The 241,539-nt window shown below is 42.9% G+C and overlaps 4 protein-coding genes across 8 annotated transcripts; 2 read left to right on the top strand and 2 right to left on the bottom strand.

Moving 5' to 3' along the window:
• The first annotated feature begins 437 nt into the window (after positions 1-437).
• On the top strand, positions 438-112,030 carry MARCHF4 (membrane associated ring-CH-type finger 4). Of its 2 annotated transcripts, none has more exons than XM_030487915.1 (4): positions 438-2,729; positions 73,985-74,140; positions 82,898-83,090; positions 103,349-112,030. In XM_030487915.1, exons 1-4 carry the CDS (start codon positions 2,247-2,249, stop codon positions 103,708-103,710), a joined length of 1,194 nt encoding a protein of 397 aa, XP_030343775.1. In that variant the 5' UTR covers positions 438-2,246; the 3' UTR covers positions 103,711-112,030. The 2 variants fall into 2 exon arrangements, with proteins under 2 accessions (XP_030343775.1, XP_030343774.1); XM_030487914.1 differs by having other exon boundaries at positions 73,985-74,146.
• Positions 112,031-136,244: 24,214 nt separating this feature from the next.
• Positions 136,245-201,847, bottom strand: XRCC5 (X-ray repair cross complementing 5). 4 transcript variants are annotated; one of them, XM_030486412.1, is made up of 21 exons: positions 201,764-201,847; positions 186,164-186,277; positions 185,386-185,569; positions 184,170-184,218; positions 182,557-182,679; positions 179,698-179,886; positions 176,636-176,750; positions 174,809-174,947; positions 172,609-172,721; positions 169,475-169,537; positions 168,657-168,794; positions 167,223-167,313; positions 165,861-165,994; positions 160,829-161,025; positions 156,422-156,515; positions 154,911-154,980; positions 147,097-147,206; positions 146,491-146,587; positions 144,454-144,521; positions 139,576-139,647; positions 136,245-138,778 (listed from the first exon to the last, which is right to left on the bottom strand). In XM_030486412.1, the coding sequence occupies exons 2-21, from the start codon at positions 186,239-186,241 to the stop codon at positions 138,764-138,766; spliced, it is 2,139 nt and encodes a 712-aa protein (XP_030342272.1). In that variant the 5' UTR covers positions 186,242-186,277; positions 201,764-201,847; the 3' UTR covers positions 136,245-138,763. The 4 variants fall into 4 exon arrangements, with proteins under 4 accessions (XP_030342272.1, XP_030342270.1, XP_030342271.1 ...); XM_030486410.1 differs by lacking the exon at positions 201,764-201,847 and adding an exon at positions 189,400-189,499; XM_030486411.1 differs by lacking the exon at positions 201,764-201,847 and adding an exon at positions 189,400-189,499 and having other exon boundaries at positions 156,422-156,512.
• On the bottom strand, positions 200,177-218,575 carry TMEM169 (transmembrane protein 169). The gene is made up of 3 exons (XM_030486414.1): positions 218,333-218,575; positions 205,688-206,122; positions 200,177-204,197 (listed from the first exon to the last, which is right to left on the bottom strand). Exons 2-3 carry the CDS (start codon positions 205,989-205,991, stop codon positions 203,575-203,577), a joined length of 927 nt encoding a protein of 308 aa, XP_030342274.1. The 5' UTR covers positions 205,992-206,122; positions 218,333-218,575; the 3' UTR covers positions 200,177-203,574.
• Positions 218,560-236,530, top strand: PECR (peroxisomal trans-2-enoyl-CoA reductase). Its single transcript, XM_030486415.1, has 8 exons — positions 218,560-218,684; positions 221,810-221,943; positions 228,703-228,868; positions 229,536-229,617; positions 231,796-231,892; positions 234,160-234,270; positions 234,849-234,960; positions 235,083-236,530. Exons 1-8 carry the CDS (start codon positions 218,570-218,572, stop codon positions 235,169-235,171), a joined length of 906 nt encoding a protein of 301 aa, XP_030342275.1. The 5' UTR covers positions 218,560-218,569; the 3' UTR covers positions 235,172-236,530.
• The last annotated feature ends 5,009 nt before the right edge of the window (positions 236,531-241,539 follow it).

The raw sequence follows: 241,539 nt of genomic DNA, 5'->3' as shown, positions 1-241,539 counted from the left end.
GCAAGTAACTAACCTGCTAGGAAAAAGTTTGTTAGTGGGATTTCGGCTTCCTGCTGGGAATCTAAAGCAGACACCACTGCCCGAGAAATCGCCGAACACTCGGTCTCTGCCACCTGCCCCTGAAAGTTTCCTTGTCTCGTAGGTCCCTGCAACGGCCGGTGGGAGGTGAAAACCAGTCTGAAAACGCGCCGGAGCGCACAGGTTTCGCTGCCTTCCGGCTGCTCTGAGGCGGCGGGGCCGCTCCTGCAGCAGCCGCGCTCGGCAGGGCCGGCTGCGGGGCTCCCCGGCGGCGGGGGGCGGCGGGGCCGGGGCCGCGCAGCGCGGGGCAGCGCGAAGGCGCCGCGCCCCGCCCGGTGGAGCTGTCCGCGGCTCGTGGTGCTGAAGCCGCAGCGGCCGCCCAGCCCCTTCCTCGCCCCTCCTCCTCCCTTCCTCCCCGGCGTGGGCTCTTGCCGGCAGCCCGGGGCATCAAAGGTTAGGAAGGGACCCATTTCTCCCTTCGATTCTCCCCCTTTCACCCCGCCTTTTTGCCTTTTTGCTGCTTCCCCCACTCCCCCTTTTTGTTTTTTTTTTCTCAAGGCCGGGGGAGGGAGGAGTGCGCCGCCACGTTACACCCCTCCCTTCCTGCAAATCCCCGCTTGCACTGCAAACAATCTGCCTTCCCCATTGCATCCGAGTGAGATAGCAACAGCAACATCATCACGGCAAGCCGGATGGGAGAGCGCAGAGGAGGCTGCTGCTGAGGGAGAAAGGCACACACGCACACACCAGCTCGGTGTTGCCAAAGCGGTGAGAGCCGCACGAAAAATAAGCCATGCTGCCCCGTGTGTCTGGCGCATTGTGCTCCATCCGAGCCTTTTAGGAGGAAGAAGAGAATTATCTGCTCCGATTTTTTTCCCCCGCCAACGAGAGTGCGACAGACTTGCGATGGTTGAATGTCAATGCTTGTGAGAGAGAACAACAGTCAGAGGAGGAGGAGGACAGAAGGGGAGGAAAATGAAGGTGGGGACGGTGGTGGAGAGAAAGAAGGAGCCTCGTCCAATGCATCAAAAGGAGGTCCCTGCAGTTGCTGATAGAGCCCTGGCTGCCTCGCCATCCACAATGGTCTGTACAAGCTGCCAATGCGTTTGATGACGTTCCTGTTTTGTGAAAGGAGGAAAGGAAACGTGACCATGTAAGATCCACGTTTCCCCGGTCAATTACATGCGAAGAATAGATCTGATTTCGACGGGATTTTTTTTTGGTCCAGGATGGTAACAGCTTAGGGAATAATACAGCTGCCTTCCCTCACCAATTTTGCTCTGATTTTTTTGGTGTGGTCCAGACAGCTGCTGGAATAGAGAAGGTCAGAATATATAAATATATATAAAATATATATGATATATTATATATATTATATATAAAAATATATTTATCTCAGTACATCTGGGATTAAGCTCATTGAATGCTAATTATTTCTTTCAGGACTTTTAATATTTGCAATGAAATCTTTTAAAGGCAACGGTAAAATCTGAAGCCACCTGGGAGTACAGTGTTGGAAACGTAGGGTGTTTTCCCATAAACAATGTGAAGGTCTTTTTTTTTTTTTCCCCTCAAAGAGGCAATTTTGATAATAACAACAGCTACCAATTTTGCATTTTGATAGCCAGACCGGCTGCTATTTTGTCTGGGTGCACACCGGGTCTCGTGTGATCGGGTTTTATTTTTTAATTGAAAAAAAAAATATATATATTAAAAAAAAAAAGAAGAAAAAGGAAAAATTACTTGAGATGCCAAATACTGTCGAGAGAACCATATTCTCCCTCCTCCCCACACCCACCGGAGAAGACGTGGACCCTTCTTTTTTACAGGCTTAGGAGTTGGGAGAGCTGATCGGGGGCTTTCTCCCGAGCCCGCCGCCCGCGCCCCGGACCCTCGGGCGTGGGAGATTTATTTCCTCCTCCCGCTGATTTCTAAACAAACTTGTGGAGGGGGGGAAGGATCCCCCCGGAACGCAGAGCCGGGGGGGGGGGGGGTTGGTGGTTTGGGGTATTTTGTTTTTGGGGATTTTCTAATTGTCATCCTCGCCGGACTCCCGCGGGCTGTCGGGGAATTCACCCCTCGCCCTCGGCCCCTGCTTGTGTCGTTTCCCCGCCGGCCAGCGCTTCCCCCGCCGGCACTGAGGCCGCAGCGGAGCCCCCCCGGCCGCGGGGCGCCAGGCTCCTGCCCTGTTCTTTCCCGCCCCGTCCCCGCCTGCCAAGGAAAGGCACATGTTAATACCACCCGGCGCGGTCATTTTCTGCTACTGCTGCTGCGGGCTCCTCCGTGCGAGACAGATGTTGCGAAACCAAGGCCTCCTCAAGTGCCGCTGCCGCATGCTCTTCAATGACCTGAAGGTCTTCCTGCTGCGGAGACCCCCCGCGCCGCCGCCGCCCTCCCCGCCGCCGCCGCTCCCCATGCTCGGCGGCGCAGAGGCGGCGGCGGGCGGCCCGGCGGGGGCCGCACCGCCCGGGGGGCGCGGGCTCGGCTGGCGGGCGGCGGGCGGCGGCGGCGGCGGCGGCGGCGGAGCGGGCAGTCCGGCCGCCGAGGAGTGGGGCAGCCCTGCCGGGGAGCCGCCCGCCTCCCTGCCCAGCAGCACCTCCTCGGATGACTTCGGCAAGAGCAAGGCCGAAGACCGCTACTCGCTGGGCAGCAGCGTCGACAGCGGCATCCGCACCCCGCTCTGCAGGATCTGCTTCCAGGGGCCCGAGCAGGTGAGCCCGTGGGGGCGGGGGATAACGGCGGGGCATAACGGCGGGGCAGAGATGCTCCGGCCTGCGGGAACCGGGGCCTGCTGCTCGCAGGGAACAGGACCTCAAAACCCAGAGGGAATCTTGCCCTCTGCCCAGGGCCTGGGCTCCGGGATTTTGCGCCTCGTGGTGTTTCCCAGGGAAATGTGGGGTGGAGGCTGTCTCCATCCCTCTCTGCTGCCGGACAGCCTTGCCCCAGGCACCCATGCCTGGCCTCAGAGTCGTGCAGCCCTGGCATGGGAGGGACTCGTGGACTCCTTTATGGGGCACAGAGCATGTTGTCTCAGGGGACTTTTTGTCACCTCGTGGGTACCCACTTGCAATGAAGGCAGAAGTTATGCAAAAGATGTATTTAATGTGCTGTTTGCTTTTAAAAATACAACTTCACTCTGTATAAACACGTGGCAGGAGGCAGCCCCACTTCATCAGTGGTTCCCAGGGGATGGCTAGTAGGAGCTCTGCAGGTTTACCACTGCTCCTATGCTCCCAGTTGCACTAGCTGAAGGAGGAAAACCGCTCGTTGCATTTGGACCTGCGGAAGCTGCAGTCTTGAGATGCTCCTTGGTACAGGCTGAGATTAGGCCAGTGAAGTTTCCCTCCACCACAGAGGAGAATGAACCAAATGCAACCTCACTAGAACTAAGGTGCCACCCAGGGGTGTTATTCTCCCTATTTATGACAATTCAAAGTAGTTCATGCATTTTCAGGCTGGCAACTTCGTTATAGTGATATACACAGCAATGTTTGTACCCAACGTGACATAGCTGCAGGTGGCAAGGAAGGCTGCAGACCTCTGCTCCTGAGATCAAGCCTGGATGTGCAGATAACCTTTATTTCTCAGGATAGTCTTGTTACCTGTGATAAGGGATCCTTGCACGAGAAAGGGTTGCGAGGTTTGACTGGGCTGATACCCATTTCCATTTAAGGCACAGATCCTGGCATGTAAGGCGAGACATTGAAATCTTGAGCAAAACAGGTTTTGCCCCATGTCTTCTTTCCCCTTCATGGACCTGTGTGCTCTATGAAAGAAAGCCAGTGCTCATGTGAGAGTGGCCATGCTCTAGCACACATCCTGCCTGTCCCAAGGCTGCTTACGTCTGTAATGCAGTGATCGTGCCTTCCCTCATGTTGGTCTGAGGATGGGGAGAGGGGGGCTGGGGGGGAAGGAATGGGCTTCCATTCTTCTCTGGGAGAAGCAGGGCCTGCCACCAGCTCATCAGAATATCCACAGCCCTGGCTGGATGTGTCATACCAAGGGTTCCATAGATCATAGCTCAGTGCTCAATGAACTGTAGCTTTCTCTAATGGTTTATGCAGCTGACTGATAGCTGTGAGACATGGTTTTCACCATAGGCTTTCAGATGGGGGTTGGGGAAATCATTCTTTTTTGAAGATGCTGTATGCCTTCCTCACTTGACTGTCTCCTCCCCGTCTCTTCCAAAAGTTGGAAGCCATGCGACTCACTCCCTAGGAATTTGCATTATTCCACATTTCTAGTACTCTTCCCTGGCTTGCCATTCTGCCTGTGTACACGAGACATAGTGCCTGCGAGATTGGCTTACGTGTCTGAGCAAATAGAGCCTAAGCAGAATTAAAATAGAGGTAACTTGCTTCCTTGGAGAACATTAGTGCTTGAAAATAATTGGATGCTAATTCTTACACTGAAAACCTGTGTCGGTTGCATTGTAAAAGTGAGACTATTTGCTGACCATCTGCCAGCTTACCTGAGTGAGAAGCTGAGCAGATGTGACTGGCATCTAATGGAGTTTCACCAGGGTTTCTCTTTTTTGCTTCTCACAGTTTCTGACCAATATAATAAGACACTTATAGCTGGATGCCACTTGTTCTTGAGCAGCACCTTATTCCATAAATAATTTTTTCTTCACCAGCATGGCTTGAGGAGAATCTGAAACCCTTTGCCCTGCAGCAGGTGGGAAGTGCAAGTCGTTATGGAGGCACAAGTCCTTATGGAGGCCCAAATTGTGGGATTTTAAAGCACATCCAAGTCCTGACACAGCTTCCTAGAAGTATGGTTCAGAATGAGAGCTGAATCAATGCAGCTGTCAAAACCTGCAGTTTGGTTTATTTGGCCCTTACATCAATAAAACTCCCAACAGGCTAAATCCCAAATTCCTTGTTCCTTTTTACTATGGTGGTTATTACCGGTTTAGCCTTTATTTCCCATTCATTTTCCAACTCAACAGCTGAGCAAAGACTCTTCATGGTTTGGACTCTCACAACTATAAAAGTCACAGATGCACGTTATTCTATTCCACCCCTGCCAAGATTATCATAAAAATTTATCCAGTTGGAGAGAAAATATAATTGCTAGTTCTTTACTCTGCAGATTAATAACAATGACAGACATAAACAGTGTTTTATTTACCTGTCAAAAACATCTGAAACTACTGCAGCTGTGGGCAAATTTGCGAGGCTGCATCACAGTACGAAGAACAAAAGCCTTCATGATGAATTGACTGTTAGGCACTCTAAGCTTATTTAGCCAGATAAAATGAGAGCGATCCTCCAAAAGATGTTTTAATCCTGTCTTGATTAAAAAAAAAAAAACACCAAAAAAACCCCCCAAAACAACAGCCAAAGAGGTTTCTTACTAATCTGGCTTTGCAAGCAGGTTTTATTTAATATCTAATGCAAAACAAAATCAGTAGGGATTTTCACTTTAAATTTATGATTGCCCAACATGCATGATACTTCAGGCTACTGAATTGCTTATATCTTAAGCTCCTCATGTTTGTTTGTGGCTCTTCTGGGTAAGCTGATTCATTTAAAAATGTGCTGAGGACTGTAGGAAGGAATAAAGCTCATTATTGTGAAACTGTTCTGATACTTGCATGTTACTCAAGAGAAACCAGGGATGCAGACAAGAAAGAGTGGGTCTGATGGCCAGGTGATCACAGCATTTGGGTTCCTGTTTTGAGGGCATGAAAAGCAAGCTCTGCTCAGGTCTGGCAGTTGAAAAAGGCAACTGCTTTTATTGAAAACGAGAGCTTAACATCAAGAAACCTGATGGGCTGAACTATGCCCTTGGTAATGGCATTGCCTTTCAGGGGCTTATTTGGCATTTTCAAAGGTTTCACTGATTGAACATCCTGCACCATTGTGTCAGCTAGTTCTGAGACCCTGGATTGAATGGCAAAGCTCTCAAGAGAAAATGAGAAAGATAGATGCTGGAGTATTTGCTTCTGTTTTAGTTAATGCTAAGTGTTTGCAGAATTTTGTCTGCCTTCCTGGATCTCTGACAGTGTTCTGCAAGAGAAAGAAATTCAGGCGAGCTCTGCTCTCACAAATGTTTCACGGTATTTGATATGGTTCCAGGTTGAAAGCAAGTCATGGAGAGTAGCAGGAAAAGACATGGGTGAAAAGTCTCTGTACATCAGTGGATAAACTGTTTGCCCATGTCACAAGGAGTTAGCAGAACTATGGAGTTTAGGATCTCAAAGATGGTACTAGCTGTGCTGAAGTAAAATAGAAAAGCATTCTTAAATGAAACTGAGATCATTTGGAAATCAGTGTGTCTCAAGGATTGCTTGTTAGGTTGTCAGAGTGTGCGCACATCTTTTCTTACCTGTCAGTTTCTGTCTGCGTTTCTCTGTTTCTCTGTTCTGGGAAAAAATGCTGTAAAGACGGAGATTTGAAAAGTCAGTGCAGATAGGACTGGTTGGCTGAGGAGGTTCAGAGAGAACAGACTGTGGAGTCTTTTGCCTGCAGGCTGCTAGCTTGGACTTGGCTCGGTATTCAATGAAATGTTTGAAAATAGACTATTCTTCCCATCAAAGTCCCCTCCAGACTTTAGGAACACCAGCTCATTAATACAAGAACATGAAAACCTTCAAGAAAATTGGAAGGGAAGACAACTTATAATGGATATTGACACAAGTGTTTCCATGTGATAGGTAATGAGGCTGTGGACGTTAGCGAGACAAAGAACTAAACTTAAGTCCAATGAAGGATTTCAAAGCCATGTGGTTATTAAGAATATCTAGGGTAATTGCAGTTAATGATAACACTTCTGAAAGTAAAATTCATTCTTTAGGTCTGAAGCCAATCTAGAGATTAGGGTAAGACTGAAGAGGAGAGCCCTGGGACTATTGTCTAGTCCCCCATCTCACCAGCTGCTTGTGCATGGCCAGTAAGACCCACCTCTCAAAATGCCTGTTTGGATTTCATGCCTGTGTAATGTAATGTCTTCAGCATGTAGACATGTCCTATGCTCAGGACCTCTCTAGAGCTAAAGTGACCCTGAATTACTCAGTCTGGATTAACACAGAGTTCTTGGGGTCCCTATGTAGTATCAGTGAATGGTTAGTATCATCAAATGGTTGGTCATTAGCATGTGTTGCTTGAAATAGCTAGTGAGAATCTCAACCCCATTCCTGTTACAAATACAGGCACAGGCAAAAGCCATCATTAGCTTTCTGCCTGGTGGTGTCTGCAGAGAAGGCATGAACTAAGCCGGGAAGTATTGCCACTCTACAGACTGGACTCTCAGCAGCACAGAGGAGTGGAGGAAGCCTCTGGAATGTTTGATTTCTGATTTACAATGTTGTAAGATTGAGGAGAATCGGGTACCTCTTTTCTGGAGTGAGACGAAGAGGAAAAGAGGTAGCCTGTGACAGAATTCAGGGCATGAGCATGATAATTGACTGAGTGGGAGAAGAAATAACTGTGCAACCAGCATCACAAGCATGTCCAAAGCCAGGGAAACTCAAGAAGGGGGATGCTGGTGTTTGCTGTGGTCTGTCCAAACTGCCTAGACCATCAGGACACTGTTTTCAAACATGTTGAATCACATAAGGATGCTGCAGGCTTCTTATCCATGTCCTTTTCGTAGGTATGTTTCCACAGGATTCATTTACTTAGTGTTAGAAGGAGAATCATTCATTGGAAAACAGCCAGTCCTGCTAAAACTGAAGACAAGAGATGCCAGGATGCAGCCCTTTAGATTTCAATCAGTATGTCGTAATTTATGTGAAAAAGAAATGGAAGATGCTTCATGTGACATTCAGTCCACTCCTCTGCCTTCCCATCTTTGAATTTTAACACCTCTATAGCTAACTGTCCTGTTTCATCTGTCCCAGGATCAAATCTGTACTGTGCAGGCAGAACATTTTTGGCTTTGGCAAAAGCTTTGCTTGAGCCATCAACTGAATGGAGCCCAGGATGTAATCTATTTTAGATTTAGACTCTGTTGCCACAGAGTTGATTGGCAAAGCTCCCATTAACTTCAATGGCAAAAGGGTAGGCATCCAGTAGCAGGGACTTGACCCCTGTATTTCAGTAATGTTGTGCACACAGTGGGATTTCTATAAATAATAGTGAGAGCCACTAATCCCGTTGACTTTTAATTGCTCCAGGAGACAGGGTTTTCACCTTTTGTGCCTGCTGAAACTCTGATGCCTGACCCATTTATTTCAGTGCCACTAGGTAGCCTGAGGAGCAGTTTTTCTTTTCTTTCACTTTTCCCCATATAAAAGGCTTCATGAAGGAACTTGTCTGTGTTTGTGTCACTGTTTCCTAAATATACATTTCAGGCTATGGTTAACAGTGGCTGATGTCAGTTAGTGACAGAACAAGCAATGCAAAAGCATGTAGCTCCATTGTTTGCATCCGTAGAGTCACTGTTTTTTCCACAAAGGCAACACTTGCTCCTGGAAGGGCTCTGTTCATACAAAACTGAATTGCATTCAGGTTGCCTTTCAAATAAAATTCATTCTCAGTGAGGGCCTCCTCTGTGACAGCCTTTTGCTCACATTGGTATCTTCCCATTCAAGGTTAGCTTAGTCCAGAAGTTAGGAATATGGTGGTGCCAAAAATCTGTGATGCTGTGTGTCTGCACATTGCTCCTATGCCTGGAGTAAGATAGTAAGATAGACTATAGCTGTTACTGGTCCATATCTGTGGCCACCACATCCCTTTTACTAGCTGATTGCTAAAGGAATAAAGCCATGTGATGGTGTTAGAGGTTAGAGTTTATGTTCGTTAGCCCTTCTCTAAACCTACTGGCCCATTTCAGCTAGATTTGGCAGAGAATGCAGATCTGAAAGGAATTAAATTCCTGAAGTTCCATGAAAACTAGCTGGATGAAAAAGAGGAAACCTAGAAACATCATATTGTGGGAGAGATTGTAGCATTGGCCACACTATACACTGTAAAGTCTATGCAGGACAGAGCTTCAGCTGGAGCAACAGCTTTAACAGGAATGTGTATCCCATTAGACAAAAAAAACCCCAACATGATATGGTTTCCATGGGAAACCAGACTCAAATAATACTCACAGAATAGCTTGTTACCTTTTTATCTTTCTCCTTTTCCTTTGTTAATCAGGGTTACTTGCCTAAAATGAATTGCTTGATGCTGAAGACATTCTTAGCTTCCCCATCTTTCCACAACTGACCTATTATCCTTTTCTGATTTATCACTGGTTACAGTAGAACAGATTTCATTGTTAGATGTGGAGAGTGATGAGCGATGGCTTTCTTCTGGTGAGGAAAATAACAGCAAGACCTGGAAACCTATATAGATAATAAATGGGCTGTCCCCATGCCCCTCTGTGAAAAGTGATAAGACAAAATGTTGGTGGGCAGATTGGTTCTAATGGCAGGGCCCAGATCTTGAAATCCTCACACATCTTTTCTTCTGTCATATAATTTCTCTTTCTTTGCAACCTTTAGTGGTTTTCTTTTACCTCTTCTTTCTTCTTCTTGGCCAAAGTCAATTGACACATCAGCTGTGGTTCTGCTCATCCTATCTGACTCTATTCTGCACAGGTTCTCCTATGGTCTATGTACCATCTTGTCCAAGCACCCTCCGTTTGCAGCATGAGCACTGGTGGCATCACTCACAACAGTCACACAGGTTTAACCTGCTTCCCTGGGTGAGAGTGAGGGAAAGGATAGTGCAGATGGGGGAATGATAAGCAAAAATATGGTTTACATGTTGTTTTATTCTTTCTACATGTAATGCCCTATGTTTGATGGAGAAGCCAGGCTGTGCTTGGGGAAAACTGTGTAAACTCCATGAATGAAAAGGTTAGTTCAATCTCGAATGATTCCTGAGAAAGTTTTGTCTCCTCTGTAGAAGAACCTTGTAGGGAACTTCCATTATCGTTGGAGAATAGGACTGTCAGCCATATGTCTTACCATGGAGTCATAGATGTTTTAGATAGCCAGCTCCGTGTACAAGACAACTTTGCAGAACATGAGAGAGAAAATTAACTTGATATTCCACCAGTTTGGGATGCCAAAAACTGGTCCTGTCTTTGTGGTGTCCCATTGTGCCATGTTGTTCTTAGCAACAGTTTACCAAGGGTGGCTTCATTGACAGTGTGTTTATGTTTTAGGTAAGGCCATGAGGTCACCTTTTCCATGCAAAAAGGTTGTGTCATTAGCTAAGAGATCCAAGTAAGAAGCACCGAAGTTTGTAGTGCATTGAGTATTTGGAGGTGTTTGTCCTCACTGGATGCAGACAGTCCTGTAGCTGCAGCCTCTGTGAAGTCGTTCCCTGATGCTACCATCATAACCTCTGGTACTGTGTGGGTTTAGCTTCTGTTCCGTAATCCATGCACTGATCATGCCCAAGCACTAGGCAACGCCCAGGTCAATTAGTCCACCCATCCAAAATCCTGACAGAAGCTGACCTAACCAGTTCTTAAGGGTGATCATGGCTGGAGACTCTGTCTTTCCTGCTGCAACCCATTTCTTCTTGCCCTGCCCATTAGGAAGACAGCAGATTATTTTTACTGTTTTCTTTTTTCCCGAGCAGTAATTTAAGGTATTATCCAGTAGTTACATGTAAATACAGTGAAAATTCATCCTTTGAGGACTTCACAAGTTCAAGTGACAACTGAAGCCATAACACTGCTTGTTATTCTCTAGGCCAAACAATCAAAATTCTACCTTTGCTCTTAGGACATGCTTTCTAGACCTTTAATAATCCTTGGTATTATCCTCTGGACTCTCACCAAATGGTCCATATTTTGCTTTAAATGCATTGTCTAAAGTTGGAAACAATTCTCCAGCTGAGTCCTTCTCAGTGCTGAGCAATGCAGAAAGGTTTTGAATCCTGTTTAACAGATAACAGATGTCATCCATTGCAAGGCTATGTTTGCCTTATTTATTTATTTATTTATTTATGAATTTATGGTTCAGCAGATTATTGATTGCTACTCAACTCATGATCCTGTATAATCTCGATGTCCTTCAGTACTGCTTCTGGGCCAATTCTCCTCCACCCTGGCTCTGTGCAGTTGACATTACTGCCTTGGTGGTTGAACTGTACTTGGCCCTGTTGAACTGCACCCTTTTTTATCCAGTCCTCTCCTCCACAGTAGCTGCCCCTTTCAGGCAGGCCTGCAGATGCTCTAAGCATTAACTCTATTGAATCTTCCATGTCATTAATGACTTGAGCTCATCTGCCTTGTATCCTGAAGAGAGCTGGGAGGAAAAGGCTGGAAGAGCAGCTGTGCCTTTCTTGAAGGATCCCTTGGCTGCCAGAGATGAGACTTAGGACTGGAGCTGGTCCTGTCACTGCTTCCTTATAGCCATGTGGAGGAGGAGAGAATGGATTCTCGTTACTTCAGTTCAGGTGTCTGTTCTCTGCCTCCAATTAAGGCCACTCTCAACAAGATGGAATATGACCTTTCCTGTCAGATGCAGACCTCTCTCCAGTCATGCCTGGAAAGTTGCTCCTACCACTCTTGCTTTTCTAATCATTTTATCATTGATGGGGTGGCTCACATTTCCTCCACAATCCCCTAATGGTGTCCCACAAAGCTCCTTTCTCCTTGTCCTTCCCATCTTTCTTCAGCTCATCCACATCCTCCATAGTGTCAGCCCTTAAGGCTGGCTCTGCAGTCTTCATTTGCTTCAGTCCCACTGCAGATCTCCTTCTGTCTCCTGGACATCTGTTATTGAATGCTCTGGCATTAGCTCAGATTTCTTGTATCAGGCATTTTCCTCCATGTTCATCTCTTTTCTGCCTTTTTCTAGTGTCACGCGGGGCATTAACCCTACCCTCAGCTTGAGCTTCTTTCCTCTCACTTTCCAGCTGTGTATTCGTGTTGTACCCAGATCTTTGTTTTCTTTCTTTTGGGTTGCACAGACACTTGCTCAGATCCTTGTTTCTTGCGTTCATGTCTGTGATCCCTTCTTCTACACCTTGCCAGCACAGGCATTGCCCTGCTTCAGATGAGTCAAAACTGAGGTGCAAAGATCGCATCTTTTACTGGTATTTTGATGGAAGAAGTGGTTTTCCTGAGAACTTCCATGTGCACGTCGGCTCCCACCAGTGTTCCCTGTCCTTACCCAGGTAGGTCCTGTGGTGTTTTTTACTCCAATTCTCAGTCTTTGGGAGAGAAAAAGAAGGAAGCTCTGTGGAAGGATGTGATGAAGACAGAACATACAGCATTGGCACACAGGAATCCTGTGGGCTCTTCACTCACATCACATCAGCACCTACCTTGGCAATTTAATGCAGGTGGTGAACTAAAGCTTGAAGGATGGCTTGTACTTTCTGCAAGTATAGGGCCATGAGCTAAACCTACCCCTCCAAGCACCCCAGCACTTTTAGTTGTGTCAGGTCATCTTCTCAGCCTGTCTGATATGTTGCATGACCTTGCCCTGCCTGGTGAATGAAGCACTTTTCCTTTCCTTTTCTCCTTGTTAAGCACACTAGGACCTGTCAGGATTAAAGGTGCTGGAGAAATACAAGCTGATTATTATCCTGTTCCAAGTGATATTAAAAGAACATTAAGACGGATCAGATGAGCATTCAAGAAAAATAGGTAATAATAAAATACTATATCAGAGAGAAATAGCAGTTAAGTAATTAAAGAGAGGGTTTGCACGAGAGGCAGAAGTAAAGTTATGGGTGCTTCTGGTCTCAAGACCGTTCTTTATTTTAATACTGTGGTAACCTTTAGAGGATGTCGCTATGTCAAGCATTGCACCACGAAGTGAAACAAAGGCTTTTCTTGCCCTAAAGAGTTCACATTTTAGGACATAAAACTCCAACATTTCCTTAACATTGAAGAGAGGTGAATTTTTACAACATTTAGGGCCAGAGGGGGTTATTGGGCTAGTCTAGTCTGAACCTTGCTGTAATAGCAGTGAAATAAATTCCCTCAATGAAATTCCTGCTTGAAGGTTAATAGCTGTGCAAGGACTGGAGAAGAAATACCCCATCTTGATTGTAAAACAATGGGAAATTGTTGTAATGCCCAAGGAGAAAAATATGGGGAAACATAGAACTGAAACTGTCTTTGAATATGAACTTTAGTGTTTTCTGTCACAGAAAGGACTGTGTACTCTATGCATCCTTAGTAACCAGCTTCAGAAACTCTTGGGCTGGCTGGCAGAGAAGATTTCCTTCATAGAAAAAAATCTGTGTTTGAAGACAGTTTTATTCCACATCAGATTAAACGTGAGAAACTTTCAGCCTGGGAAAACACACATGGGATTCAGCTAGTTAGGAAAAACCAGTTCATGGCCTCCTCTGACATATAAGAGCAGAAGTGCTGTCACCTACATTTAACCCACACTTGGAAAATTTTCTTCATAGACAGGATGGCTACATCATTTCTAAGAAAAACATTTCTAGAGCCCCATAGCCTGCAGTGAGGACTCCTACTTAAATCCAGCTTTGCTAAGATGCCAACTGCCGTTGTTATTATTTTTCCCAGTCCTTATGGATTTATTTCTTGCCGTTCTTGCAGACCTGAAAATCTTCAGGGGATCCCCTGGCCTTCCCATCCTGCAGCTATTCAAGAAATTTCATCTTTCTTTTTTTCTTGGTGTTTCCAGACAAGACCTTCATCTCTTTGAAGGTGTGCTCAGGCATGTGATGCGAATGTCTGCTGAAGGTGGCAATTCTGAGTATTATAGCTCAGGTCAAACAAAATCACACAACCCCAGAATAATTTAGGATACGGGGACCTCTAGAGTTCATCTTGTACAGCCCCCTACTCAAGCAGATCTAACCAGATCAGATTGCTCTGGGCCTTGTCCATTTGGAGTACCGTGTCCAGTTCTGGGCTTCTTAGTACAAGAATAACAAGGAGCTACTGTGAGAGGGTTCAGTGGAGGGCCACAAAGATGATCAGGGTCTGGAACATTTCTCTTATGAGGAGAGATTGCGGGAGCTGGGTCTGTTTAAGAAAGAAAAGACTGAGGGGAATCTCGTTAATGCATATAAATATATCAAAGGCAGGTGCCAAGAGGATGGTGCCAGACTCTTTTCAGTGGTGCCCAGTGACAGGATGAGGAGCAATGGTCATAAACTAAAACACAAGAAGTTTCACCTCAACATGAGAAAGAACTTCCTTACATTGAGGGTGGCAGAGCACTGGGACAGGTTGCCCGGGGGGTCATGGAGTCTCCTTCTCTGGAGACATTTAAAACCCGCCTGGATGTGTTCCTGTGTAACCTGCTCTAGGTCACCCTGCCTTGGCAGGGGGGTTAGATTAGATGATCTCCAAAGGTCCCTTCCAACTCTGGTCCAATATTTGATCTCCTTCATGGTGATTTTTTTTTTTTTTCTGATTTCTAGTCAGAATTTCTTGTATTCCAAATTGTGTCTGTTGCTTCTTGTCTTATACCCATGCAACTTTGAGAAGAGTCTGGTGTTCTTTGCTGTACTTTTCCAGGAAGTGGCTGAAGACAACAGTAAGATCTCCACTTAGCCTTTACAGTGATTTTAGGAGGAGCTGTGCAAAAGATGGGATTAAATGCCTGCTCTAGCTCCCCAGGGTGGATTTAGACAGGGGCTGAGATTTTTGTAATGGTAGTCAGATAAATACCAAGGGAAAATAGCTGCCAAGCCATAGATTGAAGAATGAGAACAAGCATCGCTAATAATAGCACCAGCTCAGATATTTCTGTTTGTCATAGCTAAGACACTTCTTGTTCCAATAATCACTAAACCTCCAAGAGGTGATACTGTTTCAAATCAGAGTCTTACAGAAATACTGGTTGTAGAAGAGCTTGATTGAGCAAGAACTGTTTCTGTTTAAACTGAACAGAAGGAGAAGCAGAAAGAGATCTGTAACTCAAAGGTTATCAACTTTGCAAAAGCAGATTTTGAAAAATTAGGAATCTTTAAAAATATGGAATATAGCAGAAATTTATTTTACGTTGTCTTATGACTACCAAATCAGCAATTAGTCTCTTTATTACAAACAAAAGCATTCTGTTACAACTGCTGCTTTCTGGAAGCTCACAGTCGTTCTCCCTTCTACAGGCTATTTTTGCTTTCTGACTTCAATTAATTTGTTTGGAAAGCTGTTCAAAACCTGTCCCAGGTTTTTTAATAAAAATGAAAAATGTTCTTTTCTCTCCTTCTAGCTTGCTTCCCCAAGCATCAGTACTTATCCATGTAAGTCCTATTTGTAAGTCCACAAGATACACTCAGTGACATTTAAACTTCTTGCCCAAATTCAGCCAACTTCTTTGATAAACAAAGGCTGCCCAATTCTTAAGCTCTTACGAGTTGTATGAAAATATGTGGCCAAGTGGAGCATACCCTCACTTTGGGTTTGTGATGTCATGGAGGAGAACTGTCATAAGAGGTCCACCCCTACTAGACATCAAAGAAGCCACCTTACTCCCAGGTACAATTCAGGGGGCACCTGGACTTTGTTTGGCTCCATTGCTCTGAGAATGGTTTTGCTGTTGTGTTTGTTCTCCACTCTTGAGCCTAGCAAGTTTGAATGCAGTACTAGGGTATTTCAGAAAACTATACATTTAGAAAAACCAAGGAACCACATAGTAGAAGTTTTAGAGTCTTCTCCACTGATCACAGTCCAGGATCTGTTATTTCAGTTGGTCTCTCTCAAGAGTGCTTCACAACAGGGCAGTCACGCCGCGCCACATGATGGTGTCTGCCCTTAAGGCAGCACGGGCCATGAAGGAGATTGATGTAGACCTACTTAGGATGGCCTGAAAGCCTGAAGCAGCATCTTTGGTAGTTGGTTGATGGCAGAACCGCTTCCCCAACCCTGCAGAACCTCATGCATCACTCAATTGCTATAGGAAACCCAGCTGGAGTGGAGAGATGATCAGGGGAATGATTGTAGACCAGTGAAGTGGGCATGAATGGTGGGGAGAATATCAGAAGTAATTCTGTGCAACTTAACAAGAGGAGGAACTTCTATCAATCAGAGGCAACCAAAGTGTTTCTGTCAGTGGGAAAGCAAACTGGGACTCTTCAGAAATTGTTATTGTCATGGTAAGCCAAGGGGGGTGCAGAAATAGCTACAGGCTTGTGGATTTCCACAGAGCAATTCGAGAGGCTCCTTACGAGAGATTGTTTGCAAACAGAAAGCGTAAAAATGTGTGTGTAACTGAGCTGCTCTGTGTGTGTTTAGGAGGATCAGAAACATATGGGGCAAACGTTGCAGTCTCCTCTGCAGGAGGTTTGCTACCATAGCATGGCTCTGTTTTCTGTTTGGGTTCGATCCAGTTATTTTTCCCTGTAATGGATGTGAGAAGGCCACTGAGATTGGGTTTCTCCGATGAAACAGAAGGTGCAGGGAGATGATCTTGGGAGAGAAGAAGCTAGAAAACATGTGCTCTGCTTCTTTGATCAGCACATAGTTGTGTTGGACCTGATGGAGCCTCACTCATTCATTCCTGCAGGCGATCCCTGCCTGCCACCAAAAAAGCCCAGTGGCATTCATCTGCTCCTTGCTTCTTTGCATCACTCACAGTTCTGCTTTTCCTCACTTGTGTGTCTCCTTCCACAGGATTTATAACTTCATCCCTCTCCAGGTGATGTCTCTCCAACGAGGAAATGTAACTTTGTCTTTTCCCATCAGATAATCTTCTGCCCCTGAGTGCTGTGATCGGAGCAGCAATACCAGCCCTCCCTAGGCTACAGGGGTGATTTCCACTTTCTCTAACTGCACCCTGAATGTTCCCAGTTTTTTAGCATGCTCTGCATTTTGGCCTGATTAGGCTATTTGTTCGGTTGTATTGCAGAGACAAGGAGTGGTGCTTAGGCGCAAGAGAGTATGTTCTCTCTGTATCCTGTAAAATAAGGAGAAAATTTGCTCAGCTGGAAATGAAACAACCTAGAGTTCAAAACCTACTTCCACTGACAGCTGTTTCGCATTTTCATATACTTACCAGCCATCAGTACTGGCCAAGGTCTTTACCCCTAGGTAAATGCCCCTAAAGCACTTAGCTATTTGTATGCTGGAGACACTGATGAGTCAAAAAGAGGCTGTACAAACACATGGAGATTGGGGAAACCATCCAGTTCCCTGCCATTCAGCCTGCCTTAGTCATGTCTGGGACAAATACGCACCTCCTAAGTCGCCTTTCTCAGACTGCCCTGTGGTATTTGGTCCCCAGGGGTGAGATAAAACCCATGAGTCCTCCTGGAGGACACTGTTTGGTAACCCTCTGACACAGCTTTAGCTATAATGGGTAGGCTGCAGCATGAATAATAGCTCTTCCCTGGATTTATACCCTGTCAAGGGGTAGGGAGGAATTTTTGACAGATATCTATAAGTGCATATGGTATAACTTTTTGATCACGGCTGCACTCATGTGACTGTCTTTAATCTGTTTCCTTTTAAATCACTTAAGACACTTTTAAAGTGTCTATATTGCCTTGAGCTGGTTTTCTTCCCTCCTGAAAATGTGCACAGCAGCCTTGGAAGTATCTTCAGTGCTCCGCTCCTGGACTGCACACCTTCCAGTGCTTTCATGAGATGGTTGGAGGACCATGGAGGTCAGCGACCTCGGCTTCCACTAACACATTTCATGACCGCTCTGTCTTTGAAAGTTCAGCATGATTTCCAGGCAACAGCTGGCCATCATCCACTGCCTCAGTGTGTGCTGATCCCAGACCTCACTGTTAGCAGAGATTGGCTGTGCACGTGTTTGTGGCAGCACGGTGGAAGGCAGATGCCACGTGGCTGAGCCAAATTGGATAAAGAAGCAGATTAAGTGGTCACTTGTGGGTCAGCTGTTCCTACAGAGGGCAGCTCAGTGTCATGGTGCACATCTGGGCTGTTGGGCAGATGCAGCAGAGTTTCAGGCTGCTGCAAGGCATTTTCCTGGAAGTTGTTGCTGAGCTCATTGTGGGGTTGGAGACACAACACACCAATCAAGAGCTTCCCCAGTCACAGACATTCCTGTATAGAAAGTGATCCTTTGGAAAGTGACTACTCTTTGCAGTTCCTGGTGCATTTGTACTCACAGATTAACACTGGCTGTTTCTCCCAGTAGCATGTGCATGGCATGTCCAGTACATGGTGGTGATTTGCAGGGTATCACGACTGGGCTGAGTCAGGCAGGTTTGTCTTTTGTTTTTTCAGTATCCATACCAGTGCTCTGTGTCCACCCACTGAAAAAGCTGACCTGGCTGGTCAGCTATGAGGTTCACCAGGTCATAAAAGCAGGATGACCTGGAAAAATCCAAGATATGAGCATGTTTCAGAACATAGTCTTGGTTTAGGCTTGAGCACTTTCTGACACTGGGATGTCAGGACTGTGAATGGAAAACAGTAGTGAGCCCTTGCTGGACAATACAAGTGGTAAAGAAAACTTCCTGGTCAGGGCACTATTTAACCCACGTTAGAAGACCTCTAAGCAAACAGCACATTGATTTGGAGGAAAAACACATTGCCTGCCTCCAGAGTGCCTGGAAAGGGGCACCTCTGCTTCTTGCAGAGCCAGGATTAGCCTTTCTGCTAGAGAAAAATAAGTAGACTGAATGGTATGGGGAACTGAGCAGCAAAGACAGTCCTCTCAGATGAGAGTTCATCTAGTGTCCTGGTTTCAGCTGGGGTCATCTTCTTCCTAGTAGCTGGTATAGTGCTGTGTTTTGGATTTAGGATGAGTGTAGTGTTGATGGCACACTGGTGTTGCTAAGCAGTGTTTGCACAGAGTCAAGGCCTTTTCTGCTTCTCACACCACTCCACCAGTGAGCAGGCTGGGGGTGCACAAGAAGCTGGGAGAGGACACAGCTGGCACAGCTGATGACTCAAGGGATATTCCATGCCATAGGATGTCATGCTCAGTATATAAACTAGGGGGAAAGCTGGTTGCGGGCCGCTGCTTGGGAACTGACTGGGCATCAGTCAACAAGTGGTGAGCAGTTTCACTGTGCATCACTTATTTGTATATTCTAATTCATTACTACTATTACTATTATTATTATTATTTTTCCTTCTTTCTCTGACCGATTAAACTGTCTTTATCTCAATCCTTGCATTTTACTTTTTTTTTTTTTTTTTTCCCAATTCTCACCTGCATCCCATGGAGGACGGGGGTGAGTGAGCAGCAGTGTGGTGTTTAGCTGCCTGCCAGGTTAAACCACAACACCTAGAGGTCAGTATTAGCAAACCCCAGGGTTTAGAGTCAAGGTGACAGCTTGGTCACTGGATAAAAATAGGTCCCAACCACCTGGGTTGGTTGCTCACTGGCTCTAAAAGGACACATCTAGAATAGTTCCCCCATGGTGACAGCTTGAGTAGAGGAGATTCCTTTTCCAGTTCAAGCAGATAAGCAGCAACCCAATGATCTCTGCTTCTCCTCTGAGCTTTGTAAACAAGCTGTGATCCTGGGTACGTCACTGAGGAGGGACGTGGATCCAGATTTCAGGCACCTCAATGCGAGTGTTGCAACATAGGTGTCTGAATGTGGACTGGGTGTCTAGGCAGTGAAAATTCAAGATCAGGAGCTTGACTCATGCCCACACAATGATTTCTTAGCGCAAAACATCTCGAGGTAGGTAATTGTGCCCCTAGTCAATACAGTCAGTGGAGCTGGAGAGCTAGACACCTACATCTGCTCAGCTGACTCATTCCCGTGGCTCCACTGTCAACATTGACTAGACCTCCATCGATTATACGGGAACACAGATACTCAGTGCGCATAGAGCTGCTGCATCTAGATATAGTCTGTCTGGACCTGGATTCACATGCACTGATACGTGGGGCCCTTTCATGCCACCATAAGTCAGGACTAGAAAGCTTCACTTCCTCCTAGGAAAACTAAGGGATCCTTGCTCGACTATAAAACACCTAAACTACTTCAAAGCTACATGCTCTGCAAATGCTGAGTGTTCGCATTATTGTAAGTAAACAGCAATTCGGAAATGCACGCACAACACTGAAGAGTAGTAAACAGATGGGAGAAGTTGCCAAGTAAGGCCATGCTGAAGCGGGGAGCAAAAATAAGTGTTAGAGACAGCATGACATTTTTATAGCAAGACAGACGCAGCCAGGATTTGAAGCATATAGCAATGAAATGGGGTCAAGGAGGTGAGCTGCCTTTTCTTGGCCAAGTTCTTCTCCTGTCAGGCAGTCCCTTCTGTGCTCAGATAGCAAGCATTCCTCGTTGCTGGCCTAGCTGGGAGTTTTCAAGATAATCACAGCTCCAGTGGACAAGGCAGGAAAAGTGATATTGTTTATGATGAGCTGCTGTGTGGGAGAAAAGAGATTTTAAACACAGCCTTGAAGTCACTGGGTTACACCAGCATTGAGCTGAGTTGAACTGACAACTACTAATTACTGAGAGAAAAATGACTCACTAAAACCCAATAAAAATTGTCTTACATGTAATTAAAATAGATGATTTACAGTCAAATAGAAAACTACAGTCTTGGCACAGGGGACACGCAGAATGTGATGGACAGCCTGCAGCCTCGCATATCTCTTACAGAAATAGAGTTCAAAAGTTGCGCAAGATGTACTGTATTTTAATTAACCAAAGCCCAGAGAGGCTGTTCTGCAGACCTGGGCAGAAACTGCACAAGGACACTGTTCTCCTGGCAAAACACTGGAAATCCAGGCTGATGCTGCTAACAGCAAAAGTTCTCTGGCTTTTGAGGGGTCACTGTTTTTCCTTTTCCACTATCTGACTGGAATTGCTGCTGGAAACTCTCCTGTGGGGAGGGGAGAGCATCAGCGGGGGGGGGGGGGGTCCACAGAGAAATAATGAGAGGGAGCAGTTCTTGGGGACTGACGTAGTAAACATGTGACAGGCACTTCTGAAAATTCATGTGTCTGTCAGAGACTTTAAAACTATTTCCTGTTGGTGTGATAAGAACATATGAAATATTTTCCAGGGTTTACATAAGCATGGATTATGAGGAAAGCTCTTGTATTTTAAGGGATTACATAGTTTATTACAGTATATGCTACCTAAGTAGTACTGAGAACAGTTCTCGTGTGTGTGTCTGTGTGCTGTGAACTGTAAGCAAAAGGCAAATGGTTGTTGGTGGTCTTAGGTGTAATTTGGATAAACAGGCATGGCTTTCCTCTTTCTGGCACCCAGAATGATCTTTTTACCTCCATAAAGCAACCCGAAGTCTGTCTGCAATCTGAGCTGGTGTTGAGGCTCTCCTTTGTTTCGGGGGTAAATGGCTCTACTACGCTTCTTGGGCATCAGAGCTCAGGAGATCTGTCTCTGGTTCCCAGATATTTTGACCTTGAGCAGGGTGTTCAGCAACCTTGGGTCTGAATTTCAAGCTTCTGGGTCCAGTCAGCAGGCGGAGGTGTCTGCTGCGGAACAAGGCACATAGCATTTCTGGAAATGGCACCCTCAGTTTGAGGTAATTTTTATTTTTTAAGAAGAAGTTAGCTTAGTTGGTCTTTGCATTACTGTTACCTTCCCACGCATATGTTGATAATTCCTTATTATTGGGTCATTTCTGGTTGTAAAGCACTTTAAATACAGTTAAACACCAGTGTGGGGCACGGTCTTCCCTGGCGGTGGTAGCCTCCTATTTGCCTCCCCTTCTCCTTTTCTCTCTCTCTTGCAATTGCTTGAATGTTCCCTTGAGCCCTTGCTTAGCTGGTTCACCCTGGACTCATGATAGTAACAGCCTTAATTTGGAGGACTTCTCTAGTCCTGGGGTCGGAGTGGGAGGCATGAGTGAGTGCTTTGAGCAGCAAGCCCATTTATGCAGTGTTTCTGAGCAGCATCATTGAGGAAGGATGAGATTAGAAGGGTATCACTGGCAAAGTGACTAAGAGATTTATCTTATTCATAGGCTTGGCTTGTACTTAAGGAATTTACATTATTGGGATTTTTCAAAACCTGAGCTGGCTGAATCTATCCTTCTTCCAGCAGTATCACAGATACAGAAGGCTGCTTGTTTCCTTTCTAGCTCATACCTTCCAGCACCAACACACCTCTCCTATTGCTTTCTCTGTTGCTTTTCCACACTTGTTTTCAAATGCCAGGAGTACCACAGCCTTCCCCAAGTCCCTAAGAGATTATCATAAGGCAATTCAGTGTCAAGACATTTTCTCAGGTATTCAGCCTGTTTTTTTCTTTTGCCTAATTAATTTCTTCCTGAATTGTTTAGTTAATACTGTCGGGAAGGATTAAGACACTGTCCCTCTGACACTAACATGTCTGGATATTTATAATAAAGAAGAGTTAGATCTTGAAACTTCTAGGTCAGAGATCCCCTCTAGAGAGGGAGCTGAGCCAGATCATAGGATGGAGATGGAGATGATAGATATTTCTGTGCATCTGTCCTGAGAGAAAACACTCATAAGGACAGATCTCGGCGAGCCCTTACCCCAGCTGATATTGGGGATGCCAGCACGAGGCCCCCAGATCGCAACACTGAGGGAAGTCCTGGAATGCCTGTGCTCCATAGGACTGTGTATTCACACAGACTACTTGGGAAATCAGCAAAACCCCCACATTCCTCTGCTAATGAAGACTGACACCTTGCTGGGGGCTTTGGAGTGTTGACAGTGCTGGTTTGGGTGGGGAGCAGGAATGGCTGGGCTGGGCTAGCACAAGTGAGTTGCTCTGAGGAAAGGCTACATGGAACAAGACATGCAATGCTGGAAGGCAAAACATGCATGGTGAGCAGTCAGGCTAAAGTCAGTTCAGAAAGTCTGTCTTTCTGTGTGGTGTCTTCCTGCTCAGCAGCTGAGCCAGGAGCAGCGGGAACATTCCCAAGGGGAAAAAAAAAAGGTGTTACTGAAGTTGAAGGCAAGGAGATGATGGGTGTCACTGAAGGAAGGCAAAGTCTATTCTGCAGACCTTCCATCAGTGTGAGACTGACTTTGCAGTCTCTTGGTGGTGCGTGTTCATGAGGAAGCTGAGCCAGTCTAAGCCCATGCAGCTGCAGTGAGCTGCAACCTCAGCTCTGCATTTCCACCCTTTCCAAGCTCTAGCTCCAGTGACCATGCAGCCAGGGACTGGATCCAACAACAATCAACTTTTAGATCTTTATTAGCTTTCAGTTGGATCAGTTCCTCAGTCTGACCACCCAGTCACCAGCCCAGCACTTATGAAGGGGCAGGGAAGTACACCCATGAGGGCAAGAGGAAGGGGGAGATGGCCGCTCAGACTTAGGCATAAGGTGTGCATGGAATTGCATCCTGGTACTACAAATTTATCAACTCCCTTCTAGCAACAATTAAGTATAAGACATTTGAAGATATACCGCAGCAATTTCAAGGGGATTATTCTAAATTCAGCCCAGTGAGATAAAGCAAACTTTGGATTCAGCTCTTCAAGAAAAGAATCTCCCCGCCTGGCCTGACATCTGAATATCTGTCCCAGGAGGGAGTCCCTTTCACTTCTGTAAAAGGAAAAAGAAAACCAGTGGCACTTTTAGGCACGGGGAGCCATACCATTTTTGTTCTCATATACTTTGCAGTTTTCCCAAGTGACACTGCTCATTCCCATGTCAGGGATGCAATGTCTTTTGGCAACCTGGGAGGAAGGGCTGTGCTACGGCTATATGAGGCAGTTCCAGTCTGCAGTTTCGGAGATTTGCTTCTTAGTGCCCAAAGATCCCCCACTACAAAAGAGAAGTTGATCATCCAGGCTAGTCCAGTGGGGGCTGCTAAAATGGTGAAGAGGCAGAAGCACATTATGTGTGAGGAGAGGTGGGGGGAGTTGGACTTGTTCAGTCTTGCAACAAGAAGATGGAAGGGGAAATCTGCTGCCTTCCGCTACTTAAAGTCAGATTAGATTATAGAGACCACAGAGCCAGAGGCACAGCAAAGGACAAGAGGCAATGGCACAAGTTGCAGCAAGGGAAATACTCATTGAATATACAGAAATGAAACTTTCTCACTGAGAGCAGTGCAGCTCTGAGACCAGGGCTCAGAGATATGGTAGAACCTGAGTCCTCGGAGATCTTCAAGGTTCAGCTAAACAAAGCCCTGAGCAACCTTGAGGCTAGGCCTGGTTTGAGCAGGAGGTTGGATAAGAAAATCCAGAGATTTTTCCCAACCTGAATTCTGCTACCTTATGAAAGCCACAGAGAGCGAGGACTGACAAGTAGTTGCAATGTCACTGTTCATAGGATTTGAACACTTCTTGTTCTGGAGAAGGCATTTGGCAAAGGAGAAGATTTTTATGCATGCAGAGATGGGCACCCATTCAGTTCCCCATTCAGGGGAAAGCAGCCAGAAAGGAAAAAGCGCTTCTTTGACCAACCTGGTTTACTGCAGGTTACCTCAGGTCCCTCCAGTGTAACATTTCAACATTTTCCAAACTTAAAGAGCGGAGATTCATGTTAGATATAAGGAAGAACTTCTTTACTGTGAGGGTGGCGAGACACTGGCACAGGTTGCCCAAGGAAGCTGTGGCTGCTCCGTCCCTGGCAGTGTCCAAGGCCAGGTTGGATGGGGGTTTGATCAACCTGGTCTAGTGCAAGGTGTCCCTGCCCATGGCAGGGGGGTTAGAACTAGATGATCTTAAGGTCCTTTTCAACCCTAACCATTCTGTGAGTCTAACACCAGATCCCTGCTCCCTTGGTCATCAAGCCCTTTATTTTCAGTATTTTTCCCAGCCCATCTTGCTCATGCATCCCAGAACCTCATCCCCAGTGACTGTCACCTCAGAGACATTTAGCAGCACCTCTCTTACACCCCCATTTCCAAGCTCCATACTGCCAACTCATTGCACTTGTGACTGTTCTCACGCAGGGCTCTTTCCCCTCTGGCACATCCCCATCACCTGCACATCCCCCATGCCACGCTTACCGGTGGCTTTCCCAGCCCAGCCTCCAGAAGTGGTCCTTCCAGGTGCCCTCCTTTCCTCTTCACCTTCCTCCCTGGCAGGGGTGTAGGAGGAGAAGGCAGGAAAACCGCTCCCGTAGAGTGGGTGTGCTTAATTTGGTGTTTGTTTTCAGTGCTGCCTGCTCAGTCACTCCTTAATGGAGTTCATTTCTGATGTTCAAAGTAAAAGAAAGCAAAAAAAAACCCATATCCTTGTCTCACTGCAGCACCTTCTGTCAAGGGAAAATACCTTCCCTGTTTGTCTGTGGATGCTGGTTTTCATCTGTGATGTTCAGCTACCAAAAGGCTTTAGTGTGGTCACTTGAAGCGTACTTCGAAATGCTGCTTATTTTCTCCCTCAAGGGAGCAGGTGAAAAGGTTTTAAGTCTGGTCCTGTTCTGCCAAGGGAGAAAGTGGTGCCAAAATGCAGCCTGCCTGCCCCAGCAGAGGAGCCAGGAGGAGAGGACAGCTCTGGAAAGGCAGCACGGGCTCACCCGGCCAGGTCTGGCCATCACAGGCAAACCCTGTATCTCCTGAGCATACCCAGCATCAGCAGGCAGGGGGTTTCTTCCTCACCTGCTTTTGCTGGGGACAGACTGTTTGCATCTCTGTGCTGGGGATGGCTAGGAAATCTCAACTGGTTGCTAATCTGTCCCCAAGTCCAGGCTACTTGAGACACATTTCGTTTTGTGTCCACAAAGTCCTTTATTTAACCAAAGTCAGGCCTTAAGCCTCAAGAAGTGTGAAATAGATGATTCATATTCCTTTAAATTGCTACTAATTTCCTCTTTTAAAGTCTCCCTCCCATTCTCCTGTACTATCTGAGTTTGGATTAGGTGCTACAACCAGCCTCTCTGTTCCTGGGCAGCGGCAGCTTTCCCAGCCTCTACATGGGGTTTCGTATCAGACCATTGATCTGCAGAGGAGCCATTTTCCTGACTGTGGTATGGGCTTTGACTCTTACTGAAGCTGCTGTGAAAGCAGAGGCATTAGGGAATGGCTACGAGGTCTCCAGAGAGCCAGACCCAACCAGAAGTGTGAAATGTCACTGTGCCGGTGGGTGAGAAGGAAGAAAGTGTGTTAATGCTTTTTAGAAGCACCGTCAGGCCACAGACTTCATTTCTCAGCCATCCACCTCACCACCCTATTCGGCAAGCCACAAATAGTAACACCTCCCTTCATCCCTCCATGTCTCCCCCTCTCCAAAGAGGCAAAATTAACTATTGCAAAGCCCACTGGGCACATGAAACAGAGTCCAAAGGGTCTATGAAAAAGCCTTTCATGGTGTAAATTCTCGCTCAATGTATTTTAGGCTTTTCATAGAATTAAAGATAAACTGAGACAAGCCTCCTGCCAGTGCTCAGAGGCATGAGCAAGGCAGATTTGTGCGCAAGGCAGATTTCGGCTCAAAGCAGGCGCTGCTCTCCACAGCACGAGCAACTTGAAGCAGCCAGCCTCGCCTCGCATTGTGCTTTTTGCACAAAAGGATGGATTTTGAGGCTCACTGCAAAGGAGTAGCTCTGCCTTCCCCTGCCACTGTGCTCCCACCTTCATTACAGCAGAGTGCGCTGCCAGGAGCAATTAGGCAGAACGAGTTTTGTTCTCTCCGAGAGCAAGAGCTCTCTTGTGGCGAGGTTGCTTCTCACTGCTAGAACGTGGCTTAGCTCAGGAATTCGCTGTGGTTTTTGAAGCGGTGTTGCCAGGCAGGGTAGGACCAACAGGTTGCATGAGAAAGAGGATGAATGCGAAGCCAGGGAGGGGCATACAGGCTGGTTAAAGGAAGGAAGGATGGTGCCAAGATGAAACCTCTTGCCTGGCACTTGGAAGCCTGTGATGTAAATCCCTGCTCTGCCATAGACCTCCTGTGTGTCTTCCAGTGAGTCTCTGACCACAGATCAGCTCCCGCCTGGGTGCTGGGGACACTGTGCTGCGCCTCTTTCCTGGGGAGACTATCAAGGTAAAGGCATTGACAATTACACAGCCCTCAGACAGTATGAACAAAGGAGACATGCGCACATGCCCAAGATAGCCACTATTAACCTTGCCTCATTTTATATATTTTTACAGCTGCAGCAGATGCCTCTGTGTCTCCCTGGAGGCACGTTAGGTACTTAGAGCCCTTTCAGGTCAGACAGAGCTGCCTAGAGGAGCTGACAGCTTTGGCCCCAGCTTCATGAGGCTCCCTCCTCATGGGCAGGCTGATTGAAGTTGGTCGAATTGTCCCTGCCCTGAAAGGGACTTGTCTGTGAGAGTGCGGCTGGATCGGTGCTGGCAGCTGCTCACCCAGATTTAATTGCAAACTCGGGACGTAAATAAGACAGGGAATAAATAAGGAAAGATGTGCTGGGAAGCCCCACAAGAGGAAATAAGGATATTATTATTGATTAATAAAGATAATAACAATAGTAGTTATTGACTGGATCTTGCAGCATCGTGTGCACCAGCCATGTTGTGCTAATGCAGGAGAGGTGAGAGGTGCAGCAAGCCCTGCACGCCAGTCACACAGCGTGTTTGCTCTCACTGAGCTGAAACGGAGAGAGCACGTTTGTAAAATGAATAAGCTAAAGTGACCTGTAGGGTTTTCCCACTACACCTCCTACCTGGGAGCTGTTTGCAGCAGTACCAGAAATACTTTTCTGTGCCATCAGCCCAGAGGGTGGTGGCATCGCTGGGAAATGTGCTGAATTCGTGGAGCTTTGGAGGTGGCTGGAAGAGTCTTGCAGAAGGTGGGGAGGAATTGAGTTTTGGTGTCAGGGCACTGCTGTCTCCCAGTCCCAGGCTCTGTAGCAAACTGTTCTCCTGCTTTAAGCCCCCAGTGAGATGGGTGCAGAGAAACCCATCACCCACCCTCCTGATGAGATCTGCACAGATTCAAGGGGTGCAGGAAAACACGTGTGATTTTCATTGTGCTGTAGCCATCTCTGCTGTGGCCCAAAGCGATTATTTTTTTCCTCTCAAAGATCATTTTCCCCGATCCTCCCTAGCTGCTTGCTGCTTGCCCGGCTCTGGCCAGGGCTCTCCCTCTGCAGTGCATGGGTAATGTCTGAACATCACATCTCCAGGCACTCTGGGTGGTGGGTTAGCCTGGCTTTTAGTGGGGACTTGAAGCAGCCAGGAGCAGGACACCCTCATGGGCAGCTCCATCACCCCCTTTCCCTGCTCTCCATCCTATGCATGTACCCAGCAGGGGCTGCCCATACCCAGTTCTGCCTCTTTGCTCAGCCTCCCATGTGTCCTCACTGGCTTGGCGTGTAAAATGCTGATAGCAAAATGGAGATCCCCGTGTGAAGAGCATTTCCCAGTTTCTGGAGTTGCTTCATAGGGCAGGTTTGGTTTCTAGAAAGCCAGTGTCCCTGGCACATCCCAACTTCCTGCAGTTTCTAACTACTCCCTTTGCCCCAGTTGTGCCTTGTTTTCCCCATGTATGAAGTCCAAATGGGAGTAGTCAGCTCTGTTTGGTACTAGGATGCTTAATGTATTAAAGATCACACAGCACCTGGATAGCCTCAGATGAAAGCACATGGAAAATGGCTCCACATTTTTATTAAATATATTTTCTACCATTTATTCTGTGCTGCCTCCTCAAAGCCACCGAGTGCCCTGCAGATGAGGCAGAAATCTTGTACTGAGCAGCCAAGCCAGCCGCAGGGACTTGGAGGCAGCAGAGCCATCCCTGGGCTCACCGTAGCTCCCCGGGCTCAGGGCTGGCACAGCCATCCCTGGACATGCTGTGTGGTGGGATGTATCCCTCCCGCCCCAGCTTAGTGTGCACACCCAGACCCCCAGCTTTAGTGCATAGGCAGAGGACTAAAACACTAAATGTATTTGCTATCCTCTGCTTTGTGGCCCTCCAGCCACCTCTCTACCTCGCAAGGCAGGTAGCTTTTAACTGGGGAAAGGACTGCCAGGATGCTGCAGCAGCTGCTGGCTTGGAAAACAAGTTACAAATGGCACAAGTGAGAAAATGCAGAGCTCAGGTAGCCCTCACCCACAGGGGCTGTGGGATGGACTCAGCCCTGACCTGGGTAAGAGGCTTATGTGTGTTATAGCAAGCGTATGTCGTGCCGCACAGGAGCAGCTCGTGTTTGCTTTGTCCTCTCACCCTCTAAATCTGATTTAGGGTGGCCTCGTCTATGAGGAAACCTGCTTAGTTCTCATTCCTTCGGTCTGTTTCAAATCACCCTGCTGGCCACCCTGCTAGTGTGTGGATGTATGTGTGTGTGGAAGGATGTTAAGCCCTTTAGAGCATGAAATGTGATAGCTCTCCCTGCATGCGGTGAACTGGGGCTGCAAAGGGAGGTTGGAATTCATTGCACCCAGCAGTAGAAGTTGATTGACAGCATCATGGCAGTGGGGACGTGAGTCTGCAAAGGAGTGAGCTTTATCAAAATGCTGGGAGTTGGCTTAATCAGGACAGTAGCTGGTAGCTGGGCAGAAAACATCATGAAAAATTTGGTTTGATGTGACTGTAATAAACTGGCCACAGACAAGTCCCTGGGATGGGGGCTGTAAGTGAGGGCTTGGGACTGATCTGAAATACCAGATTTAAAAGTGAATATTGGAGGTAGCAATTTTCAGAAGTTGCTGCCCCTGGCAACTGAGTTGGAGGATAAAGGACATTTAGCTGCTCATCCTGAGTGAGATTCATTCAGCCTGGCATTTCTGGTCCCAGAGCATGGAGCTGCCATGGACCTGCTGTGCCAGGGCAGGGTAAAGCACAGTTCCAGTCAAAGTTGTTTTTACTGTGCGGTAGGCAACAATGATGGCTAATCTCTAACCCCCTAGCTCACTGTGGAAGACTTTATTAAACATCTCCATAACCCCAAAACCACTTTTTACAATATGTTGATTCAGGGTCCCCACAAGGGCCAGATCATTAGTGATTCCAGCTTCGTGTCTTTCTGTCCTCGGTGCCATGGAGAGGTTTTACTGCATGCATTGGAGATGTGACCACCCAGGCTGATCAGTCCAAGGCTGATAGCCACTATAATGACAAATTACCTCACGGCTCTGCCTTTTGTTACAGGGCTATTGCCACCATGCCTGTGACATACAGATGAATCATTTTGCCCAGTGGTAGTGCACAGCCTCCTCCAGAATGGCTGCTGGTTACTCATGCACAGCAGCAATACGTGCTGGCTTACTGCTCCAGGACTGTCAGCTCCAGCTGCTGCTTCATAATGCAAGAAGAGTGTGATTTAGACCTGCCTCATGCCATAGCCGAGTGGGGCCAAGCCCCTAGGTGGGCAAAAAGAGGGGCAGCAAATGGTCCCTGTCCCTCTATGGAGAGCAGAGTTGTGCAGATTCTACTGAGCATAACGAAGAACCAAGATTTCCATTCTTGCATGAAGTCATTTGGGCTGATCTCAGTGGGAGGCAGGACTGGACAGGAGGACCCCTAAGCCCACGATTCAGCTCATAGCCGAATCACTGCCTGACAAGGGAAAATGAACTAGGGCTTGTCTGCACCAGAGAATTTCCCCCTGCACTAATCTGGTCTGGCAGGGGAGGCAGAGTGAGGTGCCAAAATGCCTTTTTTCTTTTTTTTCTTTTCCTTTTCATCCTCTTTTCAAATAGTAGTTCAGCTGATGGGCAAAACATGGTCTAGAGTAGCATTTCAGGCAGCAGAAAATTAGTTCAGCTTTTACCCTCATTAGCTGATTGCCAGTAATTAACACTTTGTCATTAACTACAGCTGCTTATGGCCTGGAAGAGAAGTTTGGTGTCTCCATATTAGCGCTCAGAAATGCACTGATTATGTCCATTTAATTGGCTGCGTGTGCCTCAGTTTCCTTATCTGCTAAGGGGAAAAGAAGTTATAATGACTCACCCCCACCCTCTACTTCACATCTCAGTTTATAAGGGAGGATGTCAAAGGAGGATGCGCTGCCTTTAGATACGATTCTTTTTAGGAAGGGCAGCTTCAAGAGATGCAGTACTTTCTCTAGCTTGCCAGCCCTTCACTTTAATGAGCCTCATTGTCCAATAGATCATAATCTCCTTGGCATTAAGTGACTTTTCATTGTGTCCTGGAGCTTTATTCAAACTATTATCTTCAAATAAGCGTGGATGCCCACAAGTGCATTCATGCCTGGTTTTGATAGCATCTGGATCTTTTGCAGCTGGTTACACTAAGCTGGGGCTCAGGTGGACCATCCCATCCTGAAGACCCTGCTCCGGGTCTGAAAAACCAGTCATAGCTTAGCACCTGCGTCCCAAACTCAGTGGCAAACATTCATGTCATCCTCGTGCCTTCTCCCTCTTAGATAAGCTTCTGTATCTCCCTGGGTTTCAGAACAAATCCTTCCATACTGCTTGTATTCTCATTAAAATAAATGCATTTTTGTAGCAACGTCTTCTGCAGGAGTAACCCCACAGCAGCAAATCCATGTGGGCAGCCTGGCATTTCAGAGCAACAATGTAATGGGAAATAAAGCCGCCTGGAGTTTCATCAGGAGAGTTAAAAGTGAGCTCCCTCTCCCCTATGCATGCTACTCCTTCCTGGGGCACTAAGCACAGCCCCAGCAACGTGACATGGTTGTGCTTTTCCTTACCTCCTATTCCCGCTGCACCTGCAGTGGCCCCAGAAAACATGAAAGGCAGCAGCACTCAGTGCAAAAATGTGTTTCCAGAAGGCTGCTGTAAGTGTCACTGAGTGAACGGGGAGCCTGGGTTGGTAGGAAGAACTGGAAAATCATCCACAATATCCTGCCAGTTTCCCTTTGAAAGTCATTCCTGTTTATGTCGCCAGCACACCCCTCTCCCGTTCCTCCTGCTGCTGCTGGGAGCCTCAGCACTCTGCTTTCAGCCATTCCTCCTTCTTTGCCTACGTAGCAATTGCCACCTTTTGATGCTCTTTCTCAGCAGGGGGGTGCAAAACGGAGATTGACGATGGAATTCAAAGGCCCTGGGGATCAAGCAGTGCCACTTTCTCACTCTGCAGTGACTCTGAGTCCCTTTCTGGTGGCTCCGCATACAGGGTGGTACACCAGTGCCTCTCCCAGGTATAGCTACGGTCTCTGCAGGCTGAGACAAAGGCTGTGACACTATCTGCAGATAGTGGCACTTTTCAGTAGGAGGGAATGTAGGTTTTCAGCAGAGCTAAAGGCAGCTGGGTGGTTTCTGGTTCACACAGCAGGCCTGGAGCTCATCTGCTCTCTGCATGGGCAGGATGAGCTTGCATGTGCCAGCAAAATGCACAACGATGCAGCCTCCTGCACAGCAGCTTTGGCTGCCAGTGCGGTACCCACTGTATTTATATCCCAGCAGTGCCCAAGTCATGCTGTTAATAGGTGTCAACATCAGCACAAGCAGCTTTGACCATCCCCGGGGAGAGCTTGTCTGAAGGATAGGAACATGAGGGCATTGCAGTACCAGGCTGGGGCTGCTCAAGCACACGATGGGAGTGTTGCTGTTGGAGTCTGGGGACACGCTGTCGTGCCAGGGGCACATGGTACAGTCACACCTGATATAGTGTCAGAGCAGTGACCTATTGGGATGACTTGTAAGTCCCAGTGGCTATATTAGCTCTGCCCTGCAAGTTCTGTCCCATTGGGGCAGCTTTGCACAAGGCAGGAATCCATAGTCTCCAATTTCCCTCTGCTCTTGGCAGACGGGCTTTCCTCATGTAGTAAAACCTCCAAACATCTACAGGATCCAGGTGGATGGAAGGCTCCCAATCTCTTTTTTGATGAAGTCACTGCCTTCCCTGCTCTTCAGCACACCACCCAGTTGCCTGGGGTGACATAGCTGCTTTGCAGGCAGAGAGGCAGCTCCAGAGGGGCCTGGAAAATGTGTTCTTCCTGCTCATTAGATGCCTGCAAGATGGGAGGATCCTCCATCAACAGCCTCAGCAAACGTTGGCTCCAGTGCTGGCACCCTTGTCCTAGCTCCATGGTTTCAGGAGGAAAAGACCATTCTGTGGAGGTCTTGACAAAAAGGGTGGATCAAGGCTGATCAAGTCTGCTTTCCTCTGTGCCTTGCAGTCAAATTCTCTTGTGCTTAACCATGTGAACTAAAGCAATTTCCAGGATACTGGAGCATTTCTGACACTTGTCTTTGTGTCCTCTCCATCTTTGTGAGTACTCCAGATTCTAAGAAGGAATTCAGCTCAGTCCATTGATTTTCATACTTTGGTAGGGTTTAATAAGGTTTCTCTCTTTTGTGCATTCCCCTATTTTCAAGAAACATAAGAAAATTTGTTATTTTGGAGCCCTCCAATCCTTGTGAAATTTGGCTGAAAGTGACCAACGACTTAAAAATGAGGTTTTGGGTGGTATACGCAGACCTAGTGTTACCAACAATGTAGTCCTGTAAGCCTCATTTCCATTAAAAACCATGCCAAAAAGGGGAAGAGCACATATCATCTGTAATATCTGATGGGATGACGAAAATCATGGTAGGGGGAGATGCAACCCTATAGAGATGGCAGTGATGGCAGAGCAGAGGTGGGGTGGCCCTGACTGCAGTAGAGAACAAAGAATTAAATACAGCAGTGTTGCTGAAATGATGAGATGTATCTGACATATGCTGGCTAAAATGTGTGCTGGGATAATCCAAAAGACTGCAGTTCCTGCTGAAGGTTGACAGTTCAGGTGTGACAGAGCATTGGTTTGAATGCCTCCATTCTAAGATCTCGTGGAGTTCCTGGAGTTTGAGCTAGAGAAGTAGACAGGTCATTGGTGGTCACTGGGAAAATCTGGGCAGGGCAGGAAGTAGTGCATTTCTGTCCATGTTAGTGCACAAGCACGTTGTGCCCTGGGGAAGAGCTTCAGGGCTGGACTGCCAAAGTGTCTAAAATGGCTTGGACAAGAAGGTCTCAGCAAGTGCTCAGTGTGAGAATGGCCTAAGGACATGTCATTGCCATTACTGCGGCAACTAGGAGAGAAAGTCCTTGATTCTGTCCTGTATGGTCACCAGATGGATGCCAGCAAGACCATTTTGCTGTTGGAACTTTTTCAGTTATGGAGAACAACTGCTTCCGGGTGGGGGCTGGAGAGACATCTGGAACTCAGCATGAGCCTAAGCAGCGCAGAGATCCTCCTCACACCCCAGCAAGTGCAAAACCGGGAAGACACACGTTCCAGACTGGGAGCCAGATGTTCTGGCTAGGTTGAGATGCCTTTGCAACCTCTGAGTGGATCCGAGGGAGAGGCAGGGAATGTCTATGCCCAAAAGATGTGGGGAGAATACAGTGTGAGAAGAGAGCATAGGGGTGGGCTGTAAAAGGAGGCAGGTTATTCTGGTCGCATATGGGCAAGGAGCAGAGGTCATGGTTGCTGTAGGACCCTTGAAAACTGGAGCAGGAGAGCAGGAGTATGTGCAAGTGATTAAGAGCTTGATTAACGTTCTCCCTTGGAGAATGTGTGTAACTGCATGATACACAACTCATGGCTGGAAGGCAACAGCTATGAAACAGACATTCAGAAGCCTTTAGGAAGCAAAGATAAATTCACGGATTTTTTGAAGTGGGTCTCCTATAAACCAGCTATCCTGTTTTGTCTGTGGTGTGAAATTCTAGCAGGTTCCCTGTATTTCATACCCAGCGACACCTATCATTTCAAACATAACCAGGTTTTGTTTAAGACTTCAGGAGCTGCAGGACCTAGTGCATCTCTCCGTAGGTTCTTTAATGGCTAATTACTTTCACTGTTTCAAAAAAAAAAAAGGCACTCTATTTCTAGACCGTATCTGCTCGCCTTCATCTTCCGTCCACTGGATCTCATTCTGCCTGTCCACCAGATTAAAAAGCCCTCCACTGTTAAAAGCCTTCTCCCAGTGGTAGTACTTAAGAGATTGCAGTCATATCACGTCTTCACTTTCTCTTCATTAAGCTAAGCAGATTAAGCTTCTCTCTCCACTCACCAGAGATAGGCAGGTTTTCCCAAACATGAACTCACAGTTCTGCTTTTGAAAATTGTGGGGGGGTTGTGGGGAACCAGGGTATACTCCAGATCGTCCAGATGACCAGACTAACCTCAAGACACAAAGATAAAGTGCAGTCTGTGTTTGAGAGGCTAAACACACTTTGAGATGCTGATTTGCTAGACCCTGGTCCATGGAGATGAAGTACAGTGCAATATGGTCTTGGACACCTCTCCTCTCCACCATATTCCCTTCCAGGATGTATTTACAGGAATGGAAGGTACAAGAACATTTAACTTTTGCAACTTACGGTGGCTACTCTCTGTATCTGGCAGTCCTTGGGTTAATCTTGCATTTGGAAGGTTACTGATTTGCAGAAATCTCCTGCTTATTTCTTGCGTATGCTTTGTTAAGGATAGGCCCATATGTCCTGTCTGCTCACCTAGCATGAAGAGGATTGACACAAATGAATGGTGCCATCCACAGCCTGATCATACTTGGCATCCTTGCATTTGGCAGAGGCTGTGGAGCTAGCTTAAAAAAAGTATAAAGAAAAAAATGCTGTAAGATGCTATCAATTCTGCTTTCCTAAAGGGCTTATTAGAAGGTGTAAGAATCTGCTCAGCATTTTTGTGATTTGATCAAGAGTACCCAGGAGGGATGAGTGAAGCAATCTGGAAGGAATAAGAATTGATCCAAAGCTCAGCCTGAAACTTATTGACAGTTTGTAAGTTTGAGCAACTTCATGTTCCCATTGCTACTTTCATGAGCTCCCACCTTACTAACACTGGGACCAGGACCCTGAATGACAGAACTGCTCTAAAGCCAGGATGTGTCCTGCCTGACCAGACATGCCAAGTCTTGAAGAGGATCTCTGCCTCTGGATTTCTGGCCAAGCCACACTCCTTGATGGCATGTTCCTCCCTCAGTGTAAATGCACGGTTTCTCATCCTGGCAGTCTGAGAAGATGCTGCCACCCGGCAGCAGTGGGTGGGATAGGTCTCTGAGCTGGGGACTGAAAGATGTCCAATCCCATATCTTTGCATGCTGTTTGTGATGTTGTCTGTGAAACATGGATACCTTAGTACTTGATTTGGTTTATTGCACTCAGATTGTTTTGTGTCAGGTCCTTAAAGCCTTTCCTGTTCTCTCTGGTTTGTGAAGAGTCAGGAAATGCATGTCTGGCTGACCAAACTGTGCCAAAAACTGAAGAGTCTTCAAAACTCAGAAGTCCTCAAGATTGTGTCCTCAACACAGAAAGATTTAGTGAGGGACAAGACTAAGCAGAAAATAGCTCCAAGCTTCAGGAGGGGTAGGAAGAAGAGTAATTGTTGGAAGTGATCCCACTGTCACCACAATGGGCCTGCCTGCTGCTTGAGGACCTTTCCAGTCCATGCCCAACGGACTGCCTGAAGCAGTGCTACTGAGTTAAGGAGATATCTCCCTCCTGCTTCCAGTCTCCAGTGTGATGGTAGGGCTTGTGTTTATCTCAAGAAGCTTGCTTTCAATCAGAATAGCAGTGTCTCTTCCCACTGGAGAGTGTGAAAGTTCTCATGATGCTTTTGGAAAGGGCATCCAAACAGCAGTGTCCTGGCAAAAGGGCATCCAAACAAGTGTCTGGGCCATTTGCCAGGCTGGGGAAATCACTGCTCCTGCAGTTGCCTAGATCTCTCCTTAGAGTTATTAAATTGTGGTAGACCTGCCAACACTAGTGGCATTGAGAGTAAATTACTATTTTTAGTGGCAGTCTACTGCCTCCTTGCTTTGGGCCCTAATCTGCCACATTTCCAGTTACCTATTGACATACGTACACCTCCTCTCCGTGTATCAGGTAGGTAAGGTGTACATTAAGCAATAAATTTGATGGCTTCATATGGCACTCGACTTTCCAGAGCAACTTGACTTTTCCAGAGGAAGGATCTGCTTTCTCAGGACATGAAATGGTGATGGTTGGGTGGCAGCCCAGGAAATGCCTCTGGTGTGTCACACCATGTGATGGAGAAATGGTTGTGGGATTTCATGGCTAGTGCATGAAGCTTAACTGATACAAGTGTACACGTTAATTGTGGAGTTGTGCAAATACTATGTGCATAATGGGGACCCAGTTCCCTTTCTGTCCTGTTAGTGCAGCAGAAGTGGAAGGTCTTAGATAGCAGACACACTCAGTTTCAATGTTCAGACTAAAATACTTAATCCTTATGAATGCTAAGAAAAAGTTTAAGGAGCCGCCTGCCTGTTTGGTTATAAATCCCAACTAGATTCGTTTACCACAGTCAGTCGAACATGTAACTTAACACTGACTAGATTTCTTAGTAAGCAAGGAGATTATTAGCTGTCTGGGCAGGAAGAATGGATCAGAGTGCTGATCCTTAGAAGTCAGTGCTCCCGTGATGGTTAAAATGTTGCCTCTGTGTCCCTGTGGGCTCCCACAAAACACACAGGGGAGGATGTTAAACCATGCGAACTTAAGGTCAAGCCTCAGGGGACCTGTGAACACTAAACCCACTAACACTACAGAAGGGACTGTTCAGTACTGAGGAAATCTCCTGTGCAAAGGTCCTTTTCCGTGTAGCAGTCATGGGTGTTCACAGCGTATACATGTATGGATTCATGTTCCTTTTTGCACCTTAAAAACAAAGAACATGAGAAAGTTGGAAAAACACAGCTATAAAAAATAAATATAAGAAAAAAGGAAAAGAAACCAAAATTATGTGTAAAAGAGAGAGTGTTGCAATTTCTTCAGCTTTCTCCATCTCTGGACACTGCCAGAATAAGCACCAGAACTGCAGTCCCTGCACTGCTAGCACAGCCCTAGCCATTGCTGCTGGCATGGTGGGTTTTGCCTATCAGGTTTCCCAAGGGGAAGGCAAAGCCTGACTGAAGGACAGTGGCTTGGTGGGCTATTACAGGAATGCGCTAATGAAATCTGCTGATGACATTAGGTTCAGAGGCATTGGCTGTGGAGAGGAGAATGAGAGTCTCAGCTTTGGATTACTCTGGGTAATAGAAATGACATGGAGTAGGGCTACAGGGAATAACAGCCCGGACTTGCAGTGTTGCAGCTGGAAAGTGCACTGATGGACATAGCAGGCCAGGTGTTTCCTGCAGAGGCAGGAAAATCATGACTATGGCATTGGCAAGCTCTCCTCGGGAGGCCTGGGCAGTGGAGGGTTTCTAGGATAGCCACAGGCATGGAAGCCCCATCAGATGACAGGAAGACACCAGCCACGTGTTTAGCCTAAGAAAGCAAAAGTCTGAAGGAGAAATGCTGGGCTATTCTAGCTCTGCTGGATGTAGAAGACCACACCGTGAAACAGAAATGTACAGTAGTGGTCAGCACTGGTTCTCGAAGGAGAAAAATTCAGAGACAGCCTCTCAATAGGAATAAGAAGAAGAGGAAAACTGCTTGTAAGAGGAGCCCAAGTCCTTTGGGATTGAGGCTTGTCTTGGAGTCATGTGGCTTGATCTAGCCAAGTTCAAAGTCTCCCGTATAACAACAGTCAATTCAGAAAAGTCTTGCATAAGTCACCCACCATTTTATGTCCCAGAGCCTGTATCCCTACTGTTCTTCACACACCCAGCTCCTATTTGCCAACAATAATAAATAAGGTGGCATGAACAGGTAAGAAGAAGGTGACATGAAGTTTTGGCTGGAGAGGAGGTTTTGAGATTCCAACATTAGGTGTACAATTCTTTATGTACACCTTGTAAATACCGGCTGGATTTGTTTGTTTTAGTCGTTTGAGACTCACCCGGTAGTAAAAACAAAAATAACTTCAAACTTATGAGTATTTCATCATCTGTGGTTTCTTTTCCCTGACCAAAAACTAGAGCTACAGTTCATCTTTGTAATCTACATCTAGTTAAAGAAATGCTATCCTGGGTCTTAATCAGGGTAAAACCTCCTTTGAGCATAGAATAATAAATTTGGGAAAGGTCTAGATCTACACACACATTCTTCATCCCACGTAAGTAGCCAGGTCTGCTGTCAGGAGGCATAGAGAGGAGATTTTCCCTGGTCCAGCTTCTGCTATCATAAACAAGGGCACAGCAAGCACAGACACCAGGACCTTGTCTTGGCTTTGTCTCAGCTCTCATGGCTTTGTAAAGAAGACAGATAAGATGCAAATCATTCAGGTCAGTGTTTAAACTTCCACTCAGTGTCCAACTGGTGATCTGTCAAGTCATGGCTATCTGAGGACAACCCAGCTGATCAGCGGGCAACTGGGTTTGGCATTACCTGCAACTCATGCAGGCTCTTCGGAGGTAGTGAAAGTCCCATTGTACCTCAGCCATCTGTGAAAGGCAGTGCAACCTCTCCAGCACCTGAAGTTATGAACATACCTAATGATCTCTGCTGGGCAAAAACTTAAAACACTCCCAGTGTTCAGTGCAGCTGGGACTCGAGCTCCCTTCCTGGGCTTGACCAAGGGGCAGCAGACTTTCCATCTATTGTCAAAGGACAGAGACTGTATTTTTCCAGTGAGAAATTGCAAGGTCTCCTTTAAAAGGGTAGCTTCAGCTTTTCTGAGATCTCATGTAAAGGTGGAAAGTACAAGCAGATAGTCATTGGGTTGGCCGGTCTCCGTGGGAAGCAGTCTCCTGTTGCCCCACACCATGTGGCAGACCTCTTCATCTAGAAGTATCTCTAGGCACTTCACAGCCCCACAAATCAGGGTCCAAAAAAGGTAGCAGGAGGGTAGCTGAGCAAGGGGGAGTCTGGCCATGATTGCCAGTCCATCCCAGAGTGATGCCTTGCATTTCTCCTTCACCCAGAGGAGGTTTCTGGCCTCCATAAGCCCCAAAGCAAACTCTGTATGCAGTTATTCCTTCAGCCTTCACAGGTGGTAGGAGGTCATATGGACTCTTCAAATGCCCCTCACTCAGTGTTCTCTTGTAACATGCCTTCTCCTGGTCCTGTTTACACCCTGCACATAAGAGTCCCAGCTCTTGCTGGGCATCTCCAGCCCTGCTGGAACTGCTTTCCAGGGCACGGCAGACCTGATGCACAGGCTAGTTTGTTCACTATCAAAAAACCTGTTCCCAACCTGCTTCATCATGGCCCCTGTGCAAACAGAAAACCACCCCTCCAGCCTCAGTGGGCCTGGGAAAGGGTTTGAACATACCCTCTGAGTGACCTGCCCTAAGACCGTGCTGTAGAGAGGCATAAATTACCCAGCTCCTGCTGGCTGCAGAGAGAGCATTAAATGACTCACTAGGCTTTTCTGCCAATTTGTTGGGCTTTTTTTCTCTTTATTATTATTATTATTTAGCTTCCAAGCATTTTTTGTATCCTCTCATCTGCTTTTAATGGAATGCATTCAGTTTACCTTTTTTTTCTTTTTTTTTTTTACCCAGGATTAAGGCATGATTTTCTGTTTTTAAACCTGGGCTGGTCATTGTCTCTGTCAAAGTTTTTGGTATGTCTGGGGTTTCTTTACCATGTGCGCTAGGGAGAGCAGGACTTGAAGCAGGAATAGATGTCTAACATTTATTCACTGTGCCTACCATGAAAGCTGTTCCTGTTTGAAATGAAGTCTTCTTATCTCAAAGATGCCTCTTACTTCTGCAGTGGCAGCTGCCAGAGAAAATGCATTACACTTCCAGCTTGTACAGGGGGGTTGTATCTGCATGTGTGGGAAGAGGCGTGTTTTTACTGGAAGGACCCTTTACCCAAGTGCAGATGCCTTTCCAGCACAAAATACTTGCTCCTGGGATGAGGGACACCAGGAGAAGCAAAGATGGAGTCTGCTCCTCAGGAAAACATGGGAAGAGCAATTGAGCTGAATGGTGTGAGCGTGTTGCATTTTTAGGCAGTCTCTACTGTTACTTGGCTCTGGCGAAGGCTAACATGATTTTCTGGCGGAGCAGAGAGCCTCCAAGAGGAGCAGCACAGCCCTCAGTGCCCACCTACACAACAGCACATCAAGGTCTCAATCTCAGCCTTTCCTGAAGCCTTAGCCAGCCCTGAATATGGAGGCGTGTGTGGATGAGACGGGTGCTTCTCTGAGCAACTCTCCGAATTACGTCACTGGAAATAAACAAGGAATACAGGCACAGTGCAGGGAAGGGGGAGGGAGGCAAACTGGGAGGGTGAGCCCAGAAGCAGGCGAGGGAGAGAGAACAGCAGGATCCCAGAATCAGAGGCAAAAAGAGAGCTCAATGCTGTCATCAACCCAGGAGGATCAGGCGAAGAGCATGGGCGTTCTGAGGACTGTGTGTGGCTGTGCTGGGACTTGTGGGTGTATTTGCTGTCTGACGGAGATTGCACAGCTTCTTCATCATCCCTATCTAATATATTGATTGTGATTAATGCTATTACATGGCATATCTGATTAATTAACAATGGCTTTCCACTTGTGACTGCTCCTAGACCAGCAACTGCATCAGCTCTCGCCTGGCAGATGCTGGCACTGGTATTGCTAGTGCCGACAGTGTGGCTGCCTGCATGGGAGCATGGTGGCCAGGGCACTAACAAAAGGACTGGAGGAGAAGTGCAAAAAGCACCATGTTGGTGGCAAACTGAGCTTTGTCACAGGAGATGTGGGGTGGCCCATTGTGCCAGCAGGAAGGATAGCAAATGGGAGGATGTTCATCTGGTCAGATGGAGCAGGAAGCTTGGAGAAGTCAGTTGCCCCTATGCAGGGCCTTCATCTTCCTCACAGTCCCAGCCCCTAACCACCAGACTGTAAGCTTTGGAGGGGACATTTGATCCCCCTCCAAATGGAGGGCTCAGCACTATTTGAAAAGGTGGGTTTGAGGCTCTTCATTGCCTCACATGTGTTCCTTCTTTGGTATTAATTATTTTTTCTCCCCAAAGAAGTTCTCCAGGCTTGCAAGGGAAAAGGCACTATGAAAGCTTCCTCTCCCCAACCTCCATTGCAGGGGAAGTCAGGAGCCTGCATGGCTGCATCTCCTCTCTTGTGCTCAGAAGCCATCTTGATCTGCTGCCACAGTAACCAAAGGAGAGTGGTGAAATTTTGCAGCCTCTTCTATGTGGAGGATGGCTCTCTCCTATCTTCCCCCTCATGCAGGGGCGAAGCCACCCTTTGGCATCTCCTTTGCTGCTGTGTGTCCACCCTCCCCCTGCCCCAGTTGCCATCTCTCCTTGTGGTATTTTTTTTGTGGACGGTTTTTGATAGCTGATAACCTGTTACCATGACAACTGGCCTCTGCTGTGACATCGGCCTTGAAACAAGCCCAGACTGATGGTTTTCAAAGTTCCCCCATGCCTGAAGCGGTCAGAGGGCTGCCTTTGTGCCCTCCGTTCATGCGTGGTGTGTCTCTGAGGCCAAGAGGAGGGCAGTAAAGTTTCCCCCTAATGAGGGCAGTGGGTGCCTGGCTACATTTCTATGTGTTAGTGAACCAGAGAGAGATTAAAGGAAAGAGGCTCCACTAAAGGTTTAGCAGATTTGGGTATTCAACTATCTCTTTAAATTATTATCCCCAATTACGAGTATGATGAAAGTCCACTTGGTGAGGGATTAGAAAAGAGTTAGATGCAGCTCTTGGGGCTCTTGTGCTAGTGCTGGGCTCCAGGCAAGATCTCCATGTCGTGCTTTTGTGTGCTCCGCTCTGCTCTTTCCCATTCAGGTTAGAACAACCAACTTAAAGGCAGGCCGAGGTCCTGGTGTTCCCTTTCCTCCCCTCTGAACCCAGTGAGATGTCCCGTGTACAGGAGAAGACAAAGGCGAGCAGGACACCTGTCCCCTTCCTTGCTCCTCACCATCTCCCTTTGCTTCCATTTCTGATTGGACATGGTTTCTTTGTCTTCCCACATCATGACATGATCACAGCCTCATCATCGTTTGCAAACCCCCTTGGGGTCCTCACATATGCTCGAGACAGAAAAATTATTAGCGTTTAAAACACGCTCAGTCTTTGCTACATATAGATCTTTTGCATCTGCTACGTTATTTTCCACTTAAAGGGCTCCAAAGTGGTTTGCCGGGGCAAGACTCAGGTTCCTGCTGCTGATGGAACTTGTGGTGGCAGGGAAGAAGAAGGTCACTGTCGCCAAAGACACAACAATTCAAATAGTTCCAGACACTGGAATCGCTTGGGAAATGGGTGAGCTGAAGGACAGGGATTTCTTCCTAGGAAGAAAGCTGAAATTTGGGCAGGAGATAGGTACCAACCCACCTATGCCTGCAAAGTGCACACAGAGAGGTCTTAGGTGATTTGGGGCATTTTGGGGGATGCTGAACCCCCATGTTCTTGGCAAGTTTACACACTCCTTCCTGGCAGCCTGTGGGGTCTGGAGTAATAATCCCGTGGGAAGAGCAGACCTTGCCAGCAGCTGGGAGAAGGAGGACCCTACAACCCCGTGTGTGAACCATGCCTCAGGACAGCTCTTCAGGACCCCCAAACCTGGCTGCAGCAGCCTGGGTTCTCTTGTGGCTGTGGTGCCGTGCTGCAGATTTGACTGAATAATTCTTTTTTTTGGGTGTTGGGTGTTTGGGGGTGGGGGAGGGTAAATCGTTGGCAAGAATTTGAAACACAGCAATTAATAGGATTAAAGTGTCATGTTTTACAGAACTGTGTACACAACTTACAATAATGGGAACTGTAATTATAAGTTCTCCCAACTGACGGGGAAGGCGCAGCTTTGCTAGTCAGAGTGCCTTATCCAGCACACCACAGCATCACTTTGGGATGGGGAAGAAATGAGCAGCAGTGCTTGGAGTGGCATCATTTGGGGAAAGGAGTTGGTATATAGGCTTGTAGAGGAAACCTGAGTAGGCCCAGGTGGGGAATGGAAACCACATCCAAACCAGACATCATCATCACTGCAGAGCTCCAAGTTATGTCCTGGTAACCAGATCAGTATGGTTCTCAAATGGTGATAACCGTGGCTTTGCTGAGCTTCTAGTTGAGGAGAGGGAAAGAGGAGATCAGAGAAATGAGAAGCCACATTTTGATTACTATGACTCAGCGGAGATACGTGATCTGCCGGTTTCTCTACAGTGACGACCTTAAGTTTGTGCATCTGGTGCAATAAGATTGAGTGATGTGCAAGGAGCTCTACATAGGGGTGGGTGTCAGTGTGGTGAATTGAAAGTGTTCCTAGGGCCAATGCCCAGACATCTGCCGCCTCTGTCACTGTCCTGTCTGCAAGACATGATGGCTTCATGGTCCATGTCTCAAAGGGAAGGTCTTTAGGGCATGCTCAGGGTGGTTAATTAGTAACATCACAATCCTTAGCCAACAGGTGTCAGTAATTGGACTTCACCGCTTCATTTCATGTGCAGCATGTAAATTTGGGGATCTCCCAGGGAGATCAGTGCCAAACAGAGCTGGGTTTTTGGAGAGTTTCTGTGTTGGGGATGTCTTTGAGGTTGGCTGCAGCATGAACTCCTCTTGGGCCCTTGCATGTGGCTGACACCAAACCTGGTTCTCCTGCACTCCCAATGGCCATGGGCTCAGCTGCTTCCCAGCAGGCAGGAGGAGACCGAGGGTCTGTGCATTACTTGGGTAAATGGCACATCCTGAGCAATGGTGTGTTGTCCCCAGCCCGACTGGTGTGGGAAACACCGCCTGGTAAATAAACTAATAGGCTTGAGAGAGGTGATCTGGCTACTGTTTCTACAAGCTTCATCTCACACCATTAACAACACAAGGTGAATTTTACCTGTTAGTTTGCAGTCCTGGAGCTGTTTTTGTGGTGCTGTCATGTAGTGGCAGGTTCAGATTCAACTGGGCTGTCTGACCCAACCCCTGTGCTCCGCAACATCACAATGATTTAGACTGGCTACAATGTCAGTGTTGTGGGAGCAAGCACGTTCCAGCAGGATCTGCCACTTTTCTTTGTCTGCCAGAAAGCCATGGAGCTTCCCATAAATTGTTCCCTCACTACCACATAGGAATAATCCAAAAAGGTCTCACTTCTCCAGGAAAGAAGCCAGGATTAGGTTCCCCATAAAGATCAGCCTTGTCATCACCAGGTCTCCACTTGAAAATAGGGTCAAGCCAGTCTCTACGTTGTCTAGTGCACCAGAGCTGTGATCTCTGGATCAAATAGTTCCCAAGTTAGGAGTCCTCTTAGCCAGTGGGGTCACAAACCCCTTGGAAATATATCCCTAGAAATAGGGCTATGAAATGAACCCAGCAGTGCTTTAGGAAGTGGATCATTCATGAGAAGGTCTGGATGCAACAGGGCTAGAAACTGCCACCACAAAGAAATCTGAGATTGTCACTGAGGGGGGAACGGGTCCCACTGGCAGGGGAGGTGGCACAAAATCTGTTTCCTTTAATTTCCATGGGAGACACCCACTGTAGACAGGAGCAAAATACATGTCCTTCACCTGACACTAATCAGCAGTTACCAGGTTCTTTGTGTAAAGATCTGCACAACGACACTGCAATATTTGAGGGATGCCAAGGGCAGAGGGTGGACTAGATTTACTCAAATCCAATTTAGGAGAGATTTCTTTATGTGTTGACTCTGAAATTCACAGCAAGGACAGAACAAAGCTCATGCAGCACGAAAACCTCACAGGAAAAAACCCAAACAAGTGAGCAGCTCAGCATAGGGGGAGTTAATCCCCTATTGTCAAGGAAAGCCGGAAAGCAAACCTCCTCAGGCTTGTGATGTGCCCACCTTCCCGCCAGGCTGGTCTGTAAAATCTCTGCCCCCAGCCGAGACTCCTCGTAGCTCTGTGCAGTTGTTGCTTCTGCACCATTTCAACCTGGACGTCTTATGTCATGTTTACAAGGTGCTGATGGAAACCTGATTGGTAACTCTCAGCTGAGGAGCTGAGTCTGCACTGAGTGAAAAGCAAGAGTTAGAAGCAAATGTTGCCTTGGATGAGATCAGTTGGTACAGGGTTACATTTCTTTGAGATTTATGCCCCTGTCCAGCCCTCCTCTGTGCCTAGGGGTCACTGCTGCAAATAATTAATAAATAAGTGAAATGCTGGGCTGAGATTCCTGCATTTAAGCAGAAACCCACTCGCTCTTGGGCTAGTTTTCTGATGGCTAGCAAGGAACAGAAAAACTCCGAACTCCGTCCCTTTAACTGAAGGCTTTTCCATCATGTTTCAGTAACAGCCTTCAAAGTCACCCTCTTGCTGATTTAAATGTTTCACAGCTTGCAGGGCCTTAAATGACTTGTGTATTATGAACAATAAATTACATCACAGCAAGTGCAATTGGGTTCAGCCTAAACATGAACGCTCGTTTTCTTGAGTTGGAGTTTTCCTAGCTAACTTTTAAGGCCATTTGTGCTTAAATGTCATCTACACAGAGGATCTGGGACCTGTCTCTTTGAATGCTGAGGTCAATAACTGCCGACCGAATGCCAGCAAGAGCAATAAGGATTTTAGTTGTCCACACTTCTTTTGCCAGGGAGATGATTGCTGTGTTCCTGGAAGTCATGTGTGGTAGGGGACTGCAATCTATACCAGGAGGCTGCTGTGTTTGGTGGCTGGATCTCTGTACTGGCTCTTGAGTCCTGAGTTTGACTTTCAAGTCCACATTTAGTCCCGTGGGGCATTTGCCCTTCCTATGTCTCAGTTTCCCCAGCAGTAAATTTGAGACAGTGATTCCCCCTCCTTATAAAGTGCTATGAAGTAATCCTGAAAAACAACTCATATTTTCAATACGGTGTTAATAAATACTGCAATACACATTATTTGGTAGCCTTACATATAATTATATACCCTCCTTAATTATTGAATGGATGCTTTAATAAAACATGCAACAAATAATTCAAAATCTATTCAAGGAAAAAGATGTGCAAAAATTCTTCCTGTAAATATGTACAAAAAATAATTTGTGTATTATTTCAAAAACAGAGCAAACCTTTGCTCTATCTATAGAGGATAATTGAATAGAAAAATATTGAAGTTAGCAAACAGCAAATTAATAATTCACATAGTATTTACAGTCACAGTACGCCATATTTTCTACCAAGTGCATGTTCTCTTTTTGCCAGTCAACCAAGAAGATGCTGCAGTCTATGGCACTTGTATCAGGGCACTTTTGTGAGCCATTCTGGGGGATGCTGCTCTCAGTGACTTAAGTTGTCCAGCTGACATTGGGGCTGATGAAATCCTGCCAAGATGGCTGATGAAATCCTGCCAAAGTCAACCCCCGACTAGAGGTCTCAACATTTCAGTTCCAGCATCCAGAGCATCGTACAACCCATGCTTCATGTGAGGACTACTGGTCTCCTTTGTATGATCTGCATCCTGGTCTCATTGTCACAGACTGAATCCAGTTTATGGCACACAAAGAAATTGATTTTAAATTATTTTACTTGCTCCTAGCTCTGCAATGCTCAGTTTCAGAGGTGATTGTCCTATGTTCACGTTTACTCTTCTTAGGAATTGTCTGAAAAATCTATTGTTTGGCCTGTGCCAAAATCTGTGTGTTGCTCAGGAGAAATAAGACGTCATTTAGTGTTCTCATTTAGAGAGGAAATGGAGGTAGAAACCAAACTTTGCCACAGATCTCCTGTGGGATCTCGGTCAATCACTCAGAGCCAACCTGAATCGACCAGTACAGCGTGCAAATTTCAGGGAAAATAGAACAATTTGGGTCATCTGCTCTGCTGAACCCCCCTTCTTGTCCCCCTGGGGGGCAATGCTGAGAGGTGCACACCCTCAGCACCCAGATGTTGGGTGCTCAGGGCTTCTCAGCCCAGAGTGGTGGTTTGAAAGCAACTGCTTGTTGTGGTATCTCTGGAGCAGCTTGTAGACAGCCACGTTGTAGCCCAAAGGCAGCCCCATCCGGCAGCGGGGGCATCACTGCTCCATCCCTGTCCCCAGCCATGACATGGGCAAGGTGTCCTCACACCTTACACAGCAATACAGGAGGAGACATCCCAAGGGCAGTGCTTGGCCAACCTCCGTAAGGTCAGACACCAGGCTGGGGATGTCTGCACTTGCCTGCAACCCCCTGTTAAATCAAACCCCCTCAGCCACCACTGGGGTGGCATTTGCTGTGGGTGAGACCTTTGTTTTCAGCTCCCATGCCTACAAGAAGCTGAAGCCCAAGAGTCAGGTGGATTTAATGTGGGCAGCCCTCCAGGGAGGATTTCAGACCTGAACTCTGCAGCTTTTGGGCCACTTTAGTTCAGATTGGCTCCAACCTTCCACTTTCTCCAATGACATTGCCCAGGGCTCGTCTCTATAGAGTTCAATGCCTTTAAAATTTGTGGGGATTTTTGTGCTAAATCTTGGGGGACAAGTCCTTTTCACAAGCTCTTTGAACAGGTTTTTCTAAGATCTAGATTTCTATTGTGTCCCTTCCCTTTCTTCACATCTGAAAATTAAGTGCTGCCTGACTTCTTCAGGAATTTATCCCCAGAATGGTGAGATGTTGCTTCCTTTTGAAAACCCAGAGCATTCACAGCATCCATGAGCTCGGCGGGCTGGAATCAGGAGAAAAAAGTGGTTTTTTCCGTTCTAGCTCACTGGTGAGCAAATGCCCATGTGGGGTGATGCTGTCAGGAGAAGAGTTGAACCTTGTTCCTTGTCCTGAGCCCTGGATGGGGCAGTTTTGAAGGAGCGAGATGCCGAGACATGCTCATAGCTGGGCAATATCAGGGCTGGGATGGAGTCAGGGAGCTTTTGGGGGAGTCAGGAATTTTGGTGAAAGGGGAGCAAGTGGTAGGTGGGTCTCCAGCATGGGCCGTGATCAAGGAGAAGCCACGGAAACACTCTTCAGCCAGGAGTTGGGTGCTAAACCCAAAAGAGTGGAAGTGCTTGTGCAGAGCAGGAGAAGAAGGAGGCAGTGGCTGCATTTGCTTGACGCGGAGACCAGCCCTCCGGGGGGCATCTGGATCTGCTGATGAGGGTGGGGAAGGAGTCACCGGAGATGTGCATAGGGGTTATTTCTTCAATCAGGTTCCTCTTGCGTTTCCCCCTGGGAGCCCCTGACTGACAGCTCTCCAGCAGGGATTCATGCCATGCTGTCAGTCATTCATTACTGCCGGAGATGCTACATGCTGATGGCAGCTGCTGGTGGGACCGCAAAGGTGCGGGAGGTGTCTGAGGGACAGGAGATACATTTTACTCCATCTATTGTTTCCTTTCCTTGCTGGGGCTCTCATGACTTCATATCTGGCAAAGACAGGGGTATTACCTTCAGCTCTGTGACCAGATTTTAATGAGGCATTTCTTTTATTTCTGCTTTACATTCATTGAATGCCTGCATGCAGAGAGGAGGCATTGCACAAGGATTAAATCATTATTAAAACTGCCAACAGTGGCAAGCGAGAGCTGCCATCCACACTGCCTGTCCCAAATCTCCCACAGAGGCTGTGATGGCCACCTTGCCCTACTCAGGAATTTCAGTAGGGTATGGTCAGTTAGTTTGGGGTGAAAGTTATTTATGAAAACCAATTTCTTACCTTACAGGGTTAAGACTGTAAGACTACAGAGCATAAAAGGCTCACAAAGCTTTCACGCATGTTGCCTTGCCATCCTAACAGGTGAAGGATGCGAGTACAGGTTATGACTGGAGACTCCACTGGAAGGTCTTACATGGTGAAGGCTAGTGGGGCTGAGTGTAGTGATGTGGTCAAGTACCCACTGATACCAGCAGAGACTGGCCCTCGACTGCCTCAGATGAGAGCAGGGAACATGTGTTATCTTGAGGGCGCAGTGCGGATGTATGTCAGGTCCATCCTGGTCAAAATGACCCTTTTGGTTCATTTCTTTTAATGGATTTTCTTGGACACTCATAACCACATTAGAGAAAACAGAAAAAAGTGAGAGGACAAAATCCACATGGCAACACCTGCTATTTTTACTTCTCCATCCTTTCCCACATTTTTAGCTCACATCGTCTATAGCTGCTTGCTTAGGTGAAGTCCTCAGTCATGGCCTTGCCTTGGTCACAGGGCAGCACCTGGAGAGAGGTGCCGCAGGTTTTGTGTGGTTTGCCTCTCCTGGCACCCCTGCAGTTGTCCACTCACAGGTACGTTGTCCCACTCTTTGGGTCGCACATTGGTAGGTGTCTAAAATTAGAGCCTGACTGTTGCTAGTAGCAGTATCTGTTCTACCATCCAGGTGGAACCTTCTCTTTTTTTAAGGGGATGCTCTACTTCTCTATAGTTTTATCACTAGAGGTAGACTCCATTGCTCCCATGAGTAAAGAACTTTTTCTGGATCTTTGGCATGTATTTAATATATTTAGCATCTGTTTCATGCTAATGCTGATGTTTTCTTTTGCTCCTGAGAATACCAAAAGAAGAACTGAAGTGAGATATACAGATTTTCTTCTCCAAAATATATAAAGGGCATTATTCACAGTACAGATATATTTAAATCAACTGAAACAGAAAGTCTGCCTCCCCCTCTATATACATATAATGCAATTTCAGCTACAATTTAAAAACGAGGAAAGTTATCCCTATAAAAGCTAATTATATTCAAAGACAATTAGCGTAAACGAGACATCAACTGATCAAAAATATTTTTGCATTTCTAAAAAATTTAAATTCTAGTCAGCCTGATTGTGCAGGAAAAAGCCTAAAAATATCACATCTCAGATTTCTTGGTACATAATATCTGCCATTGAGATCACAGAAGGGAAATTTCCAGGTGTGCAGGGGAAGGTAAGCACGCTGCACCCCTACATCTCCAGAAATGTCTAGAAACCAAGCTCTGTCCCCATGGGTTAATAATGGGTATGGCACAGCAAGGAAGCATCAAGACCAGCTCATTGGCTATGTCTGATTAATGGTTACTGCTACAGCTCCCAGACTGAGACTCTTACCTAACATTGCTGTCATCACATCAAAAGGTAGGTGTCCACATCTGTCTCAGCTTCCATTAGAGACAGCAGGCTGTAGGACAGGCATCATCTCACCCAAAATAAGCCAAAAAACCTCTGCCCTCTCTCACCTGCCTTGACTCACCCCTAAACCAGGAGCCTGGAGAGGCAACCTCAGTTGGAAATGTCTGCACAGGAGCACTGCACGTTAGATGTGATAAAACCCACCCGCATGTCTCTCAAAGTGTTTCTCTTGCTGTCAGTGCTTTTCTCAATGTTTCTCTTCATATGAGATTTTAAAAAAGCTGGTGTTGCCACTATCTATAGGTTATGCAAATATCTTTTTTTTCTTTTTCCCATCCAAAATACACCATCATCTGTGGAATACACCTTTGCTGTGTTTCTAGAAAGCAAGAAGCTGAATAACTAGCTCACCTTTGCTCGGTGAAGGAATAACAGTGGGAATTACAGGGTAGAAAGCTATGACATCCAGAATGGAATGGAGTGCAAGAACAAGGAACAGCGGGGTTGGAACTAGATGATCTTAAGGTCCTTTCCAACCCTGACAATGCTATGATTCACTGTTTCTTCCAAGCGTGCCCAATTACTAGATAACTGGCCAAAAGGCAGGAAAAGGAGGCACAATGCATGAACTGGAAGCTTATTTCCTTGGGATGTTGTGGGAGGAAAGAGACTAAAACAAACGGAAGAAGGATTAGCAGTTATTAAACTCAGTGGTCCAGAAGTGACCTCTTTCAATGAACTTTTGGTCTGACCCCATTCTTACAAAGACGGTCACTGTGAAATATTAACCCCAATCACTCTTGCAACTCCAAGAGGAATACTAATTAAAACACAGTTGTCTGGTCCAGGGCAAACAGTCCCCAGCAGCAGTGGGAGGAGATTCAACAGATATTGGTGGCTTTAGAGGCAGTATCATCTCCTGTCAACAAAGCAGAGGAGCCCAGCTGGACTCTAGAAATAGGAAGCTGATCTGTATAGCCTCAGGCAAACCATTTCCTTGGTATTCCTTCTGACCCTGGTTTGTCTTTCTAACATGATGGTCACCCCTGTAGGGCAGGAGCAATCTTTTACTATTTGTCTGTTCAGTTCTTAGGAGAAATGAGTTGATCTCTCAGGCAGTGCCTCTCACTGTGCTTGCAGTAGAGACCCAAATTGGCAATAATTATGTCTATTACGGAAAAAAAAAAAAAATCCATTCCACTGTGTATTTTATTCTGCATATTTGAAGCTTTTCCATTTACAGACACCCTCTATGTGTCACTCCACTTACAGACTCTGATGCAGATGGTCCAATTATTTATTAATCTGGTTTCAAAATATCCTCAGAGTGTTTCAGCAGGAGACACTTTCTTCAAGGTCCCAATTTCAGCAGAGTCAATAAGAGTTTTGCTGTTGAATTTGCTGGAGAGCAAGATTGAGGTTTCTTTTGTCCTTTTTAACCTTCCCTTTCACATACTACCAACATCTCTTAGACCTGGGAGAGGCATTTACTCTCATGGTGCATTTATATTTTTTAAATGTCTGAAATTGAAAGGATTACATCTTAAATCTTTGCTTGCATCCCTTGAGTGCCCTCATACTCTCACAAGCCAAGGGAGCATGGATAAGAAAAAGCATAAAAATTTCTGTGAATTAAGTGTTAAAGAGCTAGGTGTTTTCTCTTTCTACCACATGTCCCAGAAGACTTAGGAAGGTGGAATATTTGCTGCAGGCCTGAATGAACTGGTTTTAGTGGCAGCTCCTTGGATTTTGCCCCACTCCTTGAGTATATGAAGCTGACCAGGTGATTCATCCAATCCAGGCACCACAGCTGAATCAGACATCACTGTGACTCAGGGTTTTCCCTTGCTGTGACATGAAAAATGTCTTACTGCAGAATAAGCACAATCTGCTTTAGCCAGCCATTGAGCTGTCCACCAGCCACATTCACGGGCTAGGACATGTGTGCTGCAATGAAACCCAAAGGCCAAATTCACCAAAACTGTAGAGGACTTCAAATATCACCCTGGGGATCATGACCTTCCTGCAAAAGCAGAGAAAGAAAAGTGCTAGGAAACACATTCACCACCTTGGTGCTTTTCCAGCACCATTAGTTGAGCACTGTTGCTGCTGTGCTCAGGGGGTGTCCAGCATCAAAAGGGTCCAGAGACCACTCTCAGATCTGTGCCTGCAACCTGGCTTCACAGAATGAGGTCTGAAAATAGCCATAGCCTTCAGAAAATCACAGCAGAAAATAACACACACAAGACTTTCCTCTTGTGCATCCTGTGAACTTGAGGTCCTGGTACAACACTGCTGTTGCCACAGCCAGCCTAAGCACACCTGGGAGAAGGACTGGTTGTACTGAATGGCACAGATTATATTTTAGAGGTCTGAACCTCTGCCTCCAGTTCAGTGCCCTACCCTTTGTGCAGAAACATCTGGAGAGGCATATAGGAACAGGGCAGCAAGTTTCCCCAGGGCAGGTCTTTATTTGACCTCATATCCTGACCTGCCTCTCGGAGGTACCTGTCATTCAAATCCCGTCATTGCAAGGTTAAGCTCCCTTTTGTTGCACCAAGTGAGTAAATTTGCAGTTAATCGGTATTCTTGTTTTGCGCTCATTAAATTACAGTGCAGCAAAAACGGTTTCTCAGGAATAAAACTATTATTGTGGAAAATGAAAGGAACTGTTTAATTCCCTTTTGTAATGAATTGTTTGGACAATGCAACATTTGAACTAATGGGTAGAAACAAAGGAATTCTGCCATTAAAGAGAAGTGGAAGTCCTCCCAGTGCTGCTGCCAATGGGGCAATCCTCCCACTCCCAGCTCCGTGGCTGAAAGCATCGCTGTACCTTGGGTCTTGGAGGGAAACACAGAAAAGAGGAACGTTCAGGACTCCTGCTTTGCTGAAAGAAATCTTCAGCTCATCTGGGCTTTTGCTGCCATGCCTCTCCGTGCTTTTGCTCCATATTTTCTGGCTTTTTGTAGCCAGGGGTTTCTGTTGTTTAAAGACCCTTTGGCTTCAGGAGCAGATTACATCTTTACCCTGCTGCTAAAGCAGACAAGGTGTGAAGGAGCAGTGTGGGGTTTAGTACCAGATGAGACTTGGGCAGGTCTGGAGCTGATCTAGTATGGAGCAACGCCAAAGGTATGGCAACCTGTTATAAAAATATCTCAGTCCCTAATGCACAAATATTAGACATTTTATAAACTTGTGAGGCTTCCACCTCAAACAGGCTGGTCTCACAAGGCTTTGAAATATGCCTTCTGGTACAAATAATATTCCTACATTTGCTGCTGTAAAGCCCTGCACACATTGGAAGCATAAAGATGTGTGTTTTCTTCTCCCCTTAGAACAGAGAGTAGGTAATTGAGCTTCTCGAGGAAGTCTGGTGTCTGTGTGTCTAACACAAAGACTTGGTGTTGTCACTGAACATATGGTGATTTTGAATGAGGGAAGGCCTTCAACCAAGCAGCAGTGCAGAAACAGGCTATGCATATAACCACAGCAAGGTGGTCTCATGAGCAGGAGCTTGGGAGTCCAGCAGAAACAGCTGCCAGGGGACCCGATTTCTCCCTGCAAATACGCAAGAGGGGAGAACTCTTGTTGTTGTTCAAGAGGGGGTGAAGGGGTGGGAAGAGAACTGTTAAGCCCCCCAAATTATTTAATACAGGAATATTTAATACAGATAGAATTGGAATAATTTTAGGGTAAAAATCATAATCAAGTTTCTAAATGACCAAGTATTGAGGTTTTGGATATTTCCAGAAGGAGCTGGGGCATTAAATTGAACTGATTTTATAATGGAGCAGAGCACATTTGCAGGCAAATTTGTATGACATGCAATAACAGGAGGCTGGAGCTGGCTACTGAAGTGATCTCTTCAATCTTATATCTGTCTGTTCAAAGCAGGCTCCAATTTCTTAATGTAGAGGCATTTACCTTAGTTAGCAAGTGAAGATGTGTGACTGGCCACCAGCACAAGAACCTCTTCCCATAGCCCAGATCTGCTTCTTTCCATGGTCTGCTCTCTCTGTGGTTGGGCTGGAGGCTCCCAATATTTGGTCTAGAGATACTGTCAAGCTACTGTTCAAGACAACAAAAATCACTGCACCAAAGCAGCTCCTTCCTTTAAAGCCAAACCCAACTGTACTCTCTTTCTGGAAGAGCCTCCCTTAAATGCTTTTAGGATTTTTTTTTTACCTCTGGCCACAAGGATGAAGGTGTTTTATTCCTAATACAGAAGCAATCTAGAAAAGGCATCCACAGAAACAGTAGAAGCATCATGGTTCATGACACATGAAGGCTGGACCAGAGTCAGTGTGAGGGGAAGATCCTTCCCAGCCCCAGAGAGCATCATCCAGGCTAAGGTGGACCCTTGTCACATGGGGATTTTTGTTCACTTTCTCCCATTGCTTCTCCTTGAACTTTGCTAAATAGTCTTTCTCCTCCCCTGATCTCACAGCTTTCAGCAGGCCATGTGCACACTGGGGCTACCTGTCCCTCTCCAGCCTTTTTGCTGGCTTCTACCACAGGTATTCCCATATGGTAAACCCGCTCTGGGTTTTGTGAATCTGAAACAGGATAAGCAATCCTCAAATCAGCCACAATCACTGAAAGCAGCCAGCTCCAAACCCACATACACGTGATGGAACAAGTAAACCTCAAACTGGTAAGCAGCTTATTGCTCATTTAATATTATCACTCAAAGCTCGCAGATTGCTAATACACCTGGGTGATATTGTTGCAATCACTGTTGAATTGCAGAGGAGCATCCTCCATAATAGTTCCAGGTAGATAGCACTTTGCTGGCAGACAGCTCTGAGAAGCTCCCAGGTGAAATATGTACTGTTTCCACCTAAATAGGACCTAACAAGCCATTCAGGAGAATAGAGGAGAAAAAAAAGAAAAAGTCTTTGCCCTGAGGAAAAGCATCCCAAAGAACTCAACAGCATCTCCAGCCTGCTCCTGGCAGGCCTTGTCTCACGATAATAAAGGCAACATTAGTTTGCTTAAAGTGTAAAGGAAAATATAGAATTAGGTGGAGAAAATCTTTGGGGTACAGACTTCATAATTGTTCCCCAGAGTCTCAGTCTTCAGTTTCACAATATCTTATCCTGTCACACTTGTGAAAAAAAGATAGTTAAAGATGGATTGTGGTGGTTGCAGAGAGTCAGAGAAGACAGGTCAGCTGAGTGGTGGCTCATTGCATGTTCATGAAGTGCAGGTAGCAGTGTTAGCACTGCCAACAGCCACTTCACAACTCAAAAGCACAGAATTACAGCAAAATTACAGAAGAAAAGCGACTGACTACCTGAAAGGCTGCGGGGTTGTGACAACATGTTTCTATGGCTGTGGGGGTAGGGCAGGGAGATGCAGTTCTCCATACACTTTCATAGCCCACAGCAAGGTTTGCAGAAAGTAGTAATGGCTTTCATCAGCTGAGCAGATAGTGGTGGAAAAAACAGCCTGACCCATGGGAAAACCTGTGTCAAGTAAAGGCCAAATACAAAGCCCTTGGATTAATCTGGATGTACAGGAAGAGGTCATGGTGGGCAGCCCCAGGAGGTAGCTGGGTGTTAGAATGAGGAAGGAAAGTCTGCAAGTCCCAAATGGAGAAAGAATGCTGAGCACCAGCCAAAATAGGGTAAACAGCCCCATTGCTATGGGTCTTAAACCTGAGAGAAACAGTAGCTCGTGGAGAGAAAATAGGTTTTTAGCCCTAAGATTGTCTCAAACTTTTGAGGATCAGGGAAGAACAACAACAACAAAAAAAGCCCATCAGAGCTGGATGGGCTCTCTGGTGAAAAATATTCCCTGCCCATTGACTGGGTGTCTCTATTCAGGTTCACAGGAGATGAGACAACTCTGGAACCTAAAACACAGTAAGGGTGAAGTAGGTTAGACATAACCTACCATTCTTTGCATCTATAGCAGTTTTATTTTCTAGTCCTGCACTGCACAGAACAGAGAGTCTCCTCTAGGGACTGGAGAACTGCGAGGGGCTTCTGCATCACAGAAGCTTAAAGATAAAATGTGGCTAGGATCAGGTTAAAAAGCTCATGCCTGCTCCCTGCTCACATTCAGCCACTAATCTGCTCTTGAGACATTTTGTACCTGAGAAATATGCAGAGTAAATGTGCATGCAGGAGGAATCACAGTCAGATCATTCCAGAGCTTATGTTTCCATTTGCACCATGTTTCCATTGACTGTATCATGGACCAGGACAAACAGATCTGTCCCCAAGGGCTCCAAATTGACCCCAGGGGCTGCCCAGCCAGTGGGGGGGGGAGAAAACAAACTCCTTAATGAGAGGGTGGTCTTAGGTGTTTTCTAGTCATTACAGGCACCAGGTGACTTTTTCTTCCCTATACAATGGCTATGATTTAGGAATAAGGCTAGTTTGTATTTTGTTACTATACACTTAAAATATGTGCCTGGGAATGAGCTCACAGAGCACATGCAGGCGCTACATGCCCATTCAGAGCCAAGCAGAGGAGACAAGGGAAGGGGAAGCTGAAAAAAAAAATCAATGGTACCTGCTCTCCATAGGACAAGACCAGTGAAGTAACCCTCCTAGGCAGGAGGTGCAGGTTAACAGTGTCACTCTACCAGAAAGACTAATTCTGCGTGACTCAGAATAACATATTATGACCTACTGAAACCAAATCAAGACCATAACCTTGCTGCCTGAAAGGGATCACAGACCCCTTCCACCTAGCTTCCAAGAACAGGTTCCCTTCTGTGCATCTAGCCCTTCTCTGGCCCAGCAAAGCCTTCAGTTTTTCCCAGGTTGGCTTTCAACAAGATCAGCAGAGCTGGACAAGCATACAGCCACCCAAGTGCCAGCAACAGCACCAAAGAGCCAGCAAAAGTTTCCCATATGCCTATGTGACCCATAGTAAATCCACATCCAGCAATCTCTTTGCCATAACAGCAGCTTTAAAAGTACCTCCTCACAGCTGCTCTAAGAAGTAGCTCAGCTATGGAGGCTCCATTCCTAAGGACCCTTGGACTGTTCCTAGGCACATAGCCTGAGAATCCCCCAAGAAAAGACCCTGCTACTGCATCCAAACCCTAAACCAGCCTTACTTTCCACTCTTAAAGGGTGCACATGGGATGCTCAGGTGTATCTCATAACAAGGGACAGGACTATGGAAATGAGCCCAATGGCTTTCCACAGATGCCTTTAATAACCAAGTTAAAGAGAAGTCCTGGGCAGGAGAAGTCTTGAGATGCCTCTTAGAAATGTGCAGTGTTGCAGTCGCAGATAGGCTGTGATCCTATGTGGACTCTGCTGAGGAGGTCTGAGCTGGAGAAATCCCACATTCTCCTCAGGTGGTATTTTAGGAATTTTTATTGGTTTCTGGAAATGTTTTCTACTTTAGCCAGGATGCTTTTAGTTTTAATTCAATGTTAATACTTAAAAAGAAAGAGTGCAATAGGATTCTTTCATGTTGTAGGGCACTTTAGGATCCTCCCCGCACTGCCCAGTGGGAACAGGGAAACTTTTCTATGTGTGACAACCTCCATAACTGAGTATTAATGTGCAAAAAGCCAGGTACACCCACACTGATGATGGATAACAGCATTTCCCTGGTAGCCCTTTGCTCCCTCCAGATACTGCCCCCATCACCTTTCATGGCTGTACCATATGATGCTTCTCCCAAGAGAACAGTGCAGGTGAGCGTGACATGGTGTAAGCAGCCGTCTATTGCCATGTCCTCCCAACAGTCTGGGATGAAAAAGGAGAAATCAGTGTATGTAGAGAGGTCATGTAAAGAGCAGACAGGGAGGAAAGGAAAGGTTATGGCAGAGTCATTCAGGCAGGTTTGAGTGACTGGCTTTGCGTATCTTGAGCTTGTTTCATAGATTGTGCAGGGAAGATACTGGGTTTGCCTCTTGAAAACAGTGTGCAAAGGGTGTGCTCTGAAGGGCTTGTGTCCCAGGATGATGAGCAGTTAACCAACCAGCCCTTAGATCCCCCTGCCCAAAATCCCAAAGCCTGAAGCAGACAGGCAAAGCATCACGCTGGTGAAGGCAAGACTGGACCTGTTGGCAGTCTCGAGGCAGTGTGACTAGCATGTTCAGTCCTAGCAGCAGTTTATCCCTGCCTCATAGGGAAGACCAAATCACAGATCTCCCCGGGTTGCCACCTCGCTGTTTCTGCACAACCAGCGCTGCTATTGACTGTGGCCAGCGTGCAGGCAGCACCGGGCAGGGCTTGGCGCCTGCTGCCAGCTCGGGTTTACTCCTCACACTGCAGCTCTCTGGGTCTCTGTTTCCTTTTCAGTTTCACACCTCGCTCCCTTTCATCACATTACACTGAGGTGACCACTTCCCCTCTGCCTTCCCTTTTGTGTGCTGCAGCCCAAGCACTGAGCGTGGCCTTCACATGCCCTAGTTACCTGCAGGCTGTGCAAATAAAATCATTCCTGCAGTGACAAACGTGCCTGTATTTCTGGCTCACCTTGGGGAAACTCTCATTTAGCTTATGTCCCTGAGTCCTTGCAATCTAATCAGGTAAGGGGGACATGAGCTCCCCTCTGTAACAATGGGCAGATCTAATAGTCACAGGCTTGGACTTTTATTTTTTTTTTTTATATTAAGCAATGAATTTAACCAGAAAACAAGCTGATCAGGAGCGACCTGGGCAGCCTGCTCTCTGTTTGTAATATAGCCAGCCTGAAGCACGTGGCAGTGTAGCAGAGCACGTTTCAAGACCTGCCCTCTGTGTTCATCAGCGCTGTTACCAGGCAGACTTTCATCTCCAACATCTCCAAAGAAATTAAAGAAAATAAATTAAATTAAAAATTCAAAACCTGTTGCTCTCCTCCCAGCAACAGGACTGCAAAATTGCTGTAGATCCTGGACAGTGAAGGCCAGGATGCAGATCCCACCTGGAGAGTCCTCTCAGCTTCCCTGGCTGCTGGCAGAGCCCAGGGATGGTGGCCAAGCACAAGGAGAAGATCTGGAGGACGCAGAAGGAGCATTTCCACCCGCCAGGCCCTGGGGCTGTCAGAAGTCCTCCAACTTCTCAGGATGGTTGCAAGTACCCTTGCCAGCAGGCACCACTGGTTTCATTTCCTACTCGCTGCCCTTCAGAAACAATCTCTGACTGAATTTACTGCCTGTGGAAATGCGTGGATGTGAGAGATGAAGGCAGACATGGCTTGACAGGAGCCACAGATGTAGGTGTCATCTCTGCCAAGGCACCTCGACCCCTCTCTGCCATTTCCAGAGCCAGAGACCTCACTGAAAACTGACATTTCACAGAGGCTTGCATGGTAGCTGGAGGTACTCATTTTAGAAATTAAGTGTAAAAAGTTCATCTCCCACTGCCTTTTCCCTTGAGCAAGGACACAGAAGTCAAACTGAGGATTTGTGTGTAAACATACTGAGTAAGAGAAGCCCCCTCACTGGGCAGATGTGCAGTAGCAGGATAATTTCTTTTCCCCCAAAGGCTCAAACTGCTTTCACATAATGCTTCCAGATGACTCTGAAGGACATGTTCCACGTAAACACTCCTGTAGGTGGACAAGGCCACTGCAAGGGATGGGACCTTCCTCCAGAGCTGACATGGGCTGCTCCAGTGCTCAAGGCTGGGACACGCTCTGATTGCCAGAGCAGCAAAAGCATGCGAGTGAAGATCAACGTCCATGCAGACTGGTGGCCAGCCACATTTAATCATTTGCTCTTCAATAGCCTTCTTTATTCAAGATCTTAAAGCCCTTGAATAATGCAGATAAATGAAGTGTCTGGTTGGCCATGTGCAGTGGGTAAGAGTCATTACCCTGATACACAGAGCAATGATCCCAACATGGAGATTGCCCCAAACGCAACAGCATGTCATCAGCAGAGCTGCAGGAGAGAGAGACAGAGCCAGGACCTGCTTTTCCTGTGCTGACCTCAGACGGCTGTGCTTCCCAGTGTACTGCAGCCCACGAGGAGAATGCCCGGCTGCTGAAGATATTTCCCATTCCTGGAGCATCACAGTGAAGGGTGATGGCTGAGTAATGAGTTTCTTTAGTCTTGCCTGAATGCTTTTGGCTCTGCAGACAAATTCTCAGCGTTCAGCACCAAAGAGCAGATGAGTAGCTGATTACACACGACCCTGCCCTTAACACCAATGTGAACAATTAGTGGGACTTCTTCCAGGTAGTACGTATCTGTGAATAGTGATCATTCTGTGCTTATCTGTCTACCAGCCCCAGTTCTGCAAAGGCAAGAAAAAAACCCAGGAACTTTCAAAAACCTCTTAAAATCTTCCTGGCATATTGAAGCCTAGGAGCACCTTGCTAAAAGGTCTCAGCTCTTGGAAGTTGCAGCTCTGGGCACTTTGCACCCATGACACCCAGAGCAAAGCAATGAGACCAGCATCCCTCTTTCCTCTTCTTTCTCTGATGGCCCATCTGGTGACCCGCTTGCTTCCCAGCTGCTTGCAGCATGAATGATAGTGAAGGAGTAAGTAGTCCTGCCAGAAGTCAGCAGGTCATCGTCAGGGAAGCGGGCTGGCCAAGCATCACATCTCCATGTTGCTCTTAGCTTGGTGCACCAGGAAGTGGAGTAGAGCAGCTGGGTGGAGGTAAATGACAATCCCATCCTAAAAGCTGACTGCAGATTAGAAGGACAAAAAAATCTCCACCCTGTAGAGTGTGATGGAGTGATGTCTCTGTGCAGATTGAGTGGCTGTAGCCTATGGTCAGAGCACACCAACTTTTTTCTCAAACACTGCCCAAGAGCAAGCTGAGCAGCAGTTTCATTGCTTGTGCCTTTGTCTTCATTACCAAGGCAAAAGAAAAGCCTGGCCAGGAACAGGCACTTGACCTTTCCTGTGCAGAGAGACAACTTGCTAAGGGAACAGTAAGTTACAGAGAAGATGTGTTGTTTCAGAGGAAGTTAGCTACCCTCTAGGTAAAGGAGGATATTGGAAGACCTATTACAGCCCAGTCTGACTGGACATAGCTCTATGAGTTAAATAACCTAATCCAGGTGTGGTAGGAGGAACCTCACGTGGCAGAAACAGGTTCTGTAAATCCCATGGGGAGGGAGCAGGAGAAGCAATTTGACAAAGCACAATAAAGACCGCCAACAGAGAGGGTAATAGTTCATATTTCAATAGGGCATCTTTCATACTGAGGGATAAAATGATTTGGCCACTGTTTGAAATTCAGCCACCTCTGGAGTGGAACATAGCCATGCATAACACCTGACATTGCCTCAGTGTTGATGTGTTTGTTAATATGCAAATTACCAATCAGTGTATCTTCAAAAGGTTATTGCAGAGTCAGATAATATATCAGCCCTATGTAATGCTTAATATCTTTACACCGACAGTGCTGAAACCTCAGAGCCCTGTCACTGTTTATGTATTCATGTCTCTGTGTGTGTATTTTACTCTTACACACAATCATGGAATCATAGAATTGTTTAGGTTAGAAAAGACCTTTAAGACCATCGAGGCCAACTGTCTTCCAAGCTGTACGAGAAATGCTGGCGCATAAACCTAATATGGTTCTTGTGCAAAAGGAAGACTGAAAGAAGAAATAGAAAATGGCCTCTGTAGCCCACTTTACTGGTGTTACGGCTATTCTTACATTGATTTCTACCTTTTACTTCTATCTGTTTTATACTCTACCTGCAAAAGTGAAAGCTGTATTCCCCTGCTGGAGTAGGAAAACACGACAAGGCTTTTCAACAGGAGGTATATGCAGGCAAAGACTTAAACACATGGATTCATGCAGCTTCTTATACAGGAGTCCTTTCGCCAGGGCAGCATTGAAAACTCAGAATTAATGTTGTGCAGCTTCCCCCAGAGACAGTGCAGCCAGCACCACTGCTACCTTCAGCTCTATCCTCTTGAGCTTCTCTCAGCTGGAAAGTTGTCATGCAAGGCAAAGGGATTTGGGGATTAAGCTGCCTCTTCCTCTTTCCCATGGTTTATTTTTGCTACACTTCAACTAAGTGGGCCTCTGGGTTTATGAGCTCTGGACCACGCTCCTGCGGTGGAGTGGAGAGGAGGGTGCTGAGAGTCAGCAAGAGCGTGCTCACCCGCCTCCTAATCCCAGCATTTCCCCAGGGGATTTCACCTACTTTTCTGGTACCTAGGATGCCTTGAAAGTAGAAAGAAATTGAAGGGGCAACATGACCACTCTTGCTATGGCCAAGTGGTTTGAGACTCCCTGCTTTTATCCCCTCCCTCATCCCATCACTTCTTCCGGCTGCTCCAAGCTGCCGCTGGTTATCCCATCAAATTTGCAGCCTCCTGACTCCCCCAGGCATGACCCTGAGCTGCCAGCCCTGCAGACACATCCCACCCCAGCCCCATGGGTCCTTCCCCAGATCCCGTTGAAGATGCATTACCAGTGGTGGTTGGTTTGGCCTGTTGGGGTTCGTGAGCAGCACGCGTCACCACTGTACAAGTGCGTCCTGCAGTGCCGCTTCACCAGCTGGATCGGCATATACCTACTGAAGAAATGCTTTATATTTATGGCTGTTTTTTAGCTCACTGCCAGTAAAGGCATTTTAGCTTCACTCTGTAACTGCATCATTTCCAAAGGAGGTGCCTCTACCTCCCGTGCACGTTTGTGCCAGCAAGCATTTTGACTTTCTGCCAAGCATTTAGGTGACCTTATGGCAGGATTGGAAGGCAAGGCTCTGGAGCTCCACCATCCGTGGTCCTTGTGGGCCTCTATTCTCCCCTCTGCTGCCTCCTTCATATATTTTTGTTTCAGCATCTCTGCTTTTAGGGTTGCCTGAGACGTTGAAAATAAATGTCTTCTCCACTAAGACAGTCTGTAGTAATGAGGAACTTGATCTCGCATAAATTGGGATGTTCTGAGACCATTTTAATTTCTGCTAATCGGCAGATGAAAAATGAATTACTTCAGATGTCATGTCCTACTGCACGAGGAAACATTTGGAAAAGCCATAACAGAGTTACCCAGTAATTGAAGGGCTCTACATGAATGAACTTTGTAATTGCGTATTCTTCTCCTCGAGACCGGGAGGCAGAAAGGAGAAGCGGATCAGGCCATGTCTTAATGAAACAGCTTAGTCCTGCAGCACTACCGAAGCTAAAAGTAAACAAACCACACTCATTATTTTATATCACAGCTCCCTGGCTGCTGCGGCAGCCCTGTGTGTGATGTGCTGTCTCCCACTTCACTGCCCCTTCACCACTTCTGCTTTCAACCCCACACCAGGCTGCCCTCAGCCCTGGTGGCAGCCTTCACCCTGAGTGCACCCGAGGCCAGCTGCTGCCCCCGTCCCAGGACTACCCAACACAGCAGGAGGCACAAAATGGCTTTGGAGGGTTTCCATCTCTGAGCTGCTGGTCCTGGCCAGCTGGGGCAGAGCAGGAAGAGCTCCTGCATAACCATCCCCATCCCAAACTGTTGAGGTGGCCTCCCCTGCCAAATCCCCATCTCCGCTCCCAGCTGGGAAACGCTGTCTTCAAGTACTTGAGACATGCTCTGCTCTTCTGTCTGAACCTTATTACTGGCTTCCACTTACTGAATGTGCACACAGCTCCCCCAGTTTCCACCCCACTGCCCTCAGTCCTGGCTGGGGGTCACTTGAGGGTACTATGGCAAACAGGAATCCCCAGATCCTGTGGTACCCTCATTTTCCACTCCCATCCCTTGAGCTGATGGTAACGGCATGAAGCAGCTCTTCAGCAGTTGCTGCACTTTCAGAAGGAGGATGTCACTGCTGTAAGGCTGCCAACAGCACCTGACCATTTTCTCATTTGTGAAGAAAGTAGGAAGATGAGGCAAATACAGAATAAAGTTTTTCTTAGCTCTTATGTTGAGGAGTTTTCAACTTTCTCAGGAAAAAAAAGAGAAAAAGTTTATTGCTCTCTTTGTTTCGCTATCTTTAAAAGTGGGATCTATCATCTAGAGAGTCAAACCAACATCCATTTCTGTGGATTTTCCACGGCTGCTATTCAGCGCCTTATGGCATAATGTTTTCCGAAACGGCCATTAGCTGAGTATCTTTATGAACAGCTTCCCAGGGAAGTAGCTGCAAAGTTCAATTTGCTGAATTATAAGCACATCTCTGATAAGAATTGCGTTATATGGTACTTGCATGCTGAAAGCATTAACTTTATACTTTGAACTTTTAAAATACACATTGATGGATCTGATGAGGACTGAAGAAGTAGAAAGGTGAAGGTTCCCAAGGATTAGAGATAATAAGGAATAATTACTACCTTTTTTTTTTCCCCCCATGAAAAGAAGCGGTATATTTAGAAGAATTCTATTTAGCTGAGGCTTTTTCACTAGAAAAAGCCATTTGTACATGAAAAAAAAAATAATGGAAGACCTCTTTAATTGGTTGAAAATTTATGACAAGCCATAACTTAAGGGCACTTGATTTGTGCTGAAGAGCTGTTTGGCTTCATGGAGTCACATCAGATTTACCCCAGCATCCTAGGGAGTAAAATTGTGCTCGCTCTTTTATCTCATACAGAATAAATCTAAGTGTTGTCTGAAATACTTTTTTTTTTTTTTTAATTAAGAAGAACCAGAGTGAAACAACAGCATATTTCCCTTTCAGAAGAGACTAGATTGTTCTAGCTCACAAAATGGATGTGGCCTATAGTAAATCTCCAGAAGTTTAAAGCTTCAGTACTTTGGGTGAAAGCCCAAGAGTTACAGGCTAGAACACTTCTTCCCTGGGATGCTGAGCCAGCTCTTCTATGTATTCAGGATAAGTCTGGAGCCGAACTTGCTCTAACACCCAAGTGCTCTGGGTATTTAGGTATCTTGATTTCACGTGCACAGTGCTGTGATTTCTGTGCACTGAAGGCTCTTCACTTAATCGATGCTATTATCACACCTGATGAGGCACAGCAGGTGATATTTGAGATGCTTGCCTTTTGATTCCTTGCAACAGAGCAACATTTAGTAAGAATTACTTAAATCAGCTAATCAAAAACATGTTCAATGACATTAGGATGAAGTGGGCTCTAGAACACCTAAGTAAAGGTATTTTTCTTGTGAAAATCTATTTGTAGAGAGAAAAGCAAATAAATCTCAATGTGATCTATAGTTTAAGCTCTCTGCCCCTTGGGCTATCGATAAGTAATCCCTGAAAATCCTTTGTTATTCCATATTTTAGGCAAGGTTTGACTTTATTCTAGTGGAACAGATTTTCGCAAACCTTTTCTAGTCAAAATTTGGTGTCACAGCTGAGACTGGCCAAGAGCTTATGTGATAGCTGCCAGATCAAGGGCACGCAGTGGTACGGCTGGGCTTTGCAAACATGCCTGTGCGTAACTGGGGCAACCTGGTGTCTGCCTCCCTGTGCCAGGGAGACAGGATGGTGGGGCTCTTTGCAGGTGTGATATTGATGGTGGTGCATGTAGGCTCTGGTATGGTCCTTCGCAGCATTGGTTCGCCAGTTGCCTTTTCTATTGAATAGGTTTTCATCCCCTAGGAAGGGCGTTCTCCAACTTTAGGAAATTAATTTGCCTGGAGTTTGGCTGCCCAAAAGGGCTGATGCTGAAAGGATAAGACAGTGGAGCTGTAAAGGTGCAAAGTGTGAAGCTTGGTTCTGTGAGCAGAGCAGGGAGCAATTCACCTCCAGCCTCCGGTCATTTGTTCCATCCATGTGGAGGGGACCACAACGCTTCATGCCATAGAGGCATGAGGGCCTGGCCGGGTATACTGGGGACACACCGCCAGACTGCCCAGACTCTGCAAACTGAGGGCTTCCATTTTGCTAACAGACAAAGCCAGGGACGCCATTGGCACAGACTGCTGGAGAAAAGCACTTGCAGAAAGTCATGGCCCATGTTCTCTCCTCTCTGAGGTTGGTAGAACCCTTCTGCTGTATTGCACAATGCAGAACAGCCCAGTCTGCTGGGCACAGGGCAGGATCAGTCCCAGCTGCTCCTTCTTCTTGGGTTCAGTGGTGGCAGCAACAGTGTGGCAGGAGTGCTTGCAGGTCCCTGTGCTTGCCGTGTTACTTGCTCTGAGGACTGATGGGTCAGGATTCCTGTTGGAGGAAACTCTTCCTGGAAGCCCAATGTTTTGGCAGGACGTGCACACAGAGGTGGAGCTCAGCGTCTTCCCTGTCAGTTAAAGATACCCTCAGGGACTGTCCTCCCCTCTCAGTGGCTATCCTAGGTGACAACCAGCCCCCAGCATCCCTTTCCATGCTGTCCCCCTTTCATAGCCGAGTGAGACATACATCGTAGGGCTTTCTGCCTGGCCTGAAGCCAGGTGTTAAAATCCTCTGTAGCTCATTGCACAAAAAATGTTCTGTGATTCTCTTGTTTCTCACAAAAAAATGTGTGCTTTCTGCTCCTTTGAAGTACTTTCCCTTAAAGGAAATTGATGTTAAACCATGAGGCACCTGGTCCTACCTGTACCAGCTCCCTTCAGATGGGATGTGCCTAGAGCTGGTGGTTTGTGCCTGCCTATGGGCAAACACATGAGCAAGTTACTGTCAGGTAAATATTGAAAGAGCCCTAGCCTAGATTAAGCCCCTTTCCCCCCCCCCTTTTTTTTAAATGGGAAAGGGTAGGGCCATGTCCAAATATTTCGCATTAAACTCTGCAACATTCCTGCTTTGCTTTTCTGTTTCCGAGGCATTGCGCAAACGTGCCTCAGCTCCCTGACAGCTCACATTAAGCTCAGTGGAGCTGCGTTCAATCACTTTCCCCTGAAAATCAGTGAAGGAGTGAGGGCAGAGCCATGCGGCAGAGCCACCGCTCCCAACTGCTCCAAGAATGAGTCACAGCAGCAAAGGCTCGTCACTCCCTAATGCGCTGGGCTTCCTGCACTGAGGACTTCTCAAGCCTCTTCCTCCTTCTTTCTTTTCTTCCTGAGTTTTTATTCCTTGTCTTCATTTCTCTTGAAATTGCGTTAAATTCCTTGTCTTCATTTTTCTCCTGCCCTCTAGAGCTCTTTAAGGTTTTAGCAATTAAAGGGGGAAAAAAGCTATCCTTTTTCTGCTCCCTGGCGGCTGGAGGGCTGATCTGTACAGAGGAGACTGTCCCTGCTCCTGCCTGCACAAGCCCGTTGCACTGTTGCTTACCGTGTGGGAAAGGTGGAGTACAGAGTTTGCCCTCGGGCTTTTTGAACGTGGCACACATTCCTGTTAATAAGTGGTGGGAATGCCATGGGGGAACACAGGCCTGTGGGGGGTCTTGCTTTTGAACATCGCGCTCAGAGGTGGCAGAGGAAGAGCCAGACAATTTGGTAAAGAGGGCAACCAGTGCCATGGTGCAGCTCAGGGCCCTTGTGGGGCTTCTCTGTGCTCTGCTGACCCAGGCACAGCCCTGGGATGGGGTCCGGCCAGATGCCTCTCCCCTGAATCCCTGGACTGTTGTTGGGCATGGGGGCACAGGGGTTTTACCTGCTGTCTGCCTCCAACATAGCTGAGCCTCCCAAGTTATCCACTTGAACAAAAAAACCCATCTTTTGGCTTAAAACTTGCTGATGCCCTGGTGAGCAGCCAAATGGGGTGATGGTCCCCTAGCTCTGCAGCGACAGAAAGTCCCCATGGGGATTAGTAAGGCCAAGAAAAAAAAAGTCTCCCTTCCTTCCCCCTTCTCCATCCCACTCCTAAATTCTGAGCTGCCATCTCTGGCGCTGTCTGTCCACCCATCCGTCTGTCCCAGCAGCAATGACAGGCACAAGACACTGCAGATGGGAAGTAGCAAAGATCACTTAAAATTCCCCTTGGCCATGGTAAAGCTGAAGGCTGTGGCGAGCAGCTGCTCAGCCAGAAAGTCAGGGCGCTTGTGGTAGCAGTGGGATGAATTTTCCTGTAGAAGGAGGCTGTGGAGCAGGTCCCACCCTGCCCGCTCGCAGCTGTGGCTGCAGCCTTTCATATTTTCATCAGAAAGGTGCAGAAAAAGCCTGAGCAACGTGGCAGCCTCAGTGCTCCTCACAGCCTCTGTGGGTGGAAAGGCAATTTGTGCTGTTTTCAGAGGATCAGGAGCGCTGCAGACACGATGGCTTTTCATACAGGATTTACTCTGGAACAAACGTTTGTCTCAGCTCAGGACCAATGTGAGACATATCACTCTCCTGACCAGCACCCATGTTTCCAGACATTACCAGAATACACCTGGTGGTCCCAGAGGGGTGCGTGGTGGTTTTGCTGGGTGCATTACAGCTGAGCAGCCTTTCTGCTCATGCCCAGCCTGTAGGCAGAGACATGCCTGTGTTTAGTTGCTAGATTAGTTATCACCCTATTAGAGAGAAGTGCCCTATCTACAGGGCTGCTAGAACAGCTAATACCCATTGAAAATTGCAGAAAACCACAAAAAAGCAGAACTGTGCCAAATACATCCATCTCAGAGCCTCCAGGCTGCCATGCCCAGAGGTGGCTGCTCACTCGTTCTGCCAGGGGATGAGGAGCAGAGATGCACAGCCTTGCAGGGGAGCTGTGGGATGAGTCAGTCCTGGTCATGGAGGTGGCATGGCAGCAGTGGTGGCATCTGGGGGTGGGAAGGAAGCTACAACAATTCTGGGTGGTGTCTTTTTGTAACCACTCGCATAGATTTTTCTATAGGTTCCCAGGTTTTAGGGAGCTGCCCAGTTGGTGGATCCCTCGCCAAGAAAAGTCTCTCAGCAAATTGCTGCCAAGACAGAGATTGGGGTCAGCACCAATCCAGCTCTGGCAGGGTTCCTGGGGAGATGCCATCTTACTACAGAGCCCCGTACATAACTGCGTCCTTTGCTGTTCTAACACCACAGGAGACATTAGCCCACTCCTCTCTCAGTCCACACTCTGCATCAATTTCCCACAATGCTGGAGAATTTAATGCAATATATATATATTTATAGATACTTATTTCATGCCCCTTATTGTCTGTAGCTGGTTGACTTGCACACAGGAGGGTACTCATGGGAAGCATTTGAGATGCTGATAGTAATGTCTATGTTTAGTTTAAAATGATGGAGGGACAGTTCTTGAAAGTGTGTGTGAAGACAGAGTGATCATTAGTACGTTTATTGAAGTTTACCAGCTGTGTAACAATGGGGTTTTCTTTGCCATTGGACTTCATTCCTCTGTAATTATGTTCCTAATATAGAAATAATTTGGCATTTATTTGCCATAATAAAACTTCCCATTACATTTAAATTCAATGTGAAGATTTAAGTGTATTTAGGAGACTCAGTTGAAGACCTGAAATTAAATATTCCCGGTTTCCTCTTCCAAACAAGACAAACTCAGATAAATGCTGGCAGATCCATGCATGCAGCTACTCCCGCGAGCAGTGGCAGCTGCATGAGCATATCCAGAGAGAGATGGTAGCCCTTGTGATGCAGACAGCTCTTTCAGCATCTTCTCACTGCCTTGCTCTGGTCCAGGGCACTGGTCCTATGGGTGATGCTGACGACTGATGCGCCTTTGTACACCTGAGCAGGGAAAACACACAGTTGAGTTAAAACTGCAGGTGTTAAACTCACCATCAGCCAGCCCGGTTTGCTGTACAGCTTACACTGGTTTTCAGATTTTTTGCTTTAATAGTTTTAGTAGCAGGATGTTGCTCTTTCCAGCTGAGGCGGTGCTCAGGAGCAGCCCAGGCAGCAGATGTAGGTCAGCACAGCTGGAGCTGGGACACACCAGAAGATGACATCCTGTCCCAATGACACGATTGTCCCCATGTTCAAAGGAGGCCGAGTGGGCAAATTTCCTATACTTCGTTTATAGTTAAAAGAATAGGCCTGAGAAACACATCTCATGAGTTCCTGCTGGTTTGGTGAGCTGCTGCAGCTTCGGTAGCAATGTGTGGATGGGCTCCCAGCACTGGCAGACAAAATGACCGGGCGGAACACTGACATCAGCACTCAACAGGGGTGACACTGCTCCTGACATCATTTTCTCCCTGGATGTACCAAGCATCAGAAGTGCACACTGACGATAATGTTTTTTTCCATCCTTTCTCAGAACTCCTCCCAGTAGGCTTAAAATAGCAGGGCCCAGATAATCATTAACCACTTTGGCACATTGCAATGGGCACAAATTGGGAATTCATAAGGAGAGGACAGAGCTGGAACAGACTCACACTCCCCATTCATCTCCATCTCAGGGTGAAGCCAGTTCAACCTGGCCTTGCCCTTGCTGCTCCTAGAGACCAGCTCCCATTACAGCCAGAAAGAGGGAATAATAGTCTATATAATTGCTTAATATATTACGTTTCCCAGAAGTAGAGTAATATATAGGGAAGAGTATTTCATCCATATGTTGAGAGGGTTATGGCTGAAGCCAGAGCAGCCTTTCCTTTTGTTGACTCTGTTTTTTCACCTTTGAAATGAACCCGAAGTTAGACTTGGATAAGAACAAAAAAAAAAAAAAAAAAAAAGGCAGGTGCCCTGAGTCCAGAGCCCACTTGGTTGTTTCGGGGAACAAGATGGTACTGAGCAAGCTGAGAATGAAGCATGCAGCTAGGGAACGTTTCTCCACTAGTTGCTGACGAAGCAGAAATGTTGATCCGAGTGATGGGATGTAACTCTAAAGGGAAAACTGCCAAAACAAGTGTTGGGAAGTAGAGCCTTCAAAGGGTCTTTGGAGAGCAGTCCCCAAAGGGAATTGGTGGGAACATTGTTGTTTGAAGCACTGGAGAATATGTTGGGCAGAGCTGTCTTCTGCAAACCTACAGAAATCGCCATGGGGATTTAATTTCCATCTCTAATTGCTGTGATCTGCACCTCATTTGGGGCTTACTTTTGTGTGCTTGTAGCTTTTAGCAGACAAATCCTTCATGTGCATCACAGCCGATGGACTGTTCCTGAGCTCACTGTACAGCCAGCAAGGAGGCTCCTTCTCCTTTACCGTACAAGGGATTTATTCCCTTAATATGCCCCTGGTGTTTATTTTTCTGCTGGTATAGGAGTAAGTGCTCATGTGTGTGCATGTGGCAGCGTTTTACAAATGCCTGCTGTGGACAGAATTGGGCTTCACAGTATGCAAAAATAGCTATGTGCCACACTCAAGGATAAAATATTTCACATGGCTGGAGAAAATGTGATAAATCAGGGTTTTGCTGGAGTTGCAAAAAATCAAGAAACTGTGGGATTCATCTCCACAGTTGAGTCCTGAGCTCTTGCAGGAGCTGGCAGGACTGCCTAGATTAAAGGGGACCGGGTCCCCTCAGCGGTGTAGGGCATCTACGGGCATCTCTTGGCTCTGAAGAGACAAGCTTAGATTTCACAGACTCATTCATTACAGAGCCCAAGAAGCCAATGTGAGTCCAGGCTGCAGCTACAGCTTTCCTCCTCTGCCTTTGCCTCAAGGTTGTTGCTCCTAGTTCCTACTCCGTTCTGTCCTATTCCTGATCCCTCATCACCGGCGCCTCCAGCTGCTCGTTAGACAAAATTCAGTTGTCTCACTCACCATTTTGAGCCCTGCAGGAGACCCGAGTGCACAGTGAGGGGAGAGGCAGGGACGCTGTAGAGCTGGGATGTCTCTGTGTTACCTGTTTGGTGCTGGCATCACACTTGTGTGCTGGGGAGTAGAACTGTCAAGAAAATAAAGTACCAGGGACTGAGATGAGGAGGGTAGACCAGAGGAAGAGAGAAGTGGTCCTTGTACCACACTAGCTCTTGGTGTGGAAGAGCTCTGGCGAGTGGGGGAGCAGTAGAGCTGTGCTGAGCCCTGGTCCCCCCAGTTCTGCATCCTGGCTGGCAGTACATGCTCTTGTGGGTTCCTTATTACACTTGTGCTTTCCCACCCTAATCCCAGCAAGGGGCAGAGTCATGCACAGCTGAACCTGAGCCCTTCACATTTCACCTCGCACTGGGAGTTTGAACTGCAAGTGTCAATACTCCTTCCCACATGCGCCCTTCTCTCCTTTCGTCCTTCCCTGCTTCCCTTCTTTTGGCTTGTCCTGTCACACCTTTTCAAGTGAAAAAGGTGCACGGATTCTACAACCCTCCTTGCTCCCCCTCTCCCTTTTCATCCCCTCCAGTGTGTAATGAAAACTACTGACAGGTAGAGCTGAGCCTGGTTCTGTAATGTAAACAGTTATTTACAGTTTTGCTAAAATTTCATGGAAAGTGATGTTTTTAGGTCACCTAGCTGAAGCAAATGAACTGATTAAACTGTTTGCATTAGGTCTCATAAAAAAAGTAGCACTCTTGCCCAGTGTGGTTCTCAGTTCCTCAGGTTCTCAGATCTGATGTGGTACTCTGAAAGTTAAGAGTTTCCCACCAGGGTTAGCAAGAGCAGGATTTGTTTTCCTAAGCCAAGGCAGTTGGATGGACAACTTACTGTGTCCAGCAGCCTCAGACACCGGGGTCTATTGTCCTGGGGCTCCATCAGTGGTAATGATGGGGCTGATCTAGGGGTGTTAGAGAAAATATCCTCTCCCCAACACTGAAACTATGATGCCAGCCTTCCCATCCCATAGATATTCCCATTCTACCTTTTAAAGCTTTTAAATCATGGAGCACACTACTGGGGTCTATACCGTGACTTTTAAAAACTAAGAGGTGGGGAGAAAAATGTAGTGGCTCTGTTCTTCCCTAAGTAAGTGATGGCAAATGGCTGTAAAATGAGCTCCTGAGCTTGTGTGTACAGAGAGGAATTCAGTCCCATGGTGAACAGGATGATAGCAGATGGATCAGAATAATATTGGTTTTCCTGGATACCCTGTTTAAAGCTACACAAGAAACAAGGGAGCAAGTCAGGAGGTTCAGTGTTTTGGCCACCATTCATAAATATCTGTGTCTCACAAGCCAGGACTCAATTTGTTCTTCATCTCGCTTGCTTCTAGGGTGGAAATAGCCAGCCCTATTGGCTATGCATCACTATGACTCACTTTCAGGACAGACTGTCTGGGGGAAGTAGGGGATGTGTGAAATTTGAGGACCTTTTCCCTGCTGGGCTATGGGTACACAAAGACCTGGACCCAAAGCACACACCTGCCACTCACAGTCAGGTTCATCCCTCCCAGTCTGGGAACATTAGAAAGGAGAGTCGTGTCTCGCACTGCAAATGCCCACTGCCTGGCAAGTCCTGGGAGGTACTGCATAGCGCTGGGCTTAGTCCAGCTCCTGGGGTAGAATGGCACCTCCATGGCTGGCATGAGCTAACCTGCACAGAGAGTCCAAGAACTGCCGTGTCTGTGCCTGGCTGGGCTCGAGGAAGCCGCCCTGGGCTGAGCAGGACAGCAGTCTGCAGCAGAGGCTGTCCCACAGCTATCCCCACACCAACCGCGCTTTCTGCAATAGGGAGCAGAGAGACAGAAACCTGAGCAGTGAAACAGTGGCATCTGGTTGCCAACAGAGCTATGTCCACTGGTTGTGGTCTAGTGTGGGTCCTCTGCTGTCTAGTAAGAGTTGTGCTCACCGATTTTTTCCTTCATCAGTGATATTAGGCATCTCTTATCTACACAGCTGTCTCCTTCCACAAAAGAAATTGTAGGACCCAAGTATTTGATACTGTTACATCCCTGTCAAACTCTGCTCACATCAGACAAGAATTATTAGAGGGAAAGCAGGTGGAGGCAGCACGATTACCAAAGCCAAACCGGGTAAAAAGGAACAAAGAGCAAACGAGCGGATGACAGAGCTTCTGCTATGCCAAGCCGTGCCATGCCTGTGGGAGGAGGGGAGCCTTGCTGATGCTATCTGTCTTTTCCAGGGGGAGTTGCTGAGCCCATGTCGATGTGATGGATCAGTGAAGTGCACGCACCAGCCATGTCTGATCAAATGGATTAGCGAGAGAGGCTGCTGGAGCTGTGAGCTGTGTTACTACAAGTATCACGTCATTGCCATAAGCACAAAGAACCCTCTGCAGGTAAAGGTACTAGAGACATTTCAAAGTCTATTTATTCTTGTTTCTATTTTTGTTTCTGGGAACAACTAGATTTTACCTTTGTGGGTCTACCTTCCCTGCACACACTGATCCCTGTGTCTGAGACACTTAGAAAAGGTTGCCAGGGGCTGGTCCAAAGCAGCTCCATGTTCTGCTCAGTGGTACCGGGGGCATCCCTTGGGAGTCTGCTCCTGCTCTTCTTGTCCTTTGACAATTCCTGCATTCACTTACCTCCTGTTGAAACTGCCAGTGTGATCACAATAGTGCTGTAACACCTCACAGCCCTTCAAATGTGCTCATCCCCTGGAGACCACAGGTATGCCATTGTCTCCAGGGGCAGGTGGGGACTGAGCAGTTACAGGATTTGCTACAACAGAGCACACAGTCTGTGACAGAGCAGTATCTTGAGGCTCCACTTGTCTATAGTTGTGCCATTAACACTGATCTCCTCCTGCTGAGCCTCCTCTGTGTTGGCATGAGGGATGGAGGAAGCAAATGGAGGGCTCTTACAGCTCTCCTCTCTAATCCTGCCACCCTTTTCACTTTACTGCTCCCCTGTGATCAAATACATCCTGGCATGGCACAAGGGGTGTTCACTCTGATGCTCTGGCCTCTCCGAGCCTGATTCTCAGTGGACATTTGCAGACGTGCACACAACACCTTGATGTGAGTAGCTGTGAAAGGTTTCAGAGGACCCACCTTCTTTCTCTTCCGAGTTCAAAAGCACTTGTGTTTTAACAAGCCCCACTGCAGGCTGGTAATTTAAAATCAAGATTCAGAATGGGGAAACCTGTGTGACTGTTAGAAATGGGATCAATTATCCTTAATAGCTATTGATTTATTGTGGGGGCAACACCTGAAGATGAATTAATTGCTGCATGGCTTTGCTGAGCACCATTAGTGCCTCGGACATAAGGAAGCACATTACATCTAGGCAGTACTGCTTAATTAGCATCATCTGGACTGGAGAGATAATTACAGCAGCATGCTGTGCTTAGAGATGGCGGTAATGTCTGTAAGGATGTTGGTCTGTCCAACATCTTTGTGGATCTCTTTGGCTCTCTGCTGATCGCTCTGCACTCTAACAGGAGGCAGGGACTTTGCCTCAGTTGTAGAGGAGTGGGGTGGAATGCAAGCTCTGCTCTCTTCTTCAGACTGCAGTCTCTGGCTTTTTCCAGGCCTGAGGTCACTAACCGCGGTGAGGAAACAGGAGCCCTTTAGGACTCCAGACTGAAATGAAGTAGTGAAATTAGTGTGATATCATGGGGAACTTTTGCTGGGGAGAAGGAAAAAGACTGCCTGCTCTCTGCGAGTCCCTGCAGCTTCTGATTCAATTTTCCATGTGCCCTGGGCTGGAGAGATCAGTAGTTTCATCCCAAGCCCCAGACTCAAGGTGTTTTAATTTCTTGGCTCTAGTAACTCACAGCAGATCGAAACACAGGAGGGGAAATGTGGACAAAGCAGCATTTGTTTATTTCTGGAAAGCTGGTCCATGAGTGCCCTAATGCTTCCTGAGTCTTAGATTGAGGGTGTGATGCTGAGCAGCGCTGAAGGTTTGTGGGTGCAGATTTGTAAGCATGTGTGTAGCCAGTCACTGAATGACCTCCAAATACTCTACACCTTCAGGTGGCTCAGGGCAATGGGTCAGTGACTTTCCTCCTGCTCCTCACTCAGTTAACATTTGTTAGAGCTATTCACAGACAAGCCCTCCTCCTACACACGTTTCAAAAGTCTGAGCAAAGCATTGGTCTTTCTGGGCTCCCCTGTTAGAAAAAGGCCTGATCTGATGGCCTTTGCCACGAACACAAGAACTGAGTGGCAGGAGCAACTCAGTTAGAGAGCTCAGCTCCAGCAGCAGGGGTCCCAGAGGACCATGCAGACCCAGGGCTCATAGGCTTCACAATGCTGACTTAGACTTCACAGCACTTTGTGCAGAAGCACTGAGAGGTTTGGGGGGTGGGAAGAAGCAACTGGAGTGAAAAGCCAGGAACAGATGCAGCATGTGTGGAGTTTCAGCTGTGTGCCCAGGCGCCCTGTCTGGTGCCAGCACAAAGGCACTTCTGGGAAGCAGATGCTACACTAGCAATAGTATGTGAAATCCTGCAGGAAGTGGCTGATGTACCAGGCCTCAACTTCCCACGAGGACTAAGGGCTTGGGCCGCCATAACCCATCACCACATACACCTTGTTCCTCCATGGCTCTCACCATCATCTGATACTGGGAAACGGACGCAGAGAGGACCCAGGGGGCTGCAATGCCCTGACACTATGTGCCATAACAATGTGTCACAGCATGTGCAGGTGGGAAGAGCATCTTTTCTGCTCAATCTTCACCCCACATGTGGATAACAGGGGCCACCTGGACATACAAGCATGTCTTTCAGTAAAGCAATAGTCCCTGGCTTTCTTTCTCAGGGTCTGCTGGAACTTCTGCCCAGCTTTATTCTTACTAGAAAGCTCTGAATTTCTCAATCACAGGTTTTAGAGGGCAAATGCTGTAGAAATTCATGGTTGTTTGTTAATTCCAGACCAACCGTCATATAGGCAAAGACCACACAAACCTCACCTCCTTGTCAAACTAAATGTGTTTGAGTGATGCTCTGAGCCTGGCAAGATTTTAACCAGCAACGTGGTGTACCTATCCCCTGTGTCCTCTTCCTGTGACAGACTGCTAGAAAGCCAAACCCAGGCAGCTGGCAGGCACCAGGCTCCCTGAGGCATGTCCAGTTGGTCCAAGCAGAGAAGCACACCCAACACCCACATGTTCCCCGGGATCTGCGTGTTCCTCTGCCCATGTTCATATCTGCTGCCCCATTTTTGGAGTGCCTAGAAGCACGGCATGGGCCAGATGTGTGCGGAGACTCGTGGCGTGGGCAGAGAAGTTACAGCGGGGGGAACATGGTTCATGCATAATTAACACAGATTCTTTCCAGCCTCCAGGCTGTTATGATGCTTCATACCAGAGAGAGGCCTTTAGTATGGTATTTTGGCAGAATGAATCTCTATAAATTAAAGCTCCCTGCTCCATCTCTGTATAGCAGGCATTTAAGAGCAAAGGTCTTAAAGCAGCAATGGGTGCAGTCGCAGTAAGAGACTTCTTGGCCTGCGCCTTACAGCAGGGGCTTTCTAGGATATCAGTACTGTAGCCTGAGTCTTACCGGATGCTCTGGCACATGAAGGAGAGGGTGTTTCATTACTGCACATTTCCATTACATGGCCCTCTTTCCTCCCTGCTGCCTTTCCAGTATCTGAATAAGCCACAGCATCTGTAAATGTACAGCAGGGAGGCTATCACAGTGGTAGCATAACTTTGCTTGATGAATTCATAAAAAGAAAAGCCATCCTCCAAAAGATAATTGAGGAAGATGGCCAGGGCCTCAGGACAGCAGCGAGTGGAGAGCCAGACCTAAGCAGTGCTGGGAATGGTCCACTCCAACCTTCTAGGAAAAACCTCTGCTTGCTTGTGATCCTGGGTCTGAAAATTAAATTGCTGACTAGCACAGCTCAGGATGTTAGTGATACGTTCTAAGAGGACGTGTCAGATACAGCAATAAAAATAAACTGAACTGCCTGAGGCAGGCATGGGGGAGCTCTCAGAGGAGTGCAGAGAGGCTTTTCCAGCAAGCAAGTTTTCTTTGCAAGCTGCTGCAGTAAGACATAGATATCTTTTGCAGGCAAATATCTGCCTTGAATCTGCTCATGCTGGTGCTTGGGAACCTTTGGAGACTGCTGATGCCAAAGAAAGGGAAATATGTATCAGGACTTAAATACTATAGTAATGACATTATTAATCTGTGTTACATTAGCAGTGGGAGTTTTCCCTTACAAGCCTCTTGAGGAGAAGCTCTGAAGCAAACAGGGAAACAGGTTTGTTCCTGTCCTGGTTTCAGCTGGGATAGAGTTATTTTTTTCTTCCTAGTATCTGGTGCAGTGCTGTGTTTTGGCTTTAGTCTGAGAACAACACTGATAACACACCAGTGTTTTAGTTGTTGCTCAGTAGCATTTACCCAGCTCAGGGACTTTTCAGTCTCTCATGCTCTGCCAGTGAGGAGGGGCAAAGGAAGCTGGGAGGAAGCAGAGACAGGACACCTGACCCAAACTAGCCAAAGGGATATGGGTATTCCATACCACAGAGCATCATGCTCAGGATATAAACTGGGGGGAGTTGGCCAGAAGGGAGCGATCACTGCTTAGGTCAGGCTGGGTATCGGTCAGCAGGTGGTGAGCAATTGTATTGTGCATCACTTGTGTTTTCTGAATTATCATTTCTCTTTTTTTTTTTTTTGGTTGTTGTTTCCTATTATTACCATCAGTATTGTTGTTATTTTTTCTATTATAATTATATTTTACTTAATTTCAATTATTAAACTGTTATCTCAACCTTCCTCTAATTCTCCTCCCCATCCCACCTGGGGTGGAGAGGAGGCAGGGAAATGAGCAAGTGCCTGCCTGGTACTTAGTTGTCAGCTGGGTTTAAACCATGACAGTCCCAGATACAATATGAAGGTTATGAAACAGTGCAAGAGAACAGGAGTGACATGATTGGCAGGCGCCAGTCCCAGCTTAGCCCCTGGCTAAGGTTATTCCAAATCTCAGACCTGGGCTTCAAAGAAACCCTTTCTGAGGCAATGGAGAAACTTGGGGAAAATCAGTCCAAGAGAGCGTTGTGGTTTTGCACATGCATGTCTGGGTGGTGTACCAAAGCACTCGGCCAAGGCGGGTAGTAGCAGAGGACAGACAGACAGCTCCTGAGTGAATGAGGACATTTCTTCATAATGGTCTGGAGGGATGGAGCCTTTCTCCAGTACAAGTGGCAAGCCACTGCAGAGAGCTGCTTGGGCATGCTCTGAAGCCATTGTTAGCCTAGCACTCACAAAGCTGCCCCTGTTATCCTGCAGGAGCCTTTAAAGCTTTCTGGTACCACCAAGTTCTTAGTTCTGCCTTGTTCAGCACTGGCAGGGCATCTATAGAGCTTTCTACCTGCCTAACAATCACATTCCTGATTGACAACCTGGGTGAGCTGCTGGCTGTTAAAGGTGCCCTTCAGTACAGCTCAGCAGCTACTTGGGACTCAACAGTCATTATCAGCTGAGGAAAGAAGGGCTCTGGTTTAGGTTTGCTCTCTCCCTGCAAGGTGGGATTGCTTGATACTGTGACCTTGCTAGAGTTCGAACGTTTGAGCTGGAGATCTGTAGGGAGGGGGATGTATCTGCAGCCAGGCATTCACACAAGGAGGTTTGGGGGTTTCAGACGTGCTGGTGAATGGACTCTGCAGCATAGCTGAGACCTTTCTTTGCAGCTCTAGTGGTGACCCAAGGAAAGTAGGGTTACCCACCAAATCCCTGGTCTGCTGGCCATAGTGATGGTGGAAGGAGGTTAGGAAAGCATGTGATTTTATAAGGACTGTTATGAAATCTGAAAGGCACAGCATTGTGATTAAGATGAGCTCCTGAGGCCACCAATGCAGGGATGCACCAGGGCCAGCTTCTGCAGCTGAAATTTACCCGTATGTTCCACCTCTGAACAGCTCTTGGACCCTTCTGTGTGTGCTCTCACTGGATAACATGCTTTATCCTCTGTCTCTCTCCTTTTCTTCTCTCTGTGCAAACTTCATACCCTAAGATGTGTATCAAAATGGAATTAAAAGATGAAAAATAATTACTCTGGTTATTGGTGGCTCGGGCTAGATGTGGGATGCTAAATTGCAGTTCTTAGGGTTGCCAGAGAGGAAATGCAACGTTTATTACTTACATTTTTTCTTTTTTTTTTCTGGAAAATATTAAATTCTTCTGCGAGCTGGTTATTTTCCTCAGTGTTCAGCTCTGACCCATTTACCTCCTTGCCAGAGGGTAATCACACCCCAGTGCCACCTCCTGAACAGAGTCGGGACTGCTGCTGCGTGTGTCACTGTCAGTTAGTGCCAGAAGCAGGGGGAGAGTCTCGTACCCCCTGGCACGGCTGACGGACTCCAGCCTCTTCATTATCACCACAGTGAACTTCCCGGAGCTGCTGCCAGCTGAGCAGAGTCAGGCAGCATCCCTGCCTGTGTTTCAGTCTCTCTGTTCCCAACCAAAGGGAGCAGGACTTCTTTGCACTCAAGTGTAACTTCTTTGTGCTCTGAGCCCCACCCCCTTTGACAGTATATTTAGTACTACACCTAAGCCTCTCTATCTCTGCAAAGCAGTGGTGCTGCTTGTTCATGGCTGCTAGTTGTAGAAAACAGCTCCTCCTTTTTCTGTCTTTAATTGCTACCTTGGAAAGACCCCTCGCCAACACAGGCCTTGCAGTGCGCCAGACAGATGGTGAGGAGCCAGTCCATTACCTCCTCTTGAGAGAGAAATGATGCAGAATGATTTGGCTGGCACAGGTACACATGGGTCAGCATGAGGGACCTGCAGTAAAACCTTCCACACAGCACCAGGCACCAGGCTCCCTTCACTCCCATCCCCTTGGTGTTTGACAGTTAGTGGAAGGGAAGATGAGGTCTGGGAAAAGCTGCAGAGGCGAAAGTGCAACCCCATGCACATAGCCAAGTCCCCTCCCTGCCACACGCCTCTAGTGCTGAGCTCTGAGCTGATGGCACCAGTTGTGGATTTGTCCTGCACTGGCTTATGGTGCTGTTGAGAACGAAGCTGAAGAGCTGACAGGAGGACAGCATAGCTTCTGATCCCACCATCAGAATTCAAATTTGGAGACAATGGGTGCTGGGTGGCCTTTACTCTGTCTTATGTCAGGAGAAGATTTCAGAGCTGTGCACCTCCTGTGGACTTCAGCACCCCTGCATCTACCCTTGGCCTATTTCAACTGACACCACCAAGCTTCCAACCCTAAGAGGAGGGCTGTTCACCATCTCAACTTCTTCATGGTACAAAGGGGTCAATTATGTGGCTGGATTTGGTGGAGGTGTGGAATAGGTCGGGCTATGGCAGAGTGGGAACAAGCTGTTGAAGGGATCACTCACTGGGCATCCCCAGTGCTTGGTTTTTGCCTTTGGCAGGGCCAGTGCCTGGAGCATATGGCAGGAAGAGGACTGGGGTTAACTGAGCCTGAGAAGGGGACTGGGCTTAGCTGATCCCAGTCCTGCTTCAGCAAGGAACAAACTCTCTCTGTGCTCAGCAGCTTTATGGTAATTTACTCTGTGGCCAACTACGAAATAAGCTGTTACCACCCACCTCACTGATGATGCACATCCCTGACATATGATTGGAGAGCTGACTGCCGCTGCAGGATGTAAGCCAAAGAGCAAGGCTAGCAGAGGCAGACACTTCAGCTCACCTCTGAGCCTAGCCGGGCAATCTCTTCCCAGTTGCAAGCCACAGACCTCAGCCCCAGGCTGAAGCTCTTGCCTGGGCCTCTCCAAAGGCAGCCCTTTGCAGGGGAGTGCATTCAGTTCAGGGGTTGGTCACTGTGCTGGTAGCAATGCATGCCTGTACCACCACAAGTCGTCTGTTGTACTTTACCCAGGTTTTAAAGTCCTCCCTACCTCCCAAAAACACTGGTAACTCCTGGTTGGCCTGTGTATTAAAGAGGGACCCAGCAAATGAACTCCCTTCTTGCCCTGCAAAAGGATGGGGCAAGGCTTGACAGGTGACCCTGCTGTCTCAAGGTATGTTTGACAAACATGCAGGGTGCTGAGGGCTTGACAGAGATGCAGGATGCAGCTTCACAGGGGCACTGAATTTGGGCTGAATCCAGGCTGAACATTTTCAATTCCTCTGAATCCTTTATACCTGCAGGAGGTTGAAGTCCGCCTTTATCCTTCTGCCAGTCCCACTGAGATTTCAAGGGCATGTATCTCGCAGCTAAAGGTGGCCTACATGCTTCGACGCCAGGAGAGACTGTCTCTCCCCAGCCTGTTCGCGCATTTGATTTCTGATCTGCAGGAGGGGCTACAGACCATGTCCCCAGGTCTTGTTAAAGAAAGTAATTTCTGCTCTTGGTTTTTACAGGGCAGTTCTCTCAGCTGTTTAAATCTGAGTGGGGAGGTTTTATGCTGGATGACAGAAAGGCTTAGGATATTTATACCATAGTTTATACAAAGCTGTTTGACATAGTGAATGGATTTGGGGAAGTTATTTCTATTTTTTTGTCTTCTGGGAAAGAGGCATTGACGTTTACCTTGGAACACAGCCTGAATGTGTCATCACCTAAAGACAGGGTGTCCTGACCACAGCAACTTGTGTTGTTTGTAGCAAGTTTTGTGGTATGTGCCTACCTAGTGCTGTGATCCTGTCAGATCTCACAAAGTGGCACAGAGCCAGCTCATGGGAGACTTCCAAAGGAAAGCTTGGCTCTCTGAGACAATTCTGTTGCTAGTAGGATGCCCTGGTTGAGGATGCTGCCTGTCCTTCTATTTGAGGTAGCAACTGAATGTCCTGGCTTGTGATGGCCACCACACACCTACTGTCATGGGGATATTATTTTTGGTGTCTTGCTCCCAGTCGATCCTGCCTCCCTCAGTTCTCTGTGCTTTCCTGGTGAAATGCGGGATTCCTCTCCATTACCTCCTTCAGCAGTGCTGTCAGGAAACATGGGGCCATGCACTGTTGAACAACTGCCGTGCTCCACCCCAGATGTGGACCAGGTAAAAGCACTTGTGCTCACAGGTGCTTTTTGAAATCTCCAAAACCACCACCTATGATGTAAAACAGAAATGCGTCCCAAGTAACTAATCTCTTCTCTTTTTCGTTCCTCTTTCCCCCTTGTCCCCTCTCCTCTCCCTGTTGCCTCCCCTTGCAGTGGCAGGCCATCTCTCTGACAGTCATTGAGAAGGTTCAGATAGCAGCAGCCATCCTGGGTTCCCTCTTCCTCATCGCCAGTATCTCGTGGCTCATCTGGTCGACCTTCAGTCCTTCGGCCAAATGGCAGCGCCAGGACCTGCTCTTCCAGATCTGCTATGGAATGTACGGCTTCATGGACATTGTCTGTATAGGTGGGTGATCGTATCTCACGGCATGGCCGAGGTCGCCCACCCGCTCACCCATGGAGAGGAGCGGGAAATGGTGTAGAGTCAGCCGGTGCAGCTCAGCTCATGTTGAGCCTCCCCAGCTTTCCTCCTTTGTGCTTTTGTGGCACCTCTTTTACAGTCCACTCTGCTCATCTGGGGACCCCCAGAGTGTCTCCTTGGCTGGGCAGGCAGAAGGACCTGCAGCAGCCCCGGAGAGAAACAAATCTCTCTTCAGGGCAAGAAGAAGGTGGGGAGGTCTGGGGGAGGCTGGGGATTGTCAGGCTTTTGAGAAACTCCTTCCTTCCTGGAATAGCCAGTTTAGAGACTACCCCATGGTTGGGTATGGCAGGGTCTCTCCACGTACAACTACTTGGTTCTCCAGCCCAGCCTCTCTGCTGGGCAGGGGTGGCTGCCCCTTCTTTGGCCCATCCTGGAGCTGCAAGACCCAACCAGCCCAGGTCATGGCCCAGGCTGGGGTCCTTGTCAGGTTGCTGGTACAGAGCAGCTCTGAGGACAAAGCTGCCCCACACTGAGCAAGCCCAGACAGCAAAGAAGATGCTGGCACAGGTCCCCAGCAGGGTCTCCCTGTGAGCTCGAGCTGTATTCCCATTGCAGGTCTGCAGGATGAGGGGACATAGCTGATGATACCTATGGGCACAGGCACTTGCCAGCCAGGCTGTTGAAAGAGTGATGGTTACCGTAATAGTCCAGTGAACACCAGCCACCTCCAAACATGCTCCTGAGCAGTGCCCACCCAAGCACAGGCCACCAGACAATGTCAGTTCAAGTGACCCTGCCAGGAAGCAAAGAGTGTCCCAGAGACCTCTTCGTGTCTGGGTCCTTCCATCATTCATATAAAGGCAGAAGGAGCTTCCCAGAAACTCAGTGGGACAAAGCAGTCCTCTTGATTTGGTGTATATATGTTTATGTGCCACTCCAGAGAGAAGGAGCACAGCCCCCAGTTCAGCCCTCAGGAGGAGCAGGGCTATATCACAGAGCAGCAATTGGTGAAATTTGGATAGAGTGAAAAGAAATTTCACAAATGGTGAAATTGGGATAGAGAAGTAAAACAAACCTAGAAGCAGGGACAGGGGTCTGGATTGCACACCCTAGTATCTGCATTCAAATGGCTCATCTGGGTTCAGATGGCATCAGCATCTTTCCAGCACAGGACTTGGGCCTGCCGAAACCCAGGCCATTTTCTCCCACTGTTACCACCACTGTGCTGACAATGAGATTTGAGCTTGGCTTGTAGAGATTATCCTGTTCCTTCATGAGGTGCTGGTGGAGCTACCACATATCTCCAGGAACAAAGGGTGGCAAAGGGAATGAAAGAAAGGTGGGAATCACCTACATGTTGGCACAATAGCTACTGGTGACATCCTCTTGCTGGTGGAATTGAGAGAGGAAAAAAATTTACCGTATATGTATGTGGTGTGCATTTGTGTTGCCTTGTTGGCAGAGGACAGAAGTGGAGAGCCCTGGGCTGAGTGGACGTCAGTAACGTGATTAACTGGCTTTGATACAGCTTCAAGAGCTGAGGGGAACATCTGTCAACAGGAGCTAAATCCTCCCACATGGCAGAGAACAAACCACACCAACCATGAACTGAAGGGGATCTGGGCAGACAGATTCAGATTGGAGGTTCTTTATTTCTTTCTTGATAATTTTTTTAAAGGTCTGGCCTTTATTTCTCTTTTCCACCTTCTCTGAGGGGAAGAAAAGTCCCTTTGCATCTCCACTGATGTCACCATTAAGCTTAATGCCCTAAGCTGGGAGCTATGATTTTTTTCCAGCCAAAGAGCAAGCAGCCATCCTGTTCCCAGGAACACTACAGAATCATGGCTAGGGCTGCCCCTTGGCTCATGGTCCTCCCTACACAGCTGGCAGTCCTGCTGGGCCAGGCTTGCCATCTTGCTGGCTTTCCCACAAACTCAAAAGCAAGTGGGAAGCATTACAGATGCAGTGAGTTACCATGTCTGTATGTGGCTTCTCTTGCCCAGCACCTCAGAGGTGACTCCACTAGTGCTGTGTGCAGCATGTCTGCTTGTGCTGCCAGGCAGCCCTCCCATGCTTGATCAGGAGAGATGATGTTCTGGACCATGTGAGCCTTCATATACATTTTCCTAGAAAAGCTCCCATTGTGCATGCAGCCAGCCCTCTGCCCCTGCTGTGCTCTAGTGTAAAACTTGCTTGTATTGTACATCAATACTCTTTGCAGTCCCAGCTGCTGCTGCTCTGGGGTCTGCAATGGAGGGGAAAGGAGCTCTGAGCCACGCTAGCTGAGAACTGGTGTTCTCCTCCTCCTCTTCTTTTTTCTCTGCCCAGGTTGAACCAAATGACAAATGAGGTCTCCCTGGAGAGCTGTGACTCCCTCATTAATGTGGTCAGGTCTTTCCGCTGAGTGACTTCTCTCCTGCCCTGCTGATTTCAGGGGGCTACACTAGTGTTAGCCAAAAGGCGGGTCTGTCCTGTGGAGAGGCCAGGCCAGATTAGACCGGCAGAAGGGGCTGATCAAAGGGAACTCTGCAACTGGGTTTAATTCCTTATTCATTTTAGCTATGCTCAACTGTGATGGATGCAGCAATGCCAGCTTCCTAGAAGACTTGCAGCATGTTCCTCACTGTGGAACAGCTATTTTCCCCCTCTTTATCCTTCTCCCAAACCTTGCAGCCTTGCATAGGGTTTTTGATCACAGTCAGGCAAAACCAGCAGCGAAGATTCAGAGCTCTGCTCCTGACTGCCAGCATGGCCTGAAGCCTCTTGTTACTCTTCCCTGGGCTTTAGTCCCACTTCTGCAAGTTCAGGATACAACCTCTCACAGATAATTGCAGTGACAACAGTTCTTGAACTACCAGGGTGCTGTCTGTGCATTTTGGTGTCTCCTCCTCTGCAGTCCAGCCCTTTTCCCCTTTTGCTTTCCAGCCTGTGGGTGAGTAGGAAAGATTTAGGAACTAAGAAATGCTGAGTGATGGGGAAAGAGCAGGTCATTAAGTGCGCTCAGTTTCTACCACACTTATTTTTTTCGGCTAGCGTAACACACACATTGTGCATTGCTTGGTAACAGGCTGTGAAGCCTTAGCTAGCAGAATGTTTTACTGTAGTCTACACTAATTGTATGAATTCCAATCATTCTTTTCCTCAGTTTGACCCCAGTTTTTGCTTTCACTGGCAGAGGAGCAGAGGTTTGAAAGACAAGCTATTTAATAAAGAGCAGCTGTACTGAAGCAGAGCTCCTCTGTAGTTCCTGCCAGTTCCCACTTTGGTTGTCCTTGGACGTCTCATGTCCAATGAGTCTCCAGCAACATTTGTCCAGGAGGCCAGTTTACACACCCTGGCACTGGAGGTGTTCAGTAGGACACTTCCTCTGGCACTGTAGATGACACCAAATATGCGAAGATACTGACTGTCATCAGGCAGGGAGTACACACCTAGTCAGAAACTGCCCAGCTGTTTTGTGTGATCTCCTCTCTACTGAGTCATTAAGGGAATTAAGTAGTAATTTGCCAAGACAGAGATATCTGTGGCAATTTGCATAGGCAATCACACTGCAGTGCTATTCTTTCCATTGTGGATTCAAAGGTGAGGACATGGATGCTCAATTGCATGTATAGCTCCCTAAGCACAGATCAGTTGGTGGTTCTTATCTTCACTTGAGCTATACTTGATCTGAAATGGTCACATCATCTCCAAGCTGAGTTCTCAAAATACGGCTGTTAACTCAGACTATTGATCCATGCATCAAAATCCAGGGGTCTTGGGTTTGACCCTCAGCCACCCACATTCAGTAATACACTAGTTTTCTCTGGACTTTGCTGGATCCTAGCAAGCTCCATGAAAACAGTTATAAGGGACAGACACCATTTGCTACCCCTTCTGCCACCATGGAAACAAAACCACAATCAAAGTAAGATGAATCTACTCCTCATGACCAGCAGGACAGATGGTATGGCCCCAAGTACTAGAAGCTACGTCCATCTGAGCAAAGTGCGCAAGATGGTCTTTCAACATTGTTCTCCCCCTTGCTCTCAGACATCTAACAGGAGGGCAGGAAGCACTGGAAAGGATTTTTTGGGATTTGTGGGAGTCTCCAATACTGGAATTTCTGTTAAGAACCTGTTAGAAAACACATGTCAAGAACAGGTTGCAGAGAGATGATCCCAGTTTGTGAAGGAGGAACAGACTAAATGCTTCTTGATATCCAGCCAGCCCCAACTTCCTTGATTTTAATCTCTCATGTCTGCTATCTCTGGTCATGTCTGTAGGAAATATGAGAGTTGGATTAAACTAGAAACTGCTAATAGTGCCAGCATAGGTATTGCTCTGCTATGAAGCCATCTACAACACAGACATTTGAGATCAGCAACCAGGAAGTGAATGAAAAATGAGATGGGGACTGTTCATTTGATTAACTACTCTCTCCATGGGTCCATGAGAGGTAAATCCAGAGAGGGATTAGCAGAAATGCAGTTATCAAAATGCAGAGATAAATGGAGTGAGCCTTCATAGGACTGAGTTACTGAGTAGTGAGAGTAGCTGCTTAGAGCTGGGCTGTAAATCTTGAGAGATACCTGCCTGTTAATTAAATGACAGTCCTTGGAGGGGAAAGGAGGAGTTTGCCTCTCTCTCTGCCAAAATGCAATTAGAGAAAGTCATAGTCTGTAGATTAAGGTGTCGTGTGGGGTCAGGAGGACAGGAAACCATCTCCCTTTAAGCAAGGAGGAACTCTGCCAGATAATGAGAGCATGTCACAGTCTAGGCTGAGGCGTTACCAGATCGGCTCCAAGGGGGAAGCGCATCTTGGGAAGGCCATTAGCAGGCTGCGTGCGCAGGGCCGTCACTGTGCCAACCTGCTCCTGCTCGCACAGGGGTATCCCTGTGGTTGGTATGCTGGGTGAGTTATCCCCAGTGATGCAAAAGCAATCTGATCTGCTTCCCCTTGGATCCCTGTCTGGTGGGGACTGTTGCTTTGTCCATGCCCACCCAGTCCTTGCTCTCTTGACTCACCTTGCCTTGGTGCTGACAGCAGTGCATTTTTGCAAGCAGTAAATCCTCATGCTCTTTGAAGCTTTTGCCTTGCTTTCCTTGGCAGCCAGTCCCTGAGGGTAGATGCCTTCACAACAGTAACTGCACCACAGCTCCATAGCATAAGAGACAGGCAGAGCAGGACCATTCATCCTGCCAACGATTTTTGTTGGCATACCGTGGCAATCCATTACAGATCAGGAAGTGTGTGCCCGCTGTTTTTAATCCCAGCTGCCAGCAAGAATAATCAAAAGCATCCAGTATGTCTGACGGCATCTCAGGACAACCGTAGGTAATAACATAAGAAATCAATAGCCAATTAAAACTGATCCACAGCATTTGATCTTTCATAGTGCAATGGGAACAGTAATTAATGGAGCTTCCTTGAGACAGTCACAATTCAAGCTTCCTGCCAAGACTAATGTGGTTTCATTTTAAATGAGTTTTTTTCGTAAAGGAAATGCCAGGCTGAGGTAGCCTCAGGGTGTTTTCTAGCAAGGTCACTTGGGCCCTCAGTATTCAAAGGATTTAGGAGTCCAAGCAAAATAAAGAGAAACTGAGAAATTAGGTGTCTTCGAGGTCTTGGTCTTCATCTATATTGATCTGATTCTCAAAAGGAAAGCAGGTGTTTTTGTTCGGGTCTGCATAGGCCCCAAGGTACAAAACAGGAAGAATTGCTACAGCAGCAGGGAATCAGTTTTGGGGAAGCACCAAGCCCTCACATTGATATCATGAAACCCTAAAGGCAGAGCACAAGGCGGAGAAGTTCAGCAAGTGTCTTTGAAGGAAAAATCTGAAACCAACAGACAGCAAATGTATGTGGCTTCGACGTACCTGCAAGAGACTTGTGAAAGTATGCAGAAGCCTTCCATTGCCCTTCAGCTTAATGCACTGGTTGCCATGCTGTTCATGCACTTCTTTCCCAGTTTGCCTGTAAACTGGAGCTACCAGGAGCTAACTGGAGTGACCAGATCCAGGCCCTATCATCAAAGCAGGCAGCTGGGATAAAGTCAGGCAGCCTATTCAGGGTTTTGTTGCACTGTGAATCCTGGTTTGCATACATTCAGCCACAGTGTGCATGCTTGAAAAATCACTGAGCAAATCATTGATTTATCAGCTGTAAAGGGGAAATAGAGAAAGGAACAGTCCCCAGAGGGCACGTCATGGGGCTCTGGATCCAGCTGGGCAGGGACCATCCCTGAGAGCAGTCACGGAGGGCCCTGTACCTGGGCCAGCAGCAGGAGAAGCGATGCTGCACAACTGATCAGCTGACTGACTTCTTGGCTGCTATCCAGGGAGAGCGGATGCTCAGCAAAGTCAAGACATGCCACCCCTCTGTTCCTGAAAGATGGCACCTATTTTTATCTAATGCTGCATTGATTATTCAATAAGACAGCAGAGTGGGACAGCCGGCATGTGTGCATGTGTGCTGCTTTCACCAGCAGGCATTCCTGCAGAGGCTCAGTGCACCTACTGAACTCCAGTGCAGCTCCGGCAGCTCTCTGCAGAACGATCATGTCGCTGCTGAGCAAAGAGCCATAGGGTTTCGACCTGGCTCTGAACCCCCTCAGTTCTTGCAGGGAAGGAGCTTGGCTTCCAGCACAGCCAGAGCAGCACCTTTCACACATGTCCTTTCAACTCCACAGTCCTTCACCACATCCATCTCTATGCAGTTTCTCACTGTTGCAACAGGGCTCCAGAGATGTACTTTGTCATGAATAACCATATGGTACTCTCTGCTCCAGTGGATCAATGTGTTTAGCATTTAATGAGGGCAACATAATTAACATTTTCTGAGGGAGAAAATAAATCCTTTTGCCTTGTGAACTGCATCTTGTGCTTTTGAGGTTGATATGTTATAATCAGAATGATGCTTCCCTATCACTAAACCCTATGCTGGAATCAAGTGCCTGGTGTCCATGGGTGAAGTTCCCACCCATGGGCAGAGGCAGAAGCACTCACCTGCCTGTCATAGCTTCTAGACTATGGCAGGAGATTCCCTCACTGGCAGCTGATAGGTTCTCCTGCACCAGCTGCATAAATCGTGCTGTCTAGTAAAGGATGGGAAAAGTCCTCAGCTCTGTGCTAGGCTGTGTTTTTACAACTGCCTTCTGTCCCATTGCTCCTCCTACTACAGACTCCATCCCTGCAGACACATTACTCCTGGAAGTGGGAGGTTGTGGTCCATGGCATGTCATTGTGGCCATAGCAAGAGAAGTCAACTCTGTAATCAAAGATGAGGCTGCAGGGGGTCATTCCCCATGCATAGGGGATGAGGCTGCTTTTGGTGTGTCACCAGCTCTGTAGGGAGCCAGGAGCAGAGGTAAGAAGAGATCAACACGAAGCCACATTAATCCAGCTCTGGGGTTGCTTCTTAAAGTAGTGACTGGTTGGTTCTTCTCCTGGAGAGATGGCTACCTATCAACAGAGACATCTGTCAGACCCAGACAAACAGTCTGTAAGCAAGAATACTGTAAACAGGCCCGTGGACTAAATTGCTAAACCTCTTCTGCTTGGAAGTTACTCCCTGAAGCAGCACTTTTCTTCCTGAGCCAGCCTGAGTCCTTCTGCCCCTTGGCAGAGCTGGATCCACAATACCTAAATGACCATGCAGTGTTCAGCAGAAGTTGTTCAAGAAGATTAAATAATGCCAGGGAATCTGTGCCCAGTAGTGCAGCCATCATTTTACCTTCTCAGAAGAGGTACAGCCTGCAAACAAACCCACAGCAGTGACATTCAGGCAGGGCTAGTGTGGAGCGGGCAATCATCACTACCTGCTGAATGCAGATAAGCCTGAAGAGCTGAAGGTCCAGGCATTTACTATGCCAAGTGGGACAATTCACCCTGCTCAGCCATGGTCGTATCATGGACCTCTCTGTGTCCTACAAGGCTCTTCTCCAGACCTTTGCTGCTGGCTTAGCCACTCTCAGTTCCTTTCACTGCTTTCATTCTTGTCAGCTCAGCACTGATGGATCCCATAGGTGTGTATGAACTCTTACCTGCCCCTTTCAGCCTGCATCAGCATTCACTCAGCTGGGTATCGCAGCCCCTAAAAAGGTCTTCAGATCTGCTGGAAGAAACTTCCAGAGCAGGAAGGCAAAAGTTTTGCCTTCCCAGAGATCATATCTAGTAACAGATCAGAAATGATAGACCCCTGTCCTCTTGGCTCCTACTGCCTTCCTTAATTTTGTGTAGTGCCTCTGTGTGAGAGGCGAAGACTTTTTCAGGGGAGAAGGTGGGGTGAGACCTATGGGGACACTGAGGGGAACAAACAAGAGAGGCCACAGCACTCAAGGTGTAAGGCTCCTGGAAGTCTCACAGGAATTCTGGGGTCTGCAATGGAAGATTTTGTCATGGCTCTGGAGGACAAAGCAGCCAAACACAGGCTGCACGATGGTGTGTCCCATTGTCCTGGCAACAGGCTGGCCAAAAAGTACCATGAGCACCTTCTACCTCATGTCTTTGGGATGCCTTCCTACATGGCAGAGGGGAAAGATGCCCACATCTCACTCCAACAGGAGAGTAGAAGCAGTCGCAATGCACACACTGACCTGCAACTTCAGAGGCACTCCCAGGTCCATTAATTTAGTCTATGTGCCTACATGACCCTGGGGGAAGCTCTGTTAAGGGTGATCTGTACTCACCTTTATGTTTGTCTTAACTGGTCCTTATTCCTCTTAGTGGAAGAGCACTTGGGTGGCTGGAGGGACTGGGCTCAGACATGACCTACATCCCTTAGAAAATAAAAACTCTGAAACTATTCCAATTTTTTCTTACAGAATTTCATTTGCTAATAAAAGCAAAGAGGGAGGCACTAGTTCTACCTTCAATAAGCAAATGTCATGTTTTGATCATTATTGAACAAAGCATTTAGATTTAGCATTTAGAGATGACTGCTCATGCTGAGTATTTTAAATTCAGTGTCAGAACTGGAATACAACACTTTAAAAAATTCAAGTCCAAATGAAACATTCTCACCTGTCTGAAAATATGTATTTATTCTTCTATTCTGGGGGACAGCGTGACTTTTTCAAGTCTCACTCCGAGAAAGTGTGAATCCAGGTTTCCAAACCCTGCACAAAACAGTGCTGTTGTCTAGCTTTGCCTTTAAAGAAGTGTCCTAGGAATGGCTGAGGATCTGGCATGACTCCACAGGTAGCGCTTTGGTGCAAGCAGCATTAGCTATTGGATGGGAAGGTTCAGGATGCAGACCTGGAGGATTGACTGCTGTGATGGAAGTATAGTAAAATGGGAGCCACATGTTTTTGATCCCTTCACCATGATTATCCACCTCCATGGGCTTCTGTAAGCGAATGTCTGGAAACCTGAAGGTAGAAAAGATCCATAAAATCATCCAGAGACCAGGGTGTGCATTTGGCCAGTGCTCCCTTCAATCTAGTTTGAAATGATTAGTTACTCCCTTCTTTAAAAGACCTAAGAGTATGTGCCATGCACACAACTCTTGTGCACAAAGTCTTTTGAAGATATGGAGTGTTGCTGTCATCTCCATTTAAAGTTTAGGGAAAGAAAACATCAAGAGGTTCTATATAATCCTAGCTCCACAACAAGAAGGGGAAACTTTAGGAGAGCAAGGGGTTATATGGGTAATGTCTCCAAGCCCTCCTATACTGGCACAGTTATGGGTAGACTCACAAGTGGGGAATGCTGCTGGAGATGCATGAGTCAGACGCAAGGCTGGTGTGCTGGTGGAGCTCTCATCTTCATTTATTTATTTGCTTTTTCCAAGAAGAGTCTCATTTATTGCTGCCTGCATAGCTAGAGACTGCCCTTTAATCCTCTGCTTTATCGTGCGCTATGAATTAAATACCACAGGAGTACAAAAGCCCTTAAGGGCACAACATCCATTTTGCTGTAGCTGTCTACGGCCAGCTGAGTTTACAGGAGTGCTTTTGTTTATGGTTTATCTGTTGCCTGAGCTAGGGTTTCTCTGGTTTTTATTTTACCTATTTTTCAGTGTTATTTTTTGGTTTGGTTTTTTTTATCCCAGTTTTGAGGCAGGGTGTAAAAGTGCTAGTCCAGGCAGGGCAGGATAAGGTTGTGGTGTTTAGCAGCCCGTATGCTTGCAGTGGAAAATACTGCAGCATTTCTAAAGCGATGGTGGTGTTTTGTGTGGTTCCTAGGGCCGGCCCAGCTCCTCTGTCACAGATGGCATCCTGCAGACAGCTGATGCTGTTTTTCCCACTGCAAATAAACCATGTGGGAGTTCCGAACAAAAAGGAATTTCCTCCCCCTTGGACAACTGCTATCAGTTCCTTAATTTTGCCAGTCTTTCCTCATTTGGGGCCTTACCAGCTCATCCCTACAGGGCTCCGCCTGTGCCTTGTAGAGGAACACGCGGGTGAGCAGAGGACATGGCTGAGGATGGCTGCTCTACAATGAAGGAAGCACCTTGCAGAGAAGCTGTTATCTACCTTGCAGCCATAAAAGGTCCCCAAATGCTCCTACAACATACTGTCTCTAGCTCCCACCAGCTCCACAAGCCCCATGACAGGCAGTCCTACCTGTCCTCTCAATTCATCCCACTGGATAAAGTGTTCCTTCTTCCACGGCTACAAATGCCATGTGTGTGAGACGGATTGCTCCTTCTCCGAAGAGGAACCCATAGCATCCTGTGCAGATGGGAATTACTGACACATACATGTATTACACGAACTTGTGATGTGCTGTGTTGTCACAACCTGGAAATTGTCTCTTCCCATATAGCACAGCAGCATCCTGCAAAATCACAGTTGTGCCTGGAGGAGAGGCACTGCTGGCTGTCACAACAAAAGCTCCCATCAGTAATAAAAGACCTGCCTCCTTCCTCCGGCCCCCCACACTCTGCCCCAGTGTGGCACGCGGTGAGGTCTGCCATCATCGCTCACCTGGTGGAACAGCAACTATGGGGACCCTCTGAGATGCCAGCACGCTGGATCTATTTCCCACCCGGCAGGGCTCTTGCCGAGTCTGGGGTAGGTGTTAATGGCTGCAGGGAGCTTGGGGTGTAGTGTAACCACCCACCCAGATGGGACCTGCTACTCCCGTTGCTCTGCCAGATGGAGTGGAGGAAGCAAGGAAGGAGAAGGGCTCTTGCTGCCTTTGTGGGGGATCCTGGCATGCCTGGGGCTGAGGAAGCTTTGGGGCAGAAGCACCCTTGAGCCCCAGCTTGCATGAGAGGAGATAAGTTGTAATAAACACAAGGTTTGATGGTTAGTTGGGAGCCAGCCTGTTTGTGCTGTTAATGACCAAAAATGGAAGAGTCGCCACGTCCATAAAATACCTCCCCAAGACAGCTGAGAGCAGCTTTTCCGTGTACACTGGTGAGGGCTCTGCCCAGGCCATGGAGGTCTTACCCTTTGAGGGACTCAGTTTCAGTTTTGCTGGAGTTGTGGCCACTGTGGCCTGAAGAGATCTAAGCATGGCACACACATGGCTGTGAAAGCTGCCTGCCGGTGGACCCCCATTTCAGCAAATGCGCTTAAAGGGCAGTGAGCACGAGTGTTTTGTCTTCCTCAGACCCATGGGCTCTGTGACGGCACATGTCATCCAGTGATGAACAGTACTCAACAGGGTCCAGCCATGCAGCCACCTCAGTTCTGTGAAGCCAAAACACAGTCCAGATTTGTACATATTTAATCAGTTCTTGAGATATTTAAAAATGTGCATGGAGAAAGATTGATAAGAAGATGTCTGATTATAATCAGCTAATTATTTTTTCCATATGCCAAGAATTCACTCGAGCTCTAATCATTATGAATACATTTTCAGTTTATACTATATGTCATTCAATGCTGGCAATTGCAAAGCTTGCACAACCTGTTTGTATAGTTCTGGCATTATTCAGGGCAGACCTTTGCTAGATGTCTTCTGGACTAGAGGCATCCTGCTCACTGGCCCAGTGTCCTGCAACTACTCTAAAAGACAGCACCAGAAGTTCCCATTCACCCATTACCTGAACTTCTCTTGTATGCAGAATAAGCTCTTGAAACATTCTGGAGACAAAATTTATATTTTGGCAAGTGTAGGTGACAAGGTATGAAGGAGACTATGCTTCCTATTTGATTTCACCAGAAAGCAAAGGATCCCTGAAAATCTGAATGTAGCAGTAGTTTGTATGAGAATTGACTGTGTGATGAAAGCATTCCTGAGCTGAAGAAAAGTATGATGTGAGGATAATGGACTCCAGAAAAGCAGTGGCAGCAGCCTCAGGGGACCAGAGCAGGGAATGTCTCCTGGGAAGAGAATCTGAAGGATAAAAGAGCTGCGAACAGCTCACAGCTGCCAAAAGGAATGATACTAAAGGCACAACAGCAAACTGTGCCTGTGCAGGGGAAATCTCAGAAGCATGGGAAGAGAGCACTGAGGCTGCATTAGGAGCTCTTTGAGGACCCAAAATAGGCAGCTGCAATCATACAAGGGCAGAAATAAGCTTGCAACTGATGAAAAGTCTCTAGAAATCACACAGGCAAGGGAAGCTGTCAGAGCTGAACCCCAGGATGACCATCCGGAGATACAAAAAGCAGTAAGAAATGGGTCCATAAGCATACATAAAGTAAGAAGAACAAGGCAAGTCTAAGAGCTCAAACAATATTTGATACAACAAAGGGCCAAAGAGTTAAATGTTGCCTTTGTTTCAGTCTTCAAAACTTAACTAAAATAATTTTAATGAGGAGAAAGAAGCCCAGGGCAGAATCAGAAAAGAACAGACTCAGAAACATTCAAATGAGTTAGCTTTGTCCTTGTCAGCATGTCCTAATGAACTTCAGAGGAAGCTGTAGGGGCAGTCTCTGACCCATGAGCATTTCATCATCAGGAACTTGGGGAGAATGCAGGAGGTGCCAGGCAGCTGGGGAAATGCAAGCGGAGTACCTAGCTTTGAATATAATCTCTATCATTAAAGAAAGTAGGAACTGAGGATCAAGAAAATGAAGGGCAAATCAGCTTTACTGATTCATAGAAAGATATTGGAATAATTTTTTAACTAACCATGTGATGAGCATAAGAGTATAATTGTATCTGATTTGGGAGGGTAATTGTCCTAGGAGCTGAGGAGAAAGCAGACAGGTTTGCCGTAACTTGGGCAATGCTTTTGGTGCTTTGGGATGATACTCCTGAGCAAACCAGAGAAATGTGGTCTAGATTAAATAACTATAACACAGGTGTACAGCCAATCAAAAAACTGCTTTCTCAGGAGTTGTCAGTGATGTACTGGAAACTAGAAACACATTTCAAGTAGGACTGTTTTGGACTCTGCTCTCTTCAATATTTTTGTTAATGGCTTCGATAATGAAACAGGAAGTGCTGTTATAAAATTCACAGCTGACACCAAGCTTGGAAAGGCTGCAAGCACTTTGGAGGATCAGATCAGCATTTGAAATTGTCTTGGCAAATTGGAGAAATCAACAAGATGGAATTGAATAAAGAGATCTGGAAAGCGCTACCCTTATGAAGAAGCAATCAGAATCCCAAACACAAGCTGGGCCAGGCACTCATACTGCCAAAGACAGCGACATGCCAAAGACTGTGACATGCCAGTTTATTTCATCAGGGAATCAAAAGGGCGGTGTACAATGCTGATCCTTCACCTGTCTGCTCAGGGGACTGCACCCTCCTGGCGAGTTCACTTGCAGAAAAAGAGGAACAAAATGAAGAGGTTCTGGAAATGATGAACAGGAGTGAGGAAAGGGAGGGCATTACCTGATTCTCCACCTGATCAGTGCCGGTGTTCACATCTTCTCTCCCAAATCAGCCCAAGTGCAGAGTCCCACTGGTGCTATGACATTACTTTCAATTATGAATCCACCTCTCCTCATGCCTTGGTACATCCTGTTCCCCATTGCTGCAGAGCACAGCTTTGCAGCCTTGAGTCTCAACCACTGGAGGATTTAAATATGCTAGGTTGTTTAAAGAATTTGTCATTCAGGTGGAACTGGCCCTGCCACAATATGGGGGGATGCCACATACTAGGTCCACCTTTCCCATCTCATATTTCCTGGAAAATGTCCCTCTGGCTCTCTTTTCCCAGTTTATCACCAAGGACTATCCTGCATCATGGATGAGGGATGAAATACAGAGGTTTGCAGTGAAAAGCAGTATGATTGGAAGGGTCCAGTGGGAACTCAGTGACTCTCACATACTGTGAGATACTTGTGAAGCTGGGATGAGGCAGATATTCATGGTTATTTCTAAAACCCTTTGTGGGATGGAGTAATCTTATGGGGACTATGTATGGGAATTTGGGAAGTGGTGGGGCAGCCTAACTTGAGTAAATGCAAAGCAAAAGTCTATATACTTTACTGTACTACACTAGAAACCTATGGTTAGGGAACATAAATGAGCCAAAAGAGACCACCTATGGCTAGGTATGGTCCCTGCAGTGTGCAGAGCCCATCAGGTAAACATCACTCTCCTGGCTTTGTTTTTACACCTTGCTTGTACTGTTGGCCACTGCTAGAGACAGGATGCTATAAGACACAAACCCCTTGTCTGAACCAGTGCAGCCACTTTTCTGCTCTTAGGTTAAGATAAAAGACAGCTAAGAATGAAGCATATAGGATGAGATTAAGGCAAAGAGATGAATGAGGGCTGAGCTGCAGGAGCTTTGGAAATAAAAGTGGGGGAATTTGAGATTGTCACAAAAGATTAAAGAATTCCCAGAAAGGGAGAGAAGGGTTTGTGTATGCAATGATGTCAATAAAGAGAAAGGCCAGCGATGGACGTGTTATCTCCCAGGAGGACTGGTTTACCTTGGCCTAAGCCACCTCTTCTATGGATACAAACCTTAAGCTTTGATCAGAACTGCCATAATCTTCCCTTGACACCCAGCAACAAAACCAGCAGAAATGGGCTGAAGCGTGGCAGCTGTGTCTGAGGTGAAACTGCATTTGGAAAGGAAAGTGAAGGGTGAAAGTGCTGCTGAAGGTGAAAATGGGAGGTGACGGCTCAGGTGGCAGGACAGGGGCTTTATGAGAAGGAGGACAGAGTAACTGGCTTGAATGGACTGTGATTTTTCCTCCTGTAATACGAATAACAGCACAGGGGTGATGTACCTCTCACTGTCAGCAGAAGCCTTGTTTTTATGGTTTCTTTAGTGGTAAATAGGAGAAACAGTTCCTGCCTCAAGATTTTACCCATCTCTTTCAATAAAATATGTGGCATGTGTTGAAATAAGAGGAAGGTTAATTAGAGGCTGAAAGTCCTGGTGAAAGGATCACTTGGTGGCAGAGTCTGACAATGCAAGAAGGGGACTGCTTGTCATTTCTGGAAAACTACTGCTCCAAAGTTGCCTTAAGTTGGAGGCTCACAACTGCTCACGTTAATCTCACAGGATGGTGGTATACGAACTGATTCTCCCTTGCCCATCCAGAGGCACAAACATAATTGCCTTTATTACATCTGGGTTTTGCCTATGTTCTTCCAACAGCCCTTCTAGCTATTGGGCTGAGGACCCCTCTCTTGACCAGTCTTGTCACAGGCCCACTGATGGCGATGCACCTCTGTCCTGACTAATCCCAAGAAGCCAAGTGCCACCTGCACACAGCCCATATGTGTCCACCCTCAGCACCAAGAACATTTTCTTGCACAGAAACTGTCCACGTGGATCATGTTGTGGTGTGGGCAGGTATTGCAAGGCTTAGAGAAATCCTACAGTGACATGAGCCTTACCTCTGTGCCATGATACCCACCCTTGGTCACGCTTCCCTTTCTAACTCTTGCATTTGAAGAGCCCAGCTCAGGGTTAGGTGTGGCAATCAGTAGAACATAGAAATGAAACTGCTTTCACCAGCGCTACCTCTGTTGCAGACTGCATCTCGATCATCTGGAAAAGAAACGGTCCAGTTATTCTTGCTCTGGGATGAAAAGGGGTGGGAGAGTGGTAAGTGGAAAAGATGTCTTTCTGCAGAGTCAACAGTTGTCAGCTTGTTCTCCCAGATGCACTGATTTGGCATGCAACTGCACTGACACAATCCTTGCCTAGCTAACCTGTGTTGGTGTTGTTTACCTGTTGCTTTAAATCCAACCTGGCACCAGGCTCTGTGCACTTTTGGAGCTGGGTCTCTTACTATGATAGTTTTGCATAAGAGCAGTGGTGAGGTTCTGGGTACTCTCCCATGTATAATAAATGAAAGGAAGTGTAAGACACCAGCGTAAGCAATGTGTACAGGTTTGGTATGACCTATTGCCAAGGTATTGTTCTGTTTGCGTGTGCTGTGAAGCACAAAGCAACTTCTCAGCTCTGGGAAGTAATCCCTGCACCCAGCACAATCACTAGTCCTGCCTGCCTGGACTCTACAGAGTTCCACAGGGCTGACCATAATCTGTCCCCTCTGTATGGACTCAATAACAAAAAAGCCACAAGAGAAAGAGCAAAAAAGGCTAATATTTAGAGAGAATGAACACAGTGAAAAGAGATCAATATGGTTTCCTGTACATATTGTTACAGATTCAGAGCACCGCACTGGGTTAGCCCTGCCGTGTTAGCTCAGAGTTACTATGTCTTGTCCTGGGAACAGCACAGCTGCACCAATGTAGCAATGCAGGCAGAGGCATTAGAATTACTTTTTTTTTTTGACTTTGCTGTCAGGTTAATGATCCCACTACATCATATGGGCTGCCTCCAGCTCCAGAGCCATCTGGGCAATCTTTTCATGGCACAAGCCGTTGCAAGTAGAAATGTCTTAGAATAAAAGAATGGCCAAGGCTCCATCTAGCCAGCTGCCCTGCTTCCATCACTGGCCACGAACAGACATAAGAGTGAAATAAGAACAAGACAAGTGTGTACTATAGTTCCCCTGAATATTTCTTCCAGCGTTCAACAAATTTTCAGCTCAAGGAATTTCTTCTGATGCTGGTCCAGCCAGGTGTCTTCATGAGAAAATGGGAATGAGAACAGCATGTCTCCATAGGAGTTTCATTTCACCAACACCACAGACAACAGATTTCTGGACCAGGCAACAATCTGGATCTGCACGTTTTGCATGAAATGAGTTTTTCCTTCTGAAGAGGATGGTTTTCACAGAGGATCTGTTGAGAACAGATTTTATGAAGCAGAGAGGGCAAGATAAACTCAAGAGGAGTAGAAAAAGACCAGGCCACTACCAGAATCCATCTGAAGTTCTCATATAGACATTTCTGCACTGAAAAGAGAAGCTCACACCAACCTGCTATCTTCCCCACATACACAGGATTTTGCTTATGGAATAATTGCTTCCAGCTGGACAATCCTAGTTAAATACAGTTCTTCCTGAAGGATTTCCCACTTAAGTCTGTCCTTTTATTGGAAAGTTTCACTTCTGTAAATAAGAATGATGCTAGAGGGAGGAGTGTTTCTATAAGGGGACGCACAGAGCTGAACATAGGAATTCCAATCCTAATTTATCTCAGGCAGACAAAATTTGTTTCGATGGGAGCATTAAGCATCCTGCAGCTTGATATAAACTGATGGGCTCATGCTTACTCTTGGCATTTACTCTTACAAATGAATCACTGTTACTTCCGCCTCCCTGCCCACCCCTCCACTTGGTTCCTTTTTAATTTTACAGCTTCCTGAGCTTGACACTGGGAAATCGATAAGTAATTTAGAGCCCAGTAAATACAGATGAAAACAGGTTACTTTGTACTTTTGTAAATATTTGGAAACCAAAATAATCTAAGAAAACAGGTGCTCAGTTGACTCAGCAACCCATCCATCAGCATCACACAGTTAATTGCATATGATCATAAACATTTATAATTAGAAGGCAAACAAACAAGAATTTTATAAACAGCCCTCTTGAATCAGGCTGCGCATTAAATATTTGTGATAAGGTAATTAAGAATAGATTTACAATTCTGGCTCAGTGTTTAATACTTCGGAGAATGGATTTGATTCTATGGAGAATGTTCTACAGCCAAGTAGAAAACATTCGATTTCGGCTCTTTTATCCGAGGCTTAAAGTGGTCTCAGAGAAACATTGGCTCTGTCATTGATCAGAGAGAAATTTCATTCATTACAGATCAGACAGCTCATTTAAATATATGTCTAATGTCCCTTGTCATGGGCTGATCCACTTCAGGCCTGCTTCAAAGCTCCGTCTCCTTGGCTGGATCTGCAGGCTTTCCCTAAGTCCTGCTTTTTATGGTTGATGCTTTGATCAGAAGACGTCAGAATTCTCAACCATGTTTCAAAGTAGAGAGGAAAAAACATGTTCTTCTATCAATACATCATGGTGTTTTGTTATGGAATGCCAGCATCACTACAGGATTACAGCTGTGCAATTTCAGTGGTCCGTGGGAACCAGAGGGAAGATTTCTCTCATACTGTAGTGCCCAGTGCCATTCCCTATCCCAGAACAGCCAGATCTTCATCCTTCAACTATCCGATGTAATTACTTCTACAGCCAGTAAGCAGGCTCAGCACCCTGATACAACGAATGTGAGACTCCCCCTGAAGCTAATTTGTGATCGAGTCAGCAGGGCTTCTACTTATGCTTAAAACCAGAGAGGCTAGAAACTCAATCTGTACTTAAACTAGGGTTTAAACTCTGAAAAATCAAATGCAAACTCTAAGAAACCAGGTAGCTGCACCTCATCAGTAGTAATGGGGAGATTAGTCGTAAGGGTAGGACAACCTTCAGATATTTTGATTTTTTGTATAGCACAGGTTTACTCCAGTAATTATTTGCCATCAGAAACTAGAACAGCCTGGAAAAGGTGGGTGGAGAGTAAAGCTGTAGCATTTGATTCATCAGGGCTAGCAATAAACCACTTTATTCTGTGATGACCATCATCTCTCCACACATTGCTGGTTGAGACAACCTCCTCATTCAGGCATGATTTTGCTTCTTATTTCTTGTGGGTCTTTTGTTCTTTGCTGTTGTATTTATATGCTTGCAACAGAGCAGGCAAGAGAGCTGCTCTTCCTAGAAACATTTCTGATAACCTTGATCCTGAGCAAGAATGGTGAAGCCATTGTTAGTAAGAACGATGAAGCTATCCACGTGCTAATTTACCCAGTCCTATCTGCTGGCCTGGCTTCAGTTATGTGAGACACAAAAGCACTTTCCCAACAGGCAGATTGCTGCAAAACCAGAAGACTCAGAACCCCTCATTCTGCATAGATCCCACTCTGCAGCAAAGCTTGTCAGTTATATTGCAGTGTGTCAGCTAAACCAGTCTACGTGAGATGTTGCAGCTTCCTCCAGCCTCAGGGGAGAAGAGCAACATAGTGTTGCAGTTACTGCTGGACCTAGTGCTTTCAAAGAGCCTGGCCGCCTGAATAATAACAGAGCTTAATGCTCAAGTACCGGCATCGTCTGATCAACTTCTAACATTATTTAATCCTTCAATCTCTTGCAAGGGTGGAGAGGATGACAGAGACCTCTGGGAGGTGAGCTAACTGCTGGTGGAAGGGCCTGAGATGTTTACTCTTGTTCAACTGTGGAGACCATTAGAAGTCAGTGTCCTACAGCTCAGTGCCATCCCCTGGACATCAGCTCTGGTATATGCAGATGGGTAGCAGGTCATACATATTACGTGCATACTTGGCACCCACACAGTGTAAGCTCATCTGCCATTTCTTTCAAGTATGTTGTTTCCCGCCTTGGAAGGGAGCAGTGATGTACAATGAGGGACCTGCTCTGCAGATACCTCATCGTAAGCAAAACTTTGCCTAGGATGACAAACCATTTACAGGTATTGACAAACCTTTTGCTTTGCTCTATTGTGGCCTCTGGCCTCCATGTGCGTGTCTGCTCTGCTGCTGCGTGTGTGGGGAGAGACTCGGGCTGTGCACACACATGATGCTGGTGCAGCAGACGTCACCAGCACGTCAGACCCAGGTACACCCCCTCCAAACACACGCCGTTAGCTGGGTGAATCATGCCTGTGCAGCATACGAAACTAGTCCAGTGATAGATAACCCTCAGGCGTTTATTGGTAAACAGATACTGTTTTGCTGTAAGGGCATAACTCACTCTGCTGCATTTACGATCTGTTTATTGATTGCTGGGATAAAGCTGTAATCCTTTTAATTCAGGGGAAAAGGGATCCAGCAGAGCAGGCGCATCGGTGCTGTGCCAGTCTGTAATTAAAATATGTGATTTATTGTTGAATAAACACCAGCTGGGGAAGAGCTGAGCTAACCAGCTAGCTGGGGGCAGGATGCTGGGGTAGGTTTATGGTTCTTCCTAAAGTTTTGTTTTTTGTTTTATGTTTATTTCTTTCCCCCTTCCCTCCAGGTCTAATAATACATGAAGGGCCCTCGGTTTACCGGATTTTTAAGCGGTGGCAGGCGGTCAATCAGCAGTGGAAAGTGCTGAACTATGACAAAACAAAGGACATGGAGGAACAAAAAACAGGGACCAGGACAAATCAGCGCCCCTCCTCCCAAACCACCCACTCGTCCTCCACTGGTGGTACAGCCACTAACGCCGCTCCAGCCGACAGCGGGGCACGGGCTGCCGGCCATGCCACAGGCACCCTCTCTGACCACCACTGTGCTTATACCATCCTGCATATACTCAGCCACCTGAGGCCTCACGAACAGAGGAGTCAGTCTAGTAGTAACAGAGAGCTCGTCATGAGGGTCACGACGGTCTGAGCCGAGGAATTCAGGAGGCCTTAACACAAAGCGGAGGAGACAAAGAACTCATAAAGCAGAGGAGCATGGTGTGCCTTTTTCTTTCTCTTTCCTTTTCTTTTTTTTTTTTTCCTTCCCTTTTTTTTTTTTTTTGTTTGGGTTTTTTTTCTTCTCCTCTCCTTTTCTTTTTTGGTAACTGCACAAGATATAAGAGGCGGCACCTGGCCAGCTGAGTTAAAAAGCAGGTGGAGGGAGAGCTGCACACTCATGCTAAAGAGGTTAATGTTTTCCAGCCTGTTTAAAAAAAAAAAAAAAAAAAAAAAAAAAGGAAAAAATAGAAAAAAGAAAAAAGAAAAAAGAGTCAACAACACAAATCACAAAAAAAAAAGCAAACAACAAAACAAGTGCAATACAGACTACAAACTGAGTAGGCAGAGTTCTGGGGAAGCAGAGGAACAGACGGTTTAGCATGTCTTACAAATCCTATTACCTGGAATAGGTAACGCTCTGTACGCACCCCCCCTTACACACACGCACGCGCACACAAACACACACACACACAGTGTGAGATTTATAAAAACAAGGGAATGAAATGTTTTGGAGTATTTTTGTTTTCCAGACTGTGATTAACGAGGGCTATGAGTTGTTTTGTTTCATGAGTCACTCTGGAGCCTTGTTCAATTTACCATAAGATACCTGAAGTGAAATGGCTGGGGAATTTTCAGTACTGATTTGCAGAAAGAGAGATTGAATCATCCCACCAAGAAAATCTAACAAAACCCAGGCATACCCAAATTTCACCAAAAATCCTGTTTTTCCTAAGGTTCCTGACAAGGGGTTCGTGAGGGTGGAACTGGGAGGGGGGAGGGGTGCTCCATGATCTTTATTCGACATGTAGGCATTTTTGGCAAATTTTATACAAATGCTCCACAGGTGTTTCAAGCACAAGTACTGGTGTGATTTATGCCTTCATAACCCCAAGTCCAGCATCCACATCTTGCCACTCACACACATAATTTTCCATGCAGACATTCCAGGTTAATTTCCTTCCATTTTACTCTGATCACAAGAAGCTGACCCATCTTCGTGGGTTTCTGCTTACTTGCTGATTCAGACACTCATGCATTTGACATATATATCGTTTTTTTGTTTCGGTGTCTGTATCCCTGCTGCTCGATTTGCAACAGTCTCACTCAGTCTTGTAGGCTGAGCCTTTCACATCCAGTCTGTTAGTTGATTACAGAGTCTATTCCATTCAATCATTCAAGAGAGTTAGTCTGAAGAAGGAGCACAGTTGCTGATCAGATCTGTAACACTTCAAATAGTCTCCTTCTCTGGGATATATCCTCGAAGGTACTGGTTGCTCTTCAGGAACATTCTCTTTCAATGCACAATGGCTGAATCATTTGTGGATATTAAAGGGACACTGTCAAGTACTTTTTAAATAGTTTTTAGGGTTTGGGCTTTTTTTACTCTCCATTGTTTGTAATATTCTCTTACAAGCTTGAAAATAAAATTTCTTTCCCTACTGTTTTTGTCCTTTTCCATTTGGGCATATATTGTTCTCTCTGCTCACCCCATTCCTTTCACCATCCCTGTCCTCCTCCTCCTCACCTTTCTTCTGCAACAGGAGGAAATGCATGTTGCTAATTTCCTGCTGTCTGTCCTAACTCTATGGAGGGTACGTCCCAGCTCTACGGGGTTGAGCTGTTTGGCTTGTGCAACAACTGCTAAAAAGGAAGCGTAAGAGCAGGAAACCTAAAAATATGGAGATGAGCTAATTGAGGAGCAACAGTTCAGCAGTCCCAAAACAATGAACCCATACTGATCAAGCCTGAACCCAGCTCCACCCAAATTTAAGATAAGGACTTCAGCCAAACTGCATCCATTTAGCAGCAGTTCTGAGCAACATATTGCACAATGGCTGTGTCATCTCCGTCATCTTCTCAGCATCTCTCACAGCTTCTACTGGAGCCAGGGCAAACATGGGCCACCAGCTCCTTTTGGCAGCTAGCTTGTCATGGATCAGGTGTTTCTGGACCAGAGTAGGTGTCAAACTTCAGCTTCCAGGTTTAAACACATTGGCCATTCTGAAACATTGAAGATGGAGGTTAGCATCTTAAGGCAGATCATATTTTTCATCTTGATTACTTGACAGTGTCCCTTTGAATATCGGAATGCAACAGAACAGGTACTTCTCTGGCAGAGAATGTGGAAGGTGAAACACCGGCCAAGAAAGCTGACTTACTGAGGACCCATGTGAAACAGCATGGTTTCTGAGGCCACTGTACCTTTATTTGACCAATCCTACTATCTACCAAAGAGTGCTTTTGGCAAAGGACAGGGAAGGGATGTTGGTGGGCAGAGGAAGAGGGAAGGGGCAATTCTGATAATCTCTAAAAGCAGCTATTCCCAGAATGAAGGTGTTGCAATGAATGGTCTCTGGAAGAAGCACTTCTCATCCACAGTAGAGAGAAACCTGGCCAAAGCAAGCAATCACAGCAGCCTCTCACCCCCATGCCTGTCCTGGAAGCTGTCCTCCTTCCAAGAGATGAGTAATTATGGTGGTTTTGGCAAGGGGGAAGCATATACACATGAAGGGGCAGCTATCAGACATGATATTGTTTCCCTCCCTGCCATCCGCTCATTTAATATGGAGAAGTCAAATTCCTTTAATTTGGCTAATGGTTAAAAGTTCATGAGGTCAGAAGCACAACTTGCCATGAAAGAGTGGTGTGATCTAGTACACTGAGCACACAGGACTCTGCATACTCTCACTCCAGCTCTGCCACTGACTCTGTAGCCTTGGGCTGTTTGGCTCAGTCCCCCCTCCACGCAAAGGGGGAATAACAATACGTACCTACCTCACAGGGGTGTTGTGAGAATCCACGTTGGTAAAGCCTGTTGAAGTGCTAAGTCTACCACCGGTAGTCACGAAGTGTGTGGTGGGGGTGAGCAGCGCTGCCCTTTTGCTGGTTACAGTCCGAATCACTCAGCGGGAGTCCCATCGGCCCTCTCCTGCTTGGAGATCCTCCTTGATCTGAAGCGGAGGGTGTCGTCCGAGTGCCCTCTCCTCCATTGCATGACATTTTAAGCGGCTGTGAGGTGCAGGGTAGTGACAGACAAGAAGTCCTACTTGACCAGGGATTTGCTACAACGTTTTCTATATCTGTGGGGTTTGTTGGTTTGTTTTTTCCATATATTGTGCTTAGAAATAAACTTTCCACTTAGGGCTGGCGGTTTGGGGTCTATTCTGTTGCATGGCAATGTATACAAGTCTTATTGTCTGTCTTACTGTGCAAATGATCCCGCAGCCGAGTTTCAGAGATGGGTATGGTCTGAGCCTTTTCATAGTGGCATAAGACTCAAAAGCCTGTCTAGACTGTTTAATATTTAAACAACACTATGAACTTGTCAATTGTATGTGTTCTGTGCAATACAAAGCATGTCATTAGCTGGCTTGATGGGCAGAGGGGCTAAAGAAAGGTCAAAACTTGTTCAAAGAGCTCCATATATGTGCCAGCATGGAGCCGAAGGGCTGCCACCAGCAAAGCAAACTCGGAGAAGCCATTGGAAACTGATTTTATAACAGTTAACTCCAGAACAAGGTACTTCTGAGTTTATGAACTTCTAGGCTGCCAGCCTGAGAGAACAAGTGCAAATGTAGCGTGGGGGTTGGGGTTTTGGATTCACTTTTTCTTTCCTCCCCAAAGTATTGATAGGAGAAATACGGATGAGGGTCCCTTCCTTCCATAGCACAGTTCTCTTGTCTCCCACAACCTCCTTGAGCCATCCCCTTTGTGCTACTATGCAGGACTTTTAAAGGTGCAAATGGAGACAGTACGCTCCTGAGACATGCAAAATACGTTGTGTATTGGTGGATTCTAACAGACAGAAGAGATGGGGCAGAGCTATGCTACAGAAGGCATCTCTTCTCCCCCACATCTTTCCTCTAGTCTTGTGTGCTGGGTTCCTGAAGAGACGTTCTCTGTATTTTGTTACAAGTCAGTCAGATCAGCTTCCACCGACAAACAAAGCTTGCAGAGTTTGGCAGCTGTTTCTCCCAGTGGAGAAAATTCCAGGTCCTACCACTGTGGAGACCCCTCAGTTCTTGGGCTTTGTGGTCCTCCAACACAGTTTGGGGGTGGTCAATGTGGAGGACTGTGTTCAGCCATCATCAGAAATCGTGTGTGTGGTCCTGCTCATTCTTGTGATTTCTGCTAGTCCCCTGATTTTCCGTCAGTTTTGACAGGTCTTTCTGGTAATGCTTTTCTGGTTATGCTCGTCAGAGGTGTTTTGGTCTGTGTCAGTTGCCAATGCTATTCTTGCCTACTGAAACACCAGTGCTGGCCTCCAGCTTCCACAGCTCTTCCGTTCTTGCCATCTAGCCTTTTGGTAAATACCCACTACCAAGTTCAGACCCTCTTTCTCTGTGCTTGCAATGACTCAAGTACATGCACTAACCCAAGGGTCATCAGAGAACACAGGGACCATTAGGAGTCTGCATCAAGAGTCAGACTCCATAACCATCAGTTAGTCCTCTCTGATATATTCACTTTGCCAGTCTCAGTGCCTGCTGTTAATTGGCTGCCACAAAATCCCTATAATGCTAGCAGAACCCATATACCCACCTAACACTTGGTTTCCAGTTTCAAATGTCAGAAGTGATGGACCGTTTTTCAATTAAGTCAGGTGCGTTCCCTGTTGTGGTTTCCCAAGCAAGGTGCTGAAGAGGTCCATGTCTTACCTTACCATGATGGGCAACCCAAGGAAAGAGCAAATCAGTACGTAGATTTGAGTCAAGAGAGGCATCAGCTATCCACTATGTTTTTACTCAGGGAGACAGAACACTACTCACGTCTGCCAGGTCCCTGACCTTTCTCAAAGCCCTTGTATCTGGCAGCAGTAAACCATCAGAGCCAGTGCCTGTAAATGGAGAACAATTCTAAAGATTTTCCAGTTCTGAGGATGATCCTCTGCCCACGTGTGGTGGTCAGTCCTTCAAGCACCTTCTCTTTGTTTTCCTCAAGAGAAGAAAAGATTATTTTTGACTAAGCAAAGTACTGCTATTCTTTAGTGTAGGAGGAGACTGCACCATTAGCACCTCCAACCTGTGGTTTATCCACCAGGACTCCTGCACATCTCCTTGTGAAACGCATGGCCAGAAGACCTAATCCTTTCTCTTACTATCATGTGTTGGTCAAGCACGTGGAGGGAAGTGCTTGGTCACAGTGCCATTGTCTTAGTGACTACTTCCTGAGTATCCTAACCTTCCTTCCACTATCATCTTGCTTGTGACTGCTCATTCTTTTTCCTGAGCCAACAGATGCCTCATCCCCTCTGCCATCCCTAAACTCCAGCCCTGAAGATCTCTTGAGCAGACAGGCACAGGGTACCTCACAGACTCATTTTAGAGTCTTCTACATCCTTCATGTACCCAGGCAGGCAAATTCATTTCATTGATAGACAACGGCATATTTGAATTCTGAGAGGAGGAACAAGTGTTGGAGTTTATTGCATTGACCTTCACCTCTTCTTCCATGTTTAAGGAGATACAATGAAAGCATCAATTGGTTTCCATATGACAGCACTGAGCTGATGGCTTTAGGAGTATTTCCCTCAATAATGCAAGTCTGACATGCTGCAGTTACTGAAGGCAGTCTTTGATCTCACATCTATCACGCTGAATAAAAGGAGAACAGAATCTGACACTTCTGTGCTGTTTACACAAACATCAAAAACTATCTTAGTTCATTATTCAAATTACCTCCAGGTCAGTGGGTGAATTGCATCTTTGACAAAAGAATGATGTTTTCTCTTCCAGAACTGGAATTGCAAGCTAAAATATGTGTACACACTTACATATATATTTAGAAATGTTATCCTGAAAACACAAAGAAAAGGAAAAAAAAAAACCCCAACAACAAATAAACCTGAAAGAATACTTAACTGTATAGAATACGTCTTGACAGGAGCTAGGGAGTTGCTATGTGGAAAGTATGACGTATGATGTGACTTCAAGAAAAGAGAAGACAGAACAGGGAAATGCTTTCATGTGACCTCTGGCTTGTCTCTGGTTCATGTTCATTATTGTGTAGCATTTAATTAATGCAGAAGTATGTGGAAAACAGACGCTCAGCTCCAGCAGCAACAAACAGACTGAAGACCCCTTAAACTTATCTGAGCCATACTCAGCAAGCACAATGATGAAAAAGCACAAACAGCTGCCATCACAAGTTTGAGAAGAGATGAATTTCTGAACAGGGGCAAGAACTCAGAATTCTTTTTCAAGCCACATTGACAGTATTTTTCCTAGCGTGTTTACTTCTATTACTAACCCTTCTTTTCCCCAAGCATCTAAGAAAAGAAAATAAAAGGAAAAAAGAGGATTCTGATTTGTAGGACTTCAAGAATTAAGTAACAGTATAGAAGAGGTATGAAGCGAAGATGCTCCTTTATATGTTATGTTATGCATCAAGATGTGCTTTACCAACCAGAATTAGGACATCACATTCAATTCACTGCTTGCTCAAATAAAGTCTGAGTGATACTGCTCACAATCAAGGAGCCTTCCTAGAGCTTAGCCTTCTACAGGAGACCACAGCTTTCCTCTGGATGGGATAGCCAGCACCAGGCAGAGATGTGCCCCTCTACGTCAAGATGACAACTTCTTCTTAGCAAGTCACTCTTGGGCAGTGGGAGCATCTATCAGCTTATAAAAGTCTTGTTATCAATAATCATAGGAATTGCACAAGCCAAATGTGCCCCAGCAAGTTGCACTTCTCCTCCTTTCATAGTTCAAGTTGATGACAGAGCTACTCTGCTCTTTGCTCTTCATTAGAAGACAGCTTTCCTTTAAAACCCAGCCTGCTGCACTTCTCTGGGAGTTTTTCTACTGCATGTTACAGAGGTTCAGTTTAGTTCTTTTTCCTAGAAGGATGAACAGATCTTTACCTAACCTACCTGATTGCTTTTCCCAACTAAAGAGACAAATATTGGTGTTTTCTGAACAGCTGATCTCCATACCTATGTTCTTATGAGATTATATTCCCCCTTCTCTTCCACTCACTACTCCATAATCTTTGCTTTCCTTTGGAAAAGGGTTATTGATGGTAGAGAGTCTCTCTCGGGAGTGTGGACAGCCCTTCTACTCCTTGCTAACAGGCACATAAACTTTTCTCCTTCCTTCTAGACTGGAGTGGCCAGCAGAACCCTTTTTCATGGAGTTTAGCTTCTTGATCCAGAAAAGCAAACACTTTCAAGTATCTATCATCTCCTTCACTGCTATCGAGCTGTGGGACAATGGCATGGGGAACTTGCTTTTTCTTAGCCTCAGGGTAACTAGAGTGGATGATGTACCTGAGCCAAAACCACAGTAAGGACGAAGCACTTTTATTTTAGATGGTGGTAAAACTGGGTGAGGTCTGCCCTGATGATAGGGAAGCCAGAATCTTTGTCAGATTTATTTGGCAGCAAAGCAAATAGGCCTTGTCCCTCATGTTTTAGCTCATACACATCAGCTGTTATAAACAAACCCTCTGTAGGCAATGCAGGCTAGGCCTGTGGAGGAAATCTTCCTCATTCCAGAAGCACAACCAGCCCATAGCTATGCATCAACCCCTTTGGGACTTTTGCCCAAGAGGCTGAGAGTAAGAAGGGAGGTAGCTAGTGGGTATGGCAAGAACACTTCTCTGGATCTTCATCCCCAGTGGGCAAAATCCCCAGTAGGCTAAATCTGCATCTCCTCATGTGAATCCCTTTTGAAATCACTCCCAAAGACTACGGTCTGATCCTTTAGTACTACAGGGTCTGCCTGGGAGAGGAATCAGTGTGTCTGCATGGATCTCCAAAGTCTGTTGTCACGCCTGGAAGAAATCACTGTGTTCACTGAGGGATGAGTCAATGGTGTGACCATGCAGAAATACTCTCTTTGAGATTCTACAGAGATACGTGTGGGGCTGGGAGGGGGGATAGTTTTTGTTAAGGGCAGGAAGCACAGGGAAGGGAAGGCTATAATGTAAGAAATAATCAGCCACAAGGGAGGGGTTGACCAAGAGGAATGACCATGTCAACTGTGTTACTGTCCCGTCATTCTCCTGAACCCAGAATGGAAACTTCCAAGTGCTCTTCATGAGCTTACGTTTATTAGAAAACTATTCCTGGGTGTTCAAGGTTGTTTTCTAATGAAAATATACATAATAAAAAAGCAAATGAATGACTCTTGTTAATCTTTTCATCTCCTCTGTTAACCTGTAACACACACTGTGAAACTTACCTCCTTCCTTGTTTGTTTACTGCCATTCCTGGTCAATAAAATCTCTCTCTTTCTGGTCACGATCTACACAGGGCTTTATACAGTAAGCTTTCATCTTCTGCCTACATATCAGAGGTCAAGATTTCGTGTAAGGGATTTGAACAAAATGCCATGGCTTAGCACACATAGCACAATGTTTTAGTACTTTGATTTATCATTCATTTATGGCATTAAACAGCAAAAATCATTTACCAAACATCACGACAGGGTTCATGTGTGGTGCCTTGCCTGTGTGCAAGAGAAGCTTGAGTTAACTGGTAAGTACAGGCAAGCACTGGAAAATGCTGCTATTTTCAGAGTACCCACTCTGATGTGCTAGGTCCTTCCCAGGGACAACACAGAACTGCCGCTGACAGTGAACATCTCCTGACTAAGCAGTACCAGTAGTACACCAGTACTTAACACCAGCAGTAAGAGTCAGCCCTTACTCCAGGGCTTTAGCTTCTACAAATTGCTGTGTGAACTTCAAGACGAAGGGAACACTCAGAGCAAGCATACGCAGAGAAAGTGAAGATGATGGAAGCCATCACCAGTGCCATGGTAGGAAGGGGTTGATAAAGAGCTAGACTAGATCCACAGCTCCCTTCCTAAATGCTGGGCATGACAGCAAGCTGTACCCCAGGACATCTTTTGAGGCTGTCACTTGTTTCTATGTGCCCACTGAATCTCTATTCCAGTAAGTCTATTGAGATACACAGAGAGACAGAGAGGGAAAAGGGAACAAAAGGAGAAAAGAAATGGGCAGGACAAGGAGCTGCTTGGAAAGAAGCAGCTGTGCTAATCAAAAACAAGGGAGGGAATACAGCAGTGAGAGCAGGGGCTGATACAGAAGACAGGGAGCAGGGATAGGACTGGCAGAGAGAAGGGAGTCGCGGTGAGAAGAGGCTGGTGGCAACTATTGATTACTGCAGCCATAACACTGATGGTTTGGAGAAAAAAGGCCAAGACAGGCTCTAGACAATCCCCATGGAAGGGAGGAAGGAGCCATGAAACACAGGCAAACTGGACTTCACAGGGTCCTCTCCAACCAGTCTTTCTGTGAGTCCAGGACCAAAAGTGGTCTTTCAGAGACTACAGCCTGACAAACAACCTTCTTGTTAGATTATAATTTCCTGATTGCCCAGGCTAGGCAAACGCAAATTACTGCACACATCATCTTACCTGTAACTCATTTATTCCTAGTAAAATATATTATTCCTAATTCAAGGCAGCTTCCCAGGGCTTGTTTTATTTTGTACACACAAATATGTTGCTAAAAACTGTAATGTGCTCTGCACCTGCTCAGACCAAAAGTAATTTCCTACACCAGCCAGCCAGAGCTCTGCTGAACTGTAGCAGCTATAAAATGCTGTGGTCTTTGCCAGCTCAGTGGATTTCAGGAGAACTGAAAGGCTTTCAGGGGATGCTGAAAGGCTGGGTTGCTCTAGAGACATAGAAGGTTGTCTGTAAAACAAGGAGGTTTGAGTGATATTGCAGCCTGGATTCCCTCACACACAGACAGGAGTGTTGCCAAAACACTGGGATCTGAACTCAAGCTGCAAAATTCACAGCAGAATCGCAAAATCCACAGGCTTGAGAGTGAAGGCATTTCAGGCAAGGTGGTGGCAGGAAGAAGTTTTAACCACTGGGAACACGAAACTATTTTGGTTTAGAAATGGATAAAAAATTCAAAACCTAACCTACAATAAACATAGGTGTATCTGTTTAGGGAACATATTTATCTGAATCTTAAAGAGATAATAATCTTGTTTGCGAATTTCAAACAGAGAACAAGTGTTTCCCATCCAGAAGTTACTGGCCACTTCCAGAATTGATACAACAGCCATCTGCTCAATGGCCAGAGGATGCCAATTCCTGAAGAAGATGGCTAACAACTGTGTGCAATTACAGTGATAAAATTCCCAATGTAATATAGGTCTGTCAAACAACTAGTTTATTAATTTTGAACAAGATCAACTCAGGAACTGACATAAACTTGTACGAAATCAGCAGGATTCTTCCTCGGGCTTCAGTGGGCACATAGGATCAGGACTGTGCCCCTGAGGCATTTTGTGCTCCCAGCTCCTCAGTACTTGCTTCTTCTGGTCTTACAATCCAGAAGCACAAAGCACAGGAGAGCAGTAAGTGGGTCACCTCTGCGAGGCCAAATGAGTCAGTCTTACTGCAGGATTTGTAAAAGTAACTATTTTTACCATTCACCACAGAAAAAAACCTCATCTCCCACGGAATTAATAGCCATTAATCTTAACACATCATCTTTGCAACAAAGTTTGCATGAATTTGCACACCTATGTCCAGTCATGCTTACGGGTGTAAATATATACCTGTGTGAGATGGCACTCAAACTGCTATAGGCACACACAGTTAGTCCAAGGCCTGCTGAGGATGTGCACCAGCTATGCTGTGATGACCCCTGATGTACGTGGTCTTCCACCCAAGAAACTGGCAACAGCCAAAGTGGAAATGCAGTTAACTTACCTTGGATCTGCAGGGGGAAAGAGACTGTTCACAGGCAGTTATGCTAGATAAGCTGAAACAATGTGAGCTCATTACCAAGATCAGTTATTCATGAATCTGTAAGCAAGGCCTAACATCCCCAGAAATAGCCAATAGCAGCCCCATGCATCCGGGCAAGATAGAGTCACAGAGTTGCACATCTTACAAGCATAATTACAGTATTCCCGTCCCTCTCACTTTGATTTTGGCTGGGAGCCACAAGCACTGATTACTTAAGGTAAAGAGTGCCCTGGTTATTTAATGCACTAAGTAATAACAGATATCCATAAACTCCCTTATTTTATATACTTTTTAAATGCCCACAGCCTTGTCTAGTTTGTGAATGCTGTGAACTTCATTGCACCACTAAAGCCTTATCAAACTTTGGAGTAGTCTCAGGTCAAAGCGTAATGGATCATTTTCAATGCTATAAGCAGAGTAAAGGGAGACTAAATCATTTCACTAGATTCCCACTTTCACATACAATCTATGTGCTTGTCCTTTCCATTCAGATAAGGTTTCATGATGGTGAAAGATGTCAGATCTGGAGTTGTTTCTATTCACAGCATGTGGAGTAACCCTGGAAGCTACATCTGTCCTCAGATGGTTTCTCAATCTCCAGTAACTACCTCTATGAGTTGAACAATGCTTAATGCCATATATTTCAATGTGCCTTTATACATATTTAACGTAGGCACCTACATCTCACCCATCTAAAGGCCACTTGTCAAACTCTAAGCTGCCTTAGTAATTGTCAGAGAAAAATAGGTACCTCCTAGGAATTATTCATTCCAATTGTATTCAGCACCAGACTGCCTACACAGTTGTCTAATATAATTTGAGATGCTTGACTGGCCTTCAGTGTCTCAATTTTAAATTGACGCCCATGTCTAAAGTTAGGGAAAAAAGTACCCACCCCTCTTCTGCATGTATTGGGTAGCCAGCAGCCAAATTGGTCATCTTTCCCCCGGCTTTATGAATCAGAGGAAGTTAGGCTGCCCTGGCTGAATACAAGATGTGGTTCCTGAAACACTGGTTTCTTCACTCATCTTACTGAAAAAGGGTTTTGTGAGGTTTTCTCACCATCCACAGTCAGTATGAGACTCCAGCCACCAAATGTCTTAACCCTGCAGCTGATTTTGCTTATGGTCTACAACTAGTTACATCTGTTGCTTGCAACCTGTCTCCGATTCTCGACTTCTGTTCTGCATTTACAAGAAGGATGGAGTAATTCAGGGTGTTCAATTCAGGGGATTTTTTCAAAGAATACTTTTCCTAAAAGTAAAAAACCCCACTTTCTAGGCAAATTTAGGCCCTCAAATTATTGCTACCTCACGAAAATGCAGGCCTGAATTTCTGAATTCTAAGTTAATAACCAACATTTTTTAAACAGCAAACTCTGCAAGTCTGTGAGTGAAGCCTGGCAAAAAAGTAGTTCTCTAAACAGCAAGGCGGCTAGTCCTGTGACTGTCAGCATTTGTGACTCGTGATACTGCAGACATCTCTCATCATTTTACAGTGTGTCTTCTTGTATCAGAAGCATCTTTCAGAGCTTTGGGGAATTGTTTGTTTTCTTGTTTAAAGACTGCAGAAGGGTGGGGGTGGGAAGCAGGGTGTCCTAAAAAACACCAGAGAAGGGAAGGTAGAGAAAAGCTGAGTATCCAGGCAGAGTGGAGCAAGTACAGCCACCATAGTCAACTAGCTGACCTGATGGAAAACATAGTCTCATTCTAAAGAACAGCCCCTGGATTAGAAATCACTCCAAAAAATGTTTAACTAAGGCATTGCCTGACAGTCAAAGCAAACAAACAGCAGCATGCAGGGGTGCATTGAGGCTTTAAAACACTATTTGCAAGGTTGAAGGAGATCAGGGGCTCAACAAGCCAAAGCTGTTGGTGCCCATTCTATTTTCCAGAGTAACAGATCTATGAAAGGGAATCACTCATGACTCCACACAACAGGCAATTGATTTTTTTATAGGGAGAGCTCCACAGCCAGGAGATATTCCTTGGACTGCCTTTCTCAGCTACTCAAACAGCAGTGCTCATCTCCCATCACTTGACCTGCAGCCTGTCTCAGTCTCCCCTTCTGGAAAGCCAAGACTTGCTGTTCCACAGGGCAGGGGCAGATGTCTCTGGCTTCCCATCAGCACTCCATCCCCAGCAAGCAGGCCACTGGATGTGAGCTCACAAGCACCAGCAGCTATGGTGAGATCATCCTATACTTAGTGTGGATATCACCAAAGGGGACCAGCAATCCTGTTCCTTGTGCTGGGCTTCATTTGAACCTATCATGTTAAACTAAAACTACAGCCCAGGAGGCATTTGAAACATTCACAGTACATTTCTAAGCACACTGTCCCTGAACATGTGTAAAACAAATCCTATTACTTTATGTCTCCAGAAAAAGTCCACTATTGCCTTTGGCATCTGTCTCCACACTTCTTCCACACTTTTCTCTGGCCTATGGTGGTATTTGCTGCTGTTGCTCAGATGCACGAGATTATGCAACTGTCTAGCATTTTGATTTAATCAGCTAGGGGAAAAAAAGCTGTTCCAAATTCTATTAATAACTGGCAGCCAGCTCCCTCCTCCCCTCCCTCCCCAAATTCCCACAGAAGGAGGATCACAGACAGATCCCTGCAAGCACAAACTAGCAGCCTGACTGGATCAATAACATCCATGGAGCCAGAAATTTGCAATGAATTCTGGGTAATTAGTCTGCCAGGGAAAGACAATCTTAATTAAGAAAAGCCAAGCTGTTCTTTTCCCAAACCTTTTGATTAATAAAGCCACAGTATAGGTTTGGCTGATGAGTTTGGTCTAAACTTTAATGGGTTTTGTGTTCCTACCAAATGTTTTGAAAGCAAGCACACAGGCAGCAGTAGAGTTTTCAAGCAGCACTCAGAGGTGTAAACTCTTTACTTTGCCTTCTTGACACCACATTAAAAGTAAATGACCCCATTATTTAGGATGGCCTCAGTGTTTTAGGGAGAAACTTGGATGGACAGTGCCAAGGAAGGTTGCCTCCATCCTCATGTAAAGAGGCTACAGTCAAGACTGTGACCCTCCCTCCCCTTCTTAGGAAGAGCGTCCAAGACAAAAGGTTTCCTCTGAATGCCAAATCTCCCGCTTTAACATCCCTTTCAGGCAATCCTGGAAATACCATTTGGAAGCAAAGGCAGCTTGCCAGCACCCATATTAGATTGCAAGCACAAGCAGCCATTTGGATATGAACAGTTGTACAGGTCACTCCAAGGTTCCCGAAGCAGCTGTTGCCGTGAGGCAGTCATCAGTCCTCCCAGGATCCATGTCAAGATTTAGGAGGAGTATTGGGTAAATTTCAGAGACATGGGATTTAAGTTCTTTGCTCTTTTGCTTCTGGTTCTACTTCAAACTCCTCATTTCACGCATGATAAGTATCCATGGCAACACCTATTCTAGTATGCTCGGGACCTTTCTCTGGTGGTGATGCCAATTGGTACAGACTCAGCCAAGTCCAGACTCTTACTCCTCATGGCAAAAAAGGCCAAAGGGTGGCCACAACCCAACTGTCTATTGATCCTGACCTGTGTTAACTTCTGAACCATGCTGGGTACTCTCATGGAGACATCCTGGGCTAAAAGCATGTCAAAAGCTAAGCTAAAAACTTACCAAGACAACTTCAGTACCTGGAAGTATTTCCTGGGCATCCATTCATGATGGAGGACATGTCTCAAACCACTTTGGAAGGGCATATTCAGAAAAACCCAAGAAACTCTCCCCAAAGTAGCGTTATTCCCTTAAAGGATTTGGTCAGCTGTGAGCAAAACCCTTCTGCAGCAATTTGCATATCCAGTTTTGAGGGGCTAAGAGCTGAGTTCTTTCTATTTCCCCAAGGTAAGAAGGCTGTTTTGGTCTGTAAAACATTTGACATTTGATCACATTTCTGTCTTGACACAGCATGAAAAGCCAGCAGACCAGATAGTTCAGAATAGGACATTTCTGGAGGCACTGGATGAGCCATAAAAATTATAGAGACTTTCAAAGGAAACTTCAATCTCACCATCCCTGCTCATCTTTGCAGGTCAAACTCTACTCACCTGTCTGAAGCCAAGGAGGCCCTGTGTATTTATTGGAAAAAAATAGCATTTTCCCTAATGGTATCCTGGATACAGGGTAATTATAGTAAAGACTGATGAAAATCATTTAACTCCTGCTATGGGGACAGCATGATGGCAGCTAGATTAAAGATGTCCTTTATAAACCATCACAGAGCAAGAGAACGTGATAATGAATGAGTTAATTACACCAGCATTTGAGGCTGATACTACCCATCTGCTGCTTTGACTAATTAAAACTCTGACTGACAACAATGAGGCCCTTCTCAGGTCTGAGAGCAATTAATTGCCATGGTCCTCAATAAATCTAACAGCATCGCTGACTCAACTGGCAGAAAAGACCACTTCAAACAGCCCCAGAGGCAGCAAAGCAGATTATGGAGTTTGAAGCATCCCCAACATGATGCATTAATCTTTTGATGGGAGCTGGGGCCTAGCAATTTTAACTTTTATTTCCTTCTCTCTCCCCTTTCTTTCCTCATAAGGTCATAAGAAGGGGCAGTCTCAGTAAAGGACATGAACTGCTGAGGAGATTGTTAAGGAGACATTGGCCCTTTCTGTCCTTTGTCTAGACTCTACAAGCTGTACTGAGTGGGTTAAAATTTTCTCTTAAATGTCTGTTCTCCTCAGACCAGTTGTAACCAGCCCTGACAAAACAGGATTTTGGAAATGCAATGGGGAACCAAACCCTTCCAATGCTTTCCATGTTCATCATTCAAAGAATGAAGAAAAGCAACAACAGTTGCCCAGAAAGTGGTCTCAAATCAAATCCCTCTATGGGCAGGTTAAGGAAAGACTCTGAGAAACCAGCCACAAGACGATGGGGGTCAGGAGCAAAGGCACAGCATGAGCAACAGAGGATGAAGCTGATCAAAGGATTTTCTACTGTGAGAAATCCTAGACTCCAGAACTGCTTTCCAAGGTAGGCAAAAGGGGAAAGCCCTAGTGCACAGCCATTTATGAGAAAAAAACATTGTCAATGTACTGCAGGGAAAACTGGCCACAGCCAGCAGAGAGAGGAGTAATTAGGGCTTTTCATTTTTTGCCCTCTGTCTACCCTGAGTATCAGTCTTGCAAACTAAGCCCTGATGGGGCACAATGGGATTTTGAGGGAACCCCACAAAAGACCACTTTCTCATCAAACAGGGCTAGAGGACACCAGACCATCTTCAAAGCCAGTGCAGCTCAAACATGTAGTTTGGAGACCTTGCACAACAAGATGCTGCTTTTTCTGAGAGACAGGGTTAAAAAAAAAAGCCTTTTTTTCAATTTTTATCCTACTTATGCATTGTTAAGCAGCTCTTGCATTTCAGCTCGAACAGTTACAATTACGGAACTAAAGCTGCTTCATACTACAGATCCAAGACAATGATTAATAACAATTATCAGCAGTGATTAGTTAATACGACCATAATACAACAATCCCACTGCCTGCCAGTCACTTGCAGGCATCAGCGTGTTGAAGCATGACAGTTGTTCTCATTAAACACTGCCTCGCTCCTGAGGACAACAGGAGAATCCTCTTCACAGAAGCAGTCTCAGCTGAGTGTGATGCAGGCTGCAACTTCCCATGCTGGAATGGGGCAGGAAACAGAGTTTAGACATGCTGAAGTCAATACAGGGATTATTGCTCTCTAGCCATGTTAGAGAGAGGGTAATTATATCCTGGGTGCATGGCTCTTGCTTATTGCTGTGTCTTTAGTTCAGCGATTGAAAAGGAAATGTGTATGAAAGGGTAAAACAGGGGTAAGTAAACAGAGGACAACAAAAAGGGTTTACTTACAGGGCTCCTGTTTCAAGTTACAAAAACTGGTTATTCAAATGTTGCAAAAAGGTTCACTATGGAAAGGAACTTTTAACATGCAAGTATAGTTAATAACAGACTCCTTTTCCAGTTACAGAAGAGAAGGAAACTAGTCAAACAAAGAAATGGACCTGAAAGGGGGACAGTAGGAAGGCACTTTCCAACAGACGAAGTGGCCATTTGCAAACATTTATAACTCTTTGTCTCCATCTAAACAAAGGAGGGTGAGAGACAGATGCCACACACATACCTAGATTTCCCAGGAGAAGAATGGAAGGGAAATTAGGACAGACCAGATGTTCAAGAATTAAAATTTTTGAAGAGTAACTGAAACACAGAAGGAGCTGTTATTGCTCAGGTGAGCTCCAGCTGCCTCAAGGTATGTCTATCTCATGCAGTACAGAAGTAGGCAGATGTGCCCTGGGCATCTCAAAAGAGCCAGCTAGGTCAGAGTCATGCAAGTATCTCTTCAGAGCACTGCACTCTCCTGAACCCAGAGGGCGAGAGGAGCCTAATGTTCTGCCAGTGCATTATAAGCTGTCTTTGGGAAGCAGATAATGCAGCATGTCTCTGCAGATCGGTTGACATGACAGATATGTACAGACATGCACATCCACTGTAGAGTGAATCCATCATTCAACCTAAGATTTGTCTCAGATTTTCTGACTCCACCTGCAACTCAACTCAAGACCAGTCAAAAAAACCCACAGAGGGACAAGGATGGAGTGGGGGGGGGGGGGGTTGCTCACGTGTTTTTGGCTTTCTATCCCTTCCAAGTATCACATATTTAACTCATCTTACTCTCCAAAAGTCCTTTCCCTGTTGCCCAGCCCCAAAAGGCTGCACATTCATGAAGGAAACTAAGAAACCACTCTTCAAGAGCAGGGATTTTTTTGTCCCAGTTTCAGGGTTGAACCCATATTGCCTTTTAATGTTAAAGCACCCTCCAAATAGCTGCCTACAAAAAAACCACCAGGTTAGAAGAAACAACTTGTTTAAACAACTTTAAAACCTTGCAGCATACTGCAAGAAGAACCATTGCTCCAAGCTCCCTGCAGAATTTGGCCAATGTAAGGTAAGACGGGGATGTGGGTGTACCTTTAGCTTCGTATTTCTCTCTTACCACTACCAGTTCAAGGTAAGCCCCAATGTTATTTTTATCCAGTGTATAGGCCGAGTGCTACAGAACTACTTGTCACACTGCAAAACAAGTGTCATATTGAATTAGTGATTCTCTACTACACTTGTCCTGTTCCTCCACAAACAGGCGTGTAGAAGTGTAATAATAATAAAAAAAAAAGTAACAGTTTCTAACTCCTGTTTTATAAATCAACTAATTCCTCCACTTACACAGCATTATTGTCATGGACAGTCAAGAGAAGCAGTAATTAGACTGGCACATTAGACACTTGTTAATTACATTCTCAGTTCTCAATGTCAAGAGAGTCTCTTGTTTGTACCTTCAGAAGCTGTGAGAGGAGGAACAGGGAAAACAAAAACAATTCTTCTCTGATGCTGTGTAGTTGAGTTGGCTAACCAGCTACTGCAGTGTAGCTGCCTTATTTTTGTTACAGACTAATGTATGCATCTGGATATGCAGATGGACTGATTTTATCCACAAGAATATACAAAACAAGCATCACTACTGAAGTCATTGAAGCTGTATTGGTATGGAAACCAGCAAAAATAAAATCAAAATGCAACACATCACTTCTAACATATCAATCTTGGTCTGAGATCTGCATTCATAGATGACATTTCAAAATATTCATACATGTCTAGAGTTGAGCATTCAGTTTGGACCAGTTCAGCTGATAAGAACTCAGTTCATGGGACAAAACCACCATCTAGGTTTGAAGGAATTAGAACTAATATTTTTGATTCAGGCTCAACTCTGACTTGAACTGATTTTCCTCTCACCGTGTATATGGTACATCTTTTAATATCTTTCTCTCTAGCTAAATTATTACACTTTCCTCACACCCATCCACCTCTTGTACTTAACATGTATTAAATTAAAATGTAATTTTCACAGCTGTTTCGCAGGTGGTCTCTGAGCCAAATATCCCTTCTGAAGCACAGAACAGGGAAGACAGCTGTCCAAGCAAGTGTAAAAGATGGCTCCATCTATCAAAGAGCTTAAGAACTGACCAGTAAGTTGCTCTTGAACAAGGGAGCAATAAAAGAAGGAAAAGATTAGGACTAGAGTCAACATCCCTCTTGCACAAAAACTGAACAAAGTGAAGGGTGTATCAGCAATGACAGACAAGCTGATATGCTGAGCAGCAGTGAAAACTGCAGTTAAAGCCCTGCTCAAAGCTCTACTCAGCCAACTGACCTGAATCTCTTGCCCCCGGGGGTCGAAGAACTCATAGCAAAACTAAAAGTAGAACCCAGGAGCCCTCATCACAAATATCACTAACGAACTACCAACACATAAAATATGGCTGCTAGCACGTAAGATCTTCAATTTATCTGCTTTCATATGCTTTGATTCACCAGGCAGAGAGCAATACCAACTCTGATGATGCATTCCTGCATTGTCTTCTCTGACAGCCAAGCTGCAGCAGACAGCAAAGTGTGCACAAAAACCCTCTTGCACTGAAGTACTTGTGTCCGGAGCCCTCTTGCAAGCTCCCACAGAATTAAGTATAAACGGATGATTAGATTCCTTTGATAGTTCTGGAAATGTTCTTTTAGACATTTTTAAAAGCAATCAAGGGAGCACAGGCCTTGTTTAAGGGGTGTATGTTTGTTCCCTTTGGAGCGAGGATCACGGTCAGCTGCGTGAGACAGCAAACCCCTGTGCACTGGCCTACAGCAGTCACCAGGGAACAGCCACATCGTGAAATGTCCTGAGCAGAAAACAGTATGGGCTTTCTGTAGCTCTTGCTTTTTAACTGCTGTATCTTTCCTCAGAGAAAAGGGCCACACACATGTTAGCTTCTGCTAACACAGCAATCTGCATAAGATCATCGAATCATAGAATCATAGAATAGTAAGGGTTGGAAAGGACCTTAAGATCATCTAGTTCCAACCCCCCTGCCATGGGCAGGGACACCTTGCACTAAACCATGTGGCCCAAGGCTCTGTCCAACCTGGCCTTGAACACCGCCAGGGATGGAGCATCCACAACCTCCCTGGGCAACCCATTCCAGTGCTTCACCACCCTCACTGTAAAGAACTTCTTCCTTATATCTAGTCTAAACTTCCCCGGTTTAAGTTTGAACCCATTACCCCTTGTCCTACCACTACAGTCCCTAAGGAAGAGTCCCTCCCCAGCACCCTTATAGACCCCCTTCAGATACTGGAAGGCTGCTATGTCTCCACACAGCCTTGTCTTCTCCAGGCTGAACAGCCCCAACTCTCTGCTTTAAGAAAGGTCAGTGAACCTACCTTGGAGAGAAGACACTCTTTCTTTCTCCATTGATAGCACGGCGGAAAAGTTGCCCTTTCCCCCAGGTTCAAGAGTTTGCATTAGTCTCAGCCAATCCAAGCTAGTGAAGGGGGTGAAAGTATTGCTCTGTCTTACACAAGAGATCTGAGGCAAAAGAAACCCTTTAACACCTCCCATCTTCCTTTTTCCATGCTCTAGTGTGCAAGCAAAAGTTTCTGCAGTCAGGGATTTCTAACCTCAGAAGCAACAGTTGGATCATTTGTTCTGACTTCTCCCTTAGCTCCTCCGGCTCAGGGGAATGATGGCTAATCATGAATTTCATAGAAAGCTATCCAGAGCACTGATTTGAAGGCTTCAGGACATGGGAAAATCCATCAATTTCCCAATAGTTTGATCTAAACTGTCAGCACAGGGAATCAGGCTCTCCATGCCTGCTGCTGTTGCTGCTTTTCACTTAACTACACATTACAAACCTCAAGACCAGGGCAAAAAGGATACTACCAGTCCACAAAAGTGCAGTGAGACTGTTGAAAGAAACATGGTGCTGATTAAAAACAGATTGTCTAGAGTTCAAGCACTGTCTGCAAAGTGAATCAAAACTTAAAGGTGTTACTACAGACAAATGCATGTGCTAAAAATCAAGATTTCTCTGCCTATGTCAACTGCCTCTCACAGTTACAGCCTATATTTAACAAGGGAGACAGCAAGCCATGCTTACTTTCAAAGTGCATTTCATGAGAATTTGCTATGCCATCTCCACTATAGTGCTTAGATAGCAGCAACAAGATGAGTTGGTAGAAAAGTCTGGCTTATATTAGGCTCGGTAAGATTAGATTGGAGAGTTATGAAGGCTGCATTTTGACAGGAGATGACAGGACAATGTTAGTCTCAATACAGGCACATTTTGAACCCATAGAGACACATTCTGCTACCAGGAACAGCAAGGGTATTTTTGGAGTCATTCAGAATCTGCCTTGTGGCATGTCTTGTCACACTCCTCTTCAGCCTCCCACGCTTCCTCTACCTTTTCTCCCACCCTGCAGTGCAGGTAATGTCTGCATTTTTGCATCATGTGCAGCCCTGAGGGCACAAGGTTTTCCAGTTGCCCCTTTCTGCTGCTTCCCACTGAGAAACCAGCACTGAAAAGCATTTGCTGATCAAAGCCCACTGCTAAACACCATGATCCCAGAGAAAAGGTTCCAGACATGGGCCAGTTACTTGTCTTTTACAATCCAAATGGACCCGAAAAAGCCCCTTGGGGCTTTTGTCACATTTGATGTTGGTATGACTTCACCAGTGGCACAGGAAGACCATGTCACCAATGTCACTTCCCCACTGGCTTTGACTTGCCTAGCTCAAGCGTGCAGAGCCAGTCCATAAAGGTCTGTGGCAAGGACATGACTTGAATTTGCAAGCCTGGACTACCTGAGGACTGCATCTTTCTTCCTCTGATAGGCACAGCTAGAGTAAGAGTTGCACAGGATGACAGTGCTGAAGTTGTAATTTTACAGATCCCCAGTTGTTTGTAACACCAAGTTGTGCACAAGGAGACGCCTACATAAAGTTAGACCACCACCTCACTCACTGCTTGACTGAACAAGTGCAGGTGCTCTCTCAGTTGCACTACACGAATTCAGACACAACTCCTTCCAGGCAACACAGTGACCCCAAAAGCCCTAGTGGCATGGGGTCGGATCAATATCTCTTTTGCAGAGTGGGTGTTTTTGCTTTAGGATCAAAATACCAAGTTGACTTCTCTGCAGCCTACACTAGCTTTCGGTCTTGAAAGCCTACATGGGTGATGCTCTTTCCTTCTTCATGCTGATCTACAGATCAATATGAACCTCTTTATTCATATAATTATAGCTGCAGGGGGCTCTTCACAGCTCAAGTACATTTGTCTCCCTATGATGCTAATACAATCAGGCACAAAGATCACTTCATTAAAAGATCATCTATGCTTGATCTTATTTGAGCTATAAAAATCACTCCTTTGTCATACAAACCTTATGGTGGAAAGTGCAAAGCTGGATGACTCGCTTTAGCCCAGGAAGCAGAGTTCAGCTCCAAAGAGCAGCTGGAAGAGGAGCTGTCACCAAGTAAAGGCAGCACTTCCACCATGATTCAAATGCAGGCACCACACTCCAAACCCCAGTTAGCCTTCTACTTAAGGCCCCAGATCAGCTAGTATCTTGGCACTATTTAAACACTTAAGACACTTGTTCCTGCCTTATGCTCAAGTTGGTGAGACAGGAATGCAGGCATCCTCCAAAGCCAGCAGAGGTGACTGACTAGCCTGGCTGGCTTTGCAAAGCAATGAGCCAAGCTGCAGCTCCCACTTCCTTTCTATCACAGGGCTGCTGGTGGGAAGGACAAGTATCCAGCAAAGCAGCAGTCCCATACCAAAGCAGCAACAGCAGTCTTCGCCACTCCATCTGAATCCAGGAAAGACACCCATCTGTGCACAACAGGACGTATCCACTGCATAGATAAATGGACACTCTGCAATTGGGTACAGGGAGGAAATGAAGTTAGATTGAATGTAGGGTGTGGAGTATCTGTGGCGGAACCCAGAACAGAGTCTAGCTCTCCTGTACTCTAAAATGATGTCCTTTTTTTTACCTCCTCCACCTTTCATATCCCCCCTGAAACGCAAAATGGAGGGTTTGCTTATTTCTAGTGTGGTCAGACAGACACTGTACTCAGAGCAAAGGGGCTCTTTTCTAAGTGGCTGGTGCCCTAGAGGGGATGTTGTCTGCAAAGGAGGCTGAGAATGTCCCAGCAAATGCAGCTCTAGGTTGGTACTTCAGTAGCCTGGTGTAACTTCCAGCTGGTTACATGGTGAATATCACACTTATACAAAAGAGCACATCTTCAGCAGTAAAGACTAAGATTCATGATTAACAGCCCAGAGGAAGCAGGTAAAGATCTGAATTTGAGACTCCAATATTGGCAGAAAATGCATTAGCTTCTTGACTAGGACAGACAATATCTGGGTAAGGGAATAGCACAACCAGCCTGCGTCCACTAGATTTTTTTCAGATCTAACCTATTTTCACAGAAATCATCTGAGGACACTTACCCACAGGCCTGCGGTGAAGCACAGTCTTTGTTAATTCTGCAAGGAAACCAGTGCAGCCTTGGGACACTGGAGCGCGCATGCAGAACATGCAGACAAAGCACAACCTTTGCCACTGTGTCCCAGTCCAAAAGGGACATCTTTCCTCCACAGAAATTATCTTGCCCCGCCAACATCTGTATTCTACCAATACTGACCCATCTGTGTGGATATTGCCTCTCTACATTATAAAACACTCAGCTGAAAAATAGGTGCAACACTTAACGTTCTTTTGAAAACCTCAGGATGAAAGTAAGCTGTTACAGCACACTCTGTGCCACTAAGTTATTAATAAACACACAAAGTCCTGAAATCTTCTTAGCAGATTCTCACTGAAAAAAACCCCATACCACCTATACCTGCTAAAAATCCAGCAATACAGGAAAACCTGAATCCTTGGTTCATCCTTCCTAGAAGTTTCCAAACATGAATTAAATACATATGCTTAACACCAGAAGTGCTCTTAAAGCAGCACCATAATGCAAGTTGTTCTTTCCTTATCAGCCAGAATGATTTTTCAGGAACTAGTGATCATAAGAAAATTCAGGGAGTGATAAATACCGGTGACCAGGTTGACACTGGCCCCAGAAAGCAGAGATTAATTGTACAACAGAAACAAGATGAAAAACTTCAACGGAGCACCGCAGAACTAAAGACAATAAATTGGCAAAAGGTCTACGATGCAGCATTGAAGAAATTGGAATGTCTCCAAATAATGGTGGTTTGAAGCCTCCTTGATACCCTTCTGGAGATGTGAATTTTGAAAAGCCATTAAGTCAGAAGAATTTGAGGGGTCTCATTCCAGCCTCTGCAAGTCAGAATCAGGTGGCAATTTCCTGCAACCAGTGGCTTTGCCTCCCGAACCTGGAATTGCAGCAGGCAGTGCTGACTTCAGCTAAAGGTAAGAGCTGAGAATGAAGCACATCAGTAAAATAGGCTGGAGAGAGCAGTCATATGGCTGGAACTGGAAACTGCCAAAAAGGCAAGAGTGAGCAAAGCTGGATGGACACCCAAAAACCTGTAGCCAAGTTCAGAAATCCTTTATACGCAGTGCATACAGCATGTCAAGGAGGCAGGCAAACACACTGAGAAGGTGCTGTGCAGGAAAGAGATAGAAAAAGTTACAGTACTTCCATGTGAAGCCCCCTCCCCAGAAACCAGCTATCCAGCTGATCTTCTTCCTGCTAACCAGCAAGGCGGTGATGGTTACAGCGTGAGCCTCCATACGCTCAGCCTACAGCAGTTCGTAAGCCACAAATTGCTTCTTGTCCCAAATTACAGTTAGTGGACCTCTGCATTCTGAAACTCATTTGCAATAGCAGTGTGACAGCAGTTGCACAAGGCACCTAACATGTAACAGATACACATCAGACCCGTGGCAATGGTAAGAAAGGAAAAAGCAGACATTAGAGACTTGGTGCACAGAGCCAGGCCAGCTCATTCCCAACTCACCTCTGCTAGTTTGGAGTGATGACATTTTTCTGTCTCTTCACATTAAAGCATTAAAGTCCGGAGCTGTTCAAACACCAACTAGCAAAGCCACTGTCACTCAACACATTGCCTTTCCTTTAAAATCTCACAGAGAAGTATCACCTCCTTGAAGGGGTTGCTTTGTTGCATTGTTCCATGCACAAGAGGCAAAGTACATGAGCACGTTTTGTGCCCAGAAGTCTGCTGAGCTTGACATAAGTGAGACTGCATCTCCAAGGTCTGTTAGCAAATATAAAACATGCATTTTCTTGCAGGATGTTAACAGTCAGCTGGTCAGCAAATGAGCCTGTTAACGATCTCAGGGCACCAGTAAAGAAAACATAGATCATACACTCAGCCTATGGTACTTTATAAAGAACTCATTGCTTCTTACCCCAAATTACAACGGCATGCAGGGGAAGGGTATAAATTGATTTTGGGGATGTCAGTGTTTCTGTTCCATGCTGCTATGAAGCTGTGGGTTTGTATGGGAACATCTGCCATATGTGCATGTGCATTCACATGTGTACAGACATCACCACCACAGAGGCAACCTTTCCCAAAGGAAATGGAGAAGAAACTGAAAACCCAACTTTGGTTTGCCAAAAAGTTCCCACCCTATGGAACTCAGAAAAAACAATTGCACAGGGCGTGAAGGCCATTTACATCAGCGTTCTGATAAACTTTTTATCTGTATGTTAGTCTTGTTTTGCTGTAGGTGCAGCTTCCCAAGGACGGCTGCACAGGCAGGTGGGAAGGACAACCATGCGAGTGGAAGCAGGCCATCAGCACCATGACACAAAGCTACAGGATTCCTCAGCCCTGATACCCCATCCTGGATCCCCATACCTGCACTCCTGATACAGACAGACCAGATGCACCTTTTAAGGCTTCTACAGCAGTGCTAACAGAAATGAGAAACTTGCCTTCAATTAGCCAACTGAAAAAATGCAGGAGAATGGAGCTGTTTGGTTCAGAAAGCACAACTGCTTATGAAAAGTCTGATGTATTAGAGAAATTGTGTAGCTCTGTGTTATGACTTTATTTTTCTTTTTGTAAAGTGTCCTTAGTAAGCAATGCAAGCCTGGGTAATCATTGTTAAAAGCATCCCATTAAGGGACTGCAGCTCTACGACATATGGGTGTTATCTACAAACAGCAAGCGTGCATTAATACAGACTAGTTTATATATCACAAATACTGACAAGCTCCACGCATAGCAGCTACAAGAACTCTCTGTCACCAGGTAGGATTTTGAGCTGATGACACACAGCTAAATTCTGAAAGCCATGTAAAGACTAAGAACATATTTTTTTCTACAGTATTGGGCTCCATAGGGCCTGTGTATGTACCTTTAAGTGAATCCTAAGGGAATGTGCTTGTTGATGAGATTTGCTCACTTCTCCTAGTAAATATTCTGCCCTCATCTACTCTCATTTTTTTCCCCCTTCTGCCCGTATCTACTACTCATTTTTTTCCCCCTTCTTGTTTTGAAGCACTATTTCTTCAGCTAATATCAGATCCCAAACTGTGTATATGTGTTTTGAGTTATGTTTGCCTTCTCCTCTCTCAGTTCCCTTGATGCCTTTAATTCATGCAGGGAACAATTCATGCTCCACAGACACAGCTGGCTTGTTGGGTACCCAACAAATCCCCAAATGAGTGTAGAGGAACAACATTCACAGCAGTCAAGCAAGCTTCCCTGCACCCTGCTCCCAGAGCAGTCTGAATCTAAGCAACTGGGCTGCCAATTCTAGGCATACCTGGTGATTTTGGCTCAGTATCCTCCGAGTAGTCATTGCTAGCTGGAGGAAAACTGATGCTGCCAAAGATAACTCTGGCGCAATGAAGACATTGACTTCTGCCCCATCTGCTGGTTCCATGCCAACTCTGAGAGCACACAGGAAATCTTCAGAGACTTCAGGAAATCTTTGTACAATGAAGAATACAGACATGGGTAAGTTATCTTCAGGTGCATTTGCTCTTCTAGAATTTGGCAAGTGGGTTGATTATTTCTTTAAAGATTTCAGGGGGTTGGACTAGATGACCCTTAAAGGTCCCTTCCAACTCAAACTATTGTATGATCTAAAGCCAAATAAAATACAGAATTGCACCCCAACAATTCTGGTCATTCTGAAGCTACCAAAAGAATCATAGAAGCTCATCTTCTTCAGTTTCACTCATCCTATGGCTTTTTTACCAGTCTCAAACCATTTGCAGCTTAGCCTAGAGGAATTTTCGAGACCACATACTGGCAAAATCCCATCACATGGAAATTCCTGCACAAAAAATTCAGCAGGTAAACCTAAAGGCAACAATTTGAGCACCTAACATGCTTCTCCATGTAGTTGTGATTTGCCTTTCAGTTCACTTTACCCCACAGTAAACCTCTGAAATTGCCCACAGCTCTTCCACAAAGAACTAGATTCTGCAGAGTCATGTACCCTTGACAGCTGTTCAGAAGGCGAAGCTGGTCCTGCCTTCTAGCATAGACTCGCTCTGTAACATAGATGCAACGATTTTGTCCCTTGATTTCCAGTGGTCCCCTTGGTTATGTATCACTCTTCTTGTGTTTAAAGTTACAGTGACCTGTTGTAGGAAAAGGTCATTTCTGCATGTTTTTCTCTCTTCATGTTTGTTCTTTTTCACATCCTCTGTCTCATTGTAGCTCTTTTATCTGAGTCATCATCAGCTTTGGGTTAATGGGGATTATACACAATCTTATGTGTAAACCTTGAGCTCTGAGTCATTCATATGGTAAAGCCTCTATTGCTCCCATCTCCTGAGGGCTGCAGAGAAATCACTCCTGGACAAGCTACAACCTAATTACATATTGTCTCGCTGGACTAACCCTATTCCTTCTACATTGATTTTGTCACTGCTAACTGAAGGGAACTTTGTGACCATTTGCATTTTTAAACAGGTCAGTGTGTGTGTGTGTCTGGGAGAACAGTAAGTAAATGTTCATTACATAAAACAGCTAATTTTTTCTGGATTGTGAAAGAGAGAGAGAGAAAGGCTGTCCTTTCCAATAATAAGCTTTGAAACCTCATCTGTTTCCTCCCTTTGCTCTTCAAAGTCATTAAATAGAATAACTGATTGTCCATTTCTCCAGAATACCTCAGTCTTTGTCTGTTTAATGTCTGCCTTTCACATATTCCTGCTGCCTATGAGGCACTTAATGGAATTCCCATTGCTCCATTTCTCCTCAAGACTAATGATCACGCTCTCCTCATGTCCCAGGGAGCATCACAACTTGCTTTTTGCCTTCATTTACTCCCCCCACTCCCAATTTTTTTGCCATAAAATATTTGCACTTACATAATCTCTGTATACGAAGTCTCATCTAACCAAAGTCCCTCAAAAGTCTTTCAACCGCCTGCTCTGTGAGATGCCATAAGTAAACAACTTTCCCCAATAGCAAAGGGAGGATAAACAAGAGGCAAAGATTGAATAAGTGGCCCCAAAAGAGTCTTCAACAGAACTAGGAATAATACCCTACTGTTGCTGTCCTCCACTACTGAACCAGAAGATTAGCTCTCTAACTTTCTTATGAAATAAATAATACAATGAAAAATTTTTAATGAAGCTACAGGGGACACAGCCTGCTTCTCCAATTCTTTAATTTATGGGTTGCTTTTGATATTAGTACTGAGAGATTCCACCTGTTACAGAACATGTGCCATGTAGAGTACCTTCTTTATCTCCCAAGAATCCTGACCACCAGATCTCACAAAGTTTTGAATCATCGCTTTTGACAGAGCCACAGACCCCTTAGAAACAACGTGCAACAAACCCAACCAGCTCAGTGACACATACAGTCCTTGCAATTGCAGGTGTCCTCACGTTTTTTCCTTTTTATTGCTAGCAAAGACACAAACCTTCCCTATCTCTGTTGCTTCAAGACATTTCTGCAGTATGTGCATGCCCCTAAAGGTGATGTTACTGTCTGCAACGCACAACTCATACCAGATAAGCTACAGAGCACACTGATAGTTCTGGTACTTCCAAGTGGTAGAACATAAGACAGAAGCAAGTTCATTAAACATATGCAATTTCTGTATCACCAAAAATGCTTTTCTCCCCAAAACCCTTTGTCTCCTTTACTCCTTTTCCTCAGGGAGAAAAAGGATATAATTGCTGGCTGATGTTCTCTTTGATAAGTTCCCCCACAAGAAAATGAAGAATCAGCAAATTTAGCTTCTAGGTGGTCAGAATGTTAGCCAAAGGTGGAATTCAAATGATAACACAAATTTGAACACTACCCAGCACAGTCTTGTGAAAGGTGGATCAATTATTGTTTATGCTATGCTCTTCCTGGAGAGCATACAACCTTCTAAACCTTGGGGCAAAACTGGAACATCGAGATACTACGGTTGGTAACTGCTGAAAGTTCGCAAGGAGTAAGGGTGAAGAACCTACATCACAAGTCACTAAAAGGTCATAATATTTCTCATCTCACCTTTGCTTTTATCATCTGCAGGCAGAGAAGTGACACTCCCTGAATGTTCAGGAAGGCTGAGAGCTAGAAGATAAAATTCACACTGGATTCATGCACAATGTTACAGGACCACACGGACAAGCTGTTGGCTCTTACCTACTCAGATCAGGCCTTTCCATGCTGGCCTGCTTGGGACCAAAGAATAAAATTCTTCCCCTAACCCCTCATTTTTAGTAAGTAAAGGCTCCCTAAGCATTCTGATACAGCTGCTATAGCTCTTGTGCAAAGCCAGCATGGTACAGGGGGCTATATACCATTTCTTCATATGAATATTTGTCATTTGACTATTCGCATTAGCAGGCTGGAGAAGGAATTCTCATACATCCAAGCCATATGAAACTCCAACAATTGGGTACTAGAACTATTTTACCTTATTTTACCTAGTATTACTTCTGATCCACATGCTTCAGGCAAAAATATCTGCACCACAGTTGGTCTCCTCAGGAGCTTGTTCTCCCTTCATGCATTGTTTCAGCAGACAGAAAATGTTTCTAGTTATACTCTACATTGGAGGTATTTTTGTTTTCTGTCAGTATCTGGACAGCTGCAAGATTCACTCCCTTCTGGAAGAAAATGAAATGACAATTATTGCTGCTTATTATTGCACATCAAAATAGGAAGAAAGGATGAGACAAGGTTGGAACTCAGTAAAAATAGGGAAGAAAAAACAATCCTTTGGTTTCATACATTGAAAGCAACATTAAATACATTTCTACAGTCAACCTATCAACTCCACTGTAGACTTTCCAAACTCTCATAGGAGTCCATATAGCTGACTTGGTGCATATGGAGGGGTCCTAAGTACATACATGTATGACCAATTTTAAGTATTTTTTAGTGCTGTGAAATTTCATGATTTGGTAACAGCAAAAGGTACTGTGAGTACTTTAGGCTGCTGGTAAAAGAGGTAGGTGCTTTTGATGGTCAATACCTGAGAATTGTACAGGTGAGGCATCAGAAGGAACAGCATTCATTTCACTGTGTCTAAACCACTCTGGCTTCACAAAGTTATTGGGAAGAGGAAGCAGATTAATTTCTGTCCAACTTAAATCACTGGAATAAGTATGTGCAGAGAGAAAGTCAGATGAGTGAAGGGCGTATTTTAAGGCCCTCTTAGCTCACCAAATGCACTAAAACTATGTCTGGTCTGTAAAAACTAGAGGAAGGGACAGGTTTCCTAGTTTTTGTTTAGTTATTTCATTTTCATAAATGTTAGTACCATTCCAAAACAGTAAAATTAGGAGTAATGGAGAGGGAGAGTTGGGAAGGCACACTAATCTTTCCAATTATCAATACTTGCTACATGGAAAAATATGGTCAAACTTTAAGCTGTGCTCAAATGTTTTCCAAGTAATTTTCTTGCACAATATAGTATCTCTGCCTCTATGCCAATTTTTTATGCAGAGTTCAGTGTGGTTTTCATCCTTTGGGAAAAGTAAGAATGGCTAAAAATTACAGCCTTGACTTTTTAATAGATCTATTTTAGTTCTTTATATCAGATTATGACAGTATTACAAAAGAAAGCTTCACCAATTCTGGTTTCATTTATTTTCCTTAGTATGTGGTAATCATTTCTCTAAAATTTTCAGGTTCAGTAATTATGAGAGAAGCCCAAATTAGTGCAGAGCTTCTCCCAAAGCTGCCTTCAAAACAGTGCACAGAAATGCTATATACATAAACTCCACCACCTAGAAAGACAAATAAAGTCTTGCAGAAGTCAATGCTATCTTCATTTACTAGCACCTTTCCAGTGGTGGGTTCAACAAAGAAAGCTGTTCTTTCCTATGCAGTAGTTCTTCAAAGAATTTAGAAACACAGGTCTGGGTGCCTGGGTGGGCCTCCAGTCGCCTGCTAGTGCTGGGAACATTTGATTTTTTTTTTTTTATTTTTTTTATTCTTTTTTTAATCACCTTTGTAACCTGCATCTCAAAAGAGGAAGGAGAAAAGTTGGAAATTTTCTACATCTGACACTTGTTATACGCTGCCATGCACATAATGCTCCATTATGCACCTAATGCTGTACTAGCAACAAGAGATAAAGTAACTAGTACCAAGCAACTAGTACCAAGCAACCAAAGCAACTAGTAGAAGACGACAGAAGGTAAACAAAGCTGAAAGTTTGGTGGAAATGAGTTTTTCTCTGACACAAACCAACAGCTAAAGTTAACTGCTTATTTCACTGGACGGGTGGTGTGGTCAAACAAAACCAAACTCTCCCCTTACTTATAAACACAACAGGAAAATCTACCAGTATATTTGCCAGTTTAACAAAATGCAAGCCCAAACTCTTCTTTCCAGATTACCCCAACCCACCTGAGATGATGAGGGAACTCCTTCTTTCCCTTACATCATCTGACTTGTGGTAATGGCCAGCAACTTCAACCTAAGAGCAGGATCTGCTATGGTAAGCAACATGGCAAATGCAGAGTATAAAGATGGGTCCTGTCTGCAGAATTCACAGCTTAAATAACTTTTCCAGTCTCCCACAGATGACTGTGAATTTCCTTCCTCATTTCCTAATTCCAAAGACCCTGCCCCAATACCAAACAGACAATTCTGCCAAACACAAAATATCAGGAAAGCTGGCAAGCAGAAAATCTACCCTGGCAACTGAGAGACTGCAGTGCAGCAGAATACATCTCTTCACAGTAGAAGTGTTTTGATGGTATGTGTCATACTTTCATGCTACATTGTAAGGACAGAGACAGAGCTTTGCTTCCAGAACTCTCCAAACATGTTGACATCATACTGTTGACCTGACAATTAATTTGAAGCCAATATAGTATCACATGAACCACAAGTCTTCAATTATGTAACATTTTGGAACTTATCTTCCACTACTTCTGTGACATTTTCACAACTGTTCAAAAGCACAAATTGGGTTTCTGAGTAAAAAAATGAATGAGACTTGAGAACTGTGTTACAGAGTCAGCAGACACACTATTCAGCGAAAGAGCAACCAAGTTCACTAATAGAACAAATACAGCCTGGTTACTTACAGATTCCTGGTATGCTGTTACTGGAAGAGCCTCATTCTTCCTTTATGGCTCCCAAACCCAGTATTTTGCCCTTTCTGTGGAGTATTCACAGTTTCATGCTGTGGCCCCAGCTCCCTCCCATATTAATTATGCTTCCTGGTATGCTACCTCTGGATTCTTTCCACATCCCAGAGTCCATGCTGCAAAGTATATTTTCCAGTCTGCATTTCTCTTTTAATTGAGGAAAAGAAGAGGACCCGCAGACTAGGCAACACATAATACTGCTGATGTGTCAAGATAATTAGCCTGCTGGCTGGTACTTCTCAGCTGCCAAGCCAGCCGAAGAGGGACAACAAGCTGAACTCTTTCTTCTTCTCCCTTTCACCTCTTCCCAGCATCAACTTCCATAAACGTCTTTTAAAACATAACGCTAAAATCACTGCCCCTCCATCAAAGATGACTGCTACTGCCCAATGAGTTAAAGAGCTATCAGAGCAGTAGATTAACAGAAAGACAAACAACAATCATAAGCTTTGATCTCTCAGCAAGTAAGGCTAACCATGGTTACTGTCCCATTTATTAGCACCCAAAGAACTTTCTGAAGAGGCATTCCTTCCAGGGGAAAAAGAAAATAAATCAGTAAGATATAACAAAATCACAACCATTATATTTTCTTTTTTTTAGACACACTGATAATTTCTCTTGTTATGAAGTACAGGACAAGGGATGTTCTGTTGCTTGCAAGAAAACAAATTTGCATGGCATTTTCATGTCTGCTTTTGAAATGGACAACTAGCTGCTCTACTGCTTCTGAAGACTGGCCAGTATTGCAATTCAGAACAAGCAACCTCAATGTAGTTAGTAAGTAACTAGATCAGACTTTATAACTGAAAATGTGAACTTAGACTATGTGAAAGATCTCTTCCAGTCATTCAATAAGAACCTGAAAGCAGACACTTTGCCAAAAAACAAGTGTAAAATCAGGTCGCTATCTGATAGACACTCAGTAAGATGTATCACAGGCTTTTGATGACGGATACCCAGAAGGCTGGGCAGAATGAAAGACACTTTGCTTGCCTTCTAAGAATTTGTTTCACTTACTTTGAGTCGTAAATTCCCATTCCCTTCTTCAGTACTAGCAACTCAGTTACCATACTGAGCCTAAATGTGCTGTACAGGTAACAAGATCTATGAAATTACACTCAATGAACTAAATGTTTATTGCTTGACAGAAGCAATACTCTCTAAAAATGTAGTCAACTGGTTCAAAAGAGACAGAAAGCCCTAATCATTATTTTGATTTGCAAAGTAATTCTATATCCTGCCAGGTCTTGACCAAGACTTTTCACGATCTCTGCAAAATGGTAAAAATTATTTTACTGGGGTGTTGTACAGTTTAGAGTTTGAAAAGAATAGAACAAGTAATCACACTCAGCTTCTATAGAGGGATTTCGTTATTCAGTGTTTGCATTGTATGCCCAGAAAAGGGGCCTTTGATAGATTCTCTATTAGCATAGATAGCTAATCATCTGATTTTAAGAAAAATGGTTTGAAGAAGACAACAGCAAATTTTTAAATGTTTTATTAAGGCAAAAAAAAAAGTAAAGACCTCAGCCAGTGTTATACTCTATAAATTGGCCTTGAAAGACATACAAAACAATGGACTGATCAAGTATTTCTTATTTACAGTTAAGAGAAAATATCTTCCAGTGGCACAAATCCTCTAAAGACCTGGAAAGATCACTTATTCCCTGATTTATGCATTTGAGAAACCCTTTCAAAGCCTGCATGAACTCAGTCAAGACATGATCTAGTGTGAGGGGGTTGGAACTAGATGATCTTAGGGTTCTTTCCAACCCAAACCATTCTATGATTCTATGATGTAAGAGAGGAGAGAGCAGGTCACAGTGTAGGGAGATAGAGGCTAAAAACAATTGCTCTTTCCCACACAGGAGCTGCAATTCAGTATAAAGTGCAGATATTCCAGAATATTTTTTAACTCTTTTTTTTTTTTTCTGTTTTATGATCTTAAGATAATTTTGCACAGTATGTTTATACATTTGCAATAATGAAAGAACAGCTTTTAAAGGAATGAATCTGATTGTAACAAATAAGCATCTGAGAAGATGTCATTAGTGTCTCTCCAGATCTGTATTCAAATTTGAGTATTTGACTACTTTGGATTGCTCTGTGTAGACAGCACTCCATTTTGGTTACCAGTGTAACTATTAGCAGTCATTTATCACAGGTGTCAGTGTACAGCAACAAAAAACAAATCCCAGCATCTGCAACAGGACAATGTACGCATAGAGGGACAGAGGCTATTTAGCTGAGCTGATAAGATACAGTAACCATATACAAGATGACTGTAATTACTGTGCTTTAAATTCTGTTGCATATTTCAAACTATTACTTTGTGACTCCCAGGCCTAGAATTTTTTCCCATATGCCTTTGTGCTTTTTTTTTTGCTCTGTTTCTTTAATAAGAAAAAAGCATGAAAATAGAGACTTGCAATGTAACAAGAATTTCAGGCACCAGTGCAGAGTCTCATTAAATTTAGTAGTGTTATGCTGAAAGCACTACCAAGGATAAGCTAAACTCAGTGTTTAACTAATCTAACGAACAAAAAATAAAAAAAAAAAAAAAAAAGGAGATGCCTTAAAGGTATCATTACTTCACAAATACTCCAGATTATTTCAATCTTGTGTTTTTCAATCTTCTGTTCTAGATTTGAAGTGTCAGACATTTTCACCAACTGGAAATGTCTTTGGAACTTCTGCTCTCATTTGAGAAAATAAAGATGGATATATTGTCTTCTCATTAGCGTGTTTAGTGCCCTGTCTCACAGGGAGATCTCTTCCAAAACTTTGCTTGTATAGGCACCATACATCACCCACTCACATCATGTCCAGCTGCAAATAGAAGAAACAGATGTGGAAGAAGTAGTATTGAATTCAAATTATTTCTTATGTGTTCAGCACTTAGAAAACAAAGCAAATATGGAAATCCTTGTTGTATAACAAATGGACTGCACAGAACTTAATACTAGGCTTCTATAAAGTACAAAAACAAACCTAAAAAACCTTATCTTCACATAATCATATGTGCAATTTAAAGATTTAAAAAAATTAAAGTCCAAAAGTAGAAATCTGCTTGCTATTGAAGCTTCTTTAAAACTGTCTACACCATCAGCTTAAGCCTTGGAGATAGGTTTGTAATGACTCAGCCTGTAAAAAACAGCTTAAATATTTATTAAAAAAACCTCTTGAAATCCTTAAATTTCAGGAAGCCTACATAGAGAAGATTAATGGAGAAAATTAAAGCATCTTTTTAAAAATTATTTTCAGTTTTCAACCCACATAAATAGCTGTTCTAGATCTAGAAGCTTTGTTAAATGCTATTACAGTAAATTATAACAATCTGCCATCAAATGAGCAGCCTTACTAGCTCTTTTGAAACATGCTAGAGGACACATTTAACCTGTATAAACACCCGGGTTACTATATAACATAGTATTTGCCATCATGAAATTACACACCTGGTTATGTTTTACAATAGCAAGTAATTCCATGTGGCTCTTTTCTGACTCAATACCTTAGGTGTTTTTTCTAAGCCATGCACATCTACTGCTTTAAGAAGCACTCACTCTCACTGCATCTTTCAGTTACAGTTTAATTCTAAAGCAACATAATGTCTTTACGGTACTCACCAAATCATCAACATCACCACCTTCATCTGTGGGAGGCAGAATTTCATTTTTCTTTTCTTTTGGAGCCAAGAACTGAAAATAAAAATGTATTTATATGATATTGGCCAAAACTCAGATCCTTAATGTTAAATTAACAGAATGTCCCCTTTATATTTCAAAGCAAATTCACCTGTAATTAAGAATTATGAAGGAAGTTTGTTCTGGTTTCCACCCTTCAAAGTAATTTTGAACTACAGGAAATTTCTTAAGACTTGCTTTCAAAGGATTTTATGGTGAAGTGTATTGGAAAACAGACAAAGAGATATGGTTCTTCAGACAATTTATGGTTAAGCTGTAGAATACCCTGTAATAAGGATGCTGCAAATATTAGTACCTAGTCTCATGGGAAGATGGGGAAAGTTCATAGAAAAGAAATCCTCTGTACTAAGTCCACAGAAACAAGCACGGGAAGTACTGGAGACACCAGCGGCTGGAGCCTGGTACTGTACACTTTTCCTTACCCATCTGTTATTATCCATTGTCAAACATGGGATTCTGGCTAGATGGAAATTTTGTCCATTACAGTATGGCCATGTTTATGTTCTTAAAGAAGGTAATTTTAAAAGTAATATTGTGTAATATTGTGTGTAGCTACAAAATACTAAAGGACAGCAAACTGCACCCTCAGCAGTGAAGCACTGGAACAGGTTGTCCAAAGAAGTGGTAAATGCTCCATCCCTGGCAGTGTTCAAGGCCAGGCTGGACAGAGCCTTGGGTGACATGGTCTAGTGTGAGGTGTCCCTGCCCATGGCAGGGGAGCCGGAACTAGATGATCTTAAGGTTCTTTCCAACCCAAACTATTCTATGATTCTATGCTTCTATGAATGCCAGTCTTCAAAATTAGAAAATTCATTATGTAAAATTCTATTGCTATAGCTGCTGATACAACTCACCATATGCCCTTCACTTAAAGCATGATATCCATAAACAGAAGATAAAGGTTAGTTGCTCAAATACTGTAACAACTGAAATCAAACATACAGACGATATCTGGAGTACAACCACCTCTGAATTATTTTTCTCTTAGCCTAAAATAGTGTGTGGGGGTAATATCTGAAATGGTAGAAAAAAGTACAAATACTTGATTCTTACTTTAAAAATATCCAGTTGTTCACAAATTTTAGTTATGATCTGTTTACCAATATCTTTATGATAAAATCATACATTGTCTTTTTCTTATTAAAATGCACCAGAACAGGTACACAGAGCCAAGAACAACCCTGTCCCAGATAAAAAGATGGCTGTGAAAACTGAGGAGGAAGAAAAACAATAGTCCATGACTTTGAGTTCCATTATCCTTAATTCAGAATCAACTTCACTCTAACTCTAGATGATGAAAGAGAACACCTACTTAGAAAATAACCACATTAATCAGGCTATAAATACCTGCTTAGAGTCTATGTTTATCTTTTGTGCAAACAGCAGGCTCCTGAAAACAAGCTACTGTTTACCCGAGGACTTTGACTGTAAGTGCCACGGAGGTTGTGTAAAAGGCCATGGGATCCCTATCAAAGCATTATCAATCTCTGAGACAATATACTGTAAAAAGCTTAGATATTATTTTACATAAATAAAATTTTCTGATCCTTTTCTAGAGCAATGCTGACAGCTTTAGACATGGGCTAAAACACTGAAAACTTACCTGCATCTCATTTGTGGGAAAGTACCAGACATCCACTAGGATGAAAAGCAAATACATTGCTTTTGGTTAACATGAAAGACAGAGGAAGTGGACAACCTCCACCTAGTTGTCTCACTGCCCAAAAATCAGACCAGTCCTACCTCTTCAACAGCAATATCCAAGAGGAATGTAGAAATGTAGAAAGCTTATTTCTACAAGAGACAATGCTCATGTTTTAACATGCTGAGTTCACCTTATCATATAGATTTTGTAGCTGAAGAAAAAAATAAAAATGAGAAGATGACAGGGCCAAAGGAAATTAGAATTTCGAGATGCTGTATGTCTGTGTATCTTTTTTGCTGGAAAAGTTCTTAATCTAGTAGTAATATAAAGCACATACTATGAAACTAAAAGCTAAAGACACAGCTCTGAAAGGCTTTTTATGGCAGATCAAATTTCATTTTACACATTTAATTAAAAGTCAAATGGTATTTCTGAAAGTAGCACATTTTTCGAAGTTTTCAAAATTAGCTTTCCCACACTAAGTTAGGTAAAGAAAGGTAAAAGTTGAGGAAATGTATGATGAAGATTTGCAATAAATTGAAACCTGAAGTTTCTATCAAATGCTGAACATCCAAAGTTGATTTTTTCCAAAGCCTGCTTTACATTCATGCAAAAGCAAAGTACATATAATAGTTGTACTGAAATTCATTATCTTCCCTAAAGCACCAGAAGAAGCACTTGACACTGCTCTTTTAACCTATCATCCTCATGCTCTAAAAAGAGTATCCCCACTATCACAGAAAAAAAACCAAAAAACCCTACCTAAAATAATTTTTCTCAGTGATAGGAAAATATGCATGGATAACCCAGCCCAACCAAAACAAAGAAGAAAATTTTTACGTGTTACCTCTCAAATAAGCAGCCCTGTAAGTCTTTTTTTCTCTTTCAAACAGAAACTCTATTAATCTGAAATCTTCTATTCAAAATAGTCCTGAAACTGCTATCAGCTAGAGATTTGCCTATAGGAGAAAAGGCTTTTGTGTCACATAGGACCACACTGACAGCCAACCCCTTGATCTACCTGCTTGCACGTGACCTAGTATAGAGGTGAAGAAAACTTGCATCTTACCTTACTGTATGATATTTTAAAAGATCCAATATACCCCTTAGTGAATGGTATCACCTTCAGTATAGAAAACAAATGAGCCACCTTTGCAATCTACTACAGACCGAGGAAAATGCTGGCTTTGTATCACGCAGGAAGCATATGACAGGGTTTAACTGGACCAAGGAGGACCAGGTTTTAGATCAGCACCATAACCTCAAGATAATTTTCTATTCCTGCAGATCTTACTCCAAGAAGTCTTCCAGCTTTTGAAGTGAAAAGTCATATGAACCCTAAACAGACAACGGCAAATCAGGGTTCTGGTTTTGGATCTGGAAAGTGCATGGTAGGGTGGTTATCCATCGAGTAAGTGGGATTGCCAACTGCCTAGTTAGCAAAGAGATGCAACTCATTTATCCTGAAAGTTAAGCTAACTGCCATGTTAGAGAACTCTGTTGCAGAGCTGATTTCACGCAACCTCTCTGACGCCACTATTTTAAAGGGAAGTTATGGCTGTTGTAGGACCTTCAATTGATCACAGAAGACTTTCCTGCATTGCAACACCTGGCTGACTTTAGGATGATATTAAACAGAAAAGCAATTTTGAAGCCAGTCTACAAATGCTTTGCTCCAGCTTAGCCTGGCAGCTGTAGCTCTAGTCCATGGTACTCTGTAATTTGTACTGCATTCTTATGCAGGAACAGTATTTTTCAGCCACCTCAAGGTCACAGTTAAGACAACAGTATATTGTAAGGTCTTCATGGATAATAGAGATTTCCTTAAGGAATAGTGGCTACTTCACACAGCATGAGCACATTGTGAGCATGAATGGTAGTTTAAGTTCTCAAGAAAAATAACTGTCTTACGAAGCTTCCAAGTAAATTCATAGCATTTGGAATACATAACAAAACCTGAAACTCTTCAAAACGATCACTGGGGAAAAAAGCTCTATACAATTATGTGATGAGAAACAGCCAGTAGGTCCTTCATATCTAGAAATAACATCATATTCTGCCATTTGTACTCTGCACGTGTGCTTAGCTTTCTAGTCTCTTAGTTTGTTAGCTTTTCATTTTCATGACATTTTTGTGCCTCTTTCACCTTGAGGTAAATTGTTACAGATGAAAAAAGCAGTTTCTACAATACAACCTTTTACCCAGTTGTTAATTCACTCATGGAGAAGCTACTTCTACCTCTTCTGGTTATTGCTAATGTAAAGCCTGGAAGTTGCCAAAATCAGTGTGGCATCTTTTAGAAAAGCTGCTTCTCTGCAAAGTACTTAGTGATTTTAGCCACAGGTTTACCTTCGGGGTCTGTAATACAAGGACCTTCTTTCCCCTAAACTATTTAAAATCATGGCTAGCAGCCTGATACAAAAATGCCTGTCTTACCATCACCACACAAATACAGATTTTGACAGCAACTCTGAATTCTGCTTTCTTTGAAACAGAAGGCACCATTCTGCCTGTTAGAATTCATTCCTTTATAACTGTGACATCCTTTATTCATCACTGCAGTTACTGAAGTGTTATATTCCTGTAGAAATAATACCTGCAAATACTCCAAAACTTTTGTTTCTAAAAGGATCTTATATGATCACCAATAATAATATCAGCATCATCTACGATGTCCATCAATCCACAAGAGCTCCATAAAGTGGAAAATACTGGTATCATTGCACATATGGTGAAAACTAGCTACAACAATTTTATATTGCTAGAGTTCACACCACCTTTAGACAAAAAAGCATCCTGATTTTTGAACTTGTGTAACAATGAGATCATGGTTCTTTTTATGAAGCTCAAATAGTAATCTTGCATATACAAACAGTCTGTTGTTGTTCCACTGAGTTCTTTGTGGAGGATATTTTCCAATAATGATGTCATTACATGATACTTTCTAAAGACCAGTTAAAGTAAAATGCGTGGGACATGTTAGGGAATTATTTTAACTCTGAACTGGGGCAATTTCAACTGTGTGGCAAAAGAACACTCTTCTTCCTTCATATGGATCCTGTTTCATTCACCTAAAGATTTATCCATATAAGAAAGAATCTTCTATTCCACAGTAAGAGCTCTATACAAATAGTTGCTCATTAAAAAAAAGATACCTTTTCAGCCTCTTCACTAGTCACTGAACTTTCCTTTGCTTCATCTTTAGTGATCAAAGAAATTCTGTCTAAAAAAAAAAAAAAAAGATATAAAAATATCATTAGAAGGCTTCCCAAAAACATACTTAATGTTAGAAATAAAAAACATCTTCCAAATTCCAGCTTCTGAATGTGTCATCATCAGCAGCAAAAAATAAAAAAATACTGCTCAAAGGAAAATATGACTTGCATAAATGAGTCAACTATCATATAAACTATGATACAAAAATAAATTAATGAGCATATTCATAAGCTTGTGGAAGTATCCATTTAGGAAACTGCTAATATTATGACAATCAAACTAATGAGACACTGAAATCATAGATCACAGATGAAATGCTGACAATCTATCAGAAATTACACTTTTAGTCATTCACAGCATGCTCTTAGGTCCTTAGAAAAATTAACTCCTAACATACAAACGCTTATGCTGTGATTACCTACACTCTAACTACCAAAGTGCTGGTCCTGCCCCCACTTTACTCCTTGGTTGTGCCAGCACCACTATCCTGTGCAGTGACCCCCAAAACAAAAAATGAAAAAAATCTCAGTTACTTTTTACCCCGTTTTCCTTCAGTTTAGCTCATCACTTGGCTACACAAATGCCTGTGCCTCAATAAAGAAGCTGTAGGTGTGAGAGCAAAGAACAGTCGATTCATAAAGGTTTCAGCAGCAACACAAGAATAATGCCACCTTAATGGGCCCATAGAACTACATGGCAGGGTTTCATGAGACAAGTGAACTTGTCAAACAGATCTGCCTTGCTCCTTAGCCACTGACTCATTTATTCACTCCCATCCTCTTTTGGGGATTGCAGACACTATTGACAATGCCCAATGTATGTCACATTTGGAAGAAAAGAGAGGACGGGTCATGTGGCAAGAAGCAGTGAAAACAAGACTTCCGTTTTGGTAGCAGCAAGTGAAAAGCTATTTCGGCTGCCTAGTGAAAGCAGCTAGACTATGCACAAAGCACCATGATTTTATCATCTTCTTATAAGATGATAATCTATTTTGTATGAAAATACCATGTCTATATTTGTAATTTTGTTTTCTCAAAAATATACTGCAGTTTTTTACAAACTCTGGTTTGTACTAACTAAAAATTATTCTAGCATGGCTTTGGAGGATCCAGGTTTCCTACTTTCAAAGTTTATTGGTTTCTGTTTTTCAAATTTCTTCAGAGGTCCCCTACAATACTACTGAATATAATATTCTTTCAGTGTTGTCTTGCGCTGGTTTGGGTTGAGAAACAAATTCCAATCTCGTAATTAGAAAAAGTTGGATGAAGTAGACATTACAGAGTGTCTAGAGTTAATTACTTTGGAAGGTGCTTATACAAAAGCATATATTTGCATTTTATAGCATGCACCCTTAAGAGATACAGCTGGGCATTTAGCAGATTTTCTTAGCACTGGTTCCAATTAGAAAGAGTATGACGTAAAAGATTATTTTAGTCCACCATGTTTTGTATTTGTGCAAATGTTCCTTTATTTATCATTTGCACAGCCTCTGAATGCCTTTCAAACTGCACTGCCTTGTATCTCCCAGTTTAATCATAGGTAGGTGTCACATTACCACATCTTCTGCCCTTCAGGTTGCTTAAATACAAAATGATCAGTGACGTATTTCAATACTATCTATGCCTTTTTTGAAGCTTCATTAGGAAGAATCTTTTTATATCATTGCTGCATGAGTTTTTTCCATTTATTTTGAAATTCAGCTGAAATCATATCTTTTTCTCCTTACCCTGTAACATTTAATTTGTCTCTCTTCTTCCACAATTAATTTATCATTTCAGCAAGACTTGGCAAGGCATTATGAACATTACTGAAATATGAAACTATTAGTGCGAAAAAGGAAGTTGCAAAGTGAAAGATTTTTTGAGGCTTTTTGTTTGTTTTAAGCTAACCCCTGAGCCATCTGTTAAAGTGTCCCATTGCTAAAACAAAGTTTTCTTTTAGATAATGGATAATAAACTAGAAAAATGCCATCCTACCTTGTATCATGATCTCCCAGAAATCAGCTAAAGCTTTGTCTTCTACCTTTGATTTCAGGGCCTGCAGAAAATCATTAAAGCACTGGACCTTGGACAGCTGAAAAAAATTACAGCAATGATAAACAAGAGATATTAAAAATACTAAAGAGCACTGCAAACTTAATTCTTCATGAATTCATCTAACATAGTGAACACAAAAGTCATTACAGATTTTGGTTTTTATCTCTACTAAAACCAAGAGTTCCAAGGAAAGGTGAGCCACAAAAACTGCCTTTCAGAAAGCTAGAAAGACTTTCTTGTAACTAGCTTTATTGAAGAAGAAATTTGTAGGACTGTTTATTTTTCGTTTACAAGCATCAGATAATAGCCCTTTTGTTTGTACTTTTAAAAGAAAACAAGCAACAGCAAATAATACTAGAGACGCTAGCCCTCACTCCAGTAAGAAACATAAAATGCAAATATATTTCTAATCTTTCAAATAATGTAACAGATTTTAATCTGTGAATCAATTCTTTTTGCTGTAACAACAGGTTATCAGGTTCCTAATACAGCAAATAGATTCATCATGTCTTTAATTTGAAAGATATGAGAGTTTTCACACATTACCTTCACGGCCTCCTCTCTGAAAACTCTGATACAATTGATCCCTTTCATGTAGTACTGTGAACCTTTATTTTCCAGGAACTGATCAATGCGGTTTATCAACTGCTGACTCACTGAAGGACAAAGAGAAATAAATAAATCAAAGAATGCACACTTTCAAGGCAAAAAATATTTGTCTTTTACATCTCTCTTTCTATTCCACAAGCATCTTTAAAGAGTTAATCATACCCATACTGCCTCAAGCTACTCAAGTTGATAATTGTTACTTAAGCTACCGACAATTACTTCAGCCTCTCTGGAAGAGCTAAATATACTAGGAAGAAATGCAAGCGTGGCCAAGGCAAAAGTCTTTCACTGAAAGCCAAGATAAAAAGCACTGGCCTAGCTTGTTTGACAGAAAGTAAAACTAGAACACTTGGGATCCTAAACCGAGGGAGGCTATGTTGTACAACACAAGCATATCCCCACAACATCCTTTGAAATACATGCATATTTCAATAAAAGTGTTAAATATACAATGAAGATGTAATAATGTCAACATCTGTAGGATGATTGCAGTTAAAAGAATACCTTCTTACTATTGACGTTAGAATATACCTTGTCTCCGTACAGGTAGTTTGATTATTTTTTATCAGGGCAATGCTGTTTATGATTATGGAGGTAAGTATCATAAAATGTGCATGCCTGAGAGAGAAAAGCAGAGGCAAACAACAAGACTTGTATCAACAAGAAGGGGAACACCAGATTCATCCTCACTGTTGAGCTCCTAAAACACAGATAGCTGTAAAACACTGCAAATGTGACAACTGAAAATGTCACAAAGAGCCCAACTAAATTCTGCTGGATTTTAGTACTTTATTTTCTTCATGTTTAATTACAGGTGAGGAACTGTCCAATTTTACCCTCTGGCAGGCATCTCAGGCTGGCAAAAGACAAGTGAGAGGAGGATACAACAGTGATCTATAAACTCAGAAGCATTGCAAAGAGGATGAAGGGAGTGATAGTCCACTGCCTTTCTCAAAACAAGAGCAGAGAACTGGGTTAAGAACATATGAAAAAAAGAGTACCTCTTCAAACAAAACCTCTTTACCACAGGCTGCTGTGGGATGCTAGAAATTTTAACAGCTTAAAAAAATGCTTTAAGAAATTCTTTAATCAGGGAGATTAAAGGTGATGTTGACATTGAGGAAGAAAATGCAGGAAAGCATTCTGGAGAAGTCACAGCATCTACCTGTCCTGCACTTGTACTGTTAAAGTCAGTTTACTGCATTAGCAGAACCTTTAACCTTCTATAGATTAAACCTATTGACCTTCTTAGGTTCAGAAGTTATGGGCATAGATATCACTGCAAGTATCTCAGCCATGGAAACATCAACGTAGAAAATCATCTACCAGAGTGATGGAAGAGACAAGGATAAGTAAACACACCAAGAAACAGACACTGTTTAAATATTGTATTCCACTCTGCTCACTGTAAGCATACACAGCAATAACTGTTACATTTATGTTCCATAAAATGCTTAACTGAATATGAAGAACAGCATCTCTGAGAGAAGATGACGTGAAACAAGACATGCTTGATATACTTTCCCACTAGCTTTTTACAGAGTTTCTAGAAAAGGAGGCGGATAATGGTTCTGTCCAACAGCAGCCATCTCACAAGAACGTGTGTGAAAAGCGCCTACTGCTCCAGAGGTGATCGGCTCACTCTTTTTATTTACTTTACCAGTAGCTGGCAAACTAAATTGAAGTCTCAGTACTTAAGCTCCCCTAGTTAAGTCAGTCCATTTTTTCCATGGTTAACGATTTTCTCATTAAATGTTCTAATTTCTTACGAATTGCACTAATAAAAGCAAGTCCTGCTGGTGCTTTCAGTGGTGGTGGTGGGATTTTTTTTAAACATTGCCTTTTCATTGATGTGTTAAATTAAAACCCCAGGCACCATGAGAGTGCAATAAAAGTCTTTATTGTCTGAATGATTCCAGCATACTGTTTGAAATTGTCAGACACTCTACTTCTTCTTTTGCATTTAATTTTTTTAAAATCCCTTTCCATTTGATTGCACTGGCAGGTATCAGAAGACTTCCTGCTACTGACTGTGAGCTGCCTCCTTTTGAAATCTGTTTTAAGAAACCAAAAAAACCTTACATGTTTTACTAGGCACTGAGAGACTATTCATAGGAAACAGGTTACACAGCAACACTATTTAAAGTCAGAGTCTTCTAATGTCTTAAAACAGCTTGGCGAAAGTTGGGTCTGTCCATTGGGCCTTCCTTAAGAGAAAGGCAATGATTCATTAATCTAAAATAGATAAAATTCTTCTGTTCTGATTAGATGACCAAATTATTTCAGGGGGCCAAAGACAATACCAAAGAAGGTAGATAAGGATTATAACTGGAAGTTCTCCAAAGTGGACTCTGTTTCTTTACACTTCTAGATCTGAGAACTATGTTGATTTCCTGTTGCCTGTCATCTGCCTATTAGTGTGAATCTTTGGTTTTGGGTGCTGCAAAAAAAACAGATCTCCCTGCTTTTTGGCATGTTCTGCACAAAGATGTCTATTAAACTAAACTGTTAATATTAGAATTAACTCTGATGTGCCCCAGACAAATCTCAGGCATTGGGTTTTTGAAGAGCAAGTCCTAGAATTGCAAACAGACAGCCTATTCAGGACACTACTGTGTAATAACAACTTTTTTTTCTTCTCTCCCAGCATCCATCATCCCATACACACATTTAAGGAAGTGAACTAATGAACTTCTACATTTTGCATAAACTGGAATTCCAGCACTCCTAATAACCACCATGTTCAGCAGAACAACCCAAGAAATTTTAATCTTCTGCTTCCTTCTTCTACTGTACCTGATTGGTTAGGAAATAAATACAGTGATTAAAAGGCTGGAGAAGTACAGCGGAAAAAAGTATCTTTGAATACAACATCTTTTACTTCTAACAGAATTTATTTCCTTCCTCTCTGGCATTCAGATACATTCCCTATGCTAAAACACATTCACCAGTGCTGTTATTTCTCGTGAAATATGCCATGAACAATTATATTCACTTCTTGTCTCTGAATAGTTACAGTACAAAAGTGTAGTTATATTCTCATGTTTGTTCAGTTCACTCCTTGGTCTTGATTACTACGCCAACCAGATTACAGAATAGTAATAGATAAAAACTGTATTAGAGTCCATGTTCAATTCCCTGGGGATTTTTTTTCCTTAAAAAAAAAAAAATATCAAGTTAAAAAAAAATAGTTCTTTCTGCAGATGCTAGACTCCTGGTGTTGTCTATCTTCTGATTTATCTACTGGTGGTGGTAATGATTTATATTCATGGGCAGTGCTTAACGTAAGAGTCACTGACAAATCAGTTAAATCACCCCATAATTAATTTTAAACTACTGCTCTGTAAGAATAATCTTTTTCTAAGTGAAAAGAAGAAAGAGATTCTAAACTGAAAACTGTCCTAATTTTTAAGGACTTCCTGCATCTTTAAGACAAGAAATAAGAATGTTAACATCAAGAGCTGCTGAACTACTCCAATGCCCTATGAGGTACTGTTCAGTTTTGAAATGCTCTTTCTAAATGGCCTGTTGGTATGGATCAGAATGATTTAGGCTGGACATTCATAGGACATATGGTCCAAATCCCTGCTGAAACCAGGGTCTTTGTGAATCAGGTGGGTCAGTGCTCCACAGACTTGAGTTCCGAGTAGCTCTGAAGATGGAGAGTCTCTAAGTTCTCTGGGCCCCTCTTTCTGTGTTTGACTACCTTACCTGTGATTTCCACGCCCCCCCAAACATCTAATTCAAATTCTGTTTGTTGCAACTCAGAGCTTTGCATCTCACCCGATCGCTATGCCCTTCAAAGACAAATCTGGCTTCGTCTTCTCTGTGAAGCAGACGTACAGAAAACTTCAAAGTCATTTTATGTACTCGAATATTTGGTTTGCAAATATTCTTCTAATGACTGAATCATTTTCATCAAACCAGTCATTGCATTTGGCCTACCTAGCAGCAGAGTATGAAGAGTCTCCAAAATACACAAAAACATCCAATAAAATAGAAATGCAGACAAACTGCAAACACATATGCCAACAAAACCTGAAACTAAATACTTTTTTAGAAAAAACCCAGAACTATCTTAGGTCTAGAAGGGTAGTTAGCTATACACTTTTCTACAGAAAAATCGATGAATTATCATCCTTATTACAACTCATAAATTCCCACTGCAATCTCTTATATACAATTCTTTTATGACACAATTCTTTCAAGCATACAAAGCATCCAGTGCAAATCCAATGTTTTACATTTTACTTAAGAAGCTATCTACATGCCATGGCAAAAGTGTGACACCTCAGGCATAACAGAGTATTTGCTGAAATGTGCAATTACTGACTCTTAACTTTATTTTTCTAGAAATGCCTAGGAACAAAAATATTAACAAACTTGCTATGAATGAGAACCGGGTGCAATTTGTCTCTAGACATTTATGTCCATAACTGTACAGTTGTCATTGCAGATTTCTCTATTCATTGACAATCAGTACAATAAAAAAAAAAGTCTTTCAACTACAGGACTTCAAACATCATGTTCTCAGATAGAAGTCCTGTAAGGTGCAATGAAATCTGGCCTCTAAACTCACAAAATTTATAAACAAAAGAAAAAACTATACATGTGTCAATATCTTTTTTACTTCCCGTTAAGACATCCTATCTTCTACAGGAGCCTATGAAAATACAACACACATCAGACATCTTCTGCTCTCCAGAAATGCAGACATGGATGGAAACCTGTAAATAGGCCAACACGATGAACTGAGTGTCATTTGGCATGACAAAGATGGCGAATACTCACTGCATTTGAGAACCGTCTTTGCAGCCACAGCAATGAAGAACCGCATTGTACGCCCCTGGGAGTAACAATTAGATTCCACTCAGGCAAACTAACCTATTTTATTTGTATTCATTGACAAAAATGTCAGCAGCTGATATCAGAAAACACCTCTTTGTGATGACTGTGCACTTGTAACCTGCTCAAAATAAGACCTGCATAAAATGACATCTATCTGGCCATTAATGCAAATAAGAAAATAAAGATACCTGGAGAGAAAACACAATCCTAGTTACATGACCAATCAAGATTAACCAGTAAGCTGACACCATCACATACAACTCATAATGTAAGCTGTAAGTGGGTCCCCTCCTGCAATAAACTACACAGATGTTGATTAAAACCAAAGTTGATGGCTGTTTCAGGAACTGAGCTACCGGTCTCAGAAAATCTAACCCTAAGATCTTCACCAATTTGAAACTCTCTGATTTTCTAAAAATATGTATTTACACATCAGTGACCCAGTTCTCACTAACAGCAAATACACCATTTCTCCTGTGGGATTCAGCATCAGGCCCAGGCTGACTAACTTGCACTTAAGGCTTCTCCTGTGAATGGCCCAAACCCTGATCATCAAATCCCAGTGAGGCTACTACATGAGATGCACTGGTACTCATTTTGGTGATAAATATACCATCAGGACTTCTGACAAACCAGTAAAAAAATTAAAAATCCCCTTGCTATACTTTGGTCTTGATAACTTCATAATTTTGGAGGGAGTCTTGCTGTGGACTGAAGATGACATGTGCCATTAACCTGCAGCTTAATTAAGAAGCCACTATACTGTTGGTATCTGAAGCACAACTCTCCCTATTGCTACAACTTCTCTATCTACTAAAAATAACCCACCTCCAACCAAACAGTTGAAAGGTCTTTCTCCTCTGTGTGGAGAGACTCTTGTTATTTTGTTTTAAACTGAGAATGTAAGCTCTATTCAGTTTGGAAGGCTACACTGGATGCTCTTTTTATACAAGAAAAAAGAAAAACAGGATGCAATCTAGTAGTTCTCCTGTCTGCATTGTGACATGTAAAATGTAACTTTTTTTTCTCAACAAGTTATTTGAATGCCACAGATTATCCTTTCCTGCAAAGACATTTGACATTTCACATGTTTAGCAGAGAGAAAAAAGCTTCATCATAAATGTGACATAAAATTATACTAAAAAAACCCCCCATAGAACCACCAAATAGTTTTAAGGCGGATTTTACTATTTACATAACCAGAATGCAATTCAACAAGCCATTAAAAACAAGCCTGTAATGTTTTATGTATCAAGCTACCTAAAAGGCTCTAAAGCAGAAAAAGGATTATGCAAAAGAAAAAGATAATATGCAGAACATGTTTTTATTTATAGTGGCTCTATCTCTCCTTTAAATGGGTGACTGCACTACATTCTGTCTAACTACACCTTATAATCACAGAGCAGATCACTCATAAAATAAAAGCAGATTGCTGAAAATTTCAGAAGCCATCCAAACATGTACTGCAGTTATCTCCAGCACAGATATCAAGTGGACGTATTTAAGCACTCTTTAGTTAAACCATCTTTAAGGGTAATCACTTTACTTGTTTCTGCCTTCAAGCTTTCCTACATGATAAAATTAATTACCATAACAAAGTATTAACTGTTTCACAGTTTCTGTATTCTAATATATTTTACAATATTTTTTTCACTGCATCTTTACTGCATTTGAGAACACAATTCCAACTAATTTTTCAATAAGCAATTTCTTCTGGGTTCAATACACATTGTATGTAAAGAGCTGGTTAACTGGCTTATAGGTCTGAAAATTCTGGAGAAAAATAGCTATGTGGGCTTTAAGAGACTGTACTGCAAATCAATATACTACTCAACATGCTCCCGCAAGCTATATCTAGAAGGACCAAAAGCCTTGTTGAAATAGCTAGCATCTCACTCCAGCACCTCCACAAATCTTTTTATTTGAAAAGAAATGCTACATTAGCGGCTATTTGGTAGATGAGATTTACCTTGCCACAACCTTCAAATCACCCTTTAAAAGAAAAAAGGACCCCATCCATCTTGTGCATTCTTTTTAAGATATCTTCAGATGATATAGCTCTGTATAGCTATTCCATACAAACAAATGATAATTCTGTTGCATTTTCAGATTTAGGGCACACAAGACAGTAGCTGACCTATGCTTTGTATTCTTCCTTGCCTCTGCTTCAAAACCCTGTCTTACTGCATGCTGAGAATAGATACATAGAATCATAGAATGGTTAGGGTTGGGAAGGACCTTAAGACCATCTAGTTCCAACCCCCCTGACATGGGTACGGAAACCTCCCACTAGACCACGTTGCCCAAGGCCCTGTCCAACCTGGCACTCAGAGTCAATTCAGCGCACACAGAGTCCCCTCTCATCTTTAAGAGCCATGTACTACCTGCTTATTACACCCTAAATGCACCCATGCGTTCTTTTGCTCACAACAGGCAGTAAAAAATGATCTTTGCATCTAAAGATTTAAATCCCAGGTATGAGATTCTTATTTCTTCATTGAACAGAATAAGTAGACAGCAGAAGACAGGTTTCTCACACTGTGCACAGCCAACAGCCTTCCAATTCAAGCCAGAAAGATTCTGTGAAGCTAGATGAGAAGCTGATACCCAGTCAGTACCAAGGGATCTGTTAGAAACACCTGAGGAGTTGCTCACATGCCTCAATATAGCTGTTTAATGCCATCTTACACAAACATGGGTATCCAAGACTTTCAAATGCAGAAGGCAAGTATTGACATGGAAATTGAGTGACACCTTTCTTTGGTGAGTAGCACTAGAAGCTAACCAGAAAACCTCAAAGCATCTCACATAGTACTAGAAATTTATGTTTAGACAAATAGCCTGCATTTACTGAACCCTGAAGATGCTACTAAATATAATTAAGATAGATAGAAGTCATTTACCGTCTTTGAAGTCAGCATTTTTCTGCCTCACCAGAATTCGGAAATCTTCTGCTGGATTAACACTGCCAACCTACAAAAGGTCCGAAAATGACACAATCATCAGCCAATATCCATCTCTTTCTTCTAACGAGGCAACAAGGATCTTTATATTTCTGTTTGTTTTAATACGGAAACAGAAGCTCTACACTTTTCTGTGTGCAGACTCATAGAATGCAAGTCTTACAATGTGTGTTAATGCACAGTACTCCCAGCAAAGGTTAGTTATGACACGAGCAAGATGAACTTACACTTACTATGCTGTACTGTTATAAGTCGACTGTGTTCTCTGGGGTTTAGAGGTCAGAAGCACAGTAATTCAGGTTACCTGCTAGTTCAGTTTTGAGACTTTCTGTAGCACAGACCTCTCCCTAATCTTGAGAGGTGCTTAATGAGGAACGGAAGCTCCCAGGCATGTGGGTACAGAATCACTGGTTTGCCACTCCAATGGGAAGCTCAAAATTAAAAGCTTGCACTCAATTCATCTATCATTTCTGGCCCAGTCTGACATCTTAAAGTTGAAGCTCTAAATGGGCATAAGAGTGCAGAAGCCTTTCAAAAAAACTAAAACCAGGTCAAATATAAACACTTACTGGAAAATGGATGCAGCAGCTTTACAGAAAAAAATTACATTGCTTAAAATTTTCTTTCAGGAATGAAAGTTCTCCTGAGTACAATAGAAATTTTTATGCTTGGCTGTCAAAATAATTTGTAGATCTTTCAATAATCTTGCTTGGTCTCTCAGTGTTTCATTTAAATCTGGAAATGACACTTTTCAGGAAATATCAGAAATTTATATTAGGAATACTGAGTATTTAAATATTTTTAGATTTTAAATCTTTTTAAAAATCTGAATCATGCGTTTTAAAAACCAACCTTAAAAGATAGCACATTTGAAAACAAGGGAAGTTATCTCAATATTAAATCACTTTTTCCCCTGTAATACAAAGAATCAAGTAAAGGAAGGTGCACGGTTATGATACAGGCTTCATCTACCCATGTGCACAACATCTGGAATTAAGTTAGACCTAGCAGCAAGATGAAGCCAAATTTGTGATTTAGAACCCTGTCCTGGTTGCAGCAGAGAACAGTCTTGAAAATCACAGCAATATCTTTGATTCAGTACACAGAGGCAACTCCTATGCCGCAGATTACATGAAAGAGAGCAAGAACAAAATTCAACTATTGAACCCCAATTCTGAGATTCTGTTTTCTTCAGATCCTCAGGCTTGCCCTTCAGAGTTCTAGACACTGGAGGAGAATTTTGTCAAAAAATATCAAAGACTGATGGGAACTTGTGCTAAAATAGACCTAAGGGCAGAGAATCTCTAGTGGAGTCTCAAATCTACAAGTAGATAGTATTTCAGTCATATTTCAGCCAGAAATCCTCCTTTTATCAGGAATTCTATATATTCACTATAATAGAGAAACTAAACCTCCTCTTTTAAGAAAGAGATTTGTAAAAACATACTTACAGAGGTGACATTTCCTTCAGCAAGTTTCATGATGCTAAAGCTACCTTCCTCATCTTCAATTTTTGGTTTCTTAGGGTTGGGTCCATCTTCACTGCTGCAAATGAGAAGGATAAAAATTAATACAAACACTTGAAGTAAACTGTCCTGCCTACTAAGTAGGGAGTCAGTAAATTAATGAAAGATACACTGAACACTGGACAAAACTTCATTATATTACTATTCCTAAATCAATGCTAAACCAGTCTTCATTTTTCCTCACAGGCTGCACAAAGCAGGCAGTAAAACCACAGACCAAACTTTATCTTAACATAAAGCAAAGGCACTGCTTGTTGAAGGTACAAGACTATCCATGCTTATTTCAGGAGTGAATCTACTTATACACATCTTTTCCACTTTTCTAAATATAGACTATCTCCAGTCACTTTATTTTGAACCTGTATACTGCACTAACCTTGATAATTTACAGATTATTTTACTGATTTACAGTATATTACACGTAGTAATATATTACATACATTACAGTATATTACATTTGGTATTCTCACCACATTTGTTGTAAATAGAAATAGCAATGAAAACTTAACATTTAAGTAAAAATTGATTTACTCTTCAAAAATTACCTGCTAGTTCCTGGAACTGATAGCTGCCACAAAACTGTTCACTAGTGGCTTTTGAGTCTAATGACCCATACTCTCCACCAGCACACAAGAGCTTTATAAGATTCCATTTACAGCAGTCAAAACCTGCTAGACAAACCCCAATTAAGTACATAAGAATTCTCTTAGCACATTTTAAGCTAATCTCAAAATGCTTTCAAAAGACTGTTGTTTTAAAAAAGCTAATATTGAATTTAAGCTACTTTGTTGCTTTGTCCTTACAGGTAACACATACCAAGGTGTACATTCAAACTAGGAATTTAACTGTAACATCTAACATGCCAAACTTTACAGCACATCTTGGCAACAGAAGAAAATCAGGTAATCACAAAAGGGTAAAAAAATCAGATGCTGTGTTCTATGTCACTTAATGTGACAGGCTACTGACACAGAAGAATCGACTTCAGTATAAGAATGACTGAAAGCTACTCAGCAATCTGAATGGCAGTATTCGTGTTCAAGGAATCCCAAAACAATGTAAGAAGTTTTTCTCAAAAATTCTACTACTACAGTGAAAAGACTACAGGGACAAAGCCAGAGCTCCTAGACTAGATGACACTTTGCATTCTACAAGGTTAAAACCGATTTTAAAACCTGCATTGCACATTACACAATCAACTATTAGAAGGCACTTGTACAGTCTTCCTTTTTATTTTCCATAGCACACCTCTCCCCTACTTTACAATCAGTGTCTATCCCACTTTGTTTCAGCAGTCTTCTCTGTCCTATACTTAATTTTGTCAGTATCGAAATGAAATCCCTTCTCCTCAGCAATTCCTGTCATCCAACATAACCTTACTTATCACTCTAGGAGAAATGAGGACTTCAGCTATGCCTCAGGACAAGAATAGGATACCTTGCTTCATCCTCAACTCTGCTGACTTTCTGGCTGACCTTGAAAAAGTTGCTTAATTGTTCTGGACAGCAAATATGCCAGTCTGTAAAATGGAGATAAACTGATACTTTTTTAACACCAGTGAGTTTACAACTTCTACTTGAACCAAAATCCTTGTATATTGATGTGCTTTGATGAAAGGTGCAAAGAACAATGAAAATTATCTTTTAGAATACTTTTCTCCAAAGGTGTTTTGCAATCAATTGTAATGTCTTGAAATCTTTTTCCTCCTGCATTATTTTTACTGATTCAAAACGCTTGGGAATTGGAGGAAGAAGGAGAACACAAATGCTGATGCTGCATTTAACTGCCTAGGACCAAATCCACAGCTGTCATTAATCAGCTCAGTACAGCAGAAACTAATGAATCCACGCCCATTTATATCAGCCAAGAACCTGACATTTAGAATCTCTTACTGGCAATGCACTGATTAGTAGTATTTTTAAACTGTAAAACGTGCAAATACTGTTTGAGAAAAATTAATGAAATACAAGATTAATTTAAAACACCCACTTCTACATTTATATAGAAGCCTCTCACATATGCAAAGTTGGATGAGGTAATAGCCTCTCCAAAACCAACCTAAGAAGGAAAAAGTAAAATGCTTTCTATTTTACTGGATTTTTTAAAACTATACAAAGCTTAGCAAAAGTGAAACAAATGAATACTGAATATTAAAAACTGTGTTAAGATAGCATGCCTACATTTATGCTGCCTTAATCCCACCAGACCTTAAAAATTAAGTGGAGAAAGTTTCTAGCCAACTTTTCCAAAACATTTTAGTGCACACTATTTAGATCTGATAGTTTTAATAAGTTCAATGTTATTTGTTGTTAGACATTTTTCTTAGTCATTGTTGCAGAGTGATGTATCTCTACAGTGCATATTTAAATCTTCTTCATCAAAAGATTGTATCACTCAGCTTTTCCCCAAAGACAGAAAACCATACAGTTAATGTTTCTGTTGAAGCAATGACAATACTACTGTTCCCATTCATTACTACAGCAATATAATTTATTCTGCAATTTTTAAAACTCTATTACCATTCATTCTTCTTTGCATAATTGAGTTTGTACCCTTTTGCTTCCCTTACAGATTTTTTTAAAACAATTTTAATGCCCTACAAGAATTTCTATCTTAATTATTTTTATAGCTCCTTTCATCACCCTTCTAAAGGAAACGAGTTTTTAAACAAGATAGCTTTCCTTCTTGCTTGTCAAATTGATGCCTTTGGGATGATATGTTTTTAAGCAACTACCAATAATTTTTTGCTTAAGTTCTCTCTCTAGCTTGTTTGAATCCAGTTTTGCTTTCCTTGGTTTTGTTTTGGGCTTGTCTGGGTTTTTTTTAACTGGTTCTATCACCTTTTTAAAGTACACATATAAATCTATGTATGTATACACACACACACAGAGAAGGTGGGGCACAGAGCATGGACAGGAGAATTCAATCAGTATGAATTCAAGGACACACCAAGGCAAGACAGGCACACATAGCAATGAACAAAATAAAAAGAAAGGTGCTTCCCAGTTTGTATACAGAAATGCAGTCATTGTTCCACAGAATTAATGTGAGAAGTCCTGTGTGATGTCTTCCCAAAGACAACATGCTGAGGAGGCTCTAGCCATCCCCAAATAAAGGATATATGACAGCTCAGATAATCAAGGCCTCAAAATGGCTCAAAGACATTGTTCCTAGCACTGAAAGGACTAAGCTAAAAAATGACAAAAGGGAGAGAGAAGGAGCTAACTAAGAACTCTCCAACAGTGGTGAGGCACTGGAATAGGTTGCCCAAGGAAGGTGTGAATGCTCCATCCCTGTCTGTGTTCGAAGCCAGGTTGGACAGAGCCTTGAGCAACCTGGTCTAGTGGAAGGTGTCCCTGCCCACGGCAAGGGGGTTGGAAGTAGATGGTCTTAAGGTCCTTTCCAACCCAAGCCATTCTATGATCTCAGGGCACCCACTGGTCATATTACAGACATTCAATAAACTAAGCTCTAAGACACAGATTTTATTTGAGCAAATTGATTTGGCTGGAGTGACAGTACCAATGCAGTAGCAATTAAACATTTATTCTTCATAGCTGCAGCACAAATAAAGTAAACAAAGTATATATATTTTTTGTAATAACAAAAAAAATATTATCTTAAAAACTGTTCAGACAATAGATGTTCCAGAAAGTGTCTGTAGCAGTTTGATTTTTCAAGACATCCACATTTACTGCAAAGCAGATAATAATGAAGCTGCTTTTCTTTTGATTTGGTATTCAAAAATGAAAGCTGCAGAACAACCTAAATTGAGCATGCTGAGAAGGAAGACTCATCTTTAAAGCTAATTTAAAGCTCTGCAGCATTCATTCAAAGCTAAATTAGACCCTCTGTTATTCTTATTTGAACTATTTTGTAACTACCAGTAGGACAAACTATTTGACCAGAAGAGAGTAAGCAATGCGACAGGTTGCCCAGAGAGGATGTGCAGTCTCCATCCAGACTCGATGAAGCCCTGAGTTACATACTTAGACCACAGATGACCCTGCTTTGACAGCAGATTGAGAAAGCAAGCTCCTGAGGTCCCTTCCAACCTGAGGGATTCTGTGATTCTGTGACAATAAATACAGATATGAGGAAGCTACAGAATGGTTCCTAGTGTGTCTTGCCCAAAAATAGGAAGACCACCGTTTATCACAAAATACCCCAGACATACTGTGGTACCACAATATTCTCCACCCATTAGTATTTTTATAGTGTGTAGTTCATTCATTTTATGTTCCAAAGACCCTGAGACTGCTTCATCCAGCAAAAACAATTTGAAGTGTAAAAAAAAGTTTTAAAAAAATCTGTAACACATCTCCAACTTACCTGTCTTTGAAGATGTCTTGAGCAGTCATCTTTTCTTTTTTCTTGCCAACCTCCTTTAGGGGGAAAAGTGCTTTTATTTTTTCAAGAGGACCCTGACACCTTTCTTTTACCACACTGGGCATCTCCAGCATCTCTAAAATGTGCTCTTCAATTGGTGGCAATGGCTCATTGGGGTGAAAAGCCTTATGCTGCAAACACTGCAAGAAACAATTTGAGCCAAAGAAAACTTTTAGTTTATGTGCTTTTAATATAATGCCTGTATGCCTGACATCATATGGTAAATGCAAAATATCTTCCATATTAAAGAAACTGTCTTCATATTGCTGAGAAATATTCCAGCTCACAAGTGCTCCATTATGAAAGCAGATTGAAAGTCAATTGGTCAGCTGTTTAAGAAGATAAATAATATTAAACCAGAATAGTGATGCAGATGAGTGTTCCCAAACTCACTGGAATGAGTTCTACGAAAATTATTAGGAAAATCCCAGGAATGAAAGAGTCATCTGCATCTATTCAGCTTTTTAACTTCACTTTGTCTTTAAAATGCGGTTCTATTATAAAACAGTCACATGGGAGAGATTTCTATACATTTCAAAATAAGGAATTAGCAACAAGATATATACCCCAACCATGTATTCTAGTTACTGCCACAGTTTATTGTCCCTCAAAGAAAATATTTCTTCTTGGTCAATAATACTCAGTATGCATACAAGAGAAATTTTCACAAGCTTAAGAGCAAATGGAAAGAGAGAAGTTAAATGTGCACAGGTAAGGCACAGAACATAGGTATGTTTGGAAATCAGCTTTGAAAAGAGTGAGGAAATGAAGGGGCCTGGCAGATGTACATCAAAATTGGAACAGATGGTAGGAGCTACAGAGGAGAAGGCTTTTTCACCAAAGTGTAAAGATAGTGCACACAGTCAGGAAGCCAAGCAAAGGGAGAGAGATGAGGTTAATGAGGCAGGCTACGGAAATTCCACCGAGAATTCTAAAAGCAAAATAGGTATCTTAAATGCTGTGAAGTGTGGGACAGCAGAAGAGATGTATGTGTATCTGCATATATACATACACAGATACCAGTGCATGCGCACACACATGCATAAAAACACATAATCGTAGAATGGTTTGGGTTGGAAGGGACATAATATACATGAGAATATTTTTCTAAGCTCATTGTATTGGGTGTGTTAGACCCAAGTGTGAAGGTAACTACTCCTGGTAAACTAGAAATACAGCAGAAATTTGCTCCCCTGTTGGCTGTCAGACATGCCATTAATTTAAAAAACAAAGCCAAAGCAAACAAAACCCTCTACTCATGCTGAAAGGCTGCCAATAAAGAAAACCCAGACCATATGCTACACATCAATACTGATGTGCTTTCATGCTGCTATTAAGATTCCAATCCATATTAGAGCACACTGTCAAAAGGAGGCAGTTATACAAGGCTACTGATTTGGAAAGACTTGTAATGATTTAAGGCATAATTATTTTGAAAGAGAGTAAAAATGTTGCTAGAAGCTGAAGTAATGGCTCTTGTGATACAAAAAAACAATATTAAAACAACATTAGGGAATTGAATTAAACTCAGAAAGCAAAAAAATTAAGTCCACTGTTGTGAATGTGTTTTCCATCTGAAATCTCTGTGTGCAGCTGCAAGAGTTGAGCAGACCAAGTAGCCACAGCCTCCGCTTGTTCCTCTCTTTAGAGTAGATGACTACCTCTGAAACCTGAGATGGCAGGTTACCATCAAAACTCAGGTGCTAATTAGAGATGAAGTTGAACAGACTTAACGTGGAGTTTCTAATCCCAAACAGTCCCTTTTAACCTTGTTTCATCTTCCTTCTCTGCTCAGCAAGAGCACTCCTACCTTCACCAGCTAGGAGCAACCCACACTGCCACTGGCATCCATACTCACTGTTCTGTTCATGCGTGTTGTCAGCAATGTACTAGCTCCTCCTTGCTCTTCCTTATTTCCTTACATTTCCAGCCTAGAGATGTAGCAAGCTTTCAGAAACAGGGGTCATGCTAAGCTGCTGGTCAACGGATGTGAAGAAGTGGGCTTTTCAAAGAATTTATTCCATGATAAGCAATGGCATAAATGCAAGAATAGACAGAAATTTACTGCAAGAAAGGATCTTGCCTTGTTCCCTTCCACACATCATCTAGGAACACACTTCTGTAAGAACATATTTTAGCAAATCAATAATAAATCCTTCAACAACCTGGCACTATTTAAAGTCTTAGAACATGGGAGACAGATTCGGCTTGCTAAAAGATAAGCATCTAGCCTATGTCTACACCACCACAATGATCATGTATTTATGGTCTCCAAAACAAGAAGGATCAATTACTTTCCCAAGGTTCTTATTCCATGGATTATGGAACAGGCTTGGATTAGTCATCTTACACTAGTTAGCTAGCTTTTGGGTGGTGTTAACTTCAGTGTTAACTGAATCCCAACACAAGTATCTTAGAGTTCAGTTTACAGCTAGTTTCTGGCAATTTCAAAATGACCTTTGAAGAGATCCACTACATTCAACCAAAGATAAGATTATTTTTTGTTGAAAGCCCTTAGACTTCCGTGAGCAACCTCCTGTCCCCCTTCTGTTCTGCTTTTTGAAAGAACATAACCATACAGTCCAACCATTTATAAACAAGTTCAGTCCTCTAAGGTCACTTACACACTTTACACAAGAGCCACTACAGCATATTTAGAGGCAGACTCTGCAGCTGGATCCCATGAAATATGTGATGCTGCAGGCTACTGTCCTCACAAGCCTTCCCCCAGACCTGTCTCAGTACAGAGGAATTTGTTTATTTGGCTATCAAATAAAATGCACTGTGTTCCCCAAATATCATACGTGTTTCAAATCCCTGTATTTGAGAGGAACAACAGTGATGTTGGAATTCTGCTACCACAAAAGCAATGGAAGTTCACTCAGGCTTTTCTTGAAGCAAGAAATATAAGTTGAAACTCTGGATGTAGGATATTCCTCATCTTCCACTCCAGCAAGCATTAACAACTCCTTTCCACCCACTCTGTCATTTCCTGATGCCTACCACTACTTCCAGAGATATAATTTAGCTCGATGCTTCTGTTTAAATCCTGGCTCTTGTCACTTATCATTCCAAATATCTTCATAAGGTAACAGAGCAAGGAAATTAAGAAGTTCATCCTTTCTTTGGACTTATTTTTCCAAACTATTTATAGGTCCTGTTTAGCCCAATCAATTTACTGGCTACATTCAAAAGATGAAGTATAATTTTCCTTTGTAGTTCTTAAGGAATCAGCAGTGCCACTTGGTCTAAGAGCAAAATATTAAGAATCTGGAACATGTTTGCAGCAAAAGAGAGAACAATCTTTTTGCAACTTACACAGATTAATAGCAGTTTTGTAACCATGACAAAAAAAAAAAATGGGGCTGTGCATGGCCAAAAGAAAGCACTAAAAGGACGGGTAATTTAGGGCTTTATAAACAGCAAGCACTGTGGACAGGAACTGTGTACTACCCAGCACATCGAAACAATCAATAAATACTTTTTCCACCAGTAGCATTCACCCTTACAAAATCCTATTACCCTCTAAGGAAATTGGTGATTTACGCAGTTACTCTCTTCTAGCAGCCCCTGACTCAACTGCTGGGACAACACCATCATACTGTTCTAGAAGACAAATGGCACACACCTAGAGAAACATCTGTCATTGACAGGCAATATCTACTGAACCAGGAGGCAGCAAAATTGTATTCAGCAATATAATAGAGGATATTCTATCCCCTATGTGTTTCATTTACAAGCAAACCCATATTTAATTTGTAATGCCCAAGCTTTAAAATCCTTCCTAAAATATTAGCCATGCAGAGATCAACCCACTTTAAGCTCTTGCCCAGCAATAACCTTCTACTGACCAAATCTTGCATTCAGTTACATACTGTCTTGACAATATGACTGGCAGAATTTGAAGGGAACACTGAGTTCTTCGAGTTTCAATCACAGTAAGATTTGAAAAGAGCGGGCTTACATATATTCCTGAAACATATATATGACCTTCAGATCCTTTGGTTCTTTTGACAATACTGAGGTAGCATGGCTTTTGGATGCCAGGGTAAGGTTTCTTTATTTAAAAAAACCCACAAAACTTCTAAACTGAAAACAATTCATTTGGAATTGTTGAGATATGATGAACATGGTTGCTTTAATACCATTTCTGGTCAATTTTCAGAGTGGAGTCATGCACTCAATATATCTCCATGGTTCTGTATACAATTCTGCAGCTGCATAAGTTGTAACATCATTTTCTTTATTTTTGAATTTGCTGTGTCATTTTCTGAACACTTGACTTCCAAAGCATAATTAAGTCTCTCATCCTCACAGTTGCAATGAAAATCTCCATGATATGAAAAGAATGTAAATCAAAATATAGACAGCTTGATACAATAACTGCAAGAAGTGTGAACTGTTCAGCTCGCCTATGAAGTGCATCAGCTCAGACACCCAAACGGAATAACAAATGTCAACAGTGTTAACCATTTACTACTGACCAAGTTCACCTCAGACTGATCTGTTTTGGAACCACTGCCTGATGCAACAATGGACAGAAAAGTGACTGGTCAAGATTTGACGGGATACAGACTGAGAAGTTAAGAGATCCCTGATTTTCAGTCAGTTTCTCTCTTTGCCCAGAAGCTGAAGACTGAGACTATGTCCACACCATGATCACTGCAATACAGTGTTGAGATACCCAAGCAAGTTTTAATTTGTCTAGTCTAGGTCCTGTGAATATCGCTGATGCTGTTGCAGAGACCTCAGCACAGGTGCAATTTTCTTTCCTTCCTGGAAACTGGAAAATTTAAGAATAAAGTCTATGTCAGAGACAACATAGAAATCACTGGCTACCCTACTTGCTACTTACATACAAAAGAATTTATATTCCCATCTTCACAACACAGATCTTCCCAACACAAATCAAAGACAGAAAGGTGAAAAGTCTTACAAAACAAGGTTTTTAAAAATGTCATTTAGTTCATCTCACCTGATACAACCTCTGAAAATGAGGGTTTGGAATTTTGCTGGGCTTAAACAGGTCCTCAAAAGTTTCTCCGTCATCAGCTTCATAAACCAAATTCATAGAATCAATCAAAGAGTCAACAGCAGATAACTGATCCGCTAAGGCAGCAATCACATACAAAGAAAAAGTAAACACACGGATGCATTTCTTGAAACAATTTATAAATGAAGATTCACTTCAGAACGTGCGATTTTGACCAAGTCATTACATGCTACGGAATACACTACAGATATAAACATGCCAATAAAGAATAAGGATAATGGACACAATAATAAACACTCTGCTTTATTTAAAGACTACAACGTAAAATCATAAAGCTTTTCTCTTCCCCCAAGACCACAATTATTGCTACCTTTCTGCTTCCATTTTTCTTCTTTTTCAAGATGTTTTTATTTGCAACAGGTTTATAGGCCATGTAGAAAATAAGGAGAACAGTTGATTTGAAGAACTAAAGGGCATAATATAAATTTTTACAGTTCTGATGGCAAATTAACACAGTTCACAATAGTCAACTATTGCTCTGGTAAGTCTGGTTTGAGATTTATTCTCAAGCTGGTGGTTAGAGACAAGAAAACAGAAACTGTTTCAGAAACAACCCAGCATGCTTTATATACCCTGATGTGCAGATACCCATTCAGTGAATTTCATAAAAAATTTTAGAAGTGGGAGTTGATTTTAAACTACATCCATCTAAACTCATTGCTGTGCAAAATTCTCAGAACAGTGAGTCAAACTCCAAAGACACCCTCCATCTGAACCTGGACACCAGTAAGTGCACGCTTTGAAAAAAAAAACCGAAAAACAACACACCACAGAAAATACAGTCTTTGTCTTGTACATTATATTAACAGGTCATACTGTAACTGGCTACAGGATCAGCTTTGCATGAATGAAACTGATGCCTCTGTTCTAGTTCTAGCTAGCTAATCACATATTGTAGCTCCCACAAGGTTTGCCCATTTAGTCTCACAAATGAGTTCAAAGATCAAAGGATACAGAGGACTAAATGTCTGCTCTCTATCATGAGGATCCTGTGAGACTATTAATCCCATAACCCAAGCCAGAAGTCATTTAACAGGACAGTTTTAAAAGACTGCAGACAAACGTCAAGTCTGCTTAGCTTGCTGGTAAAGTTTTGCTACACGCTTTACTCGTCAAGACCACATCACCATAATGTATTCCCAAAGGGACAGGGCTGTTCTTCCTAAGTCAAAATAATGACAAAGCTTATGTGTTCATTGGAAAGTCAAATATTCCCTTTTAGAGAATCTTAAATGAAGATAAATAAGTTACTTTGTCCAGCCGCCCAGTGAATTACTATCTTACCTGTAGGAATGTATTTTTTATTGTTTTTCAAGGATGAAAATATATACTGTCTTAAGTCTTCCATGTAGGGTAGTTGCACATAGATGAGACACTAAGTGAGGCAAAAGAAGAAACTGAGCCTGAAGAAAACAATCTATAATATCCCAGAGTGCCCTATCAGGGCAATATAAACATAAGAAAAATCCAAAGATATAATATCTGTGTGTATCAAAATATTCAAATAAAATATTTACAGAGCAACACAGTTTTAAGCAGAATAAAACAGAATTATTTTATAATATAGTGATGGCTACACTCCTCATTTTTCTACTGGTAGAAAAAAGACCTTTCAGATCATCCAATCCATTTTTCTTGTACAGAGTTCCAACCAGCCAAGCTTTAAATAAGTCACATAAGCTTTGGGAGGTTTCATCACAGCTTCTTGTGTTTCAAAGTCAAAAGTTGGTTTTGTTTTTTTGACATTCTCAGCCTCATTTTTTCTTCATTCAAATACCTCCTCCAGTTCATACCACCCTAAATAATTCCTTTCCATCCTTTATGTTTATGCCCTTCAAAAGTCTGAAGATTGTTATGTCCGCCCCCACCTTCGTCACTGCTTTGCCATGCTATATACGCATCTAGCTCTTTCAATAGTCTCTCGTAAGTAAGATCAGTGGAAACACGCTGCAAAAATACTGATGTGTTGCTTCCGGGTGTCTCAGAATGTTTTATATATATATTTCATATATGATTATGCTGCAAGCAGAACTTCTGTTTGTTTCTAAGAAACACACTTTTTTTCCCTCCTGTTTTTTAAAATAACCTTTTCAAGTAAATACTGTCTTCCTAACTCCAGATGAATTTGAACAACAGCTTTAAATGCTGTGTGCTCCTCCCCTCAGGTCCAGTTGACTTGGAAATCTAATGACAACAGCCTAGTTGGACACGCTTGAAATGCCACATCAACTATCAAATTCAAATTTTGCACTACCAAGCAACCTGGAAATAAATCCACAGTTTAAGAAACTGAAAGAATCCAGAATCAGATCGTATGCGGAGAGGTAGGTAGTAACACAGCAAAAAAGCAGTGGCAACTTATTACATAACTATGCGATTACATTGTTTCTAGATACCAAAAAATTTGATTTTTCCAGGATAATAAAATGAAATTATTACTATGTTATTGAAACAAAAATCAGTATTATTTAAACCTGTAATATAGAGGATACTAGTGGAATCATATTACATTATTTTTCCGCATATTTTTTCTAGAGAATTTTCTTACAATTTATTACCTCTTTGTCCTAAGACTTGGTACTATGACTGAAAAGTCACACTGGTTTCTTCCTGTATTACAAAACACTGCATATGGTTTGAATATGATATTTTATTAATTGGTATTTGTAAAGCATCAGTATGGAAGCTTTCTACAGAAAGCTAAGCGTGCAAAATTACCTCATATGCATCCTTAATATATGGAAAAGCTGATCCAATTTGTGGGTTGCATCTTCTATCATAAGCATAACGTACTACAGCTACTACTTTCAACTCATCCAATGCATGAACAAGGGCAGAAAAAGCAACTGCTGCATTCTGGAGGGGAAAAAAAAAAGAAGTCCACAGAGTCATGCAAGTTGTCATTAGTCTGCTGAAATACATCTTTCATAGTGAATTCTACAGCATTGATTCACTCAAGACTAGTTCCCATTTCAGCTATAACTTCAACACAAGCATTTTTCATGTTTGAAAAATGAAGAAGCAGAAAGGTCAAATCTCATGATAGTGGATCAGTTCAAAGCTGAGCAAACTTCAGATCCAGCACGTTCCACCTTTTCCACTACGCGTGAAGAGCTCCCAGAAATATTACAAGAGAGAGAGAAAGAGAGGGAAGACAGACCCTTAAAGGAACACATCACAGCACTATACAGTGAGATTTTTATCTCTGATATTTAAAATAATTTGGAGGTCTGCTCTAAATAACACAGTGACAGAGCTTGCTGTTGCTCTGCGTGTGAATGGACTTAAGCACCAATTCCAGGTTTCCCATGCTCTTGCACAAGCATAATACTTATTCATTATTCATGAGATAAGGTATTCATTTGGGGTCTAATCCAACTTCTTTTCATCCTAATGGGCAACGGAACAAGATCTACCTAGCCTCCATTAAAACTATTTGTCTTATTTACACAGAAAGACAGGACAATCTCAAGTGCCACTATTATTCTTTGTTTGACAGCAAAACACCCTTAGCATTAAACTTCAGTTCATCTTACCTCATCATCTTTTGCTGCAAAGACCTTCAAAACCTGGTTGCCCATGTAGCAATGCCTCTGGATCTACAGATTCAAATGGTCAAGAGTTAGCCTGACCTAAAGAAAATGTCATTGATGCAACTGGACCAATGAAATTATGAAACAACTAACATATTACTCAAGTGAGAAGCCACAAAATTTCAATACTGTGCATAGAAGTTAAAGCCTTGTATATGCTTCATACCTTCATTTATCACTCAATATGGATATTCAGTCATATTCAGCTGGATATTCTCATACCTTCATTGATGAGCAGGAATAAAAAACTACAGTACCTGCAGCTGTTACCAGTCTGAATAATACTGCAGTAATTCAAAAGTCAGTGTGAAAAACCACAGTAGTTAATAAAAGGCCTAAACCTAATTGACACCACATCTATGCTATTAAATTTTCCTAGCAAAGATACGTCAAAAAGGAGCTGAAAAAGTCACATCCCTAATTAATAAAGCTACTTCAACATCAACCTGGAGTATACGCGCCTGTGCTGGCAAAGAAGCACTTCTGTTAGCAGAGTTTATGCTGTTCATGACCATGGCTGCACGACCCCACACACTCCCCCAAAAAAAAAAATGGTTTCAACAAGGGTTATTGCTGCAATAGCTGGAGCTACAGAAACTGAGACACACCCAGAGAAACACTGCAACAGCAGAAAACCGGTCACTAAGACTGCATACTACTATGAACACTGGTTAAAATTACCTTTCTTTGTTACAGAAAAATCTCTTCAAATTACTGTCTCCAAACTAACCTGGAGTTTCATTATTTAGCAAATTACCATAATGCTGCTGAAGTCAGAGACAACTTGCATCCAAGCAGAGCTGTTTTAAATATTACTGCACGATTCTTCAACTCAGATTATTCTACCTGCCATTATTCTTTGCTGTTCTGTCTTTAAAAACTCAGGAAATTTTATGTTCAGTATAGTATAAATAACCATACGTGTATATCCCTACATCTTTTTTGTTTGGGAAAAAAGGTCCCGTTGTAATATTTTCAAGTATTATTTCTTGATTTACATGGCATTACTTATAAATTAAAAATCAAAGTTTAAGCGGCCTCTGATCTTCTTTCCTGAGGGATGTGAATAACTCAGAAAAATAATATAAGGTGGTTCTATTCCTTCTTTAATTATGTATTTGAAGCTGTTCCAGTTTCTCTAGTTAATAATAAATTATCTTTTCTCCAAAGTTTTTTAAAGAAACAATACAAAACATACATTTGAATAGTGTCAATATTATGATTCCAAACAATAAAATTCCAGAACCAAAACATAAGGAAAGCATAGGTTTTGAAAATTCCAGTCATAGTTGAAAACTTCCTGATATCATTATCTAAACAGTGTAATTTTAATTCTGCAATCACACCTGAATAATTTTATTGCACTGATGTCTACACAACTATTATTGGGCATAATTACTCACACTCCTAGTTACAGAATCAGAGCACGCTTTAGTTGAGATGTAACTCCTATGCATTATGAAATCCACAAACAAGAGAAGCACATCATAAAAAAATATCAAAAGCAATACATATTTTGTGCACTGAGAAAATATAAACCAATTTGATAACTGAGGCATATTTACGTGAATCAAGAATAATCCTACAATTAACTGCATTCTATAATTAATTATTAACTATGTATTTGAAAGTATTAACACATTATCTGACGAATAGTGTGTGTGGGGGAAATCCATGTGAAATAGCAGCTCACTTACAGGAGCATGATTTTTTCATTGTTTTCCTTAGTTTCTGTTTAAAATAAAAGTTGGACTTCAAGCCAAAATAGGAGACCAGCCTCCAGCATAAGAAAACACTGCACATGGTGAAATACATCTTGTGGAATTAAATGAAGACAGTAAGACTCAGCTGTAGGCTGAGTTAATAATGTGCTTTGGACCACCACACTGCAATGATCTAAGGGCATATCTAGCAACATGCAGGGGTCTCTGTGCCATCTGTACTGTAAAGTAAAAATATGTTTAGTAACATCCATTTGGGAGCAAGCTCCCACAGATACTTCCTATTTCATTAGTATCTCTCCTTCCTGGTAAAGGTAACTATTCCCCGGCCTTCATCACGGGTACTATTTTGGTCAGACAGCAAGACATTCCAAAGAAGAGCAAGAGGGTGCAGTGCTGCCCTATGATTTTCTTTCTGATTGGTGAAAGGGACTGGCTGCAGAGAACTCCAAGAGTAAACTTTCAGTCACCCTGTGCAATATCCTGGAGAAGAAAGAGTGGGAGCAGCTTAACATTACTAGCAAATACTGGTGCTCACACCTCTGTACTTTCTCCTCGTATGCCCTGCTTCAAGAAGGGTTTTCTTAAGCCTTTGCCTAAGGCTTCCCTAATGCTCAACTCCTGGATTTTCTGCAGGAAATCACCTTGTGCTGGATAGCTTTTATTAAGGTACTTGCTCAATGTAAGTTTCTTTCATCTTCCAGGTAAAATGAATGGTGAAGTTAGTATCACAAGTACAGGTAAGTGCATATAAACACCAAGCATCTCACTGAAATATGAAGAGCTTTTGAACGATGTTATCTTCATCTAAGTTCTGTGAAGTCCTTGCTACATTTAGGTTTTGTTATAGTAGAAACAAGAAGCAAGTCACAGTTCACAAACTAATCCTCATGGAAATGAGAATAAACCCAGTCAGTTCTCAGGCTTTCTTTAACATTTCTTTAACGTTTAGAGAGAGACCCCTTCTGCTGTCATGGCTGGACAAAACCCAAAAAGGCTATTGCATAATCTGAACAGAAGAGATCTTCTCTTGCAGATCTGGCATCACTATTTAAGTTCGTGAGATGAAATGAAACTACAATACCTCTTGCCTGCACTTCACAGAGATCTGAGTTCAGTGGTTCTTCCTTAACTTGAGGGCCCAATGGCCACATTTATGAACTCCTGTCCTCACAAGACTACATACTGTTTATATGTACTGGAATGAAAAGTCAAGTCACCCCTGTATACACGACTGCAGATGCCCCTTTCCTAATACTGGAATCCAGTACAACACCACAACTTTAGTGAATTCAAACTGAAATCAATTGTTTGAACAACCCAGGTAGTTGAATGGGAACAGGTTTAGTACTGTACCTGAGAGGATCTGCTGAATCCCAAAACAGAAAAGCATTTTGCTTCTGTTTTGTATTTCATTTGCTCTTCGTCTTCCTTGGAAAAAGGAACTATATCACTCCCATAGCGAAACCCTGGAGAATAAGACAAGAGCATCTGGTAAGCATATGGCCCTACAATTCTAAAACCGAAATTAGCTCTCCGAGTATTTTAACAATCATTCATGCCCCGCAGCTATGCTCCACACACACTCATCAAATTACTTTCCCTGTTAACAAAAAAAACCATACACCCATAGAAACATTTTGTACTTCATGAACAGCAGTTGCACTCCCTGTACATTGTTTTATGTAACACAGCTACCCTCATAGAGAGCAGAAAACAAGGAAACTGAACATCTTGCCCAACAAAGTTATGCTTGCAGAATAGATTTAAGCAAATCAGAATAGATTTCAGCATATAGACGGCAACACTCATCGCAAACGTAACAGAGAAAAACCCAAACATACCACAAAGCATGGACAGGAAACCAAAAGAGATACAGAAAACAAAATGTGTTAACAGTGGAAGTGAGATACACCTTCATACACAATGGTGTAGGTTGCATGCAGAAGTGGTCTCTGTATGCATTTGTGTTTTACTTCCCATGCCTTACATTACAGGGATATCTCCACAAAACAGGAAGGTGTTAGCTTCTCAGAGCTATCATCTGTTCCAACTGCTTATTCCCCCACCTCAAGCTCCAATATCCTCCCTGGTCACTTTATTTATGGTCACTTCATATAACATATATAATATATAACATATATATTATGGTCACTTTATATAACATGGTCACTTTATGTATACTATCACAGACTAAGGACGATATCCTCGGCTGCAAAGAAAGCCGAACGAATAGAGGTAAATCCCTGGATGAAAAACTATATGCGGATACATTTTCCTGGAAACTGAAAAGCAAGCCCACAGCCAGAATGAATGGAATTTCAGTATGGGTGCTTCAAATGCAAAATATTGTCTGATTATAGTATTTTTCAAAAAGTCCACGGAAGTCCATGAGGCATCAGCAGCTCTTTAATTGTAAGCAATATCACTGATATTGCTTACTGATAGAGAAATTTTTGGTCTCTTTGTTCACATTGAGCTGTTCATCACTTTTTATTAATATTCCACAACTACTCATCGACTTAGACTGTCAGGACATCAGCAGAGAATGATCACAAATGCTTCAAAATATATGCAACATAAAAAGTGTATTTTTTTTATTTTATTACAAGTTTTGAAGTTATAAAACATAAACAGACTACAAGTACTTACCTATCATTTCTGCTTAAAGAAAAATCACAGTCATTGAGACATTTTTATCTGCTACTGCTATGAGACATCTATGATTGCTACAATTCAAAGATGTTAAATAAAAAAAATACAGTATTGAACTTAATTTTTCAATTTATTTTATCCATTTGAGAGCACTTTCTACACTGTTATCTCAATAGTTCTGCCCTTTACAGTTAATCCACTTGCCCTACCTTGTGTGGGATAAAAACAGTGAAAGAAAGGGGGAAAAAAAAAAAAAAAAAAGTAACAAAATATATCCATAAGATCACAAAAATGTAAATATATTTGCCTAACTCAATTTTTTAAAACTAGACTATTTCACACTTTTCTGAGGCCTTCAGTCTTCTATGGAATTAAATCTGCTCCAAAACAAGCTGAAGGTTATAAAAGAAGTATTCTGCATAACACTACCTCAGATTGAACCTGCCACAGAATTTCAGAAACAAAACTAATAGACTCTTGAACACTAAACCTTCCTTTCATGGTTTCATCTTCCCAATTTCAGAGCATCTAGAGCAGTTGCTTATCTAGAAAAGGAAGTGTTATGAAAGTACACGTTATCAGTACAGCTGAAGACTTGAAAATAGAATAGAGGTAGCAGCACTGCTCAATACCGAACTGAGATATGGTCCTCCAGAGAATACAGTTTGGGAAGCTGTAGTGCCTTCCAAGTTCTACCTGGTGGTATTATTATTGTTATTCCTATTACTGGCAAAAGTAGGAATTTTTAAGATAACAGTGTCTGTGTTCCATCAGCTTACAGAGCTTACACTCTAAGATCACAGCTAGGCTACAAAGAATAAAACTGAAAGATGCTTAAGTGATTTAAGAGCACAAGCCATTACCTTGGTTTGTCTTCAGGGTGCACATAAAGAAGTCATACCTTGAATAGTATCATCTTTTTGAACCTCTGTCTCAACATCATCATTCAAGCAGTAAACAGTTTCTTTCTGCACATCATCTTTTCTGAGGGTTTTAGCATCCACAGTTGTCCAAACCTTTTTCACCTTCTCTTCTGTGACCTTTATATCCAAATTGAAAGAGAAGGAACATCTTTCAGACTGCTTACCAGAACATGCAAAAAATTCTGAGACCAAGCGCTGCATTATTTTGCTAATAAGGGACTAATAATGACAGCCTCAAATATGCATCTCTGACTGCTACCACAGTGCTTTTAGCACACTGATCTATCTGCATGAGACTTAGCACCTGAACTGTATCATATTGACTGCATACTTGCCGTGATTACTCATTAAAGTCATGCGTTAAATCATTTGTGAAAGTCTTTTAGTCACAGGATAACATGTAACCTGCTGTGTATTTTACTTCCTCCACCTATATAAACACTTTTAACAAAGCATTAAGATATATGTTAAAGATGCAAGAAGATTCAATGCTTATTCAGCTGGATGGCCCAAGTTTTGTATCAGGCTTACTACACTACAGGATAAAAATACCCTATATTACTAGAACTTCCCCAAAAGGCAGGAAAAGATCCCAGTTGCATTACAGGACTGGGAGGGGAAAGAAGGAATAAATATCTGCAATGAGTGAATGTTTCCCAGCTACAGGGAAAGAAAAATACTTTTTTTTTTAATCACTACTTTAGTGAAATCAATGGTGTATTTAGTGAATGAGAAGAAAAATGGAAAACTGCTCAGAAACCAGAAAAGACAGAACAGATTATGTCCATTGATATCACAAGTCTATTCCTAGCTCTGATCCAACTGCTGCCTTTGGGCTAGTCACTCAGTTCATGTTGCTCACTCTCCCAAGCTTAATTTACACACAAAATAAAGACCTTCAGGAGGGGAGTCTCACTGCATACTTGTACAGATCTTACATAATATCCCAATAAAAATAAATAAGCATAAATAGAAAGCTGGCAGCAGAGATCGCTTTCAGGGCTAGTATGCCTATCTCTCAGAAATCAGATCTATTTCAGCTTCACAATACATCTTCCTGAAAACTTGTGACATTGGCCAGACTCTTGGTCTCAGGTTCAAATACAAACCAAGTAATCTCCATTTCACCAGACCCATCAATGCTGCCACACTATATACTTATCCATTAATTATTCAATAACTGGAATTTTGCACATTTTCTGTGTTTAAATACATTTACTTCTTCCTAGCACTGTGTGAAGGACCCACATAAACTGTAAGGGAAACATACTATGCACAAGCTCTGCCAAAGAGTACAAAGCAAACAAGCCAAAAAAATACACCTTTTTTTCCAAGTCTGAATAACAACAGATGTGATTTGAAACAATAGCTGGTAAAACATTTAGACCCACCATTTTACATACACGTGCATAATTCCTCTCGTGCCTAGGGCTTAGGAAATATATATTGAGTCTTATTGAGCTGCAGACATATCACTGATGCCAAACAGAAAGCTTCGCACTTGCAGCATTCTTAATCAGGTTCATCAACCTCAATACCATTAAGTGTCACAGTGTAGATAGCAATTACTTCTATTTTTGTACATTGTGAATTTTAGTTCTTTAACATGTGTACAATATGGTGAAGTTAGAGTTGCTGTGGGAACCACAGTTTTAGATGTACTGGCTTCTACGCACATAAAATCTCTACCATAATTATTTTGGATGTTGTTTTATCTTTTATTTTCTTAGCTTTAAAGAAAAAACTTGCAGCTGCACCCAACTTGCTGCCAAAGTACACTAAAACATATGATTTTATGAACTTACTGATTTGTAGGCCACAATCCTTATAGACAAATTAGAACCAATAGTGAGCTGGCAGGGCCAAGCCATAGGTCTTCTTTCTATTTTCTTAAACATTGAAAGACGCTCCAGGCTTTCTCTAAATCAGGAAAACAGAAATGAACTCTGGTAAACTGTAATAAAATATTACAGACAATACACTCTCTTCAAGGAGATCCAGGAGTCCAATCGTTTCAGCTTAGACTGCACAAAGCACTAGAAAATAAACTGTATGAATAATCTTGTCATTAACTATTGTCAGAAAAGGAGAAATAAAAAAAGAGGTGGTATGGCAGATTATTCACATCTCGAGCCTTTACCATGGTGTGACATTAGTGCTTAAAGACAGTATGAAACTACACAATTGCTTATTAAGCGTTTCACAATTATCTGTGCTCACCCAATTAGGGCATGTAGTTAGTTGAAAAACCCAAATTAGAAAAAGCTCCCTAAGTGGCAAAATGTTTTCTGCAGTGGAGGTGAAGAAATAAAGAATCCAGTTTCAATTAACAGGATTTTGTTTGTGTGGTAATTAACTTTTGACACTTTGTTTTTTATACCGTACTAATGAACTCCTTATTTTCAGGGCATTCTGTTAGAGTGAAACAAGTTACTTTGAACGTTTCTAGCATAAACAGCACATATATAAGTTCATAAACACAAAAAAAAGAAAAAAAAGGAACTGTAATGATTTTATACTAAAAAGTGTTACCTTCATTGCACAACTTTAAGCAGTGGAGTCCAAAAATTAAAAATCTACGGTAACATATAACATATGATTGTGAAACCAAACAGGCTTGCACCCCAGAACAGCTTCCAGCTAATAGAAACCGTATCAGCTATTTTACTGTAAAATTACAATGCAGAGAAAGCACTCAAATTTTTTTTATTGCATGATGAAGCAAAGATAAAACAGTGCTGACCTGCTCTTTTGCACATGATGATAAAACCCAAAACCTACCTCTCTCTTCATTAAAGCACATGTCTGGCAGGAATTAAGATTAACACCTAACAAACCAGTACAGAATTCTTGGTATTTTCAAGTTTCTTAGGATGAGCTGGTGTTTTTTTAACTTCTAACAGAATTTAAAACAGAATGAAAGGAGAAAATGCACTGGGATTTTTATAATGAGATAAACATTGCATTTTATGTTTTTTCCTTAGGGAAAGGAAGGAAGGAATAATTATTTTTCTAGCAATAGAGACATCAATACAGGATTTTTTAAAAGAATCTGTTACTACATCAGTAAAACTACTGCAACACATACATTCAAGAATGTATATGAAAATCAAATACCTAAGTATCAAATGCCTGAAAACGTCATGCTCAATTTATTAACTCTACCCTTTAATTCCTTACATTTACAGAAGAAAAATGTTCCCTCTTATCAAAGACTCAGCCAATAAAACCCTACTAAATGCACATTTCAACTTGTGCTTTTAAAAAAACATCTCATCTCTGCTCTCCAATCCCTTCTCCCAAAATCCAGAGGCAGCAGAAGTACCTCCCGCCCGACAGTCAAAATATCAAACCCTAAAAAAAAAAAAACCCCAGCAAAATTTGCTCACTTACTTTCCTGGCATGACTAATTTATTTTCACGAGAGTTGAAATATTTTTACCAGCAGGAATAATGAATATAGGGAAACAGAGAGTGTATCCCAGTTGGTAAATTATCATGACAGATTTGCAAAGCTGACTTCTGAAACCTTGATAAGCAACTTAACTGCATCTAAAACCTCACATATTCTTAAACAACTAAAGCTTTAATCTATTAGCCAAATGCCTATTTATCCAAAGATTCTGGATTTTCCCTGAAAGCATGGCACAAAGACAGCTTACACAGTAGCATGGGCCTCTGATTAAAAAAAATATAAAGGGGACAAGCCATGTAGCTTCATGCATATGGATTATCCTAAAGAATAAATGGGCCCAGAAAGATACTGCTTTTCCATGCAGCCTTTTGATGCAATGACAAAGCCTGCTTTTTTCTGCAGACTGACTCCCGTGTTGACTAATATGGAGTACATACACAGTGATACATTTTCCTTCGCTAATCCACACTAATGCAAAATAACAGTTTAACTGGCTGCTGAGATGCAAAGCAGATGAGTTGGGCAGGGTGAGGGAAAGAAACCCCACAAATAAAAGTATGAATAACAGCATGCAAACCTATAGGTACCAACTGTACCTGTACTCATCTAAACATTACACTTGATAATCACATTACAGTTATGGTTTACTAAGATTCCTGAAAAACACATTATCTAAAAGATGACACTTCATAATTGTAGAATAGAATTACTGAGACAGTAACATCAGACTTCTATAAAGCACACAGATGCATTTTGCTTGTTTCCCAACTGAGACAACACCTATGCAGAAAAGTGTTGGATATATCATTAACTAGTTTTTCAGTCACACATGTATATTTTCATTCTTTCATTGGGGAAACATGAAGTGAAAAACCATCTTTCAATTCTTGCATTAGGACTGCTTCTAAAAAAGTATATTGTTTAGCACAAGAGCACAGTAGTCTGTGATTAAAGAATAGGGAACTAGATGATCTTAAGGTCATTTCCAACTCTAATCATTCTGTAATTCAACAAACAACGTTACTCCAAACATTAGTAGGAGTTTGACAAACTAGTGAGCTAAAAGAAGTCTGTGACCAAAGAACAAAGGCTACTATTAAATGCAAATGTTCTCTTTCCAAAACATGCTTTTGAAATCTCATTTATAGAAATATTCTCCCCAAAATCCACCAAAATTCATCCAAATTCCACAGATGGAAGAAAATGGATTTCTTTTTCTTTAAATACAGAGATAGAAAATTCATTTTTCCACTGAAATCTTTACGCTTTTCTGCCTATTCTAAAGCCACAGAAAAAGCTGTTTGAAAAGTACTGAGTGTACAGTAAGTTATAAAATTCACTGATATCAGTGAAACCGGACGCCAAGTGACTGATTATTTAGTTGATTTCATCCTTTGGGGAAGAAATCAGAAAGTAAATTTACAGTATGATAAAGAGGATTAGCCAAGTTTACCTGAAAGTATAAATTTCTTCCAGCCCTCCTTCTTCGTCCAAAGTATGCATCAGTTTCCTCACCACATCGATGCCTTCCTTCTGTTGCTCAGTTAAACCCTTTCTTGGAAAAGGATTTCTGTGAATATGAGAATGTACACCGGCACTTGGATCTCCACCTCCATCATCAACATCCACTGGAAATGGCAGACTAAGAATACAAGCAAGAAGCAGTTAGTTTTGACTTTCTTCTTAATTAAAACAACAAACCAAAACCAAAACAAAAATTCTATCAGGATCAACAGTTTCTATCTAGCTGCTGTCAGATGTATAAAGAGCCACATCGCTTGTGAAACACATGAAGTAGTATTTCAAGTCTACTTGGCATTGGTAACATCTTGACCAGGGCGCTGCACCAGTTCTGGGCATCGTGCATCAATAAAGATGTCCACATATGGGAAGGGATTAGGCAGTACAGACAATGCTGATTAGAAAAGAGCTATGAAAACAGATTGAACAAAATAAAGCCTGCAGAGAAGGGAGTCAGAGATCAAGACAGTCTTAAATATAAAAGGCTGTTGCAGAGGGGAAGTGAACAATCAGGTCTACATACTCAGCCTGCACTTAAATCACATCATGGAGTCAGGTCAGATATTGCAAAACCTGATAAAGACACTTCAAACCATAATCTCTATAATGAACTCCCTGAGGAGATAGAAAAGTCTCAATCACTGGAAATTTTTATAAAAAGATTAGACAAACACCACTCAGCAATGACATACACATTTGTGTGTCACAAATGACCCTGTCTGAAGTAGAGGATTGCTCTAGATGACTTGTTAAAGGCCACTCCAGGCCTATGATTCTGTATCGGCTCCAAATACCAGCAAACTGGACTTTCTTTGCAGTGGAGCTGTTAGTTATTTCTGGAATATATGTTACTCTTTGAGATTTTAATAGCTTACACACTAGGTGAATTTCTGACTGAAGATGACACTTTTCCCTGCATTTCAAGAATCACATTTAAAAATTTAGCCAGGGGTTACAGATAAAATGATCCTGCTGCTCTTCAAAATATAACAGAGCTAACAAACTATAATAACCACAGAAAAGAGAGATGAGTAAGATCCTTTACTATGTGCCCCTGACAATGCCTGCAGATTTTTCAAATAATCTTTCATCTGATCCAATTTTGAATGAACCACATGATACCTTTTACCACATTTCCACAAAGCAAAAGAAATTTGGCATTGTATTATGTTTTCAAGAAAGCAGCCTACAGATCTCTACCTTACTTTCTCCTCATTAGTCCTCACTAAACGTATCTGTGAAGCAACATATAATAAGCAGTTAACAATATGCACAACAGTGTCACATATAGCAGAATTAAAGATCAAACTTTAACAAAGTGTTTGGTACCTTTTTAGGAAGCAGCATCCACTGACAAATAGCGAAACTGTATTTTAAAGCTGTTATAAGAGCAAAAAGCTTCAAACCTCTGATACACGGAAGTTAGATTACTTTCATCATACAATGCTTAGAGACTCATGTGATGAGAATGGTATAATACCCAGAGCTACACAGTGTTCAGCATGTGCCTGGCACTTGGCAACAGGGAGGAAAACCACCTATCTGCCACAAGTTATAATCTAATCAGTAAATAGGGTCTAAGAGATGTAAGCATGGGTGATAACAAAAGGACAAGGTTTACTGAGACCTTGTTTTTAAACCAGTATTCTGAATATTTTACATTTGTACATGTATTTCTCAAAGCATCATCTGCTGGTGTGGCTGGGAGACTGGGTATAAATTTGCAGCTATTGTTATAACAGCAAAATTTCCCTGCTGCTTCTATCAGCCATAGGGCTTTTCCTTTGCTACATTACAGATAAAGAAAATGTAAAGATGTATCAGAAATTTCACAGAATAAAACTGCAAAGTTAACTTGTGCTGTTAGCTAGTGCTAGTCTGCTACAGGTGTGGAGACAAGGTAGCTACTCTGGCTGGCAGGATGTACTCAGGTTCATGGTATCGTCTCCACTGCCTCCAGTGACAACAAGGGCTCAATAAGCTAGAAGGGCACGTCAAGGCATGTTGCAAGCATACCTTCTTTTACTGTGTAGACAGAACCCGAGAGTAGTCTGGCATTTTTACATTCAGCCTCTCCCGAGCACAAGCAAAAAAGAACTTTTTGGTGTAGGATCAGCCCATGATGTTTAGTCACTTTTTCCTATCTAACCCGTCTGTTAGCTTGCAGGTGGGTCTGCAAATGAGTTTAACGAATTCATCAAGTTCTCAACATTGCTCCTTACAGAATGCTGAACCTAAGTGAAAGTAAGTATTAAAATGCTCAGAAGTAAAACTGTGGTTATAACATTTAAGACATTGCTTCCATTTTCCAAGTCCATCACTGTGATTATAACTCCTCAGACTCGCTTTTCTACTGACACCAGAATCGGGCTATAAACATCTGCAACACTACCTCTTTATTTCTTCCCAGTAACAACCTTACCTAAAAGGATCTAGGCTCTTGCTGTGACAAAACTACTGTTTCCAAGTCTATTTCTGGCTCATTGTTTCCCACTTCTCCGCTTCTTTAGATCTTTTGTCTCCCATTTTCGACTTTGGCTCTAACTGAACAAGAAGCCATCATCTTGACGTGTATTTGCACATCACTTAACCAAAGGGAGTTGGTTCATAACTGAAATTCATGGCATATGTAATTGATAGAAGTACTTAATCATATTATGTACTGGTACACCTCTATAGAAACAATACACCAACAGATTACCAGCTTCTCCAAGATCATTATTAAGAAAGAATAATCATTTCCCTTTACAAAAAAAATGGCATCGTGTGTAACAGCCACTTCCATACTTACAAAAACTGAAGTGAAATTCCTGTTTTCTTCAAGTTAGCAATGATAATTTCCAGCTGATCCTCACTGACTGGACTACTGAGGTCTGTAAACAGTTCAATGTGTCTCTTCTCATACTTCTTTCCTCTTGAAATACAAAAAGAACATTTACATATATAGGAAATATAACCTATAAGGCCTTTTTCTAATTCTTTCCTACAAACAAACATACTTGGTAGAAGTTGTCCTATCGTTGGTCACTATATTTATGGTAAGTTTTTATCTTTGTATGATTCCCCCTACTCACTCCTACCCCCTAAAATTGAAGACTCTAGCCCTGTGATTGTATAAATCACTAACTACATCTAAATGAAGGGAATTCTGCCAATTTTCACCAACGATGAGAAAATGCTAATAAAATGTTAGGTGGTTTATTGATTATACTGGATATCTCCTTTCCAGCTGTAAGTCTGTCCTTGGGAAAATGGAAAATGTATTTTTAAATTACTGTTGTTGTTGGGGGTTCCATTTTAGTAAGCTAATTTGGTAGATTCATTGGATAAGATGGACTTTAAAGCCTACTTAATATGCTAAGAAATAGTAACAGTAAGCATCAGAAAGCTCTGCCAGCTACAGGACAGAGTTCAGTTAAATTGATAGAGTTTTTCTGGATATTTAAGCATAAGGGTGATTTTCTTGAATTTTTACCTGATAATATTTCCTTGACTGACGTTCAACTCCATATCAAAGGGTTTGGTGCATACAAGCAACTTACCCATGGGATAACAAAAGCAGTTGCTCCATAGATATTCAAGGTTATACTGTTATAAATACAGCGATTTAACTCACAACTCAGTTTCAACTGTTAAATTGATACAGCTTTCCACGCTGATTAGGTTTTATTCATAAAAATACAAATTGCATACTAAGCCTAGTCTTCTGCATTCACAATTAGATCATACAGTATCTTTAACATCACATTCGATCTCCATTTTAAGAGGAAGTAAGGGTATCTTCCTTTCCTTGGACCATCAGTTCACCAAGCGCTAGAAACAGTATATTGCCAGTCTAAGTACATTCACTGACAACTTTGTAATACTTGTGCCAATGTCTTCTTTCAGCTTAAACAGTGTTTTTTCCTACTGCACATTTATCTCCCACAGCCTGCATATTTACAAAGAGCCACCTTATCTCCAACAGTCTTTAATTTGCTAGGCTGAACAAACTCACCTTTCTAGCTCTGCTCTCTTCTTTGCAAGATACGCCATCACCGTTATAAATTTGGTAGCCCTTTTCTATGCACTTTAAACATATGAATTAATGTTTTTTGAAAACGGATCACAAGAAATGTGACACTAAGTGAAGTCTCTGTGCCTTCGTATTAATATTCTCATAAATCTACAGCAAAGTTCCTAGTGGCATCAGATAGCTCTTAAGAGAAGCTACATGTCTCCTGGGGATTCTTCAGGGACAGACTCCTGTAGTGTGTGGTTTGTTTTTAATGTGTTTTGGTTTTGTGTGCTTGTTTTGAAAGCATTTTCCATATTTACAAAATACTGGAAATGTAATACTGACAAGAAATCAGCTCCAAAGTGCCAGGTAAGAATTCTATAAAAGGCTTTGGGTGACATACTCACATTGTTTGCTTCTGAAGCAAGTCCATGCACACAATAATTGCATCCAGAACTAAGCAAATTTAAGAAAAATCTCATTTAGAGCATGACTCATGTCATAAAAGTTTTTCCTATGAAACAATCTTCTGCTTCCACCCCTCCCAAACACTGACAAACACACATTTTAGTTAACAAGCAAACTATCGTTTGAGACAAGTACTCTCCAAGTATCTACTGTGCAAATTCCTGTATAACTTGTCTATTTTGTGATCTTGTCTCTTCCCCATTTATCTAATGGAACAGTAAAAAGACTGCTTCAAGGCCCAGTGAGGAGGCTCAAGCACAACAAAACAGCAATCTAATCTTCACAACATTACTTTGAATCCACAAACAAAATTTACTTGTACTTTCAATACATGATACTGTTTTCTCATGCAAGTTTTCCTTTAAAACATCTGCATCTGGCAACCTCTTTCTAGTTCCTTCCTTATCACAATTTCCATTGGGGAACCTATTTTTATCACTGAGCACAAACCTGCCCACCCATTGAAGAAGGAACATGACTACTGCTAAGATACAGCTGACTGGATGTACACCTCTCTGAAACAGCTCTGACAGTCTGAATAGAGCTCAGAACAATCATTCAATGGCCAGAAAGAGGGAAGACAGCACATGGAAGTTTAACAGCACATAAATGAAACACACAAAGGGACACTATATAGGCCGCCTTCTTTTAAAAGTGTCCTGTCTCACCTTACGCGACTAACAAAAGAATACATTCAAATATGAACAACATGCAAACCAGCAATGTTAGAAATACTTTACATAGAAATCAATCTAATAAACCTGTACTCTGCTTTGTCTGGCTTCTAGTACTTCTGATGAAATATTTCATAAACAATATTTTTATTTTATGAAAAAGCATACCAAGTTCTGCAACACTGTTTTTAAAAACAGATGCCTTATTTGAGACCAAAAAATATATTACTTCTATTTTCATTCTTTTTAATTAACAGAACATTTCATGAAAGCAATGCTTCCCTAAGGCTAAGACTCCATTCTGCTAGCCTAACCGAATGTCAAAAAGCAGCTAATCTGCTTTTGAACAAACTTATAGCCACGAATTAGCTGAACGCCACAGTAGTTAAAACTTTGGAGCCAAATCTGAGCCTCTTTCACAACACTAACTTCCTTTCTCCTACGTAGCTGAATGAAGAAGTGCTGTACAATGAAAGGATACAGTCTGCTTGTTCAGAGCCTGGTTTAATCACATCTTGAATGTCTTCGAGCAGATCAAAATCTGGCAGCATTAGTGACCTATGTACAGTAATGTTTTGGTATTGATCCCTACTGGCAAGGTCATTCCTAGTACCATCAGTGCCAAACAAAACTACAGCGATCTCATCTTTACTCTCAGCAAAAACCTGGAAATATAGAAAATAAAAAATAGGTATAAAAACACAGGTAAATTCATACACAACTACGTTAGGCAGACTCCAGCAAGCAGAACTAATTTTGACACAATGTCAAATACAGTGAATTTACTTTTTTTTTTTCCTCACATTTTCAGTGCTATACTACCAAAACTCAAACTTACAGAGAGTTCACTAACTTAGATATAATTAAACTAACAGACTGACATGATGGTATCTGGGATAAAACAAATAAAATTGACTCTTCAATTTTATTGACTCTTCTATTTTATTGACAAATAAAATGAATCTTCAATGTGGTAAATCTTAAAAATGTTGAAACCTTTTAGAGAAAGAGTACTTGTTTCCCCTAAAAGTTTCTATTGCCCCGAAGAAAAAGAATTACCAATCCAACTGCTACATCTCATCCACAAAAGTACAGCTGAAACAAAGAGCACCATTCTGTTACTCCTGCATAAAAATAGTCTAATTCATAATAATTTCTCCTTTATTTTAACTATTAGCAAATGAAGAAAATATTTCACAAATGTTATTGCTTCATCTCCCTTTTTAACAGTTTTTTACCACACGTAAAGTCACACATACCTGTCGCTGCACAAACTTTGTCATAATCTTCTTGGCTTGTTCAAGTGAACACTCCTCACCAGGGGCAGAACTGCTCATTGTAAAGCCTACATCCAGGCACAGGACTATGGCCACCTAGAAAGGAAAGAGAAAGAATGTAAAGGGTGAATATGAGCATAATTACTTAAAAGGGTACCTACAAAACCTCAAAATCAAACTACATCACTACTGGTTTCTTTTACATTAACTGTTAATATCAGACGATGGTGAAGGGCAGAACCAGCACAACTGCACTGAACTGAGCATCATTTAATCCTGTACAATGTTCCAGACATTTCAGTGGAAAATACAAGAAATCCTATGTTTCACAATAATCCCTCGAGGGGGGCAATTTCTATATAACCTTATGAACATCTCAGCAACCTCAAGGTTCTTCTACACTAAGGAAATAAAGCAGAGATATTTTGGTTGACAATTACAAGCACAACACAATACAGTATATCTGCACAACACAAAGATTGTTCTCTAAAGTTACAGCTACATTCACCCCTTGCAGTAGCTCAGAACAGCTGTAGAGACCACTCTTGGGTCTAACTCAAGCACGGTAAGAATGACAGTGCTCCTGTAGCTTCCAGGGAGAGCCAGAACATTCATGCTACTGCAAGTGTCTGCAGTGAGCATTGGTCTCTGCACCATGCAGCTGTACTCTTAATGCCTTAGAAAGATGAATTCTGATTTCAATTTAGGGGCTTAAATCCCACAAGCTAGCTATGTGTTCACATTTCTGATCATTGCTTTAACTGTATGTATGTAACTGTCTGTAACACTGCCCAAGTCTTCCCCTTAACTGATTTATAAACTAGCATGTGAATAAAATAAAATTGCTTCTTGTCATTTCTCTTGTTCAACCTTTGCTAAGTTCCTCTGAAGTTCTTCCACAGACTCTGCTTACCTTGGTTAACCTGAGTAATTTTACCATCCAGTTGAATGAAGCTGCAAGAAGAATTCAGCAAAATTATGCCCTGCATTTTACAGGACACTTACAAAAGGCCAGCTGAAATTTATTGTCACTGATTAAACCCAGATTCTTTAAATATACATCAAAACCTTGCCTAGTGGATTGCCAGTAACTTAAATTACACAGCCTGCAAAAAATTAGTTTGCCAGAACACAGATAAGTTAGGTATCACTTAGGCTGAAGCCAGTCACCTTGGTTTAAAATACAAAATATATACAATTCTCTAAGAACTGAAGCTGCCAAAGGACACGGGCAATAAATCAAATCAGAAGACTGTCAAGCAACATGAGATGTATAGTCTGCTTTTGCAAAGCAAAAGGGATGAACAGAAAGAAAAGGTGTTGGTCTAAGCTCTCTTGCATATGGCTGGTCAAATAATTCCAAGTACCTTTTCAAACATCAACCAAAAGAACCCGATTCTTTTTGTCACCCAAATAGATAATTCTTAATATCAAGTTTAATGAATACGAATAACTTGCCCAGATTAGCTGTCTAATCCTCTGTATTAGCAGCTCCAACATTATTTTCTTATCCTCTTTCTGTTCCCAGAATATATTGGGCATCTCCCCTGTCATTTTAACAAGCACTATTTTAACTCCCTACATCCTTCCAGGACAAAAGGAAGAAAGAAGGAAGGCTGAGCAACAGGGTTCTACAGGATGTCCAGCATGTTCTACTCATTCTCAGCACTATTCATCACTCTGCTTCTGCTGGTGGCTTGCCTGGGAGCCAGGAATTAACATCTCTGAGTCTGCTAGGTCTGCAGCTTAGAGTGAAATAGAGACAGTAACTGAGGCTGCACTAGGTTCTCACAAGAGCCTTGTTACTGCTCACCTGCCAGCCTGAGGAATTACTCTACCAGCAACTGCAGACCCTTTGCTTATTGCTGTCCTGCCTCAAGACACACAACGGCTGGCAGCTGAATTAATTCTGTTGTCTAAAACAGGTAAAACACTCTTCACAGCTGGCAAGATGACGGCAAAGAAACCAAACAAGTGCAGGAGTCAAGAGCTGCTGTTCTGCTTAAGAAGAAAATGATCAAGTGTCAAGTGCTAACATGCTTTTCTGGAAAGCAGCGAAACTCCAAGCTTGGTGTGTATTCAGGTATGTGAAATCCTCCTTCTGGAAGAGAGCAGGTTTCTCTTTTGGTAATCCTCCTCTATACGTCTCCTCATGTGTTATTAACCTCTGAGCATCCAGTGCTGCCATTTTCAGGTGCAGTATACTAAGCAAAGCTTTTAAAATGCACAGCATGCGTGATTGTAGGACAACACTGTCACATGTGTGCTAACATCCATCTGCTTTGCTCAGGTACTGATAAGGGTGAAAATGGAACAAGCCTGACTTTAACCTCAGTGCTGAAGCTAGTAATAATTAAGCTACAAGACATATGGCTACAGCAGCACTTCAGCCTGCCATACAGATGAAATCTGTGCTTAACAGATACTGAATATCAAAAAAGATCTTGACACAGCTTTCACCAACAGGATTCCTTAAACACACCAGACAAACAAACTGCATTTTTAACAGGGCAAACCCATTTCTACTACTACTCTAGCAAGAGCAGAACACTACTACTGTGGTAGCTGCACTGTGCTCAACATCACAGCTGCCCCCAAGATGGGAACACTGACGTCCCTTTGAATTAGACAGCTGTTGTACCAGCAGCAGCTCGGGGGTTGGCACAGGGAGGAGTTACTCGGTTTCAGAGCCAGGCTTTGCAGCCGTGGCTGTTGTGCCTTTTACTACTAACCTCGAAGTCAGCTCACTCTGAAGGTAAGCCAGGCCGGGTCAGCCCCACGCTGACTGCGGTGCCACAGAATCAGAGAATGGTTTGGAAGGGACTTAAAGGTCATCTAGCTCCACAGCCCCTGCCTTGTGCAGGGACACCTTCCACTAACCCAGGGACACCTTCCACTAACCCAGGCTGCTCCAAGCCCTGTCCAACCCGGCACAGACAAGCCCCTAGCGGCTGTAAAGCCGGTTCCCTCGGGTGAGCATGAGGGGACGAGCCACGTTCAGCTCACAGAGCGGCAGCACCGGAACGACCCCGAGGCGCCCCCAGAAGCCCCCCACAGCAATCTCGGGGTCGCACCAACACCCACCGCCCTGGGTCAAAGCTTAAACCGTGCTCGCGTTGCAGGCGGGCAGCGGTGGCTCCGGCGGGGGGAGATGGCGGACAAACGGGGTAAGGAGTGCCCAAGGGCTGCCGGGACCCCGTCAGACCCCTCTCCCTCACCTTGCCGCTGCGCGCCATCGCGCTCGTTCCGGGACACGGTGCGCCGCGCTCAGCACTCCGGCCGGCGAAGCGCCCGGCCCGCTCCGCGTCCCCCCGGGAACACAGCGGCGGCGCCTCGCGTTCCGCGCGGGGCGGGGCAGCGCCACCCAGCGGCGGGCGGCGGCGAGGGCGGGCCGTGACGGGACGCGGCCGCCTCGGCCATGAGCACGAGTTGGGCCGGGGCTGGTGCGGGGCGCAGAGGGGAAGCTGGGCTGGAACTGGCCCAGGTGGGTGAGAAGGAAGGGAGATGTGCGGTGAGCCCTCATATTTCTCCTCAGGTCATCACCCTCAGGTCATCTCGCAGGTTTGACTGTCCCTCGGAATTTGGCCGCAGGGTGAGCAGTGCGTAGCCAAGGACAAGCCTGGTGCGGGTGGACTGGGGTCCCTGAGGAGAGGCAGCAGCAGGGCAGGGCTTTGAGGCGAGTAAAGCCCTGCTGTCCTCTCCTGCCTCTGAGCACCTCCTGACTAACGCCATCTGCCACCCACCCCACGGGGACCATCCACCCTGGGCTCTCCAGCCTCCTCACAGCACCCAGGAGTCCTGCAGAAGAGGGAGCAGCCATTCCCCTTCACCACCAGGACAGACCTTTGGGCTGGAAGTGTCTGATAAAGCCACATTCTGCCCATGGATCAGCAGTGGGACAGGATTCTTTAGTTAAACATTGGCACAACACTAGCTGTCGCCCAGCACTAACAGCAGAGAGAATTTCTGAACTGCATTACATCCAGGCTCTTTGATGAAATGGAAACCTGCTGATTTTAAAAGTTCCAAGTATAATAGCTGCTGTGTATCACATGTATCTTGGCTCCTGTTGGATGTTAAATCATCAGCAGAGATGCATAGAGAATGGCAAATATGTCATCACATATATTGGGTACTTCTTGTTCTACAGTACCTTCCTTGTACCCTTTAAGAATATCATTACCAGTGTTCTTTATATTCTCAGCATATCTCAAAACCCACATTATAATCTATAATTATTCTCAAAACAGTGCAAAGTGGTGATACTAGTATAGCTACAAAAGAGTAAATCTCACATGAACATTCCAAAAACCTTGTACCAGAAGACTGTCCCTGCAAACACAAGTGTTTCCTTTTCATGCTGAGTGATGTCTGAAGACAAAAATCCACTTTCCCTCCTTACTACATCGCCATGCTTTGGGAATATTGGTAATTGAGGGATTCTCCCTTCAAAGCACTTTGCATATCAAAGGAGCAGAGCAGCTTGGCAATGTGACAAACATTTTATGGGAAACGGGTAGACAAAAAAAAAAAAGGCAGCAACTGTGAGAGAAAGCCATGCGTTGTCTTCCTGAATGTCTCTAAGGGGATTTCAGACTAATCAGCCAAGGAAATCAGGTCTGCTTATTGTTATTATTGTTCCTGATGTTATCTCAGTCCCTAGATGTGCTTGCCACATACCTAAAGCCTCCCATTGGGCTAGCAATCAGGCAATCCCCCACCTCAACTGATTTCTGACATAGCTTGCAGTCTAGGCATAAGGCAAAAAATGTGCACACACACACATATATAAATGGGAAAAAGAGAGAAACGAAAATTGATCAACTTCATCAGCAAAGGCTTTTCACACACCAGCAGAAAAGCATTTTGTAAGGCACTATAATAAATGAACATTCTATTTTTATGTCAGGGTTGGGAAGTAAAACCCTTCATAGTCCTCTCTGAATCCTAGATTTGACATAAAAGCTAAATCCCAGGCTTTGGCCCAAACTCTCATAGCTAGACCTGTAATTGCAAATATTACCCAGAGGACCTAACTTGGGCATGAACTTGGCTTTGCAGGAAGATTGGTGTGCCCAGCCCAGGTGTGGAGCCCTGTTCCCTTACAAAGTCTGAGTAAAACTAAAGATACCTGTAACCATGAAACTCCATGTGTGATCTTCCTATCCATTAGTTCTCAGTCTGGCACAAATGGGGTCTTAGCACTCTCACAGCAAAATACACATACAATAAACCAAAACATTCCCTCTTTGCACTTTTATGCTGCCAAACCTCCTCAGAGCTATTTCCACCATTCAAAAGAAAACTGGCTAATAATTTTGTAAAGAAACTTTAACCCCTATTTCCTTTCCTTTTGCAGGTCTGCACAGAGCTCCCCTATAGGTAGTCATCAGATGCAACTAATCAACTCCATCTGGGGGCACTGATGCTTCATTAGCTGAGAGTAAGGTTTGACGATCTTTGCTTGTAAATGCTTGCCAAAAGATGCTTGTGATTAATTGGCCATTTCCATTTTGTAGAATGTCAAATATATAAATAATGTGATGTCTCAGAGGACTCAGCATCCTGGGTGATCAGCTGTAATCTCATTTGCAACAAAGTGACTCAGACCTCCGTCCCAGTTGAGGTTCCCACTCATTGCTATTACTCCTTTTTTGGTTATTTATCTTCCCCTCAAAAAAACTAAGCCTGGATTAAATAAACATGCTCTTGGAAAGTAGCAATGAGGGGCCTGCCTTGTGCTTTACTCTATGCCTTTACAAGGCAGTAAGGAAAATGGCTTCCCCGGTTTGTTGCAAGAAGGAATGTATTACCCAGAGCATTGCAGCTGAGACCCAGCCGCTTATGGCTGCTCTGAGCAACTGCGAATGGCTTCGATGTAAAAGTAGAAAGATGACTTGGCCTTTCTCCCTCCTGGAGCAATTGCCTACAGGGTAAAATTTTGGATAAATGCCTCGTGGAAAGAGGAAAAACACTGTAGCCATCTGGGATCTTGCCCAATAGTTTTATTGAAATAGATACATGAAGCAGAACTGTCCACAGAAGAGTTAACTTCTCAATCATTACCTATTCTTTGCCTGAGTTTATACGTAGAGGTAGGCACTAATTGCAAACTGAGGAGTTATGAATTGAATTTCCTACAGAGATAATCAAAGCAGTGCAAGGACACTGTGACACCAATCAGCTTTGTATTTCTACCAGTACCAGCTTGGCAGCAAGCTGGAAGATGAAGTAGACAGGAAATTGGCACCCAAAGCAGTGCAGACTTAGAAGCACAGCTGTTAGTGTCTTTCTGCGTTGGGCTTCATGAGGTGTGCACAGTTGTCTTCTCCCAAGAGGTCTTTCCAAACACCTGCTTGCAAACTCATGCCAAAACTGTGGTGCAGACCAGCACTAGTATTTATTGTGTCTATTCAGTGATTGCTGATGGTCCTTCCCAAGAGATGCAAACCTAACACACAATCTTTACTTAGTTGCTTCTGCGGAATACACCTGCAGGGAAAAGATCTCAAACATAGGTTTCAGGCTCTAAAGCAAAACTGGAGTGTAAGTCCACAGAGCTTGTCCTCTGGCCATCTATGACTCATGAACACTTGGCACATTACAAATCTGGGCCTCTAATGAACTGAAAAATAATTTTAAAAACCTTCTGGGGATTTAACAGTTCCCATCTGTTGGTCTACCTGCTCTGTCCATTTTTGGTTTACATTGTGCAGTGAAAGGAAGTGAGTCTGCTAGGAAATAAGGAAATTACTGTGGTAGGAAAATCATAAAGCTAAATAGGAGGGATTATACCATCTTACCTTGCCTGAAAATACAGTTGAAAAGCATAGTAATCAGCGGTAATGAGCAAAAAGAGTGCATTGGCTCATGGTGTGTCCTGGCAAGCACATTCTAGCTCACGGGCTCCTGACTGTGGTAAATGGGTGCATCACAGCTGATACACAATCTACTTCAAAGCAGCACACCCACAACTCCTAGTCCTACACCACTGCAGAGGAGGCAGGGAACACTTCAGAAGTGGCTCCATACGTCCATCTGCACAGAGTTGAAAAACTCCTGTGTTCATAGTTCCTCTTCCAAAAGAAGGTATCACCACTGCTTTTCCTCCTCACTGCCCCCCACTCCAGCTGCTGAATTTACCACCTTCTCTTTTCCTCCAACTGCTCCCTTTCACTTCTCCAGACTATGCAGTTAACGCCCAGTTCTCAGGCAGAGTAAAACTTCCACTGGCTGCAGTACACCAGCAGCAGCCTTATTAAGTGAAAACACGAAGTCACAAGCCAGCTCTGTTTACAACCCCTTTTCCCAATGCCTTATTTACCTTTTTCACTCTATAACAGAGTCACACTGAGGATCATTTTTTCGTTGCATGCATGTACTGTCCTGCAGAATTGTTGCCCATCCAGTTGTTCTTCCACCTGCTGTTTGTTATTCCTGATGAACAGAATGACACATTTGTCTAACAAGTTGCATCATAGGTTTTTCCTCTTTCAGACCACTTATGAAATTTGCAATTTTTAAATTTTTTTTTTAGTTCTAATCTTCTCAGCCATTGTACTTGCCATCCCTCTCAGTTTGGTGCAATTTCCAGACTTCACAGACACGTTTTGTCTTCAGCCAAGTTACGAAGGAATAGTCCTCAGCCTGAGATAGCTACCCCAGGAATAACCACTAGATGCAGCTTTGTATATAACATTCTAGCTGCTTTTGTAGCTATTTTATCATAGGCTAAAACGTACAACAGCTTTCTAGCTTGCTTATGAGAATGTCATTTAAAACAGCATCAAAGACTTATTAAAATCAAGGTAAATAATTTCTATACAGAAAGCCTGTTTCTCACCAAAAAAAAAAAAAGTTGACTTGACACCATTTGTTCTTTAAAAAACAACCTGTTTTTCCTTTTACTTCTTATCTTATGAGCACCTATAAATGGTTTAATTGTTAGTGTAGCTTCCAGTAACTACAGCACAAATAGTCTGTATCTTCCCAACATCTTTACACTTCTTCCTCCCCTTTTTAAAAGTAGATGGTGTATTTGCAATCTCACCTAACTTTGCAAAGAAAATCACTAATGCTCTGAGATTGATTTAGACAGTTTTATATTTGCCTTGGATTAAATTCACCTGGCTCAGCTGATTTAAAAACCTCTCCATTGTTTAAGCACACTGACTTTTCCTAGTTTATCTCAAATCACATTTTGTTGCTGGGTCCAAAGGTTGCAGCCCAGCTAAAGCTCATGTAGTTGTCAGGAGAAGTCTATATAATGAAATTTCATCTTATTTCTTTACTGTGTTTTTCTTTAAGAAGTAAAGAGAACATTAAAGTTGCAGAAGTCCAACTCCAAAATGAAGGACATTCTGATATTGAAGTTTCTCATGCAACCTTGACCAAGTACTTCATGTCTATGGGTTATGATACAAGTTCAACTACAGGAGCAGGTACTTTTTTTAATATGTAATGTTAAAATGTACTCTTTTCAATATGTATTGGGATAAAATCAGGGCTGTGCACTAAAGGAGTCACAAGAATCTTGCCTCATTTGTTACAAAAATTGGGATACATAGAACAAACCAGGAAATTCTTATGGTTATGCTAACTGAATGACATTTTAAGAAGTAAATTCTCTGGTTTTGTTCAGCAGGTTGCCTGCATTCTGATTTACAAATTGGAACCCAAGTCTCTCACTAGTAGGCATTAGTTATGTGAGTTACGTTTTCCCAGTGCTCAGTTTGAGATAGTCAGATATGTGTAAGTGCTGAGCACTCACAGGTGTTCACGAAAGGAGCTTCACTTTCAACACAGAAAATACCTTATTATGCTAAATGTTCTGAAAAAAACCCCAGCAGTAAGGCATCTCATGGGTGCACTGAGACTTCACAGACATCTCTAGTCTTCAAAATCCTTGTGCCTTTATTGCCACATGTAAATATGTCAGCATTTATGTTACATGCTATTGCAGAAAAAAAAAAGTATTTATGTTAACTACTTACATGCTACAGTGACGTGTTACCAAGAGATTGCTTTGCACAGTCTGTGCAAGGGAGGGTTAGGGCCACACTTTGAAATATAAGGGCAAAACAAAATGCTGGAATGGCTTCTTATTAACTTCTTTCCCATGCGCACTATATAAACCTGGCACACCAGAGAAAAAATAGCATGAACTCCTATGATTGAAGATTACTTCGGATTGCATTCCCATACGGAACAGGGAAGGAGGGATTAACTTTCTATTACTATATTAAAATTTGGCATGATGTAAGTATTAACCATTGATCTTTCAAGGTATAGAGACTTCTTTGGATGCATTTCTAAGGCAGAAAAAAAAAACCACTGCAGTGGGCTTTATTCCCCGTTTTTCAGTTTCAGCCACTGGAGGGCAACATGATCCCAGTCACCTAGGCACAGGAAGCGCTACAGCCTGCAGAAATGGGTAGCGTGCACCCAGCAAGCACCACTACTGCAGAGGAATTTCACAATAAATTAGACAAAAACCAGAATTTATATATACTTTTACATTGCACTTTTTTGGTAAGGTAGATCTAAAAATTTCTTCCTACATCTAACATCTATTCATCTGGATTTCTGCTTAGGATGATGTTTTCATGAGTTCTAAATCTGTGGATTAGCCAAAGGATTTTTGACAGAGGTGATGTGAGGACCACTCAGCCTGGTATCACGAGAGGTGAAATATTTCCCCCTGCTAAGTAACTGAAAACCTGACACGTTTCTCTTCTTGAAATAGCTCTGGCAGACTTTTCTGGATTAGTTGTTAAATCCGTTACAACAAATGATTATTACATTTTAGAGGACTGTCAGCAGTGTAGGGTCTGATTTTTTCTAAGATTAATAGAAATAGTTTGGCCTAACTGAACTCCAGAGCACCTGGGTTCCTGGAGAGGACCAGAGAGTTCATGTCAGATATGCTTGCTTTGGGGAAAGCAACAGCCCAGCGAAGTGTTTGGAAAAAGTTAAAGCCAGTATTTTAGAAAGAAGTAACAAGTACAAAGTAGACATCAATAAAATGAAACAGCATCTTAGAAACTGGGGTGGAGGGAAATGCAGGCTGCATTATAGGACACAGCAAAACAACATTTTGCTCAGAAGTCTTGTATTGGCTGCTACAGTTTCAGGTTATGACAGAAGCAGAATCTCATCCATCTTGTTCTCCACATGCTCTTCATTTCACAGTCTCTGAACTGTGCAGTAAGTCTTTGTTTGCAGCCATTAGCAATCCAGCTGTGTTTTCAGCATCTTTGGAAAGCACTTTCATGCAGTAGGATTGTTCTGGACAAGCTAGCTAGAATAACTCACGGTGTGAAGGATTTGTTTTGTGGATGCACAAGGATAAGCCTTTAGTATCCTCCCCCCACCAGCACCATGCACATACATGTGTGTGTGCACACACACTGGCTAATAGTCCAGTTTAATCCCCACAGCACAGGATGTTGTTCCTTATCCATCCAACCAGCCTGCAGGAGGGGATAGAGAGAGTCTTCTGCTGCCAAACAAGGCTCTTTCTGAACTGGGAGACAGAATCCCGTTTTAAATCCCTATTTGTTTGCCTGCACCTGGAAGCAGATTGAAATCAGACTGAAAGGGTAGAAGTCTGGGTCTTTAGAGAAATATCAGCCTTAATGCATTTTAAAAATGGAGCATTGCAACATGGGGGATGGGACATCGTGTTTTAAAGCTTTTAATTCTTGCCAGTTCCCATTTTGTGCAGCTTTGAAGGACCAGGAGCAGTGTGAATGAGGGAGCTGCTATTTCAGGGGGACGAAGAAGGGATTAAGTGTGTTTCTTTGTGTAAATTGATGCTAACTTATGACACTAGCAGATACATGACAGGTGTTAGATGTAGAGTCAGGGGTAGAATAATTTCAAGATTTCTCTGTCAGTTATTTTTGTCAGGAATTCCTTGGAGGGAAGGGAGTCATCAAGATGACAGCTGCTGATTTCTGCAGGTCTTTTGTACTAGACAAGGCAGACATTCAGATTTTTACAACTTTCTATTGAAATAAATGGCAAATTTAACCATCAAAAGAGACTTGATTTTAGGGTGGAACTGGAGCCTCAGAGCAATCCTGCTGTTATTGTGTGCTGGCTGAAGACATCACCACCACATGAAACTTGCCTTATAGCCTGTTTCAATATTAGAGTTTATCACTTCAGCAGTGTGTAATTGCATTATAGAGGAGTAGTAGTATTACTAATGACCGCAGATGTCATTTAGCAATGACACTACATGTGCCTTGGGATGATACTACTTGCTATATTAAACTTTTTTTTTTTTACTACATGCAGTTACTAAGAACTATTTCTGCTCATTTCTTAAGTCACAGGGGAGCTCATTTGAATATATTAATGAAGGTTAAAATTGCTTGTATTTAATTCAGTATGCAACTTCTACATGGTTAAATTGTTAAAGAAAATCTTCATTATGATGGAAGGATATTCTAATAACTGCCTGTAATTATAAAGAGTGGCTCACTACAAATGATTTAAATACATTATAGAGAAAGACATTAGAAGCTGACACTTCTGTAGTTTAGGACAAGTAATGTATTTTAGAAAGAAAGACTGAATAAATGGCATGCTCCCTTTAGGCCAACTACCACAGGAGCTGTTGGATTCATGCCCAGCATTGACACTGTAAAAGCCATTCAGCTTGCTTATAATATTTGGGGTTGTCAGGATCTCAACTGAAGGTGGCTCAGATAACCAGGCTTGAATAAATTAAGCTATCTATGTGCTATGTCATAATGAGGCAGTTTACTGTTATTTTGTAGTAGAAACATTTGATTCACTTACCTTATCACTGTAGGAGCAGAAAGAAATTGATGTACATATGAAGATAGTCAAAGGCACCTTGAAATATATTGGTCTTAATAAACTGATGGAGAAACTTGTAATAAACCAAGCCCTGAGGGAACATGTTGTCTGGGAGGTGGGTTTTTATCCTATTTGCCAGGCAGAACATACTATCACATTCAATAGTTATTCTTTATCTTGTGAAATTAAATTTCCACCTGGAAGAAATGGTTGGGAAAAGGAGCCCTAAGATAGGGAAGTCACATCTGACCAGGATCTTTGTGTCTCAGAGGGCTCCAGGTCAAATTCATCCAATGCATACCGAATTTCAATGGAAACAAACCATAATGGATTTTAACTGCTCTGTTTCTGGCAGAAGGTTTTGTGTTTTAGCACATTAAAAGCAAGAGCATTTTTTTAACACAGGGACAAATGTATTGTTGGCCTGGCTCAGATGTTCTTCTTATTTTAATGCATTCTGACAGACTTCAGCTGTGTAATGATAAGAAATTAGGAAGACTGAAAGTAATGGAACCGGGTGACCAAGGGGGATCCATTAGAGCTTCTCATGCCTCATTTCTCTGGGCTGCTTGTTCACATGCAGTCACACCTCACCTGTTTATGTGACAGGATGCCTAGGGGGCTTTTTGAACCCCCTGGCAATTTACCCTAATCAAACACAAAATCACAAGCCCTTCCTTGTCTTTAAATGGTTGCCTGTCAGAAGAGAAATTATCCTCTAGTAGTGAAGGCAAGCAACCATGATGTCCCTTCTAATTTGCCAAATTAATTGAAAAGTTACATTTCCAAGTGGCTTAGCCTCTGCCTTTGCTTCAACCTCTCTCTCCTCAAGTTCCCATTTCCATACAGGGAATAAATTTGGATGGACTAATCTATTCAGAAATAAATCTGCCTTAATATTACTGTCTTATATCACATTGAAAAATCTTTAAGAAGCAGCAGGAAGGGCACTGGTCCAACAGATAATTCACTGCCTGGGACAAAAGGGGCTTGTATAAACTTTGAGCAAAATCGTGTCCATCATAGTGCAGGAATGTGGGCTGTGCATCCTTATTTTCTCTCTTTAATGCTAGTGTAATTGCAGGCTTCAGTGTGCAAGAGCAGACTGTAGTGGTTTTCTTAACTACTGTTGCAGCTTCAAAAAGGTATCCATGGGGTTGGCCACATGGATCCATGGAGCAGCCCCTGCTGATAGAGTGACGAATTGCAGAATCCCAGCCTCAGGATTCAAAGCACTGGCCCGAATCGCAGTTCACACTGTCGTCGTTTCAGCTCTTGGAGAAACTGAATGGGATGGGTAAGTCAGCGGGCAGAATTAGCCTACTGGTGAAATACTTGACACAGTCCTACAGGTGTGTTTTGCCTGGTGCAAAGGTCTTCAATAGCAGTCCTTCCCACTGCCAACCATTATATTTTAAAATTATTACTTTGTACCTCAAAAGGTGAGACTGGAAAGGCTTATAAGCTAATTCTCTGTGTCCGCTTCCTCCATCCCACCCTGCCATACCAGCAAGCTGGGTGTCCTTCACCAGGTTCTTCACTGCAGGTGGGAAGTCCTCAGGGTACATCCACCATGCAGGGAATCCTGTTCCCTTGCCAATGTTTGCAGCAAGCATCACACAATAAGCAACTGGTATTTCCAACTACTGTGTTGGATGTGGCACTACCAGTTGGAGGAAATCACCTGCAGGTAGCCTTTCAGCTCTAAGAGTGATTCTCCTTTGACTTATTAGAGACATGCCTGGAGTACTAAAGGGTTATAAGAAATCTTCCCAGCACAGCTGTAAATAGCAGCTGAAAGTCAAAGACACACAGACCGTATTTGCAGAGTTAAATATACTTCCTATTTTGGTATAGAAGTGTGTCCCTCCCTCCCGATCCTTGAAGCTAAAGCCAAACAGATACTCCTGAGTGAAATTAAATTAAAAAGTTTTTCATTTGTGCACTATGAAGTAAAACCAAAGAAGAACCCAGAGCCAAGAGATATGGCAGTTCTGAATAGGCAAAGGTTAATAAGAGGTAAAACTGAGACCAATTTTAGCCACACTTTAAAGTGAGTCTTCGAAGTTAATGACTTTTAATCAATTATCAGTATGAGATGACTGTGTCCATCCCACAGCACCATTTTTAACACAAAATCAAGCAGAAGCATGAAAGCAACACTCTTCTAAAGCCACATACATCTTTATTCTCCACCCAGGCCAGCAAGGATGGGAAAAGAGAATGCAATTAAAAGTAACAATCAGCAAACACACACTACCTTTACTTAAAAAAAACCCCAACCCATCCAGACTAGAGCAGCCAGAAACATACTCAACATCAGAATAACTGGAATTCCCTGCAGTTTGACAGTGGTACATAAGCAAAAGTTACTTGTGAGTTTCTGAAAGCAAGGGTAGAACAAGACAAAAACTTGTGCTTTTTTCTATTACAACAATTGATAATGATTATATATTTTGCAGCAGGGAAACCGCTTCAGAGGATAATGGGCAAGAGAGAAAACAAAGCTATCCAGAGCTGTTTTGAGAAAAGTTGGAATAAATCTTTTACAAATAGCACCAGAACTAACCCCAAGCTTAAACTAGTCCCCACCAAAATCAGTGTCAGAATACCTTGACATCAGCAGGAGCAGAGGCAAGCTTGGTTAAGCGTAAAGAAGTAGAAGACACACAATGGATTGTTCCAGTATATCCCCAAAAAGGTGGCCTCCAAACCCAGAAGCATAGCTGCCATGGCGAGGGAGGGTACTACAACTTCTCTGACACTTACTTTGAGTCTACATAGCAGTAAGAGGCACAGATTTGGTTTTGTCTCCACTCTGGCAGGCTGTTTGCAATCCTGAAAGCAAATCCTGCAGCTCAGCAGACATTTCACATGGCTGTATTCTGTAATGAGCTAGTATTTATCATTCAAGCCCTCTGTAAGCTGAAGACTCTTTGTGCTACTGACCCCAGCCTTTCGTCTAGCCTTGAACAGCTGCTGTTTGACAGTGACAGCTGAATTGGGTTTTCTCCCTCTGCAGCAATGCACATTTGCCAGCCATCCTTCCCCCAAATCCACTTGTTTGCTGCATGTTGGGGCCAAGATACACAATCCACTCCTTTCATGCCAGCAGTGTCCCTCTAGGCAAAGCGTGAGAACACTTGACAACGGGCCTTCCTTCTCATTAATGCTTGTTAAGAATCGCTTCTTCCCACCCTCTGGCCATGTGGGAGCCTGTGATTTTCATGTGGAAGAGTATTAAGTAGAGTGGCTGTGCTGGGTCACTACAAACTGCTAGCACGGGCATGACTGATCCTCAGTTTCTCTATTAATTCAGAGGCATATCAAGCCTGATTGAAACATGTGAAAGGCATTTCACTGCTTGAACTGGTCCCAGGCACACATCAGCTTCTTTGAACCCCACTGAATTACCTGCCACTAAGTTGGGGTCTATTTTATGTTGGGTTTTTTTGTTTTGTTTTGTGGGTGTTTTTTTCTGGAAGTTGGTCATTGCTTTTAAAGATTTGGCCAGTGAAAACTGAAAGCTGCATATCAGGAGGCAGCAAACACAGTCTGGCTGTACGTGTCCCCAGGGAGCACCTCTGTTTTGCCAGTAAAGTGTGGGGCCAAACCTGCTCTTGATATTTAGCTATTCATTATTGGCTATAACTATTCATACTGCTAATCCTCAAGACAGCGCTAAGAGCCTGCTCTGGCTGGACCTCCCAGAAGGGGACAGATCAAGGGTGTAGCAGGGACTTTACTTACTTCTGTGTCAGGCCTAGAGGATCAGACAGACTTGTTTAGACATCACCAGTTCCCAGATGTCCTAACCAGGACGGTCAGTCAGTGTAGTCTTGAGCTCATCCTTGGAATACAACACAAAGCATTAGTTCCTGTGAAACCCAGCTTCTGAATGCTTCTCTACCATCCTAAAACTAGAGCAGCTCTGCCTTTGGTAGGGAGACTGGGGAAGTGAAGCACCTGTACAGACATGAGTGACTGTGCAGCCTGACTGCACACTATGAATTCTCTACCTACACACATGCAAATGGTGGGCTCCTCTGGGTTGGGGCTGAGCCAAACTTTCTAGCAGCACCAGCTGAACTGGAGCACTCAGAAAATTAATCATGTTTCAGATGTGTAATTCAGTCCCCATTAGAGTCTATTATACCTCTCTCATTTTCCTCATGTCCTCCTTAGGCCCCAGTAGAAAATGAACTTTTCTGCTAGTCATTGTTTTAAAGAGACAATTAAAATTTCTCCAGCCTATGGTGGCCACCTCAGCCTGGCCTGGGAGCCCACTAAGATGCCATGCAACATCCCAAAGGAGGGAAACTAATTATGAAAATGAGCCATGAGAAGAGGAGGATGTATAATCCATTGCTCTTCCAATAATTACCCAGGAAGTATGTGGGGGGTGCAGATTTCCAGAGCTGAGGCACTAATGTGTTTGCAGTGGCACTAAGAGACACGGTCTCAGGGATGCCCCTGTTCTGAAAGGGAAGGTCCAGCAGCTCTTCCATAAGAGCAACTTGAAAGAGAGAACAACTGTTTCAGTGACACCTTCCTATCCCAAGCACCTTCAACATGTGATATGGTTTAGTGGTGGTCTTGGCAGTTCTGGGGTAATGGTTTGACTTGATGATCTTAAAGGTCTTTTCCAACCTAGCTGATTCATGATTCTAACCCCACCTACCTAAATAGAGGTGCTTCCAGCCCACACCTGCATTGCAGTGACATGGAAACTAATTGATTACCCTTCCTCAGAGCAGGTGTTTCTGCATACAACTGCATACAACTCCCATAGCCTATTCTTCCCTAGCAGGGCACCTATCAAGAAATCAAATGTATCCTAAGCACCTATCTGTGCACCTGGGGGTGCTTGGCGACAGGCCGGTCAGGTCCCCATGCACCACATTACAAAGCAAGCCCTTCCATCATGCAATGGGTGTGTTTCAGTGTAGAGTTCATGTGCCTTTCTTGGAAGCTGTGCTGTCCTCTCCCAGAGAAAAGCCAGGTCTTTTTGCGCTCTGACAGTGTCTAAGCAGTTACCCTACCTGGAATGTTTGCTGCACTTGTTGGAAGGACTGAAAAAGGACCTTTTGTAGGAAAATTGCAGGAACATCACATGATTTGCAATTTAGCCTTCACCTTTGAATGGGTTCTTATCTCCTGAAGTTTATCTCCTGAGTATGGACTTCTTTTCATGGGGTCAACGGGTCACTGTTATGTCCTACTCCTGAAAAAGAAAGCCTAACTTTACAGAAGTGAATTTTTCAGCATGTCTCTCTGCTGTGCCACAAACAGCCTGAGCACCACAGAGCTGGATTTTCTCACCATTCCTAGAAGTTGTAATTAGCTAAAACAGATGGCAAATCCTTGGAGAGCCATGCACTTCCCCACCCAGACCACGTGAAACTAGCACACTTGCATTCTGTGACATTTAAAGAGCACTCCCAGCCCAATATTTTTTTCATTAAGTTTGTGTTTATATATATATATATATATAAAAATTCAGCATGTTATTTTTTAGATGAAAACCACTTATGACCAAAATAGTCAGTCAGGACAAAGGCTCAGACTGCCGAGGTCTCAACCCCCTGTGCAGAGCTCTTGCCAGAGAGACTACCTGAGATATTATCAGAATCTAGCAGCTCGACAATGCTGTATGGAGAACAATCTTCCAAACCTAGCTTGCTGCAGAGCCAGCCACAGAAGCCCTTCTCCATATCCCTGACAGCATGCCACCAGTACCCAAAGGACCATGCTACCTGGGCCACAGCCGAGTACAGGCCTAGGGAAAAAGACACAACCATAATTATAATTGGGTAGAAGATGATCAGAAAGGGACAAAAGGTGATTTTGTGCCAGAAGGTCCTCTCTTCATTGTACACCAAGAAGATGTTATACCATGTAATGGTTCCATAGTAAAATGAAACCACAAAAGACACTACAAAAATGATGGGAAAGCAAATGATGGTCCAGAGGACGATGTGGGGTCCTCTGTCTAGCCCAACATCACATTTCTTCTTCTTCTCAGGTACGTCCTCTTTAGGAGGTTCCTTTGACTTAGCCAGTTCCTGCAGCTCTTTGTCCGTTAGTGTGACATGGATGTCCACCATCTGACCCTTCTTCTTTCCCCTGGTGATTGTTCCCGTCAAGGTCACATATCGGCTGTCTAAAGGCATGTTCCAGACACCTACAAACACAGATAAACTCATCTACATTAGATTTATCGTGTAAATCCCCAACGACCCCAAAGACAATTAGATAATGCATATGGAGTAATAGTTAGATTTTTAAAAGATGGAATGCAAGAAGCAATGCAGTATAAGGAAGATTACCACAGAAGAAAATGGAAGAAGAGCTAATGAGGGAGAAGACAAGAATTCTAGATGACAGAAATCACAAGGAAGAAGACTCCAGCATCTGCACTAGGGAAAATGTGTGAAGGGAAAGTGCTGCAGGAGTAAATGAGAAAGAGATGAGATGGAGTGAATGAATGAAAAATGGTATGCCTATTTTCTCTGGTACCCTCATACATTTATTCCTGAACACTGTGGACACTTGGGGTGAATTAGATAAATATGACTAAAACTTCTGTTCTGGAACAAGCACATCCACACATGGAGTTATAATTGAATAGCTAATATTTCACTTTACATCTGCACTGTGTCTCAATCCAAAATGATTTTCAAAGTCTAGAAAAAACATGAAAATTCTCTTATAATTATATTTGCATTTTAAGGCATCAACAACAATACCAAAAAGGAAAGTGTTGGGATGTGTGTTAAAGTCACAAACAGACTGCCTTGGCTTCCAAGTGACATTGATTTAGGATGGTCCCTTCAGTAGTACTAGCCATAAACTCTTTCATGGGGCTAAAATATGCTTCTTCCTGGTCTTATTTCTGACTGGCTCAGGAGGAGATCTTCAGAGGCTGTTAAAGGGAGGCTGAGCAGTTTGAAGTGGCCCACAAAAATAAGAAGGCAGCAGGTAAGTCCTGAGGATAGAGATTGGGGTCATGGGAGAGTCTGGTGCAGCCGATGGATCCGGGATATGTATTCACATTTACGCCTCTCTGAGTCTGCACTGCTGTTTCACAAAAGGATTAGCCATAGGACCTGCCTCCCACACTTCTTCCCTACAAGGGGTCCAGGACAGACACCAGAAGTGAAAGTTGCTCCAACATGCCCCACGATGACCTTGCCAAGTAATCACTCTTAATGAGGAAGCTGTGCTTCTGCAAACAGAAGGCAACAGCAAATCCTAGATAATGAGTAAAACTCCCTATCATGGGTAGAGCCACTAAATCCATCTGCTTCCATCCTTTCACTTAACAGGCAGTTGTTTTAGGCATGGAGAGAGGCTTGATCACAGTATCATTGGGTTAAAGGATGCTCAGGACTTTTCTGGATCAACTCCCATTAGCACATACATTTAAAACAAAGAGTGCAGCAACAACCAATGAATTGCAGGAGACAACGAATTGCAATGAATTGCAGGAGACAACCCAGCTCAGGCCATAATGCTTTTTATTTCAGAACATTTTCATGTATGAACTCAAGCTCTCCTTGCCTGCAGACTTGGGGGCAAGAGGTTTGGTCCCACAGTCACTTCCATTTGACCTTAGTGCATGCTGGCATCAAAAAAAGTTTACGGAAAGTGGGTGCTCCCAGGAATACATACCATCTGCCATCGACTGACCCAGGAACTTGGAGCCTTCCTCAGAGCCCCTCTCCCCTCCTTCTTCATCTGCCTGTTCTTCTTCCACCTTATTCTCATTCTCTGACCGATACACTATTATTGACTCAGGACGGGACTCTTTCTTCTTCTTTTTCCTCCGGTCCACAGTAGCTTCCCCATCAAAAGTGACAGTGGTTGCTACAGCCCTTCTCGTGGAGCTGTAGCGAGGACTTTGGCTTCCAGACTTGCTCTCTTTCTGCATGGTCTCCTCCATCCCACTGCTGCTCTCAAGCACCTCACTTGGCATTTTGCAGCAGTTGTTTCCAATTTAACAGCTCCTGCACTTAGAAGTCATTGATCAGACAACAGTGCCAAGGATTCTTTGTTTTGATAAGATGTCCCACTGCTGACATCCAAACTATGCACTCCATTCCCAGCCTAAAATGAGAAAGAAGGCTGAAACAGTGTCTTTTTCTTATCAAGCAGAAAAAAATGGCAGAATTTTCCTATAAAAGGTTACTTCCAACTGGTTTAAATGTCATCTGAAGATCCTTACTACTGTCCTGAACATCAACTTTTATTACATGGATATGTGTTTTGTGATATCACCTAATCCTGATTCCCATGTTCCAATTTTAAATATAACAAACCAAAGCTACTGGAAAAGGAAAGAGTATTAACATTTATAAGAAGAGATTAAACAAGCACAGCTTACTGGGTGAATTTAACATTCCTCTGCAATGCTGGAACTAAAAAGAAGACAATAGTTTTGGCCTACATGCATGAGAATGAAGAAATGAAACCACAGACGAAAAAGAAGTTGACTGATTTAAAGGACTTGCCTAGATGAGAGACAACTCCAGCAAGAAGTTATCTGAGCTCATCCTGCATTACAACTATGTTAGTGCCAGCCTTTCTCATTTTGAGTGTCTTTTGATCTACTGACCATTGCAAGGATATTACGAAAAGTAACCAAATGATGTCAAAATGAATGATGGTTCAAACCATACCAGTTTAGCATTATGTAGTGCTGGCAAACCTTAAAAATACAGCATATACAGTGGATTTAAAGCAAAAGATGACTTCACTGGAGAGGGAATTGGAAACCACAGCAAAATTTTCTGATTGTGCTGGGAAAACAACTCAAATCTTCACAAATAATTTTAACAAATATAAGGGCTCAGTTTTTACTCTTGATTTAACAGCAATATCCAGTGACACTGTTATCCATGGGAAAGCTGTGTAAGTAAAAGACATATAATTAAGCATGCACCAAGGCAGACAAATCCTTCTGCATGAACATGGAAGATGCAGGATTAAGGGTTCTCAGATTTCACAGCATCTAAGAAACTGACTGTGCCAAGTATCCATAAAGTATTTAGGTACAAATTTGAATACACTGAATAATGTTTTAACAACTCTTAAGAGCTCTGTTGAACATTTACATGAACATTTATATTTAAAAGAATGCATGTGACCAATAATTAAGCTTCTACCTAGTATCTGAGTCATCTCTTTAAGAGGAAACTAAGAAACACAGTTATCATAATTTGTAGCCCACGCAGTGCTAGGGAAATTTTTTAACAGATGCTAGAAAAAAGTTGAGCATTTTTAGATTTGGCAGTATGGTCCTGGTCTTCCCACAAATATAAGATTTTGGTGGCTTGTTTTGAAATCCAACCGTGGGTCCTGAAGAAGCTGCTGAATGAAGTTGCTAAGCCATTGTCCATCATATTTGAAAAATCATCATATTTGAAAAATCATGGCAGTCAGGTGAAGTTCCCAAAGGCTGGAAAAAGGGAAATATAACCCCCATTTTCAAGGGGTAATGGGTTTAAACTTAAACAGGGGAAGTTCAGGTTAGATCTAAGGAAGAAGTTCTTTACTGTGAGGGTGGTGAGGCACTGGAATGGGTTGACCAAAGAAGTGGTAAATGCTCCATCCCTGGCAGTGTTCAAGGCCAGGCTGGACAGAGCCTTGGGCAACATGGTCTAGTGCGAGGTGTCCCTGCCCATGGCAGGGGGATTGGAACTAGATGATCTTAAGGTCCTTTCCAACCCTAACCATTCCATGATTCTATGATTCTATGAAATTTTCTGCATAACTGTAGATCAACTATTTATGCCTCCTACACTCACACATACACAACTTCTAATTGTATCTCTTTAACACGTAAGACTGTGGGCAGTTGGTTCTATGTGGCTTTGAAGAACTCAACAATTTAGATTATTTTTTGCAATACAGAAAATAAATTTTCCCTGGGGACCAGAAGACACATAAAAATGGAATTCAGAAAAGTCAACCCTGTTTAGATTGCCATCTCAGTTTATACTTGCCATGCAAAAATATACACCTAAATTTGCAGACAAATTGGAAAACAGGTCAGTGTCAATGTTGCAGTGTCAACTGTTGCACTTTAGAGCAACTTGGTTTAAATATTCCACTGTTGATCAAGGGAAGTAAAAACAAAGAGGAGCAATGATGGTGAATGCCATAGTCTGGTGTACCAAATGTGATTCATTGTGGGGGTTATTTGAGATCACTGCCTGTGCATTCCCCTTCCATTCCAAAGACCAATCTCAGCAGAGAATGGAGCGAAAACAAGAGGGGTATTTTTCCCAGTGAAGTCTGGGCCTCTGGAAAAAGCATCTCATCACCTCCACCCCACCCCCCCCAAAAAAAAAACCCAAACCAAACCACATAAAAGAGCTAATGAGAAGCAATTCCTCAATACAGTTCTTGTGCCTTGTCTGCCTGAGGAATGTGGCCTTTACATCTGTTTGGAAGCAGTGTGCAGACAGGCAGTTTTCCATATACTGTAGTATAAAAGAGGAATGGCATATGCAAGAAACTTCACTGTGAAATCTAATGCTTTGTTTTCCACTCCCCCCTTTTAACTCTAAAGCAAACCATCCACTGACTTCAAAGATAGCAAGCTCTGGCTCTTAACACATTAACATTGGCAGGACTCTTCACATCCATTGGATTCATGTAAGCTTTTGTTCAGTGTTTTTAAAAAATGCCTTTATGGGGAAATGGAATAAATTTATTCTATGGAATAAACTCGCTCTTTGTAATAAATCCATCTAGGAGGTACAATAGGCTCTGACATTGATTCTCTGAGAATCGGCAATAAAACTTCATGTTTTGCATCAATAATCCTAAAATCACTTGATTGAGCCTAATGAGCCCCTGAGACAACAGTGAGATTCCTCTCCTAGAGGTGGTGAAAAGAAAACAGGCCTGGAGCCACAGAAGCCAAAAGCATCATTGCTGGGATGATCTACTGAAAGTCTGGAGACATGGAAGTTGATTTCGTATTAGATTCCAAAGGTCACGGCTGTAGTTCCACACTCAGTCTCTACTGCCTTGAAAAGGGGATGATTTGCCAGTAACATTTAAAAATAACACAAAACTACAGGCAGAGATTTGGGTTGGGCTTTTCTTCCTTAGAGTTTATTCAGCTGTGACCTTGGTTAAACTCACAATAGATAAATTAATATCAGTTCTCAGTGTGATGCCAAAGCTTAAAAGAGTATATCAAGCTTGACTATGTAAGGAGGAGCAAGTTAATGTCACTTTTGAATCTGTCACAGATAGGCACTGGAAATCTGCATCCAGTTCCTGTGCTCACTGGTCAGGCAGGATGTTGATTAATGACCAGAAGACCCCTACGATCCCCGAGTTATTTTGCTATGTCTGACGATCCCACCCTCACTACAGCAGCTTCTGCCACTGTGAATTACCACCAGGACTAGAAAGAAACGCCTCAACAGTAGGGTTATCAAGGGGTGGCAGTTCGGAGTTTTCTCTTGCTCCTCAGCTGAGAAGAGGGAATGGGCAATGCAGGGACAAACCCCTAAGCAGCACTGTTGCTGTGGCTCGGTCAGAGCCTTTAGGATAAGGAAGTGAAGGAGCCCAGATTATTCTGTTTAAGCACAAGGAGGTAAAATCTGATGTCAGTCTGTCTACATCAGAAACGAAAACATGGTGAAGGAGATGCCTCTGATGCAGCAGAGGAGGATGCAGTAAGATAAGAAGCTGAAAGATACAAATACAGGGCAGATGTTAGGTAGGTGTTTAAACAAAGTGGGTAGGTGTCATTTGATATACGCCACAGAGGGCTGTGGAGAACTGTCCATCACTAGAAACTTGCAAATCTGGACTGGGTATCTTGCCAGCAGTTTGGTAACCAGTATTTCAGCAGAAGAGGTATTAACATGGAGAAGTCCTCTGGCTTGTATTAGGGAGCAGTCAGATTGAAAGATCACAAAGATACCTCCTGATATTAAGCCTGCTTTCACAGTAGATGTTTATTCTTTTCTCATCTGCTTCTGCCAATGGAGCAGCTGGGAATACCCTCTGCCACCTGGTCCAGACCTGAACACAGCACTTTGAAACACCACCATCAGCTCCACGTCCCACAAGGGATGCTGGTGAATCAAACAGGTTCAAGCCCCAGTCCCATTTTTCCTGGGAATATTTTCTCTGTAGGTGCAAACAAAAAATGGGCTCTTGCAGAAATCACAGCAGTGTACGCAGAGTTTATTTTTTCTCTCTTCCTTTTATGTCCTGTAAGAACAAGACGAGCCCTCAGCACCACACAGCTGTCCACAGCACCAACTCTTTCAGACATACACCTCGATCTTCACTCCTTAAAAGCCTTGCTGTGGAGCTGAAGCATGACAATTGCTGTGCATCTAATACTAGTGATGTCTCCCATGTTGGGAGCACAGAGGCAAGCAGGAATCTAGTAATGGTCCATAGGAGGGAAGGAAAAGAAATGGTCACATTTCAGAGATAGCTGGGAGCAGTTTATTAGCCAAACAATTTGTTATTAATCTCCATGTGAAAACAGATGGAGAACCCTGAGGCGGCGGCTCTGCAAAAACACTCTGTAGAGGAATTTTTAGCAGCACAGTCTTCCGTTACTATGCAGGAAAGCTACTGCTGCTTACGCTTCCCATGACAATATTACTCTTTGACACACAAAACAGGAGCCTAAAAGCTTGGCCTTGCACCGTTTAGGTCAAAGGAAGTTTTTTCCATTGGTTTTCATGGCTTGATCCTGCTGCTAACAGAGAAATTATCTGGTTTGAATGCAGACAGGAAGGAAGAGTCTTCCCACAAACTAAAAAAAAATCCTTGATCTTAAATCCCTGCTACAGTGCAAGTAACCTTTTTATGAGTGCTCAGAGCAGACATGAGAGGAAAAAACATAGACAGTAAGCAGTGAGGAGCATCAATTTTTATTTTAATAGTCACATAAAATGCACAACACGTAAGAAGAACTAGCACTGTCTCTTCACTACATGATGTGGGGATTATCTGCAGAAACAAAAAACAACCTGTGCCTTAGAAGCATTGTGAGTTACCCAGAAGGGGAAAGGGATAACGGAAATACACTCCAGAGGCACACCTTAAGAGAGAGCTCCCCAGCCATGGATCCTCTTTTGCCTGCTCCTTTTACTCCATAGCCTCCCCATCCCCAATCCCTGCTTCACCCAACCCCGCATCTGATTTTGTGCATGGGGATGTGTATGTTTCTGAGGATGTACATTGCCCAAAGGATTATTTCCAATCCCTAGTATTTTTAAAGGGGTTATCTGCTGGCAGGTTGTACACATGAAAAACAGATGGTAGCAGATGCATCCAGCAGTTTAGGACAGATTTGTCTGTTGCCAGCCAACCATGTTACGAAAAAAGGCACTGGTCTAATGCAGGACATGCAGGCCCAGACCCTAGAAAAACATGTCACAAGACCTGTGTAAGAAAGCCCATTTAATTCAGACCTTATGCTGGGAGAGGGCCAAACAGTAGGGCTCCCTCAACACCTCAATACCTAAATGACTCCACATGATCTTTCACATATACGTCCTCACCATACCCTGCTGAAACAGAGGACAACATCTGTCTCCTCTTCTATTCATGGTGAAACAGTTCAAACTGGATTTCACAGCTACTTGAATGCAGCAAAAAACCCCTCAAAGCTGTGATGAATAACACGTTAGGAGGCGAGGCAAGAACAGCCCCTCCCTATCATACTATGGTCTGTGCAGCTGGAGGTGAGCTTGCAGAGTGATTTATCTCACTGAAAATAAGACTTCTGCATTTTAAAAGAAAATAAAATGTTATTTTCAGCCAGATGCATTTCCTCACCACGTTCACCATGCAGCTACCCCTGGAGGAAAGAATGTCTAAGGAGGGGGAGAAAAACTATTCCTCATAGCAGTGCCCACTGCGAGGCTTCATGAAGTGTCTGTATAACAACAGCAACAGGCACAAAGAGAAACATCTGCCTATGCCATCCCAGCAAGGCAGGAGAAAGCAAACAGTAAAGCTCATAGCTCACACCTGTCTTTCCCTCCCTGCTTAATCCACAAGCTTCAAAGTACTTTCATTTGTTGGAGAGAGAGTCAAGAAAAAAGACCATGCTCTGTGCATCCAAGCAAAAGTAGACCTCAGGGACTACTTTTTGGACTGTCAAAAGCAGAGGATGGCACTGTGCACCAGAATAGAGGAGATAATGCAGTAAGATGGTTCATGTCACCAAAAAACTTCATGGGTGTTTGCTAATGGAGACCCCACCTCATGTGTTCCCCTGAGAAGCAGAGGTTGCTAAAAGCTCAAACTAAAGGCTAAGGGAGGAGCAGGCAGGCAGCACAGTCCCACATTTGCACAGTCCTTGCGATTTATCACTAACTAGCTCTTGTCTGTCGGCAGGTGGCATTAGCGCCAGTCTGCCTCACGGTGCTGAGCAGCTTCTGGATCTATCCCACTGGCCCACCTATGTTGGCCAGCACAGGTAGAGTATCACTGAAGCTGCAGCAAGACTAGACTTGCTTGGGTGTGGATTAAGGGCTCACCGGCTCCCGCTGCCACACTGGGCGGCTCAAGCCCCTTGCTCTCCCTGTGTCTTTCCATGAGACACACAAACGCTTGCTGACAGTAATCTATGGATACAGCCAAAACAACCGCGAAAAAAAAGTAGTGGAGAGAGGCGTTCCAAAGTATCACTAAAATGTTTCTGGATGACATTTTCAAAGGATTTTTTAAAAGTCAAGGACATTTTATAAGTATTGGTTTTATGAATCAGTTATTTTTATTTTCCTCTGCTGTTCCGTAACTTTTCTAAATGTCACAGATTAATAACTACTGTGCAGATCGGTATTACTGAAGGCTGGAAAACAGCATACAAGAATAGCTGCGCATTTCTATTTTATATTAAATTAAATGCCTGACTTTCTGCATACAAACTTTTTCAAAATCCCCAAACTGTACTGGTCTACCTTTTTTTAGAGCAAAAGTCCGAACTGCTGTCTCTCCCTCCCCTCCCTACTTCTTTGACCGGACTGCTAGAAAAAAAGAGAAATTGAGACAAAGGACACAAAGCTTCGCACTGCCTCCACAGGGATGAGATCTGTTTCTTTATATTTATTATACTATGCTAAAAATGTCAATGAATGGCACTTGCACATTAGCCTTTAAAGAGAACCAAGGCTTTAAAAGGAGAATGACTTGGAAATGGAGGTTGGTTTAATATCTTCAAAGCAAACCAAGTGGTTTAGATATGAATCTTGAATAAAGTCAACAGAAGTCCCTATATCTTGTAGGAAAAAGATCTCAATGATAAAGTGGAGACAGCATGTTCCCCTGTTCCGCTGCTCTACCCCTCACTTCTTCATTAGCCAAAGCAGGCCATCCTGCACCTTGAACAGCAGGTGCCCATTGTAATTCCCACCCTGTCCACCAGGTCACTGGTGGGTTACACTGTACAATAGGAACAGTCAAAAGCAGCCAGTCCCACCAACTTGAGCACAGCATCCTGCCTCCATTGCAGTGCCCTTAAGCCAGAATCAAGTGTTGCATCTATTTTTATTGATATAATACCTGATTTATCCTCAAGTTTGAAGGCTTGATATTAAATGTGATGGGAAGATGCACTAGGGGCTTGTTGCACGCATCAAACCTGTGTTGTGCCTCCTCTAGGCATCCAAGTAGATGTCTACATCCAAGTAGATGCCAAGGAGACAGTAACAACAGAGTAAGCATATAGTACATTAAAACAGAGTTTTCAGCCCCTCACCTCTCTTTCCAGAGTTCAGAGAAAACACCTTCTAAACACACACGCGCAACTAAGAAACTGGGAGTTGCTATGGCTGAAGACTGTAGAGCTATGAAGCACCAGTGGTGGGTGTGAAGCCCTTGTGCTAACACAAGACAACACAGTCCAAGCTAGAGACCTGGCGGGAAGGTGAATTCAGTGAAGGATTGCAAGACCTCTCTCTCCTTTTCTTAGGAAATCATGCAGTGCTCTCACCAGGATGTTTTAATGCATGCTGGACTCTTGTCTGACCTTTACAATACCTAAAAACTAGGACTCTGTGTTGGCACCTCAGGATCTTTTTCCATCCCTTGATACTCAAAAGATCCCTGACTCTCTCATTCTCCTCTTCTTTCCTGCCCTGCTCTCTGCTGGCAAGATCAAGCACCCCCAGTGATTTGCTCAGACAAAATGAGGAGAGACCACACAGAGAATTACCTGAAACTAGAGAGCAAGAAGTTGCAGCCATGCAGCCCAGTGGAAAACACAGTCAATTGTAAATCCAGTCTGGAAAGTATTATCTGAAAAATACAACCACCAAATTACATCCTGTGGTTCTTATTTAGACAAGATATTTGAGGGCTTCAGATCAGAGCTTTTCCAGACTTACACCTGGCTGCAGCCCAGGAGTTGCTCATGAGCCAAACTGCACAGAGGGAGAACTAGAAGATTCCCCTGGGAGTGATTCAGGATTGCTTAATGCATTGCACAGTAAATATACTCTAAGATATTTAGACAGTATCTCCAAGCAGCAGGAATTAGTTGGCTCAAGGGACTCTTGATCTGGTACAAGTACAGACACAGATCCATGATGCCAGGGTATTAAAAATGCAGCACTTTCAATTGCAGACAAGTGAATGCTTCAGTTTTATTAGTATGGTATTAGCAGGGTGTGCAATTACAAATAAGATCTGCCTACATATCAGTTTCAAACTGTTTGATGCTGATATTCTACATCTTCCACCACTACGAACTCTGCTTTGAATGGGGTATCTGTCTTCAGTAGCACCTTTTTTCTAATCACTGAAATGAAATTCCTAGGGATGATGATGAAAGGTTGGAAAATCCTAATTATCTCCTATTTTGACTAAAATCCCCCAGGAAACTAGTGAGAGTAAAGTACCCTTCCAGAGGAGCATTCCCTAAAGAGATGAACCAACCAGAGAGCCTTGACCATCAGCTGGGGCTGGCCAGGAGGCATTCTGTCACAGAAACCAGAAGCCACAAAACAAAAAGGAACTTAGATGCTGGTGAGATATGATGAAAGGAAAAACAGCCACAGGGGAGAATGCACAGTTAGGAAGTGAAAGTAGCAGGGATTTCCAAAGAGGCCTTCCGCATAATCACACAGAAAGGTCCAGAAAGGTAAGGAAACAGATATACCCATTTTCATTTGGTTTTGGCTCAATTCAGGCATTTCTTGTAATAGGTATGCGAGGTGGGGAGAAATCATTATTGTCACACTTTGTGCAATTTCGTATCCCATAGAAAAGATATGAACCTGAAGCATCCATAAGAGTAGGGTTCTGGGAAAGCAGAGGTGGCTGGAGTGCAAGCCTGATTTTTTCTGAAGGCTAACTAGCAGAAACCCTCTGTCAGAAATCATCTTTGGCATTAAAGTTATTTCTGGCACTGGGATGCTTTTATTTAAATCTCCTCTACTCACCTGGTAAGACTGCTGGCCCCAGGGATACCTCTCCTGGGGTTTGGATCCCACAGAGGTTTCTCTCCTGTTTGGAGCAATCTGTTTTCTCACGTCAGGCTGGTATTTAACAACTCTGAGACCTTTCCCTTGTCAACATGGATTACAAACTATGGGAGGGCATGGATGCCCTGAAGGACAACAGGCTATAAGGAGTTACTGCAGTACATAACACTGCCAGGGTTTTTAAAGCATGGCAGCATACTGGACTGGCAGATGTCATCAGCTGAATAGCTGAGCCATAGGCTGGCAAAGCACAAAATCAGCTTTTGACAAAAAGTAGCCTTTTCCGAAAATCCAGAGTTCCCTATTAATCACAACAAATTGAACTAGTTCATTCAAAGCCAAGACACACTCTGAGAGCTGTCAAAACCAGGAAATCTAGTTTTTCCCCTTTTTATTTTATAAATAAAAAAGTAGATGTTGAAGAATGACATGTGCTAATCCCACAAATCTGAAGGAGTTGACAACTGGAAAAAAAAAACTATTGATGAATTCTTTCCCACAACAACATGTCATTTTGATTCTTGAATGGTTAATGTTTTAAGTGATAGATATACCAAAAGGGGGAAGGGGGGGGGATATCAGGTGCTTTTAACTTCAAAAAATGAAAATTAAGACTCTGAGGCTTTAAATGCAGATTTATTTTCTTCCAAATGCAAGCTGACACATACTGAGTAAATAAATAAATAAATCAGCTGTCTAATCAGACAGTTTCCTAACATATAAAAATTAAGAATCTGAACATTGAGTTTACAGAATAACATAAATATGTAAGAAGAGCCTTCTGCTTACTGAATTTACCACTACGGCTGCGTGTAGTGACAGAACAACATGTTTTAATGCTACCAATAAAAGAAAATGAACATTCCTTTGCGAATAAGAAAGCACAAAATTAGGAGAAGATTAAAATTGATTTTAGTTAGTAAGATTTTCTTCTTTTCAGCTTAAATAATTTTGAACTTCAACCACTGTAGTAAAATCAAGTCACACAAGGGTACACTTTGAATCCTCGGTCCAAAGGCAACCCACATGACAGCAAGCCATTCCCTTGCTGAAACACCTGTGAGCACTGGTTATCTCAGCCCTGTTCTTTGTGTATAGATTTTGTACCAGAAGGGGCTACCCTCCATTGAATGCCCAGAAATGGATGTCTTCTTTTCTCGCCTCCTTGCTCTTCAGTCTTTATGCCTTTCCCTTTTCTCCTCCCACCCATCACTCACAGAACCTTTACTCGTGTGCAGCCCCTTACTCATGGCATTTCTATGGCTATTGAGAAATACCAAAAACCAAGCAACTTATCTATGATTCTGTTCTAATAGGGAAGAAAAATAATTTGCCAGAGCTCTCTAGGAAGAACACTGAAATCAAGCAAGTCCTATGAGCAGAGAAGCCCACTGGATTTCCCTTGGTGACTTGCAGCTCAGTTGGGATGGCAGGCAGGTTGGAATATGAAGATCTAGTTCACTAGCACAGATAAGTGCTTCTCCCTGGGATTAATTAATGATCACTGTGATACAGCCTAAGATATGTAGGGCAGCCAGAGACAGTTAATGGGGATCTGTGGAGTCTATAAATTGTGGCAGATAATTGGGCGGGGGGGGGGGAGAAATCTTGCAGGGTCGCCCACAGTGCTTTACATTTTGCCTCCAGAAAGTAATACCATGCTCTAAAATATTAAGGTATTCTGCAAATATTAACCCACCTGGAAGGCAACTTTGTCTAATGATTGCCTCACTGGCCTAAGTCACTATGCAGAAGTCCATTCCTGTCTTATCACCCTTTGCTGAATGAGTCTGGACACACTGTCAACTTCTCCATGCCTCCCCTTCCCCACACTTAAAAGGAGGGTATACGGCTTCCTTTGAAACAGACTGAACTCCAGGATGAAGATGTTATCTTACAATTGCCTCTGATTTAAAGCGTTAAACTTAAGGACATGTTTTGCGAAAAGTAAATAAATTTGTTTAACTAATGAGAAAACCAAAGTAGATTCAGTAATTCTCACACTTAAATGTGTCTTTAAAAAAAAAAAAACAAACACCCAAACATTCTCACTCTCTTCTCACATTAGCAATCTCCCCTAAGGCAAAAACAATGGGACAAAATTGAGATACAATTACAAACATCTCTTCTATTGAAAAGGACAGAGAAAATGCCTGGAAAGATACTGAACATGCACACACACGCTTCAGGGCACATCACCGCTGGTTAAAATCACCTGCAATGGACAAAGATGCTCTGTCACTTCGCTGTGGGATACACAGGAAAATAACGTTGGCTGTTCTCAGTGACAACTGAATAATTAACACTGAGCTTATTGAGGGCGACTTTAAGTGGGGAAAAACAAACAAACAAAACCCCCTAAAGGCATGTTAGCACACAATTGCTATATTAGGGACAAGTAAACGGCACCACCTCAGCCTTCACAGCCTCTTCCTGACAAAGCCCATGCCTGAAGAGAGGATTCTCCGTCCGCGGGTCCCTGGCAGGAGAACACCAGCGGCTTTCTCTGCTATTTATGACACGTTTAGAGCATTACACCGACTCCTCCTGGCTGGGGCTCCGTTACCCTGTTCCTCGGGGTGTCTTCCCGCGTCGCTGCGGAAGGTGACCCGAAACGGTGCAAAAAAGCATCACAATCCCTCCCTGTACCGCAGGCGAGACCGCGGGCGGGGTTAGGTGGGTTTGCTTCGAGGCTTCAGCAGGCTGAGGCGACACCGAGGCACCAGGAGGATCCGACCCCTCCCGGGCGCTGAGCGCTCGACTAGCGGTCCCTCCACCGCGGGGACAGACCCGGGCACCACCGACCCGCGGATAACCACCCCCCCCTTCGCCTTACCTGCTGCCCGCGGGGCCCCGTACCCCGCCGTGCCGTGCCGTGCCGTGCCGTGCCGTGCCGCTGGACGCGGGGCGATCTATGCTGCCGGGATCCCGGGCACCACCGGCACCGCTCCAGCACCACCCCGCCACCACCGCGCTCGGCGCACCCGGGGCGGGCGGGGCCGCGCGTCACGTGGCGGGGGTGGTGGCGGCGGCGGCCGCCGTTGTGCAAGCCGCTGTGTGTGTGGGGGGGAAGATGGCGGCGGCACGCGGGCTGCTGGCGGCCGGGCTGTTCCGCGGGCGGGTGGCCATCGTCACCGGCGGCGGCACCGGCATCGGCAAGGCCATAGCCGCCGACTTGCTGGCGCTAGGTGGGCACGGGGAGGGTCCGCAGGGAGCCCCGGTGGGGTAGCGAGGCAAGGTGGGTGTTGGGGGAGCGGGGTCGGGCGTGAGGTGAAGGCGAGGGATGGAGTTTGAAGGGGAAGGCTCGGGGGGCTGAGGTGCGGTTTGGGGGTAGGCAGCGCTCGGGAGCGACTGAAGGAGTTTATGGGTGAGACGTTGTGACAGGAGTCAGTGAACAGTGAGGACGAGGTGAGGTTGATGTGGGACTTTTATCTTTTGACCCACTGGCACTTAAAAGATGTGCTATTTTAAATAAAGTGTTCAAAGGGAGGTTATATTAAACTCGGACCCTTTCATATTTCCCCTTAAGCGAGTTTTCATCTTGCTGAACTGGAGGATTTACTTGGTTGTTAAACTGAGTCTTATGGCATAGTACAGTTTTGAACTGTTGTCCGCACGATCAGCTTAAGAGAAATGGTGCTTCTCACTCGGTGCTTGTGACAGAAATGTCCTGAAGTTAATCTTAACTGTGCGCTTGGTGGGTTTTCTTACCACATTGATTACAGAAAAGTGGTAAAATCTGGAGTGAAAGGCAACCTTCTGAATCATCCACCTTGTAACACTTTTTCTGCAGGTTTCAGCATATTTGCTAGGGATCATTGGCATCAGACTTGTTTCAGATAACGTGTTACCATCGTTGATTCACTGTCTTCAAATTACCAGCACTATTATGCCACGCTCCCTGTGGTTTGTGCTGTTGAAATGTGCACTGTGCCGTTTCAGTGTGTAGTAAAGAGCTTTCCTGGTTAAGGCTGTGTGCTGAGAGCCCTCTCTGCCTCTCCTGGCCTTTGTCGCCTAAGCTTTCCACATGCTCAGTGGAGCTGAAGTGAGGGCAAGTTCTGCTGCCTTTGTATTACTGCGGGACTAAGCAGGGTTTTGTAAGCTGTCCTTACATGCTGCCTTAAAGAGGTGCTTTTTAGGCATCATCATGTTGTTGCTTGATTAAGTTATGCAGTTACCTTAAAATTGTACTTAATTTGATCTGCATTATTTTTCTCAAGCAAAGTAACAAAAGTGTGTACCCATAACTTCCTAAATAGAAAACAAGGCTGCAAATCATGTGTAGGAAAATGAAGAAAGAGCTATGGCTGAAATCCGTCTGAGTAACCTTCCTTACCTGCAGACTTGCTGGCTACTCCTGAGAAGAAAATGGCCAGGAGTTATTTCTGTGTGTACTTTGCACTTTAGGCTGTATTATTCTGGAGGAGTGCTGAATGGACAGAAAATGCTTGTAGAAGCAGTGACGGAAAATGCCAGTCATGATGTAGTTTGTTTTTATAACCAGTCTTGTATGAAGCCTTATGTACAGATTTAAACCTTTTATCTGGAAATGTGTGCTTTTTCTGCCCTGACTCTATCAGGAAATGGTCTGGTCATTCTTTGTGAAGAAAAATAAGTGAAGTTTGTATAGTAGGTACCAAGTGTACCTCAGTGAGTTAGAATCTCCCCTTCCACCAGTTAGAGTATTTAGCAAAACTATAGGCTTTTACTGGACCTTACTCTGTATCAGTGTGTGTATTAATAAGCACTTTAGTTGATAAATATAACTGTGCTACTGTGATTTAGTATTTTGTGTTAATCATTACTTGCGTGTGCCATTTTATGAGCTCTGTGTTTGTCAGGTGGTTGTGCAAGTGACTGGAGTTCGTAATTTAAAAAATCAGGAGATGTCAGAGACTAATATCTTTACATGTATTGTTTTAAGATGGCCACTGATTGAAGGTGAAGCTCCCATTCCTAGGGATATGTAGTTACAGCACTTCCTTCTGGAAGAATTAAACTCCTTTAATTACTTATTTATTTTTATGTATAGTTTTACAAAACAGCCTGAGCCAAATGAACAGCTTGCTGCTCTTTACTCCCACTAGTTATTTTGAGCTGATTCTCGTGTTTGCTTGATCATGAGAGGCCAAATTCCACTCAGCAGAATAGCAACAACAACAGCTGCAAAAAAAAAACAAACCCAAAACCAAAAACCCCACAAACCAAAAAACAAAAACCCACCAAAAAAAACCCCAAAACAAAACCAACAAAAAACCAAAAACCAACCCACCTGGCAATATGTTAACTTTTGGGGTTTTTGGCTGGTTTAGGGTGTTGAATTGGTTTATGTTGAAGCAGATGAGCAGCAGAGCTGCTGGATGGCTTCTGCTGGGCTTCTGAGACTATGGAAGGAGGGAACTGGGAGCAAGACGTCCTTGCCTGCTTGGCAGTGGAAGCTAGTAATTTGCTTATCCATAATATGAAATTGTATGCCTACTGGATTTGCATTAGGAACTAATTTGGTGTGCTCAGCTTTTGTCTGTGTAGTAACAATTGCTGAATCCTGAAAGCTGTCCTGAGTCCACTGGTGTGACAGAGAAACTAGACTGGTTGTAGTGTAAGTGCTTGCCATTAATTTGGCACCTGCATTGTTTTTCTCTGTAGAATGAGTCCTTCTGCCTCCAAATGCTGAAATAAAAAACATCAGAAGGCTTGAGCTCCTGCCTATTTTTTCTTCTCTTTTTCGAGCAAGGATTGTGCAGTGTGTGGCGATGCCATGGAGAAGCCTCTGTTCCTGCTGTCTGTAGTCTGCAGATTGGAATTAATCTTGTGAGGCTGTCATCCTTCCCTTCAGACTCTGTAGGGTTAAAAAGCATTTGCTCACTGCTAGTCCAAATTACAGCCAGACATACAGTAAGATTATTTTTGTGGTTTTAGGAGCAAGCATTTTTTTGTAATCAAGACCTGCTGAAACATCTTTAAATCATGTAACTGATAAACGAGGCAGCTGTGAGCAGAGGCAGCAAAAGCGATGTCTGAGAGCTACTTTGCTGACTCTGCAATTCACAGCCTATCTTCCCTTCTGCAGGAAGGACAGGAAACCTTGCAGACATTTTTTTGATTGCTCTTCTCCTGGCATAGTGGGATCTTGTTGCTAAGAAGCACCTGACATCAGTAATTTCTCTTGCAAGAATTTCAACACTGTATCTTCTAGACGGTGACTTATAAACTCACATCCTACAAGATATCTCCATGATGTTATTAAAAAAAACCCAGCGTAACTGTGATTTTAACTATGTTACCTGAAGGATGTTTCATTTTGTCTCTACAGGTTGCAGCGTTGTTATTGCCTCTCGTAAATTTGACCGATTAAAAGCTGCTGCAGAAGAACTGAATAATACATTTTCTTCCATGAGTCCTGTCAAAGTGACTCCCATACAGTGCAATATCCGCAATGAAGATGAGGTAAAGACTAGTGATGTTGTTCTGGGGCTTAACATGTTAAAAGTATATTCTGTATATAAATTATCAGATCTCCAAAGGTCTGCTCTGGTCTTCTCAAAAGTGGTTTAGAATAGGGAAAAGACGCAGTAAGGCACAGTTAAACTTATCTAGATAAATGTGCTTTCCAAGGGAAGACCATTTTTTAACCACCTAAGCAAGAAAGCATTTGTAATTGCAAATGTTTTTCTGACCATGCAAACGTATTTCACATATTTCTGGGAGAAGCAGACCTTGGAACAGGCATTTTCTACAGCCGAGCCAGAGCCCACTTAGCGTGGTTCTTTGTCACATTTCCATGACAGCAGTGAGGGGGTGTTAACTTGTGAGGATGGAGACCTCAGAATAGTTCCTTCAATCAGGAAGTCATAGCATGGAATCTCAATGCCTGTGACTTGACAAAAGTGCCCTGCATTGTCAGTTCTGCTTGTATTGAAGAAAAAAAAAAAAAAACCCCACACCAAAAAACGAAATGCCATGGATATTATTATTTTTAGCCGTGTTTCAAATTTTGGTTACAATTTGAGGTGTGCCTCATTACGAACTCTATTTCTATCCCACTTTTTCTTTTTTTTTGGATTACAAAGAATGGAAGATGAAGAGCAAAAGTACTTAACCCACATTCTTCAGAAGTCAGCATTCACATCCTAGTTTTTTAATCTAAATCCTTTCATTACACAAATGTGTAATTAAACATTTAAAAGTCCATCATCAGGTTGGACTTTTAACTTATTGAGGACAGCTAGAAAATATTCCAGTAACCACCGACTGCTACATTTTTCTTATCCTTTCAAAGTTTCTAGTGTAAATTCTAGTGTAACTTAAATTCTAGTAGCATAAAGCAAATAAAAAATAAAATTCTTCCCTCATAGAACAGCTAGTGCTATAAAATATTTAGTGATATACTCAGACTTTCTCTCCTGAAGGAGATGAGCCTTGGGGCTGTGCAGTGTGTCACTTCACCTACCAGTGAATTTTAGGTTAGTATTTACTAGCATCAGCAGTGCAATATAATAGGTTATGACAGATGTCAGAGGGCAACTTACATGATTAAAGCTACAGGAAAGAAAAGAGATAGAGAGAAAAGGCTTAAGCCTTCTTTCACGTCACAATTCTTGCAGAAAGTACTCTGGCACACTCAATAACCTCCTGCAGGTGAATCTTATTACTGCATCAGTTTAAAAATGGGTTAATGGGAACTGCAGTGTTGTGTGAGATGATAGGGAGCTTGGATGGCAAAATGAGGTAATCTCCACAAAACAAACTACCATTCCTTCTTTGTTGCCTGTTTATTAAGTGTGGCTAACTACATATTTGACAAAACAGCTTTAGATGGCTTTGGAAACTTTTTCGAAGGTGCTTTTAAAGCCTATTTTATAGTGCTGTGTAAAGTTTTTCAGCATTATTCTGTGTTACTGGTAGCCATGCTGATATTCGGAGAAACTTCTGCTTTGCTATTACCCTGCAGTTTCATCATAGAATTGTCTTGTTTCCCATATAGTTTTAAGCTCTACTTATTTACAGATGCACCAGAACTTTTAATATGATGTTGGAGAAGCCTCTATCAGGCATCTCCTGCCAGTGCAAGTTCTCTTAAATCATTGTAATTTCATATCTGTATCTATTGAAGAGAGGGTTCAGAGGAATAAGGTAAATTAAACTCCAGTCTTGCATTTTTCAGTCATCAACTCAGTCTTATAGTTTGACTCACTTCAGTTCTCCAACTGCTCTTACTACTTTCTGTTGAAATCCTATTTAGAAAAAAAATCACTATGAAAACTTCTTAAGCCTTTTGTGGAAGTTTTGAATAAGGAATGCAATTTCTGTTGCTTATTAACATAAGAACTTCAGTGTACCTGCTAAACAAATATTTATCCATTCCAGGTGCCCATCTCCAAGACCAGATATTTTTACTGGTTAGAGACATCCTGTGATTTTTGTTCTTTAGCTCTTGTTCTTCTGTTTCAACACGGGAAAATAAACTTCGGAGTTCAAGCCTCCTTAGATGTCAGAACTGATCCATCACAAGCTACAAAGCCCAGAAAGCTTCCTGAAGAACCGCATAATTCATTTAGTATCTCCTTCTCTTTGACATCTCAGTGAAACCTTTCTAAGAGTAAATCTTTCTCTTAAAGGAAGCCACAGTTATCACCTGTAAGAACAAGCCATCTTTCTTACGGTGGCATGCCTTTTTTTTACATCCCTCCATCTCTACCAGTTGTTCTGCATTTCTTTAAAGGTCCCTATGAGTTTTGTCCTGGCTTTAATTTTATAATCGGGCAAACTGGAGGGAGGGACTTTCAGTAGAGGAGATCTGAGGAAGATGAAAGTGTTTTCAAAATTGCCAGATGATCTTTTTGTTTGCTTGGGCTTTTTCACCTCCTAGTACAAATCTTAAAGTAACTGACCTGCTTTGGAGGTGACACAGCTCATTCCTCCTGTGTATCTTAGTCTGGATCTGTGAAATTCAAGCATTAGAAGATTCACCCCTCATCATATAGTGCAATCAGTTTGTTAGAGCTCTTTCTGGCCTAGGAAGAGTCAAAGGAGGTGCAGTGAATTAGTTGCAGCAGAAGCTTGATGGCAGATATCATGGCAATAGCTTAATGTATTCACATTTTGAAGTCTCTTAATCTTTATCCTCAGAGGCCCTCTTGCTTTTTAGCAAAGCTTACATTTCATTTTATGTACAAGAAATAATCTTGCTTGATGGAGGATTTTCAGCCACTGCATAATCTGTCAGGTTTATTTGTCACAAGTTTGCTGCTGCTGCTTTTGGCTAGTTTTCTACTGAGCGTTTTGTAAAGGGTAAGAAATCTATTTTGTTTTTAAAGATGGAAGAGTCGAGGGTTCTGGAATGCCAGTAAGAACAACTGAGGTTTTTGTGCTCTGTCTTCATTGAGCCTCATCCTGAAGTAATGTCTGTGCACCTGTTCCTTATCCTGTGGTCTGGAGTGTATATAGTGATCAATATTGCTTCTTAGTGATTATAAAGCTGAAATGATTGTAATTATTTGAATGTTTTCTAGTACTGCCCAGGTAATTGTTGAATATAACAACAGCAGATCAGCTTGCTCTTGCTGAGATGCAGGCCAGACAGCTCTGTGTGTGCCTTTTCAAACCAAGCTCTTTTTCCAAAATCAAATTAATTAATTAATTCCAGTCCCTCAGTGTAATGGTGGCCAGACCGAAGGAGAGAGATCCCCTCCTTTTTCCATTAGGAAAAGAGCTTTCTATTTATATTTGTAGGTGTTGGGAAGGGGAAGCATTTATTTGTGTGTCTTAAATGCTGAACTATAGCAGATCTGTTGCCAGGGGAAAGACAGACATGAGGAAGTTTTTAGCCTTGTAAAGCCTTTGTGCTATATGCTGTGGACAAACATTTATTTAACTGACACCTAGATAAGTAGAAGACATATCTGAGTAAGTGGAAGATAAAATCTTTTACTTCTAGTAGGCCAGCGTTCTTGAAATCAGCAATTCAGAATTCTGTGCACAGTGTCCCCTTTCCATACTTAAGCTCCAGCAACAGCTGTGGCTGGACCAGACCCTGAGGGTAAAACCTATCACTTGGACATCTGACAAACAGGATTCCTTGAGACAGACTCAATGCAGTACTATTTAGCACTTACCTTGTGTCTGAGTACACTAGTAGCTTTTCTTTTGCAATAAACTTTATAGCTTGACATAGTCTCAATTGGTTAGTAAATACTGTGTAAAGCCTGCAGTGGAAGGCTGTGGCTTGGCGGAGAGCTATGGATAAGAGATACCTGTTGTTGCGCTTCAACACAACACTAACACAAAGAAAAAAATACCTGTTATTGCTGTGCAAGAACGGCTACTGGTTCTAGTCCCCAAATAGCAAATCTCTAACACTCTGTAGTGGGTAGTTTGCCTGTAAGCTTTACTCCAGCTTTACTCCTGGGTAAGCTTTACTCCAGCTCAAGGTGACCTGTGAATGCAAGTGGACATTAGTCCCTTTTCTCTGTGTCAGTCAGTGAGTACTGTCATCTCAGTTATCTGTGAAAGTGTGCTACTGCATAATACTTCTGAGTTGCAGTCACACAAAAAAGGTCCTCACTGAAAAGCTCCAGTCTTCTGGTTATGTCTGAAGTGCCTGGTTTTGTTCTTTTCAGCCTTCTTCAGAAGAGCATCCTAGACTGTTAGCTCTGCCTTGTGCAGTTTTGCTTTGCTTCCAGAGAGTCTTTAGTAGCTTTTTAATTAAGTTCTTTCTGTGTGGATTTTGAATATTTAGGAATAGAAAGGCATCTTCTTCAGTTCTCACTGTGATTTAAATGTGTTCTACCGGACCCTCTCTCTGTGCTGGTGGCTGCTGTCACCATGTTTACTGTAACTGGGAGAAGCACTGCAACGATGCTTTCTCTACAACACAGAAGACATTGTGAACATTGCTATAGTTGGAGCCATCTGAGCTGTCACTAGAAAGCTGTCACCTGCTAGCTTTTGCTGGCTTTCTGAAAGCAGAACTGATATGCAGTTGGGTTTTAGGTTTGGGTTGGGGTTATTTTTGTTTGATTTTGTTTGTTTGTTTTGGTGGTGTTTTTATTTTTTTTTAATTGCCTTGAGAATATGGGACAAGTAGTAAGAACAACAACAGTTTCTTAAGATACATGCGAACTATTTTGAATTGATATGTCATGGCAGCTTTTGTCTACTTGTTGAAAACTTACTTGTAATTTTTTTTCCCAGTGGATTTTTCTTCTGATAATTTATTGGGGATTGGGGATTTTTACTATCCTTAGCATTTTTCTTTTTCTCTCTCCCACCCTGACCCCCCAGCCTGAACAGTCTTAGTCTGTTCAAACATTTCATGCACTGAAACTATTTCTCTTCCCTAAATGAGCCTATACTTCAGTGACTTATGGACAACAATATTCAAAACAAGATTTTCAGGCTGACAAGGAGAAGAGTTTGATGTGCTGAACAAAGCATGATTTTTGTTGCCTAGTGAGGCATAACTTGTTTTTCTCTGATTGTGAGAAAACCCACAAGTCTTTGTGGCATGCTGGTTCTTACAAGTCATGAGTTTGGGACTGCTGTCACAAATGTTCTGGTTTTTTGATTTTTTATTTTTTTTTCCTCAGATCTCACAAGCTGCAGTGACTGATCTGAGCAATAAGATGATATTCAAAACTTAAAGATGGTGATTTAGGTATCAAAATTATTTTCTTAGGGCATTTTTTCCTCAGGAAGCATTAGTTTTCGATTAGGCTTCAGTCACTATATGTTTAGGTTTTCTTCTTCAGAGATGTGCATCCTTACAGGATCCATACTGTCCTGTTAAACCATCCTGAAGTGTAAGGCAGCTATTTATGAGACTGAGTTGGTGACACTCTTGGTAAGTCACCAACATGCATTGCTGCTGCTTTTATTTTTTGATGTTTTCTGCTGCTAATTCAATAGAGAGGAAGACTGATTGACATCCTTACCTTAACCATATGTGTTTCAGCAGTAGCATCGCTCTTAATGTTTGGTTGGGTGTTTTTTTGCGGGTTATTTTGGTCTGTGTTTTCTTTGACCACAGATGATAGATTAACCTTTTATGTATGCTTGAGTAGGAATAACTGATGCATCCTGTCTAGTTACGATAGGTAATGTAAACAGGAAACAGTCATGTTGTCCCGTTTCCCCTGTTTCTTGACATAAAGATTAAATTATAAGCAGTTGCTACAGAGTTCTTATTACTATCTTGTAATAGGAAATATACATCAGCTTTGATATCTGTAAAATCTTTGAATGCTTTGAAATACGTTCCCCTCCAGAAGCTCTCTTGTGCTTAGTGTGAATGTGTGGCAAAACTGCTCCACTTCCAAAAAAAGACAATGCAAAAAGGCTTAGTTTACAGCCTGTAGCTCAGATTAGGTCAATGTTAGAGCTAGGTTTAGGTTCTCAAAATCTCCTTCATTCCATATGAACTTAAGCTACTCCTTTTCTGCACTCGCAGCTCTTTGAGTGAGTGAGTAACATGTCTATTGCTATTTGCTGTTAATACCTTCTCAGAGTACCCAAAGGTAAATAGTCCCAGTCAGTGCTCTTAATTATAAGGATTCATCCAGACAGTATCTGCTTAGTCAAATATTCACAACCCTTTTGCTAAAGAACACAACTTGTAGTATTTTCATAATTTTTTTGAGTTTATGTTCTTTTGGGTAACAAACTAACCTTCTTGGTCTGTGTAAGAAGATTGGCTGTTGCCAACTCATATATCAGAGCTTTAGTGAATGTACAAAATGTCTAGATAAGGATGTTAAAACTTTGCAAGATGACTTCTGTTTTATATTTAAAATGCTCAGGTACATATGTCAGATGAAAAAAACAGTAGTTATTTTATACGGAATGCTTCCAGCATCTGGTGCAAACAACCCATCCTTGTGAAAAATGCCAGGAGATTCTTAGTAGGTCTTAAGTAGCTGGGTTTTGTGTATGTTTGCTTTTACAAACCTTCAGCAGCTTAAATCCCCTTCTTTCAGTGCTGGTATTTTATGTAGCACCTGTGTTACAATAGGAAGATCTCCTAAGTAAATGTGGACTCGGCCCAATCCTTCTTGGCTGACTGAACTTGTCATACTAATCTTCCAGCCTCTATGAAGGCTGATACCTCCTCTTTATGTGTGAAAAGGATATGAGAGAGAAAATACTGTCTGAGAATGAAATTGGGTATATAGTTTAATCAGAATACTATACTAACAAATACTGTTTCAGGTAGAAGCTTTGGTGAAGTCTACACTAAGTCTGTATGGGAAGATTGACTTCCTGGTGAACAATGGAGGGGGCCAATTTGCAAGTCCTTCTGAAGCCATCCGTGCAAAAGGCTGGAATGCCGTGATAGACACAAATCTGACAGGGACCTTCTACTGCTGCAAAGCAGGTAAGAACTGCACATTAAGCATTTTTTGTTTATTTGGTTTGGGTTTTCTATAGCAGTACCAGAAGACAAGAAATGTAAAGTTTCCCTACCTTCTTTTTTCACACACTTACCTGACAGTGGATATTTGTTTTCACAATCTCATCCAAAGCTTTATGGTAAACTGTTCATTACATTTGTTCATATGTACAAACATACATTTAGGCAACTATGATCTTATGGTTAAGACCACATTTGGGGAGTCAGTTGGCTTGAATACTCACTCAAAAGATTGGAGGAAAAACACTTAATTTCTGTGGCCTGCATTCACTGTGTGTAATACAGGAAAAGATTTCTCTCCTATTAGAGATGTAAATTTAACTTTAAATTTAAGTATGATACATGATTCTCAGATAACATTGGGAATGTGGAAATGAAAATAATTTATGTGGAAGCATGGATTCCTGACTTCCACCAAAAGGCTTCTTCAAAAAGATCAAGCCTTATCTGGACCACACCTGTTACCAACCCAGTGGTGAGGCTATGGTACAAAGATCAGATTGTTTATCTAAATCTACGCAGGAAGTGTGTAGTGTAATTGGAGTTAGGAGTCCAAATTCGGCTCCAGTTGGCCAGTTCATTTGCCTGCATTTCTTCTGATATTTATAGGTTATCTTCCTCCTTCATACAGTGTACAATGCCTGGATGAAGGAACATGGAGGAGTCATTGTCAACATTACTGCTACCGTGAGAAATGGGTTTCCTGGAGCGTCGTAATATATATTTTATTTTTACATTTTCTTATGTTTTTCCCCTAGAAGTGCTAATTGCTCCAAAATACTTCATTTTAGAAAGGTGTGCACTGGGCAGCAGCAGAGTATAGAAATACAGCAGTTAGGTCGAGAGAGAGCAATCATATCACTTGCTGTATTTGCGGGCATCTCTTACTAATTCAGTAGAGACTATAGGAGTAAATGGCATCTCTGTTCTCTGACTTGTTTGTAGGAAACTATGAAGCAAGACTTGCTAGCAAAATGATATGCTAGTGGGACTAGTTGCATTTAAATATAATCTTTACTTACTCTCTCTCCAAATTTCTGGAAGATTTGCAAGAATTTGGCACCTGTTTTCCTCTTCTACTGTTAGTTTAGAAATCTTGATGGTGTAATGAGTTATGGGAGTGGAACTGGGAGTAGGGGAGTAGGAGGAACATTTCTAGTATGTTCCCAGGTTTTGGCTTTGTCCTTTGCATCATGTAATGCCTGCCTTTCCCATTTTCCTTTTTACTCTCGCTTTGTAGCCATCTCAGATGCAGAGAATTGGTTTTACTTGCTCTGCTCCTTTCTTGACTGGGAGGAGGATCATGGGTGCAAACATACTACCATGTTTGTAGTTCTTTTATACTAACACAAATGATCACAGCTGTCTGCATGAAAATGCAGCATCCTCCCCCATATCTGTGTGTGTACAATATTTATGCAAATTTCTTTATCCTGAAAATGGAGGTGAGGCAGGAATCTTCCAATTTGAAACTTTTCTACCAAAAAAAAGTCTATTTGTTGAAAGAGAAATAATGCTCAGAACAGGAATTCAAATTAAATTTCAAAGTTGTCAAAATGCTGCATTTTGACAGTTTCTTAACTTAAAAAAAATCTAGATTTCTTCTTTGAAGCCACTTATTTTTTTACATTTGAGATTGAATTTCTATTGAAGGAAATTGAGCAAATATTACATTGCCTCTCTGTCCTGATTCAGGCTTTAAAGCTTTCAAAATTTAATATTTTTTTTTTTTAAAGAACAGCAGAATATTTTCTCACTAGCTTGTTGGCAGTACAAAATAAATTTAGATATCCACAGGGTGGTGCTGAAGTTACAGTTATTTGAGTTTCTCCATTCTGGTTAAGTCTGGTTGAATGTCACAGCGAATAGGCTGAAGCTGTATTTGAGAGTTGAATCAAGAGATAAAAAACCTGATTCTGAATAACAGTGGAAAAAAAGTTTCCCAAAAAACTGTTGTGTGTGGATGAGGACGGGTAGACAAAACTACTTTCAAATTAAATTCTTGTTGATTTGATACTTGGTTTAGAAATGTACTATTGAAAATGACTTGCCTTTACAAGTCCGGCCACCACTTATGCCAAAAATCACCTGATACATTTTTACACAAGTATGGCTTCTGAACATAAAACTAGTCGAGTTTTTTTGCTCATAGAGTGCCTGAAGGTTATTTATTTATGGCCTAAACATATGAATAAGTTGGGGTTTGTTATGGTTTCCTTAAGTTTTTCTTATTCCTTTCCTGGTATGTGAGAAGCTATTGTATCTATCTCCTCTAAGCCTGTTTTGTTAGTCTAAAGGAATTAAACTCTATTAGTTTTCTCTGCATCCCACTTTCTGCTATTCATCATTGCAGTAATTTTGTCTGCATTTGCTCAACCTTGTAAGCATTTCAGACTAGTTTCCTATAGAAGTAAGGTGTATGAGAGGACTCTGCCTATGGTCATCTCTATCTCCATCCCCCTATAGTAATTTTTGAATAGTGGTTTGTTTTAATCATGTTTGTCAGAAGATCTAAACTTATTTTCAGACCACTGTCCTTCCAAGTGTTTACCTGTGCAGTCTACATTTTGTAGTTTTATACAGTTCGAACTTTGCCTCTGGTTGAAAACAAAAACATTTTATAAGCCTGCTTCTGCAGTAAAATGTAGCTGACCTCATGTCACATTGGGGAAGAGATGATAAGTATTTCCAGAAATGACAGGAAATCATGGCATAGCTTGTTTAAACTGTGATGCTATGGCCAAACTTAGAAACTAGAAAATCTCTCTCTCTCACAGCTGGTCCAGTCATAGAAAGCTACTCTGACTACCCTAGTGAGGATGTGGTAAAATTAACATGGGGCACTGTTAGCTGAGGGAACAGATGCTTCTTTTGCTTTCTTTTCTTAATAGGCATTCAGGAGCTGCAAGAGCTGCAGTGAATAACCTAACCAAGACTTTGGCTTTAGAATGGGCCCACAGCGGAGTAAGAATCAACAGTGTTGCTCCTGTAAGTAATGGCAAATGATCTGATTAAACCTAGCCATCATACATGTTCAAGGCTAAAACTTTCAAACCAAAAGGGATTTAAAAATCTATAGCCTGTAACTGTTTGTGGATTATTTATATATTTCGTTATAATTTTCCCATCTGCGTTCTTCAGGTCACTTTAGAGTGTTTTGTACTGTTTAGATGATGAACCAGAGATGGGGTATAAAATTGCTTCTGCTTTCTGCTTTGACTTGGCACTCTTGATTTGGGTTTTTTTGTTTGTTTGTTTGTTTTGGGGTTTTTTTGTCTAGCTTAATGAAATGATACCTGGGAGGAGTTGTTGACCTGTCTTACAAACGCTTGATATAAAATTACCAAATGCTTTGCATTTCAGTAATGATTACGTTATTTCTGAACTCACAAAATTTTTTCTGTTTGAGGTTCAGATATGCTGATGGTTTCTACCTGTGTTTACAAAGTTATTCTGAAAATCTTTTGAATGTGTCACAATGTCTTTTACTTTGTCTTCTACATGTTAAGTTAATTGGTTTTAGGTATAAAAAGACTGTATTTAGAGTGGCTCTTCTCTCAAAGACATTATGTATAAAAATATGTGTTCTGATTTTTTTTTTTTTTTTTTTCCTTATCAAATATATGCAGGCAGGAAACCACTATACAGGTCAGCTAAAATATGCATGTCACATTTCTGAGGAAGTAGGTAGCATGTAGCAGTTGTTTTAAATATTTGTATGGAAAAAGCAGCTATATTTTTCTAGTGCATGGTGCTGCAGACATAGAGGTTATATAGAAGCCCTGGCTTTAACATTTGAGATTGTGTGATCTGTTGTGATCTGTGTAATCTTCGCTCTTAACCACAATTTATTTTGCACATTTACTCCCTTGAGAACAAAAGAGGAAAGGGAAACCTTGTCCAGCTCCTTCTACATCCAGCATTTATTTTATCTCACTATATAGTTAAGTGTCAGATTTGTTTAACTGGTCCATAGGAAGATCGTTTCCTATCTTTCTTCATTTCTGCTATCTTTGTAGGATGTCTGTATATCGTATTGTGCCTCTTGTCCTAAAACATCTGGCTCACTTTATTTGGCATAGCACAGAATGCTGAATGGCAGATGTGTGATGAGTGTTCAGGTAGTGGCTCTTACATAGCCTCTGTGAGGCCCAACTCAACAGGAGACTTTGTTAAATATTAAGATCTACTGGCTTGTTTTTCCTGTTTATTTGTTTTTTTCTGATTTATCAAGTCTTGGGGAAGTAATTAAGACAGCATTATTATGTGAATATATTTTTCAGGCATGCTAATTACCTAATGAATCATACTAATTATACATTATAGCATATGTCAAAAGAAGTTTTTGACAAGCAAAACACTTCAGTAGTTTGGCTCTTTCAGAAGGATTTGCTAGCTTTTTTACTATAGCGGTAACAAAAATCCATGTTGTAGTTACAGTAACACTTCATATCCTTCTGTCACCTTTGTGGACGCACTAAATCTGTGGTAACCATACAAAACAGTTAACATTTTGTAGGAGCAGAGTAACATGTAGGGAATAGGTACATAAAGAGGGAAATGCATTCTAACAAAATAGTTTCACGTACCAGTTACTTCCCTAGTGCCCAAAATCTAGCACTCACGTTTCACAGATACCTTAAAAGAGAAATCTTAGCATGTACTAACTTGAGTCACAAAGGTTCTGTCATAACCCATCTATGTAACCCTGTGTTACCACGGCTGTAGACTTCATCTTCCCTCTCAAGTCTAAATTGGACTGTATAATCATCAGAGCAAAGACAGTCACCTTTTTCTATTTCTATAGCAGCTAAATAGGGAGAGTCTGAACTCTGATTGTGAAATCTGTCTGCTTCCATAATTCACAATGAAACCAATCTAGCATTCTTACAGATTACAAGAAACTGTTGAGAACTTGTCCTAGGGGCTTTGTAGTTTTCTGCTGTAAGCTAATATGAAATGCTTGTCATTTCAAAACAGTCTTTGAGTTTCTTGCTATGCTCTCTGCTGTAGTTATTGAAGTGACAGCGGAGAATTGGAATAATCTGAATTATTTTGCTTGAATAGAGATGTGGCTAGCAGCCAAATTACCTTCTTGTATAAATTATACTAGTCCATTAAATTTAAAAACTTGCATTCAAGTGCTGTTTGGGTACTTTAATGCCACAGAAAATGACAACTTCACAATTTTACAATGACCACAGTTTAAACAATATGCAAGAGAACTTACTTTTCACTATGCTGTTTTAAAATAGGGACTAGTTTTTTCAGAAACTGCTGTCGCAAATTATGGAGAACAAGGTACAACGATGTGGTTACAGAGCATACCAAAGATTCCTGCCAGGAGGTCCGCGGTTCCTGAGGAGGTAATGTATTTCAGAACACTTGTGATATTTCTGCTTCTGTGTCTCTATTTTGAAGCCTCTTTATTATATGGAGAATAAGAAAGATTTAATTTTGCACTATGATGGATTATTAAAAAAGAAAAAAGCTTGTAGTAATGTGCAGTAGTGCCAAGTGGGAAACTTAACCAATAGTCACTGTTACACTGAAAGTTTAATTTAGGTGCCTCTTACAGCTGAAGCGTTTCATAGTGGACATCAGTTTCTGAAAAAGTTGACTTCCAATAGGGAGGACTGAAAGAATGACTTTAATGTGAAAAAAGGTTTATCTTTAAAGTACTTAGCTCTCTTCCACCAAGAATGTCCATCTTTGATAAACTAATCAACTTTTTTGTTTGATTTTTGGTACCTGGTGTTGATCATTGAGAGCTTACTGGTTTTCAACTGTTATGTACCTGATGTTTGAGGCTGGAAAGAAGGCTTTAGGAGTGTTTAGTTTTCATTTCTGAGTAGGAAACATTGGTATGTCTTGCCTACAAAAGTTTTTACAAGAACAATTCCCAGCAGTTTAAGAAAGATTAAAATTGTCATTCTTGTGTTAGGTCTCTCCGGCAGTGTGTTTCCTGCTATCTCCAGCTGCTTCTTACATAACTGGGATAACTGTGGCTGTGGATGGTGGCCGGAGTTTATACGGCCATGTCCTAGAGACACCCGGTAAGAAACGGGCTACAGAATAATGCCCTTCAAGTTATGGAAGTCAGGCAATGGGAGGACACAAAAGTAAAATGCCTCATTTCTCAATCAGTTAAGTATGTTGTTTTATTTGTTTTCCTCAGATCATGACAGATGGCCCTCGCCACCAGAAGGAAAAAATTCTGAAATGCTTAGAAAGCTTCTTTCTGGCAAGTTCAAGCCAAAGCTGTAAAAGAATGAGATTTCACCTTATTCCTAGTTGCACACTTGCTGGTAATCTCGCTTTGTGATACTGCTTATTCTCGGTAATACATTTTTTTTGCTCATACATAACTACATTGAGTACCCTGATCTTCACTGGTTTATATTTAAAACTTGAAAGGTAATACATAGTGAATTTCTACTCTGAAAACGCTCACTGCCCTGAAAACATTCAGTCTCCTGGAGAGGGAAGGTATAAAAGACGAATTCTCCATTTGTACAGACATTAAGAGTCTCAGACAGAAGTGAATAAATAATAAAGAGAGTAGAGAGGGAATGTTTCAGAATCCTTCTATTGCTGATGAATTTAGGGAGAAGGTTATTTAAATCTCTGTTATTAGTTGCATTGGTAACCCTTGAGGTAGCTGTTAGCTCTACCCTATTTCTGTTCAGCCACACACTGAGTGTTCAACAATGATTTGAAGACTGAGTAGGTATTTCTCTGAAAAGAATGAAAAATAAGGCAGAATACTGATATTAATGTTTCAAACTATTATGGCATATCATATTGGAAATGTTTTTAATTGTTTGCAGATATAACAACATAATGGAGTTAAACTGGTGGCAACTTAAGTTTGCTAATAGAATAATCAGATAATAAACTTAAGCTTTAATTTACAGTGATGGAAAATCATATAGATTCAACAATTTAACATGCAAAATCTTTAATGAAAAGCTGTGGTGCATACTGTGGTGCTTTCTGCAGTATGCTCTATTGTTAAAGCAGAAACTTGGAATCCTTCATTTACCTCTTAAAATGCTTTCTATCCATACTGTGTTTTCTTACAGTGTTAATGCCGTTTTGTTCGTCAGTGTCTCAAATAGGTGTGATTTTTGTGATCAATGGAGAGATTTCATTTAAAAAACAGAAATCTTGCAATATATCACTTGAAGAGGCTATATTTGTCATTATTCACTTCTTAAAATTCACTTCAAAGCAAGTCTTCCCATGTCTGGTAACTTTAATAAAAATATGAAAAATAAGTGACGACTGTGTTTGCTGCAAAAACTGAAATTTGTGGAATCAAGTTGCTGCTATAGAAGCGACCTCTTTAATACTTCATTTTGGATTGAATATAAGAGTCTCTGCAAAGAGACTCTGTCTGTTTGTTGTCTGCAAAGTGTTTGACCTTTTTGTCTTTCATTAAAATATGGGAACTTGCATAGGTACATGGAGATTGCTTTTTCGTGAAAATCTGAATGCCAGTTTGAGGGGAGGGTGTTGGAACCAAAATGCTTTCTCCTTTTGATATGGCCTCTTTCCTTAGTAACTGGGTGCTCATTCATGTGGTATAAGCTTGTACAAAGATAAAAATCAGCCTTTTTCGAACCTTTTGTGCAAGGTGTATTTTTATTATTGCAAATATTAGTTCAGGGTACACAGTAAGAGAATTCCTGGAAGAAAATGCACCTGTTAGATAACTAACTGTAGCAGCCTGGCTACTTGCATTTAAGGAAAATTATTTTATTTGTTAAGAGATTATTTCTACATTCTTCACATTTTTCTGTAAAAGAAGGTTAAACATGAACAGGCTTGAGACTTGTGCAATTTATTTTCTCTTCACATTTGACTGTGAGCTTCTATGATACATGTGGACTGTAGATTTGATGTGAAATGGAAGTCTTTTGATAAAACTGAATTACTTTTACTATATCGCAGAACTTGATTGAGCATAAACTTGGAAATAATTATTCTATACTGTTGCAAATTTCCTCTTGAAGTTTGCTGGAGTCTGAATATTCATGAAGAGGGGAAGTTTATACATAATGATGGTGAAATGCATCACTCAGTGAAATGGAACATTAGTGAGCATTATCCTGTGTGGGAGACGTGTTCAGTCTGCAATTAATAAACTCCTCCACAAGTAAGAACAAACCTTTCCACTTACACTGAACACAAGGAACTTTTATGTGACCTTGCCTTCTTCAACTTCCATCAGAGCAATGGATGTATTAGAAAGATATAAACTAGTTCTTCAGAAGAGGCTTGTTCCTGTGTGTGCTTTTTTCCTTGGCAAGAAACAGCATTTGTGGAGCCATAATGCACTGCAGCTTAGTGCAATAGGAGAATATACTCAAAATAGTCTAGGGGTAAGTATGGTGTGAGAACACAGAAAATACACCCTCAAAAAGAGAAGGGGAAACATCAGTGTTCTCTGCCTTTTTCCCCTGTTGTGTTTTTTTTCTCCAGTAATAATACTTAAGTCCTCCATGTGCCGAGGCTTACTGTGCACAATATTAAAATGCTTATCACGTTATATTAGATATTAGGATAATAACTCCTTTGCTGTGTTTTGAAATGATCACAGCCCCTCTTTTTTTCTTTTGTTTTTGCATATTTTCCTTCTTGCACCAGGAAGAACATGAAATGTTTAATTCTTAGAGGTTTTGTTTTGGTCTTTGCCTCTTCAGTCCATTTTTATGCAGATTAAAATTATTTTTAAAGTTTTTCAATGCCTTGCAGAAACCCAGTGTTGTGTCGGCTGAGCATGAATGTTTCAGGTTTCTGCTATTAGTGCTGCAGATAATATCAGCTGTAGCAAAGCTCTTCCTACACTGTTGTACCAACAGCTCTTGGTCAAAGGGCATTGAGAGGTTAAAAAAAAAAACCAAATGGGTGTGGTACCAAAACATGCCTGACCTGTGTAAGGTTTGGGTGTCTGAGGTTCAGAGAACAGAGCTTGATTGTTTTATTTTTATTTTTTTATTTTATTTATTTTACAAGGGAGGTGAATGCAACTGTTGGAAAAGGGTTAAGGAACCTTAGGAGGAATCAAGGTTATTTATTGACCACACACTGAAACTGAACCGTTTGCTGTGCTGTACAGTTGTAATAAGCTCAGAGAAAACTCTTAGAATGACAGTTACATTTACCATTCTGTTAGAAATCTCTTTTCAGTTGCTTTACTATTTACCCCTGGCCAAACCCGTACCTGTTCTACCTAATCTTATCAGATACTCATTTGACTGATAAATAGGTGCTTATCAACTGCTACTTTGCTCCACTGTCTGGTGTTGTATCTGAATATGTGTCATAGAACTTTGCATTTATGAAAGCAGCGTCATTCAATGAAGGGGATTTATCAACTGTACTTGTCTTATGTTTTACAGATATTCTTTGTGTTAAGCAGAATATTGATTATTGAGGGTACTTACGTAGCATAAAATGAAGTTTGATTATTCAGGGGTTTAACTTAGTGTAAAATGAAGTCTGTGTTGTAAAAATCTTCATTCTTTAAAGATTAACAGTCGTCATGTTTGCTGAAGGGAATATAGTCTGTGCAGTGTCAAATACAAGGCTTGCTTGTTACAAGCTTTTATGGTTATGCTTAGTCTTCTGAATAGTTGTATAGAGTATCCTGTATAATCTTTAAGAAAGCATGCTATTTGCCAGACAGTGTAATTTCATCTACTTCTAATCAGGATCTCCTAGTTTACTCTTGCCATCTCAAATAGCAGACTTGTGTTAAATGGCTGAGTAATGTAGCCATTAGGAGAATAATCTTATTAGTAAAGTCAACAGTGTTCTGGGTAACTGAATATGGCTGAGTCCTAAAGGTAAATGGGTTGCTTCATAAACTTCAATGATAGGGTTGGAGCAGACAAACCTATCAGTACTGCTGCCCAGTCTCATTTATAGTGTGCTTTTTCCAGAGAAGCAACTCCATACCTGAATAACTACTCTATTTTCCCACATTCTAGACAAGTTTCAAATGTTATAGACATATCAGTAGCTGGTTGCTCTTTTTTTTCATTTTATTCCAGAGCTAAACTGAAATGTCTTGAGCAGTGGGAAGGCATCCTGAAATGCAAAATACTAAGTACAATGGGAGATTCCAGTCTGAGTAAGAAATATATTTGCTAGGGGGGAAGATGAAGCCTCTTCTGAGTCTTCCAGCAGAGGCTTAGGACTGTCCTCCCTGACCTATTTGCTCTTCCTCTCTTTTGGCATCAGCCTCACAGTGATGGTGCATTTGTATTGGGAGGAACTGGAACTGCTGAGATACAGGCATGTTTCTTCTGTCATGGAAAGGCAGAAAAGCACAGCAGGCAGGTAGGGCTAGCAAAGGCTCGAAGTAATACTATTGTTTGCTCAATGCATGAGAGCTGGATTTAAATTTATAAACAGAATGTTGGCCTTCCTGCTGGTGAGAATCATGTTATAACATCCTGGCATCACAAACGTTATGCTGCTGCTGTTCCCAGAAGACATTTTGACTTTCCTTATCTGCTCTGTCTCTAGCAGCTTGTTCCTTTGCCAGTTAACCTCTCTTTTCCTTTAAAAAAAAAAAAAAAAAAAGTATTAAGTTAATCACTTACTTAACTAGGTCCTTTTCTGAATGTAATTAAAAATGTGGTAACATGGTAATATGGTGCCAGCTATAGGAAGGAGTGGTGGGGAGGCAAAGAGACTTGGGAAGGAAAAGGAGGATGATGTCATGGCCATGAAAAGGAGCTGTTTTGTTCCCTTTTAACACATTCAGAAGCTATGGCTTTAGTGTTAACTAATACAGTCACTTGTTAGCCTCAAGCAATACATCTAGAGGGTGAGAACCTCTTATTGCAATGAGGTATTGATCCTGGAATCCATGGAGAGTCATACTGCCAAATTTCACTCAATTGCTTGAGTAGACCATCCTAAGATGTGCTTATCCACTCCTCCCGACTTCCATCGCCTGTTGTATAGGGCTTGTGCTGAATGCATAAAGAACTAATACACTTTACTGCAACTTCTGTCATCTATTTTTATACTCTTTTTCCATATCAGCAATTACACTTTTCCCTATAAGCTTTATTTTGCTCCAGTAGCATGACACATGATCTCAGAACCATGCCCCTGGGTTTGGGCTGAGCTCAGCATCAACGGTGTCATTAAGTGCTGGTCCCTGGTGTTGATGGATTTTTTTTTTTTTTTTTATCTTAAAGTCAATATTTAGCTCCTGATACTGAAGATGCTCTGTTTTAGGGATTATGGCGCAATAGATATCTGTCAGGATGTACATCACCTCTGCAAAGCCCTCTCAGGACAGTGCTTACAGTGCAGCGAGAGTGCTCTGTGCCAGGAGGGCTTCATGCAGAGTGCAAAGGACCGCATGGGCAGAGGAATGTGGGATGATTCTCCACAACCCTTGCCAGCTGCTTCTCTAGTGAAGGAATTCTGACTTCAAAACCTACTGTTCACTAACCCTTCCTTCATCAGTGAAATCTATTTGCAAGATGCTAAAACTGACAAATGGCCATGAACCAGAGCATTAAGGCCAGGGAAACACTGGATGTGTTTTCCAAGCTGTGTAAGCAGCTGTGGCTCATTGATCTTGCTTGATGGTGCAGGAGCATCACACGTCAGCATTTTTCTTGGCTCTTTCCCTATCATTTAGCAGAAAAGGTCACCTTTTTAACTTTCTAGTTAAAGGCTCTTGGTCGTAGCAGGTGTCTCATGAACACAGCTGACAATTTTGCCAACTGTGAACAAAGTGTCTTAGCTTTGAGAGACAAGTACATCTCCTTCGTGTTGGCTCTGGAGTTCTTATTAATCAGTGTGAATCAGAGCCTTGTGCCTTTCTTGGCTGTGCTTCACCACATGGTCTTTCTTTAGCACAGTCCTCTTCAATCCTTTTTTTTTTTTTTTTAAGATGAAAATATTTGTTTTATTGTTTTCTGCAGCCTATTTCAGTGGAACATCTCAAAACTCTCAGGATGAGACCTTGATGTGCAATTTTTTAGTTTTATACGTGGTTCCCACTGGAAGTTTATGTGCCTGGATGTGCAGCTTGGGGTCTTGTCCCACTGAAAGCTTGCCTATATTACCAGCATAATTATGTATGCCTATAATAACAATGTAAGTCTTACAACTTCCATTCAAGTAGATTTTCCCACGTTTGTTTAGGGTGACCAAAATAAACTCCAGGCCCTTGTTTTGGGTATATTTTGAGGGCTTGTCCAGGCTTTACAAGCCTCTAATTGTCTTAAATACCTTTGCCCACGTAGCTGGAAAGCAGCGTGTGAGTGCGGCTCTGCTGGGATGGCTATGCTGCAGTCAGGTGCAGCAGCACGGCTTGCTGCTGTCTCAGTACACCTCTCTGTACACCCATTGCCCATCATCTGTGTCACCCAAGGGGGTTGGCTGAACGTGCACAGTCTGCAAGCTTATTTTTAAATCTGTACAAAACTGATTACAGTGCTGTAGTAATATTTACAGTCATGTGCTACTTAAGCCTTCGAGGATAGCAGTAATAGCTGTCCTGCTACATAGTGGGAGATACTTCCTCACTGATTAACTTCAGGTAGGTAGCATCCTTGTTCCCAGCATGTATTGACTTCCTGAAGGACAAGGTGGCT

The sequence above is a fragment of the Strigops habroptila genome, chromosome 5, assembly GCF_004027225.2.
Source record: "Strigops habroptila isolate Jane chromosome 5, bStrHab1.2.pri, whole genome shotgun sequence".
NCBI classification, from domain to species: domain Eukaryota; kingdom Metazoa; phylum Chordata; class Aves; order Psittaciformes; family Psittacidae; genus Strigops; species Strigops habroptila.
The sequence above is the reverse complement of the archived record's forward strand: the minus strand, read 5'-3'. Positions and strand labels throughout refer to the sequence as shown.

Excerpts from the sequence above, each read along its gene's own strand:
- MARCHF4 (XM_030487914.1), top strand. The coding sequence starts at position 2,247 with ATGTTAATACCACCCGGCGCGGTCATTTTCTGCTACTGCTGCTGCGGG. Across the intron at positions 2,730-73,984 it reads GCTTCCAGGGGCCCGAGCAG|GGGGAGTTGCTGAGCCCATG; the intron begins GTGAGCCCGTGG and ends TGTCTTTTCCAG. Across the intron at positions 83,091-103,348 it reads CATGGACATTGTCTGTATAG|GTCTAATAATACATGAAGGG; the intron begins GTGGGTGATCGT and ends CCTTCCCTCCAG.
- XRCC5 (XM_030486410.1), bottom strand. Across the intron at positions 161,026-165,860 it reads ATTTTCAGAGGTTGTATCAG|TGTTTGCAGCATAAGGCTTT; the intron begins GTGAGATGAACT and ends TGTTTCTTGCAG. Across the intron at positions 156,516-160,828 it reads CAAGACATCTTCAAAGACAG|CAGTGAAGATGGACCCAACC; the intron begins GTAAGTTGGAGA and ends TCTCATTTGCAG.
- TMEM169 (XM_030486414.1), bottom strand. The coding sequence starts at position 205,991 with ATGCCAAGTGAGGTGCTTGAGAGCAGCAGTGGGATGGAGGAGACCATG. Across the intron at positions 204,198-205,687 it reads GGGTCAGTCGATGGCAGATG|GTGTCTGGAACATGCCTTTA; the intron begins GTATGTATTCCT and ends CTGTGTTTGTAG.
- PECR (XM_030486415.1), top strand. The coding sequence starts at position 218,570 with ATGGCGGCGGCACGCGGGCTGCTGGCGGCCGGGCTGTTCCGCGGGCGG. Across the intron at positions 229,618-231,795 it reads AATGGGTTTCCTGGAGCGTC|GCATTCAGGAGCTGCAAGAG; the intron begins GTAATATATATT and ends TTTTCTTAATAG. Across the intron at positions 231,893-234,159 it reads GAATCAACAGTGTTGCTCCT|GGACTAGTTTTTTCAGAAAC; the intron begins GTAAGTAATGGC and ends GTTTTAAAATAG.